The 236,577-nt window shown below is 52.1% G+C and overlaps 19 protein-coding genes, 3 long non-coding RNA genes and 1 pseudogene across 46 annotated transcripts; 9 read left to right on the top strand and 14 right to left on the bottom strand.

Moving 5' to 3' along the window:
* Positions 1-4,867: 4,867 nt before the first annotated feature.
* On the top strand, positions 4,868-7,650 carry Clic3 (chloride intracellular channel 3). 2 transcript variants are annotated; one of them, XM_076569248.1, is made up of 6 exons: positions 4,868-4,942; positions 6,532-6,641; positions 6,727-6,852; positions 6,994-7,100; positions 7,182-7,357; positions 7,438-7,650. In XM_076569248.1, exons 1-6 carry the CDS (start codon positions 4,883-4,885, stop codon positions 7,594-7,596), a joined length of 738 nt encoding a protein of 245 aa, XP_076425363.1. In that variant the 5' UTR covers positions 4,868-4,882; the 3' UTR covers positions 7,597-7,650. The 2 variants fall into 2 exon arrangements, with proteins under 2 accessions (XP_076425363.1, XP_006981089.1); XM_006981027.4 differs by lacking the exon at positions 4,868-4,942 and adding an exon at positions 5,647-5,768.
* A 763-nt stretch (positions 7,651-8,413) lies between these two features.
* Positions 8,414-9,955, bottom strand: Paxx (PAXX non-homologous end joining factor). Of its 3 annotated transcripts, none has more exons than XM_006981025.4 (7): positions 9,717-9,955; positions 9,585-9,645; positions 9,373-9,425; positions 9,108-9,298; positions 8,946-9,014; positions 8,699-8,783; positions 8,414-8,622 (listed from the first exon to the last, which is right to left on the bottom strand). In XM_006981025.4, exons 1-7 carry the CDS (start codon positions 9,842-9,844, stop codon positions 8,604-8,606), a joined length of 606 nt encoding a protein of 201 aa, XP_006981087.1. In that variant the 5' UTR covers positions 9,845-9,955; the 3' UTR covers positions 8,414-8,603. The 3 variants fall into 3 exon arrangements, with proteins under 3 accessions (XP_006981087.1, XP_006981085.1, XP_006981086.1); XM_006981023.4 differs by having other exon boundaries at positions 8,414-8,626; positions 9,717-9,951; XM_006981024.4 differs by having other exon boundaries at positions 8,414-8,626; positions 9,373-9,422; positions 9,717-9,948.
* Positions 9,956-17,345: 7,390 nt separating this feature from the next.
* Positions 17,346-21,000, bottom strand: Ptgds (prostaglandin D2 synthase). Of its 2 annotated transcripts, none has more exons than XM_042275151.2 (7): positions 20,793-21,000; positions 19,920-20,062; positions 19,737-19,813; positions 18,739-18,855; positions 18,446-18,547; positions 17,902-17,958; positions 17,346-17,462 (listed from the first exon to the last, which is right to left on the bottom strand). In XM_042275151.2, exons 1-6 carry the CDS (start codon positions 20,910-20,912, stop codon positions 17,945-17,947), a joined length of 573 nt encoding a protein of 190 aa, XP_042131085.1. In that variant the 5' UTR covers positions 20,913-21,000; the 3' UTR covers positions 17,346-17,462; positions 17,902-17,944. The 2 variants fall into 2 exon arrangements, with proteins under 2 accessions (XP_042131085.1, XP_015854993.1); XM_015999507.3 differs by having other exon boundaries at positions 17,933-17,958.
* Positions 21,001-26,386: 5,386 nt separating this feature from the next.
* On the bottom strand, positions 26,387-27,584 carry LOC102925899 (uncharacterized). Its single transcript, XR_442846.3, has 2 exons — positions 27,066-27,584; positions 26,387-26,523 (listed from the first exon to the last, which is right to left on the bottom strand). It is a non-coding gene; the product is annotated as an uncharacterized LOC102925899 (long non-coding RNA).
* Positions 27,585-29,301: 1,717 nt separating this feature from the next.
* LOC143272849 (uncharacterized) lies at positions 29,302-32,226 on the top strand. Its single transcript, XR_013050439.1, has 2 exons — positions 29,302-31,401; positions 31,706-32,226. It is a non-coding gene; the product is annotated as an uncharacterized LOC143272849 (long non-coding RNA).
* Positions 32,227-39,184: 6,958 nt separating this feature from the next.
* Lcn12 (lipocalin 12) lies at positions 39,185-43,135 on the bottom strand. 2 transcript variants are annotated; one of them, XM_042275150.2, is made up of 6 exons: positions 42,443-43,135; positions 41,887-42,023; positions 40,992-41,068; positions 40,813-40,923; positions 40,582-40,683; positions 39,185-39,294 (listed from the first exon to the last, which is right to left on the bottom strand). In XM_042275150.2, the coding sequence occupies exons 1-6, from the start codon at positions 42,638-42,640 to the stop codon at positions 39,266-39,268; spliced, it is 654 nt and encodes a 217-aa protein (XP_042131084.1). In that variant the 5' UTR covers positions 42,641-43,135; the 3' UTR covers positions 39,185-39,265. The 2 variants fall into 2 exon arrangements, with proteins under 2 accessions (XP_042131084.1, XP_076425359.1); XM_076569244.1 differs by lacking the exon at positions 40,582-40,683.
* On the top strand, positions 43,059-44,779 carry LOC143272848 (uncharacterized). The gene is made up of 2 exons (XR_013050438.1): positions 43,059-43,302; positions 43,617-44,779. It is a non-coding gene; the product is annotated as an uncharacterized LOC143272848 (long non-coding RNA).
* A 1,961-nt stretch (positions 44,780-46,740) lies between these two features.
* C8g (complement C8 gamma chain) lies at positions 46,741-48,298 on the bottom strand. The gene is made up of 7 exons (XM_006981020.4): positions 48,161-48,298; positions 47,918-48,054; positions 47,664-47,734; positions 47,470-47,571; positions 47,105-47,206; positions 46,994-47,032; positions 46,741-46,910 (listed from the first exon to the last, which is right to left on the bottom strand). The coding sequence occupies exons 1-7, from the start codon at positions 48,296-48,298 to the stop codon at positions 46,897-46,899; spliced, it is 603 nt and encodes a 200-aa protein (XP_006981082.1). The 3' UTR covers positions 46,741-46,896.
* Positions 48,299-48,640: 342 nt separating this feature from the next.
* Fbxw5 (F-box and WD repeat domain containing 5) lies at positions 48,641-53,404 on the top strand. Of its 2 annotated transcripts, XM_006981019.4 has the most exons (9): positions 48,641-48,892; positions 49,935-50,150; positions 50,356-50,513; positions 50,818-50,992; positions 51,068-51,216; positions 51,400-51,832; positions 52,139-52,286; positions 52,370-52,582; positions 52,662-53,404. In XM_006981019.4, exons 2-9 carry the CDS (start codon positions 49,958-49,960, stop codon positions 52,903-52,905), a joined length of 1,713 nt encoding a protein of 570 aa, XP_006981081.1. In that variant the 5' UTR covers positions 48,641-48,892; positions 49,935-49,957; the 3' UTR covers positions 52,906-53,404. The 2 variants fall into 2 exon arrangements, with proteins under 2 accessions (XP_006981081.1, XP_076425357.1); XM_076569242.1 differs by lacking the exon at positions 48,641-48,892 and having other exon boundaries at positions 50,011-50,150; positions 50,313-50,513.
* Positions 53,405-67,047: 13,643 nt separating this feature from the next.
* Traf2 (TNF receptor associated factor 2) lies at positions 67,048-112,483 on the bottom strand. Of its 5 annotated transcripts, none has more exons than XM_076569239.1 (14): positions 112,113-112,477; positions 107,711-107,797; positions 101,660-101,723; positions 99,223-99,298; positions 89,985-90,202; positions 88,153-88,231; positions 87,754-87,852; positions 80,803-80,964; positions 78,977-79,051; positions 77,292-77,366; positions 73,735-74,016; positions 73,182-73,359; positions 69,438-69,586; positions 67,048-68,711 (listed from the first exon to the last, which is right to left on the bottom strand). In XM_076569239.1, the coding sequence occupies exons 3-14, from the start codon at positions 101,671-101,673 to the stop codon at positions 68,493-68,495; spliced, it is 1,626 nt and encodes a 541-aa protein (XP_076425354.1). In that variant the 5' UTR covers positions 101,674-101,723; positions 107,711-107,797; positions 112,113-112,477; the 3' UTR covers positions 67,048-68,492. The 5 variants fall into 5 exon arrangements, with proteins under 5 accessions (XP_076425354.1, XP_042131080.1, XP_076425355.1 ...); XM_042275146.2 differs by lacking the exon at positions 112,113-112,477 and adding an exon at positions 96,505-96,702 and having other exon boundaries at positions 107,711-107,792; XM_076569240.1 differs by lacking the exon at positions 107,711-107,797 and having other exon boundaries at positions 112,113-112,483.
* Edf1 (endothelial differentiation related factor 1) lies at positions 111,514-115,923 on the top strand. The gene is made up of 5 exons (XM_006981016.4): positions 111,514-111,690; positions 113,990-114,041; positions 114,397-114,557; positions 114,840-114,933; positions 115,692-115,923. Exons 1-5 carry the CDS (start codon positions 111,613-111,615, stop codon positions 115,751-115,753), a joined length of 447 nt encoding a protein of 148 aa, XP_006981078.1. The 5' UTR covers positions 111,514-111,612; the 3' UTR covers positions 115,754-115,923.
* An 834-nt stretch (positions 115,924-116,757) lies between these two features.
* Mamdc4 (MAM domain containing 4) lies at positions 116,758-125,150 on the bottom strand. Of its 7 annotated transcripts, XM_042275135.2 has the most exons (29): positions 124,978-125,150; positions 124,033-124,143; positions 123,781-123,960; positions 123,557-123,682; positions 123,256-123,386; positions 123,087-123,171; positions 122,825-122,950; positions 122,460-122,597; positions 122,285-122,373; positions 122,008-122,181; positions 121,715-121,799; positions 121,445-121,630; positions 121,219-121,344; positions 121,003-121,134; positions 120,775-120,902; positions 120,584-120,695; positions 120,342-120,458; positions 120,113-120,247; positions 119,860-119,996; positions 119,569-119,788; positions 119,354-119,491; positions 119,149-119,267; positions 118,963-119,053; positions 118,687-118,833; positions 118,423-118,557; positions 118,199-118,326; positions 118,011-118,119; positions 117,353-117,525; positions 116,980-117,186 (listed from the first exon to the last, which is right to left on the bottom strand). In XM_042275135.2, the coding sequence occupies exons 1-29, from the start codon at positions 125,021-125,023 to the stop codon at positions 117,145-117,147; spliced, it is 3,666 nt and encodes a 1,221-aa protein (XP_042131069.1). In that variant the 5' UTR covers positions 125,024-125,150; the 3' UTR covers positions 116,980-117,144. The 7 variants fall into 7 exon arrangements, 6 of the variants coding, with proteins under 6 accessions (XP_042131066.1, XP_042131065.1, XP_042131069.1 ...); XM_042275132.2 differs by having other exon boundaries at positions 116,758-117,525; XM_042275134.2 differs by having other exon boundaries at positions 123,087-123,386.
* Positions 125,151-126,828: 1,678 nt separating this feature from the next.
* On the bottom strand, positions 126,829-128,288 carry Phpt1 (phosphohistidine phosphatase 1). The gene is made up of 3 exons (XM_006981014.4): positions 128,051-128,288; positions 127,553-127,677; positions 126,829-127,085 (listed from the first exon to the last, which is right to left on the bottom strand). Exons 1-3 carry the CDS (start codon positions 128,205-128,207, stop codon positions 126,993-126,995), a joined length of 375 nt encoding a protein of 124 aa, XP_006981076.1. The 5' UTR covers positions 128,208-128,288; the 3' UTR covers positions 126,829-126,992.
* A 487-nt stretch (positions 128,289-128,775) lies between these two features.
* Ajm1 (apical junction component 1 homolog) lies at positions 128,776-135,180 on the bottom strand. The gene is made up of 3 exons (XM_015999489.3): positions 135,046-135,180; positions 133,448-133,561; positions 128,776-133,362 (listed from the first exon to the last, which is right to left on the bottom strand). Exon 3 carries the CDS (start codon positions 133,302-133,304, stop codon positions 130,374-130,376), a length of 2,931 nt encoding a protein of 976 aa, XP_015854975.1. The 5' UTR covers positions 133,305-133,362; positions 133,448-133,561; positions 135,046-135,180; the 3' UTR covers positions 128,776-130,373.
* A 1,314-nt stretch (positions 135,181-136,494) lies between these two features.
* Positions 136,495-163,500, bottom strand: Rabl6 (RAB, member RAS oncogene family like 6). 4 transcript variants are annotated; one of them, XM_076569233.1, is made up of 15 exons: positions 162,998-163,500; positions 157,084-157,218; positions 156,094-156,141; positions 152,422-152,474; positions 150,300-150,391; positions 146,707-146,847; positions 146,213-146,318; positions 141,977-142,080; positions 140,501-140,829; positions 140,075-140,228; positions 139,077-139,286; positions 138,719-138,986; positions 138,178-138,349; positions 137,577-137,635; positions 136,495-137,466 (listed from the first exon to the last, which is right to left on the bottom strand). In XM_076569233.1, exons 1-15 carry the CDS (start codon positions 163,125-163,127, stop codon positions 137,269-137,271), a joined length of 2,199 nt encoding a protein of 732 aa, XP_076425348.1. In that variant the 5' UTR covers positions 163,128-163,500; the 3' UTR covers positions 136,495-137,268. The 4 variants fall into 4 exon arrangements, with proteins under 4 accessions (XP_076425348.1, XP_076425350.1, XP_076425349.1 ...); XM_076569235.1 differs by having other exon boundaries at positions 157,084-157,213; positions 162,998-163,404; XM_076569234.1 differs by lacking the exon at positions 156,094-156,141 and having other exon boundaries at positions 162,998-163,275.
* A 56-nt stretch (positions 163,501-163,556) lies between these two features.
* Ccdc183 (coiled-coil domain containing 183) lies at positions 163,557-173,835 on the bottom strand. 4 transcript variants are annotated; one of them, XM_042275140.2, is made up of 15 exons: positions 173,435-173,835; positions 172,946-173,101; positions 171,556-171,677; positions 171,079-171,156; positions 170,702-170,869; positions 169,917-170,021; positions 168,026-168,148; positions 166,566-166,691; positions 166,407-166,461; positions 165,861-165,961; positions 165,079-165,239; positions 164,621-164,789; positions 164,399-164,509; positions 164,229-164,325; positions 163,557-163,720 (listed from the first exon to the last, which is right to left on the bottom strand). In XM_042275140.2, the coding sequence occupies exons 2-15, from the start codon at positions 173,082-173,084 to the stop codon at positions 163,602-163,604; spliced, it is 1,674 nt and encodes a 557-aa protein (XP_042131074.1). In that variant the 5' UTR covers positions 173,085-173,101; positions 173,435-173,835; the 3' UTR covers positions 163,557-163,601. The 4 variants fall into 4 exon arrangements, with proteins under 4 accessions (XP_042131074.1, XP_042131076.1, XP_006981073.1 ...); XM_042275142.2 differs by having other exon boundaries at positions 173,440-173,565; XM_006981011.4 differs by lacking the exons at positions 172,946-173,101; positions 173,435-173,835 and adding an exon at positions 172,135-172,526.
* Positions 173,836-175,111: 1,276 nt separating this feature from the next.
* Positions 175,112-177,127, bottom strand: Tmem141 (transmembrane protein 141). Of its 2 annotated transcripts, XM_006981009.4 has the most exons (5): positions 176,927-177,087; positions 176,609-176,675; positions 176,336-176,419; positions 176,059-176,166; positions 175,112-175,553 (listed from the first exon to the last, which is right to left on the bottom strand). In XM_006981009.4, the coding sequence occupies exons 1-5, from the start codon at positions 176,978-176,980 to the stop codon at positions 175,540-175,542; spliced, it is 327 nt and encodes a 108-aa protein (XP_006981071.1). In that variant the 5' UTR covers positions 176,981-177,087; the 3' UTR covers positions 175,112-175,539. The 2 variants fall into 2 exon arrangements, with proteins under 2 accessions (XP_006981071.1, XP_042131081.1); XM_042275147.2 differs by lacking the exon at positions 175,112-175,553 and having other exon boundaries at positions 176,101-176,166; positions 176,336-176,481; positions 176,927-177,127.
* A 3,011-nt stretch (positions 177,128-180,138) lies between these two features.
* Positions 180,139-183,536, bottom strand: LOC102921753 (ficolin-1). 2 transcript variants are annotated; one of them, XM_015999491.3, is made up of 10 exons: positions 183,334-183,536; positions 183,043-183,156; positions 182,885-182,938; positions 182,543-182,578; positions 182,218-182,253; positions 181,726-181,761; positions 181,425-181,585; positions 180,908-181,037; positions 180,687-180,821; positions 180,139-180,562 (listed from the first exon to the last, which is right to left on the bottom strand). In XM_015999491.3, exons 1-10 carry the CDS (start codon positions 183,419-183,421, stop codon positions 180,312-180,314), a joined length of 1,041 nt encoding a protein of 346 aa, XP_015854977.1. In that variant the 5' UTR covers positions 183,422-183,536; the 3' UTR covers positions 180,139-180,311. The 2 variants fall into 2 exon arrangements, with proteins under 2 accessions (XP_015854977.1, XP_006981070.1); XM_006981008.4 differs by having other exon boundaries at positions 181,458-181,585; positions 183,334-183,535.
* Positions 183,537-204,016: 20,480 nt separating this feature from the next.
* On the top strand, positions 204,017-206,493 carry LOC102926011 (epididymal-specific lipocalin-8). The gene is made up of 6 exons (XM_015999414.3): positions 204,017-204,111; positions 205,035-205,165; positions 205,612-205,682; positions 205,974-206,078; positions 206,161-206,250; positions 206,345-206,493. Exons 1-6 carry the CDS (start codon positions 204,019-204,021, stop codon positions 206,491-206,493), a joined length of 639 nt encoding a protein of 212 aa, XP_015854900.2. The 5' UTR covers positions 204,017-204,018.
* A 2,993-nt stretch (positions 206,494-209,486) lies between these two features.
* On the top strand, positions 209,487-214,062 carry LOC121829022 (epididymal-specific lipocalin-5-like). Its single transcript, XM_076568629.1, has 8 exons — positions 209,487-209,639; positions 209,853-209,989; positions 211,919-211,998; positions 212,467-212,571; positions 212,740-212,841; positions 212,945-212,970; positions 213,285-213,310; positions 213,962-214,062. Exons 1-7 carry the CDS (start codon positions 209,532-209,534, stop codon positions 213,303-213,305), a joined length of 579 nt encoding a protein of 192 aa, XP_076424744.1. The 5' UTR covers positions 209,487-209,531; the 3' UTR covers positions 213,306-213,310; positions 213,962-214,062.
* A 3,809-nt stretch (positions 214,063-217,871) lies between these two features.
* LOC102921152 (bolA-like protein 2 pseudogene) lies at positions 217,872-218,118 on the bottom strand (annotated as a pseudogene).
* A 2,684-nt stretch (positions 218,119-220,802) lies between these two features.
* Positions 220,803-226,794, top strand: Lcn6 (lipocalin 6). The gene is made up of 7 exons (XM_006981006.4): positions 220,803-221,238; positions 221,428-221,564; positions 225,138-225,208; positions 225,822-225,932; positions 226,121-226,222; positions 226,457-226,482; positions 226,650-226,794. Exons 1-7 carry the CDS (start codon positions 221,146-221,148, stop codon positions 226,650-226,652), a joined length of 543 nt encoding a protein of 180 aa, XP_006981068.1. The 5' UTR covers positions 220,803-221,145; the 3' UTR covers positions 226,653-226,794.
* A 1,227-nt stretch (positions 226,795-228,021) lies between these two features.
* Positions 228,022-231,507, top strand: Lcn10 (lipocalin 10). The gene is made up of 6 exons (XM_006981005.2): positions 228,022-228,123; positions 228,806-228,945; positions 229,331-229,401; positions 229,619-229,726; positions 230,458-230,556; positions 230,961-231,507. The coding sequence occupies exons 1-6, from the start codon at positions 228,022-228,024 to the stop codon at positions 230,987-230,989; spliced, it is 549 nt and encodes a 182-aa protein (XP_006981067.1). The 3' UTR covers positions 230,990-231,507.
* Positions 231,508-236,577: the final 5,070 nt, after the last annotated feature.

Below are 236,577 nucleotides of genomic sequence, written 5' to 3'. Positions count from 1 at the left end.
TTTCCTATGTAGCTATTAAAAAAGCTCCAGGACACAGGATCTTTGGGGCTCCCACCATCCCCACCTCATGCCCTGTAGGCTGAGGAGCTGAGCAGGGCTAGAAGGAACAGAAGCGTCTGGGTGGCCAGCGACCAGAAGCTTCTGCTGTAAGAGCAGCACAGGTGGAGGCCACTCAGGGCAACCGTGTGTGCAGCCTGCAGGGCTCCAGGGCCATCACTATTGCCCTTACCATTTACTTTGGCACAAATTACCCATCAACCAGCCAGGGCCTACAATCAGCCCAACAGTTACCCAGCGCCACCAACTCCGTGGTCATTGGAGGTGGTCTGGCTGCAGTTGGGACTCCGAAGGACTCACATTCTGAAGTTTTCAATCTGGGAATAGTGAAGTGTATGGTGAATAAATGAGATTCATGGCAGGCAGTGTTGGTGGTGGTGGGTTTTTTTGTTTTTTGTTTTTGTTTTTTTTGGTTTTTCAAGACAGGGTTTCTCTGTGTAGCTTTGGAGCCTGTCCTGGATCTCACTCTGTAAACCAGGCTGGCCTCGAATTCTGAGATCCACTTGCTTCTGCCCCCCAAGTGCTGGGATTAAAGACATGCGCTACCACTGCCCGGCATATTACATGCAGTGTTAATCAGGAAAGAGCAGCTGAGTCTTCTAGTTAGCTTTCTATTGCTAAACACCACGACCAAAAAGAACTTAGGGATGAAAAGATTTATTCCATCTTACAGTTTGTCACTTTGGGAAGCCGAGACAGAAACCTGCAGGCAGGAACTGAAGGGGAGGCCATGGAGGAACACTGCTTCCTGGCTTGCTTTCATGCTTTGCTCAGCCTGCTTTTTTTTTTTTTTTTTTTTTTTTTAAATACAATCTAGGACCTCCTGCCCAGAGATGGCACCACCCACAGCAGGCTGGGCATGCCCTCTTATATCAACCATCAATCAAGAAAATGCCCCACAAACTTGCTTCCAGGCCAATCTAATGGATGTGTTTTCTGAGTTGAGATTCCCTCTTCCCAGACGACCCTGGCTTTTGTCAAGTTAACCTCAAACTAACCAGCACATTAGGTTTGCTGGTAATACCTGTGACTCCAGCACTTGGAGGGGGTTCAGGGGTTCGAGGCCAGCGTGGGCTGCAGAAGGTCTTGTCTAGAAACAAAAACAGGAAAGAAAGAGGAAAGAAGACTCTCTTGCCTCTAGGACCAGTTCGAGTTGTATTTCCTTACGCTACAGCCGTCTCTGACACGCTCTCCCTCTTTTTCTTCCCGCCCCTCAGCCAGGACAGGTTTGGCAAGTGCTGAGTTCTGGGTGGATCTGATCATTTCCTGGGTCAGATGCAGTTGGACATTTTTGGAAAGAATACTGTGGGCTATGGTATGCCCAAGGCCAGCAGTCCTGGTGAAGGCCTATTCCGGAGCATGGTTTCAGCTTCCACTGGGGGATGTTTCTCTTCTAGCAGATAATGAGGCGATAGCTTGTTGCCCGGGGCTGATGACCATTCAATTTTCTGCTTGTTAGTTGACATTCTCACAGAGTCCCCTCTGCTTTCAAAATTGTGTCACTGTGACCTATGCACTTAAATTTTTCCTTAGTGTGTGTGTGTGTGTGTGTGTGTGTGTGTGTGTGTGTGTGTGTGTGTGAGAGAGAGAGAGAGAGAGAGAGAGAGAGAGAGAGAGAGGACATGAATGTGTGTGTGTGTGTGTGTGTGTGTGTGTGTGTGTGTGTGTGTGTGTGTGTAGGCCCGCATGTGCCATGGAGTTGATTCTTCTCCAACCATCAGCTCCAGGGATCAAAGATAGGTTGTTAGGTTTGTGCTTTAACAGCAAGTGCTTTTGACCATCTCTGGCTGGCCATTGCTTTTCGTTACTTTTGAGACAGAATCTTTGTGTGTAGCCGAGGCTGCCTAAATGCTGGGATTAGAGGCAGAAGCCACCACGTCTGGCCTGGCTTGGCCTATGCCTCTTTGCCCTGCTCTGACAGTTTCTGAGCTGCCTCTGCTTTCTAGACCACACACAGATCAACCTTTCCTTCCTTCCCCTCTGGGGCTGGGGGCCCACAAACAATACATTAATTCTTCATAGTTGTGGAGACTAGGAATCTAAGAGCAGAATTCTCTATGTGGAATCCTGATGGGTCTCCTTTGTAAGATGACAGATCCTGCTCATGAGGGCTCCACCCTTATGCTCAAATAAGGTCTGATAAGCCCCGCCTCCTAATTCTTCACCATGGCTACGAGGTTTCAATACATTTCATGTCTGGGGAGACATGACACAGTAGAGCCCTTTGGGGAAATCGAGGATCTTGGTACTAGGTCTACTATGGGCACGTCACCACACCCAGGTACTTTCTACAGGCAGAGCTCAGAACTATTGGAGTAAATTCCCACCAAGACTCCAATTTCAGAACAGAAGGGAGATACAACCCTCCCAGCTGTTAGGGGCCAGGTATGATGACATACACCTGTAACCTCAGCACTTGAGAAGTGGAAGTATGAGGATCAGGAGATCAAGGCCAGCCTGGGCTACATGAGACCATATCTAAACAAAACAAAACAAAACAAAACAACAAAAACAACAAAAAACCCACAGTTGAAATGTGTACAGGAGCAGGACTTTTATAAGAGACAATCTCAATTTTATCAGGGAGTCAGAGGTACAAGGAGGGAGACATGAGGCAGTCTTGGGTCTAGCAGCTCCAGAAGATGCTCTGTATGTAGTAGAGACTTCCGGGCAAGGTCCTATGGTCTGGGGAAGTCATGGGTTCAGTTAAGGTGGGTGGTATTTAATTTTTTGGAGGGTGGGGTACTGGTGGAGTCAGATGTTAGATTGAAGGGCCACACACGTTAGGGAATTGCTCTACCTCTGAGCCAGCTGCACACAACCTTTTTACTTTGTTTGTTTGTTTGAGACAAAGCCTCCCTAAATCCCCCTGGATTTATCATCCTCCTGCCTCATCCTCCTAAGTAGATGGGATGGCAGGCCTGCATCACCAGGCTTTTCTCATTCCTTTAAAATATCTACAACTACTGGCCATGGTGGCACATGCCTTTAGTCCCAGTACTCAGGAAGCCAAGGCAGGCAGATCTACCTGGGTTCCAGGCCTGTCTAGTCTACAAAGAGAGTTCCAGAACAGCCAGGAGCACACAGAGAACCACTATCTCAAAAAAACCAAATAAATAAACAGGTATCTCAAAACAAACAAACAAACAAACAAAAAACAAACCCTAACTAACTAAATAAACTATTTACAACTCACACAAATTCACAGGTTGGAAACACACACGGCATGTCTGGACAGAGCAAAAGTTGGTGTGTGTACCTCTGTCAGAAGTTACCTTCAGGTAGTGGTGCATGCCTTTACTCCCAGCACTTGGGAGGCAGAGGCAGGTGGATCTCTGTGAGTTTGAGGCCAAGCCTGATCTACAAAGTGAGTTCTAGGACAGCCAGAGCTGTTAGAGAAACCATGTCTTGAAAAACAAAAACAAAACAAAAAACAACAATAACAAAAAGAAGTTACCTACAGATGTCTCTGGCTCAGAATAGACCAGCAGAAGCTCATAATCCTGCATGCTAATCCTGCTTTTTTTTTTCTTCAGTTCTCTGTGTTATCCTGTGTTTGTATTGGTTTGCTGTAGCGGCCATACAAAGAGGAGCCTGGCGTTAGGGCAGGCTGGCTTCACTAAAAGCCCGAGGGAAGGTGTGTTTCAGGCCCTTCCCCAGCTCCTGGACTTTGCCTTCCACAATCCCTGGAGCATAGGTGTGTCATCCTGCCCTCCTCTGCATCATGTTCACAGGATGTTCTGCGACCATGTCTGTGTTCAAATCTCCTCTATCCCCTTTGCGGTGCTGAAAATCGAACGCAGGGCCTCGCATGCCAGGCAAGCTCTCTACCACTGGAATGTACCCTAGCCACAGATCTCCCCTTTGGAAGGACATGGTCACGTTGAATGAGAGCCTACTGGCCGGTCTCATTTTCAATCCCATTGCCTCTTTAAGGACACCATCTCCGAGTAAAGTTTCAGGTCCTGGGGTTTAAGATTCCAATGCATGAAGCTTTTGGGGGCACACAACAAACCCACAATACCCACTCTGTTGGCATGCACTTGTGGGCCCATCTCTCATCCCACTCCCTGTGAGGGACCCTGGAGTTTGGGAGGCAAACTGGAGCTGACCCCAGGAGACGATGGGCAGGAGAGCCGAGCACGGCTCCTACCACCCACAGACCGACACAGGGCACGTCCACAGCCCTGCCGCCTGCAACAGTAAAGAGGCTGCAGCACTTTGGCTTGGTTCTTGAGATGTGTTTCTCCCCCTCCCCCGACGCCACTGCTCATGTTGTCTGTCCACCTCACCCTTTCTTGTGCATTTCTCAGGGCAGCTTTGCAAAAATATGTAAACACAGGGCCTGTCTGGTGACCACTGGCAGTTTGGAAAGGCTTCACGGGCTGCAGTGGTGATCTGCCTGCAAAGGACAGAAAACCACAAAGCGGAAAGCTGACCATGTCAGGGAGATGCCAAAATAAAACTGGCTCTAGGAGTTAAGAGTCAGAGGAGAAACTGAGACTCTGGCACAAACCCAAGCTCCAAGGATGTCAGAGCTGCATTCTACCTGCCTGGGAGCTCAGCTGAGATCAGGGAAGTGATCAGAAGGGGCTCAGGGAGCAGGAAGCCTGGGAGAGCTGCGGCACTGGCCGGAGTCAAGCATGTGCGCAGGTGAGTGGGCAGGGACGGAGTCACCTCGGCTGCACTACCCAGCCTGGACGGCACCAACCTACCGGAGAGAGGGAAGCAATCAACAGGTCCTGGTCTTAGCCGTGGGCAGTGCCAGTCCTCCGGGAGCACCAGTTCTGAAGGCCAAGTCTCCTGCAGGGCGGCCTGCTATCAAATGCCAAAGGAACTCGCACTGTGGACCCCAGCGGGCTCAGGAAGCCTGAGTGAGTGGCAGGTTTGTGCCCGGTAGGGTCAGACTATCCTGCCCTTTTCCTTCCTGCTGGGGACCACATTCCCAGCTCCTCAGCCAACAGGTAGCAGCTCCTAACCCTTCTTGGTGCCATCTGAACGTTAAGGTTAAGAGTTAGAAACCTGCTCGGAGCCTGTGTGGACAGGATGGGGCATGGAATCCCCTGCCCAGCTGGGTTAAACATCAAAACCCAGGCTTATCAGCCTGCCAGCCACGAACATGTCAGGAATGTGGGCCCACCCTGAGGGCAGAGGGCCCTACCTGGCTGGGCTTTGTTGGAGGGAGGGGGCGTCTCTTCCAGAAGGGCAAACTGAGGCATTTTTAGATAAGGATTTGACAATGAAGAGGATTTGCTGTGGAGGGCTGAGGCTGGCCCTGGGCTGAGATCAGTGTAGCATGGCTCCCATCCAGAACTTTACCTTGTGGGCCTGTAGTATTCTATGCCCCTGGTCTCTCGTGGCCTCCTCACCCGCCAGTTTGCACCCACCACACTGGCCTCATCACCGTCACACCAAGGCTTCAGTCTTTTGCTGTGAGACAGTCTCCCATACTCACAGCCAGCCCCGAGACTCAGGCCTCCTGTGGTCACTGTTAGGCATGGACACTCTGGTCTCGTACAGACAGCTGGCTCTGCCTTGGCAGCCTATCTGCTGCCTAGGTGGTTCCGTGGGGGCGGGCCCACAGACTGGGGAGGGTGGGGCATCCAGGGAGATTTAAAGAGCTCCCAAGGCACACCCTGTGCCCTGTGCTGCCGCCGGATGCCTCAGCTCCTACCATGGCCGAAACCACCAAGCTCCAGCTGTTTGTGAAGGTTCTGGGCAGGCTGGGCTGGAAGGGGTGTTCTGTTTTCTTGTGCAAGGCTGAGGGGTGGGTCTTCCTAAGGGTGCCCTTCCCCTGTGGTGGGCTGAAGCTGCCCCACACAGGACTGAATAGTCAGGCAGCCTGGGGGAGGAGCTCTTATGGTGGGGGCATCAGATAGCCTGGGTCCTGCTCTTCACTCTGGCTCCTGGACCTGGTCCAGCCCTGGGAGAAAGCCCCTTGGTGGGGAGGTGTCAGTCTGGTAGCTTGTACCAGAGATTCAGTTAGAGACTCAGGTTCACGTGCCAGAAGGGGGCTTGCCAGATAGCCCCATGAGCTCTCAGGCCAGTGCTGGGATCTGAGTGGGGGGCAGGACCTGGCCTCCTCTTTGGCCACTTCCCTGAGCTGAGCTGTCAGCTTCAATACCCAGTTGTGTGGGTTGATCACTTAGAAGATGACTCTCTGGCCTACCCCACCCTGTAGCCAGTTTCTGTGACTGGAACTCTCTGGCTCTGGAAGGAAAGGATTGTGGCAGGACCCCAAGCCCAGGCAGGCACTGCCCCTACCCGCCTCCAAGTTCCCAGCATCTCTTGCTTTCCCCATTCCAGGGATCAGGTCAAGGGCCCTCACTAGACACTTGTAGGTGCCATGGCCAACCTGGCCAGAGTCCTAGTGTGCCTCAGAGCCAATGGCAGTGGGAGGCAGGTTCCCACCCAGCCAGGTATCGGGATTCCTGAGTCTGCTCCCAGCCCAACACCCCCGCTCCACCCACCCAGGCCAGTGAAGACGGCGAGAGTGTAGGCCACTGCCCTTCCTGTCAACGGCTCTTCATGGTCCTACTCCTCAAGGGTGTGCCCTTCACACTCACCACAGTGGACACACGAAGGTGAGACGTGAGACGCAGCCCTGGACCCCTCCCCGGCTTCTGCCCCCCTCAGGCCAGCCACCTCCCTTCTGCCTGGTGTCCACAGGGCATTGGACGTGCTGAAGGACTTCGCGCCAGGATCGCAGCTGCCCATCTTGCTCTATGATGGGGATGCCAAGACAGACACGCTGCAGATTGAGGAGTTTCTAGAGGCGACGCTGAGGCCACCTGAGTGAGCACCGGAGGGGGCAGGGGGGCAAAGATGGGACTCTCTAGTGGTGGGGGGAAACTCAGGAGAGTGCCTAGGAAGGGTGCTGTGAGAGAGTATATGTTGAGGATCTGACTGGAGTTCTCACACCATTCACCCCTACAGCTTCCCTAGCCTGGCACCTAGGTACAGAGAGTCCAACACAGCCGGAAATGACATCTTCCACAAGTTTTCTGCCTTCATCAAGAACCCAGTACCTACACAGGACAATGGTGAGACACAGCCCAGAAGGTACGGGCAGGAGGGCCCATCCAAGACCAAGGCTAAGTCCTTACTGTGCCATTGCCCCCAAGTCCTCTACCAGCAGCTGCTCCGGGCCCTGACCAGGCTGGACAGTTACCTGCGTGCCCCGCTAGACCATGAACTAGAAAGGGAGCCACAACTTCGTGAGTCCCGACGCCGCTTCCTAGACGGTGACCAGTTCACACTGGCTGACTGCAGCCTGCTGCCCAAGCTGCACATTGTGGATGTAAGCTAGGGACCAACTGGTAGGTGTGGGGAGAAAGGCCATCGAGCAAGGCCCGAAATCACACTCTACTGTACCTACAGACGGTGTGTGCCCACTTCCGCCAGATGCCCATCCCGGAGGAACTGTGTGGTGTCCGCCGCTACCTGGACAGCGCACTGCAGGAGAAGGAGTTCAAGTACACGTGTCCACACAGTGCCGAGATCCTGGCAGCTTATCAGCCTGCTGTGCACCCCCGTTAGCACCCCCGACTCCATACACTCATCTGCAGCCCCATAAAGGCATCTCTGCCCCAAGTTAAGCGTGTCCTGAACATCCAAGTGGCCAGAGGCCCACAATTACGCCAGCCCAACCCCATGGTGAGAAGCATAGTTCAGGATGAAAGCCTAAAATGATGAGAGCGAGAGTCCAGAAGGCAGGGTACAGCTCATCCTCCTCCACGGTGCTAGCAAAGGCCTGGGGCCCCCTACAGCTGCCCTGGCACAGTGGCATCAGGGATCTAGGGGACTGGATTAGTCTCCCAAACCAGTCAGGCCAGAGCTGGGCGCGGTGCCCTGGATGGCCAAGAAGGGTGGGGAGCAGAGCCCCATGGTGCTCAACCTCCGGGATCCTGGCCAGGTGGGTGGTGGCAGGCCTACATTCCTTAGTCCTGCCACAGGCTGCGGGCCAACCCCACCTCCTCCTAGAAGGGGCTTCCACCGTCTGACACTCTGTAGTGGCCTTCCAAATATGCCATCTTCCTCAAGACAACTCCCCTGTGCGTCTCTGTATGGGACAGGTATGACCTGTCCTGCCTGGGTGGGGCTTAGAAGTGTGGGACAGCATTCCAAGCCTTATGGAGTGCCGGCCCTACCGGGCTGGGACCTTCTCAGCTCCTGGGCTGCCCATGCAGAAACAACACAGTCAGTCTAAGAAAGCTCTACCCCAGATCTAGCCAGGAGAGCCTCCCGGATACCCAGAGCCTGATGCATCTGTTTGCATCCTGGGGCTCCACACCAAAAGGGTCTTCTCTGGCCTCCTCCCCAAGGCCGATCCTCACCAGTCAAGTCTGGTCTAGCATTTCTACCCAAGAGAGCAGTTTATTTCACCAGGAAGGGATGAGAGGCATTCCTGCCCAACAGTAGGACCAGTCAGCAAGTTAAGCAAGGGGTTTCGCTGATTGGTGGGGGTTTCAGATCTACCCCTTTCCTTGTAGACAGGCTCCTGGCAAGGTCCCAGGCTTTGCTGTATTTTCAGGTCTCATCGAAGTCTACACCTCCAGCTGGTTTCTTGCTAGAAGACAAGAGTATGTAATGCACAGAGGAAAGGGAAGGGACCAGGGTAGGAAAGACATGTGGCAAGTACCTTCTGAAGCCAGGGTTGATGAGAGACTCCCCTGGACACCGTCTCCTGACCCCAAGTCCAGAGCTGCCTCTCTGATGATCAAGTTCTGCCGGAAAATCAGATCAGAGAAATCTTGAACCCCAAAGAACTCTGACCAGAACTCTGTCCACACTGAAAGATTCTCTCTAGAACATGAGGCACCCGGCACCCGGGGAGGCAGTTCCAGAGAAAGACTAGCCCCAACCTACATGCCAGGTCTACCTCTTACCTGGTAAGAAAAGCTGAGGGCCCACTGGATGGGTGTTCTTCCTGGGACTAGTGGCGGTCTCTTCTGCAGCTGGGAGAAAGCCATGGGCACCCCACTCAATGCCAAGAGGGTACGCAAACGCAGGTCCTCGAGTGAGGGTACAGGTGCTCACATATAGCCTACCTGCTAGCCGCCTCTCCAGGTTGCACACACGCTCTGCCAGGCTGAGAGTCAAAGCCTGTAGCTTGGGGGCTGCCTCTGGGCTGGGCACCTTGGAGAGGTCAAAGGTTAGTGCAGAGGTGTCTCCGGAGAGGGTCATCAAGGCTCTATCTTCTTGCAGGCTTACAGTCACTGCTTGCTGCTGGCAGGCTGCCCTGCGGAGAGAGAGGATGTGTTTTAACCCTATTCCAAGTTCCTCACCCACGAGGCCTCCCTAATCGGGACTCACCTGAACCGGGAAGGGATGTCCTCAGTCCCACTTAGACCAAATCGGGCTTTCTGCTGGGAACATAGAATTGTCACTGACAGCCCAAGACCCTGGACCCATTGGACACTCCAAACTGCCCAACCTTGGAATACTATGAGGACCATAGCCAAAGCGGGGAGGGTAAGGGGGTGCTAGGCTCCCAGATGTCTCCCATCCCCAGTGCTGGTACTCACGAGCGTTGCCAGGCTGTCAGGCGAGAAGCAGGTGCTCCAGAGCTCCGCGGCGTCCGTCACACTGGGCGGGAGGGGCTGTCAGGCACCGCGGCCGCTGCACTCCCGCACCCCACATCCCTAGACCCCACTCACTAGAGGTTGAAGCCGCCGCCGTCCCGGTCTCCACCATCCTCCGGCTCACAGTAGCACACGAAGCGGGGAGGGCCTGAGCCTGGTGGCAGAATGCAAAGCGGCGGCGGCGACAGCGGCGGAGGGGCCATGGCAGCAAAGCGGTTTCAGCCCAGGAGCCAAACCTATTGTGGGTTGAGGGCGCCTGCGCAGAAGTACGAACTTGGTGACTCGCAAGCTACGGAGTCCGCTCGGGGGCGGAACTTCTGGTGTCTGCAAGGACGGAAGGACAAGACAGCGGGGCGGAGCCGCACCCAGGCCTGGCAGTGTTTCCGGAGATCAGGCCTGGCTCCCAGGACGAACTAGAGGGTGGAGCTTAGTGCTCGGGGCGGGGCTGGAGGCACCTCGAGGGCGGGGTTTAGAGCGAGGCGGGACTAGAGGGCGGGACTTAGAGCTCTACCCCCTTCGGAAGCAGGCTCCTCAGTGCTATACCGGGCTCCTTCCTTTGGCCCTTGCACCCTAGCAGAAATCTATAAGGGCCTCGCTTCCTGTGCCCCTCGGCTATTCGGGGTCCCTCCTAGCGACCGCGCGCGCACCTGCTGCTTTTCAATGCTGGTCCTCTTTCCTAAACATGGGCTGATCCTGGAGGCCTCCAGACCTACTTGTCACTTTAGATACAAACACAGCTCTTTCCACACTGAATTGTAACAAACCAAAATGCAAGACTGAGTACAGTATGTTTGGTAAAGAGTGCAAACAGGGAAGCCTCCCTACTCCATACAATACCCTCCCGTTGTCCGATCCCCCCCCCCCCCCGACTCTCCGTGATGTTTTATCCCTGAGGACACCTTGACCAACACAAGGTCTCTGGAACTTGAGATCTAATGCAAGAAATGAATAATCAACAGGACAGCACTGAGGTTTTGGCAAAGTGCTGATCGGAATCCGCATCAGGGGCTACAGAATATGAGCTGGTGTTTAAGCTGCTATCTACAAAGGGTGTGCTCAGGAGGAGGCCTGGATGGGAACAGAAGTCTTCCCAAGGCTGTGCAAGAGGGCTGTCGTGACCCTATGGCAGCCATGGGGAGAGTGGTCACTGACTCTGTGAATTGTTGTAACTAACATATTTGAAGGGTGCCGTCGGCCAAACATACCTCAGTTCCCACTTTTTTCAGGCCTGATGAGGCTCCTGCCTCAGAGCCCTTGTGTGGTTTGTTCCCTGTCCCCAGCCCTGTATACTACCTTTAGCTCTTTGCTGAAACAGCGTCTTTTGAAAGAGTTTTCTTGAGGCTCTGCGTAGAACATTTCAACTCTGCCTATCTCTCTCCTTCTCTCCCATGTCATTAGTTATTTTCCCTGCTTGTCACTGTGGTTTTAGGATTCTCTAGGACAGTCTTGACGTCTGCTTGCATTTCCACCCTCAGATGACCCCTCCCAGAAATTGCTCCTAAAGTCTTGCTTCTAGCCACTGGAATACGGCAGAAGTGATGGCTGTCACTTCTCCCAATCCCTCTTGTATTCCTCACCACAACACAAGGCAGCCCAGGACACCTTTGACCAACAGAGTAAGGAGGCCTGCAGGTGCTAGTGAGGAAACTAAGAGGCAGAGCCTGCCCAGACCTGGGAAACAGCACACTGCATCCTCTTCCACTAGAGGGTTGGTACCAGACCTTACGGACCCAGAGATAACACAGAACACAGCTTATCGTCTAAACTGCTAAATTCTACAGTGATTTGATTCTCAGTCTAGGAAGCTGCTGTGTTTTTGTGGTGGTGGTTGTGGTTTTTTTGTTTGTTTTTTTGTTTGTTTGTTTGTTTTTCCAATTTTGTGTCTTCAGTGCTTAGGCAATGCGCTAGGCACAGCAGTGGCCCCAACCACTCCGGGGGCTGAGGCAGGACCATTGTTTGAACCAAGGAATATTTTCTTTAATTTTTAAATTATATGTATGTGTATGTCCATGTGCACGTGAGTCAGGTACTCATAGAATCCAAAAGATTCCCTGAAGCTGGAATTACAGGCAGTCGTGAGTTACCATGTGGGTGCTGGGAAATGAACTTGGGTCCTTTGGAAGAGCAGCAACTACTCTTAACCATTGAGCCATCTCTCCAGCCCATTGAACCAAGGAATTTCAGGTCACGACCACTCTAGGTAAGGTGGGACCCATTGGGGTCTAGGGATTTTGAGCATGAAGGGCAAGATTTGACGTAGCTTGTAATACTGTTATGAGTGAGTTGACATACTTTGTTTCTGGTTGAAGAACTGGCTCAGAGCTGCCCCTTGTGGCCATACTGGGGTAGTGCAGCGTATGACAGGTGGACTAACCTCTGACAACAGGGATCGACCACTCCTGGACTCCCAGGAACCAGGACTCCTAGCCCCAGAATGAAGGGTATGGTGTCCTTGAGGCTACAGAGGACAACCTGCCTCTCCCCATTCCAGACCCTTTGGGAGTCCATGGAGGTGAAGCTGAACTGGTGTGCAGGAAGATTTGCCTTGTCTCTGTCGCTGCGTGGCCTATGAGTTCTCTGTCTCTCCTCTTGGTCTATGACAAGGCATACAACATGAATCGAGTGACAGCGTGTGCTCAGGCAGCGTTCTCACTGCACACCTCTGGGTTGGGAACTCGGGTTTTGCTGGGCTGACTGAACATTGCCCAAGCCTTGCCGGCACCGCCGTGGCCACGGGAGCAGACGGGAGCAGGACTTCCAGCTTGGTAGGATCTTCGCCACTGTCCAGACCCCAAGCCTTCAAATTAGTGACAGGGCTCACCATTGGCCAAGTCCTGGAGACCAGAAGGTACTGGGGCATTAAAGGGGCTGGCTGACCACTGGGGTACATGCACAAAGGTGTGTGTGTGTGTGTGTGTGTGTGTGTGTGTGTGTGTGTGTGTGTGTATGTGTGTACTTCTTTTCTCTGTGGACCTCACAGCCCAATCAGCCCCAATCAAGAAAAGTAGTCTGGAAAGACAGGAATTTCTTTTTTTTTTTACTGAAAAATTTCAAAGCAACTAGAAAGCAGCAACAATAGCATAATGAGCCCCAGATGGGAAAATGATCAACATTTTGACAAATTCACAATCAGTATTTTTTAAAATTTAATTTAATTTTATTAAATTTTCCAGAACAGTTACATTACAGACAGCATTGACCTTTGCCCTCAACAATTTCAGGACCATTTTGTCTTTTCAAGACAATGGTGCTGCTGGGCAGAGTGGAACACACTTGTAAAGCCCGTTAGGAAGGCCGAAGCCAGAGGATCTCAGGGACCTGGTTGGCTTGGATAGACAACAGGGCCCCAGCACACACACACACACACACACACACACACACACACACACACACACACAGATTAAATGAGTAAGACCACACTGTCCTGTACAAACACGGCAGTAGCACTCTTACCTTTGTGTGTGTGTGTGTTGTACAAATTCAAGTGTGCACATGCATGTGCAAGTACACATGTGCGCACATGCAAGCAGAGGTCAGAGGTCAATATATATTTGCTGCCTTCCTCAATCATTGCCCTTATTATTATTGTTTTACATTATGGATTTTAGTGTGTGCCACGGAGCAAATGTGGAGGTCAGAGGGCAACTTGTACGACTTAGTTTTCTTCCTCCACCCTTGGGTCCCAGGACTCAAACTCAGGTCATAAGACTTAGCAGCAAGTACCTTTACCTTCTGAGACATCTCAGCAGCCTTATATTTTGAGATACTTGCAGGCTGAGCCTGTCTACAGCGGCCCCCAGGGCCCAGGGCACACATGGGCAGCGTGGGGTACGCCTTGCCGCGTGTAATTGCTGTCCCCAGCCAGGAGCTTCTGGGCAGCTAAGTCAGCAGCACTTTGCTCTCAAATGGGGTCCTGGGGTCTACAGGATCCAAGAAGGATCCTCAGGCACGTTTGGGTCTTCCTCCTGCAGAACCAGGGTCCCGCTCTCTCCCAGCACCCAGGGTGCATTAACTGCACCCAACCCTGCAGGAACTGTCCTGAGGGACTCAGCTCACGTGGTCGGAGTCCCTGCCACCCACCCCCCACTCTCTGCCTTCCCCTGTGCTTCTGTCAGCTTGGGGAGCTGTACAGAGAAACCAGCAGCTCTTCGGGGGAAGAGCCAGCACATAGGCAGCTCAATCCCAACCTCTGGATGTCTGGATCCATCACTGCAAAACAAGGGGAGGGTGGAGCCAGTCCCCAAGCATTGCTAAAAGTGGGGTGAGGGTGTAGTGGGCTAGGGGGACTGCTTGGAGCTGTGGTGACCAGGCTTCCCTGCCTTCTCCATACCAGAGGCCACCCCCATTGCAGTTGGGGTTGGGGTGGGGCTTTGGGAGGGATCTCCAAGGGTATTCACCTATCTATGCCAGTGCGCCAATAGAGCGATCTGTTGAGAAAGCAGGTCTCATGCACACCTTTGCCTCTTCTTCCCTTAGTCCTGCACCTCAGCTAATGATAGTCTCCTGCATGGACTGACCTGGACATTCTCTCCTCTCACCTGGCCTAGACAGTCAAAGCGTGTCTGTCCTCTGGGACTTCCGTCCTGGTTTGCAGACTGTAGGGTGACTCTGGGTTTATGTGACCAGTCTGGTGTGGGAGGCCAGCTCCCACCTTTCAAAGGGTTCCTATAAGGAGGAGAGAGAGATAAGAAACTTATAGATAGATAGCGGAGGAGACAGACAGAAACACAGGATAGCTTCGGGAGGATCAAAACCCAATGGTCCCTTCTCAATCTTCAAAAGGACTTTTTCTAACACCAAGGGGCGGGGCAAAGACTTCCCCCTTGCTAGATCAAAGCACATCGCCTAGCCTCATAGCCAAGTGTAGACCCTTTCAAACATCTGGTAACCACAACCGTGTTACCAAACCCTGGTAATCATCCCCTGCTGGGTAAAGCAAGCTCAGATTCTTGGACCCTGAGTAAGTTCTCACTAAGAAACCTCTGTGGGTCTCTGCAGTCTGGATCTTCAGTGTCCTGGCTCCTGCCATCCTGAGCTGGGTTGGAGGCAGCACTCACCTGATGTAGGCAGCAGGGCACCCTAGCTGGGGTGCAGGCCCACTTGGCTTGCCAGCCTATGCACCTTCAGGAAACATCTATGGGGTGCGGACTGAGGGCAGGCAAGGAAGGTCTTGAGCACAGATGGGCAGGGACAAAGATGAGGTAGGGTTTGTGCAGTCTGGGCCCCCTGCTCCAGACTCTGGAGGTCCCAAGAAGACACATTGAGAAACAAAGTTTCTCTCTCTGTGAGTGGGCGAGTGATGAGATGTGAACCTGGGCGGTACTCCAGACTGGGGCCACTGCTCTGGGGAGGGGCCTGTGTCTGGTCCCACGGGTCATCAGGACCAGCCCCTCTGCCAACCCACGATAGTGCTGCTGCCAGGCATTCTGAATGCCTCACTTCTCCGTCCTGAAGTATAACACAGCCAAGTGCTGTAGTACATGAAGGGCACATGAATGTTGCTCTAGGCCATGGCTAAGAGTGAGAGGTGGCTTGGGACCAGGACTCAAGGAGGCCCACCTAGGAAGATCCACAATATGGAAGCCACCCCTGGGACACTCCACTCAGGAAGGCTTGCCCCCTTTGCCAATCCTGCAGCTCACATAATGAGGTACCCCGCCCCCACTTCTTTCCCTGCTGCAGAACGGCACTGCTGGCCGTCCACCTCCTCACCCAGGTCGATGAACTACCTGGCCATAGCACCCTTGGTGAAGGTTGTTTCTAACTCCTGGCATTCGACATCTGGCCCGGGGAGGAAAAAGTCCACACCTGACACCTGGGTGGTGGACCTTGATGGTGCTCCACCCCGAGATCTGCCCTGCTTTTTCAGGCAGCCCTAACCCCAAGGATCTGAGGACACTGCCCATACAAAGCTGTCACAGGGTCTCCTATTGGCCTTCACAAAGTCCAAGGACATCTTACGGGACAGGAAAGGCCTGTTGGGGTGGGGAGTTAAGGAGGGGTTGCCAAGGCACACCACACATCCACAGAGTGCCAAATCCCTAGCCTCCTCTGCAGGCACACACACACAGACATTCAGACCCTGTTTCCTCACTCAGGCCTCAGGCAGGATTTGGTGTGGCCTGAGGTCCTTTGGAGAGCAGGTTTCTGTGGCCTTTATTTGTGCCCAGGCTGTCAGGAGCCTCTGGGCTGCACTTCCGGTATGTCAGGGACAGAGCTGCTTCTCCCTGACCTTCATTTCCTGCACACTTGGATGAGGCCACACTGAAGGTGAGGTTCATAGGATCACTTATGTGGGATACCCAAGCTTGACAGCCAGGTCACCATCGGGCAAGGTCCATGTGCATCTCCCCGTCTTCCTTGGGGTCCTGGAAGCCCTGGTCATCTGACACAGCCCCAACTATGTACCAGGTGCCCTGAACTGCAGGGTAGGGCAGGCGAGCTGCATGGAAACCTCTACATCCTGTAAGATACAGAGAGATAAGATCCTTATCTCATCTCACCAGGATGCTTCCCTGCCGAGGCTCAGTGTCCAGCACCAGCAACTTCTGTACCTAGATCAACCCCAGCCCAGTGCTGGGAAACTGAGGCAACGTATTCCAACTGCTGGTTCTGGACGGTGTACTCATACTTGAAAGCCCACTCCTGGTCCAATGCAGCAAGTGGATGGAGGTCTTTCTTGAAGTCCAAGGCCCTGATAAGCTGGAATGAAAGAATGTGTAGACAGAAGCCTGGGATGGAGAAACAAGCAGGTGAGATGGGTGTGAGAGACAACGTTGTCCTGGATGGATCTGAGCCCAGCCTAGAGACTAACCCACAGAGCCTACAGCATTGTGGAGGATCCTCCGGTCAGAAGAGCCGGGGTGGCTTCCTCTGAGTGGACTCCATGTTCCCAAGATGCCCTGAGATGCCTGTCCTGTCCTAGGACACAACCCACTGGGATAGGCCACTGATGGAATTGTGGAATTGCACCTGACTCGGTTGCTTCTACACTCCCTCCTGAGGGGCCGGAGTAGGCAGACGTACAGGTTGGTAGGCTCTCTTCGGCCCGCTCTGTCCATGGCAGCACAGATGCTCTTCTAGCAGCCATTATACATACAGCTCCTTTTTTTCTTTTTCTTTTTCTTTTTTTCTTTTTTGGCTTTTTGAGACCATGTTTCTCTGTGTAACAGCCCTGGCTGCCCTGGAACTCTCTTTACAGACCAGGCTGGCCTTGAACTCACTGAGATCTGCCTGCCTCTGTCTCCTGAGTGCTGGGTACAGGGTTTAAAGGTGTGCACCACCACCACCCGACCAAATAGCTCCTTTTTGTCCCTCAGCTTACTGCCCAATCCAAAGGTTCTAATCCCACGCCTTGAAAGGTTATGGGATGTGAGGCTCCCTGGAGTCTCTTCCTCCTTGTGTGGCTACTGTCAGGGCAGGGGTGGACACATGTCTAAGGGATTAGCTATTAAATGACTAACTTTCACCAGCCCAGCCCAGGCCTGGTTGTGGTCAGCAGCTTGAAGGGGCTGTGGCTAGAGGGGTTGGGGCATGTGGTGAGGTTAGAACCCCATGCAGGGTGGGTGCCAAATCCAGCATAGCCCTTAGGCTGTTCCTAGTTAGGACTTCAGCAAGAACAGACACCCCTCTTGTTATCATATTGAGATATTTACGGGAGGGGCAAGGGGCGGCCCAGGGGACAGACAGACAAGAGTCAAGATCTGATTTGCTTTGGACTTTATTTCTTAATCAAGACAAAGCTGCAGGGTGTAGAAGCACTTTGGGGAGCCAGGGCTGTGGTCTCGAAAGTGACAGAAGGAGTCCTGAGGGCCAGATCACCTGGACAGAAGAACGGGATCCGTCAGTGACACAGGCAACACCCTTGGCCCCATGGAGCCCAAACTGTGCTCTGGCAAGGGCCTCTTTCTGAAGGATTCCCCCAGAGTCTTTGGTCCCAAAGTCTCAGTCAATGGCACTAGGGAAGAGCCCTCCAACTTCCCATTTCCATCCCTTGCCATTCCCCTCCCTGATTTTGCGCATTCTGGTTCCTTGGGGACCCGGGGAAGTCCCTCCTCATTCGGTCTGGGACTAGTCGCCCACACCATTATCCCTCTCCCCAGGAGCCCGTGGCCATCAGCCCCGTTCCAGCCCTTGGAATTGGAACTGTGACTTTCCTCCTTGGCTGTCTCGCCTGGGCCTGGTTCTGTCTGGGGAGCAGAGTCCCCCCCACACTCAGTGGTGATGTGTTGTGTGAGTAAATGAACAGGGCAGCACTTACCAAGTGAACGCAGCCCACTGGCCTCTCTCACCTGTTCTCACTTTTAAATGCACTTATCTGCCGAGAAGGAAGCCCAGGGACGTAGTCAGGAGCAGGCTTAGAGCCATATTCGTCAGAGCTTTGTCCGGCTCTCTCGCCTCCGAGAAACCTCCCCCAAGGCTATGGGGTATTAGCTTGTGTCGAGCCCCTAAACTTCAGACTCCATCCCAACCCTCCTCCAGTCTCTTCTTCAAAACAGAAGGGGTGGTCTTTCTCCGTCTGTTTTTTCCAGTAGCACCCCTAAACCTCTAGCTGGGGGCTCACAGACAGGGGTGCTAGGAGTCCACCAGGAAGGGGTTTCCCAATAAAGGGGGCTGAAATAAAGGGACAGACTGACACCTCTGTTTATTTCCTTGGAGTCCCCTGGGCTAGTAGGTAGGGCAAGGGCCACGCTCTCCCCAGTCTCCCCGCGCACCCCCCCCCGCCCCCGCTGCAATGGGAGGGCTGTCCAGCTCTAATCCAACTATAATTCCCTTTCCCTCCCCCGCAGCTTAGCCTCCCTCACCCGGTTGGGGCAGGAAAACAATGTCTTCCTCTGTGAGGCCGTAGTCATGGCTAAAGGTGGTGAATTTCTTCTTTAGTTCGTCCTTTATGGTCTGGGTTCGGCCTGGTAGATAAAGAAGGAACCAGCCTCAGGGGACAAAAAAAAGCCTCCATTCTGCCCCGCACTGTGTCTTGGGGACCGCCCCTTTGGTACACCCTTCCCCTCCCACCCAGGATCAGGTCTCCGGCTTCTTCCAACCTCAAGCTTCTAAGGGGTCTCCCCTGGGTGGAGGCCTGGTGGGGTGTGATACCCACTGTAGAGGCTGGTCATGCGGAAGGGCTGGCCCATGCCCTTGGTGCCCGTGCTGAGCAGCAGTGCATACTCGTTGTAGTTGGTTTCCACCACGGAGATGGCTTGGGTATTGCCGGAGTCTGGGAACCCAAGAGATGACACTGATGGGGGATACACAGCTCCCACAATTCTGTCCTCCTCTATGGGGAAGGGGTGACCTCTGAGGGCGTCACTGTAGGGAGGGCCTCAGGCCTTTGGCTCCCAGCATCACTTTGGCTGCCATCCTCGGCCCTCCCTCAGGGACCACCTGCCAGTTTCTGGCTTCCTGCCTGCCCAGCCCAGGAACACTGTCCCCAAACCCCAAGTCTTGGGGAGAAGGCAGAAAACACTTAGGTTCAGAAAATCGCAGGCTGGGTTACAATGCAGGCAGAAGGAGAAGGAAATAGGATTTGTTGTTATTGTTTTTTGGGTGTTTTTTTTTTTCCCTTTGGTTTTTCAAGATAGGGTTTCTCTGTATAGTTTTGGTGCCTGTCTTGGATCTCGCTCTGTAGACCAGGCTGGCCTCAAACTCACAGAGATCTTCCTGGCTCTGCCTTCCAAGTGCTGGGATTAAAGGCGTGCACCACTACTGCCTGGTTGGAAATAGGGTTCTTGTGGGGAGCCATATCTCAGGTGAGGGATGGAGGAGAGAGGTCCTTGGGTAGGGACTACTGAAGTGTGGTAGGATTCGGGGGATGCCGGTGAGTAACCCCCTTGGGCAGCAGAGAACTGGAAAAGTCCATTTGGGCAGGAAAGGGGCCTGGCAGAACATGGGTGGGCTTCAGAGAGGACACAGCCCCCAGAGAGAGGTCTGTCTCCAACACCTACGTCCTACGTGCCTGAGGCAGATTCACAACCAGGTTTGTCCTTGGATGACTGACCCTGGTGCTGTGACCATTATCTCCACAGTTTTGGGACGGGGTGGTCCAGTCTGCCGGCAGGGACCTCGGAACTGACCCAGATCAGGAAGTGGTTTACTCACGGGGACTGCGGTAGTTGAACTGTCCGGGAACCTTCCCAGGCTGCAGTATCATGATCTTGGTTTCACACTGGTTTCTCCTGTGGGCAGAACACCCTTGAAGTAAGGAAACAAGCCCCAAGATGTCCCCTGACAATGATACGGGGACTTCTGGGCCCCAGAACTGGCCGCACCCCATTGTCTCACCTGAGGAAGATAGAGGTGAGGTTGAGGCTGCCGCCGTCTGTGGAGGGAGCTAGCACTGACTTGCACATAAACATTCCTGTTCTCTTATCCCGGAACCAGGTTGAATTGGAGGCGAGGGCTACGACGTACCAGGGCCCCAGGAACTGCGACCAGTGGATGCCTAGGTTGGCAATGCTCCATGCTCCCCTCATGGGCAGACTCGGGGGGCTTCTGGTTCTTTCCCCTCCGACTCCCCTGCTACACTGGTCCCAGTGCCACCCTTTCCTTGGGCTATGCCCATCCACGTCTCCCCCCTCTCTAGCAGGCTCCATGGAGGAAGGGGGGGGTAGCAAAGACCCTCCCCTCTTCCCCAGGACGTTGAGGTCCTCATCTTTGTCCCCTAGTGGGTGGAGTGGGTATCAGAGCATGCCACATTCCTGGAGGAGTCAGGTGGACCAACCAGGGGGTGTGCCAGTGGGGTCCCAGCCAGCTCCAGTGCAGGAGCATACAGGACGAGCAGTGCCCAGCACATCCAGGACCTCATTGGATAAGTGCTGGCCAGTGCCCAGTCATCCTGGGACCCAGATATATGACCCGTGCTTGTCCATGTCCCGGGTGTCTTGGGCTTACAGGGGACTGTGTTTGGAAGACATGAACACTATGTGGCCCACATGTGTGCAAGTGCCCTCTGAGGAGAGATTGGACGGAATACTGTGGCTTAGGAGGGCTTCTTTTCAGGCCTAGGCAACCGGGCAGCCCTCCTTTCCTCTCAGCTGGCTCAGGCCTCAGGCTAGCAGAGGCTCTGAGGAACAAGCAAGCTCTTCTGTGGGAGAAAGCCAGGCTCATTGACCTGAGGGCTGTGCTGTCTTGGGGGTGGGGTAGGGGGAACCTCACCTTTCCTTGTTGAAAGTTGGGCTGTACCGAGACATGGCCCTCACCCTGGGCTAGAGTCTGTGGGAATCCCAAGAGCCCCAGCAGGACCAGCCCCATCCACAGCATTCGAAGGGCAGTCATTTCCCTGGACCGGAGCAGGTGTCTGGGCCTGAGGCCAGCAATGTGGGCAGAGCAAGGAAGATCGTGGGCAGAAGGAGCAGAGGGCACTGTGGAGACCCCTATTTATGAGCCAGGCTTGGCCTCCACCCAAGGCCCAAGGACTGCCCACTGGAGACTCGTGATGCTCATGCGAGGGAGGGTGGCTGTCCCAGCCGCAGCCTCATCAGCAACAGGGCTGGTTATGTAAGAGCTTCCAGCTGAGCCCCACACCTCAGTGAGGAAAGGACGGGTCAGGGCAGGCAGAGAGCTCTGCATACCCCCGCTCTCCACCCTAGCTCCAGAGACAGAACTGGCCCAGACCTTGCCCCCCTCCGTCAAAGCCCACATACCTCAGCAGCAGGGATGGCCCTGGAGGTTACTTCAGTGCTGCTGGGAAAGCCAGTCACTCCCCACCTGGGGCTAAGACCTTCCCCTCACAAGCCCTATCTATCGTCCTCTCCAAGTCCCATGACCCCAGCAGGGTTTAACACAAAGCACCGTTTGTGCCTTGAACTTTTGGTCCCGAAAGGCCAGCAGTCCAGGTGGCCACGAGGAACCAAGTAAAGAAACTCAATCTATCCTGCAGTGAATTCCAAACTCAGCCGCGCTGAGTACAGCCTCCACCCTGGTCAGCCCACTGGGGTTCACCTGGTGGTCCTTTGGGCTCCCTTAGGGCAAGCAAGCAGTGGTGGGCAGAGCGGTGGACTTCAAGCTGCTGTAGGTGACTGCGGTCTGTGGCTTTTTCCTGGCTCCCATGGCCTTGACCCTGGATGGGAAGCCAATGGCCATGGAAGAGAGGGCTGGCACGTCCCTTCTCTCCTTCCCTGTGGCTTTGGGTTCTGAGGCAGAGGATTTTCTAACATTAACATCTGAGCGGGCTATGCGAGGAGGTAATTACTCTCTCACTAATGTTAGGGCTACAGGAATTGGCCCAACAGAGCTCCAGGTGAGGAAGCAGGATAGATCCCAGAACTGCCCAGAGGAGCCCAAGAGTCCAGTTCTTCACTCAGCCTCCCATCAGCTCCGGCCCAGGACAGCCCATACTTTGCCCCTCCAGGTCCATCCATGCCCTGGGCCTAAGGAGGGAGGATCTGTCAGAATAAGTAGGGGGAGGCTGACTCCTGGACCATCCAGTCCCCAGGCCCCAGCCTGGCCCAGCAGCAGATCTGAGAGTTTTCTCTAGAGGGACTGAGGATGGAGACAGGAAGAACTTGAGAAGAAGGCCTGGGTGCATCAACCTGTTTAGGGGCTTCCTGTAGATGGGATGAAGACACACACCCCCACCCCCCGCCAAGCAGAGTAATCTTGAAGTACTTCCAAGGGTGGGACCTTCCTATGGCTTGAATCCGAAAGGTCCCCAGCAGGCTTATGTTTTAAAGGCTTGCTCCTCTGCTGGTGGCAGGTGCTATTTGGGGATCTGTGGAACCTTAGGAGGTGTGGTCTAGCTGGTGGAAGTGGGTCACTGAGAAGGGCCTTTGAAGGTCCCTGATCCTGCTGCTTTCTCTCTCTGTCATGCCTGGTTCCATGCCTCAAAATAAACCCTTCTCCCCTAGTTGTTTCTGCCCAGATACTGTGGTCTTAGTGATAACAAAGCAACTAACTCTCGGAAGGACACCATGGCCCTCCGGCTGGCACTTGGTGGCCGTGGCCGTTCTACCTATGAAGTCAGCCCTGCCTGGGGAGGTAGGGGCTGCCTCATTTCCAAACTGGTATGGACCTCTCTCTGACCAAGCACTCCTGCGTGCCCCTTCTGGGAAGACCTCTTCCCAGGCCAGTCCAGGACCCCACCTTGCTCCGCACCCATCCGCAATGCTGCTGAGGCTGGACTGGCCAGCTGGAAACTGGGACACAGTGCTGATCCCAGGGGAACAGGGGGTGTGAGTGAGAAGGGACAGCACTCAGGCTCTGGAGCCCAGGATGCACCAGGTACGGTCCTGGGCCGTCCCTGGAGGGCCAAGCTTGTGATGCCCATAGCCTTCCCAACCCCCACCACAGTAGGAAGCTTCTCCCCTACCTAGCTTCTTGTCCCCGAAGTGCCTTGTCCCAGTCTGCCCGGAGTCACAAGGAACAGGATACCAATGGCCTTTTCTCTTTTCTTTTTTTTTTTTTTTTTTTTTTTTTTTTTTGTTGTTGTTTTGTTTTTTTGTTTTTCGAGACAGGGTTTCTCTGTGTAGCTTTGCGCCTTTTCCTGGAACTCACTTGGTAGCCCAGGCTGGCCTCGAACTCACAGAGATCCGCCTGGCTCTGCCTCCCGAGTGCTGGGATTAAAGGCGTGCGCCACCACCGCCCGGCTAAGCAATGGCCTTTTCAAGTCCTCCTCTGGCCCTGCCTCCTGTCTGTGAGTTCCTGGTCTCATCTCCCAGGGCATGTCTGCATCACCGCCTGCCCCCTGTACCCTCTCAGGAAAAGCCTGATCACACCTCCAGGAAGCCTTCCAGGAAGCTTAGAGGGGTTTTGAATGTTCTGGGGTCCCTCCTCCCTGCTCTAACCGTCCTATATTGAGGACCACATTGTCCGTTTTCGTTAGTGTCCTGTGAGGGCCTAGGAAACAGGTTCACACAAACTATCGTAAGAATACACAGCATGCCAGAATTCAGCCAACACTGTGGAGCAAGACCCTGAGTGGCCCAGCTTCAGCTTCCACATGCTCCCAGGCGCCAGCCCTGTCGCTGAGGTCTTTTCCTCTAAGTTCTTACCGGTTTGAGGGCATCTACTTCCCATGAACTGTAGGATGATTGAGTGTTAGAACCTGGGATCACCCAGAATCCCCTCCTGCCTGAACATGCTGCCTCCTCTGAGGCAGGAGTAGACCATGCAAACAGGACACAGAGGCCTTCCTGGGTCTGGCAAGGTCTCCCAGGCCAATGTCCAGCCTTTATGTGCCTCAGTTTCCCCATCTGTGCAAAAGGAGGGGAGGTATTCCTGCCTTGCAGGAGTTCTTGGGAGGCTTGTTAAATGTGGGCCTACTAGACTATGGGGACTTTTTGCAGTAAGTAAGGGACTCTGTCGGCTGAAGTGGGGCCTTGGACCTGCTGCCTCCCCACAGCCTGACTCTGGCTTCCCTTTCATCCTTACAAAATGTCACAGAAATTGGGCTGCATGAGGACACTGAGTTAGATATCAAGGGATCGGGGTGGACTGGCCTGGAGGCCCCTGCCCCACCTGGTCTTGGGCCTACCTCTCCCTTCTCCAGGCCTCATTGCAGCACTCAGGCCAACCTGAGTGCTGAGACCCTGAATCAGTGCATGAACTGCAGATGGAGCTGCTTGGCCGGGGGTGAGGCCTGGCTCTGAGCACGGGGTGGGGGGGGGGACACCTCTTGGACCTAGCCTTGAAAGGCCCGAGGAACAGTCCCAGCCTTGTCCTATGGGAAGCAGATTCCTCTCCGGGGGTAGTCAGTCCCCTGGGTGGGAGGCTAGTTCTCTGACATCTCCAGACATAGCTTATCCTCAAGGCCTGGTCAGACCTGAGCTAGCCGAGTGACTGTTGGCCGCGTGACAGCATGGGTGGAGTAAGTCCCTGAGTCCCCAGCTTTGGCCTGGAATTCACCGGGGTCACCTGACTCCAACCTGATGCCTGAGCATAGCTTCTCTGTGTGGGAAGCGTGCGGAGAGTGGCTTTGGGAGACCTAGACCCCCCACCTTCTCAGGCCTGTCAGGTCTCACAGCCCTTCTCAGAAATGTCCCTCAAAGGGCCGTAATGAAGAATGTCATTGCCCTAGGCCACTGAGAAGCAGCTGAGTGGAATATTTTGGACTCTGAAAGTTGACCTTTGTGTAGTACCCTAGTCTGTGACATGAGAAAAGCAGGGCCTGTGTGGAGGTTACATTCTAGTTCAGGCACTCTATGTAAAGGGCTGTGCCCATTAACCAAGCTGTGCAGGCAGTTCACTGTGCTGTCTCTGAGTTCCATCCAAGCCCACCGTCTGCTCTTCCCCCAGCTGGTTTCTGCAGCTGTTGGGTTCACCTCTGCTGATTTTGGACATGGCTGCATCTCTCTGCCCACATTTCTAGGGTTCCTTTCCCAGCTCAGTAGGGTGGGGGGACCAGGATCAAAGAGGAAGCAGGCAGGAGGTTGGGATAAGATCAGTCCCTGGATTTGAGTCTCTTGTGCATATGTCAACCAGACCCCAGAAGGGTCCCAGGATGGACAGGCCAACTGCTGCTTGGGAAATTGAGTCTGGGCAGGCAGCTGCTGGAAGACAGAGAATCTGGTGGGACCACCTCTACCCGCTCTACTCTTACGATGGGGTGCCCAGAGGGCAGCTGAGCTGCGGGAGGGCCTGGCCCGCTCTCAGCCGCTACATCCTCACACTCTCCAACAGTGGGACCATCAGTGCTGGGATAGTGGAGTGGATGGTGCTACAGATCTCCAAGGCCTGATCTGGCTTCCAGAAGCAGCCTGCAGTCATGGATTGAGAGTGGGTGGGCTGAACAAGGCAAGGCTAGGGGGGCTACAGTTTCCTCAGCACTGTCCTTGGAGGGGCCTCGTGTCCCTGTAGAGCCAGGCAGAACAGAGAATGCCTTGCTCCTCCAGAGCCAGGCTCGGTCTCCCGGGCCAGGCTGGATGGCAGGGCCTTCAGCATCTCCTGGCTCCCATCTGTGTTTTTATAACAGCCACAGGACCTGGTTCTCCCTTTCTTTCTTTGTTTCTTTGTTTCCTTCTTTCTTTCCTTCCTTCTTCCTTCCTTCCTTCCTTCCTTCCTTCCTTCCTTCTTTCTTTCTTTCTTTCTCTCCTTCCTTCCTTTCTTTCTCTTTTTCTTCCTTCCTTTCTTCCTTCCTTTCTTCCTTCCTTCCTTCCTTTCTTTCTTTCTTTCTTTCTTTCTTTCTTTCTTTCTTTCTTTCTTTCTTTCTTTCTTTCTTTTTTTTTTTCCACTTTGAGACAGGGTCTCACTGTATAACCGTAGATGGCCTGAAACTCTATGTAGATCAGGCTGGCCTTGAACTCACAGATATCTGCCTCCTGAGTTCTAGAACTAAAGGTGTACCTGGATCTTAATCTAAGTGCAGCTCCAAGACAGGGCCCTGCCTTTCACTCTGGGGTCTAAGATGACCCAGGAAACTGGTCCACAGCCTCTGAGCAAGGCTGTAGAGGGTACCTAGAAAGGAGTTCTGGTTACCATGCTCTGAGGCATTGTGCTTGGGTGCCTCCTTCACAGTCCCATCTGGGATCTGGGCTTCAGCACCCAGGAGGCCCCTGGGGTCATGCTCCCTGCTCCCCAGACAGGGGCCGTGTGCTGTGTAAGTACAAGGCTGTCTCTGTTTCTCTGAGACTAAGGAGGGGAGGTAGGCCCATGGCAGAGAGGAAATGGGGACAAGTGTCCCCGCGGACATCACAGCCCCCAAATCAGACACTCTAGCTTCTGCACAGGTCTGGCACTCTGAGGTGGTAGAGCTGGCTCTACCCCACCAGCCTGGCTCACATTCCTCATGACAACAATCATGGACAGCCAGCCCATTCCTCTGTGACAAGCGTTTATTTGTGCTGGGGGTGGATGAGGCTGAACGCCTGGGAGGAGGGCCACAAGTCTCGCTGGGATGTGGTGAGGGCCGGGTCTGCCATGGTCAGCCAAGTCTGATGGTTGGTCTTCTGGCCTAAGGAAGAGAAGGAAGGAAGAGAAGCAGAGAAATGAGAGGACATTGGAGCCAGTGGGACCTGGGCACGGATAGACCCCAGCAAGAGGGGGTCTAAGAGGAAATAGTGGGGTTCAGGGCGAGCACTAGAAGCTAGATCCACAGGAAGGGCAAGGGTAGGTTTTCAGCCGCCGCCTCCCGCTCCTCCATGGACCTTTCAAATCTGCTAGCCCTACTCACAGTTTACCCTCACGTGGCAGGGGCTCTGGGAACTTAGTCTCACCTGAGTGGGACAGACATAGTGACAAACTGGTTGCCCCTGAGCTCGAAGGTTGTCACCCATAACTGGAACAGGACCCCATCTTCCCTCCTGACGGTGTGACCCACCAAGCTGAGGATGGACCACTTTCCCTCAAACTGTGGGACTAGTGACAGACAGAGCCAGCCCCCTTTATCCCATATGTGGCACCAAGCCATATCTGCACCGATGATCCTGGATCTAAGAAAGACCCAACGACTCTCAAAGCCTCAGTTTCTCCACACGCACAGAGAGTTGTCCCCACCTGGAGGGTCCCGAGGGCCACAGGAGAATATGAAGTCTGTGTAGGGTTGGCATTGGGCTGAGCTCTCCGATCCAGGCTCCTACCCATGGGAACAGGGCCTGCTCGACCTGAATTCACGGTCACTGTCTCCTTCCCCTGGCTGGGCAGGAGACAGATCTTGTGAAAAGGCAAATTGGGGTGTGGGACTTGAGGGAGCCCCCCGTGCCTTCTTGGGCCTTGGGCCTGGGTTTGCATCATCTCCAGCAAGGTGAGACCTATCCACAGGAGCTCCATCTGGGTGGAGGAGGCCGATCCTAGGCAGTGGAGTCCTGGGTATCAGCGGCCTGGAGGAGGAAGTGAGGTGTTGGGTTCGGGGCTGTCACTGAGCTTACAGTAGCCCTGTCCCAAAGTGGGTAGCTCGTCTCCACATCCAAGAGGGGAAAGATTATGCCCTTATGGCTTCCTCACAATTGAGCCAGCTCACACTCTAAGGCAGCGCTCTATCCCACGAACACCTCCCCCAGCACTTCCTGCCCCATTGCCCACCTCCTACGCTCTCGGTGCCCTGCACTGTGCATGAAAACCAACAGAGATTACAGCTCAAATCCGGGCAGATGACAGCAGATACCTCTCAGGATCCACTGTGTGCCCAGCATAAGTGGCCACCCCAGAATCCACCCACACTTGTCCTGGTCCGTTGGCCACAACTCTGCACCCACTCCCACCCCCTGCCTGGGAGCAGATTGAATTGTTCTTTGGGCTAGGCAAAGAGGGACAGAGTGTGCTGTGCCAGAGCTGGCCCAGGGCCACCTACTCAGGCCCCAGGGCCAATCTGGGCCATGGACATTCACGGGGCTACGGCCTCCTCTGCAGCGCTTTGCCCATTCCTGACCTCATCCATCCTCAGCTGGGCCTGATGCCACCAGCCTCCGGCTGTGGTGGCTCTCTGAGGACCGTAGTAGTCTCCTCTTGACTACTTCCCCCCTGGGAGAGGTGGTTGCTAGGATTCCATCACCCTGGTTCTGAAATGTGCCCCCGGGGATGGGCAGTATCTCAGAAGATCTTGATGACCAGCTTAGATGCTGCCTAGAGCCCTTGGTGGTCCAAGTCCCAGTACTCTGGGATCATGTGAATTCGGGGGCACAGACCCTGGGGGGCCCAAACCCTTCCCAGTACTGCCCTCCTCCTGCAGGCCCCTAGGCTATGTCTGTTCCTCGCCTTGCCTCTGAATGCCCTCGTCCCTCACTTTCTGGAGCCTTTTCATGAGGGACTTGGGATCATTTCAGGAGGCCTGGGTCACAGGCTCAAACTGGAGAGTTCTGCTCTGGCCCCGGGTAAGGGTCTGGTATCCAGCCCGTGATGTGGCGGGGTGAGGTCAGGGAGAGCGGCTCGCCTACTCCCAGTGTGTTCCATGAATCTCTTTCTCATGTGGCTAAGGTTCTGCAAGGTTCCCATATGTAATCCAGGAAGCTGCAGTGGTACCCAGGGAAAGAGGTGGTCATCCACGGGGTAACCTGGAAAGAGGGTCCGCCAGGTGTCCCTCCTTTCTAGGCCAGAATGGGCCCTGGAAATGGGCTTCAGGGAGGTGGCTGCCTCCCTGTTGTCACTGACCCTGTGAAAAGCATGGAGAGCAAGACCAAGAGGAACCCTGGCAGCTCAGCCTCGGGCACATGCAAGGGCAGAACAGTAAAACCCATCACAGATCAACAACAACATGAATTGTAAAGCTCTCTGTAGACAGGCAAAGGCAAAGGAAGATACACACACATGAAATGAGAAGGAGCTGCTGTGGGATGCTCAGAGACCAGGGAGCCATGAGGGAAAGCTCAGAGACCAGGGAGCCATGAGGGGATGCTCAGAGACCAGGGAGCCATGAGGGGAAGCTCAGAGACCAGGGAACCATGAGGGGATGCTCAGAGACCAGGGAGCCATGAGGGGAAGCTCAGAGACCAGGGAGCCATGAGGGGATGCTCAGAGGAGACCAGGGAGCCATGAGGCTCAGGGAAGTGAAAATGAAACTCAGCACTCAGAAGGCTGAGGCAGGAGGATGTTAAGCTCAAGGGCAGCCTAGGCTACACAGTGTCTTTTAATATATATATTATATATAATATTATGCATACACACACACACACACACACACACACACACACACACACCTAAAAATACATATATCAGGGCTGCGAAGGTAGCCGAGGCAGTGAAAGTTCTTGTTTGGGAGTTGTGTGTGTTTCCAATCTCAGTGCTGGGGAGGTGGAGACAGGCGCCCGGCTGGCCAGCCCACCTTCTCATCAAGTTCCAGGCCAGTGGGGGACCTTGTCTCAAACAGCAATAACAATAACCCCATAGAAACAACAACAGGGGGCTGGATAGCACCTGAGGTTGTCTTTTGGCATGTGTCCGCATACACAACACCAACACGTGACACCAATACGAACACACATTCTGATTTTCAAACAGTTACATTTTGTAGGGAAGATGTGGGGGCTGGTGCTCCTATGGGGCAGGAAGTGCATGGTTCTCCTGTTGTAACCCCCAGCATAGTTACGGAGGCTGCGCTAAGCGACATTGAACACTGAGATGCTAAACCTTGTAAAGTTTATGTCTTAATCAAAATTCATAGTTTAATCAAAACGGAGTGCTTGGCTGGCATGAGGCCCTGGAGTCCATCCAACACAAAAACAAAAAAGCGAAATTTCCTAGCCCATGTAAAGGGTTTGCCCAGCTCAGTGTCTGATCCAGGCCCCACAGGAGGTTTTACTTGGTGGTCCTTGGGCTGGGAGAGTTCTTTCCACGTTTCCTTCTTTCTCAGCCTTGGTGGTATTGGGCAGTGCTGGTTAGGTGTTTTGTGAAAGGCCCACCATTGGGATTGGTTGGTGTTTTCCTAGTGACTAGGCGGTGGTTTGGTAGGAAGGCCTTGGAGGCTGCTGTACAGGGCGGTCCTCGGGGCCCACCTGCACATCTCCCACTTACAAAAGAGCATCACAGCCGGCCTTGTTGATGGTTGACTTTCCATCATAGAAGAGGGGAGGGGAAGGGTCTTCAGACCCTTACCTGAGTGTCTAGCCGCGCCTTCTAACCAACTGTGTACAATTCTTTCCTATCTGGACGTGGCTCCCAGGTCTCTGGGCAGTGCAAGACTGTGGGGGAGGGGGAATACATCCGCACAACCAGGAGAAGCTATGACCCACGCTGGCGCAGACTTTCCAGTCTGGCTGCTTTGGGTTCCCACTTCTGTTAGTAACCCTCACTCAGGCTCGGTGGGTAAGCCCAATAAACTCACTGGTTCCCCGGGGTGGGGTGGGGGAGCCAGGAATCACGGTTTGTCATTGGGACCTTAGGGGGCAGATGTTACTTGGTCTCCCCCTACTCCAATTCCTGGTAAAAATTCTTTCAGCAGAGGCGAAGTGTCCTTCCCAGAACGGCCACGGCAGTGCCACATCTAGTCAAGGCATGTGTGCTGGGTCTGTAAGGTCACTCTCGTGTCTCACTGTCCTCTGGGAGGACCTGGATGTGTGCAGGCTGCGTTTCCAATGAGACTGGCACTCTGGCTTGCTGGCTGCCAGCATCGTCATATGGTGGCCTCTTCAGTATCACAGTGTTTTTCTGCTCCCTAGCTTATCTACATCAGGGTAGACTCAAGGACCGTATTTGTTCTTTGGCGTGTAACTTTGTACTTTCTTATTCACTGGGTTGCTTAAAGTGTTTCAATATTGGCCAGAGGGAAGGCATTAGTGCCTGTCACTGGAGAAGGAAGCAGGAAGAAGTAGCCAGTGGCCTAAAGCATAGTGGAGAATTCAGACTGCCTCTGGGCTGCCTTGGTGGCAGTCCCTGGGACATGACTCCATCTTGGTGGGTTTGGGTTTTATAGGACTTTTTAAATATTTGGTAAGTTATAATACATGTGTGTGTCCAGGAAACCATCACTGTGATAGTGAGATGATGACTGTGGTGGTTTGAATGAACCCCATGGCCCCCACAGATTTGTGGGGAATGACATTATTGTAGGTGTGGCCCTGTTGGAGTAGATGTGGCCTTGTTGGAGGAAGTGTGTCACAGGAGGTGGCCTTTGAGGTGTCAGAAGCTCAAGCCAGGCCCAGTGTCTCTCTCTTCCTGCTGTCTGCAGATCTGAATGAAGAACTCTCAGCTACCTCTCCAGCACCATGTCTGCCTGCACGCCGCCATGCTTCCCGTCATGATGATAATGGACCAAACCTCTGAACTGTAAGCGAGCCCCAGCTAAATGTTTTCCTTTGTAAGTGTTTCTGTGGTCATGGTGTCTCTTCACAGCAATAAAACCCCAACAAAGACAGTGAGTGTGCCTGCCATTCCATGAAGATTCCTTGATCAGGAGGCAGAGGCAGGTGGGTCTCTGTGAGTTGAAGGCAAGTCTGGTGTAGGTAGTGAGTTTCAGGCCAGCCAGGGCTATAGAGTAAGACCCTATCTTTAAAAAAACAAGCTCTTAGCGACCGGTCGACGGCGAAGATCTGCCCGGTGGAGGACAGCAGACAGCGTGGACCTCTCCACCCTTCCCACAAGCCTCTGAATAAAGTGTGTTTGACTCTAAAAAAAAAAAAAAAAAAAACAACCAACAAAAACAAAAGCCCCTTGAGCTGGGGCTGTTGAGATGACTCGGTGGTTAAGAGAATCTGTTGCTCTTTCAGGGGACCTGAAATTGATGCCCAGCACCATGTCAGGCGGCACATGACCACCTGTGACTGCAGATACAGAAGATCCAACGGGGTCTCTCAGCCATTCCTCTACCCCCATACACTCAGATAAAAGATAAAGACAAATAGTATTTAAAAAGATTCCTTGGGGCTGGAGAGATGGCTCAGCAATTAAGAGCACTGGCTGCTCTTCCAGAGGACCCCTGTTTGATTCCCAATATCCACATGGCCGCTCACAATTCCCTGTGACTCCAATCCTGGGGAATCCGATACCCTTTCTGACTTCTGAAGACCCCAGGAATGCAAGCAGTGCACAGATACACATGCAGGCAAAACACCTATACACATAACATAAGAAGTTTTGCTTGTTTGTTTTTGTTTTTCAAGACAGGGTAGACTGTGTAGCTTTGGTGCCTGTCCTGGAACTCACTCTGTAGACCAGGCTGGCCTCAAACTCACAGAGATCTGCCTGCCTCTGCCTCCTGAGTGCTGGGATTAAAGGTGTGCGCCACCAATGCCCGGCCTAAAAGTTTTTTTATAAAGATTCCTTAAGCTTTCTTGGGGATTCCTTCCTTTCACCTGCTTCCATAGCCCTCCAAAACTACAGACGTTTTTAGTCCCTGCAGACCAGTTTGCACTGTCTGTAAGGGGAGCCATACTGTACATGTCCCGACTGCCTGGACGCTCTCACTCAGCTCAGTGAATTGACGTCCCAGCAGTTGGTGGCGTCTATAGCCACAGGGTGTTAATTACAATTGTGCCGCCTTCCACAGTTGATCGATCACCTTTCATCAGCTGAGGGCTGTGGGTATTATTTGCAGTTTGGGGGCATCACATATAAAGCTGCCAGGAACACTGAAGCACACGTCTTTGTAGGGCCATGTGCTTACTTCAATCATTGGGAAACCCAGTGGAGAAGGGGAGAGGCACAGTTGGATCCCTGCTCCATCCAAAACCATAGGAAGGGAACAGGAGCCCACAATACACTCAGATCATTTCTCTCCACTGGAAAAACTTAGGCAAAGTTGTCACAGCCTGTGGATCTCCCATCTGATGCTGACCCAGGCCCATGCTGAGGGTCCATATCATAGTAAGGGACCCCTTCTTTGAGTCACCTTGAGAGGTATGAACCTCATGCCTACCTCACTGTCCAGGTGGCCACGGCTAGTTGCAAAGAAAATAAAGCTCCATGAGATGACACCCAGTGGCTGTCATCAAGCCAGGGCAGAGGCGGCCTGACTTGGGGGCACCCCAGTGCCTCTCTCCCCAAGGGCAGCCATTCTTATGTCATCCTCTATCTCCCTGTACAGCACAGTGCGCTCGTTCCCCCGTCTTAGGACAGGGCTAGGAGAGACCAAAAACTTGAAGCAAAGTGTCTTTTCTTCAGAGTGACACAGATTGGCATGAACACTGGTCACACAGAAGACCCACGAAAAGTCCCTCCCAGCCAAGGGGCAGTCCATGTGAGTCACTCTGGCGCCCTGCAATTCTAAACTACATCCAGGAGGCCAGGAAGAGTCCAGTTGGCCCTTCTGGCAGTTCCTGGGCATAGATCCTGGGGACTCCCTGTCCAACCTAAGGTCAACCCCCTGTACTGTCCAGGTTCTGCCCAGGGTATCTCATGGCCACAAGGGTGCTGTGCCATGATGGCCATGATGCCCACCGCTCTAGAGATGGAGCAGAAAAGAACTCACTTTAACCCTAGACCACCTCCAAGGCCACCATGAGCACCTCAACTTGTCTCTCCCCGGTCCCAGGTCTAACTGACATCTTCTTGTCTGTCACAGGAGGTAGGAGGATCTAGATCTCTATGACAGGCTCAGGCTTCTCTGGAAGGACTCCCAGACCTAGCATGGGATTCTGCAATTGAAATGGCAGACTCCATGGTGGCCCGCACAACTCTGGCGCCCCCACCTGGCCATCACCTTATTCACCTAGAGGTTCCTGCAGACTTCCAAAGAAGCACACACCTAGGCCCTGACTGCGGCTGTGTCCTCTCTCTGAGCCCAGAAGCCAATCTCCTTCTCACGTCCTTGCCCAGCCTCTTAGCCCAGTTGTCTCTCCCAAGTGGCAAGCAACAGGCGGCAGGCAGTGGGCAGTGCCTCTGAAGAGCTGTTTGCGCCAGTTTCAGTCACGGTGCTGACAAACCACGGTAGGCAGCCCTGGGGCTACACAGCCCGGGGGATCTCCAGGTCAGTGCCCTCCGTGAGGCCATCCTCCCTGACCACCAGGCTTGGCTCCAGCTGAGCCCCTACACTCAGGCCAGGCTTTGACTCTGAAGCCCTTACCTGGTAGTCTAGGCAGTTTTAGCCCCGAATCATCCGATGTGGAGTTCATCCCGACCACAGCAGCGGATGGGGGGGTGGGGGGGAAATGCAGCATGGGGATCCTTCCCTGACCAGCACTCTGACCACAGGCAAGCCCTTAGCCAAGCTGATCAAACACATTGTCTAATCCCGAGAGTCCTCAGTGACTGGGCATGCCAGGGGACCAGGACCTACCATTCTGCCCCTACCCATTGGGATAATGGCAGGGTAGGCTCCAGCCTCAACCCAAGAGTTGAGGACAGGCCCAAGGGACCAAGGGGAAATCCTCAGCTAGGGACTTGATTTTCTTCCAAGGAGGTGCTGCTGGCGCTGCTGCCCCATTTCCCATCGAGAGGGTGGACCCATCCCATGAGCAGGTCCTGTCCCTCACCCTTCCAGCCCCCCTCCCTGGCCTGCCCCCATGTCCTTCCAAGCCTCAGCCTGAGCTCCCTCCTGTTCCTCTGTCCAAACTTTCAGCTCCCCAGCTGGTTCTCTGACTCCTGCTGAGGGATGAAGGGCCCCCCGCCCAGCCCAGTGGGGAAGGAGGGCTGTCCCTGTCATGGTTGATGTTAGGGACATCAACCCTACTTCCTCCACTGGCTTCCACCCCAAAAGTAAACAGACCTCCAAGTCCCCATTTTAAGCATGGTAGAGATGCCTCATATCCACAGAGGCCTGGGAAGTGAGACGGTTACAACTCTTTATCCTTCCCCACAGACCAAGAAGACCCTTAGATCATGCCAGAAGCACACATGTCCTCATCCTGTGGGTGTCCCCAGGGGGCTTCAGGGTGTGAGACACATGGGATAACTCTAAGACGAATTCAGAGGGGACAGGACAAGGGTAGTACCAGGAAAAGTAGTTCCCCTGGGGAAGGGGTAGGTGTAAGACCTGGAGGGCCTGGAGGTCTTAGGAGCCAGAGGGAGGGATAGAGTAGAAGTGTCTGGAGGGAGGGTCTTGAGGGACTGGTCACATGTCCAGTCCCCTGTCTCGCTGCTCCCTTCCACCTCCAGGAAACTGCGGACTCAGCTCTGAAGCCCAGCAGGCTGGTCCAGGCCCAGCAGGCCCAGGTGGCGGCGGGAGGGGCAGCTCACAGGCCTGGTCCTGGTCCAGCTGATCCCATTTCACTTCCAGCGAGCTGCAGGCTCAGCTCTGAAGCCCAGCAGGCGGGTCCAGGCCCAGCAGGCCCAGGTGGTGATGGGCGGGGCTGCTCACAGGCCAAAGTAAAGAGACTTATGTGACCACTTGGCAGGGCTTAAAGGCTGGGTGTGTTGTCCAGGCAGAGTTAGGCAGCTTCTAACGCAGGGTCTAGAACTGGAACCTAGAAGGAGCCCACCCTCATTTGGTGGCAACACCCAAGCCCCATTCTCACCCACATCCAGCCGAGGATCCAGACGAGACTCCAACGTTCCCAGCCCCCACACTGACCCATGTGCCTTACCCTCCAACCCCCGTGCCGATATTGCACTACGCCCTGCACTCTGACCACTGCTGGCCATCTGGTACACACCGGCTCTTGCACCGACCCCTGCGTGATTCTGGCTGCAGCCTAGCCCCTGCACACTCGCCTCTGCGTGCTGACCCCTTGGAAGCCCGAGAGGAGCAGAAGCGGAGAGGACTTCCCTCTTGCATCTCACACACATGGCCCCCTCCATAGTGGGATGGGAGGGAGCCTCTGCTTTTCCTGTGTCCCCCATATCCATGACTAGCAAGGGCGTGGAGGGCTCTGTGGGGAGGAGCAAGCAGGCTGAGGCATCGAGGCAACACTCGTGCTCCAGGAGGCCTCTGGGAAACTGTCCCCGCACTCAGCAAGGCATTGCTCCTGTCTTCCAAGACTGCACAGACAAGAGGGGGGTGGGGTGCGAGGGGGCACGGCTATGGCATCTCCATCTCACCAGAGGCTGTCCTGGGAGATGCAGAGGGCAGTTCCCTGAAGCTGCGATAGCCTGGCTGCTCTGTTTTAAGAGCAGGGGGAATGGTCAAAGGCTATCTCCCCACTGCAGGATTCCAGGAGCTGGGGAGCCAACTGGTGTGGGAAGGCCCTCCCACTTCATCACCTACTCACGAGAGTTTGTTTCCTGTCCGGTCAGCTAGTTTCAGCTCCGTTTCCCTGAGTACACAGGGATGTGAAGACCCATATGACTGTTTGGGGTCTTCCTACCACTGAGCTGACCAGCAGAAAGGGGGATCATCATCTTGGCTAGAGGGACTCATCTCTCATCACCAAGAGGAAGTTGGGTTTCTGCTTCAGAACAGGAGAGGATGCTCACTGTGGAGGTCCCTGGGCCACCTTTTGTACCTCCATACCTACTAGTGAAGGTTACAGGACACCAACAACCCAAATTTAAGGTCAGTGAAGGTAAGGTCTTCTGGAAATTACGACCTTATGAGGGGTTACGGGTAGCTCAGTATCGAGCACATGACTAGCACACGTGAGGCCTTAGCATCACTAAAGGTCAAACAAACAGTGTCACGGGGGCTCCGGCTGGGGCAGAGGCCATGTGGAACTAATTTGGAGGCTGGCCTGCAGCTTCCCACTTCTCCAAAATGTTGCGTGGAACTGAGTTTGAGAGGAAAAGAATGTGAAATGAAGGTTACGGAGACTGGAGGCCGAGCAGCTCCTGTGACCTCTGCATGCCGTCTGCCATACCCCGCCCTAGACACTGTCTCCTGCACATTGATGCGGAATCAGCCGGGGATACAGGTCAAACCACGAACCCCCAAACTGTGTGAGGGATCACTGCCTCTCTCTGGAGTTAAAGCTCTGTGGCTGTTCAAATGTGTGCTTCAGGCTGAGAGAGACATGCAACACACACACACACACACACACACACGCACGCACGCACGCACGCACGCACGCACGCACGCACGCACGCACGCACGCACGCACGCACGCACGCATGTGCGCACTTCAGTGCTCTGTGGTGATGGTGCCAGTCTGTGGCCCTCAGGGGCAGGCTGTTATGACAACCCTTCTTCTCTGCTCCATCTATCTCCCCAGTACATTTTTCCCCCCAGAAACTGACAGGTGAGACTCCACCTCTGCAGATTCTCATCCTCGTTAGGTCTGAGCTCTGCCATTTCCTCCTTTGGCTTTTCTGGGGCTTCTTCTCCTGGTCTTTGTCCAATTCATGGCCAATGGCTAGGCTGGTCCACCTGTTATGGGAGACCCTCATTCTTGAGAGACAGTTTACAGAGGATTTTTTTTTTTAAAGCAAACATTCCAAAGACGACGGGAATGGGCTGCTGTTGCTGCCAGAAGACGAGAAACTTGCCTGGGGGTCCTGTGGTGTGGATTTTAAAGTTCTTAAAAAATATTTCTGAGGTGGGTAGCATATTGTTGTAAGTGACCCCTTTCCTATCAAATCATGGTGAGATCCATCTCTTTTTAGGGCATTTCCCCCATGGTTCCTACGAAAGCGAGTGTGAAAATCACGATTAGAAATGGTATTATAATGGGTCTTTGGAGGATCAGACCTCCTGTTAGCGGGAGAATGTCCTGGTGCCTCAGTTCCTAATATGGAAAGAGCAACCTCACTGCAGCTTCAGGGATGTGTAGCCACAAAGGGGGACTCTCTGTCAGGAGCTCCGTAGCCCTGTGGATGCCGCCGTTGTAGGGTGAGAACAGAGCCCACGCTGCTCTTACGTCGGGATTCAGCACCCTCTGCCACTGCAGCCTAGCTAGGTCAGGCTCTGGTGATTGTGGCTGCATCGGAACCCTCCGGCATGGGCACATGGGTGCCTCTTCTGACACCTGTCCCATGGTGGTCAAACTCCCTTCCCTACAAGGAGGGCTTGGTTGACAGAAATGGCGGCTGAGCCTGCTCTGGCATTCCGTGGGCCTGTGTCATTGCTTTTCTCATCTGTGAGACAAAGCAGCCAGCGAGCAGCAGCCTCTCAGAGGACAGGGTCACCTCAGTTCCAGCTCTAGGGAGTACATCCATCATGGCGAGGAAGAACGGTAGCAGGAACCCGAGGCAGCTGATTGCATTGCACCCACCGTACGGAGGGACTAGAGGGATGAACGATAGCGTTCAGCTCACTTTCTGCTTTCTATCTCGTCCGAGATCCCAGTTCATCCATTCATCCATCTGTCCATCTACACACCTATCCATTTACCCATCTACCGCCCTCCAGTCAGCCACCCATCTGTCCATGCATGATCCAGCCAGCCGATACAGTAAGATAGGTGTCTGTCACTTTCTCCAAGAGGTGCCATCTTGGATACATCTGGGATACAATTGAGGATAAAAGAGACCATGCCTCCCTTGTAGAGTTTGATTTGGGGGTCCGATATACAATTATATACCAGAATGGGGGTTGGTCTTATTGGTGTCAGCAGGCTCCAGGTCTGTACCTACGGTGGCCCAGCCCTGTTCCAGAATGTGCTTGGTTTCTGTACAATGGAAGGAAGTGGGCATGAGGCCATGGGATGGGGAGGTCTGCCATCCGAGGGGTTCTAAACACCCCTCCCAAGTCTTGCACCACCCTCCCGAGCAGTAGAGCATTTCCAGGAGGGTAAAGGTTAAATCCAGTGGGCTATCTCTATATGTTATTTGCTCTCTATCAAGGCCAAAGATTATGGAGTCATCTCCATGGATGGTTTTGGGTCATGACCTGCTTTGCCTGTCTGTTGGGGCCGAGATAGGCTTAGGTATGGGTAGGGTCAAACAGTGGCTGCTGTTGTGGACTGGGTAAGGTGGACATCGTACTGACAACCTCTTTAGAGGGGTGCATTTGGAGCTGGGTTGCTTAGTTCTGGGTCCATTGCTTTGGGCCCCCTGTGCCTCTCTATTTCTGAATGGCTTTTCTAGAATGGCCATCAGGCCTAGAAATGTTGTCTCCACATCCCATAGGAAGAAGACATACCCTGTCCTTTCTCCAGCCGGGGACATCAGCATCAAGGCTTCCTTCTGCTCTGGGGTCTGACTGTTCCTGCCTGCCACCTGCGAACCAGTGGTCCAAGGGCATGCCCTGGGCCTACCCCACCCCATCATGTGGGCCCCAGAGCTCTGCTAGGTGCAGGTGTGGCCCCGATTTCACACAGCTGGGAGTCAGGGGAGGTGTGGAATCTAGTTGTGGGGGTTGAGAAGCCAGTCTGGGGGTGCTCAGAGGATCAGAGGCCCGTGTTCTTGCCTCTCACCCACCCCTTGTCACAGTGGTCACATTCTGGAGTCATAGGCAGTGTGTTTATTTGTGTGGAGAGTAGAGGCAGGCTGAGGCTGTACTGGCCGGAACCATTCGCTCTTCAGCAGATGTCTGGATCAGGTAGCCAGTCTAATGGGGTGGAGACAGACAGTGTCGGGATGGCGGATAAGGAAGAGCAGCAGGGGAGAGACTTAGGAGGGATGGAAAGCAGGTAGACTGGGAGTTGGGCAGGGGATGAGACCAGAAATGGCTCCAGGGAAAGGCCTTAGGAGGCATGCCCCTCCGAGTGCACCTCCGTCACCAGTCTGGGCTCCTCCAGAAGCCCCTCCATAGCCCTGCCTGTCCCCGCCGGATCCTAGATTTGTGGTAGATCTGGTGGTATGGCACCGTGAGTGTTATGGTTAGTGCAAACATGTTTGTGATCCCAAATGCATGTTGTATGGGATATGACCCAGGTGTGGTGACACAGGCCTAAAATACCAGCATCTGGGAGACTAAAGCAAGAGACTCGTGATTGCCAGACCAGCCTGGGCTTCACCTCAAGACCCTATCTCAAAAAGACAAGGGAGCAAGGTGAATGTGTGTTTGTGTGTGTGTGTGTGTGTGTGTGTGTGTGTGTGTGTGTGTGTGTGCGTGCGCGTGCAGGTGTGTGTGAGCATGTGCCTGAGTGCATGTTTGTGGGCACATGCTCAGGTGTGCGAATGTGGCTGGGCAGGTATGCACTGGAGGGGGTATGATGGGGAAGGTCCTTGGACAGGGTGGGGGTTGGGGGTCCTGATCCATTCATGAGAGGAGTGAGGCTGATGATGGGGCTCGGCTCTGAAGCCCCTTGACCTTGGGCTCTTAGAGACTTTCCTGGGGCCAGACGGTGGTGGCGCACGCCTTTAATCCCAGCACTCGGGAGGCAGAGGCAGGTGGATCTCTGTGAGTTCGAGGCCAGCCTGGGCTACCAAGTGAATGCCAGGAAAGGCGCAAAGCTACACAGAGAAACCCTGTCTCGAAAAAACAAACAAACAAACAAACAAACAAAAAAGAGACTTTCCTGCTAGAAATAGGCTGTCCACATTCAAGGACTTCCCTGAATAAACTCCAGTCTCCTGTGAACAGGGAACTATCCTCCCATGACAGGAGAACCAGTGTGGGGAGGGGGCAGCCTCGGATAAGGACCAGGGTTTGGAAGAAGTGGCCTGGGACTCAGATAAGAGCCACGAACACCTCTCTTCTGATTCAGACTAAACTCTGTGAACAAGACTTGGGTTCAGACTCGGGGACCACAATACCCCATACATGCCCCCTGAGGCTCTGCAGTGCCTGCCTGGAGAGGGGCCATTGGACTTGTGAAGGCCGGGAAGGTACCACCATTGTCTCCAGATCCCATCTCCCTTTCCTATCATGCACTGCGTGCAAACTCATTACCGGTCACATCAGGGAAGATGAAGTTATTCTTGGTGAGGTTCTGGGCTCTGGTCAGGCAGATGAACCTGTCTATCGTCTTATGAGGAAGCCTCCAGGTTCTACCTGTGGCCAGATGAGCACAGAGTGGCTCTCAGCACTTGGTCATGGTATTTGCCCTCAAGCCATCCCAAAGTCAGGAAGCACCACCCTGACCAGTGTTCTGCACAGGGGCCCAGGGAAGCAGGGGCTCACCCAGAAGGCTGACCCTGGTGATGGTCTGGCTGCTTGTTGTCCTGAGGGACAGCACCAGGGCGAACTTGGTATAGTCTGTCTCGATCACCTGCACATCTTCTCTGTCTGCTCCTGACCCAGAGGGGCACACATGTAAGGTTCCCCAGGGGGCTGGGTCCTCCCACTCACGCCGCACTTACCTTGGTTTTCCATGGTGAACTGCCCAGGCTTGGATGCTGGGGTCAGGGTATAGGACCAAGTGTCACAGCGCTTGCCCCTGTGGGAGGGATAGGCGGGGTTGGGGGGTGGGGGGGCAGGAGTGGGGGTGGGGCAGAGGGCTAAGGAAGCCAGCCAGGCTCACCCTGGTGGACCATTAAAAAAAAAAAAAATCAGCCGGGCGGTGGTGGCACACGCCTTTAATCCCAGCACTCGGGAGGCAGAGCCAGGCGGATCTCTGTGAGTTCGAGGCCAGCCTGGACTACCAAGTGAGTCCCAGGAAAGGTGCAAAGCTACACAGAGAAACCCTGTCTTGAAAAAAAAATCAGCTATTTATTTGGAGGGGCCTATACCCCAGAAGGCTGCAGAGGCCCGGAGCCCTCCCCACCTCCCCAGGCATCAGCTCTGGGGTCCTTTTAGTTACTCTGTACCCTTCCTGGCTCAGTGACTCCTGCTCACCCAAGCACCGGTCCTCAAATCCACAGGGACTTGCCATGTCAAAAAGAAAGTTTCTGGGTATCAGTAGCTCACTTCCACTGGCCCCCAAGCCAACAAACTCCAGAAAGGGCCAAGAACAGACTTCAGGTAGGGGCTGCCTGTCACTGGTAAGACTGTAAAATAAGAGCCTGCCCAGGAGATTGAGGCAGGACAGTCGGAACCAGGACAGGTCCCTGACCACACACGAGTGCCGAAGACCCATCAGCCGTCTCTCTCCAGAGTGACTCACCACATGCCTCCCCTCTTGTACTCAGCCCGTCACTGGGTTGGGCTTTAGCAATGGTCATGAAGTAGGCTGTGCCTGACATGGTCTCTAGATGTGTTTCCTCAACCCACAGTTGGCTCCTGGAACTGCTTGGAGAGCAGAGACGCCCCACTCACCGAGTCATGGTGTTGGTCACCTGAAAATTACTGTTGTCTTTTGGCTCAAACAGTGTGATGTAGGGATTCAGCAAGTCCCGGTGCTCTCTCTTGTAGGCGTTGCCCGCCAATCCAAGGACAAACCATTCTCCCTGAAACTGCATGGCTGGTGATGGGCACAGCTAGCCCCTTCCCACACTACCCTGGGCAGCCCCCAGCCAGCCAGGACCCCTCCTCAGGAGGCAACTTCAGGCCAGGTCTGCATCAATGACATGGGCAGAACTCTGAACCTGCTTTTAATCTCTCAGGTAGATGGTGGCCTTGGACAGTAGCCGGGTGGTCTTCCCAAGCCTCTATTTGTCTCCCTTCATAGAGGGAGCGATTCGTGCAAACACAGGCAGTACACATGGTCCTGTGTCCTTTTCTCAGGGAGGTCACGGGCTCGTTCAGGAGCTCTGGGTTCAGGTTTTGCCCTGGCCTCCCTGGGTAGTGCCCACGGGCCTGCATACACCTTCCCTCCACAAGCCAGGACCCCGGCCAACTGCGACCTGTGTCTTCTGCTTTGAAAGCCCTGTACCTTGTCATTCTCGAAGCTCGTCAGCTCGGAAAAGCCTTGAGGCTTGACTGGAGCCTGGCCCTCCGGGATTTGGGGAAGGGTAAGGATCAGCCACAGAGCCCACCAAGGGCCCATCCCAGCAGCGACCAGGCTCCAGAAGGACATGCCTGACTGAGGAGTGGCTATTAGTGAAGCTTGCTCAGAAACCTGTTCCTTCATGGCCCACCTGGCCAATGCTCCTCCCTGGGAAGTATGGCAGGTGGGTGTGGGAGGGGGCAGGGCTGACCCTCCTTACATCCTAAACACCTGCCAGGGTCTCTTGGGTCCTAGCCAAGAAAAAGAAAGCCTGCTGGGTCCGTCTTGTGACTCCAAACACCTGCTCTAAATGTCCCCACAAGTGGGTCAGAAACTTGCCCATGTCCACCCCGTCTGTCCTTCACGCCAAAGAACTACGTGTTCTAGGCAGGGAGCGTGACTGTCCCTGGTGTCCACAGCTTCTTACCCATGGAAATGGACTTCTAGCCCCCAAGCAGTTCCCTAGCCCCTCATGTGCTAAAACCAGCGCAGCCTAAGGACACCAGGGCCAGGGAAGGAGGCCTGGGGCTACTTCAAAGGGACCTTCCCTGCAGAGGGGAGGGAGGAGCTGGGGGAAGGACAACGTGGGAGCGAGCGGGGCTCTTATGAGAGCAGGCACCGTGGAGCAGGGCTTTTCCGAGTCCCATTCTCTAAGAGCAGGACCCTATAGGGGTAGACCCCCATGGGAGCAAGGCCCTACAAGACTGGAGCTCTATGGAAGCGGGTCCCCAAGGAGGTGGGGTCCTATAGTTGCAAGGTGCAATAGAGCGGGATCCTGGGGAGGATCCTGCTAGAGGCCGTGAGAGGTAGGCGCTGTGCTCTCCCTGGTCACAGGCCGTACTCGAGAGACAGTTGTGCAAACGCAGTGGAGGTCGTTCCAGCCCAAGCTTCCTGAAGGAGGTTCAGTGCCACCTTGGCCTGTTCTCTCCTGTGTGGTCTTCTCTGCAGGGCAGGACACTTAGAAGACTTGGGGAGCAGAGCAAGGCCAGACCAGGCCTCCAGACCCAGCCCAAGCAGGGCCCTTGGTGGACCAGGCCTTCCCAGGCCTGCTTGTCCTTAGGAGATAAGCCCCACGGTGAGGCAGGGCCCTAAGAAGTGTTCTGGCTTTGCTCTTTCCTAGGTCTTGGGGGCTGTTTCACCCCATCTCATCAAGACGGTCCTGAAAGGAAGGCTGGGCAGCTCTTCCTACCTTTGATGTGATTGGTGGATCCTCCAGCCAATGCCCAGGGTGCCACACTAGATTTACAGCAACTAAACAACCCTGTTATCTTGGGACTGAAGAGGGCCTGTGGGGTGTCCTGAAACTGACCAGGGCCTTCTACAAGACCAGGGTTGGGGGGAGGCGGCAGGTGATGGCAGAGATCACGCAAAGCTTGGAGAAGCAGACAGCTCAGGGTGGAGACCATGCCACCGGCAGCCCCTGCCACCCTGGGAGCAGGGCCCTCCTGCTCCTTCTCCCGTGCCTCCTCCCCATCCGGGACCTCTCGCTCACTCGCTTGCTCTCTTTCTTCCTTCTACCTGCCCACCGTCCTCCTCGTCCTCCTCAGCTGCCTCCATCCTTCCTCCCAATAGGGACAGTCAGAGCAAAACGCCCCTCTGCCCTGTCTCCCCTCTCCGGGAAGACTCCTGAGCGCTGCCCTCTGCTCACATCCCTCACCCCAGAATTCTTTCCCAGGACACTGTCTTGAGTGGCAGGAGGCCCCTGAGAGGGCTGTAAACCATCTTCATATTCACGGGGCTACCTGTCCATAGAGCATCTGGGTGGACAGGAAGGGCAGGTGACCTGCTGCTGCTTCCTGCCTGCGGAGAAGGGGCACAGCCCCTCACGTCCAGGCAAGGCAGGACAGGTCACCTGCTCTGTAGGTCCTCCAGGCCCTCTATTCCTGTGGTCCCAGGCAAGATGGTCAATTACATAGTGGCTTCTACAGGTTTTTAAAGTTGTTTCTTCTTAGATATTATACATTACCTACTAGAATTCAAAGGTTATATACAAATTATAACACCTGTGTATGAATATGTGTATGTATTATATATATGCACATGTGTGTATGTGGCTGTGCAAGCACACAGAGCTTATTTCATTGAGACAGGGTTCTCTCTGAACCAGAACTATGCTGGACTGCAGCAAGCTTCATAACCCTCTTGTCTGTGTCCCCTCCCTTCGGTGCTGGGGGTGGGGAGGAAGGACTGGCCATGCCAGAGATCCAAACTCATGTCTGCATATTGAGTCGCAAGCATCCTTGCTCACTAAGCCACCTCTCCAGCCCCTACAAGAAATTTTTTTTTTTTTTTGTTTGTTTGTTTTTCGAGACAGGGTTTCTCTGTGTAGCTTTGTGCCTTTCCTGGAACTCACTTGGTAGCCCAGGCTGGCCTCGAACTCACAGAGATCCGCCTGGCTCTGCCTCCCGGGTGCTGGGATTAAAGGCGTGTGCCACCACCGCCCGGCCTGAAATATTTTAAAATAAAAAAGATATGCACGGGCCAGTGAGATGGCTCATCAGGAAAAGATACTTGTCTCTAAGGCTGACATTCTGAGTTTGATCCCCAGAATCTATTACAGGTGGAAGGAGAGAACCAACTCCTGTAAGCTGCCCCCCTGACCACCACAAGCATCCCCCAACCCATGTCAGGCACACACACACACACACACACACACACACACACACACACACACCACTCTGTGTGTGTGTGATATAGCTATTATTATTATTCTACCTAAAATTTTCAAATTTACCTGGAGCTAATTTGAAACACTTTTATGAAACTAAAATATGTCAGTTCTAGAGCTCTGTGTCCTCAGGTTGGCACAAAAACTAATGGCTTCATGGTCCAGGCTCAGCCCATCCAGACCCACAGAAAACAAGGCAGAGATTCAGAGGCCTGGACCCTGGCCATGTGAGCTCAACTCCTACCAGAGAGGGACCATCACTTTCTGTTAGGGAACACAAGACCAGAAGGAAAAGGTGTTCCTGGGGCCAGGCAGTGAGGCCAAGGCCAGGCCCCGAAAACCAGGGTGCTCCCATGAGCTCTATTTTTTTGTGGGTAGGATAGTCTCCTGAAATTCTTCCTTCCAAGGCTCTTGGTGGTCCTCTTTCCCTCCAGTCTGTTGTCCTGCCCTCCCAAAGTCCAGCTGCCCAGAGACCCCAGAGCCTCTTCTGGGGCAGTTCTGGCCCCAAGAGCAGCCACGCACCCCACTGCTACAGCTCTCCCTCCTCCAAATTAGGCCAGCAGACAAGACTGCCCCTGACTTGGCTCTAGGAATCAGACAGCAGTCTTGCTGGTACGACAGCTCACTTGGGGTGTCCTGGGGCTGCAAGAGGGGAGGACATGGCGGGCTGGGAGCCTAGGGGAGTGCCCACCTCTGCCTTCCTATCATCAATAGATGGCTGAGCCTGGACTTTAAGCTCCCAGGAGCAAGGACTTGACTACTTTGTGTCTCCAGGGCCTGGGGCACTTGAGAAATGTTCATCGAATGAACACTGGGAAGCATCAGGCCACCAGCAAGGCAGGAGCAGAGGCAAGCCCAGCCATGTCTGGGTTGATGCCCAGTTCCCTGAACTCCAGCCCTGGCCTTTGGAGCCAAGCAAACCATCCCAGGTCTGGAAAGAACGGTGCTCCTGTCTAGAAAGACCCAACTCCTCCCTTATGGGGATGTGCACAACTTGCTTCTGTGACTGGTAACCTTGACTACAGTCTGGGTAGCAGTTGCTGGGGAACAGCTGTATCAGGGGTTCGCCCCACATGTTGAGAGCCCCATGCTCACCCCTAACTGGTCCATGAAGCAGGCTGCCTGCTCCCTGTTCCTGGAGTACAGCTTTCCACTGTATGTGCTCCAACTGCTCCCTTAAACCCACGCTGGTATCTTCCTGGCAAGTGCCCCTGGAACTATAGTTCTTTAGCCTCCAGGGTCAAGGGTCAGGAGGGGCCTAGAGGACTTGTTAGAAGGCCTGTGTCCCTTTCCAGAGAAGGTACCCTAGGCAGGGCTCTGAGTCCCACCGGCCATGGGCGCGAAGCCAGCACAGTGGGCTGGAATGGAGGAGGCAGGGAAGGAAAGCATCTCAGCCTTCACTGCTGAGAGGAAGCAGACTCAGGGAGGGCAGGGACTCTTGCTCCTAGGCAGAAGAAGCTGTTTCCAACCCCACCTCCCTATGGCAGAATCCTCAAATAGCCAGGGGACAAGTTGCCTTCCCTTCCCACATTGGCCAGGTGGAGCTCCCATTCAGGCTGACAGAAAAGACCCAGGGCCACGTCTGATGTTTACTGAGAAGCCCGAGAACAGCAGAGCTGTGTGAAGGGTTGCTCCTGGGGACAGACAGGAGAGACTCCAAGAGCGAGTTCAGGGTGCTCAGAACTCTCTGAGGGCGGCAGGCCACTGTCCACAGCTTCTCCGCCAGGCGGCCTCATCTCCGAACCTCTGCAGCAGACACAAGCCTTAGCAGGGGCAGAAAGGACCCTGACCCCAAGCCTGCTGCTCCCCCCTGCTCACCCACCGCTCACCATTCAGGATGTGGAACTGGTCCGCAGTCTCGCAGAAACCTAGGGGCCCAGGCAGTAGTAAGGGGGGGCAGGGCGTCAGCCAGGGAGGGGCACTGGGCTGGGGACACTCACCATACTTGGGAAAGAAAAAGATCTGGTGTTCCGTCAGGTTGGCTTCTCTGACTCGCCGCTCAAACACACTCAGGACAGAGTCACTCACGGGTAGTGAGCGGGCTGTGGGATAGACAGAGTTCCTGTGGTTTCAACAGGGCGATGGACCCAGGACACAGCCAGGTCAGCTGTCTGTCCCTGCCCCATCTGATCCCCACACTAGCACACCTGTAGCTGCTCCTTCCAGGGTGCCTGCTACTGAGAGTATCTGGATAGAAAGGGAATGGGGAGGGTGCGTGTGCCCATCTGGGGTCACCCAGCCCATCAGGACAGCAATCCAGGGTGCAAAGCACAGGGTCATGTGTGGAAGCCGAATTAGCACGCACCATAGAGTTTCACAGTCAGCTTCCTCGCCTTCTCCAGATACAGGATGGCAAAGCTCTGGTAGTCAGTCTCGGCGACAACCACATGCACTGGCCCACGGGTCCCTGGGGATGAGGCAGAGCCACAGCGGCCGCACGTCAGCTCCTCACCCCCTGCCTCCAGCCCTGCACCCTCTTGTGTGATGCCCTTGCCTCACCTCGGAGCAAGAAGCGGCCGGGGACCCCTGTGTCTCCAAAGAGTTGGCGTATCTGCCAACAGATCCCATCTCTGGGGAGGGAAGAAGGTATGGTATAAAGCGCCACTCAGGCTCTAGGAATTCCAACCCAGGTGGGGCCATATGGGATTCCTACCCAGGCCACAGAGGAGCTAGGGGTGAGGCTTGGGGTCAAGAGGACAGGGTAAGGTGGGCTCAGGGGCTGGGGTGCAGGTGGAGGCCGCACTGGGACTCACAGTTTTCGGAAGGTGCTGACGACCATAGCTGTACCCTGGGGAGCTGTGTGCAATGTGGTGGCCTCGGCCCGGTGGCCCTGCTCCTGAAGAAAGCGGCATGCAGAGCCCACAGCCACAAGGAGCCACGTCCCTGCAAACTGGCAGTGGATCGGGAGGGCTCAGGACTGGCTGAGGGAACGGGCACCCCAAGCCAATCCTGCCAAGCTGCTCCTTTACCTACCCCCACTCACTCCCAGCTTTTACCTGCTGAGCATTGAAATTGGCCTGGGCCTGGATGGTGCTGATGGGGGATGTAGACCCAGAGGGCTTTCGAGCCCTTTGGCCCAGTGAACTGGTTGTCAAGAGCAGGATGAAGAATAACACTGCCCCAGGGGACAGCATGGCGGTCCTGTCACGCACAGCCGGTAACAGGACAGGGAGGTGGAGGGCTGCACTGTCCCAGGTCAGAGTCCACTGTCCAGTGCCACAGGAAGCACAGCCCAGGAAGTCCACATCTGTCTTCCGCTTACTGAACCCCTACCCCAAGCTAGGGACCGTCCTAGAACCTGGCCTTGACAGGAGCATGGCATTGTGTCCCCAGTGCAAAGTCTGAGTTGACTTCTGCACCCCGATTTCCACTTGAGGTCAGTGCTCAACCCTTGGCACGCCAGTAACCGGTCTTATCCCCACAGCCAACGACAACGTGCTCATAAAGCTACTTGTACTCGAACCCGTCCAGCTGGGCCAGGCTCGTGGCTGCCGCTCTTTCCAGGAGCCAGGACCAAGCACTGCTCTAGGAGCGCCAGAGCACTAGCGCGCGCAGGCGCATAGAGAAACGCCGGCCCCGACTCGGAGCCCGAGGCGCAGGCGCAAGAGAAGTGGCCATCGATGCCTCGGGGCTCAGGGCGTCGAGCCTGGCTCCTCGGTGGAGACGCGGAGGCGGGGACTAGAGCGGCGGCGGAAGCGGGGCGCAGCGCAGCGGGCGGAGGCGCCGCGGTGAGTCCCGGCTTCGGCCCCGCCGTGCTTACCTGTGTCATCTGCCCTGTCCCTCGTCACCGGCCCTGTACCCCTGACGCCCAGTCCTGCCGTCACCAGCCTGGTGCCCCCCTCGGTCTCCCCCCCCCCCCGCCCCCGGCACTGCCTTCGTTTATTCTCTCGGGCCTTGTCCAGGTCATGAGCCTCGCCCTGCCTTCGTGGCCTTTGCCACCTTCACGGGCCTTGTCCACTGTCACCAGCTTTTTTTTCCTGCAATGCCTACACATGTACAGCCTTTGGTGGCCTTATCTGGCCAGCGGTGGCCTTGGCAGGCTGTCACCATCCTGCTCCCCCGGGCAGTGTTCAGGAGGTGAATGAGGGAGCTGCTGCCCAGCCTGGCTAAGCAGCAAGGCGTGATCCCCACTGTCTGCTCGGACATTCAGAAACCCCATACACTCTGACCCCCACCCTCCCCCCGGCCAGGCTCTTTCCTGAGTCCACAAGTCACTCTGGCCAGGAGGAGCCCCTTCTCAGAAGAAAGTCAGCCCTGGCCTAAAGTCTTGGGGCAGCACCATCAAAGACAGTGGAGTGTCTGTCACTTGGTCCTGACTGCTAGAACTTAGCTGCCAGCTTGGGCAGCACAGACCTGTTTGCCTGGCCTTGGCGCTCAGATGTCTCCCTGGGCTCAGGAGAATGGGGAAGGTGTCAGAGCCCCCCCTCCCTGCCCCGGAGGTGTGAAGATGGGGACCACCTCCTACTCTTCAGGTTGCACTAGGCTGACTGGTACTGAGATGCTTACCATCTGGTCCAGCAAGTCCTTTGGTGCCCCTGGAGAATGTGAGGTGGCCAAACATTACTGTCTGGGTGCTTCGAGACGTGTTGGGTGGGACAGTGCTACTGGTACCCCCTGCACATGCTCAGTGCAGTGGAATTCTCAGCTGGGCAGTTGGTAGGGCTGGAGGAACAGCCAGGACTGCCATGTCTGGAGTACCAGGTCATCAGTCTCTCCCTGGGGTTGGGCGTGCGGAGGCCTGGGCTCAGAGCAGCCACTGGTGGGTTTCAGGACTGTCTGGGCAGAATGTCACGATGGACGAGGGGGGCATGCCCCTGCTCCCCGACAGCCTGGTCTACCAGATCTTCCTGAGCCTGGACCCTGCAGATGTGCTGACTGCTGGGCTGGTGTGCCGCCAGTGGCAGGCTGTGTCCCGGGATGAGTTCTTATGGAGGGAGCAGTTCTACCGTTACTACCACGTGGCTCGAGATGTACCCCGCCATCCAGGTCAGTGCCCACACAACCTGCTGGCCTCAGGGCAGGGGCTCGTGGCTCGAGGGCCTGACACATGGGCCGGGTTGGGAGGAGGGAGTCTCTGTGACAGGTGAGGCCTAATTGGTGAGCAGTGGGTTCCAGAGGCCCTACAGCACAGCTCTTAGTCTTTATTAGTAAGGGAGGCTTGCATGCAGGAGTGACACCATATTGCCCACAGCGGCCACGTCCTGGTATGAGGAGTTCCGACGGCTCTATGACATGGTACCCTGTGTGGAGGTGCAGACACTGAAGGAGCACACCGACCAGGTCCTGCACCTCAGCTTTTCCCACTCGGGGTACCAGTTTGCTTCCTGCTCCAAGGACTGCACGGTGAAGGTGAGGGTACCTCTCTCATGCAGCAGAACTCAGTGGGAAGAGAAGTCACTGGGGAGAAAAGCAGAGAGGGTCCGTTAGGCCCTGGAGGCCTGATCTGGACCACACAAGACCCCGGGCTAAGAACAGCTCGAACCTCTAGCTCCAGGGGCCAGCCCTCTACATTGGTAGGGTGTGATAAGAGTGGGTGGTAAGGGCCTAGGATGAGATTCTTACCCCGTGAGGACTCAACCCCCTCAGTGGAGAAGAGCCAGGACTTGCCGGAGTGAACTGGCCAGGTAATTACCATGCAGCCCCTCTGGTGCAGATCTGGAACAACGACCTGACCATCTCCCTGCTGCACAGTGCAGATATGAGACCATACAACTGGAGCTACACCCAGTTCTCCCAGTTCAACCAAGACGACTCACTGCTGCTGGCCTCCGGGGTGTTCCTGGGGCCACACAACTCCTCCTCAGGCGAGATAGCTGTCATCAGCCTCGGTGAGTGTGGGCATTGGGTCGGGCTGCCCTCGTCATGCCCGTCAGCAGCATGCCCAGCTGTGGCCTTCCCCACAGACTCCTTCGTCCTGCTGTCCCGAGTGCGAAACAAGCCCTACGATGTGTTTGGCTGCTGGCTCACAGAAACCAGCCTCATTTCGGGGAACCTGCACCGCATTGGAGATATCACCTCCTGTTCAGTGCTGTGGCTCAACAATGCCTTCCAGGTTCAGACTGGGGCCGGGACAGGCTGGGCAGACAGGTGGGGTAGGGCAGGGGAACTCGAGAGGATGGTGTGGGAAGGGCTGGACATGGAAGAGCAGATGCAAGACCTGGGGTAGGCTGCTCTCCAGGCCTGGCCCTCTGGCCAGCACCCACCTGTTGCGGGCCTTGGCTTGTGTCCCACGTAGGACGTGGAGTCAGAGAATGTGAACGTGGTAAAGCGGCTCTTTAAGATCCAGAACCTCAACGCTAGCACCATCCGTACAGTAATGGTGGCTGACTGCAGCCGCTTCGATAGCCCGGACCTCCTGCTGGATGCTGGCGACCAGCCCGGGCTCCCCTGCCGAGTCTTTGACCTAGGTGGGGACAGTGAAGAGGAGGAGGACCCTGACCCGGGGCTGCACACCTCTGGCTCTGGCCGTGTCAAGGAAGGTTTGCGGCGCATGTTGGATAGCATGTTGGATGGACACGCACAGCTATCAGATTGTGCACTGGAGACCCAGGTGGCTGAGCTGCTGGCCCAGAGCCACACCAAGCCCCCCGAGTCTAGTGATGCTGACACCAGGAACAAGTACCTCATCTTCACCACTGGCTGCCTCACCTACTCACCACACCAGATCGGTAATGACGGGCAGGGCAGAGCTGGGCCTGGGAGGGTCAACAGCCACTGTGGTGCCCCCCAGACAGCAAGTCCACGGGCACAGCTTGGATCGTGCCTTGGGATACAGCTCTGGCCTCGACACACTTGTGTAAGAGTGGTGAAACCCAGGCAGGGGATTGGTTGGCCAGTGACCAGGTGGGCAGCTGTGCTCCAGTCTAAGTGTAGGCAGTGTTTGTGGACCACGAGGGCTGTTCTTGGAGTGGGAGTGCCCTGGTGGTGACGTCCCTCCAGGCTCGGGATGACCCCTCACCCTGGTCTCCATGCAGGCATCAAACAGATCCTGCCACACCAGATGACTACAGCAGGGCCTGTGCTGGGTGAGGGCCGGGGCTCCGATGCCTTCTTTGATGCACTGGACCATGTCATTGACGTGCATGGGCACATCATTGGCATGGGCCTGTCTCCTGATAACAGGTGGGCCTGGCGTGCTGGGGGGGACACCACAGATGGCCCCGATCTAATAGCATGCTTGTACCTAACATGTATCCCATGCTCAGGTACCTGTACGTGAATAGCCGTGCCTGGCCTCCTGGCTCAGTGGTAGCTGATCCCATGCAGCCGCCACCCATTGCAGAGGAGATCGACCTGCTGGTGTTTGACCTCAAGACCATGCGGGAGGTGAAGCGGGCTCTGCGAGCGCACCGTGCCTACACCCCCAACGACGAGTGCTTCTTCATCTTCCTGGATGTCAGCAGGGATTTTGTGGCCAGGTGTGGGCTCAGGTGGGCCCCAGGGCTTGGGTACGGGCTCAGCAGGTGGGTGTGGGCTCATCCAGATGCTCTCCCACAGTGGGGCTGAAGATCGGCATGGTTATATCTGGGACCGCCACTACAACATCTGCCTAGCCAAGCTGCGGCACGAGGATGTGGTCAACTCGGTGGCCTTCAGCCCGCAGGAGCAGGAGCTCCTGTTGACGGCCAGCGACGATGCCACTATCAAAGCCTGGCGTTCACCACGCACTGTCCGTGTCCTCCAGGCCCCGCGCCCACGCCCACGCCCCTTCTTCTCTTGGTTTGCCAGCCACAGGCGCTGAAGGCATCAGTGACTCGGAGCCATTGGGACCCACTGGGGAGAACCATACCCCGCGGTTCTTGACTGCACCGGGGCAAAGTAGCTCACAGCAGTAACGCCTTAGGAGGGGACAGCCTGACCCCAACACACTCACATGCAACCTGCTCACTTAGCCGTCAGGCGCAGCACTAGGGTAGCCCTTGTTGGCAGCACCAGAGACCCCATGGCAGGCAGCCCCTTGGCCAACTTGGGGTACGCGGGACAGTGGAAGTCCTGTTCTTCACTTACCCTCTTCCCCTGGGCTGGCAGCTCACACAGCTCCAGACTGACCACTGCCTGGGTACCTTTTACACAGCAAAACCCACACCCTTGGATGTCCTGAGTGTACCTTGGGTGAGAGGCCATAGGCTCTGGCCTCTGATACTTTGCGCTACTGATTGAGCAGCCTGCAGTGGACCATGGGTGCTGCATGTTGCACTCATGAACTGTTTGGGTTAATGAATAAACAGTTGGCAACAGCACATGCCATCTAGTCTGTTTTCAGGGAGGGGCCCAGGCTCTGCCCGCCATTGTCATCCTGGTGACCGACCTCTGCCCCAGGGATCCTCCAGGAAGAGGAAGTGCTGGTTCAGGTGTGTATCCCTGGACTTCAGGGACGCCTGTCCACGACTGGCTGAGTGCTGGTGGATGCAGGAAGGTGGACACCGCCAAGCCTGGTCCAGTGCTTGGGAGAGGGTGAGCTTTAACACAGTCAGTGCCATCCGGAGAGAGCTCCCAGAGCAGGGTACAGTGTGGTACAGGCCTGTGAGCCTTGCTCCTCAGAGGTAAAAACCTGCCTGCACTACAGAACAAGTTCAGGGCTGATCTAGGCAACTGCGTTAGTCTCTGGCTTGAAAAAGTAAGAGAAAGTTGGGGGTTGTGGATTAGTGGTAGTACTGCTTGCCTATCATGCCCGGGGTTCAATTTCCAGTGCCACCTAAACCAAAACTCCTGGAATGTGTGAGGAGCCAAGGTGCAGAAGGGTAGCTTTAGGCCAGCCTGAGAGCTCCCATCATCTTCCTTATCCAGTTAAGGGTTCTTCGTGTGATGGTGGCAGTCGGGAAGATTTGGGGCTTTGGTAGGGCTAGCATCCAGAGTGACCCAAGTAAGAACTGGGATCTCATTTAAAAGTTTTCCTGCTACAAAGAGCAGAGAAAGCTTACTCAGGACTGAGTGGACAGGGCAAGTGTCCTCCCCGGTCCAAGCCAGCCAGTGAGCAGGGGCTGCTTCCCATCCTTCTGGTGGGAACCACACTGGCTGCATATCAAGGCGATGGGGCAGGCCTTGTCTGTGACCTGTTGCTGATGCTGGCGGGCAGGATCCAGGAGCATCCACCAGATGAGCAGCAGTGCCCAGGGGCAGGAGGCAGCCTCCACTGGAAAGCACCAGGGCCGCAGGGCAGTCCACAAAGCCTTTAAGGAAAGCGAGGAGGAGACAGTTGTGTAGAGGCTGGGCTGGGTCTCACTGGGGAGCACTTGCCTTGCATGTCTTAGGCCCAGGTTCCCTCCCCGGCACGACAAAGGAACAATGCTGACCATTCTACACAAGATGAGCCTCAAACTAGGAGTTCAGAGCCCCTAAGAACCGAGTCCAACAAGTCCAAATATACTTCTGAGAAGTTATAGCAAGTGCCTGGGAAGGACTTTGGATTTGTCTGATTTAAAGTACAAAGGAAACAGCACCTGTAAAACAGAAATAGTGCCCCACGGGGCAAAGCCAGGGAGCAGTCGGAGCACGCAGAAATATAAAACTGGACTGGGGTAACAGGAACACACCACAAGTTCAACTTTTACATGTTGGGCTTCACTTGCCAAGAAGACCCAGCCTCGTGGAAGGGCAGAAGAGGTGTCACGGGGCAGGCAGGATGGCTCAGTAAGGCAGCCTGCTACCAAGCCTGTCTGATGTCGTTCTTCAGAACCCACACGGTAGAAGCAGCAACTCCTACAAGTTATCCTCTGACCTCCATACGCCACCATGGTGTGTGCGCCCCCATATGTACAAAGTAAAATAGAATGTAAGAGGGGAGACACCCATCCCTACCTCCAGCAGCGGTGGTGAGAGATTCAGTGTTTAACTCAGCACATTGTACACATCTCTGTGAAACTGCAGCCGGCAAGGACACAGAAGCCTGACTCTCGGGGAGACGGTCAGAGAAGCCTGACTCTCGGGGAGATGGTCTGGCTCCAGAATAGACAGGTCTTGGGGCTCCAATTCCACAGACGTGGCTGCAATTGACCAGTGTGAGAACTGAGAACCCGGAGATGCATGGGGCAGGACGCAGCCCTTTGCTGGCGGTGTTCACTCTGGGCCTGACTCCATGCAGCTGGAGCCTGGAAGGAGCACCAGGGCCCAAAGGGCAGCCCCACGCACTGCCGAGTGAGCTGAGTGCACTTGCTGTCTCTCTGGCGCCCCCTAGTGGTGGTAGGAGACAGCTATACTGTCTCATAACGACAGTCCCAAGAAGGTGGGGCTGTGTGACTTTCCTCCCTCTGTCCTTTTGCCATAGGGACCCTACTGTGCTCCCATCGAGGGAGGAGGAAGGCAGGGCAGCTAGGTGACTAGAACCCCAATTATCTGGCTAAACGACCAAATGAGGGGGAGCTCAGGAAAGCGAAAAGAAGAAATTCTACGTCTGTTGGTGGAGTTAAGTACAGCTACAATAGGAAACACTGTGGGAATTCTACATTTGAATTCAAGTTCACAATAACTCCAAGCAGAGCACTGAAAACTTAAGTGCATATTTAAATTTTCTTAACATTTTTTGGGGGGCACCTGACAGCACTTCTGGGGCCAGAGGACAACTTGCAGGAGTTGGCTTTCTTCCAATGTGAGTTCTGGGGCTCAGACTCGGGTCCCCAGGCATGGCAGCAAGCACCTTACCAGATGAGCCCTCCTCACTGGCCCTACAGTGTATTTTATCTTTGGAATACTAAAACTACTATACAAAGAGTTAAAATTATAATAAACTAACAGAACATTAGAATGTTCAAATCACCACTCCATTATAGGTAGGCAAACCAGAGAACCAGTGAACACAAAATCTAAGCATAAATCAAAAAATGATATATTAAAAAAAAAAGAACCTTTTTTTTTTAAAAAATGGGTATCACTACGTAGCTCAGGCTGGCCTCAAATTTGAGATGCTCCTGCTGAGGCCTCCTGAGGGATACAATGGCGTGTGTGCACCACATACTGAATAAAAACTTGGATCCAGCCGGGCGGTGGTGGCTCACGCCTTTAATCCCAGCACTCGGGAGGCAGAGGCAGGCAGAACCAGCCTGTCACCAGGCTGCCCCACAGCCCTGGGCGGCTTTATTTTTGGCTGCGTCTGAGGCTCTGCTGAAGTTCCCTTCTCCACAGGGCACTGTTCCGACAGCGCTGCTTCTCCTGTGTGCCGACCGGTGGCACTAGGGTGGCAGCTCTCGACCCTGGGTTCTGGGCTGACATTGTCTCTTCTCTAACCCAGCTGTGCTGGGGCACTTGAGGAAGTCTCACAGGCCAGCAGAGCTGGACCCAAGTTTTTTTTTTTTTTTTTGGTTTTTCGAGACAGGGTTTCTCTGTGCAGTTTTGTGCCTTTCCTGGAACTCACTTGGTAGACCAGGCTGGCCTTGAACTCACAGAGATCCGCCTGCCTCTGCCTCCCAAGTGCTGGGACTAAAGGCGTGCACCACCACCGCCCAGCAAAAGCTCCCTTTTTAAAGGACACTGGCCATGGCTGGATTAGGAACCACTTTGACGACTGTCTTGATTCCCTTTCTAAGGATCATACTTCCTATTCTGGTGGCCTAGGAGTTCTCTGGGGTGGTGTAGGGTGTAGAATTCAGCCTCTGACAAGGAACTAACTGCATGGAACAGGTCTGTGAAGAACATCCTACCCACTAGCCGGACATACCCCTTCTACAGTGCCCAGAGAAAACCCACCAAGTCAGATCACAGCCTGGGCCACCAAGCAAACCCTAGCACCTCCAAGCTTTGTTAAAGAACTAATAGTCCTATGTCTTAGTCCATTCACTGCTTTAAGGAAACACTAATGGCCTGAGAGGCTCCTGGGCAACAGTTTATTTCTCATGGTGCTGGAGGGCACAGGCCAGGGCACTGCAGATTGGGTGCCCTGTGAGGGCCATTTCCTGGGTAAGAAAGACTATCTTCTGACAGATCTCACATGGTGGAGCGTGAATGCACTTTCCCAGGCCCACAAAGGTTCTATTTTCATGATCCAATCACCTCCAAATACTGTCTCATTGGACACAAGTTTCAACATATGAATTTGGATGAGACAAAAATATTTAGTCTTGTCTTAGTCTATTTTTGCTGCTATAAAAAGGACAACTGAGACTCAATGTAACTGGCTCACAGTAGTGGAGGCCAGGAAGTCCAAGATGAAGGGGCCAGCATGTGGTAAGAGCCTCAGCACATCACGGTTTGGTAGAAGAGAGAACTAAGAGATGGTAGAACTCACCTCTGTATAATGGTACCAATCCCACCCATGAAGGTGGGGCCTTTACCCCCAATTTTCTCTAAATACTGTTACAATGATCATTAAATTTCAACATGAGAGGCTGGAGAGATGGCTCAGCAGTTAAGAGCATTGGTTGCTCTTCCAGAGGTCCCGAGTTCAATTCCCAGAAACCACATAGTGGCTCACAACCATCTATAGTGGAATCTGATGCCCTCTTCTGGCATAAAGGTGTGCATGCAAATAGAGCACTCATACATAAAATAAACAAATCAATCTTAGCTGGGCTCAGTGGCACAGGACTTTAGTTCCAGCACTTGGGAGGCAGAGGCAGGTAGATCTCTGTGAGTTCGAGGCCAGCCTTTATTCTACAAAGCAAGTTCCAGGACACCCAGGGCTGTTACACAGAGAAACCCTGCCTTGAAAAACAAAAACAAAACAAAAAAGTCAACATGAGTTTTAGAGGGGATAAACATCTAAACCATAGTATTGTATGCCCCCTTTAGCTCATGCCTGCCTTAGTGCAGCCAAAGGCTGCATGTGGGAGAAATATAAGACACATTAAAAGTCTCAACTGCTGGGTGACGGCGGCGGCGGCGGCGGCGGCGGCGGCGGCGGCGGCGGCGGCACACGCCTTTAAACCCAGCAGCATTCAGCAGTTGGATCTCTGTGAGTTTAAGGCCAGCCTGGTCTATAGAGTAAGTTCCAGGACAGTCAGAGCCACACAGAAAAGCCCTGTCTCAAAAACAAACAAACAAATTCATTCTATCCACAAAATTTGCAAATCTTTTATTTTTTAAAAAATTACTTTGTGGGAGAGGTGACAACACACCTTTAATCCCAGCACTCAGGAGGCAGAGCCAAGTGGATCTCCGAGTTCGAGACCAGCCTGGGCTAAGAGCAAGTTCCAGGACAGCCAGGGCTATACAGAGAAGCCCTGTCTCAAAAAACCAAAACAAATTTATTTATATGTATGGGTGTTTTGCCTTCATGCATGCCTGTGTATCACATGTATGCAGTGCCCGAGAAGGCCAGAGAGGGCATCAGACCCCCAGTACTGGAGTTAGAGTTGTGAACTACCATGTGGGTTCTGAGACTCCAACCCAGGTCCTCTGGAAGAGCAGCCACTTAACGGAACCATCTGTCCACACCCCTAACAGTCTCCAAATCTTAACTCCTAATACCAGCTCACAAGCTATGGATCTAGTCAGAGTCTTGTCTGAAACAGATTTGGGTAAGGCACATTCACAGGATGCAAACTCCCTGCCACCTAGAACATTTGAGACAAATAAATGAAACATCTCCAAGGTACCCTTGTGGGGCAGACATCATATAGGCCTTTTCATTCCAGAAGGGAGAAACATTTGAGATACAACAAGAATCAGATCCCATAATATCCAAAACCCAACAGGGCAAACCCTATGAAATGCTAACACCAGAGAATTAACCATCATTTTATATTTGCCTTCTAGATACATGGGGCAGGGCTGGTCCTAGGCCTTGGCAGACACCTCCATGGCTTTACAGGGCTCAGCCACAGCAGCTTACAGCAGGTCTGCTGACGGCAATTCTCCTAGGTGGGAGTTGTACCTGGCAGCCCTACAGTCTGGGCAGCCCCGTTTCCAAGGTTCCACTAGGTGCTGTCCCAGTGGTCAATCTGCAGTGGTTCTGCACCTGCAATGTCCAGGGCCCTCTACCGTCTGCAACACCGCAGCCAGCTGCTGCATGAGATGCACCTGCAGCACCTGGGCCAGGAGTCATCCCTGACACATTTCAGATGTTTCCAGGACTCCCTTCTGCACCCTCCCCGGAGCTTCCCTGGGCTTTTCTAGTCCTTCCCGCTCCATCCATTACCCAGTTCCAAAGCCACTTCCATGCACACACACCAAACACACGTTAAAAGCAATTTTTAAAAGGCATTTGTGGGGGGCTGGAGAGATGGCTCAGTGGTTAGGAGCACTGGCTGCTCTTCTAAAGGTCCTGAGTTCAATTCCCAGCAACCACATGGCTCACAACCATCTGTAATGAGGTCTGGTGCCCTCTTCTGGCCTGCAGGCAGAACACTGTATACATAATAAATAAATAAATCTTTAAAAAAATGCATTTGTGGTCAGCCAGGACTACATAGAGTGTTTTTTAAAAAAACAAAGCTACAACAAACAGCTCCATGTGGTGGTTCACACCTTTAATCCCAGCACTCAAAAGGCAGAGGCAGGCAGATCTCTGAGTTTGAGGCCAGCCTGGTTTACATACTCGGTGAGTTCCAAGAGAGCCTGGGCCACATAGAGAAAGCCTGTTTCAAAAACAAAACAGGTTATCTGTGTCAGGCATAGTGGTGCACACCTTTCCACTCAGGAAATTCCAGCACTCAGGAGGCAGATGCAAGTAGATTTCTATGAGTTCAAGGCCAGCCTGGTCTACATAGCAAGTTCCAGGCCAGTCAATGTTATATAGTAACTGTCTCAAAAACCCAATCCATCAAGCAACGGGACCTGTGGGCAGGTCTGTCACCACGTGGCCTGCTGCAGCCTCCCCTGCCAATGGGCTCCTCAGCTTAGGTCCCTGGCCTGGAAGCATGGTAGCCCTTCCTTTCCAGTAACTCACTTATGGCCACCCATGACTTCTACACATGCCACCTGGGCCTGGGGACCAGGGCCCCAGCAAAGGCTCTTGTGACAAGTGCCCACTACTCAGGGGACATAGTGCCCCACCTCTCAGGTTTTCCTAAGGCTGACCCTGGCCACTAGGCATCTTCTTTATAAACTCCACTCTCCCGTTCATGGCCACATGTCTGAGTCCTCTAATCAGTTGGGATCCCACCCCCACCCAGCTGACCTCTAGCAGTATGGTCACTAGCGGCCTGGCTCCTGAAACTATGAAGAAATAGCCAATCCCAACAGGCCAATGTCAGCCCCCGCCCCCCCAGCTGGACCTGCAGAACCACCAGTCCAGGGTTCTGTGGTACTAGGCCGGCATCCTGCCCACCTGTCCTCTCTCATCCCACTGAGCTTTCCTGATCCCATAACTGTTGACTTAAACCAAACAGAAAATGAATTCCCAGCAGCTCTCTTTCCTACTCCAGAAATTAAAGGCAGAGAGTGAGAGAAGACACCTAGGTCAGATTCCAGCTTCCACATGCATGTAAACTACATGTATCCACAAACAGGTTAAAGCTCTTGCACTAACAATACACACAATACACAATAAACAGACAAGTAAGTACACAGGACACAGCACATTTCCCCTTCTCTCCGGCAGGCGTGAGTTGCCATGTCTGTGCTGATACTCACCAGGGAAAACAAGGGCTGCCGAGATAGAAACCCTGCGATGCCACGCATCCATCTGGGTGGACGTGCTAGAAGGGGTGATTGACACCTCAGATGCCATAGGCAGGAAGCTGATACCAGGACGGAGTGAGATTTCATGCCATGTAATAGTGCATAATTTAAAACTTAGGAATTGCTTATTTCTGGGATTTCTTTCCATTTAACTATCTTTGGATCTCAGTTAAACCAGAGTAACTGAAACTGTGGAGTAACAAACGTAAATCTGCAGACCAATATACTTTATGAATAGACAAACGTCCTCAATCAAATGCTATCAGATCTAACCCAGCGAGATATAAGAATAGGAGCATACCACAGCCAAATGGTGCTCATTCCAGGGATGCAAGGCTGCTTCAATATGTGTAGATCAATCAACATCAGCTGCCACCATATGAGAGGACCAAGAAAATCCATAGGAATGTGTCACTTAAAGCAAAAAGCATGCGACAAAACCTTCAGTCATGATTTAAACAAAACAAACAAAAACTTAGTCAACTACTAGGGAGCAGCTCATCAGGAAGAGGGCACCAACATCCTCCAGTGACATCACAGCACCCCTCCAGTGACATCACAGCACCCCTCCAGGACATCACAGCACCCCCAGTGACATCACAGCACCCCTCCAGGACATCACAGCACCCCCAGTGACATCACAGCACCCCTCCAGTGACATCACAGCACCCCTCCAGTGACATCACAGCACCCCTCCAATGATATCACAGCACCCCTCCAGTGACATCACAGCACCCCTCCAGTGACATCACAGCACCCTCCTCACAGCACCCCCCAGTGACATCACAGCACCCCTCCAGGACATCACAGCACCCCTCCAGGACATCAGAGCACCAGTGAAGGCTGGGGCACACACAGCGAGGTCACCCACTCTCACCAGGCCTGCTCAGTCTCATTCTGCAGCCTGAGCAGGGGGCACAGGGTGAGCGAAGGAAATAGAAGTGACACAATGGAAAGAAGGGACAAAGTTGTTTCTTCCCACAGGTGACACATTCATTACACAAAAGTCCCCATCTGTAAATAGACACGTGCCTACGCAGGAGAACCACCAAGTGAGCACCTCGGGGGGCACAAGCCGGGGGAGCAGGGACCTGTGCACCGCACAGCAGTGCCGACTCCACACAGCACTGGACTCCACACAGCACTGGACTCCACACAGCCAGTCAAACCCCAGCAGGATTTTTAACTACAGGGAAGCTAATTCTAAGATTTGAATGTATTGTCCAAAGAATAAAAATAGTTCAGTGTTGAACACTGGGAATAAAGTTGGAGAGAACAAACTGCACCATGCGAGTTAGTGCTGCTATAACCAAGATGAGCAGAGCAGTGGTGCTGAGAAGGCACACAGATCCCAGGGACGTCACAGGTAAACGCACAACAGCAACACGAGTTCCCTGGGAAAGGCTAATCTTTCTCCAGAAGGGCCAAAGCCAAGCCAGGGCCAGAGAAGCTGCGGTTTACACACAGCTGAGGCCCAGGCGCCGTCTCAACACAGCACTGAGCAGGCCGCCACCACATACAAGGGCTAACACAAACCCTGTGTCTTGTGCAAAAAAGATGATTAAGAAACAACACACCTGACTGTTATGTGGGAAACACCAGAATGTCTAGAAATCACAGAAGGCTGTCATGATTTGGTGCTAGCAAGGAATTCTGAGAGGGTCAGGGACATGGTTGACTGGTAACGTGCTTACAATGAAAGCCTAAGGACTCAAACCCACAAGTCACACACAGAAGCTGGAGTGAGCCAGCGGTGGGTGGTGCGTGCCTTTAACCCCAGGCCATACGGCCAGGACAATATGGCACCATCGCTGAAGTGGCTTTGCAATCTAGAAAAGGTACAGTGCCCCTTTCTTCGAAGGCAGCTGAACAGGCAGTGGACCGATGGCTTCTGGTGTGCAGTGGAACAACAGCTGAAACAGTTAATTCTTGAAGAGTAACTAGGCTGATGGAGTCTGGTCTCTCAATGGTAGACTGGCATTTAATAAAGGAGATGAAGCCACCCACAAGCCGAGAAGAATGGGAAGCCGAATCCCAAAAAACGCCAGCAATTTCCGGAATTTAAAATTCTGAATCATGACAGGGCACTGGCGGAATTCAAGTTTATCTGGTACATGGAATACTCGCACCGAATGTGAGGTCGAACTGTAGGCCTTGTGCACATCCTACTTCACAAATGAGTCTGTCAGATACGCTAAGCCTGTGGGCCGAAGATGATACCCCAGTGTGCAGAGAAACTTTAGGCGACTGTCCAGGCAGCTGGCTGTTTCTGTCATAACTCATTTTTTAGAAGTCACTTGTTTGCACTTCATGTTTTACTAGGTAGTATTATTTCCTTCTTGGGTCTCTGAAGGAGTTAGTTATAGTTTTCCTTGTCGAGAAATTCAGAAAAGAAACTAAGAGGCATTAAGTGTATAAGTTTGAAAGATATAAGATAGTTTTCTGCTGGTAATAAGTTAGGATAGAAAGTGAATTAGGTACATTTTGGACTCGCCAAAATAGGATAATGGAACTTGTCCAATGCAAATGGACCAGACATTGTTGATGTATTTATTGCTTGTATATATTGTATATAGTTAGACTTATATGCCTTTAATCCCAGTACTAACCATAGAGACCTAGAAGTCTGTACAGAAAGACAGTGACAGAGCTGTGTAGAAAGAGGAAGTGAGGTAGCTGGGCTAAGAGCCAATGAGAGGGCAGAAAAGCAAGGACTATAAGCCTGGGTAGACAGGAAGTTGTTCTTGGAAGCTGCAGAGTTGGTGAGGTGAGGTTGGCTGGTGGCTTTCCGTATTTCCCTGACCTAAGGCTTTAACCCCAATTTCTGGCTCCGTGTTTTTTATATAATAAGAACATTTTTTAGAAATTCGTCTACACTAGGTTGCTTTGGTCATGGTGTATCATCAAGCCAATAGTAACCCTAAGACACAGAGGGAAACAGACTGAGGTACCGGCAGCGGTGGGTGAGCAGGAGTGGATCTGCATTGATGGAGACAACCATCCATATCATGTTTACCATGGAGCTGACACAGAACTGCCCATGGTTTAAAAGTCTCATAACTTCACCAAGAAGAAAATCTGATTTTATTATGTGATGTTTAAAGAATCTACTGAATATTTTAGCTGTAAAATAGAGTGACAGGCCAAACAGTGATGTTTCATCCAGGTGACAAGACTTGTGGCTTGAAGTGCTGAAAGACTGATGAACCAAAGGAAGGAAAGAAAAAAAGAAGTCAGGCGGTGGTGGTGCATGATTTTAATCCCAGCACTTGGAAGGCAGAGGCAAGCTGATCTCTGAGTTCGAGGTCAGCCTGGTCTGCATACAGAGCGAGTTCCAGGACAGCCAGGGATACAGAAGAAACCCTGTCTCAAACAAACAAAAAGAAAAATCATCAAAAAGAGAAGGCCAAGGCAGGATCACCTCTGCAGTCTGAAGTCAGCCTGGTCTCATCTACAGTTTCAGGCTAGCCAGGGCTACATAATGAGACTATCTCATAAAGGGGAGGGGCAGGCGAGCAAGGGAAGAAAAAGACGGCAGGGGCCGTCTTGTTGTTAGAGTGCCTGCTTTGAATATTAAAATCCATTGTTACAAAAATATATGTTGGAACTAAAATTACAGGTAACATGGAAGGAGGGTCAAAAGGATCATTTTTTTTTTTTTCCTGAGGCTGGAGAAATGGCTCAGCAGTTCAGGGCACGTGCTGCACTTGTAGCACACAGAAGTTGGTTCCCAGCATCCATGCCAGATGGTTCATAACCGCCTGTAACTCCAACCATCAGGGAATCTGCCACCCTCTGCTGGCCTGCCCAGCCACCTGTGTGCAAATGTGCACACACATATACAAAAGAATAAAACCTTTGGGGCTAGAGAGATGGCAGGGCAGTTAAGAGCATGTGTTGTTCTTTCGAGGACACAGGTTCAGTTCCCAGCAACCACTTGCTGGTTCACAATCACTTGTAATTCCAATTACAGGTGATCCGAAACCCTCTTCTGGCTTCCTTGGGTACCAGGATGCACACAGTACTACATATACATACATGCAGGCACTCAAACATACACCAGAAATAAAAGTTAATATATATGTATTTTTAAAACATTTTTAATGCTTAAAAAAAAAAAAGAAAGAAAGCTGGGTGTGGTGGTGATCAGGAGGCAGAGATAAGCAGAGCTTGAAGCTAACCTGGTCAACAGTTCTAGGACAGCCAGGGCTACAAGGAGTGATCCTGTTTAAAAAAAAAAAAAAAAAAAAAAATTCCTGGTAGACTGCGACAGGGTTTCTCTGTGTAACATTCCTGGCTGTCTTGTCTTGGAACTCACTCTGTAGACCAGGCTGGCCTACGCCTTCTGAGTGCTGGGATTAAAGATGTGTGCCACCACTGCTCAGCTCAGTTATCCAGTTTTCTAGCAGAGGCTGGGGATTCGCATGGAGAGCAGAGTTTGATCTCCAGCACCCATGCACACGCCAGACAAATATGGTGCTCGGCCTCTATTCCCGGCACTCAGGAAGCAGGGATGGGATTCTTAGAGCCCTGTCTCAGTATGTGGAGTAGAAAGTGATTGAAGACTCCTCACACCAACTTCAGAACTTCACATGGGTGTCCACACATTACATGTACACATGCACACCACACACATAAGAAAATTCTAAAATTCTAACACATACTATAACATGGGTGGACTGTGAAACCATCCTGCTAAAAGGCATTATGCATCTCTTTTTTTTTTTTTTTGGTTTTTTTTTTGAGACAGGGTTTCTCTGTGTAGCTTTGCGCCTTTCCTGGAACTCACTTGGTAGCCCAGGCTGGCCTTGAACTCACAGAGATCCACCTGGCTCTGCCTCCCGAGTGCTGGGATTAAAGGCGTGCGCCACCAACGCCCGGCATAGCTCTTAATATTACTATCGCGAATAACGAGCGCATGTGCTGACAGGACGAAGTGCTGTAGTCACAGGGCGGGACAGGGGTTCTGTAAACTCTGGGGACTCGTGGTGAGGTGTGCTGCAGTAGTCACCCCCGGGAGGCAATGCGCAGCAAAGCCATACCTGCTCGTGATCTGCCTCCAGACAGCTGGAGTGGCAGACCCTCTTCTTCCCTGTAGCCTAATTCCCTCACGGCGTTAAGGAGGGGACAAGTCAACATCTGTCTCATTAGGCAGCAAGCAAGGACAGAGGTGAGCTGCAAGCTTCTCGCCACACCCTGGGACTCACCAGGTAGAGAGCTGACCACCCTCACCCCGATTCTGTCAGCATTCCCCCACTTCAGACAGGCTCAGACTCTGCCTGTCCTGACTCCTCTGACTTTGTCCCCACACATACTGCACTTTTTGTTTTGGTTTGGTTTCTTGAGTCAGGAACTCACTGTGTAGACCAAGCTGGCCTTGAACTCGGAGATCCAACCTGCCTCTGCCTCTTGAGTGCTGGGCTGAGGGTGCATGCCACCATGCCCAGCCCTCTGGGGATACCTTTTTATTCTTCCCATTCCATAGTTCCATCTCCTGTGTGTGTTAGATGCACACACAGTAGGGATGGAACCCAGGGCCTGTGCATGACAACTGTGTTCTACCACTGTACTACACCCTCAGCCCCTCCATTTGCCTTTAAGGTTACTCCAACGTAACCATCTACCAGTTTGGAGTGGGGATTGGTAGAGAGCTTGCACGAGGCCTGGAGTTCATTCCCAGCACCATATAAGCCAAGGACAGTGGCATACACTTGTACCTGGGAAGCAGAGGCAGGAAGATCACAAGTTCAAAGTTATCTTTGGCTAATTAGAGAATTAGAGGCTGGCTGAGCCTAGAAACTCTACCTGAAAAAAAAATTACCAGTTGGGCATGGTGGTAGAAACCTTTAATCCCACTTAAAAGGCAGAAGCAGGTAGATCTCTGTGAGTTCAAGGCTAGTCTGGTCTACATGGTGAGTTCCAGAATAGTGGGGACCACTCAGAAAGACCCAGTCTCAAAAAAAAAAAAAAAAAAAACACCAAAAGACAAAAAACAAAAACAAAAACAAAAACAGCTTCAACCTGAATTACCTAATTCTAGTTTTAAAACAGACACATTTCTAGAGAAAAGAAAAAAAAAAAAAGTATACATTATATATAAATGAGCTGCCAAACATAGAAACTGTTAGAACTTTAAAACATTATTTAACTGATCATATCTCAGCTTTGAATTTTTCTACATCAAAAAGGTTCAAATATCAGGAGGCAGGGGCAGGTGGATCTCTGTGAGTTCAAGGCCTGTCTGGTTTATCAATTGAGTTCCAGAACAGCCAGAGCAGTTATACTGAGAAATCCTGCCTTGAAAGAAAAAAAGTTCAAGCACAATCAAGGATCAATGTTAGAAAGACCAGAAACTTTTACCAAGCAGGAAGAAAGTAAGTAGAAAAATGGACAGAAATGGGCAGTTCCTATGGAGAAATTCCAGAGCAATAAAGCTGGTAAAGTCAGTCCTCAGAGAAGTATAAGTAAGTTACTACAAGGCACACAGGTCACACACAGCCCCACGAAGGCCCCTGATGTAGTTCTCTAGAGCAAGTACAAATACCTAAGGGACAGCCACGTAACCCCAGCTCTCCTGGGGCCACAGGTGACAGGCGGGCCTAGACCCTGGTCCAGCTTACGAACTCAAGGCACAGACGCAGGAGAAAAAAACAAGATGTCTGTCCTCCACCAGAAAGCCACAGGGCAGTCAGGGGAAGCTAGTCCTCCGCCATGATGCCATCCCATGCTGTTTCCGTATACTTTCAAAGCCAGCACATACAGAGTGAAAATTCAGACAGAGCAGGAACCTGAACAGGTCTAGACAGCAATGTTTCCTCAATCACAGCAGGCTCACCGAGATGGGCATGGATGGGTCCACCCTGGTGCTCTCCCCATTTCCTATTGTGGTGACTTGAAAGCGGACCCATGGAGATTGGATATGCCTTCTGACTAACAGACATGTCCCGTACCTAGACCATGGTGCCTCTATTCCAACCTCAGTCCAAAGAGTGAACCAGGCCAGAACCCTGAGGAAACAACCTTGAACATGAGCCAGGCAAGGGTCAGTCCTTCACTTCTACACAGGCAGACCCATGATGGAGTGCTCACATGGAGCCCTGGGCTTGAAGGGTATAAGGAACAGACAGTCAATGTGAAGAGGAAAGCAGAAGCCCCAGAGGGCCATTTCTACCTAGGCTGGACACAGCAGGCATCCTGGAGCCAGATGAACACCACTTGTCATAGACTTCTGAATAGTTTAATCACTTCTCCTCAATACAGGCCACCTGGCAGGGCTGTGCAGCCCAGGCAGGCCTTTTCCAGTGCGTGCCTGTGTCTCAGAGTGCTTCTCCCCTGGGCTGGGCTCTGCAGGTGGATGCCCTTCTCCTGTGAGCCCCTACCTCCTTGCCACAAGCCAGAGTGGGTAAGTTCGACCACCACACTCTTGCTGCTGGTGGAGCTCTGAAGCCCCCTCTCTCTCTCTCTCCAGGCTCTTTCTGAGTACCCCACCCAAGGGCCTCTCCCTTCCCCAGACAGAAAAGACAGCGAGAACTTTTCTACTGGAAAGCTGAGAAGACCCCAGCTGGTCCCACAAGGACCCTGAGCTGAATGGACCCCCCCACTCAGTCCACCAGTTGAGGACCAACTGGAGGCTCCGTCCTGCCTTTCCGTGTGATGGTGACTGGCTCAGGCGGAGGCCCTTCCCAGCGCTTGCACCAAGCCTGCCCACCCTTGTGTGGCAGGGCCCTGGCCCAGTGTGGCAGCTCCTCACTGAGCTGCTGTTCCTAGTACAGGTGGCTAGAGTCCCGTTAGGTCCACAATAGCTTTGATGAAGATAGCATCATCCCGCACATAGGAATTCTTGGCCTCCATCTTGGACACAGGGCAGAAGAGGGGGCAGCCGCTGGCGATATTCATGTCACTGACAGGCCTCTGGAAGGAGGATGAGGTCACATCAGGCCTGAATGCGTCGATTACATGCTCCCGGTTGTTCTGGTCCAGCAACATCAATGTTACCTGAGAGAAGTCAATCCAGGAAAGGAACAGGTGAGTCACCTGAAAACCCCACATTAGTCCTATCCTATCTCTCCCACAGCAGTGTGCCTAGATACACTGGCCACAGTGTATTCAGCTCCTCATCTGGGAACAACACATGTCCAAGGTTGTATTGCATGCTCATAGTGTCTGGAAATTGAGGCTAAAACTCAGTACTACACATTGTACTCCTGAGTGCTATTTCTTTCTAGTGTTCAGCAACAGATGTTTTCTTGCCGTGATCTGGAAGCACTTTACAAGAAGAACGAGGTCCAACTGTTGGCCCTGGACTGGTCAGAGTCCCTGGCCTCCTAGTCCTCATCTCCTGCTCTGCCTCCTCCACTGGCTTCTGGGGAGAGAGCTGGGCCCTGAGTGATGAAGGGACCATCCTCAGTCCGACCTGGTCTCTGGAGGGTCAGTTCCTTCATTAAGGAAGACCCTGGTTTTAAGCAGTCACATCCTAACTCTGACAGTCACAGGGGGGCTCTGGGGCTGTGGCCTTCCCTTGAAGCACACTTACTTCCCCAGGAGACTTTCAAATGAGTGAGTCAAGCAGCAGTCATATGTTCCACAACCAGCAGTGAGAAATCACTGGGGCACCACAGCCAATGTGCTGGTTATGTACACTGTCTTGGACAACCTGGCTACTCGAAAGCGGAACCCAACCTCACTCAGATTCCCCCTAGGATCCTGGGCTGCCCCTCATACCTTCTGATTAAAAGGCCACCGCAAGAGGGCATCATTGGGGCCTTTCATCACCACGAAGAAAAGAGACAGATGAGTTCCCCGCCCAGTGCCATCGCCATTCAAGTAGACTCGCAGACACATCTTGTAGCCGTATCTGCTTGTGTAGAAGGCTGGAAGTATGGAAAAGGGCCAGTGAGAACGGGCAGGACACAGCTCTTCCACCCGCAGCCCACCCTCAGAGAGGTGAAAACATAAACAACCATTCAGCTTTTGGGAAATATCAGGGAAGGTTTTCCTCTCAAAAGAACCCCCCAGACCTCCAGACAATCTTGCCATGCAGCTCAGGATAGCCCCCAACTCCAAATCCTCCTGCCTTACTCTCTTCAAAAAAGTTATTAATGTGTGTGCTCATATGCAATATTCCAGGGAGGGACATGCATGCTATGGCATGTATGTGGAAACCAAAGGACAACTCTGTAGAGTCATTTTTCTTACAGTTTTTTGAGACAGGGTCTTTCTAGGTAGTCCTGGGACTCACTATATAGACCAGACTGGCCTCAAACTCAGAGAGATCCACCTGCTTCTGCCTCTCAAGAGTTGGGATGAGCTGGGAGGTGGTGGCGCACGCCTTTAATCCCAGCACACGGGAGGCAGAGGCAGGAGGATCTCTGTGAGTTTGAGGCCAGCCTGGAACTCTCCAGGAAAGGCACAAAACTTCACAGAGAAACCCTGTCTCGAAACCTCCCCCAAACCCCCAAAAAAAGAACTGGGATAAAAGGTGCGTGTCATCACACCTGGCTTTCTCCTACCACTTTTTTAATTTGTTGTTGGTTTGTTTGTTGTTTTTTGGGGACCATTTCTCTGTGTAGCCCTGGCTGTCATGGAACTATCTCTGCCAAGCTGGCCTTGAACTCACAGAAATCTGCCTGCCTCTACATAAAAAAATTAAAGGCACGTGCCACCAACACCCGGCTTCTCCTACTACTTTTAATGTGGATTCCAGACAGCGGTCTCACAAATCCAATGAGCTATCTTGCTGTATCCCCCCTTTAAAGTTAGAATTAACAATGATAATTTTAATAACCTCAAACCGTAAGTATTTTAAAATATTAAAAACTATGGTGGAAAAACAAAAAACCAGCAGCGGAGGTCCTCAGCAGAGCTATAGAGGGAGACCAGGCCATAAGAACCCCAAGCCTGCCTCAGCAGAAGCATCTGAGGAGCAGAAACTCAAATTAGTAGGCAATGTCCCTCAGCCCTACAGTGTGGTTCTCAATCTGCGGGGTGCGACCCCTTTGGGGTAGCAGATCAGATATCTTGCACGTCAGATATTCCCATCACTATTCACAGCAGTAGCAAAATGACAGTTATGAAGTGGCAGTGAACAATTTTATACTTGGGGTCACCACAACATGAGGAACTGTATTAAAGGGTCACAGCATTGGGAAGGTTGAGAATCACTGCCCTACAGGTAATAAGCAGCCAGAACATGGTTAAGCCGTGTAAGACAAGAACTGGACCTGGTAACAAGCTTCTCAATGAGTTCAAGTTCAGCCTGGGCTACACAATAAATCTGAGGTCGCCTTGGCCATGACTATCATATGATACCCTGCCTCAAAAAATAACAGAAGACACACAATATACTCTTAAGTGCAAACAAAACATGTTAATGGTTGTGAAGACTAATTTTAGTGTCAAGTTGACTGGGTCAAGGACTACCCAGAGGGCTGGGGAAGCACTATCTCTGAGTATCTGTGAGGGCTGTTTCTAAGAGACTGGTAGATGAGCAGTGGACCACACGGGAAAGATGCTCTTGGTATAGGTGGACCCAATCAACTGAGACTCCGAACAAAAATAACAGAGGAAAACCAAACTGGTCTCCCCGCCCTGGGGGTAGGGCCTGTCTATGGAGTTAGACATCAAGCTTTTCAGTATCTGGACTTCAGGGTTATACCAGCCACTAGGGTTTCCACATAAAGTTGGCCTACTGTGGAACTTAGCCTCAGTAGTCATGTACACCAATGCTTAACCACCTTTAGGAATCTATAATTGCACATGCTGTAGTATGGGTCTGCAATGTCCCACACCATTGCCATTTGTTAAACATCTGATACTGTCTTGAGAGGGTGGAACCTTCCTAAGGTGGGGCCGACAAGGAGGTGCTTCAGTCACTGAGGGGATGCCCTTGAAGAGGACAGTGGGATCTCCGCTCATCCCTCTTCTTCTGATTCCCAGTGGGAGATGAAAAGCTCTGTACCAGTCTGCTTGCCATGACGTGCTGCTGTGAGTCAAAAGAAGTGTGTCCTCTCTAGGGAGAGCTGAACAACAGCACTCAGCTGGTTGCCCCCAAAGGCTGCCTGCTATAGTGACCCTCACAGCAACAGGACTGTCCATGCCCCACAGATCTAAGTCTCTGCGGCAGGGCTCCAAGTACAGCGCTAAAAAACTACCTTCCCTGTTCCTTGTAGCCTTTGCCTGCTACATAAACCTGGACGAGCAGCCATTTCCAAAGCAGACCTTTTACAGAGACCAGTGTTCCCCGTCTACAGCCCCAGGAGACGGCTGCAAAGGATACAGGCTCCTCATGCTGGACCCTTACCACACTAACTGTAGACGCCTGGAGCCCAAGCCTGCACACTCCAGCGGTTACCACCTACTAAATAAATCACCTGCAGGGGAGGCACTGCCCACATAGACGACCCAAGTCTAGAAATAGTATCAGGCACCCCAGGCTGCCCACGGGTCCCTTGACGTCTCACTAAAACACTTGTTTTCCTAGTCTCAATCCAAGAAGAAGGGCTCTAGGTTGGTCTACTTCTGGCCTCTGCTGATGCCCGTGAGGATGCTACAGAGCTGAGGGGAGTGCCCCGTCTTCTATAGCGAGGCAGGCAGGGACCACCGGCCCCAAGGCAATCCAGGAAGGAGAGGGTCTCCCAGAGTCTCAGCTTGACCCGAGAACCTCTGCTGTAGTGGCAGTTCTGTGAAGGGAGCCCAAAATAAAGTGAGTGCAGGACAAGTTCGGACAGCTGATGACTACATTATCAAGTAAGCTGCCGAGCAGGAAGAAGACACTAACAAGGGCACAAAGGCCTGGGCCATCATGGTCTGGGGCACCCAGAGGGACACGACAGGGACCGAAGTGTATGGACAGTAGGAAGAGCAGGCAGTGCAAGGGACCTGGCGGGACCCTTCAGAGGAGCTCAAGAGCGCCCCTCTACAGACCCTGTAGATGGAGAGGAGGAGACAGGAGACTGAGGAACATCCTCACAGGCTCCCTGCTTGCAGCAAATACCAAAGCTCAACCTAGTTGGAAGTTGGACAAGCTTGAAGCCATGGCCCTGCTTAGAAAGGTCTGCCTTTCATTACTCACCCCAAAGCCACCATGCTCATCTGCAGGCGACAAGGGACAGGCATACTTATCCACATCTAACTCCTCATGCCTATAGACTCCCAACTGAGTAGGGCACACTGTCCAATTTGCTTCTCTCTCTCTCTTTTTTTTCTTCGAGACAGGGTTACTCTATGTAGGTTTGGAGTCTGTCCTGGAACTCACTCTGTAGCCCAGGCTGGCCTCGAACTCACAGAGATCCACCTGTCTCTCTGCCTCCTGAGTGCTGGGATTAAAGGTGTGCGCCATCACTGCCCGGCCAATTTGCTTCTCAAGGAGATACAGACACTCCTGGTGCTGGCTGAATATGTGCCCTACCCCAGCCAGAGAACATTCCAGAAGGCCTCTGAAGCAGGTGGGAAGACCACAAATGGCACCTGGGGAGAAGATAGCAGGTGTACGGCCAGCTACAGCTTCCTGACGCTTCCTGGCAAAGTCTGAGATCTTCCAGATGAAGACTCCATCATAGGTGGATGCTTCCAACTCTGAGACCTTCTGCTCCAGGTCGGCCATGGCAAGGTCCTTGAGGCCAATGCTCCTCTCTAGTTGCTGCACCTGCAGAGCAGAGACCACTTCACTTTGACAGGAAGGCAGGGACCTGACTGCCGTACCCTGTGCATCCTGAGCTCCCGTTTCCCACACTGCTAGCCTTTAGAAGTCGCTCAAGTCTTGTCTGTCCCCAGGAGCTACCTCCTAAATGTGAGGTACATGTTCCAGTCCACTTGGAAGGCTCTGGGCCTACATGTCCCCAGCATATTGCATGACTCCTAGGCCAAAAAGTTTCAGTTGCTAGCCCATCAAACCCTACAGTTGAGTCTCTCAGAGCATGAGAATCAGAAAGCAAGAGGCCAAAGTCCAAATCATGGAGTTCTATTCTATGCTGTCCAGGCTCCAAAGATGCAGGACTCACTCTCCCCGCTAGGCACAAACCTTGTTACTCAGGGCCTCAATCTTGTCCTGGTCTAGCCGATGCTGCCGGCTACAAGCCTCTGCAGTCACTGCCACCCGCTCTACTTCCCGGTTCAGGACGCAGACAATGTTCTCGAAGGTGGCTGTCTTCTGCTCCAAAGTGTGGCAGCGCTGCAGCAGCTCCGGCCCCGCCTGGTTCTGGCTTGCCTGTGAGGCTGGGGACTCCAGGAACGAGCTCAGCAACAGGGCCAGGTGTTCCCGCAGCCTCTGCACCTCATGCTCCTGAAGCTCCTCAGTCTCCACCTGCGGTACAGGACGGGGTGTGTACAGAATCGGCCGGGGTAGTGCACACCATGGGCCGGCCACACTGTACTGGGAGATGTGTGGTTGTTATCTCAAGATGGAAGCTCTCAGCTACCGCTTCAGCACCATGCATGCCTGCCTGCCTGCCGCCATTATGCCCACCATGATGGTCATGGACCCCTCTGAAACTGCTGAGTCATAAATAAATTCTTTCTTCTATAAGTTGCCCTGGTCATGGTGTCTTTACACAGCAATTATAGAAAAGTAATTAAGACACAACTAAATATTTTCGAACTTGTGTAAAAAAAAAAAATTTTTTTTTTTTTGGTTTTTTGAGACAGGGTTTCTCTGTGTAGCTTTGCGCCTTTCCTGGAACTCACTGTAGATCAAGCTGGCCTCGAACTCACAGAGATCCGCCTGCCTCTGCCTTCTGAGTGCTGGGATTAAAGGCGTGCACGGGCCACCACCTGGCTTGTGTAAAAAATTTTAAGAAGTTAAATATACTTCAAAATTATATCATTCATTACACTGCATGCTAATTAAGAAAAATAAAAAGGCACAGTGGCAAATGCTTGTGGTGCTATATTGTGTACCCTAATAAAATTTGCCTGGAGATCAGAGAACAGAAGAAGCTACTAGATTAAACATAGAGGCCAAACAGTGGTGGCACACACCTCTAATCCCTAGTACTCAGGAGGCAGAGATCTGTCTGGATGTCAGTGAGTTCAAAGCCACCCTGGACTACATGAGATTGTTCAGTCTAGGAGAGAAACAGAGCCAGGCAGTGGTGGCAAACACCTTTAATTCCAATACTTGGGAATCACACGCCTTTAATCGAAGCACTTGAGATCTCACACTTTTAATCTCACTCACACACACACACACACACACACACACACACACACACACACACACACACACACACACCATTAATCCCAGCACTAGGAAGGAAGTGATGGCTGGGTGGAGAAAGGTATATAAGGTGTGAGGAGACGGGAAGTAAAGGCTTTTTGGCTGGAGAGCTTTCGACTGAGGACTCAGAGGCGTTCAGTCAGAGGATCTGAGGAGTTGGTGAGGTGCGACGTGGCTGTGGCTTGTTCCTTTGTCTCTCTGATCTTTCAGCATTTACTCCAATATCTGGCTCTGGGGTTTTTTTGTTTGTTTGTTTGTTTGTTTTGTTTGAGACAGAGTTTCTCTGTGTAGCTTTGGAGCCTTTCCTGGAACTCTAGCTAGGCTGACCTCAAACTCACAGAGATCCACCTGCTTCTGCCTCCCAAGTGCTGGGGTTAAAGGTGTGCACCACCACCTCCCGGCTTATTTTTTTTGTTGGCTCTGTTTTTGTTTTTTTTTGTTGTTGTTGTTGTTGTTGTTTTTTATTAAGAAACCATTTGGCATTTTTTTTTTTATTAAAAAACCATTTGGAAATTTATGTTATAAATGCTTTTAATGCCAGTATTCAAAAAGCAGAGACAGATGGATTTCTATGAGTGCAAGGCAAGCCTGGTCTACATACTAAATTTAAAACTAGCCTGGAGCCGGGCGGTGGTGGCGCACGCCTTTAATCCCAGCACTCGGGAGGCAGAGCCGGGCAGATCTCTGTGAGTTCGAGGCCAGCCTGGGCTACCAAGTGAGTTCCAGGAAAGGCGCAAAGCTACACAGAGAAACCCTGTCTCGAAAAACCAAAAAAAAAAAAAAAAAAAAAAAACTAGCCTGGGTTACACGGTAAGAATCTGTTTCAAAAACAAAAACAAAACACCAAAAATCAAAAACCAAACCCAACCTAAAACAGAATTAGGCCTGGCAAGATGGCTTAGCATGTCAACATGCTGTCACCAAGCCTGATAACCTGAACTGAATCCCTGGGGCCCATATGCTGGAAGGACAGAACCAACTCTGAAAGCTGTCCACTGGTTTCACATAGATGTCATGGCTCACACACACAAAATAAGTGTAATAAAAACATTTACAAATAATAAAAAAAAAATAAACTAATTTTATCAAGATACACTCAAAACATAAAAAGAAACCAAGACATCTGTGTCCCCAGTTGGAGGCACAGGCACCTGGATGACGGAGGCACAGCAGAAGTATCTGCACCTCACAAGGCAGGTGTAGGTGGAACTAAGATGAACACAAAAAGGATGTGCTATCTGCTTAGTGGCTTCCTCAGCAGGGGCCAGCAAGGTCACCACAATGCCAGAGCTTAGCTGGAGCACCCTGTGATCTGAAAAGGCCCAAGGCGACAGCGGCTCAGCTTCCTGGTAGCTCTGAACTTCCTTCTGCAGGGACTCAGCTGCTTTGAAAGGGAGCAACCCTCCCCCCCCAACAGAAGAGGACAGAGCTGCTCTGTTACCAGACACCACACCCTCAGCTTGCCTCTTCTTACCCCTAATGCACATAGCCTATAGGCCCTCTGTGGAGCAGCCCGTGGTCAGGAGTCACGAAGGGAAATGATGCCAAGGAGATCCCATTGTAAGGGGGGGGGGGGGGACGACACACAACAATAAACAGATAAATAGCTTGTACAGGATGAAAATGAGGGGTCTGCACAAACAGAGAAGGGGGACATGTGAACAGGGACCTGTGGAGGTCTGAGGGAGTCCCCAGAAATATAGCAAGGCAAAGGGTTGGGGTCAGAGGGCAGAGGTCTTGGGAGAGGGACCATAACAACTGTGAATCAGAACTTGGAGAGGCCACAGGAGAGCCAGGTCAAGCCCTATCTTGTTTTCTTCTTTAACAAAGCAGAGCAGCAGAGTGGACAGGAGGTACCCAGCCAACACAGGAAGGCTGGGGACAGGCAGGAGATGACCAAGTCACAAGCCAGCAGTGGGGGGACAGGATCCATCTGCCAACAGTCAAGGATTCATTAGCTGCATGTGCAGTATGAACCAAGAAGAGGATCCAGCAGACCACTGGGCACTGAGGCTTTAGCAAGACAATGTAACAATCAATGAGCTTCTTTCCTGGGAGATATGGGAAGAGGGTGGAGAACAAGGAGAGAAGGCCAAGGTGTGGTCTATGGTGTCCACTAGGTATCCTGGGAGGCTCGAGGTGTCAGAAGCATATTATATATGGGTAGTAATCAAAGTCACCTAGAGATTTCCAGAGGGTAAGCCTGGGTACCTGAGGGCAGGAAGAAGGGCTGCTGAGAGAGATAGCCAGGGAAGATACCAGAAAGGCTGAAGAACCTAGGAGGAGCCATAGCTGGAGACCATTTTGGATAAGGGAAAGACCCACTCAGGCCCCTAGTCCCTAACAGCAGACCCTTGACTTACCATCTCAGGACAGCCGATGGTGTGGAATCTGCAGGGAACCCGACACTTGGTGCATGATCTAACATGGTCCTGAAACTGGAGGGTCAAGAGAATAAAGTTACCAGGGTCATTGTCATTACTGAGGGTCTCCTATCCCAACCCGCTCCATTCTTAATGTACCGATGATGTCAGATTTAACAAAAGAAACCACTGGATGCATCCTATTGACCTTCTCACTGTCATGCAAAATCAAGATTAGACAAGCCACTGTCAATCACTGTGGAAAGGAGACATTTCAGGATTGCTGTGGAAAAGTCTAGTTTATGATTTGGGGAGGTCCATGCCACACAGAAAGCAACCCAGCTGTTATTTCTGTCAGTCTTGAGAGTATATAACCTTGAAACCCCTGGACCTCAGGCAGAATATTCAGATTCACAAGCAGAGAGCATAAGAACAGGGCAGGCCCTTGTGTTATGCAGGGACCGGATAGAATAAGAGAACTATTGATGAACACAGGAAACCTGAGCACACACTAGACAGAACACAAGCGTGTCTGGTAAGGGCAGGAGAAAGACCACCTCTTTGGGACCCAGTGTGAGGGTAAGGAGCCATCCTTCTTCTACCTACCATTCCAGGCAGCAAGTGTGGTCAGACTTGCCCTGTGAAAAATGCAACTTAAAAAAAGAGACCAGGGGAGGCTGAAGAGATGGCTCAGCAGTTGAGAGCACTGGCTTATTGTCTAGAGGAGCTGGGTTCGATTCCCAGCACCCACATGGTGACTCACAACTCCAGTTTCAGGGGACCTGAAGCCCTCACACAGACATACATGCAGGTAAAACACTAACATACATGAAATCATTTAAAAATAACAATAAGCCAGGAATGGTGGTACAGTCTCTAATCCCAGCACTTGGGAGGCAAAGGCAGGAGGATCTCTGTGAGGCCTGTTCTACAGAGTGGTTCCAAAACAGTCAGGGCTACATGCCAAAAACCTTATTATATTATTTGGGGTAACTAAGTCTATATCCTTGGGCCATGGTCATTTGTATTTAGCTAAAAAACAAACCACTTCTTATTTCCTGGTGGTGAGAGGTGTATTTTTGTCAACAAGAAGGAAGCCCAGCTCAGTGGCAGAAAGCATGCTTGGTAAGCGTGAAGCCCTGAATTCCAGCCCCAACACTACATGCCCCCCACTCCCAAAAAGGAACTTGCCCAACTCTAACAATACAACCCATGATTGTGTGTGCACACCTACAATCCTAGTACTTGGGAGTTGGAGGCAGGGGGATCAGGAATTCAAGGTTATTCTCGACTACACATTAAGTTCCAGGCCAGCCTGGGCTACATGAATCCCTGGTAGGAGTCAGGGTAGGGATAGGGGAATGCCAGACAAAGTGAAAGGTGCCTTTAAGGCAAATCCATGACTTTAAGGCCAGCCTTGTCTACACAGCAAATTCTAGGCACCCAGAGCTATATAATGAGATCCTGCCTCAAAACAAATAAACAACAAAAAAATCCAAATGAATATTGGAGAATAAGCCACCATGCCCAAGAACATGCCCGTCCTGGTAACAGCAAGTAAACCTCACTTTGCTGCTATTCTCCCTCTGAGCACTAGGTCATAAAATTTCCCAAATGACAGCCCTTCACCACTGCCCATCAGGTCTAGCACCCACGGTCTTCAGAAGATGGAGAAATTGCTCTACCTTTTCCCGAGAGATCTTCTTCTTGCCGCAGCCTTCACAGGTTAAGGGGAACTTAGGGCAGACCTCGTAGTGTACCTTAGAGAAAACAGGAACATTAGATGGGGATGCCAACAGCAGGGCAGGGCAGGGAAGGAGGAGGGGACACGTGAAGTGTCAAGACAGCAGCAGCACTTAGGAGGACACTGATGTAGTACTCCTGGCTCCTCAGACCCTCTCTGAAAGCTGTGTTTAACACTGAGTGAGATCCGGTAGGTGCCCTTACAAAGTCAGACTTTAGGACTTTCTTCTTCCTCGACAGCCTCCAGAGAACACGAGAAAGATGAGGAAAAGGGAGCATCACCACTTTGCAACTCCTGACTAGAACAAAGGGTCTTTGTAGAGATTGAAATGGCAGTGCAGGACTTTCTCAGAACTAGACTACACTGTCCTCACGTGGGCCCAGAGCACAGCCAGATTCCCTTGAAGAGAGACTGTGATATGCTACTACAGCATGCCCAACATCCAGATGTGATCATCCAGCAGAGGATGTGGGGAGCAAACAGAGTAGGCAGCTGAGAAAGGGCCTGGAAAAAGATGCTGATGACCCTGACTCCAGCAAATGTGAGTGAAGGATACCTTCTCACTCCACAGCAGGAATGTGGGCAAGTCAGAGAGGGACAGAGTAAATATCATTAAATCTTAGATATGCTCCGGCTTGGAAGTGCCCCCAAGATCTACACACTGAAGGCTTAGTCACTAGCACAGGTGTGCATGTGATGTGATCCAAATGAAAACTCTCTAGGCCACTGGGAACATGCCCTCAAAGGGGACACTAAGTCCTCAGTCCCTTCCTCTTCCATTCCCCTATCACGTACTTCAAAGCCAAGACAAACCTTCGCTTTGGAAAGCGATTATCTCAGGCCCTGTTAAAGCTATGGCAAGCTGTTGCTGATAATACATCGTGAACTACTGTAGACAAAATAACATGCAGTCAGATTAGCTCATGAACAGTCTGGAGGACAGGCACACAGCTGGTGAATCACAATGTTGTTTTCTCTACCTGCTGTTTCAACTTTTCCAAAATAAGACATGTTTTTCTTGTTGTTTGGGGCGAGGTGGGGTCCTGAGCGCTGAGATTATGAGTCATCACACTTGGGTATAAGCACTTGAAAAAGAAAAAAGCCAGGCAGTGGTGGCTCATGCCTTTAATCCCAGCCCTTGGAAGGTAGAGGCAGACAGATCTCTGAGTTCAAGGCCAGCCTGGTCTACAGAGTGAGTTCCAGGACAGCCAGAGATACACAGAGAAACCCTGTCTTGAAAAGCAAATAAACACTTGAAATTTTTTTAGTCCTGCATTGTGGAACAAACCATTAATCCCAGCACCTGAAAGGCAGAACCAGGAGGATCTCTGTAAGTTTGAGACCAGCCTGGTCTACATAGCAAGTTCCAGTCCAGCTAAGGCTACAGATGAGAATCTGTCTCAAAATATACATGTAAATACTTCTAGATTTATTTATTTTTATATGTATAAGTGTTTTGCCTGGTAAACCATGTGCTTTCCTGGTACCCACATAAGTCAGCAAAGGGCATTGGATCCCTGGAACTGGTGTTATGGTGTACCATCATGTGGGTGCTGTGAACTGAACCCAGGTTCTCTGAAAGAGCAACAAGTACTCTTAACTGTAATTACATACCAAAGCCCAGTCCCACCAAGAACCTTCTAACCTCCATGGCACCATGGAGACACGTATGAAGCAGAAGCTAAGCAAACTCCAACCACGGCAGCAGACTCTAGCTGACTGCCAGTGTGCAGACAATGCCACCCAGGCTGTCCCCGCCCAGCGCACCTCCAGGTCTGAATGGCTACAGGATGCCCTGCAGTGCTGGCAGCTCAGGCTCCTTTTGGGGCATTCCTGCTCAGTGTGGTGCTCCTTCTCGCTGAGGCGGACCAGGACTTTACATGCAGGACACTCGGTGAGCAGGAATGGGCATAGCCCTTCGTGGCAGCTCTGGCAACAAAAGAAGGTATATGAAGATAGTATGCAGACCCTGCAGGTGACCCAGCGCATGCAAGTGGCTTGGTGTTCCATGTTACCCTGCCTACTCATCGTGGAGATTGCCCTCCTCGAGACCACTCACCGTGAAGACACAGGTCAGTGCACCCTCTTTCCACTTTTGGAAAGCAGGGTGCTGACTCCTAGCTCCACTGCAGCTGGTCTCTGGGTGAGTGGTACCCGAGGACACTCACCTCTTCAACTGTACACCCATGCCCCCCTCCTCCCTGTGTCAGCCCCCAACTAAGTAGTGGACTGTTCTCCAGTATGAAGACAAACACACCGTGGGGCCATGCTGCAGACCTTACCAGTCCTGACCTCATCGCTGTTACAGTGGAGGCGGGAGGCAAAAGATGTACAAGGGAGACATGGAGATCATGTGAAAGTAGCTCCGTGGCTCCCACCACCTGCAGCTCTGGGCATGGCTGCCTATCGAAGGCCTAACATACCACATAGACAGCCGGGCTAAGGTGCTGGGAGGTAAGCCTAGAGCCAGCCGTTCTCAATGTACAGGATGCACACCTGAGGTCCATGCTGTGAAGGGCCAGAGTGATACACAAGACTACCCCAGACCCCACCCCAGCAGACTGAACAACAGGAGCAAACCACGCCACAGATGCACTGTGCCTCTCAGCTGACCAATAAGCACCAATACAGGGACATCCTACCCAGTAAACCAGGAGAGACAGGGCAATGAGCAAGCCCCCAGTTAAATGCTTTCCTTTGTAAGAGTTGCCACGGCCATGATGTCTCTTAGGTTACCAGAGAAACATAGCATTAGAGGTTTGTTGGCTAAGCTATCTTCTTGTTTTCCCTCCTTACACTTTTGTGGGGGGTAATGGGGTGGGGGGGGGTGAGGATTGAGACAGGGTTTCTCTGTAGCCCTGGCTGTCCTAGAACTTGCTCTATAGATGATCCACCTGCCTCTGTCTCTCAAGTGTTGGGATAAAAGGTATGCACTAATCACACCTTGAGACCCTAATGTGGTGATATATTGTTTGTAATCTAAGAAATAAAACTTGCCTGAAGATCAGAAGACAGAGCCAGCCACAGTTAGCTATAGAGGTCAGGCAGTGGTGGCACACACCTTTAATCCTAGCACTCAGGAGGCAGAGCTCCATCTGGATTTCTGTGAGTTCAAGGCCACACTGGGCTACATGAAATCAATCCAGTCTAAAAGAGAAATAGAGCCAGGCAGTGATGGCACATACCTTTAATTCCAGCACTAGGAAGGTTGAGACAGGAAGTGATATGGCTGGGCAGAGAAAGGAATATAAGGCGGGAGGAGACAGGAACTCAGGCTCTTTCAGGCTGAGGAGTTGGTGAGGTAAGGGGTGGTGGCTGTGGCTTGCTCTGCTTCTCTGATCTTTCAGTGTTCACCCTGATATCTGACTCCAAGTTTTTATTAAGACCAATTAGGATGCGTGCACCACCCTACGTTAAGCATACAGGTCAGCAGAGGAAGCACACTCGGTACTGGGCAGCCTCCACTCCCCATCCATACAACTCTCACCTTCTTAAATGCAAACTCAGTCTCCATTAAGAGACTTCTCTGCCCTGGAAACCTTTACCTTACTGCCCCTGCTATGGACACATGTGTGCATGCAATAGCATAGAACTGGTCCCCCGTGCCTGGCTCATCTCACTGAACTCAGAGAGGCTCTGAAGCAGAAGACACAAGAGGAGAACCACCAGGAGAACAGGCAAGAAGTAAGCTCCTGAGACTGAGAGAAAATCCAGAGCAGGGCAGGAAGGACCATCAGCAGGGCCATGAAAATAGAGGCTACAGCTCAGAGTTGTCCAAACAGTTCTGGAGGAAGGTTGTTCGGAGGGGACAAGAGGGTGAGGGACCCTCATTCAGATCCCAGGAATCAAGTGGGATTCTAGATAAGGCGTGTACATTCAGTCTGAATGCTGGGCAACCCCCAAGACAGAACAACAGGAACACAGATAACCACACTAACAGTCAAGTCTAAGGGGCTCTCTGGCCCAGCACAGATGTACTGTATGCCACACCCCCATAACTCTCTGAGTAGACGACAATTAGTTATTAAAACAAACACAAAGAGGGGCCTTGAGGAGTTACTATGCTGTAACAGTTTCTAGAGCGTAAACCTAAAGACAAATAGTTAAGTTACTATAATTTAGCTAAAAGGCTATTTATTTTTATTTGGGGCTGGGGAAATGGCTCAGTTGATAAAGTACTTGCCACACAAACACAATGACCTGAATTTTTCCATGTAAAAAGCAAAACAAACAAACAAAAGCCACATACAGCAGTGTACTCCTATAATCCAATGTTGGGAAAACTGAGATAGGAGGGATCTCTGAGGTAAGATGGTCAGCCAGCCTAGACTAACTGGTGAGCTCTAGGCCAATAAGAAACTCTTTCTCAACAAAGTAAATGGCTTCTGAGGAACAACACCCAAGGCTGACCTCTGGCCTCCACATGCATACAAACACACACACACACACACACACACACACACACACACACACACACACACACACACACACACTCTCCTCTCTTTCTCTCTCTCTCTCTCTCTCTCTCTCTCTCTCTCTCTCTCTCTCTCTCTCTCTCTCTCTCTCTCTCTCTCTCTCTCTCAGCTGTACATACGGTAGTAGAAAGCCTAGAATGCACAACCCTGGATTCAATCCTCTCTACTGAAGAAGAAAATGAGTGACAAGGCAGCTTAGACTTGCTTTGACGTAATCCATAAAGGAAACATGGGCAGACAGCTGACAGCAGTCTGGTAGGCACCCAGGAGCCCTAGCAGCAACTTGGCTCTCAGCTCACTGCTCCAAGTTGCTGAATGTTTCTCTTACTTTTTTTTGAGATAGGATCTTATGCAACCCATTCTGACCATGAACTTTCTATGTAGCTGAGGATGGCCTTGAACCCCTGATCCTGACAAATTTCAATAATAAAATTTTTCTCCTGGCCTGGGTATGGCTCAGTGGTAGATAGAGTATGTGCTTTTCATGTTCGTGGCCCTAGGTTCAATGCCCTGCATTGGTGCTTCAAATTCCCAGCTGAGCTTAGGCCCTGAGAATTGGAGCTCACTGATTAGTTGAGGCTGGCCAGTCACCAAACCCCAGGGACCTCCTGTCTCTGCTTCTCTAACACTGAGATTACAGGAGTATGCTGCCATCCCTGGCTTTTTTAGATGGGTTCTGGGGAAACCAGAGTCACAGGCAGAAGATACACTTGTCCCAGTACACTCAGGCAACAAGGACAAAGCTTTGTCTCCCCAACAGCCCCAGCAGACACAATCCAAATACTTCAGCATTTACTCAACCAGAATTCAAACTGAACATCTTTAGCAAATACAGCTGCCATAATTGATTTTTAAAAAAAGATTTGTTTGTTTTGTTGTTTTTTGAGACAGGGTTTCTCTGTGTAGCCCTGACTGCCCTGGAACTCGATCTGTACACCAGGCTGGCCTTGAACTCAGAGATCACCCTGCTTCTGCATCCTGAGTGCTGGAATTAAAAGCATAAGCCACTTGGCCAAGGGCAGGCAGTTCAGACAGGGTATTGTATGTAACCTTGGCTGGTCTGGAACTCACTATGTAGACCAGACTGACTTCAAACTCCTCATAGAGATGAATGAACCTGCTTCTGCCTCCCAAGTGCTGGGATTACACCATACCTAGCTTAGATTTTTTTTTTTTAATTATATATATAGGTGTTTTGCTCACATCTGACTATGTACCATGTGTGCATAGTGCCCAAGGAGGCTGGAAAAGAGCACTGGATCCTTTGGAACTTGAACTGAGGCAGTTATAAGCTGTCATGGGGCTGCTGGGACTTGAACTCAGATCCTCCACAAGAGCAGCCAGTGCTCTTAACCACAGAGCCAACACTCTAGCACCATAACTGAATTTCTTAAGAACACATAATTGTGGGGCTGGAGAGATGACTCCAAGTTAGGAGCACTTGCTGCTCTTGCAGAGGACCCAGGTTCTATCCCCAGGACCCACATGACGGCTCACAACCAACCTTAACTCTAGTTCTAGGGATCCGGTGCCTTCTTCTAGTTCCTCTTTGGGAACAAGGCACACATGTGATGCATATACACACATGAAGATAAAACACACAAAATAAAAAGACTTAAAAGAAGAATATACAACTAGGCCATGCACACTGACACACCTGTCTCCCAATGTGCTTGCTTCCTAGTATTTGTAGTCCTAGCTGGTCTGGAACTTACTATGTAGAGACCAGGCTTGCCTTGAACTCACAGAGATCTGCCAGTCTTTGTTTTCCCTAATGCAGAAATACTGGTATGCAGCACCACGCCTTGCCCTTTGAGAGAGCAGATTTGAACAGGGCTTTCAATCCATCTTCAAAACAACAGGCATCACCATAAAGGAAAAACAAAGCCAAAGGCTAAGCAGGATTTTTCTCCAACTTTCCAAACATTTTAAATAATTCAAACTATTAAAAAGAAAAAGTTTTAGTCACAGTCTTAGTTTTCAGTGAAAACCAAGAAATAAACAAGCCAGGTGGTGGCGGCACATGCCTTTAATCCCAGCACTCAGGAGGCAGAGCCAGGTGGATCTCTGTGAGTTCGAGGCCAGCCTGGTCTACAGAGTGAGATCCAGGACAGGCATCAAAACAACAGAGAAACCCTGTCTCGGAATTAAAAAAAAAAAAAAAGAAAGAAACAGATGTGTGACAGGCAGGAGAGACAGGATCATCTGCAAAGGTGGTAACGACTACACACAGAGTATGTAATTTCTGGTCTGGTCTGTGACATTTGCTACCAGTGAGAAGTTTTTATCAATAAAATCAGCTAAGGCAGAGCTGTGCCTGCCCTCCCACGTGACCAAACCTAACTCATCTCAGGGACTTTCCAGAGCTCTCAAAGGGTGCAGCCAGGGACTTTCCAGCCTGCATGCCTGTAAAGCCACATGGCACCAAGCCCAAAGCCTGGCTGCAGTCCCTGGCCGTCAGTCAGAGGCCCACACAGCCACTGACCTCTAGTACCACAGGCCTGGAGGCAACAGAAATCCCAGAGGAATCTTGAGCCTAACAGTGCTGGGAACTATTTTTCCATCTGCCCCAGGGATCTCTCAAGCACCTTCAAGGGCAATAGGTTATACGGGGCCCCCATGCTCTACACCCACATTTTCCTGCATCCACCCTATTTCCCTAGGGGCCATCTCTTTCTGAGACAGCACTAGGCATTTCACTTTAAGAAGATACTGTGGACTAGGGCTCCTGATCAGGCCCTGACACCATGCTAGAAAAGAAGACCATAGTTTCTTGTTCACCCAAGTGAAGCCCAAACTGCTCAGCTTGCAAAATGAAACCCAAAGCCCGAGATCACAAAGTGTAATCAATCAACAGGACATGGGACACGTAGCCAGACCCATGGCAGACCACAGGAGAGAGGAGGTCTCACTAAGCAGCCCAGGCTACCCTTGAACTCATGATCCTCCCGTCTCAGCCTCACAAGAACTAGGATTAGATGTACATCACCATGACTAGCTGAGACAAAGCCTTTTTGAAGGTTGGTGACTGAGCCATCAAAGAGGAATGAGTAACCTGGTGGACTGGAGTGGCCTACCTAACCACCTGACCTCTGTGATGCAGAAGATGTCCAAAGGTGACCTGAGGCTCGCATTAGTGCTCCCACTACATTCGTATACACCATCAGTGTACCACCATTCGTACACTGCCTCTGCTACTGGCCTTTTAGATGTCTTTCCATGACCATGTAACAAACACACCCCCTTTTTTTTGGGGGGGGGGGTTGAGACAGGGTTTCTCTATGTAGCTTTGCACCTTTCCTGGAACTCACTCTGTAGCCCAGGCTGGCCTCAAACTCACGGAGTTCGCCTGCTCTGCCTCCTGAGTTCTGGGAGTAAAGGCATGTGCCACCACCACCCGGCTACAAATATACCCTTTACTTGAACAACTTCCCTCTGAGGCAGCCATGGTAGTGCTTGCCTTGAATCCCAGTACTCAGGAGGCAGGCAGACCTCTGTGAATCTCTGGACAACCAGGGCTATAGAGACCAATCCTGTCTAAAAAAACAAACAAACAAACAAACAAAACAAATAAGAAAAAGGAAAACCCCTGTGGGTATAACATACAACACAGAATCTCATGACTTTAGAAGCTGCAGTTTCCAACAGCCAATGTGATGCTACCCTGACGCTAGCTCCTTACTTAAGGTACCTCCAATTCCACATACCTCTGGGGTGAGAAGGAAACAGACATGGAAAGAAGTGACAAGCTCTGTGGTACAGGCCTGTGCTACACTATTTGGGTTTCAGAAAGAGTACTCTTTAAAAAAATAAAATAAAGAGACAAAAACAAAGGATTCTCTAGGTATGGCCTAGATTACAGGCATGTGGTGCCATACTCACATAAGGGAACACTTTCTAAGGAGCAATTCTTTTTTCACATACTTAGGCCAGTCCCAGCAGGAGTAGAGAACAGCTTCCCTGAGAACTGTTTTGTAGGGCCTGGAGAGATGGCTCAAAGGTTAAGATCACTGATTGCTCTTCCAGAGGACCTAGGTTCAATTCACAGCTCACAACTATCTGTAACTCCAGTTCCAAGGGTCTAACACATTCACAGACATACATGCATGAAAAACACAAATGCATATAAAATAAAAATAAACGAATTGTTTAAAAAAAAAGCGTCATGAAGCATGAAGTAGAACTCCCCAAAGCCCACTGCTGAAGATTCAGCCACCAGGCCAGAACAGAAATGTCTCTCTACCTCATATTCCTTCAAGGTTCCTTTCCAGGTGCATCCATCATTGGGACAGACAGCTGGTAGGCTCTCCACCTCCCTACGGGCAGCATTATCTGGAAAGGCCTGGAACAGGAACGTCCTTGGGTTACACCTTCTCCCAGCACCCTACTGCCTATGAAGCAACATCTAGATCAGAGACCCTACCCAAAACAACCTGTGCCACCCTCCTGGGCCAGCACATGAAGCAGAAGATAACTAAGGACCAGCTAAGCCATGTTTCCCAACCTTCCCCTCCTCCTGCCCAAACAGTCACGAGGCCACTTCTAGCTCCCAACTTCTCATTCTGTTACCAATGTTACTAAACAAGATTTCTAAATATTTTCTGTTCATTTTAGCTTGTTTAGCTCAATACAGTGTACTTACCGAACTACTCTCTAAAATAGAAATGCCTTCTTCATATAGGCCTTCATGGACACAGGCTGCACAATTCTGAGGCCCAGAGCTGGTGGGAACAGAGGAAACAGAAAACCCCACTGCAAAACTTGTAGCATGGATTAACTGAGCACTGCCTGCTCAGCCCACAACCCCGCTCCAGGCCACTCATTCTTAATTTTTCTCATCTTGATCAACAAGTATATCAACTGCCCAATATTTTAAAAATTCACAAATGAGAGGATTCAAACGTGGAAAAGGGTATCAGGACTCGAACTTGCAAGGCCGACTCATGTCTTCCTTTTTTCTTTTTGAATGTGTGACGTCAGGGGTTGAGGTATGGCTTCACAAATGCCACGTAAGTGCTTTATCAGGGAGCCTCAACTCCAGCCTCATTCCTTCCACTTGGGAACAAGGCACTGGCTCTCTGAAAACCTGACACTGAAACACACGTGTGGGTGTGTTTATCTTCTCCACAGGCACTGCTGCTGCCCTTCCATACCACTGCACGGTGACACACGTCAGCCAGCCACCCACACGACATTCAACCTATCTACCCAGAGCAGCCTAAGAGAGCTATAATCCTCACACTAAACTTTCCAACGTCTGTGAAACCAACAATGATGTATTATACTTAATCTCCCACGTCCAAAAATAATATTCTAATATATAGCCTATGTTCCCATCTGTGTGCGTGCATGTATGTGTTCATGTGTGAACACAGGTGCATACATGTGTATGTGGAAGCCAGGGGTCAAACATCAGGTATTCCTCCTCAGTACCATCCACCTTTTTTCAGACAGAACTCCCACAGTGCCCAGCACACACAGGTTTCTTAGGCTAGGCTAAGCAATGAGCCCCAAGACTCCTCCCGTCTGCAGACATATGATGTGATTACAAATGCACATTACCATGCCCTAGCTTTCACACAGGTGGAGGAGATCACTCACTGTACAGCAAGTACTTTCCCATCTGTCTATCCAGCTCCACTGTTAGGTTAAAATTGATTGTGTGTGTAAACATGTACCAAGGTGTGCAGGTCGAGGTCAGAGGACAACTGTGGGAGTTTAGCCCCTCCTTTCACTCTGTGTGGCCTTTGGGCTCAAACTCAGGTCCTTAGGCTTGGCAGCAAGTGCCTGAACCCACTGAGCCATCGCTCAGACTTTCGATGTTATTTTTGTTTTGTTTTGTTTTTTTCAGAGCTGAGGACCGAACCCAGGGCCTTGCGCTTGCTAGGCAAGCACTCTACCACTGAGCTAAAACCCCAACCCCTCGTTATTTTTTGAGACATAGATCTGAGGTTGGTTTTGAACTTACTATGTAGCCAATGATGACTTTGACTCTACCTCCCAAGAGTTGGGAACAAGAATATACTACTATACCTTGCTATGATCAATTCTGAATTCTTTTGTGTGTGTGTGTGTGTGTGTGTGTGTGTGTGTGTGTGTGTGTGTGTAGCTAAGGATTGAACCCAGGGCCTTGTGCTTGCTAGGCAAGCACTACCACTGAGCTAAGTCCCCCAGCCCCCCCCCCCCTTTTTTGAGACAAAGTCTACGTAGCCCTTGAACTCACCTGTAGACTAGGCTGGCCTTGAATTCACAAAGATCCTTCTGCTTGTGCCTCCTGAGTGCTGGGGCTACAGGACTGTTCACCACACCCAGCTATAATCAATGTTCTTAAATGGTGGATTTTATATTCTTGGTTTGGGCTAAGCCTCCAGAATCCAAGGAGGATTTGTACTGGTAACCACTATTCTAGACAGTGCAATCTAACATCAGAGCCACCCACTTGCCCCTGCCCACCGGGCAGCATGCCATGCACACCTGAGGATGCTGGTCAGGCAGAAGGAACAGTAGCGGTGACCACACTGGGCCTGGAAGGGCCTCCGCAAGATGTTTCTGCAGGCTGAGCACAGGTACTTGGCTTCTAACTTGGTCCCCAGGAGGGTCTTGGAGAAGCCGGGCTGCAGCAGGTCTAGGGAGCCAGGGGGAGTCACACTGGCTGCAGCCATGTGAGTTATAACCCCACACGCCACAAAGCCCTAAAGAAAAACACAGACCATATCACACCTCAGTTCAGAATAATCCTCTAAAGCAGTGGTTCCAAACCTTCTTAATGCTTCAGTCCTTTAATACAGTTCCTCACGTGTGGTGACCCCAACCATAAAATTATCTTCGTTGCTACTTCATAGTTGTACTTTTGTTACTGTTATGAATCGTAATATAAATATCTGTTTTCTGATGGTCTTAGGCAACCCTTGTGAGTAGTTCCACCTCCAAATGGGTCACAACCCACAGGTTGAGAAGGACTGCTCTAGAGGGAAAAGGAAGATGGAGTCTACCAGGAGGCATATGATGAGGTGCCTGGGTCACTACACTGACCTTGAAAGAGGATCTAAGAAACAAGATTTAGGAGTTCTGGGAAGGCTTAAAGATAAGCCAAATACATCTCCTGCTACAAATGTGGGAAGATGTCAGCAGGGGTGACAGGGACCTGGTGGCACCCACAGTTACTACCCAACCCAAGAAGTTCCTACCTTCTGGCATCAAACCAACCCTGGCTGGAGCACTTCCTGCTGAAACTAATAGTGTCTTCCATCTATACCCATGGTCCCTACACTAAGCATGGTTTAAGCTGGTGGACAGCTTCCTTAGGTCCTAAACAGCACCCGGCGGTGGACATACTGGGCTTAGGTGTTCATCACTGTGCTCCCTAACTGCTATCAGTTCTCCACACACTGCAGTGAGCCCACAGCCCGCAGAGCCCCTCGTCTAGATCTGACACCTGCCATCCTCACCAAGATGTTTCCCTCAAAATCAACTACAGCCCGTTTCCCTGCCCTCCTCCCAGCATCACCCTCCATACCAGAAGAGCCCCTCTGCCCACTCCATCCTGCTTTCCTGTTCTATCAACTCTGGCTCTTCTTGCACCCCAGGCTCTTCCTTCATCCTCCAGCACAGCAGCCTCTACTGGGTTCCCTCAAAAGAGCAGGCTAGTCCCAATGAGGGCAAAGAGGTCTGGGGTGAGGGGTGGGAGGACGTGGGCATGGACTCCCAGGATCTTCGCTGCCAAGAAGGGGTTCAGTTTCAGAAGGGGAGTTTTAGGAAAAAGTTATGTGCCCTGGGATACAGATTAAGAAGTGTGTGGTAACTGAGATGTACTGGAGGCAGGAAGGCCATAAGCAGCAGGAGCAGCGACATTCCCAGAGTCCTCTCTTCCCAGCAAACCCGTCATGTTTCATTTAATTAACAAATCACCTCTTAGAACCATTCCCACATTTAAATCCCAGAGGCAGTTCTCCGGCTCCAGGACAAGGGCAGCATTGGTTGCCTCCCTCAAACGCTGCTGGCCCGCTGACTTGCCTGCCCTGCTGTCTTGTCCCCCAAAGCCTTGGGGCACTCACATCCCGCACGGACAAGGCCCCATCAAGCAGTCAAGCACTGGTGGAAGGCTACAGTTTTGAGAAAACCAGAGTGTGGGTCTAGTGCCACATCGTAAGTCACCTGGTTCTAGGTCTACTGGCCTGCAAAAATGAGGCCTGGCCAGTCTGCCAAGGCCCTCCCTCCTCTTTCCTGCCAAATGCCCTCAGGATTACTTGCAGTTCTCCAGGGACTCATCAAGCCCATGGGTTCTGAGCCCACTCCTTGGCCACCTCTTGGTCAATCCTGCTAATTCTGCCTCCTCTGATGGACACCTATACCAAACACCATGCCCCGCAGTGGCGAGCCACACTCAGAAGAGGGACACCTGCGCAACCCCTCCACTGACTATGCCGATTCCACTGCTTCTTCCTACTGCTCCCAAACACTCCTGCCCTAGACCCTCCTTCAAACTCAATGTCACTTGCCTCTGCCGGTAATCGGGTGCTCAGAGTCCCAAGAGACCACAGAGACCCAGGCACCAACAGGACATGCCTGGTTATACACCAGCATGGCCTTTCAAAGCAAAATTCATTATCAAGATGACTGTTCCTGACAAGCAGCTTACTAACCTTTCAAGCACACCTTGATTCTGATTGCACATATTAAAACAACCCCACGCCATTCACGACGCACCAGGGACAGCTGTCACCTGCCACCTTCTTCTCATTCAACCAGTGGTTTTCAGATGACAGGCACCAGTATGACTGGTTTCTGGGAACCGACCCTCGGCTGAGGGTGTTGAGTTCAGAAGCAGGAGTCCTATTAGGACAAAGCCTAGCAGCCTGCAGAGCTTTCACGGAACTCCTCCGTGCTGTCTGCAGGTCTCCGCACATGTCCCCTGTGTACCTAGATGGGTAACTTAAGAGAGAGCCCAAGCAGAAGGCACTTTAACCCAGCACACTTGAAATCTAGGACAAGTTAAGTTCACACAGCTACTGTATCACAAACAGCATGTCATCTCCCCCTGATCACCTCTGGGAAACACTAGCACCACAATGACCCCACACTCTCATGGGTATGCTTTACCAAAGAGGCACATGGATGTCTAAGGCAGTGACTCCCGAAGTGGACCTGGCAAGACAGAGATGAGAGCTTCTATATGGAGCACCAGGACAAAGCTGTTGGGTGTCCCTAACCTGCTCACAGCTCACTCAGGCCCACATTCTCTCAATTCTTCTGCATATACAATCTAATGACTCCTCCATCCAAGTTCACAGAGCACATGTATAACCTCCATCTACTCTAACACCCAACAGGGCGGATAGCCCTGGGCAGGAGGGCAAACCTGACCTGTCCCTTTCTCTAAGGTGGATGCTTCTCCTTGTATCACACGTGCGTCTGCTCAGTCGAGGAAACTCAGTGAGACATCACATCAACAACGAACGAACTAACACAAAAACCCCAGCTGGCACAAAACAACCAGAGACATGAATGTAGGACAGGTTTCATAGGGAGTACTTCTGAGCTGTGTGTGGAGCACCAGTAATCAGAAGGCTTTTAAAATAGACACAAACTGTCAAAGAACCAAGTAATTCAATTAACAAAGTGTAGGGCTGAAGAGATGGTTCAGCAGTTAGGAGTACTTGCTGCTCCTCCAGAGGACCAGAGTTTGGTTCCCAGCACCCACAAGGTAATCAACAACCCACCTGTAACTCCAGTTCCAGGGGACCCAATGCCCTCATCTGGCCTCTGCAGACACTGTACACAAGTGCTGCACAGACGTCATGCAGATAAACACCAATTCACATAAAATAAAGACAAAAATTTTAATAACTTTAATTAAAAATTTGGGAGTGGTTGTGGTTTTGAGACAGAGTTTCTCCGTGTAGGCTTGGCTGTCCCAGAACTCCCTATGTAGATCCGCCTCCCTCTGCCCCCAAGTGCTGGGATTAAAGGGGTACACTACCACTGCATGACTAAGTAAAACATGCTTGAATTAAAAAAAAGGCCACAACACACAGCAGGGCTTTAACTTCCACATCTATCCTTCTCTCAGATATGCACCTCAGAATCTCTTCTCCTGTTTCAGTCTCACATATCTGGCAACACAGATTTAGATTTAAATGACTGACACTGACACACACACACACACACACACACACACACACAAGCACACACACACCTCAACACTCAAACATAACAAATGGATAGCTCCAGCCCTGACTGCATAGCTTCCCTCCTGCCACTGTGGCCTCCTGGGAGCCAGAGGGACCTTTACCACAGCATGAAGTCTGGGCCTCTACTCAGCTCAGAACGTCAGTGCTTTCCCAGCTCTGGTCATGAAACCTAAAGCTGCCCAACTGCACCTGTCTTCCCTACCCCTGGCTCCCAACAGTTCCTACGGGTCTGCACCATGCCCATCCTGCATGCCTTACTCCCAGGACTGGCTGTCAGAAGGCAAAGATACAGAGCTAGAAAGAGGGAGGAGGGGCCGGCTTCTACAGCTCTCCCTCCTGGTGGCCGCTGGGGCAGCAGCCCTTCACTAATGGCTGCAGCCACATCAATAACTAGACAGCCAGCTCAGCTAGCTCTGGCACACAGCACACAATCCCACTTCTGTGACAACTGGTCCAGCCTGTCAAACTCACCTCCTCACCCAACCCATGCCCTCTGCTCTAAACAGAGCACCCCAACTCTGAGACATGTGCCCAATTCCAAATCCTTGATTTTCTTGTGGTCAAGTTTCCAGTTCCCATCCACCTCAATTACAACCTGCCCCAAGTACCAACTACACTGCCCACCTGGGTCCCAGATCCTAGGTACAGACAGCACCCATTGGGTCTCCTCCCTATGGACAGGAGCAGGGCGAGCACAGTACTCAGTGAAATGATGGATGCCCAGTGTGGCATCCAGGTGGAGCCTCCACCAACTGTAAAAGGGCAGGCCAGTAAACAGGGAGGAAGACGTCCAACCTAAGCCTTGAAGCTGCACACCTCATCTTTGGGATAATCTGTAGAACCTATGGGCAATTTTTTTCTTCTTCTCCAGGTTATCTTGTCCACGCCTGTACAAGCTCACAACTTCCCATAGAACCCACCTGCCAAGCCATTCTCACAATTTATGTAACGACCACACAGGAAGTGGGGGCCTGGCATTCCACTGTCAAGAAGGAACCCCAAGGAGTGAGGTGAGAGGGAGGAAGCACTTCCTTCTTGGAAGGCCTTCTCTAAGTGGACGGCCGCGGTTCCCGTGCGCAGCCCAGCCTGCTACTCCTTTATGGGTGCAGGAGGAATCACAGCCCAGGGATTCCTAGGGGGCTCTGACGGAAAGCGCCCAATGTGCTGCAGCCCAGGAGCCAGAAGACTGGATGAGCATGCGCAGCCTTCACTCTAGACCTTTCCAAGCTCCCATCGGCCATCAGGTGTGTGGAGGAACTGAGGCCCAAGCCCTGCCCCACGATGACCAGCAAACAGGAAAGAGTAACAGGGTTCCTGGCAGCCTGCACTGTCAGAGAACAGTCTGTCCAGTTCTGGGGTGGGGGTGGGGGGTGCTAGGGGGTCCCAGGAAAAGAAACAGCAGCTACACAAGCACCTCCCAGACCTGCCCTGCAGTTCAGACCAGGGAGACACTACCGCTGGAAGCACTCAGCCTTCCAGCTACGCACACAAGGCTTGATAAAGAACTACCCTTGAGCCAGGCGGTGGTGGTGCAAACCTTTAATTTCAGCACTTGGGAGGCAGAGGCAGGAAGAAGATCTCTTCTGAGTTCGAGGCCAACCTGGTCTACAGAGCTAGTTCTAGGACAGCCAGGGCCACACAGAGAAACCCTGTCTCGGGGGGGGGGGGGGGGGGGGGGAAAAAACAAAAGCAAGCAAACAAACAAAACAGCCCTTGAGCTTGCGCTTTTGTTAAAACTCCAAAGTGCTTATAAATGCTGTGATATGCAAAGTGTGCAGCAATAAAGCTGAGTTTTTAAAGACTTCAACACCAATTCAGGATTGGTTGGGGCCTCCACCCAGTAACAGTAACTTTGGGTCACTAAATATCACAGGCATGGGGCACTCTGGCAAGGCCCAAGAGTGACCTCTCTGGGCGACTGGTAGCCAGGAACAGAGGACTTCTAGCTAGTGAGCTGCACGCAAGACGACCTTGCACTGTGCCCAAGGGGCCGAAAGTTTCCTGAGTCCCCCAACTCTGTGCTTCTTCGACTTTAGGGCCAGCAGGGAGTATGCCTTTGGGTTCTAATCAACCTCATGTCCTCACTACTACTCGGGGCTTCGTGTCCATCGTGAAGTACCCACCAGGTCCAACCTCCACTAAGCCACCCACAGGGAAGGGGGCTAGGGGGAAGGGGGAGTCCGTGGGTTGTGGAGTCGAGTGTCAAAAGAGTCCGAAAAGGCGACGCCTGAGTCCTGGGAGTGTCAGACCTAATCTGACCCCACAGGTCCAAAAGCCGAAGCCTTTGGTGGGGAGGTGGGCGGTAAAGTGGCCTGGGAGACCAGGTGTTCGCACAAGAGCAGCCACCCTCGAGCCAGCAGGGCACAAGCGGGGCTCGTGGGTCCCACAGCCGGGACCCCGGACCGAGATCCGGAGAACGGACCGTGGTGCCGAGACCCAGAGCCATCGCGCCTAGGGCCGCGTAGCCACGCACCGCTGCCGACGTCGCGAACTTTTCCGGCCCCCCTCCCGCCGACTTTCAGTTTCCGGCTCCGCAAAACCCCCCCACTCCCGACGGCAGCCCCGCATCTGACCCCCGACCGCCACTCCCACCCCGCGCCTGACCCCGGCCCGACCCGCCGTGAGAGTCGACCCCCCGCTCAGATCCGCGCCGCCTCACCCAACGGTCTCCGCGCGCCCGGAACTCAGCGCCCGCCGGGAACCACCCCGCTGCCGCGGCCCGCCCCGCCTGACGGACAGGCGCACGAGCCTACCAGGAGCTCGCAGGGAGCGGCGGCAGGCGGCGATTTGTCAAATGGGCCTACCCTCTGACGGACGGAAGCAGGAACCTATCAGGAGCGAGCAGGGAGCCGCAGCGAGCGACGATTGGCCGGCGTCGCGCGGCGTGGTCCTAAGCATGTTTCCCGGCTTCTTAGCAAAGTCGAGGAGGGGCTGACGTGAGCTCTCGTGGGTTGGCATAGGCTCTCCTGGAACATTCGTGCTCCTAAGACATACCTGGTGCTCTGGAGATCAGAGGGTAAAGTCACTTGCCACCAAGCTTGATGACCCGAGTTCGGTCTCTGGGGTCCACATCATGGACGGAGAGCAAGGAATCGTACGTTATTTAATCACACATGCACACGCGGAATCTTTCTTTCTTTTTTTTTAAATGTGTATGAATGTTTGCCTGCATGTTTGTATGCATGTGGGTGAATGGTGTCCTAAAGCCCAGAAGACAACAACGGATCCCTTGGAACTGGAGTTACAGACATTTACGAACTGCTGGGTGCTGAGAACTGAACCCAGCCAGTACTCTGCAAGAGCAACAGGTGGTCTTCACCATTAAGCCGTCTCTCTAGCCCCTCCTGTTTAATAGATCTCACCTGGAGGCTGGGGAAACGGATGGGCAAGAGTACTTGCTGCCCAAGCGTGATAGACTGAGTTCAGATCCACACCCATGTCTCTTTAAAAAGCTGGGTGTGTATTATTCTTTCAGAAGAGACGGGATAGTTTAGTGTGGCTTACTGGATGTCAACCTAGCTCCAGGTTCAGGGAGAAACCTCAAAGGAATAAGAAAGCTGTGGTGGCACATACCTTTAATCCTAGCACTTGGGAGGCAGGGGCAGGTGGATCTCTGAATTAGAGGCCTTGCTTGGTCTACAAAGTGAGTTCAAGAACAGCCAAAACTACACAGAGAAACCCTGTCTCGAACCCTCCACCCCACCCCCAAGGAGAGTGATAAAGCAGGATATCTAATGTTGTCTGGCCTTTGAATATGTGATACACACACACACACACACACACACACTACACACATACCATGTATACATAACACCACACACATATGTATACACACAAAATAATTAGATTTCACCAGTCTTCTACACCAGATATATACAACCTGCTGCTTGTATCCCAGGATGGCCATGAATGCATCCCAATGCTTGTAGATGTTATATCACAATGTCAAAAGGATGGACACTTCTGCACTGTACTCTCCGAGTCCCATCTGTGTTCATTCTGTAACTGACTTTGAGAGATAATTGTGCCCTTCTCTTTGGCTATTAGACTCTTAATGTACCCCAAGAAACTGAAATATTTTCCAGGAATCTCATGCAGGAGAAAGGAAAAAGTTGAAGCCTAGGCCAACCAAAGCAGAAACTTGTCTCCTGGAAAGAGATTTGCAGCTTCAGGCCATCTTGCAGGGTAGACGGGAGCTGAGACAATGAGATGGGTCAGTGATGGGCAAGACCACACTTTGACCCAGCCTACTTAGTGATTCACAACTCTGGACTCTACTTGAAGTTAAACTTCATGCAGGACCCTGAAGGTGGATGTGGGGGAGGCTGTGTCACTGGATCGCTTTTTTTTTTTTTTTTTAGACAGGGTTTCTCTGTGTAACAGCCATGGTTGTCCTGAAATTTTTGATCTTTAGACCAGACTGGCCTCAAACTCACAGAAATCCACCTGCCTCTGCCTCCTGAGTGCTGGGATTAAGGGTGTGCAACACCACCACCTGGCTTTTGTCTTTCTAATGTGGCCACATTGAATAAATCTTTTTTGCTTTTCACTGGTGATTTTTCTCTTTGATTGGCTTATTGAGGACAAGTAACTGAGCATGGCTTGCTAGGGATGCTGGTACAGGCTTTGACCCTAATAACTACAGCAGCAATATCATGAAGACTGCAAGGACTGGGGAGCTGAGGGGAGTCCAGGTGACATCCTGGTAACAAGGAGATCCCCTACAGCTGTGAAACTGTTTCAAGTAGGGGCTGCTGATCCGGCCACACTGACTGCACTCTTTGCTTGGTTAGGAGTTGGAATTCCCCTAACTGAATCAGGAATTCCACCAATAGGACAGCAAGGTGGTCCCTTTCTGATCAGACTCAGGCAGCCATTGGTCAGTTAGCTTCCTAGAGCCTGTTTGCCCCAAGCAGCCATGGGACTCACTCACACTAGCGAGTCCCCACTGCAGGGACTTCCTCAAGACCCCTAACTCAGCTCTACCAGTGTAAGGAGGTATTTCCTTCAGGCTGCACCTGAGAGGCCTGAGGGTGTCCTGAGAAGCTAGCAGTCTAGCCTGAAAGTAGGCTCATTCACAGCAGAGCATCTTTTCCCTGAGGGCAAAATGCGTGTCTGTTCCATCCTCCAGGCCTCCCCTCACCCATATCCACCAACAATTTCACCAGCAAGACACTGCCCACTGCCCTTAATGGCAGCCGAATCAGAGATGGACATTACCATAGCAACCTTAACCGTAGTCTGCTGCCCAATGCTGCCACCACAAGTGTGTCCCTTTAGACTTCTCTACTTTTGAGATTTTGTCCTTAACTGTAGTCTACTGCCCAATGCTGCCACCACAAGTGTGTCCCTTTAGACTTCTCTGCTTTTGAGATTTTGTGTGCATTTTTTGTGTTTTGGACTGGTGTGCAGAGTGTACAGAGTTAAACCAGGTCAAGAGATGGGAGGTGTCCTGAATGGGAAGTGGCCTCACTACTGCCCCACCCACAAGCACCGAACTGGGTGACATCTTGGGGACTCACCTCACTCACTGGCTGGGAAATGGGTGAGTCATTGTAACTGTTGGACAACTCAGGGGATTCCCATGTGGGTTCCTCCCTGCTAAAAAGAAAGCAAAAGTTACCCAGCAAGACAACCACTGAGGGCCAGGCAGAGATTGGGGGTGATCCTTGGGCAGTCTCAGGAGGACCCACACAGCACCTGCTCACTCCCTGAGTCCTGAGATCAGCCAAGAACCCCCTCTTCAGTAGAGCCTTTGGCTCTGCATGGGGCGCGGTGGCATTTGTGCTGAAGATGGCTGAGGTGACACATTGAAGCAGGTTGGGACCTCACGTGCTGACAGAGCTTGTTGGGGTGGACTGTGGTGATTGGACGGGAGAGTGTGTACCACAACATGTGTGTGGAAGTCAGAGCACAACCTTGGGTGTCTTCCCTCACCTTCCACCTTGCGACAGGGTCTCTCTTTTGCCACTGCTAACTTAGACTGGGCAAGCTGGCTTGTAAGCTCCCAGCAATTTTCTTCTCTCTGCCTCCTGTCTTGCCACAGGCATGCTGGGACTACAGAGGTGAGCTACTGCACCTGGCTTTACATGTGTCCTGGTGATCCGGCCCTACTGAAGAGGCCAGCCTGGCCACAACCCTTTGCACTAGGCTGTACCACACTCCCTGGGCTCGGCTTGGGCCTTTTTCAGGCCTTGGAGACTCAGGTTAAAGCTGCTGACTTTCCTGGTGACCCTGGGTTCTCACGACCACAGACCCATCATCTGTACAAGATGTAATGGTACCATTTCTGAACTGGGACCCATGTGGTTCAGGGCCCAGCTCCATCATTCACACTGCCTGGCTGTCAGATGATGGGCAGAGCACACAGGTCTTCCTAGCTTCTCAGAGAACAGCAAGTATGCCACCTGCCGGCCAGAGAGGATACTGGAGTGGGAGCATTGTTGAAAGGACCGTGGACAGGAGGACCTTCTTGGCATCTGACAGGTGACTGGGACCCCACAGGGCAGGCTTACTGTTGTTACCCACACACCTGTACCAGCTCTGCTCCCACTCAGACTTAGCAACTAGAGTCACCTGCCCAGGGCCATGCAGCCACCTGTCTGTGGATGTACGGCTGTAATCTCAACACTCGAGATCCCAGGGGTTCCCTTCACCTGTGGCAGCTGGGTGTCCCTGTCCCTCCATATCACATTCTCCATAGGTGCTCCTATTGATGTAGGATGCTGTCCTCCAAGCATAGAAACCTTATTACGGGCTGGAGAGATGGCTCAGCGGTTAAGAGCACTGGCTGCTCTTCTAGAGGTCCTGAGTTCAATTCCCAGCAACCACATGGTGGCTCACACCCCTCCATAAGGAGGTCTGGTGCCCTCTTCTGGCCTACAGGTATACATGCAGGAAGAACACTATATACGTATAAATAAATAAATTAAAAAAAAAGAAAGAAAGAAACCTTATCACCTGCATCAGAAGCAGCTGTGACTATTCACAGGTGATCTTCAAGATCAGGACTATTGATATCCCTTCCTAGAAGAATTGGGAGGGGATGGTCACAGGCCCTTCCTTCACCCTCTGCCAGATATATGCAATTCTGCCCCAGATATAAGTAGTCTTTTGTTCTCAGGAGGTGCTAGGATATATAATGTGAAAGGTTAACTGAAAAGGAGATTCCATCTATGCAGCCATAAGGAAGTCATTATCCGTGCTGGGTGAGACTTCGATAGCTGTTTTGGGATTTGCTCCCCTAAGTAACCACTCAGTTCTGCTTTGTAAGTACCCAATAAACTCAATGGTTTGCCAAGTTGGACTTCAGTGGAATTGTACCTTCATCCCTTGTTGGTGCCTTATTTGGTATGAGTAGGCGCCTGTATGTGTCTCCCAGGAAAAGTTCGCACAACACCAACATTCTCTCAGCCCTTATGCACAGGCCAAATGGAGACTCTCTCCCTGGCCCTGGAATCTGGACACAGTCTGCTGCTTCCTTGGATGTTAGGCTATCTGACCTACTCTTCCACCGTAGCACAACCCCTCACTGCGGCCATTCATTCACGCAGACCCGTCCCTGTCTTTCCATCCCACGTTCTGCAGCTGGCAGGGGCCTCCCCGTTGCTGGTGGAGAAGCTTGGCCTGGCAGCACTTGGCCAGCTCCATCACCATCCTTGAGCTTCCTCTGCACCATCATGCTGGTGAAAAGAGCACAGGGTAGACTTGATGGTGGATTAAACACTCACTCAGCCAGGCACGGCAATGCATGCCTGTAACCCCAGAACTCAGGAGGCAGGCAAGCTTGAGGGCAGTTTGAGGTACACGGGAGGAGGTCTCAAAAGCAGCACTTAAACCAAATGTACCGACTTTTGAAATGACAGTGTAGTCCAGTTTCTCTTTTGAGTTTTAATGTTTGCGAATTTGACTTTAACTTGATCAAAACTGGTCTTTTGAACCAAGCACGGCAATGCACACCTGTAGTCCAGCATTCCAGAGGCTGAGACAGAAGAACTCTAGGCCAGTTGGGAGTCCACAGACGCTGTGTAACAAAGAGAGAAAACTTGGTTGTCGCATGGTTGTCAGGTGCCATAGACAGTTCAGCCACATTTGCCAGTCTCTATTTCCTTCTAGTGGATCAGAACACCTTTTGCCAAAGTAAATTTTAAAAGTTTTCTTCTGAACCCACAAATACATGGGAAGAACTTCAGTGATGTACCTCAGATATGGTATTCAGTAAGGATTCATGAACCTTCCACATCACAGTACGTGCTACAAACCACAGCTGTCTGTGACCGCAGCTCCAGGGCATTAATTGCCCACTCTGGACTCAGTGGGCGCCTGTTCCTACATGTGCACCCCCCTACATATACACATAATTAAAAAATAATTGGGGGGGGGTGCTGGAGAGATGGCTCAGAGGTTAAGAGCACTGGCTGTTCTTCCAGAGGTCCTGAATTCAATTCCCAGCAACTATATGGTGTCTCACAACCATCCGTAATGAGATCCGGTGCCCTCTTCTGGCCTGCAGGCATAAATTCAGGCAGAACATTGTATACACAACAAATAAATAAATAAACCTTAAAATAATAATAATAATTTTTTGTAGCCAGGCGGTGGTGGTGCACACCTTTAATCCCAGCACTCGGGAGGCAGAGCCAGGCAGATCTCTGTGAGTTCGAGGCGCCAACCTGGTCTACAGAGTGAGATTCAGGACAGGCACCAAAACTACACAGAGAAACCCTGTCTCAAAAAAACTGAAAAAAAAAATTTTTTGTATTGTTTTTTCAAGACAGTGTTTCTCTGTGTAGCCTTTGCTGTCTTGGAATCACTGTCTTGATCATGCTGGCCTCAAACTCAGAGATTCTCCTGCTTCTGCCTTCCAAGTGGTAGGATTAAGGGCGTATGCCACCACTGCACAGCTTTTTAAAAAAATGTTTTTTAAGAACTGTTTTCCTAAAGCTAGAGACCAAGGGACAGTTGAATAAGAAAGTTCTAGAAATGCTACTTTTATTCATGACAAGGTGGTAGGTGACTTTTTCTGGGGATACTATTTTCGTTCACCCAAGAGGTAGAGAGCAATGGCAGATCACAGAAAAATTCTGTCCAAGTCCATTTTGGTGCACAGTGAGTTTATTAGGGTCACTTACAGGAGTATAGGCAACTCAAAGGCAGCTCCATTACCAGAAAGACCCTGTGCAACTCACAGGCAGTTATCCCACCGTAATCTCCTCCCCAGCAACCGCTTGCTGCTTACACGTCAAGAAGGGGCCTATGAGCATCGTCTCTACATGAGGGAATGGCAATAGTTCTGAACTCCTGAGGGTCTCCTATGGGTGATCACTGCTTCACTGCTTCATGGGGAACCCAGAGGAAACAGCTACACAACACTGTGTTGGGTCCTTGACTGACCACCATAAAAAACCATAGAGAACTGATAGGATATAGAAGCCACTGTAAGCATTGGGCAACAGGCAATACAGAACTGAGAATCTCGAGAGAGGAGAGAACAGGTGGTGTTGCCTATGTTCTCTCTGGCTTTCTGTTTAGAATGCTTCTCCAATATACTTACAGGGAGGAGGAGACCAAACACAGTGTAGTGATTTTGCTGTGCTGAGGAGGTCAAAAGCAGAGCCCAGAGCAACAGGAGCAGCTGCATTGGTAGACTATGATGCTGCCTGTAACTCCAGGTCCAGGGACTCTGACACCCTCTACTGGCCTCTATAGGCACTGCACTCACATGCACAGCACCCCCCACCACCACCTCATATACCCAAAACTAAAAATAAAATATCTTGTGGGGGGGAGGCGTGCAGAGGGATGTTATGGAATATTTAACTATGTAAAGATGTGTTACATTTGTTTATGCTGTGGAATATTACTTCAACTGTGTAAAGGTGTGTTGCATTTGTTTATGCTGCATTTGTTTAATGATATAAGGATGTGTGTTTAATTATGAAAAGATAATGTTGCATTTGTTTCAGCTTGCCTGCCTAAGGCACCTGATTGGTCTAACAAAAAGCTGAATGGCCAATAGCTAGGCAGAAGAAGGATAGGCGGGGCTAATGGGCAGAGAGAATAAATAGGAGGAGAAATCTAGACTCAAGAGGAACAACAAAATAGGAAGAGAGGAGAGAATGGGGGATACACCCGGGGCCAGCCAGGCAGTCGCCAGCCAGCCAGCCAGACACAAGAGGAGAGAATGCGGGATACACCTGGGGCCAGCCAGGCAGTCGCCAGCCAGCTAGTGAAAGTAAGATAAACGGAAGGAAAGAAAAGTATCTACCTTTTGCCTCGGGGCTTTTTAAAGAGAAACAGGTTAGTTTAAGTTAAAAAGAGCTAGCCAGAAATGAGCCTAAGCTAGGCTGAGCATTCAAAACTAATTATAAGTCTCCGTGTCATGATTTGGGAGCTGGTTGGTGGCCCAAAAGAAAAAGCCTGCTATAGAGGCAGGTGAATCACTGTGAGTTCCACAGTGATAATTGATATTCTGTCTCAAAATAAATATCTTTATATTTTTCTTTAAAGAAATGGGCTTATTTCCAGCGTACTGAGCTGTATCTCAATCCTATAATTATTGATTCATACAATTATCTTTCTACATTTTGTAATGCTGTGGTGTCCTTTTTTTTTAAAGTATACTGACTTTTCCCACACAAGATTATTTTAAGATATTATGTAATCAACATAACACAAAACCTTACATATTAATAAAAAATATACATGCTGTCCTAGGGTGTGACTTAATGGTAGGGAGGGGGAAGAAAGGAGGGAAAGAGGGAAGGTAGACTGGAGAGATGGTCGTTCAGTAGAGGGGTTGCGTGAAAGTCTGAGGACCTGAGATCCCTAGCAGCCCTGTAGGCACTGGACACTTACAATTCCAGTCCTGGGGAGGTGGAGACAGGAAGATCGCTGGGGCTTTCTGGACAGCCAGTCTAGTGGAGCTCCAGGTTCAGTGACAGACTCTGTTTTAAAAATTAAGGTAGCCAGGCAGTGGTGGCGCACACCTTTAATCCCAGCACTGGGGAGGCAGAGGCAGGTGGATCTCTGTGAGTTTGAGGCCAGCCTGGGCTACTAAGTGAGTTCAAAGAAAGACGCAAAGCTACACAGAGAAACCCTGTCTCAAAAAACCAAAAAAATAAAAAAATAAAAAAAATAAAATTAAAATTAAAATTAAGGTATAAAGCAACTGAGGAAGACATCCAATGTTTATGTCTCTGACTTAAAAAAAAAAAAAAAAGGAATGAAGAGAGGATGGATATCCAGACTGAAGACTGGAGAGCACTCAGATCCTGAAAGGAATAAATAAATCACCCTTTTTAATTTGTGTTCCAGCAGGCTACAGAAATGTGTGATGATTAAGTGATTGATGTTGGCAGCCTGCTTATATTAAATACTGTGAACAGAGAACTCACTGTCTCTGGAGGTAGATAGAGTTTCCCATGCTAGCTGCTGAGACTTCGCTCCAAAGCAGCAACCTCTGAGCCCGGAACACACTGGAAGACCCTGAGCTGGGACTGAAAGTGCCTAGTGACCCCATAGAAAAGGAGGGTAGCCTCATGGCATCTATCTGAGCCCAGAGGATAGGGAGGGTCAAGACTGGGCAGGAAACATCAGGGCTGGATTCTCTTTCTTTTTGTTTTGTTTTTTTGAGACAGGGTTTCTCTGTGTAGCTTTGCGCCTTTCCTGGAACTCACTCTGTAGACCAGGATGGCTTCGAACTCACAGAGAACCGCCTGCCTCTGCCTCCCGAGTGCTGGGATTAAAGGCATGCACCACCACCGCCCGGCTTCAGGGCTGGATTCTTGATGAGAGCTATGTGGGACAATGGGTCTCTTGAACAATGGCAGGGGATGGAGGGGGTCCTCTCCAAGCCCAAGCTAGCCAGAGCAGATACACCATGGAGCTGGCTCAGCTGTTCTTCCAGAGCTCACCCATGGCCTGGGAGATGCCTCCTAATGTGTTCATGCATATCAACCACCACATAGGGCATTTGACCACAATTTCTTAGATTTCGGCCTGTATCAGGTATCTAGGTGGACTCCTCCCTCATTTTATTCTCTTGGAGTCAAACAGTTTGCAGTGACCATGTGCACTTGTGGCTCACAACTCAGAGGAGTGGGTTAAGATGGCTTATAGACAGGTATGTCTCCCAAGGATGCCTCCCAGCGCTTGGACACTTAAGTCATCCAGAGGTGAAGGAGAAAGGGGCTTTGCACATGCCGGGCCAGTGGTGAGTCTTTTCCAATCAATCATCCAAGTTACCAAATGTAAACAGAATTGATACCGCCCCCACCTGAATAGAATTAAAACTCTTAGGCTGGTGAGATGGTGCAGAAGATTGAAATACCCGCTGCCAAGCTGGAGGACCTGAGTTCCGTCTCCAGGATCCACATGGATCTGACTCTTAAAAGCTGCCCTTGGAAGTGCATCGCATTACTCACCCACAGCCCTCCACCCACACATGAGTGCACACACAAATTTTAAAAATGTAAAAGAAAAACACTCTCATCAGCCAGGCACTTGCGTTCCCATCACTTAGGAGGCTGAGAGAGGAGGAGGCCAGACTGAGCTATATAGTGAGACCCTGTCCGCAAAACACAAACGAAAATCTGTCTCCTTGAAAGATGCTAGTTCAATTTACTACACTATGGATGTTTTTCAACTCATGGATGGAATTGTATTTATCAGAATTCTAGTTTCAGGGACTATAGTGGCTAGTTTTGTGTGTCAACTTGACACAAGGTAGAGTCATCAGAGGAGCCTCATGTGAGGAAATGCCTCCAGCTGTAAGGCGTTTTCTCAATTAGTGATCAACAGGGGAGGGTCCAGCCCATAGCAGGTGGTACCATCCCTGGGCTGGTGGTCCTGGGTTCTATAAGAAAGTAGGCTGAGCCGGGCAGTGGTAGCACATGCCTTTAATCCCGGTATTTGGGAGGCAGAGGCAGGTGGTTCTCAGTGAGTTCAAGGCCATCCTGATCTATAAAGAAAGGTCCAGGACAGCCATGAGAAGCAAGTCAGTAAGCAGCATCCCTCCATGGCCTCTGCATCAGCTCCTGCCTCCAGGTTGCCTGAGTTCTTGTTCTGACCTTTTCCAGTGATGGGCTACGATCTGGAAGTGTAAGCCAAATAAACCCTTTCCTCTCCTGCTGCGGGCCGCAGGAATATATCATAAGAACTCAGCTGGTTATGACAAAGCCACTACCTGAAGGGATCAAGGAATTCCTTCAGAAGAAGCCAAATTCCAGGGAGTTTTTGGTGTTATTTGGCTTGTTATATATCAGCTGTCTTCTGTTACGAAAATCATGTGTGCCTTCATAGTTTTCCCAATTGATTTTTCTCTAAGAATTGCTAACAGTGTGGACTGATCACTCTCTGGACATAAACATTCAAGGTATTTGGAGAACAGCCTCAGGAAAGGCTTCCTTACCCCAGCCCATCTGTTTCTCCCCTTTCAACACTGGAATCAGATATCTCCCTTAGCCACTTTCAAGGACTAACAGGAATAACAGTCCAGACCACCACATGCTAGTCTCCTGATTTAAGGTAAATTCCACAAGGAGACACCATCCAGGTCAGGTGGACCTTAAGTAATAGCTTTACACAGTTTAGCTCAGACCCTCCTTTCTTACAGCCTTACTAACTTTATAGACCTCTAACTCCTTATCTAACCACTTCTAGGATTATTTAGATAACCTTCTGCGCTGACAGCTATGCTCAGCCAGAACCCCAGTTAAAGCCTCCCTGTAATTATCATCATTGGCAGCATCTGGCCAGGTCCATCCCCAGATGGAGGAAAGTACCTTATCAGAGATACTTCTGTACTCTCTAAGAACAGACTTAACCAGCCTGGGCTACCAAGTGAGTTCCAGGAAAGGCTCAAAGCTACACAGAGAAACCCTGTCTCAAAAAACCAAAAACCAAAACCAAACAAACAAAAAGAACAGACTTAAGGATCCAGGCTACCTGTTTGAGGAGGCCTGGTGGATGTGCCAGTTAAGCTTAACTTCCTCCTTTCCCAAATCTTACCTCTAGTTCCAGATCTCCCTTTAACTATCACCAGAAGCATCTAGTTGTACACAGGTTGCCTAGCAACTGAGCACGCTTTCCCCCACCCTGCAGAAAAAAAAAAAGGCAGATAGCTTAGACAGATAGGAGCCACAGGAAAAAAGGAAGTTTTATTTTCTCTCATTGACCTAGCAATTTATAGATTCTTAACATTTTCCACCAATCACGTTTAAGATTATAGTTGAGCACATAAGATCCCTCTTCTTAGATATTACCTGAATTTAGCCTTTAGTTAATTCATTTCACCCATCAGTCACTTCCCCTTGGGGTTGCAAATGATAATTAATGGTTATTGCCTCCCTGTGTGATTCTTATCACCCCTCTGTTTGACCCTGGAAGCCTGGCTTTGCACTGCCAAGGAATTACTGCTTGTATGTAAGTGTATATATATACCGGGACTCCCAGGGCATGGGACAGAGAAGATTTGGAAGAATAAATGACTGGGGGCAGTGGTGGCACATGCCTTTAATCCCAGCACTCGGGAGGCAGAGGCAGGCTGATCTTTGTGAGTTTGAGGCCAGCCTGGCCTACAGAGCAAGATCCAGGAAAGGTGCAAAGCTATACAGAGAAACCCTGTCTCGGAAAACCAAATAAATAAATAAATAAATAAATAAATAAATAAATGACTGGACTAAGAGCTCTGTGTGCTGAGATTCTATTTCCCGAAAATAGTCCTCGCCGTTCATAGTTCTCTCTCCTGAGCCCCTGGGATGTATAATATTAAGGCTGGTCCCTCTAACATTATACAAGACTCTCCAATGTGCTTTTAGTCATGGTGTTTCAGTGCAGCAACAGAAACCCCAAGTCAGGGCCCCAAACCTGTTAGTGTCTGCTACCAGTGAGTGCATCAGTGAGAAGTTTTGAGTTTTCTCAAGCTAATGCTGATAGTGGTGGAGAAAACTGGTCAAAAACTAGGAAGATGACTGAGTCATCTTTCTAATTCTTTTCAGAAAATAATTCTGCAAAAACCATAACAGCCGGGCGGTGGTGGCGCACGCCTTTAATCCCAGCACTCGGGAGGCAGAGGCAGGCGGATCTCTGTGAGTTCGAGGCCAGCCTGGGCTACCAAGTGAGTTCCAGGAAAGGCGCAAAGCTACACAAGAGAAACCCTGTCTCGAAAAACCAAAAAAAAAAAAAAAAAAAAAAAACCATAACAAGGCAATCAGAGAGAACACAGCTGAAACAGCAAGCCAAAGCATAAAGAGATGTGTACAATTTATATTACTATTATTATCGTAATTTTTTATTTATTTTCTGAGTCAGGCCCTCAACTGTGTATCCCTGGCTGGCCTGGAACTCCCAGAGACCTATCTGTCTCCCAGTGCTGGGATTAAAGGTGTGAGGAACCACACTCAGCCTCTTACAATCCTCTTGAACTCCACTTCCAGGGCATCTGATGCCCTCTTCCGACCTGCACAGACATGTATGTGGTGCACATACATGCAGCCCAAACACTCAAACACATAAAAATAAAATCTAAACGTTGTCCTCTGGCTTCCACACACACACCATCTCTCCCCAAATTGAAAATAAATGCACATCAGGCAAAAAAAAAAATATTTTTCTGTAACTTATTGTTAAGATTTAAAATTTTTTAGTCAGGAGTGGTGGTGCAAGCCTATAATCCTAGTAATTGGGAGGCAGAGACATGTGCTCCTCTGTGACTTTTGAGGCTAGCCTGGTCTACATATCAAGTTCCAAGCTAGCCAAATTTACATAGTGAGACCCTGTCTCAAAAAAAAAAAAACCCACAATTTTTGAGCCTTTATATATTTATGGACATTTTGTCTACATGAATGTCTATGCACCACATGCGTGCAGTGTCTGTGGTGGCCAGAAGGCATCAGATCCCATGGGATGACTGTGAGTCACCTTGTGGGTGCTGAGAATTGAGCCCAAGTCCTCTGGAAGAGCAGTCAGTGCTCTTAACTGCCAAGCCACGCCCCATTTTTAAAATTTTAAAAAGTATTATTTTTTGGTACCCAGACTGATGATGGCACATGCCTTTAATCCCAGCAGCTGAAAGTCAGAAACAGGCAGCTCTGTGTGTGTGTGTGTGTGTGTGTCATTTTGTTTTATGCATATGGGCATTTTGCCTTTCTATTTGTCTGTATACCACATATGTGCTTGGTGCCCTCAGGCCAGAAAAGGGTATCAATCCCTCTGGAGTTGGACCTACAACCTGATGTAGGTGTTCTTGGGTCCTCTGCAAAAGCAGCAAACGCTCTTAATCACTTAAGCCTCTCTATAACCATTTTTTTTTTCTCTCTCAAGCAGAGTTTCATGTAGCCCTGGGTGGCCTCAAACTTGCTATGTAGTTAAAGAGAAACTTAACTTCTGATCCTCCCATCTCCACATCCCAAGTATTGGTGTCACAAAGGTGAGTTTTTTTTTGTTTTGTTTTGTTTTTTGTTTTTTTGTTTTTTTGAGACAAGGTTTCTCTCTGTAGCTTTGCACCTTTCCTGAAACTCACTTGGTAGCCCAGGCTGGCCTCGAACTCACAGAGATCTGCCTGGCTCTGCCTCCCGAGTGCTGGGATTAAAGGTGTGCACCACCACCGCCCGGCCTGAGTTGTTTAATCTTTATTTCAAAATAGGGTTTCTCTGTGCAGCCTTGGCTGTCCTGGAACTCACTCTGTAGACCAGACTGGCCTTGAACTCATAAAGGTCCACCTGCCTCTGCTCCCGAGTGCTGGATTAAAGGTGTGCACCACCATCGCCCTGACGAGTTTATATATATATATATATTTTTGGATTTTCGAGACAGGGTTTCTCTGCGTAGCTTTGCGCCTTTCCTGGAGCTCACTTGGTAGCCCAGGCTGGCCTCGAACTCACAGAGATCCGCCTGGCTCTGCCTCCCGAGTGCTGGGATTAAAGGCGTGCGCCACCAACGCCCGGCCTGAGTTTATATTTTTAAACCAATTTTGTTTTCTTGTATTCCAAAGAAAGCCATCTAAGGTTCACATGTTTCAGAGCTCACAAAATTTGCCAAATGTTGTTTCCCCCCCCCGCCCCGCCCCTAGCACACCTCCAAAGGGCCAGAACTTCAAAATGCTGGCACAGTGCAAAGCTGTAGTTCAACAGAACCTGAATTCTATCTCAGGACCCCCAAAGGCGTGGCCTGGAAGACACGTGTACCAGTGTACCGACTAGTGTTGGGGACGCTGGCACAGGTTGCTCAGAAGGAACCCGCTGGGATCAGTAGGATCTGTACTCCCTTCTCGCCACTAGGACAGCACCGGTGCTAGCATGAGGGGCGGGTGTCGCCTGCGCCCCTCTCCGCCCAGTTCCCCACTCTCCTCTCAGATTCCCATGCTCCTTCCCTCTGATCCCCAGCTCCCCGACAGGTCCCCACTCTTCCCTCAGGTTCTCTTCCTCCTCTCTCCTCTCCTTTCCGCTCCAGTCTGAGTTCCCCACTCTCCTCTCCTGTCTGGGTCCCCCACTCTCCTGTCTGCCTGGGTCCTCCACTTTCTCAGGTCCTCCCATCTTCTCTCCAGGTTCCCTCTGCTCTTCTCTCTTCTGAGGTCCCTCTCCGCTCCCTTATGGCCCCCACGTTCTTCCCGGCCCAGGCGCTCTGCCCCTCGTATGCCCATAAACCGAAGACTAGATCAGTGGCGAAGATCAGACGTCGCCCTCCATGCGCCGCCCGTGGGCAGCCCCGGCGGGTCCCTAGACTGGCCGGGCTCGGATTGGCCGCGAAGCTCGGGAAGTGCCGGCTCCTGGGACCACCGACCAATGGGAGCCAGGGGCGGGACCGCGGCGCAGGCGCCGGAAGCGGGGAGGCGACGAAGGGACGTCGCGTTGCCGCGCCGGGTCTCGAGCAGCTGCCAGAGCCGCCGGACGGACCGCCGCCCCCGCCGCGCCATGGCCGAGAGCGACTGGGACACCGTGACGGTGCTGCGCAAGAAGGGCCCCACGGCCGCACAGGCCAAGTCTAAGCAGGTGCCCAGCCAGCGGGGGGCGGCGGGAAGCGGCGGGGCCGCGCGGTGCGCTGTGGGTCGCTGGGCCAAGTCTGGGGAATCCGCCAGTGGGTGGGGACCCGAAGGGAACAGACGAGGGTGGGGACCTTGCGGGACAACAGGTGGGGACGAAGTAGGGGAGAGACTGGAGCAGAGGGCAGCTGACCTGGGCGAGGCTGGGGCAAGGGTCAGGGGTTGGGGGATGGGATGTGACCTGAGCTCTGGACTGGGACGGGCCTGGGTTGGGAACTGGAAGGAGATGGAAACAGGGATGAGGACAAGCGCAAGAGTAGGTCAGAGAACCTGGCTGGCCACTAAATGTGGGGTGGGGAGCAGGGTCGTTAGGCACAGGAGACTGGGGAGCCAGGGCAGGGGCAGACTTCTTGCTGAAGGTTTTGTCCCTACCTGGTGTCAGCTTGTCCCGGCATCACTGTTGGCTTGGTGTCCATGAAGCCCACCCATGCGATCTCGGCCTATAAAGAGTGCTGTCTGAGGCAGTGGTGGTCTCCTGTGGCCGAGTGTCCTCTCCATAGGTGCACTCTGCTTTCTTGAGCCCTGAGTTCTAGGGTACCTTGAGTAGTACTGACCAGCTTTGGCTTTATTTGCTGCATAGTCGAAGCCAAATTCACAGTCCTTTTCAAGGGAACTTGGAGTCATCACAAGTGTGTAGAAAGTCTGAACATACTACACAGATAATGGCTCACAGGCCACTTTTCTGAAACATTACATTACTCAGTGACTGTGACCCAGGCATCACTGTTAGTGGTCCTGTTTCCAGGGAGACTACAGGGTTCTGTGGGGTGTGTCATCTCTCATTAGGAGTCATACTTGCTGAGGAAGCCAGGCCAGCATTCCACTCCTTCCTGCTTTATAGCAGGGTTTGGAAGAGAAATAGCTCTATTTTCAATAAAGAACCTGCTAGCATATATATATATATATATATATATATATATATATATATATATATATATATATATATACACACACACACACATACATACATACATACATATATATATACACATATGTCCGTAAATATATAATTTATTATAGTGCTGATATAGAATCCAGGACCTTGTTTTTTAATACTAAGCAAGTCTTGCCCCGTAACTGACACTGGCTGGATTCCCTTCTGAGCCTTCCGAGTACTAGGATCACATCTGTGGGCCACCACACCCAGCTCAAGCCCGTTTTAGTGTAGAAGTGAGTTGGTTCTTTTAGCAGTAGTTTAATGCACATTATCTGGGTATCTGGGTATTGAGGGTTTGTGTACAGTGTACCCCTATTTCTTTGGGGACACATTCAGTGGATGCCTGAAACTGTGAGTTGTGCCGGATCCTGTATGTACTGTGTTTTTTCTACTCATATATAACATGACAGAGTTGATAAATTAGGCACAGTAAGAAATAGTAATAAGGGCTGGAGAGATGGCTAAGAGTGGGTAAGAGTGCTTGCTGCTCTTGCAGGGGACTCAGGTTTGTGTACCAACACCAACATGGCAACTTACACCTGTCAGAAATCCAGTTCTCGGGATCCAACACCTGTTCTGGCCTCTGTGGGCACTGTATGAATGGGGCACACAGACATACATGCAGGCAAATACTCATACGTGTAAAATAAAAAGAAATACATCCAGAAAAGGGCCAGTCGTAACTAATGTTTGGGGAAAAAACCTGTTATAAGAGTGCACTGTAATAAGAGTTGTGCAAATGGTTTCTCTCTCAGGCTCCTACGTTCCTCCTCTTTCAGGGATGGTGTGAAACGATACCTTACCTAATTTGATGCCCTAAAGTGATGTGAATCACACAACCATTTTAAGGAGCATTAGGCTCCTACATCATGATTTCTTGAACCTGAAGTCTGTTTTGGTGCCTTGGCGGTTATCTGGTAACCAAAGAGGTTGCCAGGTAGATGAGTAAGAAGCAGGTAGCATGCATATGGCATGGGCACAGCTGGACAGAGGCATGGTTTATGTCTCAGTGGGGATGGTACGAGACCACATCACACTTTTCAGAACATACAAAATTTCAAAATTATGAATTGTTTATTATCTGGAATTTAATGTTTCTGAACGAAAGTTGACCATGGATTAACAAAAAACATGGAAAGTGAAACTAGAGTGGGGTGGAGGACACTCTTGTGATGAGTTTGGGTTGTTTCACCCAGCACTGTGTGTCAGTCTTTTAGAACAGTTAGCATGTGGTTGGCAAACAGCTGCCCAAATTGTGCCCCACACTCCCCAAAAGCACCTTTTGATTGAAAACCACTTTCTGGTTTTCTAGGCCATCTTAGCAGCTCAGAGACGAGGAGAAGATGTGGAGACATCCAAGAAATGTAGGTACTCAAGTTTCCACTTGCAAAGCAAGGATGTGCTGTGGGATTGCTTGCCTGATGGTATGGTTGGGTAGTGCCCTGGGGACCTGTCAGGAGCAGAGACCGGCTACTGGGCAGCCAGGAAATATTCTTGACCTGTCCGTGCAGCTCTGGGTGGTGTGAGGTCAGCAGGAACTGTTAACTTTCCACCTTCCCCTCACCACTGCGGGAAGATTCAGGTTCAGGGCTCTGAGGTCTGAAGTCCAGGTCAGCTGGGCCTGGGATCCTGTCAGTCTGGTTTCCATGTGAAATCCTTTCCCCCTCCCCGTGTTGACTGCAAACCATCTCTGCTCTGTTCCGCTCACATTGCCTCCAGGGGCTGCTGGCCAGAACAAGCAGCATTCCATCACTAAGAACACAGCCAAGCTAGACCGGGAGACGGAGGAGCTGCATCATGACAGGGTGACCCTGGAGGTGGGCAAAGTGATTCAGCGGGGCCGGCAGAGCAAGGGCCTGACGCAGAAGGACCTGGCCACGGTGAGGCTTTTCGCGGCTGTGGAGTGGGGCCAGGGGCCAGGCGCTTGGACAGCATAGGGAAGGTGGGCTCACTGCACGGTAGCTTTGGGACCTTGCCCTAGCACACCCCAAATCCTCTGGGAAAGCTGGGTCAGAGAAGCTGCGGCCCTCTCTTGCACAAGACTTGTCTGTGTGGGGGTACCAGGGACCCCAAACAAAAATGGCCGCCTGTGGGCACCTCTCCTGGCTTCTACAGCACATCTTATTGAGCTATAGTATGGCTAAGGTGCATCTTTTCTTCAGAAAATCAATGAAAAGCCGCAAGTCATCGCAGACTATGAAAGTGGACGGGCCATTCCGAATAACCAGGTTTTGGGCAAAATTGAGAGAGCCATCGGTGAGTGTCTTCCCTGGCAGTCTTGGACGAGGCATTGCCCTTCTGTGAGGGTGGCGAGGGCTGAGGTGGCAGGCCCCTGTCCTCTTGAGGCCATACTCCTAGACTCCTGCCTAAAGGCTGGAGGACTGGTGGATTGGTGAGACTCCAGAACCCTAAGGAAATGGTGTCTGGGTCCTTCTATAGCTAGCATCCAGCCAGAACACACTGCCCTCAGGGTGCCTACATGGCACACGCTTACTTCTACAGTGCACCTCCATGGAGGCCCAATGCAGTGTTCCAGTTCTGCTGGGACAAGATATCAAGATGTTTGTCTTCTCATCTTTTTAGATTTTATTTATTATTATTATTATTATTTTGGTTTTTTTCTGTCTGTTCTGGAACTCATTATGTAGACAAGGCTGGCCTTGAACTCAGAGATCTGCCTACCTCTGCCTCCTATGTGCATTAAAGGCGTGCACCCCCACGTCTGGCTTAGATTTTATTTTTTATATAGTCTCTCTGTAGCTCAGGCTGGCCTCACACTCCCATAAGTCCTCCTACCTCAGTCTCCTGAGCTCTGGGATTGCTGGTGTGAGTCACCAGCCTGGTCCTCAACCCTTTATGAGATGCTTGGCCCACACTCTAATGTCAGATGTGAAAGCCGCCCTCCCTTCCTCCCTGTGGAGGCCTGGTGATGCCAGTAGGCAATGAGGAGAGCAGGGAGGTTGGGCAGGTGCAGGAAGCTGCAGAGTGGTCAGCATCTTGCTGGCTCGTTTCAGGCCTCAAGCTCCGGGGGAAGGACATCGGGAAGCCTATCGAGAAGGGGCCGAAGGCGAAATGAACACAAAGCCTCGAAGCCAGTGGTTCCGGCTGAGCTCTTCTGGCTGGTCCCCCAGGACCACCAGCACTGCCGTGGGTCTCCTCACATGGTCAAACGGAACACGGGGGTCAGGCCTGTGTGCCCCCTCAACCCATACCTGCTGTCAAACAAAGCAAAACCTTGCAAAGTGATAGCCTCCTGGCTTTTTCCTCCCTGCTTTCTGACCTCAGCAGGGGTGCGGACCTGCACCTTCTGTCCCACGGACAGCTGGCTGCAGTGGGGAGTTCAGAGCTGGAGGTAGAAGAACTCCCCGGGAAGTAGTGCCTGGGAGGAGGCGCTGTCTTCTGAGAGCCTGTGTTCTGCTGGAGAGAAGCAGGGCCTAGCACTCTCAGCCTCCAGTTCTCTCCACCGTAGATCACAGTTTGAGGGACGAAAGCACTTCCTTCGTTATCGTCTTATTATCTATGGAATTTGACAGTCCTGTCTGTCTGCTCAGAGAAGTGGGCATCGGTCAGCCTTGTAGTAGCTGAAGATGCAGGGTGGTACCTGGCCGTGTCCCACCACCTCTTTCCCAGGGAGCTAGCTGAATTTTGGACAGGCAGGAGCCTGGCTCGGAACATATGGTATCTATGGTGAGGACAGGTTTCCTTGGCTAGGAAGGGAGCACCTGATTGCTGAGGAGTGGATGGCCACTCCCTTGCCCTGAGGACAGCCCTCAGGGCCCTCAGTGAAGCCACAGCATTACGTGGAAGATGGGGACTTCAGAAACCACTGATGTGTCACCATCACATCGTCCTGATTCAGGGTGGCAGCCTGAGCTGTTCTCACATCTCTAGTCCTGTAGTCCAAAGGCTAAAGAGCAGCTTCCCTGGGGTGTCCTGCTGCGAAGCGTGATGGGCACCCAGTGACCTCAGCCTCACCACTTACAGCCTTTCTCCTCACCAAACCAGTTTTCAGGTGCCCGTACACCCCCAGTTTTCCTGTATCTGTGGGGTGATCCCATCCTCATTGGGTCTAAAACCACCTAGTAAGTTAGAAGCTGAGCCCGTTCCTTGCTGGGTAGGGTGGTGGGTCCTTAGGTGGATCCTGTAATTTCTGAGCTGCACTAAAGTCAATGAGGGGGTTCCACACCCACTCTCTGAATTCTGTCTCAGGTTAGGTCTTGAACCCCGGGAGGGACACCCACCTTCCAGCTATGATATGTTCTGCCAAGTACAGCAAATACGAAGTGCAGCCTGAAGCCTGGGTTGCCCTCACTGGTGTAGAATGTTTATTCACAGTGCAAGGACCCCTCCACCCTTGATTACACCAGAGGGCAAAGCCACCAGATGGAGAAAGAGCTGTAGAAGCGTGGGTATCTGGGAGGGCTGAATGCTGTGCGAGTTGGCCGGAGGGGCCAGGCCTTGTCTGGTCTATGAGCTGCTGGTGATGGATTCCGGGAGGGTAACTTGATCCTAGGAAGGAGGGAGGAATATTGGACAATGGCTGTTGAAAGGCAGTCTGGACGTGGATGGATGGGGCAAGGCGTCTCTTCCTGAGTCCTGGCCCACCACTTCTTGCTTTCCCATCATTAAGCATGGAGGCAGAATCTCCCACTTGCCCACATCTGGGGGTTCCTACCGCATTGAAGAGGATATTGTCAAAACCAGAGGTTGCTGCATCTGTACTCCTCTGGAAGGGGCAGGGCTGTTTCTGTAGCCAATGCCGACCCCCAAGGCCCAGGAGCACCAGGAACATGAAGAAGAGGAGGGCCCCCCCAACAGCTATAGGCACAGACATGGGTGCCCTTTCACCTGAGGGCAGAGAGGGCGCCTGAGTTCTCCACACAGCTCCCGGTCCTTGCTTGTGTCAGGGTTCTGATTCAGGACTACTGGGAGGCATGAGCCTGGGCTGCCCAACCCCTCCAGTCCCTGTTGACTCCAGGGTTCGCCCTTGTTGATCTCTCAGCACAATGCTGAGAGCTGCTCCACCCCTTCCTCCCAGCAGGATGGCAGCCAGTGGCTCCCTAACACAGCTCCCATTGTGGTCTCCGGCTTAACCTGGCAGCTCCTTCAAGATAGTTCTTGCCCAGGAGACAGTGAAAGCTGATGCAGCCCTTATGTACAGCCCACCCCACGTGGGGATGGGTCTGTGGGGTAAACCACAGTGGGGAGAGCCCAGCCTAGCCTCGCTTCAGCTGCTTTCCTGAGTGGCCACAGAGTACTTGTAGCCATCGGAGCCACCAACCGAAGCTTGGCAGGTTCAGGACAGGTCTGCCGTCCCGGAGCCCAGTGCTTACCCTGGCTAGGTAGAGGCTGCTGGCAGTGCCGTCCTGCCAAATACTCCACGTCATCGAGGGCAATGGGCCCCAGAGCTGGCTGGCCACCCAGAGTGGCTTCAAAAACAATCTGACCGGGAAGGGAAAGGCTGTGAGTACGTGGAGGGACAGAAGAGAGGGAAGGGAGGACAGCTCCCCTGGGACCTCACCTGGAACTCCTCAGGGTTGGACACTTCGATCTGGACTTGGATCCACTGGTGCCGCAAGTGCCCGCCCTGGGCCCACACAGCTAGTTGGCCTTGAGCACTGCTCAGGAGCACTCTCAACTCACCCTTATCTGAGCAGGAACAGGGCAGGTCAGTTTAGGTTCCCGGGGACACTCTGGTGCCTAACCTGAGCCCCGTTCCCCTACACCCAGGGCCCAGCCACTCACAGAAATGCTCAGGAAAGCCCATGAAGTACCAGAAGTGGAGGCATGAGGCTGTAGTTGCTGGCAGTGGCTCACTGCGAAGCCAGGCTTTTTGGCCCCCAGGACCTAGCACGCTGGTTTCAAAGAAAGCAAAGTGGCCTGGAAATGAGAGGGTGGAATGTGCGTGCTCTTTTGACTTGGTGGTCTCTAACTAGAGGGAAGCTGGGTGAGCACAGCCCAGTTTTGTGAGGTGGTATCAGCCCGCCCCCCACGTAAGCCAGTGCGCACCTGCCTCTGTGCCCAGGGTGTGGTCCACTGTGGGTTTGGGGTAGCGGGATGGGGTGGCTCCGCGGCTCCAGTCCCAGCTGTACGCACCTAGGCTGGGCCCAGCAAGGTGGCTCCACCCACACAGCCCGGATTCAAAGTCACAGGACCCTGCAAGGGATTAGCAGGTGAGCAGGGCTGCCCCACTAAGATCAGCACGCCTGGGCAGGGCCAGGCGGGGCGAAAATCAGAGTTGTTCTTGGCATACATATGGTACTCCGGCCACAGCAGGCTGCTCACCTGGCTGAGCACAGGGCCCGTCTTGGAGGAGAAGGTCGTCCAGAGCCATGTAGGAATGCTCCACACCTGCAGCCACAGCCTCAAACACTACCTACAGGGTGTAGGGCCACAGGTCATGCAGGCTGGTCCCGGCAACCCTTGAGGATGAGAGAAGGCTCTCCTCTTCCCACCCACCCAGGCACTCACCCTCCAGGCCTGCCCAGCCTGCACATTCACACTGCCCAGACGCCAGGCGAATCCACCGTGGGCACTGATGCTGAGCTCCTGGCGCCTTGTGCTCGCTTCCAGGTGTACCCTCAGGGTGCCTACCCACCAAGAACCAGCCCGGTTAGCTGCCTTGGGGGCTCCCCAGTCACGGACAGGGGCCTTTCCCTTTCCTATAGCCCGTCACCTGGGTTACGGAGGCTCAGATGGTACCAGAAGGTCAGGCAGGCAGGCTGGGTCAGGGGCTGGTGCTCCTCTGAAGTCAGAGAGGCCACATGACCCTTGGGCAGTAAATCTGGGCTGGTGTCCACCACCATGTAGTGCCCTGGAGGAAGGGAGCCTGGCATCACTTTTCCTTCCCCTGGCCAGCCCTCTGTACCCCCACCCCAGCCATACCAGTACCTTGGGCTGTTTCTGTGGTGTGGTCTGTCCAAGGACCCCAAGGAGCTTGGCCTGAGGCATTACTCTGGCGCTTCCACAGCCCCAAGCCCCCCGGAGAGAAGCCGCAGTCAGAGTCTTCAAAGGAACAGCTCTTGGGGGCCCAGCAGGGGCCTGGCCGTACAGCCATGTCATCCAGGGCCATTGTGCCGCGGTACCCATCCCGGAGGCCTTCAAACAGCAGCTGAGGGTGGAGAGTGGTAATTGGCGGGGGCCAACCCTACACCATCTACCAAGTGCCAAGCTCACCCTCACCTGGTACTTGGTGCTGGCCTCTAGCTGGTGGTGAAGAGTGACCCAAGCCTGGTGCCAGCGGTTGCCATGGGTGCCTGACCTGGACCACAGTAGTGTGTCTTCCTCCCCATCCTTCCTCATGGCCAGGCGCAGTGTCCCTGAAGAGGAGTGGAGTTTGGAGGGGGAACAGGTCCCCCCCACCCCAAACTCCTGGTGCCTCAAGCTGCAATGGGCACCAACCACATCCAGAGGCTCTAACAGCTGAGACTCTCACCAATCTGGGGCCCATACAGGTGGTACCAGAAGCTGAGACATTCCTTGGGGACAAGCGGCACCTGGGGTCTTGTGAGTAAGAGGGCACCCTGTCCTCGAGCAGGCGGGTCCGTGGGATCCAGGAACATGAGAAAGCCTACAGGGGACGGAAAGCTGAGCTGCAGAAATGCTCTCCCAGTTTGTACTTCCTTCCCAGGCCTCAGAGAGCATGGGTCTGGGAACTCCCCTACCTTGGCCAGTGGTGTGGTCATACTTGGAACTATGGCTTTTTACACGGTGCCAGTGGGCATCTGTGAGGTGGCCTGTGTGCCAGCTGCATGAGTCCCGTTCAAAGTTACAGGAGACCTCTAGGGGTGGGGTAGAGTTGGGTGGGGGTCAGCACTACCCTCTCCCCCCTTCCCAGCTGTGACAAGGATTAGAGGTAGACTGGGTATCGGTCCCTGGGTGGGGATGGGAGGTGGGCAGGAGAGACCTCGGTCGCTCTCAGTGGTCACTGTGGGGTTGCAGTCTCTCATGGTCACATTGTCCACCTCAGCCCACTGCTGGCCAGGGCCATCCAAGTCCACCAGACCCACAAACTCCAGCTTTAAGCAGATGGAGGGAAAAGACTGTCAGTTAAGGGCAGGCTCATACCGAGTCCCCATCCTGGACTGCCATCCTCACCTGGAATGGCCGGTGCCGTGCCCCAAGAAGAACCTTCTCCACGGTCCAGCCCTTGCTGCTGCTGCTGCTTGGGGCCTGCCACACCAGCTCCCGGAAGCCATTCTCCACCACAACCAGTGCCAAGAAGCCTGGCCAAGGGAGTTTATATGGGTGGGTCATCCTCAGACCCTGTCCACCACACAGGGGGGGTCCTGGGGGCTGGGCCTGGGGCCAGGAGGCATGTAGTACCTTGGGGATGACTGTGAAAACGGTAAGTCATGTGGAGTTCACAGCGAGGGCCTGAGGGGCCCAGGGCAGGTGTGCGAGCCCGGGCCTCAGATCTTAGCTGCCCCCAGGCCTTCTGTAGAGACAGGAAGTGCCCTATGGGAAGAGCAAGGTACCCCCTCACTGCTCTGGGAGCCCTAATTTAGACTCTGAGGAGCTCCTGTGGGGAAGTGGCCTCACCAGGAACATCCCGGTCAGCGTCCCTGGCAAGCTTCCTGTTCTGGGCTGCAACCCGTTGCCACTGCAGCCTTCCTATACTCGTGTCCTCCCAGCCCCCAGCAGAGGCGGACTCAAAGTCTGTGGTGCCTGCGACAACAACAGCCTGCTCCAGAAGGCTGCAAAGCCCAGTTCTCTGGCCTGCCCGGGCCCCCTGCACATGTGGAAGCCAGGCTCTGACAGGCCTCACCACACTTGTGCTCATCCTCGCCCTCTGCACACTGCTGCTGGAAGTCGCAGAACTGCTCTGGGGGGACACACAGTTCTCCACAGGAGAGATGTCCGGGCTCACAGGCTTCCAGAGGCAGCTCCATGGACGTCTGGGGACAGAGGGCTAATGCCTCAGATCCAGAACACGATTGCACTGTGGACACATCTGGAGCAGAATTGAAGCCAGGTCAGAGTGGGTGAAGACCTTGCTTTTCCTGGGCAGGCCAGGGGAGGGCCTTAGGCAGATCACCTGGAACAAGTTTGCAGTAATTGGACATGATGAGGTCGTCCAGGCCCACGATGCCTCCTGGACCAGTCTCCCCAGCGAGAAGGATCTGAGGACAGGGAGGGCCAAGCATTATTCTGTCCTGTCTTCTTTCTGATACCCCCGGTTTATTCACTGTTGTACTTCATAAATTGCCAGATACTCTCCACCTCTCCCACTGAGCAGCCCTCAAGAGTGACTGCAAGACGCCCCATGTTCTCCTGCGCATGCTCTAGGCAGGGTTCCCTGGATCCCAGTCACAGCCTGGCTGGCCTCACCCTGAATGGCTGGGCACTTTGAATGTCAACACGGTCTCTGACCCAGGCTGTCCCCAGCTCCCCATGGTGGCTCCGCAGCAGGACAGGATCCGGGGGGGTGTTGAGCCCCTGTACCTGCAGGAACAGCTGGAAGCAGCTGGCCTCAGACCCATGCAGGTAGTAATAGAAGGTGAGCTGAAACAGAAGAAATCACAGGTTGTCAGGGGCCTCTGGCATCAGAGAAGCAGGATGGGCAACCCTGTGTGTGTGTCTTTATTTTCTCACACATCCATCTCACCGAACAGTTGTAGGGGACTGAGGCTTGGAACTCAGGGCTGAAGAGGACAGCAGTGGTGCCAGGCTTGGCCATCGAGACCAGGAAAAAGCCTTTGAGAGAGGGCAAATATGGGCCAGGGTTATTGGGAGACAGATGGGTGGAAAAGGCCATGGCCATGGTCCCTTGGAGACCTCACCATATGCACTATTCCGGCTGTGATCTCGGTGGGGCCAGGCAGGGCTCACCATGCTGCCAGCACTGTGGTTCCGGGTCCAGCCCTCCAACTGGTTCCACAGTCCCAGGCCTGTCTCAAAGTCAGTGGCCATGTGGTGGCCTAAGGAGCGGGGTGAGGGGTTATTGGGGACACTGAGCAGGGCTTTCTGTAGTCAGATGGCCCTGGTTCCAGGGAAACAATGGCTGTCCCACCCAGAGTGGCTGTGCCAGTGTCCACTTTCCTGGACTAGCCCCAGTGTTCTTTGGAGGGCCCAGCGGTCACGGCCTAGCCTCCCAGTCTTATTCTCAGTCCCTCGCCCTGCCCGGCCTAGATGGCCCCAGCCTCACTGCAGATGAGCGGGTCTTCATCAGATCGGTCTCCACAGTTGTCCTCCCCGTCACACAGCTGGTGGGGCTCCACACAAGCCTTGTTCTGACAGTGGTGCTGCCCCAGGGGGCAGCTGGCCTGAGGTCCTGGGGTGGAAAAGAGTTAACATCCACTATGGCCCCAGGATTTGGGATGGAGGTGTCCTGGGGAGGCTGAAGACTCATGGGGGTGGGCAGTGAGGGTCTCCCAGCTTTGGACAGGGTGATGTGTATGCAGCCTTACTGGGTAGCCCACAGTCCCGGAACTCCACATCATCCAAGGCCACAGCACCCCTGTGTGTGGCATTTCGGGTGGCAGAAAATGTCACCTGGAGAGAGGACGGATCCTTAGGATCTAGGTCGGTACCCAGACCTTCCCCATTGTGCCCAGCCTGGAAGACCACACGGCTCACTTTGAAGTCACCCTGGACACGGCCAGTGTTCACTGCCAGCTCCTGCCAGCCAGGACCCCAGGGTCCTGAGCTCTGCCACAGGGTCAGTGTCTCTACACCATGGGTCAGCTCCAGCCGCAGCTCAGCAACATCTGTAGTGTTTTGAGTGGTCTTGAGTGGCCAGCCCCTTGATGCTTCCCTCTAGCCTACCAGCTGTACCCTGGCCCACAGTTCGGAGTATCCGCCTGTTTCTATAGCCATACCTTTCCTCGCCCAGCCTCTTCCCACTTGGCCTTGAACCTCAGGGGTCCACAGCGCATACCTCTAGAGGCTGTGTGGTACCAGAGCCTCAGTTCACAGGTAGGAGCTGCCTCACGCATGACAGGGGAACGCAGAGTCGCAGTGGATGCCTCCTTCCCATTGTGGGTTCCCACAGCCATGTACCAGCCTGGCCAAGGGTGAGAGGTTAGGAGGCCAGCCAGGAAACCAAGGCAGAAGGGTGGTGGAGTAGTAATGGTGCATGTACACGGATTCCTTAGGCCTTACCCAAGTCGGTGCCATGTGTATGGTCAGAACGAGGCCCAGGACCGTCCAGCACTGCCCCTGCCCGGTCTCGAAGCCAGCTATAGCCTGAGGTGCTGATGTCCTGCCAGCCACAGGGGTCCTGCTCAAAGCTGCAGGTGAAAGGGATGCTCATGCTCGGGGTAGTTGAAGCACCGTGGAAACCTACGAGAGTGAGTGGTCAGGGGTCTGTCTCTACACCGCCACTCCCCCCCCCCCCCCCCCCGACCAGCTCACCACACTGGGCTTCATCTGAACAGTCTCCACAGTCACACACAAAGTTGCACACAGCTTCAATGGGGCTTCTGCAGTGGCTGGGCACCCAGGTCTTGCCTAGGGATTGTGCAGCTGGCAGAGTAACAGCCAAGTGAGCGGAGGGCAAGGCGTGACTGGCTGTTTTTATTTTTAAAACATAGAGCTGTATGGGTCTGGGTCCATATATGTGCTGTGCAAGAGGTGGAGGTCATAGGACAACTGAGGTGGGAGCCATTTATTTCCTTCCACCGTGTGGGACCCAGGGACCGAACAAGTGCCACCAGGCTTGACAGCCAATGCCTGGACCTCCTGAGCCATCCTGCCAGCTCTGACTGGCTGTTTTGAACAGTATAAATTCTATGTCCAGAGAAACCCCAGACCTAAGCAGGCCAAGGTACTAGCCGACTTGACTTCAGGGCTCAGCCCTATGAGATCATATAGAGAGGAACATGACATCTACCAAGAACTGCCACTGTGGCTCTACATCAAGAGTAAACAAAATGCCTTCCCACCACCTTCCTAGCCCCACAGAGCCCCTGCACGCCAAGGAGGGGAAAGGGCTTTTGATAAAAAACACCCCATAGGGAAGGCACAGGAGCCCACATGACTAGGAATTGGAAGTTTCCAGTAGTGTCCGCTCTCCCCCACCCCCCTCCACCCGCCCCGAATAAGAAGACACATTGAGGACAGCCAAGGAACTTCCACATGTTCCAACAGGGAAGGTGGCAGGCAAAGGTTCAGGGAGCTGGGTAGATGGTCACCTATGATGTCCCGTGGCCTCTCCTCTAGGACAGGGAGATAAGATGTAGGTGGGCAATCCCTGGCCCTGTTGGCTTGTCCTGGATGTCCCCATTGTAGACAACCTGCTCTGACAAGTTCCTGTATCTGCCGTGACACCAACTGGCATCCAGGCAGGAGTTTACTCACCTATAAACAGGACCAAGGCTGAAAGGAGGTTGCTATGCAGGTACATGGCCAGATTGGGATGTCCCAGGGCTAGGAAGGCTGTGTAGCCTAGAGGAGACTACGCAGTTATCAGTCCACAGTGGCCTCACCGGCTGACTTAGCTCTCACTGGAAAGGGCTCAGCTCCTTTATACCTGCAGCCCCTTGGCTGGGTCCCACGCAATGATGACAGGCCAAGCATCCAGCTGTAAAAGTATCTCTGGAAGGGGGCCCCTGCTTGGCTCTTTCTGACCAAAGGTCAGGTCTTGGCCATCCTGTGCATCCATCCAGCCCTGCCCTGCCCTGCCCACCCCACTGGAAGTTTCTATTGGAATGTGGAAGGCTTGGGACCCCAATTGCAAGGCTCTCAGATTCTCTAAGGGGGCCTAGAGCCCCACCCTGGTGCAGGCCAAGGATGTCAGGACAGTCTACTCAGTGGCTGTACATGGCCATCCAGTACATGTTCACAAGCTTCCTCCTCTCTGCTTAGGGGATCAGATCAGGACAAGTCCAGGATCAACAGCTTGCCTCTGTGGACCAGGACAAGTCCTATGTCAGGATGTGGTGTCCTCTCTTCCACAGCACCTGTAACTCAAGCTGTGCCACCCTGCCAACTATTCTGGGGTGTGTGTGTGTGGGGGGGGGGTGTCTCACGTGGCCCAGGCTGGCCTGAACTTGCTATGTAGCTGAGGATAACTTCTGATCCTCTTGCCTCCGCCTCTCAAGTGCTGGGATTATAGGTGTCCTTACCACATAGTTTATGCGGACTCCAAACTGAACATGGGAATTTCATGTATACTAGGCAAGCGCTCCAGCCAGCTGAGCTCCGTCTTTAGCCTCTTATACATCTTTAAAAACTGTCCTGAGAAGCCATGTGCTGGGTGGTCAGTGATAGGAAAATCTTTTTTTGTGTGTGTGTGTGGTTTTGAGACAAGGTTTCTCTGTAGCTTTGGAGCCTGTCCTGGATCTCGCTCTGTAGCCCAGGCTGGCCTTGAACTCACAGAGATCCACCTGCCTCTGCCTCCCGAGTGCTTTGAAGAGCTTGTCATAAGGAGCTAGGCTCTGTCTAGGACTTATCTTCGTGTGACCCTGGGGCTTGTCTCACCTGGGCCTGTCTGCTGGCCTATTATACAAGGGTATCTCAGTAGTGTCAACTTGCAGTCTACAGGAACGCCATGAGCTGACAAAGGCTGGCCCATGGATGGTAAGGGATGCCCCAGCCCTGGCTTTCCCTGGTACCGACTATAATTGCACACTGTGCATGGGACTTCTTAGAGCAGGGGTTAACAGCTTGTCCTTAACCCTGTCCTGTGGAGGTGGAGCTGGTACAGGGACTCAGGCTCAGGAGCTGTGAATGGTCCAGGGACTAAGACACATACGAAGTCAGAAATCCTCAGTGAATGCAACACAGACAGTTAGCCTCAGCTGCAGGGTCCTGGGGGTTGTGGGTAACATCCTGAACCTTCCCTGCTGGCTGGATGGAGAACAGATGAACAATGCAGCCTGTCAGCTAGCCAGGACAGTGACTGCCAGGACCCTTTCCTGCTGGGATTCTTAGATGAACTACAGGAAGGGGGCACTTGTGGGCACCCCAGGCTTTGGTTGGCAGGAACTGACTTCTTGTGCAAGGCCTCATGGGGCCTCCTCCCAGATGTCCTTGGAGATAGCAGTTCCATGGAGGAGCAATCAGGCCATAAATGGCAGCAACTCAGGGGCCCCTTATCTGAACCCAAAGGGCTGAGTATGCACCAGTAGTCCCCAGGGCCTCCTGGAACTGAGTAGGTCTATCCTGTGGCAACCCAAAGGGAGAGAAGCCAAGACACAAGTCAGGGACTAGCAGGCAAATCAATGCTTTTAATTCCTATGGACAGATTGGTCTGGCTTCTAAGGCTTGGCAGGTGGCATGTTGCCCAAGGTCCGAAAGGAAAGCACTGGGACAGCCCCTCGGAGACAACACAGGAAGAACAGAGTCCTGATTTAGTTGCTGGGGGAAGAGCCTCAGTAGCCATCATCAGCCCAGGTGACCTCATAATCAGGATACTTGGCTTTGATCTTCTCAGTTGAAACAGAGTGCTGGGCACGACCATAACCCTAGAGAGAAGATGACTACTAGTCTGCCTGGCCTTTTGCTTTGCGAGTCCACCCAGCAGCCACAGCAATAGCAGGCATGGGAAAAGTAACCAAACCCTACCATCCTAACCATGCTGGGGACAGAAAGGGGACTGAAGGGGTGGATAGGTGATGCCTGAAGCTCCAGCGTGGTCTTCATAAAAAGAGATGGAGATGGTCAGGGCTGTGATTTGACCCCAGCAATGACAGCCCCAAGGGCCCTCCAAAGAGCCAGGACACAGACCCATAAGGATCTAGGACAAGGAGGGAGCGCAGCCCAAGGCAGGTGGCTTCCAACCACCCTGGTGTCACAGGGGAAATGGAAAGCCACAGCCCTTAAGGGTTCTGTACTTCGACTTTGAGAGTCTCAGAGGTGGCCTGAGGGGCAGGACAGGGGGTCAGGCTCACAAGGATGAGTTTTGCAGTCTGGGCTGGGGACTGGAGCTCACCATAGAGTAGCCATACACGTGTATCTTCCTGTCTTGGCTCTGATGGGAGATGCGTCCGCCGCCTAGGCACTCACAGTCATAGCCATTCTTCTGCAGTTCGCCTGACACTTTGTCATAGATATCCGCTGAGGTGGGGAGAGTGGCCTCAGAATGTGCTCTAGTCGCCCTTGTTGGCCCCATAATGGACTCTAGTGCTAGATATGGGGGGTCTGAAGCTCCAGGTCTCGGTGGTCTTTTCCCCAATGGAGATGAGCCCCTCCCCCCGCAAGCACAAGGATGAACGGAAGAAGATACTTTCGAAGTGGGAGAGGGAATTACCAAGGGTTCTGTCTCGCACTCCTTCTGCCCAGAACCCCGACTTTTCTAGGTCAGCCTGGCTACGTGTTAGGACAAGGCACAGGACATTAGCATTCACTGCCCTGCCACTAGCAACTGCTAGGTTCACGCCCCGCCCCCAACCTTCGTCCCACCCCTCAGACGCAGAGGCCCCGCCCTCACCGTGGTACTCTGCCCATTTGTAGCCGCGCACGATTTCCTTGCACTCCTTCGTCGGATCCCCGGAGGGCGGTCCTAAGTGGACTCGAATCAGCACGTACTTGAAGACGCCGTCCGAGTCAATGTCCACATCAGGAATCTGAGCGAGGTCGGCCGCCATATTCCCCAAAGCGCTCGGCCTCAGGACCCCAGAACCCCTTTCCCAACCCGACCGAGGCCTAGCGTGGGGGAGGCGGGCCCTTCGGCAGCCCTGGCCAATCGCGTGAGGGGATGTTTCCCGAGGCCCAGAGCCTCAACCAGTTGTACTTCCGACCCGAGGCACTGACTAGCCAATTGCAATCCAGTTCTTTGCAGCTTTGAGATCCTGAGTACCAGTTAAAGGAGCTGCAATGTAGGGAAACCCGTGAGGCTGCAAATCAAGCTGCTGGAGGTGGGGCAGCGAAAGAGGATGCAGTGACGCACCCCGGCTCCACTCCTGGGTCCTAGGGCTTCAATCCCCTAGCATAAACCATTAAATCCGAAGTCTTCCCCAACACCCATAAGCCCGAAGATCTCTCCCCCCCCCCCCCCCGCTCCAAGTTCAAAGACTCCCCTACCTGACCCCTTTCCACCCTCGGGCCTCCCCTTCCACAATACCCTCTCGTCCAAGGTCTCCTGCTGCTAAGCTCCTACACCCAAAGCCTCTACCCAACGCTCCCCACCACCATCACCACAGAGTTCGCAGCAGCTACATTCAAGTTCTATTTTACTTGGTTCGAAAGCACTCGCCCTTTAGAAATGGGCGAGTTCTGGCCGGGGGCATTGTGGCCAGCCTGCCGCAGGAAGGAAAGTGGAGCCCCTGGGGAGGGCGGCAGGCTGAGCGGCAGCAAGTGTTGCAAGAGCGGCAATCGGGGCACACAGCAGGGAGGGGAGTGACGCATGCGCGCCGCGCGCGCTGCAGGGAGTTGTCCCAGGCTCTCGCACTTGACCTCCCCTGCCTCCGAAGGGGCTGCGGGCTCCTAGAGAGCACTTGTCCAGCCTCTGGTCTCAAGCCTCTCTGGGTCACACCCTCCACGGAGCCCTGGGCGCGGACCCGAGTGCAGTTAGGCCTGCACGGGTCCAGCAAGGGGCCCAGGGCTGCCTAGGCCTCAGGCTTTGGCTTCCACTCTCAGCTTGGAGCTCAGCCAGGGCGTGTATGCGGCACGTTTGTGCATAGGGTTGGACTCAGGGTAGGCCTCAGTACCGGCTCCCTAACGGCGCCCACACCTGGTGCTCACTACTCTGCACCCCAACCAGTTCCTAATTAGGGCCAGCCCCTGTTCCTTATTCATCCCGAGTCAGTCAGCAGGTAGCTGTTGCTCTCTGTAGGGTCCCCTGCTAATGCATTAGCACACGCTTCCCACCTCCCTGGGAGATGAAGGCCTGAGCTTCCATCTTCTTTGGAAGGTGGATTTTTAGGGCCATCTTGTTGAGTAGGTGTGAGCGAATTCAAACCCTTGCCCGGTCAGAGTTTTGACTCTGGCCTGCCCACTACCCACACTCTGCTTCCCCTGCTCAGGTTCCCCTCTGGCTGGGTGGCTTGTGCCTAGGCCTTGGCCTGAAGACACCCCCCCCCCCCCAGTATTCCAACTGGTTCTGCAAGGGCCCAGACCAAGGTGACCAGAGGTGAGAGAAGATCAGGATAGGCAGCACTGTTAGTGTGTGGTGCCCGCCCTGCCCATTGCCTCAACAGCGTACGGATGCACAAGGACTAGGCCTCTGAGCCTGACCCCCCCCCCCCCCCCCGACACAGGAGAAGGGTTAGGGGAGTGCTTACAGTAAGGACATTAGGCTTTGGTCAACATGAACTTCTGGACTAGGAGGAAAGGGGATGAATCTAGGGCTCGGGAGCTGTAGCAAGCACCCACAATGTGTATCAAGTTTGTCCCCATGGGATGTATGTAGTAGGAACCTTCCACTAGAAGGCAGAGCCCAGCGGTCCTCAGGCCCACCCCACCTCCCAGCGGGGAGCACCGAGGGCGAGGACCGGGCTCTTGGGGAGCCCCCTCTCCCTGGCTGACTCGGGGAGAGCCCAGGATGTGGGATCTGGGTGGTCTGGCTGAGAATAGGAAGGAGAAGAAGCCGTTGATGGGAAACAGGACGGCGGGGGTGGGGCGGGGGTGGGCTCCTAGGCGAAGCTAGAGGTTTGGAGTGGGTGGAGCTCTCAGGGCAGAGACTTTGTAGAAGACTGAGGGAGGCTCCGGGGGACAGATTCTGGGGGCGGTCTTGATGGATCAGGCAGGGCCTGAGTAGAGCAGGCAGGGCTCTGGTCAGGACCTGGGCCTAACATCCCATGATGTCGTCTAGCTCACATGATGTCGTCTAGCAGATTGGCACTGGCTACCCAGTCGAGTGCTCGTGGCTCGGAAGCAGCCATGATCATGCACATGAAGGGGCGGCCGGTGCGCCGATCCGTGGGATAGATGGTGGTGGGCGTGAAGCGCCGGTTAGCCTCTACGAACTCGCAGAGCTGCTCGTAGACCCGTGGGAACTCATGGCGGAGGAAGACGCCGCGCAGTCGCAGTTCACGCTGGATGTGGATGAAGGCCACTTCACGCGCGCGCCGGCCGGCCTCACCCTCCTGGTCCAGGCCCGCAGTGCCTGGAGGTGGCGTTAGGATCAGCGTTTCCATGTCTGGCTCTCCACCACGCGCAGGAGGAGGCCGCGTCGGGCTGCCGGCGGCCAGGGCCACCTTGGCGAACTTGCGCACGGTGGGCCCAGGGCTGCGGGGTGCTGGCCGGGCAGCGGTTCCGGAAGGTGCAGCGCCGGGGCCTACGGCCACCGACACACTAAGCAGGAAGCACTCCGCGGGCTCATAGAGTCTCCCGGCCGCCGCCAGCTCTCGTGCATAGCTCCCCAGGGGCGCCGCATGGGTAGCCAGCTCACGCAGTGATAGGTAGGTGGGCGACAGCAGTAGCCCTTCCAGGCCGAAGCGTAGGAAGTTGTCGGCAGAGCCCGGGCTTGGGAAGCCCAAGAACAGCACGCCACGGCCGCGGGACAGGAATCCGACACGCGCTATGCGCGAGAAGGCGCGATGCACTGGGCTGCTGTCACGGCAGAACTGCAGCACGTGGCGGCACACGCTGCCCACGCGGCCATACACGCAACGCGCTTTGTGCGCATCCCAGTCCTCCCGGCGGCACAGACGCGAGCAGTAGTAGGTATAGCAGCTGTGGCATGACTTGAAGTAGAGGCAGGCATTGAACATGGTCTCCGTCCGCCGACAGCGCGCGTTGGAGCAGGTCATCAAGTCGTCCTCGTCTGCGCTGGGCTCCGGGGAAGCGTCGGCTGCCTCCCCCGAGCCGGTGGGCTCCTCGTTGCTGCCAGCCGAGGCTGGGGGCGAGCGCGACGGCGCCAGCGCCTTTGCTCCTCCAGGGCCCACAGGCCGTGAGTCCAGCAGGCGGCGCAGTTGGCGGCCTAAACCTTCGGCGGCGGCAGGCTCCGGGGCCTGGCCCGGTGGCCGTGAGTCGATGACCAGGTCGGTGATGAGCTCGTCCAGCTGCTCGAGGCTGCGCTGGCGGCTGGAGGCAGGTCCCTCGGGGACCGTGGGTGCCGGCTGCCGCGGTCGGCCTCCAGGCAGTTCCCAGCCCCTAGCAGTCGGGCGCTCGACTGAGCGCAGGTCGTTGTCGGTGATGGTGATCTCCGGCGTGATGTACCAGTTGCGGCCCAGGCTTTCTCCACCACGGCCCTTCTCTGTGAGTGACGTCTCGGACAGCGACAGTGCTGCATAGCGTCTGGGTGAGGTGGACAGGTTCACGACGACTGGTGGGCGCCGGCCTTCTGGGGATGAACCCCGTGTATCCCGAACCTCGCGTCCCAGCAGGTTCTCATAGCTGCGGCCGCGTCCTAAAGGGTCTTCACGGCGAGGACCGGGAGCCAGGATGTTGTCCCAGGATCGAGAGTAGTGGCGGCTATCTGTCACCAGGCGAGGCGGGCTTGTGCCGGTGCCACCATGCCACGAGGCCAACAGTGGTCCAGGGGCGGGAGGAGGTACCACCTGAAGGGTGCGGTAAGGCCTCGGACCCCAATCAGCCCAGGCTGAGCTGCTGCGCGGATGCGGGTAAGTCCGAGCCATTGCGTCGCGTTCCCGGAACCTCCCATAGTCCTCTGTGTAGAAGGTGCGGGCACTGGGGTGTGCCCGGGGCTCTTCTGGGACATACCGGGGGACGAAAGGCAGGCCGTAGGCTCGAGGTGTCTCCCCGTAGTAGGAGCGGGAGGGGGGCTCCTGGATCGGGAACGTGCGTACTTCCCCAGCATAGTAGCCGCCCACACGCCTTGGACTGGGTCTGGGGGGTTCTTCGGTCACGTAGGGCCTGGAGCAGTAGCCATCAAAGGGAAGGCCCGGGCTTGCGGTAAAACTGCCTGCGTAGCCCTCAGGTTCCTCGGTGTAGAAAAATTGGGTGGGACCTGGGGGCGTTGTGAAGGCTTGACTGCGGTGCTCCAGGTAGTCACGGGGCCCAGGCAGCGGCCCATCGCAGTACACTGCTCTGGGGTCGGTACAGTATAAGTCACTAGGGGTGGGAGTGCGTGACAGGGCCACATGGCGGGGCCCTGGAACTGTGAGACCATGGAATTGTGGAGCAGTGCGAGCCCAGGGCGTCCCCTCGCTGGGCGCGTAAGGTCGCGAGCTTCGGGCGGCGTGCTGCAGCACTGCCTCGTCCGGCTTGATGTCCAAACGGCAGCGGACGTGGGGGACAGGTCCTGTGGGTGGTTCGGACGGCGGCGCACAGCGGCCTGGGGTGGCGCACAGAGGTGCGATGCGTCCGGGGCCGCCCCGTTGTGGCTGGAGCTTAATGGGGTGCAGCTCATTGGCGAGAGCCCGCAGCGCAGGGTACGAGGGCTCCCGGTGCGGGGACCCCTCCAACCTCACCGAGCGCTGGGCTTCCCGGCCCCTGCGCTGCAGTACCGGCGGTGAAGCTGGAGCGGGCGCCAGGCCATGGGGCGCACGGGGTGCGCTCTTGGAACGGGTGCGGCGCCGAGACTCGCTGTCTCGGGGCCGGGCACGCGGTGGGGCGGGTTCGGGAGGTGGCGGTTCTGGGTGCGTCTCCATGGTGGGCTCGTCCAGTGCCTCTAAGAAGTCGAAACTACGGCAGTGGCGCTTGTTGAAAGGCGCGGGCGCAGCTGGCCGGGTCACGGATCGCTCACATGGCTGGCGTTTGGACGTGAGCCCTGGGGCCACTACCTTGATGTCCTGGTACACGGTCGACACCAGCAAGTCCGGCGGGTCCGTGCGGGTCATCTTAAAAGACGTCCCCAGGCTGGCAGCTCCAGTCACTCGGCCTTTCGGGGATTTTGCCCTGGGAGGAGATACCGGTCAGGGCAGCCTCCTCTGCACCCCAAGCCCTTTACCTCCACCCCACCCCACGTACTGGTCCGGCTTACCTGGGGCATAGGGGATGGAGCAGCCCTGGCTGCAGGTCTTGGTCAGGGCTTCTGGTGCTGGATCCATATCTATGTTAGAAGTACCTGCAGGAGAAACCTCACGGTCCATGCAGCCTGTTGGGGCAGATATGCCGGGAGAATTTAGTTTACAGTGAACCCACCTTTGTCCCCGATGCGGGAACTCCTGAGTCTCTCCCTATGCTAGGGGTCTGCTGGCCAGACGTGGGTAGATCAACCGGGGAATGTGTGGCAGGACTACTGCCCTCTGGTGCCTACAGTTGGAATGATGGGCTTTAAGATTTCCTTACAGGTGAGACTATAGCCCCCTCCCACCAGCACTGCCCAGCTACCCCTCTGATAGTGCTAAGTCCCCGATGAGACAGTGGTCTCTGCCTGCTGACTAGGCTGGGCTGAGAACTCCCCTCCTAGCATTCCAAGTGCCTTTGCACTGGGGACAGTCCTTTTTACCCAAGCCGATGTCCCCTCAGTTTGATGGGGTCCTAGGCAGAAAAATGACCCCAAAGAATTTTCTTGGGTCTCAGATCCCTTTTCGTTTTGAATAAATCTCTGACCCCAGTTCCTTGGATGAAACCCACCGAGCTTGTTAGGGCAGAGAAGGCTGCAGGGCAAGCCCCTCCTGTTTTGCGTAATTGCAGTGACCCCCCACCCCCACCCCCAGTGTGTGCTTGGCGTTCCTGAAGCCAGGCTGCAGAACCACGTGGGGGCCATGTGAGCCACGAGCTCACAGTGTCATTTCCCTGAGCTGCAAACTAGCACTAGTGTACCAAGGCAGGAGGCTGCCAGCTAGGAGGAGGCAGAGGAGAGGGTGGGAAAGCAGAGGAAAGAGTGGAAAAGCCCCCCACCCCCCAGGACAGAGTCTTCCCCACTCTGGCTTTGGAAAGCTCCATGGAAACGTGTGGTTGTTCATCCCCGGCGCTATGGACTGGAAAGGATCTAGGCTAATGTTCAGATGTGGGCCACCAGTGTCTGTGGTCCCCAGGGCCTTGAGCTGGCTGGAGAAAGAGGGTTTCGGAAGGTGATGACACTCCCTTCCCCCATAAGGCACCTACTCCCAAGACATTTGCTCCAGAGTAAGCTGAGTGTGTTGGGGCCTGGCAGGACTTGTAGGTGGATGGGCCTTTCGGGGTCAATCTCTAGTCCCGGGTGTATGAGGGGCTGTTAGAGGGGCTGCATTTTGGAAGCAGGGCTGCTAAGTGCCAAGGCTTGTTCCAAACCCAGGCTCATGCCGACCCTGTTCAGACCCCTTTCATTCTAAACTCAATGCCAGGTCAGAGTTTGGGCTAGATGACAGGGTCTGAGGCTCCGCCCCAGGAAGGTGACAGCACGCTTTGCTGGCTGCAGCTGTCAGGAGCTGGGCGCTGTGACACCCGCTCCCTGTGGGCTGGGGGTAGGGCTTGCTTTTGTATCCTAGGTATTTTGAAGCCCCTTCCCACATAGCAACCCTTCTCTGGCCTGTCCCGGAGCAGCCATCACTAGGACCTAGTCTGCGTTGCTTGGGGGCGGGGACTCATCCTCCCGTGCAGCCCCCTCCCGTGCCAACAGCTCCACATGTTGGACAGTTTGGCTTGGCCTCTTACCTGGTTATTTCTCCACGAGCTGAGCCCAGGTAGAATGCATAACCCAAGTCGGTTCCGATGTGTACCTGGCCCCGCTATATAGCCGGTACCGGCAGAAGGTTGGAGGCAGCAGCTCTGATCCTGGCCTGGCTGCTCAGTGCTGCCCCCAGCGGCGATTAGTAGGGTGGCACTTAAAGGGGCCGCGCTGGAAGGGAGGTGTATAGAGGGGGTCCAGATACTATTGGTCGCCCTAGCTCTCATTTGGGCCGTGTAGAGTGAAGGGTCACGAATAGCAGACCCAAAGTACAAGTCTTTGGGTCTGAACAGGGGTTCCTTGCACCAAGAAAAGCCTGCCAGCAGGATTCCAGGCAGGGCCTTGCAAGGAACCCAAACTCTTGGCTTGGTGGCAGAGAATCTGGGTTTGGGGAGTTTCCAGAATGCACGCCTGTGGTTGGACCCAGGTGGAAGCAGATGAGCATTCCCTGCCCCATTGGCCTTTCCCCAGGAACTGTCCTCTTTGGCTCTGAAGCCGCCAAAATCTCAGCAGGTACCTGGGAGCCAGATGGCTTGCTCAGCCTGGAGTGCAGCTGCAACTGCCAGTGTCCAGAATAGCCTGGGCTGCCACCGCCTGCTTCCTTTGGGAAAGGTTTTCATGTGGTCCACTCCCCATTCTAGCCCTGCCTGCCCCTTGCCAGAGGCACTGGGCCTTCCAGCATTCTAACTTGGTAGATGATGGGCTACAGATGTCAGACCTGAGAGTAAGACCTGCCTCGTTAGGCGCTAGGCCTGGCAAGATCCTGTTGCTGCGGCTCATTGTGTAGTCCTGGGCTAATTTATTATAGACCCTTTCTCCATATCGGGGGTCCAAAAGGCCAAGCTGCATGCCCCAGAGCACCTGCTCAGCTACCAATCTGTATTGTGTGTACAGCCTCATAGCAGAAAAGTAAGGGAAACCCTGCCTCCCAGGCCTAGGAAAGCGCACTCAGCCTTGGCCCCCAAGGAGGCACAGCAATACGCCCCGCCCCCAACGTCACTAACAGTGCTACACGTCTGCCTGCCTCTGGAGGGTTCTCATGGTAACATGTCCGCAGTGGGCGAGGATGGAGAGCTGCCAGCGGGGGCGAAATACTCCGTTGCAGGCGCCCCCGGACTCCTAGCAGGCGGGGAGGTAGAGCAGAGTGGGGCACGACTGCCTTCCCAGGACTGGAGGTCCCAAGGCACTCTCCCTGCAGTGACCCTGCGTCAGCTTATGGGGTGGACCCCGAGCCCTGGCCAGGCAGGTCCTCTGGCTGACATGCTATGGTCAGGTACTGAGTCCAGACCACTTTGGGCCAGCATTGTGGAGCGATTCTCTTGGAACAGCTACCTCTCCAGAATGGCTCTTCGGCTTCATGCCAGGAACCCGGCCCCCAGATTGGGTGGTCTCATCTTAAGCAGCTTAGGGAACCAGAAAACAGTCACACACCGCAGTAAAATCGGAGAGCTTTATAGTCTGGGCGGAGTGTCTAAGAAGGCGCCCTCTGGGCTCACCTGCGCAGGTGCTCGACGGACGGGCAGAGGCACAGCTGGCACACAGTGGCAAGCTGTTAGTGCCTCTCCCCCAGGAGAGGTGGTACATTGTGTTCTCTTGCCAGCCTTACCCAGTGCGGGGCCTGGCCACTTTGCAGTAGCAGATGCTGCCACACCCTCCCGAGTACACATCTGTGCTCAGGGCATGACCCTGCTCTACTCTGGATCCATGGGGAAGAAGGTCCACAACCCAAGCCATGCTATGGCCCTGGGAGAGCTGAGGAAGGCAAGCAGGAGTGGGCTGGGTGGTGGACATTGGAGAAGCCAAGCAGTCCCACACCCTGCCTCTGTAAACAGACCCTGGTGGGTCCCTTCTCGGCCCCAGGCACATCCCTGAGAAACACCGGGGACTGGCTGCAGCTCTATCTGGGGAGGGCCAGGTGGTCCACCAAACCAGCTGCAACTCTGTTCTGTCCCCTCCCTCCCTGCAGAGCAGGCTTCTGCTGGGTTAATGCCCAGTACCTGCAGCGCCTGACCCCAGGGCCTGACCACCACCAAGGTCTCCGGCACAAAAATCAATGTAGAGTGGGCCAGACCACATGAGGGCAGACACAATGGCTGGGGAACATAGGTGGCAGGGTGGTCCTGGGAACGTGGGTGCATAGGCAGCAGCCTCCCCAAGTCAGCCGCTGGCAGTTCCCCTCTTCCCAGGACAATCAACTGCCTCTGGCAAGCCTAGAGTTCCTCATAGTCCCCACCACCAGGGTGGCGGCTGCTAGGGGCCCCACCCCCCAGGAAGGCTTCCAGCTCATCTGCAGCCTTCTGCTCTTTGCTCCGAGGGGGCTTCCTCTTCTTCCTCCGATCCTCCTTGCCTTCCTCCTTGTCCTTGCTCTTCTTGTGTTTGCTTTTCTTTTTTGTAGCCTTTTCTTCCTCCTGAAGGTCATGAAGAGCAGATCTAGAGTCAATGGGCAACCCACAAGGCTACATCCCACCTTCCGGGACCCTGGGCTATCCAGGCTAGCAGTGGTGGGCAGGGCGTGTACCTCTTTGCCTTTCTTCTTCTTTTTCTTCTTCTCTTTAGAGGGAAGTTTGCTGTCTTTATCTGCACAAGGAAGACAACTGAGCTCCTACCTGCAACCACTTTGGTCAGGCAGAAGCTGCTGCAGATACCCCATTCCCATCAAGGCCTGGTCCCACCGGCAATCTAGGGTGTTCCCATGTATTTTTGTGCTGGTGAGCTTTGAACCAGCCCAGGATGAAAATTTTTTCCCTCCTTTTAGGGCTGAGTTGGCCCAAGTCTGCCCCTGGGCTGCAATTCCAAGCACATCTACTGGGCGGCTATCATTTTTTCCAAAATAGTTCTGTCCCAAAGGCCTGGGACACCTGAAAGCCTGGAATATTGTCAGAGCAGATGGCACAGAGGAGGACCCATACGGAACCATGAACAGGGTGATGGGTGACAGTCTTGGATGGCAATTTTGGGCAGTTCCTCCCATTCTAGTATTCTCATAGCTATGATGAAGAAAAACATAGGCAGGCAGGCTAGGATTTCTAAACACAGGTCCCTGGACTAGCACAGGATGGGGACCTCCAAGTTATCCCAGGCTCTAAGGAGAGGGACAAGCCCCAGGCCCTGCCTCCTACCTTCATCACTGCTTTCCTTAGGTCCTGTCTCCTCCAGGCCCAGCCCGAAGAGATCTGAGTCATTCTTCAGTCTGAAAGCAGGGACTGGGGGCTTGGAGGGGAGGGGTGGCTGGGCAGAGCCAGTGTCCTCATCAGTCACATCAGAGAGGTCTTCTCTTACTGGGAACGCCTCCTGAAGAGAAAGATTAGCTGTAGGCCTATGATCCCTGACCACTGCCACTGGACCTTTGGAACAAGGTGGCAAGTCTCTCTGGGAATCCAGGGGCTGGGACAGGGTAGAACGGGAGGGGTTAACCTGACCCAGATTTAGAAAGACCAGCAGGGCCTTCACTATAGCTACACAGACCCCCTCCCATGGACTTCTGTCCACTTTCTCCAGCAGGCTCCAGAAACACGTTAGGAAGGGATTATGTCTGGGGGCACTGGAGCCAGGAACACTCTCCTGCCTCTCTTCAGATCTTGCTCTGGGAAACAGACCTTGATTGTCCTCTATCTCTGGAAGGATGGAGGCTGAGCTTCCCAGCCAGCAGCCTGTCCTTACCGCTCTCCTCTGTGTGTCCGATTCCTCACTTTCAAAGTCAGGGTCATCCATGACGAAGGACAGCATCTGAGCAGCAATGGGCCCCTCAGGATCACTTTCTGATGACACTTGCTTGTCCTTCCCTTCCTGGGGTCTATGAGAGCCATCAGTGGGGGGCTTGGTACTGCCGAGGTCAGGCCCTGAGCCAGCGGTGAGACCATCTGACCATGAAGGTATGGCTCGTGTGGGAGCTCCCTTCTTTTGTGGATGTGAGGCCTTGGTGGAGGACCTTCACGTAAGAAGAAATGTCAGGAGTTCTGAGGCCACCCTAGGTTGCCACTACCTCAGCTGGCCATACCCTGGGGACTTCAGCCCATACCATTTTGTCTCAGGCTCTGAGCACTGCTGAGGAGCCTCTCTGGGGTGGCCTTCCGGTCCTTCAGCTTCCTCCTCACTGGAAAGACTGATGTTCTTACTGGGGATGGGCTCTGAGGACAGCAGGGAATTGCCATGTGGCTGGTCTTCTATGTCCACGTCGTCCTGGAAACCTGCCACCATCGGGTTCCCTCCTATGGCCTCCCCATCATCACTGCAAAGAGGGGTAGGCAGTCACAAGTTCTGCGGGGGGGCCTCATGCTGCTGATTCCCCGCCCCAGTGCCTCGTCTGTGGTACCGTATTCGAGAGGGAAGACTTCCTGGGCTGTCACAGGGGCTGCTGAGTACAGCTGGGAGTAAGAGGGAGGGAAACACTGCCTTGCTGCTGGCCAGTGGGGAAATCAGTGGAGAGGAGCCCTTGACCCCACTGAACATGGTGATGCTGGAGATGCTAACAGTCATTCAACATTTGACCTGCTAGAGGGAGTGATCTCAGAGCTTAGCTGTAGACAGATTTTAGGGTGTTGTTAAAAGACAGACAGGGGGTTGTGGGAAGGGCTAGCTGCAGGAAGCCAGACCTGGCCAAGGCCTCTTGTCTGGGTCCATATGGGAAGACCCAGGTAGCCTTCACTATACCTACAGACTGTGCCAGGATGTATTCAGAGTGCCCTGCCCTGCTAGGTCATCTGCCAAGGTTCCTGCTGTCCTAGGAAGATTCTAGCTCCGTGTTCTCCAGTCTGCTGTGGGCATGAACTGCCCCACTCCATGGTGAGCTGTCTGTCTGTCTGTCTACTCCAGGGTGGTGATTAGTCTAAGCAGGCCTTTGACACATGGCCTGAGCCCTTTCCTCAGAGCTAACTGCCAATCAAGCAAGCACAAGAAAGGCTGTGTCCACAATCCCCAGCAGTGTCTTGGGAGATGCAGGTATGAATGGGATGGGGAAGCTGTGTTGACTAGTCCTTGAGGTGGACCGTGTGCTGGGCTCCACCAATCCACCATTACCTGTCACTATCCTGCTGTGGGCCTTTGGCTCCAATTTTCTTCTTGTCTTTAGGCAGGGTTGTGTCTTCCAGGAAGCTTCGGTCAAGGCCATCTTCAGGGACAAAATCCTCAACGTTCTGGACTCTTGCTGGGGCCTCTAGAGCTGGAGCTGGCTCTGTAGAGAAATGCTGTTTCTTCCTTCTATGGTTCCTGACCCCGCGCTAGGCAAGCCCCAAACTGGGCCTGTAGGACTGGGACTTGACAATTCATGCACCCTGGCTCAAAGTCATAGGCTACTTTAGAACTGGACCAGGCAGTGACTGGCCCAAGAGGGAGGAGCTTGTCAGGGGCACAGGGACCACATTCCCATCTCCGAGGGACATGAGGCTCAAGATGCCAGAAGCTAGCCCCCAAACCACATGTTGAGAGGGCTGCTCCCAGGCCTACCTGGAGGTGAAGGGGTCACTTCTGCAGCTGGTGAGGTCCCAAACAGCCGAGAGATGATACTGCGACGCTGGGCTGGAGCTGGGACTGAAGGTTGCACAGAGGAGGGCGTGGCCTCCAAAGGGGGTACAGGAGATGGTGCTTTGGGACAGGTGGAAGAGACACTGAGGGACAGCTGGGGGGCAGGCTGGGGAGTGCTGGGGCTGGAGCTCCCTGTGGACACAGCACTTGGAGGCACAACTGGCGACTGGGAGCCTGAGGATGGGCTCTGCCCATTGGCTGCCAGAGGGGATGCATGGCCTCGACTTCGAGCCTCCATCATTTCAAGGAAGCTAGGAGTGGCAAAAGGACAGGAAGTGAGGAGCTGGCTTTCCCTTGGACCTTTCTCCAAGGCTTTCAGCCATCAGTGTCCTTTTTGCATTTATACTATTAAGTAGAGAATAGGGCCGGCCTGCCAATCAGCTGCCCCAGTCTTTGGTACCCAGACTACTGCCTCGCTTATCCTGTACCTTTATACTGGTACCAGCCTGGGGAACTGAGTCTCATAGCAGATGCATGACCAGAGCCTACCAGGACCAACTATTCTTTTTTAAAAAATTTATTTTTTATGTGCACTGGTGTTTTGCCATGGGTGTCGGGTCCCCTGGAACTGGAGTTACAGACAGTTGTGAGCTGCCATGTGGGTACTGGGAAATGAACCCAGGTTCTCTGGAAGAGCAGCCAGTGTGTGCTCTTAACCACTGAGCCATCTCTGCAGCCCTCAGGACCAACTATTCTTACAGGATTTGGGTAGGCCAGTGGCTGTCAACAGTATCCAACTAGTGACCAAGAGGGAGGTGTGGCTGGTTATGGCCAGTGGGGTAGAGTTGCTAATCACACATGTGTAGTTTGCTCTAATCACAGGTTTGTGCTGATCCACATGTAGGAACCATACCAGATGTCTGAGTACTTTGTAAGTTCTGTTGGCTCCAAAGTATTTGGGGGTATAGAGTGCCAGAGTCAACACAGCCCACCCTCAGGAATATCTGCCCTCACTTTCTACAAGAACTCAGGGGGCTGCAGGGAAATTGAAACTGTTCTCAGATCAGCATGGCTCAATTCACAGTATTAATCCACTTGTTCTAGACAAGTGCTGATCCGACTAAATACTTTATTAGATGAACAGGAAGGGCTTTGGCTGATAGCATGGAGTACCTGTCCTAAGAGGTTGAGATGAGCTGCCGAGCCATGTTACTCAGCTGCTCCCCATATTGCTCCACACTGAGTACTAAGGTCTTGGCTGAAGAATACTCAGGTTGACTCATCTACCATGCATGCATATATATGGTGCTGTCTCCACTGCCTCACAGGTGCAGACCAAAGCTTGGCACCTGGCTCTTATCTGTGGACACTAGGGCCCACTGGCAATACAGGGCAGTACCCACCCTTCCCACTCAGGGTAGTCAGGGCCTGCACATCTGTAGTGGCTGGCTCACGTACATGCTGTAGTTCTGGTCCTCGGTTTCCTGCTGCACTGATAGCTCCTCCAGTGTGGCATCAATGTCTAGTTGGTTTGTCTCCAGCTGCCTCAGCAGTGTCTCCCTCTGTAGAGGAAGTGGACACAGCTGAGTATGCCTCTTCCTATGAGGCATGAGGTCTGGCTGGCTGCAAGGTCAGCTTGTGTGGCTTGGAGGATACAGGTCAGTCATACGGAGCCACACCAGAAAGCGCCACCTGTTTCCACATCATGCTTTCAGTTGTCACTAGCACTTCCTGTTGGCTACAGCAGCCTCTCAGGCCACAAAACCATAGCAGCAGGTGTTTAAGACATCTGGGGAGCCCCAGGGGCAACTGGGTGAAACTCTGCCAGGTACAAACTGAGCAAACGGCACACTTCTAACCTGATGACCAAAGCTGATCAGATCAAGCCTCTGGGTCCAGTTGCCATGTCTTCTTGCATTTAGATTTAATCTTAAAATACAGCAGCTTTCAGGCTGTGTGAGGGGACAGCAGATGAACTAGGACTGAGTTTTTAGCTGGAAAAGGTCCCGCTGGATAGACACTGCTATCACAAGAAACATGACCCTGGCACTGGGCATGCCTCAAGCTTACACCGAGAGTGTTTTTCAGCAAAGAGCAAACAAACCAAATGGAGAAAGTGGAGTAATTACAGACCTCGAGACCTGGAGTCTGTTTATATTCTGACGAATGAAAAGAAATACATGAGAATGATGCAGATCAACACTCAGAACAAGCAGGCATATATAATAGACAGATGAGGCTCCTAATTTAAAACTAAAGATGTGGTATACCAAGAGAAACCTAGACAGCTACATCAAATACATTACATAAGTCTATTGAGACTTTACTCTGCATATTGACCAATAACTGGTGATTTAAATAATTCTGGAATTATAGTTTATTTTCTCAGACAGGGTTTCTCTGTGTAGCCCTTGCTGTCCTAGAACTCGCTTTGCAGACCAGCTGACCTCAAACTCAGAGATCTGCCTACTTCTGCCTCCTGAGGGCTGGGACTAAAGATGTGTGTCAGCATACTCAACTTAGTTTTTGTTTTCCCCTTCCCCCAGACAGTGTTTCTCTGTAACAGCCCTGGATGTCCTGGAACTCAGAGAGATCCTCCTGCCTCTGCTTCTAGAGTGTTGGGATTAAAGGTGTGCACTACCACTGCCCAGCCTTACAGTTGTTTTTTAAAGACTTGTTTTTGTAATTTTTATGTGAGTATGTGTGAAAGCCACATGTTTGAATGCCCAGTCTAGAAGAGTATATTGGATCTCTTGAAGCTAGAGTTACAACAGCTGTGAGCTACCCAGTGAGGTTGTTGGGAACTGAACTCAGGCACTCTGGAAGAGCAGCAGGCTTTACTAACCACTGAATCATCTCTCCAGCCTCATGGCTGTCTCCTGTATCTAGGTCTGGCCTTGAACTTGCCACATGACTAAGGATGGTGTTGAATTTATTTTCTTCCTTGCCTCCACCTCCCCACTGCTGCGATTATAGGCGAAAGCCCCCCCTGGCTTATATAGGACTAAGGACTGAACCCGGAGTGCTGTGCACAGCAGCTAAGTAATCTAACGACTGAGCTACATCCTGAATCCAAAAAGTCATTCTAAAAAAGTTGTTATTTATTTAATGTATATAAATGTTTGGTCTGCATACCATGTACATGCCTGGTGCCCATAGAACCAAAAAGGCATTTTGGATCCCTTGAGAATGGAGTTGCAGAGAGTTGGGAGCCACCACGTGGGAGCTGGGAATTGAAAGCCATCTTCTAGAAGAGCAGCCAGCCCCTCCAAGATGGAATGGTTCAATCCATGGCTACTTCCAGGTAGCCACCACCCTGCCAGCAAACAGTGGCCATCACATTCCTTGCAAATAACCATGGAGGAAAGCTATGTTGGTCTAGATCTCAGCTCAGGCTTCTAGCACCAGTGACTATCTTGGCATCTCTCTGTCTCCTTGGCAGGAGGCAATAGTAAAGTTTTCATAGAGTGGAGCAGTGTGAGGAGTTGTTTTCTAACAGTTTCCTCCAAGATGGAATCATTCCACATTGCAGGGCTCTTTAAGCATGAAGGTAAAACAGCTTCAGGATGTCCCTGAAACTGGCCAGATTCACTAGGTCCTTCCTGTCTGAGTAAGCAATAACAGCTGAGAGTCCCCCTGAAGAGGGAAGGAAGCTGAGATGAAAAGAAGACTCAGACCAAACCAGCTACAAGGAAGCTTTGACCAGTTACTTGGAAAGGACACTCTCTGACCTGTTGAACTGCCTGCAGGCCATGCAATGACCAGGTTCCCAGCTTGTATAAGCTGTGGACCTGTACTGGGGTGGGCTTTGGTGATGTAGCTGTCTTTAGGTCATTTGCTCCTATAAGTAACCCCAATAAAACTCATTGGTTCACCAGGCTGGACTTTGGTGGTATCTGGAACTAGGGATCTATTGGGATCCCTGTCTGGGGTGAGCAGATTCGTGTTGTGTCTCCCTAGGTAAAGTTTTGTCTCACAACAGGACTCTTCTGTGGGAAGGCATTTAGTAGAGGATCCTTTCAATCCTGTAGGCTCCTCAGCATAACCCCACCTGCAGGAATCTCATGAAAAGGAAGGCTTTACTTTCCTGAGTTTGGTGTCCTGGATAAAGTATGAAGGGCCCATACACTCAGGGGAAGCTACAGGTCACCAGGTCCAGAAAGGTGGCCAGGCCTGTTCGGCCTTCTTGTTCAACAGAGACCCCACACCAAGCTGTTTGTGTTTCCAAAAAGGATTGGTCTTCTGTTCTTATGCTTAGAATCCAGAGCCTTGTTCCACTTCCTGCCTACTCTGCTGCTCTCCTAATTCTCAGAAGCTACAGCATACCTCAGGACTAGAGAAAATGACCACAGCTTAAACAGGGTAGGGTCCTGGGGGAATCTGGGACTAGACGGAGCTTTGGGTTTATAGACTTACACTGGTTCCTTGGCCTTGACAAATATAGAAACACGAACAGGAGGCACTGGGTGACGATATGGTCATCTTGTACTATCTCTGAAACATTTTGCTTTTTGTTTTGTTTTTCTTTTTTCTTTTTCTTTTTTTTAAGATTTATTTATTTATTATGTATACAGCATATATGACTGCGGGCCAGAAGAGGGCGCCAGATCTTGTTACAGATGATTGTAAGCCATGTGGTTGCTGGGAATTGAACTCAGGACCTCTGGAAGAGCAGTCAGTGCTCTTAACCTCTAAGCCATCTCTCCAGCCCTTGTTTTGTTTTTCAAGACAGGGTTTCCCTGTGTAACAGCCCTGCTTGTCCTACAACCTGATCTGTAGACCAGGCTGGCCTCGAACTCAAGAGATCTGCCTGCCTCTGCCTCCTGAGTGCTGGATTAAAGGTGTGTGCCACCACTGTCTGGCTTGTTTTGTGTGTTTGAGAAAGGGTCTCATGTAGCCCAAGCTGGTCTTGAACTTGTTACATTCTAGGAATAACTTTGAACCTCTGACCCTCCTGCTTCTACTACCCAAGTACTGGGATTACAGGTATGTACCACCATGCCCAGCACTTACTGATCCTCAGTACATAGCCTTAAACCTGAAGTGATCTTCTTGACTCAGTCTTCTGAATGCTGGGATTACAGGTGTGTGCCACCATGCTCAGCCTATGCCACTTCTATTCATCTAATCTAAAAGACTCCAAGAGGAACACTCAATGAAAAGCAGGGTAGGTGCAGCTATTCACCCTGGTAGGCCACCCTACTTGCCTCAACTGCATCAAGGAAGCTAGACGCTTCAGACAAGGGTGCAAGTTTTCTGTTCTTCATGAGATGGCCAGAGGGCTATGGTTAGCGTACAGTCAGCCCAGCATCAGCACTGGAGAGTCACAGAAGTCTCATGTCTTGGAACCTGCCTCTTGACAGATAAAAAGTCCGTGTGACTGGGACCTCCACAGCTACATGTACATCTGGTAAAGGGGTCTGCACTTTAGTCAGTGTCCCACAGAGGCATAAGGGCTCTATATGGTAGACTGAAACTTCCAGATGCTCTTAAAGAGCAAGACATGTTACTCACTTCTGGCCCGCTGCTCTGAGTGCTGTGTGTGCCATCTCCAGCCCACTAGATACATGTTGGTAGCCAGCTTCCAAGAAGGTGCCCAAGAATGCTGTCAGGCTTAGGGAGAAGGCCAATCCTTATGCAGAGCAACAAAAATGATGGCTACCCACTTGTCTGTCCTACCTGGTAAGCACTTACCTGTAACTGCAAAAATGGGATGTTGAAGAACTTATGCAGGTACTTTAGGCCAAAGCTGTTCTTCATGGAAGACTCAGCATATCGAAAATAGGAAGAACCTGGAGGTCTGTTTTCAAAGAAAGATAAAGGAACTTAGTGGGCAGCGTGGCTTGATTCCTATGTCAAGGGTTACACCTAAGCCTAAGGTGTCCTGCCTACCTAGCTTCCTTCTGAATGTCTTTAGAAGGTTCCTAAAGACATTCTGTAGCTGATCGGAAGAACTAGACAGGGGCCAGGAAGGCCCCACAGTCCTGGCATATGGTCCTCACATCTTCTATAGCATTACCAGAGACCTGGAACTTCTCACCCTCTGGCCATAATCCCTTTCCTGGGCCAGGATGCTGACATTTTATCTCCAACACAGGATGAGATCGTGCCTTGTCTACAAGCTTCCCCCAAGACTATGAGAGCACAACATAGGACCTTCTTACAGGAGCAAAAGCGGCGGCACCCACCTGTCCAGGTGGTCAATGAAGTCACGCACATCATCTGGCAGAATGACTCGATGCTCACCCATGTCACGGTAGTTGCCCAACACGCACACCGGCACATGGGTTGGCACTTTGGGAAGCTCCCGGAGAACATAGTTGAAGGTCCTTCAAAAAGGGAGGGAGTGTTTCGCCTTAGCTGTGTGGCCGTTGGAATGCTGTGTACACTACCTCTTTGTCTAAGTTCCCAGAGCGCGTGTCACCGAATGAACAGCAAGTGCTATAACCTCAGCCTGCATCCCTGACCACCGACTCTCCTAGGCATCCCCTGCACCCCAGATCAAGGTGCTCCATTCTCCTGCCTTGATCGGGGTGCCACCTGTCTGTGTCCCTATGAAAGTGCTTCCAGGGCTGGTGGGGTGGCTTGGCAGATGGAAGTGCTTGCCACTGGCTCGATGACCTGAGTTTGGTCTATGGGGCCACACTGTAAAGAGCTGACTCCTGCCCTCTGGTCTCCATCACATAACTTCCTACCCCAAAATTAATTAAATAAAATCAATCAATAAATAAGACCTGCTTGGAGCCTCACCTGTTTGTAGCGTCATTCTGAACTGTACGTATCCTGGGGTAACACGTCCCTCAGTTCTGCTGCACACTGAGGCTGGGTTGCAGCTCATCTTCTTCTCCCTGCTGGTTGGCTCTTGCCTCAGGGATACCATCACTGAAGTGTCCTCAGTGAAGGCTACCTTCCTATCCAAGGCTTCACTTATTCTACAGTGAACCATAACCCTACAAAGTCTGCTGGCCTCTCCAAGACTGACTTAATGTGGGAGTGCCTGCAGCTCCACTTTACACGTCACCCCAATGTCTCCAAATGACTTGTAAAGACACAACCAGGACTAGGGACTTGGTGCAGTGCTGAGTACTTGCTTAGCATGTGGAAAACTCCAAGTTCAATCTCTGGTATCTGCCCTCTGCCCCTCACTCCCCACCAAAAGCAACAACAACAAAAACCCAGAAATGGCAGCACATACTAATAACCCCGGTTCTCAGACAGCTGAGATAAGAGGATTATGAGTTTGTGGCCAGTCTGGGCTACATAGTTCCAAGTTAGCCTAAGCTACACGGAGACCTTGTTTCTATAAAATCCGCTAATACCACATGGGTGGCGGTGGTGGTGCACACCTTTAATCCCAGTGCTTGGGAAGCAGAGCCAGGTGGATCTCTGTGAGTTTGAGGCCAGTCTGGTCTACAGAGCGAGATCCAGGACAGGCTCCAAAACTATGCAGAGAAACCTTGTCTCGAAAAACAAAAAACAAACAAAATCCACTAACACCACCCACAACCAGTGAAATGTGTATGACCCAGCTTCCCTGCCAAAAGAAAGCAATGAAAATGCAACATGCCTGTGACGATGGCAGCCTCTCCTGACTCTGATGTATCCTCTTGAAGTGTGCTCACTGGTCTGTAATTGCAGCTGTGCTCTGAAGTGACTATTGCCTCCCAGGTACTAGCTGAACCAAACATGCTGGTGTCCAGGGATCTCAAACCGAGAAATGACTGTGATCCTTGTGGCCTGACAACGGGTATTTTGTGAGCACAAGGGCCTACAAAGCCTCATGGCTGCCAAATAAGCATCTGCATATCCTTCCTGATCTGGCCTAGCCTATCCACTCTAGCCCCAAACTCAGGTCCTGATGTTCAGCCAAGCTGTCGGGCCCTCATTGCTCTTAAGTGCACTACCTGCTCCTCTGCATTACCCCGATAGCTGCAGGGTCTTGTGACATTAGATTGCAAAGGTCATAGAACACTTTAGTGGAGTACAGGAGCCTTCAGTGTCCAGAGGCAAAGCCATGTCCCCACTACTAGATCACCTACAGAGGCAAAATGCACATCTCTGCTCTGTACCTGAGATGGGAGTATTGCTTTGAATATGGATGTCTATGACACATGTTTACTGCTGAACTGGAGATTGTGGCTCAGTCTGCCTCCTATAGCTCTGAGAGGATTCTAGCATGTGCCAGTTGCCAGCCTGTCAGGCAAACATATAGGTCCCTGAAGGTTGGGAGGGCTGATCTGGGCCTGTGAATACTATGCTAAAGCTGTAGGAAGTATGTTAGTGTAGACTGTGGCTACCAAGGATCTATAGGTTTAGGACCCTCAAACCAGAATCAGTGTCATGCACAGTGCTAACTTCACTCCAAAGCACATGATGGAGGCTGGTGTATGAGTTTGTGACTATTTTTTTGTTTGTTTTGTTTTTTCATGACAGGGTTTCTTCGTGTAGTTTTGGTGCCTGTCCTGGATCTCGCTCTGCAGATCAGGTTGGCCTCGAACTCAGAGATCCACCTTGCTCTGCCTCCTGAGTGCTGGAATTGAAGGTATGTGCCACCACCGCCTGGTGAGTACAAAACTAGACAGATAAGGTCCCGTTGTACATGTATGGGGCCAGGAAATCCAGCTGGTTTGCTCTGGCTGTCAGCAATAACAGTCTTAGAAGATGGAACAGAATGCTTTTCTCTGCCTTTTTCAATCCAAACACAGATTATACATGTAATCCAAATAATAGAACTGTAAAAGCAGAGTAAAAGGCAAGGTGAATCTTCAAGACTACTTCTAAAAGAGCTGCTGTCAGGGCTTCTTGTAATGTATGGCTTTTTTTTTTTTTTTTGAGACAGGGTTTCTCTGTGTAGCTTTGGAGCCTTTCCTGGAACTCACTCTGTAGACCAGGCTGGCCTTGAACTCACAGAGATCCGCCTGTCTCTGCCTTCCAAGCGCTGGGATTAAAAGCGCCCAGCTGGTGGTTGTTTTTAAAGCAAGGTCACATTATGTATCTCTGGCTGCCCTTGAACTCTCTAGACTGACTGGCTTTGAACTCACAAAGATCCGCCTGGCTCTATCTCCCAGTGCTGGGATTAAAGGCGTGCGCCGCCGCCGCCGCCGCCGCCGCCGCCGCCGCCGCCGCCACCACCACCACCCGGCCCTATTACAGTATTTTAAGAGATTGGTTTTCAGTGTACACAGAGTACGACTTGGAGCTATCTGGAGCCTCTTCCGTTTTTCCCTGTTGTCTCTGACAGGAAGGCTCCCAGTCTCACGATGATGTGTAATGTAGTCTCCTGAGCACATTTCATGGTGTCCCCCCTCAATGGGAGTTTGGTGGTCTCAGGAGGCTTGCACCTGACCTCTGACCCACTGCTCACTTTTCTCTTTGTCCTTTGTTGTCATGAATCTTAGCTGTGTCTTCTTGGTGACTGAAAGAGTGTGTGTGTGTGTGTGTGTGTGTGTGTGTGTGTGTGTGTGTGTGTGTGTGTAGAAGCCTATTTCTGGTACCCTCTCCACCCCTGCAACAGGCCACCTGACTCTGATTAATTTTATATGGTATTTTCAGGACAGCGGGGTTGTGGAAGGTAGCACCTAATCTCTACCACTGTTGGCCAGCAGCCTGCCCCTGCCCCACCCTCTATAGAGGTATGAATCTATGCCCATCTTGTGGCTTAATGCCTCAGCATCTAGGGGTTCTGCCCACAGCTGGCAGAGCAGGAAGCTCACACCATCAGAGAAATCACATGGTACTACGTGAAGGCATGCAGCCACTGCCAGCTGCCTGCCCCTCTTACCACTGCTTAGTGATGTCAAACATCATGACCACCCCATTACAGTTCTTGTACACGTCCAGGAACTCAGCATCCAGAGCCATTTCAGACTCTGCCTAGAAACAGGAGGAAGAAAGGGTAAGATTGTGTCCCTGGCCAAGCCCCACACCCGTGGACCCTGAAACACCCCAAAAATGCAGAACGGGCCTTTTCTAATCTAACACGTCATTTTGTTTTGGAAAAAACACAAGGAAACACTTGTGGGTGTGTGCACGTTAGCTGTGGGAACTGGAGGAGTGAGTTTCATCTCTTCGGGGAGGCCTGGCCCAGGATTCCTAGAAGCAAGTACTGGAGCTGTCAGCTGCCCTTGAGACGGCTTCCAGAGGAAAACCAAAAACAACACAATGGTGCTGGCCAACCCGGTCAAACCCCATAGCTGGGAAGTCATAGGTCCTGGGTGGGGGTGGGTGGGTTCACAGCTGTTCTTTAGCTAAACTGGCATGGAGCCAAACTACATTCTAAACGTTATGTTTATATCCATAGATAAACACTACTTTCATCCTTAATCAGAAAAATCTCTTTTTGGCTGCTCAAGGTGGTAGGAATAAATGGCAGTTGAATGCATAGTCCAAACCAGATTCAGGAAACATCATGAAATAATGAGAAAAGAAAGAATCTAAGAGCTGAAGACTGAGAGGACTGTGGAATGTTATCAGCAGTCATGGTGGCCTGCACAAGCCCGAAACTCTCAACAGCAATCATGGGTTAGGGAGGTCAGCTCTCAGGGCCTACCCCTGTTAAACTACTGACTACTGATGGATTCCGGGGAGGGTAGGTATTATCTTCAGTTGTGTGCTGAATAGTAAGAGCACCAAATGCCAATGGTAATTCCAAACATGTGGTCAGGCAGAAGGCCTTAGTTTAAAAGCATTGGTCACACACGCCTTTAATCCCAGCACTGGGGAGGCAGAGGCAGGCGGATCTCTGTGAGTTCGAGGACAGCTAGAGCTACACAAAGAAACCCTATCTCGACAACCAAAACAACAACAACAACAACAACAACAAAAATCATCAGTGGGTCACAAAACCAAAGAGGGAAATGATGGGCAGGACTTGTAGAAAGGAGGGAGTGTATGACAGGGGTAGAAGGGAGTTAAGACTTGAGTAGGTAGAGACAGGGTTGGGGATTTAGCTCAGTGGTAGAGTGCTTGCCTAGCAAGCGCAAGGCCCTGGGTTTGGTCCTCACCTCCGGGGAAAAAAGAGGGTAAATAGAATGTATTATCTGCGTGTACGAAAAGGTCAACAAATGTACAAAAACCAAAAGAAATAAAAAAATATGCAAAAAAAAAAAAAAATTAATCAAGATGTGTTCCAGAACACACACTCCATGGAAGAGGACCAGGGAGGGTGTATGTATCACTTAAGCTTCCAGCCTTGAAGCAGAAGGAGGCTCTCTATTCACCGAGGGAGAAAACAGGGCAGAGTTCTCTAGGACAACTGGCAGGCAGGTGTGTCGAGGGACCACACAAACATGTGTACTGTGTCACAGCTTGTGGGGAGCAAACACAGGTCACCTAGCCCCACTGGAGTGCCAGGGCCACATCTCCAAGATATGCCAGTGCTTTTAAGGACAAAGCCACTGTGATGGAGATGTAAGATGTGGCCCCTTACAGGCCATTCACACCATTCAGTTTCCTGCCATGTCTGCGGAGTGAAGCAGAGCAGCCATCACTCACTTAGGGCAGGTAGCCTAAGTCATCGGTCCCCCTAAACCAGAACATCGGCAGCACGGGTAGCCTAAGTCATCGGTACCCCTAAACCAGAACACCGGCAGCACGGGTAGCCTAAGTCATCGGTACCCCTAAACCAGAACACCAGCAGCACAGGTAGCCTAAGTCATCGGTACCCCTAAACCAGAACACCGGCAGCACAGGTAGCCTAAGTCATCGGTACCCCTAAACCAGAACACCGGCAGCACGGGGTCTCGAGAGCAGTGAAGGGCAGTCAGCGACTACTACCGCTGTAGCCTAACTAGAACATTCGGGATCTGAGAATGTTCTAGATGTACAGGGCTGGAGACCACCCCGAGGGACACGGGCACCTTGCTCTGGACACTGACACAGACCCACCTGACAGTGTGGCTCACCTCCTGGGGGTCATTCTCCGTCTTCAAGCCGTCACCTCGTTTTTTACATTTCCCTTTTTAAAAGACAAACACAAATTAGGACTTGCCTAAGCGGGGGAGTGTCCTTCCTTGGACCCCTCCTACCTGCCACAATGCTCCACTCAGCCTTAAGAGATAGGGAACTGTGTCAAACAGCGAGGCCAGCAGTGGACAGGAAGGGCAGGCCTCAGCAGCCGACAGACAGGCCAGGAAGTAAGATGCCCAGTCCCGACCTGCCTTGAGGAAAGGGGTCCCTCTTGACAGCCCAGTGTCCATGGAGACATAGGAGCCAATGTGAGGTAAAGGGCTTCCACCGGGTCAAAGCTAAGAGAGACCAAATCTGGAATTCCCTCAACAGCTCTGCTGTATCACTATGGCATTAGCACATAGGGAACAGAGAGTCAGGCCAGCCCACCTGACACTGCCTGCCCTGGTTATCAAAGCATTTTATGTGACAGACAGCCACAGGTCCTGCTGGGGTCTGAGGGTCTGGGGTCTTGCTATCTAGAGATAACAAGATGGCATACATCACTGTCCTTCCCTCTTTTCATGTCTAAATTTCCAACTGGGCAAAGGAGCTGCTCACAACCTTGGGATTCCATAGCAAACAAATATTCCCCAAGAACAAACTCAGGTTTATTTGCTTAAAACACCAACCCCATACCCCTCTCCAAGTCCTATCTGAACACCTGTTACACTCTGGTCAGTCTGGGGAGTCAGCCTCTCTCCCCCTCTGGTGCAGCGGATGATTCAGCCTGACCCTCATGGGCTGAATGGCAGGTGGGCCACACTTAGGTCAGGAGCCTCTAGCACAACCAGGACCTTCCTACAAGTTGCTGTAGTGTCTGTGGGAACTACTCTTGGGGCAGAAGGAGAGTGCTGGACAGGAGCTGGTAGGTCTGGGAGGCCAGAGTAAGCAAAAACTTGCCAAGCTGCTTCCCATCAAACTTCCCTTTGAAAGCTTCTGAACATGCACTGCTGAGCCTGCCCAATCTTCTGGAGAACCTACCCGCTGCCCTTTAACTTCTGTCACATCTGAAGGTCCTCTGCTGCTGTGGGAACTAGGCAGACTGTGGACCACGGGGATGGGGGGTGTGTGGGGGAGGGGGCAAAAGAGCCTTTCTATGGGCCCCTCTGGTAAATAGGTGACCGCAGCCATGAGCATTCAGGCACTCCCTGAGTTAGGACCGCTCTTTGCTGGGATCCAGCCTGATTTCATCAGAGCAGGGATATGAGTGGATCCCTGAGAGTGGGAGGGTAGAGGATGTCTGAGTCTAACAGTGGGGAAAAGGTGCTCCTTGACTCCTGGGCAGTGGAGGTGGCAACCTCTGCTTCATGGCTCTTGGGCCTACTGAAGGCGTAGCATGCCACTTTGAAGGGTCCTGAGTGAGAGGTTGAGGTCACTGCATTATGGTCCCATCTGATAGCTAGACCCATCTTCTGACCCCGCTCTTCAAAACTGTCTCTAGGACAGTGCGCCCCACTGCAGCAGGGGCAGACATAGAGGCAAGAGCAGAGGCAAGAGACAAGGAAGGCACTTTGGTTCCAAAGTGGTGGCCCCTCTGTGGACCAGCAGCAAGTATCTCCCGACTGGATGGGCTCATGGCTTATGGAAGATAGCTGACCTAAGCCACTGATGGCTTCCCGTGGATATGACTCTTGTCATCACAGTATATCCAGTGATGGGCCTCAGATAGCAGGTCACCTATCAATGCTCCAAAGATCACACACAAGCATGCAGAAGTGCACAGACATAGGGAGATCAACAGAGGTTCAATGGATGGGGTCCAACTAGGCTGTGTAACTGCTGGAACCACAGAAAAAAGTGGCTTCAACTGTTCTCAACACTTGACCCAAACTCACACTCAAAAGGAACTTGTATGAGGAGGGAGGAGAAAGCACACCCTGTGCCAGAAACCAGAGCCCTGGAGACACATCTTCCTACAAAGTCCTGGAACTGAAGGACATGTAGTTCAGCCATGCTAATGAAGCCAGGGGTCAGGTCAAAGGTGGTGCGTACCAAGTCAGGGGTTGTGAGATGTCAGAGGCTAAGGTGTGTGATTTCACAGTGCTTAGAACCACCTGCATGCGTGTACACACACATACAACCTCAGCACCAGGGAAGACTATGAGCTCTCACCCCTAGGATCACAGAGGAACTTAACCGACCCATAGTCCAGGTGGTGGCCCGCACGCCTTTAATCCCAGCACTCGGGAGGCAGAGGCAGGTAAATCTCTGTGAGTTCAAGGCCAGCCTGGTCTATAAAGTGAGTTCCAGAACAGGCTCTAAAATCTCCACAGAGAAACCCTGTCTCGAAAAACAAAACAAAACAAAAAAAGAATGAGATCTGATGCTCTCATGAGTGTACTCTGAGTTCTGTTGATGCCCTCTACAGGTTTAGATGAGACTAAGTCTCTGTGTGGCTGATGTAGCTAGGTACTTGGACTTGGTGACCCGTTCTGTAAGAAATGCTATATATAGGTCTCTAACCTCCATCACATGGATGACACAGATAGGCTGAAGTAACAACATGCAACTCCAGCTTGCCTTCTCTTTAAACGGAATTAAAATTCAATGTGGAGAAAAAAACAAACAAAAAAACTCCTTGTGGGAAATCTGTTTGAATGGTGTCCTGGACCAAACCAGGGTGCTGGCCCAAGATGTGCTTTTTTTTTTTTTTCAAGACAGGGTTTCTCTGAATAGTTTTGCACTTTTCCTGGAACTCTGTATGTAGCCCAGGCTGGCCTTGAACTCACAGAGATCCGCCTGGCTCTGCCTCCCAGTGCTGGGATTAAAGGCGTGAGCCCCCACCGCCCGGGCCAAGATGTGCTCTTACTCCACTTGACTCTGCCCCCACCCCTCACAGCCTTCCTGATTCATGCAGTCTTGCATGTTTCTACTGTGCTGGTGCACTGCACCATCTCAATCATTAGGGCTGCCCCAGGCCAGAGGGTAGAATAGGTAGCTATAAACTGGACCAGAGTCAGACAAGAGCCTTGTGGGTGTCTGCCTGTTCTCATTAGAGGGATTATTAATCATGGTCAAACAACATGGCTGGCATTAAGCCATCACCTAGTAAAAGAACATCTGACAGATGATATCCTGTGAGTGTCCAGGTTACCTTCTGGCTCTCTCAGAGCAGGGCTGCCAAACCACTAAGGCTCGAGGGACCAGTGTGACTATGGGTTACCAAGGGAAACATGCAGGAGGGCTTTGAGAACAGCTTCATATGGGTCAGAGTTTTAAGCACACCCAGACCTCCCAATAGTCAGCTGTTCAGTAACTAAACAAATACTCAAAATAGCCAAGTATATGTGACAGGTCCACGGTTGCAATCTACCGTGCCTACCAGACATGGGAGGGAATGGACTAGGATCCAGAACCTAGATGAGGCAGGGATCAGCCAGGGACTCTGACGTAACCTAGACATCAACAGTTGGTAGCAAACCCAAAACTCCCATATTCTTGAGTCGATACAGCTGGTGCCTGTGACGTGTCTCTGAACCACAAGTGGTTCTGTGTGACATGGGGCCCGAGAGAGAATAACCAGACCAGAAGTAATGGGCGTGAGGACACGCAAACGAGGTGCATGTATGGACAAGGAGGGGCCCTATTTAGAATCTATTAAGCATTAAGGAGAAAATGTACCTTACCTTTGTCAACTACATCCCAGACTTCAACTTTCACTACATCATCAGTGGCTGAAACAAGGAAATCTCTGATTAGTGCCTAGCATCACAGCCCCTTCTGGGCTCCCAAATGGGGTCAGGGGTATTCTGGTATCACTAGCTTCCCGGGGCCTCTGTAATACATGCTGCAGGGTTTTAGGCTGTTCCTCCAGGCTCTGGCATGAGCAATATATCTACTGGCCCACAGACAAAGCCAGTCCAGGTACCTAAATGGATGCTCACACCCTAGACAGATTAAAAACGCAATGCAGCTGTCCGAGTCACTTCTCCCCCAACTTCACTGCTTCATCTGACTGGTCTATCCGGTGAGGGTTGAGCAGAATGTAAGAATGCAAGTCAGTGCTAGGGGCTGGAACGCTGGTGTTGGGCCATCTGAGCAGGCCCTCGCTGGCTGCAGCCCTCAACCTACCCAGCCATTTGTTCTACAGTCTCCTAAGGCTTTCTCTGATACTGCTAGTCCTGAGCCCAAGTTCCTGCTCTCTCTTCAACCCCTCCTCAGCATCAATTCTCCACTCTGGAATGTCCTAGGGGCTGAGGGAGCTGGAAGGATGGAGGAGACCCCAGGACCCAGAAGGGCAAGACAAGGGGAAAAACAGTCACACTGTTCTCCAGGGATGAGCACTTGCCAGGGTTCATAGCAAGACAGGTATGTGTGCGGCTGATGAGTATGGGTGGGTGTGCTCCTAGAGGTGTCCAGGGAATCCCAGTCTTTGAAGGTGTATCCTTGCTTTTCACTTGCAACTATGAGTGTCCTGGGCCGGAGGCACGAGTGCGGAGGAACTTCACAGATTCAAAACGCTGATGGGGTGACTGGCATGCAGTGGTGGGGCCTCCCACATGGGTACTATTTTCCCAGTTTCAGAAAAGTACCTTCCAAGAACCAGGATGGAAGGCAGGACACTCTATGGTATAGGGAGAAAAGGGGTCCTGAACTATTATAAGCCTTGAACTCACTTTTGTAGTTCCAGTGGATGCTGGTGACTTGGATTTCCTGGGTGGGGATGTATTCTTCCACAAATTTCTTGCCCTGCAGTCGATGCCACAGAGCCGTCTTGCCAGTGTTCCTGTCACCCCGGATCACAATCTTCACTGGGGCAAGGATAGGCAAAGGGGAAAGAGAAAGGAAGATTAATCCGTCACACTTTAAAAACTTCTGAAGTGTCACATCTGTTCCATCTCACCTTGAATTCGTATTTTTCTCGGGTGACTGGCATGCAGGGGAAGAATTGGTGAGAATGCCAGCAGCTTCCCAACAGGTCAACTGTAGCTGGGCAGGACAGATTCTCCCTACGTACAATGGTGCCCGGCAGTGGGCAGAATGTAGCACCAAGAACAGAAGCCAGGGCTGATGGGAGGAGGTAGCAGTAGAGGACTTCCTCTGGGCCTGGTTTTCTCCTAGAGTCATATACTCTGAGGGACTGCCAGGGACCCTTAGGATCAGAGTTGGGCTGCACAGAGACTTGATCTGACCAACTGAAGAACAGGACCCATGACAGTACCCCAGTACTTGGTTTTCCATTTACTTGTTTTTCTCATAGTTCTGATGTTTTGGGTGCAGTTTTGTCTAAGTCTGTATTCTACTTCATTCATTCCAATGTATACCAGGCCTGAATTCAGAAAGGTCTGCTGGCTTTGGGCAGGGACAGGTGAATAGGATAGGGTGTTGTCCTTATGCCCCTATACCTTTTAGACAGGCTCACCACTGGGCTTTTTGAAAAGGTAATAAAGAGCAGTCTGGAACTGATGCTGTCAACAAAGCCAGGAAGAACAGGAGCAAAAGAGAGTGGGGACAGGCTTGGCATTTGGCTGGGAAGACTGACACCTTAGCTGGGTGGGACAAGAGTCATGAATGACTGAGGATGCTGAGATGGGCAGGGAAGGCATAGGTGTTAGGCTGGTGCTTCCTGGGCAGTCCCATGGGACATGGAGAGGGTTAATAATGCTACCAAAACACCTTTAAGGGCAGGAGGTTCAGGCTGTCGGTAAGACTTCCAAGGGCAGGGCAGGAAAGGGTCTAGAAAGATGTAATTCTTGGCTGTATATATTGTATATACTTATTGGATAGTTTTTCTTGTATTAGTTATAAGCTTTCTTTAATTTTAGACAAAAAGAGAGGAAATGTGGTGGTATTGTGTTCCCCAAAATATTGTGTACCTTAATAAACTTAAGCAAGGGGGAGCTGTGGGTTCCTCTGCCAGCCTGCTTCTTTATCCTAGGCTGTCTAGTCTGCCTACAGTCCAGTGCCTCCCCATCTCCAAAGCATTCTATAGTACCAGAAGCCAATGGCCATCCTGGCCTCATTGCTCAGCTGGAGTCTTAGGATGTACCTGACCCCACCTAGCACCCCCAACGCCTGCAAAAACAAAACAAAACAAAACACCTGCCATTTGTGGTGATCTGAATGAGAATGGCCCCCATAGCCTCACATATATGAATGGTTGAACAGTTGCTGTGTCCCTGGGATGGGGCTTTGAGGTTTCAAAAGCCTGTGTCAGGTCCAGTCTCTCTGCCTGCTGCTTGTGGATAAAATATAAGTTCTCAGGGTCATGCCCACCTGCCTGCTGCCACTGTAAGCTCCAATAAAGTCTCTCTCAGGTCCTACTGAAAAGCATCAAGCACTCTTAACCACCAAGCATCTTTCCAGCCCTAGATATAAATTCTTTGTGTTTTGCTTTTAAAAAAAAAAAAAAGAAGAAGAAGAAAGAAAATCTTGCCAGGCAGTGATGGCACACGCCTTTAATCCCAGCACTTGGGAGGCAGATGGATCTCTGTGAGTTCAAGGCCAGCCTGGTCTACAGAGCGAGTTCTAGGACAGGCTCCAAAGCTACACAGAGAAACCTTGTCTCGGAAAACAAACCAAACCAAAAACAAAACAAACCAAAACCAAAACCAAAAGACCTTTTACTTTTATGTTTATGTATGTGTGGCTGTGTGAGTTTATGTGCCTCAAGTGTATGCAGGCTCCTAAGGAGAAAAAGGTGTCAGATCCCCTAGAACTGGAGATATAAACTGTTGAGAGCTGGCATGTGGGTACAGGGAATTGAACCTGAGTCCTCTGGAAAAACAGGCAGTATCTTAACCCCTAAGCTATGTCTCCAGACCCCCATCCCTTTCTTTTGAGACAGTCTCTCTATGTAGCCTTGGTTGGCCTGGAATTAGTTATGTAGACCAGATTTGCCTCTACCTCTCAAGTGCTGGGATTAAAGGCCTGCACTACCACGCTCACAGAAAGTACTAATTTCCAAGTAATTTCTTCACAGACTCATAAACTATTTGGAAACTGTTGCCATCTGGATCTTAAATCCCCCCATCTAGCCAATGTGTTAAAAGTTTGGCCCTAACATGATGCTGTTAGGAGGTCACCTTTATATTGTGGGACCTAGGGCTGGAGAGATGATGGCTAAGTAGTTAAAAGCTTCTTCCAGAAGACCTAGCTTTAATTCTCAGCACCCACATGGCAGCTTACAACTGCCTGTAATTCTGGTTCCAGGGCATCAGATGCCCTTTTCGGGCTACCACAGGCATTAAATAAGCACACGGTGCACAGATGTACATGCAAGTAAACCACACATTGTACAGGTTTGAAAAAAAAAAAAAGTGGAATCCGAGGCAATAGTGGGACTTGGGTTCTCTCCCTACAGCACATAATCGGTGCCACACGTTGAGTGGTCTTGCTTCACCATGCATTCCCACAATGACGTGCTGCCACAGGTTCAAAGCAACAGGCCAAGAGGCCATGAACGGAATCTACATGCCCCTCTACTCTTTGCAGAGCTAAAGTAGACCGGGCAGATCTCCAACTCACAGAGTTCTACCTGCCTCTGCTGCCAGAGTGCCAAACTTTTACTTTTCATAAGTTGACCATCCCATATGTAGCCATTGGAGAATAAAGAACAGCTTTTAAGCTTCAAAAAGAAACCTGAGAGTTGGGTGTAGAAGTAGATGCCTGTAGTCTCAGCTACTCAGGGTACTGATACAGGCAGACCAGATGAGCATACAAGTTCAACAGTTGGAGCAGAATAGTAAGACTCTATTTCAAAACAAAACAAAAACACAGAATACAGACCTTCACCTCCCTTACTACAACCCATTCTCATCACCTCAAAGTGTGTGTTGCTTGACAACGTTGAACCTACAGCTGACCAGACCATAGTTGGGCAGTCTTCTTATAGTCAGACATACCCAGGATCCCTTTCTAACTTTTATTAGAAAAAGTTATATTCTAAATGTATCTTTTTTGTTCTTTTGAGACAGGGTTTCTCTGTGTAACAGCCTTGGCTGTCCTATTGTTTTGTAGACCAGGCTGGCCTTGAACTTACTGAGATCTGCCTGCCTCTGCCTCCCAAATGCTGGGATTAAAGGCGTGTACCACCACCGCCTGGCCTAAATGTATCTTTCAAAGATCATATCGCCCAATTAGAGGGAATTCCCCCACCCTCAATTTCTTGATTGCATTGTGACTACTAAAAGAAATGGTGTTATTCAGTAATTTTTTTAGGAGCTGGGGATGTAGCTCAACAGTAGTGTACTAGTTCAGTGGGAACCTAGGTTCAATCTCCAATAACAAAAAAAAGAGAAAAAAAAGTGACATTGGCGAATGTAAGTTAAGGGTGCTTGCCACCAAGCCTAACAACCCTAGTTTGATCCCCAGGAGTCATATGGCAGGAGAAAAATAACTTCTACAAGCTATTCTCTGACTGTCACATGTACACCAAGACATGCACATCACCTCAATAAATACATTTTTAAAAATAGTACTTTTAAAGTTACTATTAAAGTTTCCTCCCGGCCATCTCTGTCTTTTATGAAGTTGGCAAAACTTTTCCTCATTTTGCATATAGTTGGAAGACTTGCATCTACATTTTAACATTCACACTTACTATCTAGGGTTAACATATTTCTGAATGCCATGCCAGCTGCAGTGGTGTACCATTTTAATCTCAGCACTTGGGATGCAAAGGCAGGTGGGTATCTACAAGTTCGAGACCAACCTGGGCTACATAGTGAGATCCAGAACAGTCAAAGCTACATGGTAATATCCTGCCTCGGACCCCTCCTTCCCAAATCTGAATGCCTTAACTCTGATCAATTCCATTCTGTACTAGGGGCTGACTCCAACTGTTTCAATATTGTGAAAAAGAAAAAAACAATTGCCCAAAAAAAACCATTCTTACCCACGACTAGTATAATCACTGCTTAACGGCTTACTTATCACATATGGACCCATTCCTTTGCTTTTTTTTTTAATCCCATGCCTATCTTTTCAGCTTAAGTTCCATTTATCTAAAGAATACCCTCCAGTATTTACTTTTGCAGGAATCTTTGTTCAGCAAGTTGTCAATCACACACTGAACAGCAGCATTCTGGCATCAGTTCTCTGAACATGGTCTCTCTACTCTGGTTGCACGGTTTCCTCTTTTTGCTTTTGACAACTCACAATGATGTGGTGATCTGCGGGTGTGTCAAAACGCTGGAATTCTTGAGGAGTTTGCTCTTTTTCTATTGCTTTTTTGAGACAGGGTCTTACTGTGTAGCCCACGCTGTCCTGGAACTCAATAGGTATACCAGGAAGGACATTTTTAAACTCACAGAAATCCACCTGTCCCTGCTTCCCAGGTAATGGGATTAAAGGCATGTGTCACCACACTCAGTTATTAGTTTGACACATTAAAAAAAAAAAAAAAAATTGTTGTGACCCTGGAGGGACAGCATTCTATAATAGACAATTAAAAGTTTGGAAAGCATCAAGTTAACTGTGCCTCTTACTCACGAGAGTTGTGAATCTGTATTTATTACACGACTGGTTTGTTTCTCTAAGGTAGTTCAGAAAATTTGGAAGAGCAGCTCTTTTAGGTCCCTCCTATCAGTACCACCAGGGGGCGGGGTCATTAGGGAGCAGGTTTAGAAAGTGAGAAACTCCAGTTCAGACCTAATTTCTAGGATTAGGTTTCAAGTAATACTATATAAACTAAACAAGGAATCCAAATGTAGATTCCAAAGAACACAAACCTCTGAATATTTCGACTCAATATTCTCTTCTGCAGATTCAAGAGAAATACAAACTTTCAAGTTAACAGGTATGAAGTGCTTGCTCCTAATAATGTTACCCAACTATCACTGACCATGAAAGACACCGATTAAAGTGAGCAGTACGTAGTGTGTTGGGGAGTGTGCGTCAAAAACCTAGCAGTATACAAATAGTTGAGAAGTAAACAATGTCAGACCAGGGGACTGCCTAGAAAAGAGCCCGCAAATGGAAAAAGTCTAAAGAGGTCAAGAGGACGGTCTGCTTCTAGTTGCATACATACATAATTTATAACCAAGGATAGAGCGGGCCTTTCTTCCTGTGGGGCCAGGGATGCAGCTAGTGCCTTTTGGAACTTTTTGAAAATATATCCCTTACAAAACTCTTAAAAAAAAAAAAAAAAAAAAAGAGGAGGGGGGTGAGAACGTGTGGCGTGGTGGCTATTGTTTGCAAACCGGCCTCCAAGTGAACAACAACAAAAAACCCCACGGCTCAATGCCAGAGCCGACCGAATTTCAGGAGACTCAAGTGCGAGCACGCGCCGGGGTCCGGAGGGGAGGCAGGCGGCACGCAGCCGCTAGCCCCAGACCCGCGCGTGCACCCTCGCGTTATGTAATGGTCTCTGTCGGCAGGGTACCCGCGCCAATCAGGGTCCTCCACCGCTGCTCCGCCAGCGTCGCTGCACAGCTCTCCTCTGGAGGTCTCCTGTCAGGTGACGGCCCTCAAGGGGCGACCATTATTCAGAGCCCAGGGACCCCGTCCACCCCGGTCCTCTAGGGCTGGGTGGACACCCCCGGTACCGCCAGCCGCCCCGGCCTGCCCGACGGCGCGGCCCGCACTCACTGTTGTATTGAACCCCCTTAGCGAAGCGCCTCTGCAGCGCCTGGTTCATGGACTGCAGCCCGGCGGGGATGTTCTTGTCCCGGCCCGGGGCCTGCTCCGACCCCACCAGCTTCTTCAACGCCGAGAACATCTTCCTGCTGGACGTGCGAGCCGGGTGCGGCCCGCGAGCTCAGGAGCAGCGGCAGCGGCAGCGGCAGCAGCAGCAGCAGCAGTGCAGCGCGCTTCGCACCATGTCCGGCCGGCCCAGGCTTCCTCCGAGGTCGGGGCCGGCGTGGCCACAAGCCGAGGCCCGACGGTGGAAGCGGCCTCCAGCGAGGCTCTGAGGCCTTAGCCTCTGTAGCTCCGCTCCGGCTCCCGTGGCCCTCGGCGCGGCGGCCAAGCATCCGTCAGCGCCGCCATCTTGGCGCCGGCGCGGCTACGGAGCGCCGAGAGGGACACGTAGACGCCGCCTGCGCAGCGGGCGCACTAGATCCCGCCCCTTTCGAGCAGCCCCTCCCCTCCCTGTCCAAGCCCCGCCTTCCCGCCCTCAAAGTCCAGTGGGTTTCTCGCTTCTCTAGAGTAGTTCTGGAAAAATGTTTATTTGTGTACTAAAGCCCGGCCCGGGCTACTTCTTCTTCTTTTTGGACACCTTGAGCTTCCCCTCGATCAGCCGTTGGCCCTGTTTCTTTATCTCGGCCCGCGAAGGGACGTAGCTATGGTCCACGTCTGCAAACTGGAAGGTTTCTGCACAGGCAAGAAAGGAATGACTTTCCAGAGACCGACCCCCCTCCCCACCCTTACCCGTTTGCTTTTCTGCTCCGATGGGCCTTCTCTTGCGTCTGGAGCTCATCTCACAGATGGACCGATGACTGAAAACTCTCTGTGATCTGACCCCTGCCCTAAGTCACCCAAGGCCAGGTGCCAAGGAACCAGGATGTGCCAGGATCACTCATACTAGCCATCCTTCTCTGTTCATCCTGCCCTGCTTTTGCGGGGCACTAAATTCCACTAAAGGTCTGGTCTGAGCTCCCTTATGGCCCATATCATGGTATGCCCCTTTGTCTCAGAAAAAAATAATAAATTCTCATAAAGGTTAACCTCTGTCACCTCTGTTAAAACCTTTCCTTTTAGCACGTAGTCTGCCAGTATGCTCTAGTCAGTGTATGTCATCTCTTGCCTTGCGTTAGTTCCAGCTGTAGTCCCTGTCCCCCATTTTCCATCTCCTCCCTGTGGCCGACATCTAGGGCCTCACCTATCATGTCCTCCTCTTGGTCCTCAAAGGTAATTCTGGTATTATGTTTCTCCTTTAGAGTTGATGATTCCAGGGCGTCCTTCACCTTTGCGTCGACCTGCAGGGCAGCACCCTTATCAGCTTGGAGAGGACATGGGTTTTGCGGGTACCCCTCCATGGCCCAGGGCTACCTCCTCATTTCTGGACTGCGTTTGCATGCGGTCAGCCAGATATGTGAGCTTCCCCTCGCAATAGTCCAGCTTGCTATACACATCAAGGGTGTCAGATATTGATAATTGTTTCTGTAGGCCAGAGGAGCAGCTTGTTTTTCTGGTGGCCCCACACGAGGACCCCGTACACAGCAGCTCCCTCCCCCCCCCCCCCCCCCCCCCGCCAGCCCCCAGGGCTGGTACCTGGGTAGTTGGCAAGGTGATGCCGATGAGCCGGATGTAGAGGTTGTCAATGCCTGTCTGAATGGCCAGTAGTAGCTGCTGGCTCTTGGTCATGTTGTTGTGGGCCAGCTGGAGCCTTGCTTCTTCCTCTTCTAGCATGCTCTTCATCTTTTTCTCAATAGAACTAAAGCTGTGGAGGAGGTAAGCACAGCAGTAAGAGCGGGACAGTACTCAGGGCCCACGGGGTCCTGCAGCAGGGGTTGTGTCAGCTTCAGGGGCTCATAAAGTCAGCTTCAAGCCGGCTGAGTCCTTAGCTCTTCTTCAGATGCACGGGTTTATTGGTAATCGATAAGTACAGCTAGCTTGTACCCGCGGGGCCGTCCAGCAGCCCGGGAATCGAGCTTGTACCCGCGGGGCCGTCCAGCAGCCCTGGAATCGAGCTTGTACCCGCGGGGCCGTCCAGCAGCCCGGGAACATACCCAGCAGAGCTGGGTATCTGGTGGAACTTGAGCAGTGCCTCTTCCAGTTCCAGCTTCTTCATCAGGGCCTCCAGCTGGGTCCGCCGCTCCTCACAATCCTCCATCTGTAGCTCCAGGTTCTCCTCTGTATTCTTCTGAGCCAGGAAGCGGCCAGCTATGTCCTAACCAGTCCAGGGCAGAGAATAACGGGTGTGGGCCTGAAAAGCCTTAGGGCCTCATAGCCCTGCTTTCTCCTGGGCTCCTCCCAATGGGTAGTGCAGCTTCTTGGTACTTGGGGCCCAGTCTTGACACAATACTTTTTGGGCGCTAAGGCTTATGAGGGGCTGGGCAGAAGGGGAACCTGTATATGTCCTGATACATAGCTTTCATGACAGGCAGAGGGTAAGCAACCCCATCTACCATGAAGAGACCATGTATCACCTTCAGTCAAGATGCTGTGGCTGGGAGCTCACGGCCCGACAGTGGACACTCAGGTAGGTCTATGATAGTTGTTCACTGTGGCTGTCAACCTGGGAAGGGGCTAGAGCTGTGGTAAGAGGCCAGGTCCTTAGCCTTTGGACTTTCAAATTCGGGCAGACTCTGTCCTGTACGTAGGATATGGTGGGGACATGCCATCCATATGCTGGGGGTATCTTCATACCTCAAAAAACCCAGACTTTTTTCAGGCTCAGGAGCATCATGTTTGGGAACGTCCAAGGGGAGGTTAAGCTTTGTGAACTTTTTGCAGAACGCCCCAGGCCCTGGCCTAGCTTAGCCACCCTCCCAGTGCCAGGGAGACTTACCCACAGGTGGGAGCACTGCACAGCAGATTTGACCCTCTCGACCAAAGCCGTCACTTCTGTCTGGTATTCCATATCTGCTATGGAAGTTTCTCTTTTCCTCACTGGGCAGAACAGAGAAGGAGGGCCTAGTCGGTGTGTAGGAATGGCTACCTGGTGGCTTCACAGACACTCAGGCTTCAGGGAAGACCCCTAGGATGCTGGGTGCCCTCATGTGACCTGTACCTGTTCTCCCCAGCCTGACCCTTTAGAGTACCTTGGGAAACTCAAGGACAAACAAGGACCAGGAGCAGAATTGCAGCATGTGGCTCTGGGGAGCAGTTCTGAGATGTCACTGGGTGGCTGAGCTCTAGCTGCTAGAGATAGCGTCTCTGCAGCCACCTTGTGCCATAGGCTCTCCGATTCTTCAGGGACAGTCAGGGAAGAGGCAGAGGCTGTCTGTCTTCCTCACCCTAGTGACCACTGGCCTCATGGTACCTGGCCGGGCAGTCCCAGTCATTGCCGGCTACTGGAGACCTTGGCTGTCCAAGGCAAGGAGCTGAGACTCACCCTTCGTGGTGTCCATACTCATCAGATTGGAGGGGAAATCCAAGTCCCTCCGGCCCTGATGGGAGAAAGAAGCAGGTGAGAATGAGAACTGAAAGGTCCTCCCAGCTCTTCCCCACCCCCATGGGTAAGGAGAGCCATGGGGTACGGCTTAAGATGTACACGGCGGTACTTCTCGCTGGTCTCCTTGGTGTGGATCTTGTCAATAAGCTTCTTTTGCTGATTCAGCCGGTTCTCTCGTGCCCTTCGCTCCTCAATGAAGGACGCCTCCCCTTGCCTCATGTTCCTCTGGGGACATAGAGATTCAATGGGGATACTGCCCCACCAAGGGTCCTCCTGTGGTTCTAAAGCCAGTGGCCAGTTTTCGGTCTTCATCTTATTGGATTGTGGAAGGAAGCTGGCCATTCTTTTCTTCTTCCTGGCTCCCACTGTCCTCTTGGGTGCCCCGTTGCCTCTGTGGTGCAGAGACTCCTGGCTAACACATGCCTACTGACTTTTCCTCTAGCCCAGGCTCTCTTCTTTCCTCTGGGCCCTTGCCTTTAGTTGCTTCCTGGCCTATTCCACTTAGAACCCATTAAATTGGATTTAACATATCTAAAAGTAATTCACCCCTTTAATTCTCAAAGCTGGTCTCTCCTCCAGTCTGCTTTTGTGGCTGAAAACTCTCATCCTTCACTCCTTCCTTCTGCTCTCTTTCTCTCACCCACTCCTATCACTAAAGCTCACTGTGGTCACCCCTTAAAGACTTCCTTTAATCCCAGCACTCGGGAGGCAGAGCCAGGAGGATTTCTGTGAGTTCGAGGCCAGGCTGGTCTACAAAACGAGATCTAGGACAGTCACCAAAACTACACAGAGAAACCCTGTCTCTAAAGACAAACAAACAAACAGACACCCCACAATCTGTGGTGGTTTTTTTTTCCCTTTTCTTTTCAAGACAGGGTTTCTCTGTGTAGCCCTGGCTGTCCCAGAACTCACTCTATAGACTAGGCTGGCCTCGAAATCAGAGATCTGTCTGACGCTGCCTCCTGAGTGCTGGGATCAAAGGCGTGCACCACCACACCTGGCATAAAGCACAGTGTGGTCATGTGTCCCTCTGTGTTCTCCGAGGCTGTAAGCCTGAGGATGCTGTAGCCTCCACTGACTCATGCAGGGAAGCTATGTCAATTTCTGTGCACTCACATGTGGCAACAGCTTTGGCTTTTCTGCCCTTTCTCCTCCTGAGCTCTAATTACCTCTGGACTTTGCTGGTCCTTCAGAGCCCATTCCAGCATATTTCCTTGGAAAGCCACCCTAGAGACTTCTGAAACCCTTTGCCTCTGTCTGCCATACTGACCTAGATATGATGAGGTGGACTACTAGAAGAATTGCCCATTTCGGGAGGATGGGGCTTGCTGGCCTCCCTAGTCCTATCTCCCTAGAGACAGGGATCTTGGTAGTGACAAGGTGAATAGATGCCCATTGTCCTGGCCACATCTATTATGGCCTCTCTGTCCCTGGGTGAGCAGATCAGCTGGTAGGGCTGACAGTGAGGGGTAGTGTAGGCACAGGATGTCCGGATAGGTCCTGAACAAGACAGGATCAGGTGAGCCAGCTATTGACGGCTCCCCAGTCCTGGGACTCACCTTGACCTCATCAGTAATCATCATGGCATCTTGGGACATGACTGTCATATCTGACAGCTCCGAGCAGTAGTTGGTCACCAGGTTCTGAAGTTTGTCTAGCTCTGTGGGGTAGCCTGCCAGCACCTATCAGTATGGGCAAAGGCAACAAGGTCATGAAGCCATGGGTTCCTTTGGTGCCATCATACCGTATTGCTGCCTTTCCTGAGCCCTCTGGTTCTCTTCACTCCCAGACTGTGTGAGCTCTGGGGATAGGATGGAGGTTCTGATGTGGCCCAGCCTCTAGGCAAGTCACAGAGAAGGAGAAAGAACTGTTCTAGTATGGAAAGTCATTGGTGACCTATGGACTCTCACTACCCAGGACAAGAGGGTGTGAGGAGGTCTCAGCAAAGGCCAACTCTAAAACCAAAAAACCCAGGAGGGAGCTAGGCGTTAGTGATGCACAGCTTTAATCCCATTACTTAGGAGGCAGAGGCAGGCAGATCTCAGTGAGTTTGAGGCCAGCCTGGTCTACAAAGAGAGTTCAGGACAGCCAGTACTGTTAGACAGAGAAACCTTGTCTTGAAAAACAAAAATCAAAAACAAAAAACCTCCAGGAGGGTTTGCTTGGGGGGCATCTTTGGTCTGAAGTGGAACAGAAAGGCTTGAAGGATGGACTTGGACCAGATAGGGCTCAAAGCGAAGTCCACGTCTACGCAGCTAGCTGTGTGATCGTGGGATAACACCTAGCCTTTCTAAGGTGATCCTGACTCTTTTGGAAGGTTTCTGTTAGGATGCAGGGAGAAATAAGATAGCGTATTTAGCACAAGGCTAGGTGCATCGTGGGCAAGGACGCTTAGCTATTGATATTTTGTTGTTAAAACCTGCCCATGCTGAGTCTTTGCAGATTTTACAAAATGTGGATATGGGAATTTGATCCAAGTATGTTTGTCCTGGAGAGAAAGTGCTACAAAGAACACGCAGGTGAAGGAGTGTGGGGAGGGGTGGACAAAGGAAGGAAGGGCGGGCAGGGCCTCCAGTTGAGCCTCCAGCACTAGGGTCAGGTAAGCAGGACAGACCGGAGCATGATGCTGAGATCCTGGCTGAGGGATATGACCCCAGCGGGGGGAAAAGCTGCTGCGTCTGCCCACATACCAACCCTTTCTCTCCAGTGATGCCATGCCACTCATTTACCTCCCTTTCTCAGGGCAAAGGCATTAGGGCTTTCTCCTGGCCACCTCTCCAGGCCTGTCCACCACGCTGCTTTCAGTAGCCTGCTGCCCTGAAGCCCTTCTTCCCTCACTTCCACTGCAGATACTCTGCTCTCTGGGAGCCATACTGGGAATGTGCTCAATGAGATACACGGTCATGGGTCCCTGGGACTTCCCTGGGCCAGAATTTGCCTCCTCCTGGCTTTCCAATACAGAAAGCAGGGTAGCCAGATCCAAAGTGGGCAGGAAGCTGTGTGCTCAGCATATTTCGGGAGGTGGGAGATGAGTCTGTCCCAAACCAGGTTAGGGGACTTCCTGGGAGCGGAGTATAGCCCACCTCTGACCCTCAAAGACCCAAACTAAACTATTAGAAAGAGTTCTGTGGTTTTGTGGTGTGTGTGTGTGTGTGTGTGTGTGTGTGTGTGTGTGTGTGTGTGTGTGTGTGTGATGATTTGCATCTGTTTTTGAGATGCCCAGGCTGGCCTGGAGTATGTAATCTTCCCATCTTAGCCTATTGAGTGCTGAGCTCACAGACCATGCTACCAAGCCCAGGCTTAAGCCCCTCAAATGGGTGTACCCCATAATATGCTTGTGTGGAGCAACAAAAATGACGTTCTCTAAGCAGTTTCCACATACTTTTAGGGCCGCTTTGCTGGCTGCTTGCAATAGAGTTACAGGTGGGGCTCCCTGGGTGAGGGGCTCACCTTCTTCAGGTAATCCAGCAGGTCTGTGTACAGCATGTGGATGTTCTGGCTGGTGGTGATCTTGATCGTGGTCTTTTCAATGTTGTTCTCCAGCTGGCGGATAACCTGATGGTAGTGGTGGAGTTGGATCATTGAAAAGGCTTGGTGACAAGACCCACCTCCCCACAACCTCCAATCAGGTGGGAAGGGGCGAACCCTGTCCAAGGAGGGCACAGGGTGGGGGGCTGGCCTTTCACACAAGGGTGTTGGGCTCCCCTAGTCCTGCCCCTGCCACCATGCCCTGCAGACGAAGTCATTATTGTACATCTTATCCACCACCCCAGTCACCATGTGTAAAATGGCTTTGATTCCCAACTTCATGTTTACAGCTGTGTGATAAAACATTACCTCAGATCATCGGTTTTCTGCTCTTTGTTAGAAAGTTTTCCTGTTTGTACACAGCCATGTAAGGGCACGGACTAACCAAAGGGTCTTGTCCGTCCGGAGATCCCACCTTTTCTGATGTAGTCCCACCCCTCCGTTGGAGGCCTGTCTCACCTGCTAAAGTGTTTTTCTCTTACAAAGACCCTCACCAAACGAGACGCCCTTCCCGCAGAACCCTGCCTAATCAGCGGTCCAGCCCTGATACAGAATCCTTGTCTGAAGGTGGTACTCCGTCCCTTTTACAGAATCTCCACATGCTCCGGCGCAGACCCACCCTTTCGGAGTCATGCTTGCTGAGTCCCGCCCCTCCCGGAAGCTCGGGCACACCGCCGGAGCCCCGCCCCCGCCCGGTCCCCGGGCACCTGCAGCAGCTTTAGCTCGTCTTTAGTGGCATCTGGCTGGTTCCGCAGGCTGGCCAGCTCCCCTTGCAAGCTCTCTAGCTTCTGTCCCCGTCGACGAGCCAGATGAATCAGCACGTTGTGTGCATTCACACGGTCGAAGACGTACTTGCGCAGCTTCTCCCGAGCCACCTGGGTCCAGGAGGGTGCCCGCGCGTGGGTGCGAGAGGGAGCGCTGCGGGGACCCCAGGAAGGCTGCAGGTCGGGGACCCGCAGCTGCCCCACGGGAACACGCGCTTCGCCTTCCGCCGGCCTTGTAACATTTACTTTGGGCGGGCCTCAGGGACTGGGGCTGAGAGGGACCAGGGAACCTTTAGGTACCCTCCCCTCTGCCTCGTTACCTCCATAGAACTGCGGCAGTGTGCCAGCCTCATGGACGCATCCTTCGCGCAGGCCTTGGAGATGGTCCACTGGTCATACTGTGGAGCGGCAGCGGCTGAGCTGGGAGCCTGGCCCTTTTGCGTCCCCCTGGGCACTGATATACTCAGACATAACCCCCAGGACCTTTTACTCGCCACTAGCCCAGCAAGGAGACCATTGGTCCTGGGACCCCTGAGCAGAACACGCAGGACCCCTCCAGGGCCATCCCTGCTCGGGTGTGATGGGGCCCCCAAAGGAAGTCAGAGAGTCCAAGGTAGTCGCTACTGTAGGTGCTGAGCACTCCGAGTGGATGTTGGGGAACCTGCCCTGGGCACCAGTCACAAAAGTACCCACCCCTGCAAGCCTTCTGGTCCAGAGAAAGGGTTAGGATGTGTGCACGTGTTAAGTGGGCCACCACCTCCTTTCCCCAGACTGCGAAGGGGGTGGGGCTTTTGCACCTTCTTTGCCAAAGCCCACTCGTGGGCCCCTCGACGGAGGTTGCTGCGCAGAAGGCTCATTGTGGCCTTGTTCTGTGCTGTTTTCTCCTTCACGCCCTGCATCTGGAGCGCCCGGCATTGTTCTGTAGGCGATGGAGGGAACAAGATTACCAGATGGTAGGCCAAAGCACTGGCTGAGAATTTCAGCAAAACATCCAGAGATGTTTTGTACCGGAATATGGCATTGCCTCGGCGACCTCTTCCCCCTCCCCGTTCTGGAAGACCCAGGCTTCCCTGCTCTGAGTGGTCATCTACAAGGCTCTCCAGGGATGGATGCAGGGCAGTAAAGAGGGTGAGGCCAAGACCAGGGATGGGAAACCCTTGTCTCTTTCAGAGCTCCCGTGTCTAGAAACAGGCAGATCCCTTTCCAATCCCTCCAACTTTGAGACAATATTGTGGTAAATGTGTAAATCTCCCTGGAGCTCCCTCACATGGCGGGGCCTTCTGTGACCTTTGCCCACTGTGGGGGCCTGGCTGGGTCAGTGCATGGCAAGTTGTCTATTGGCAAGCCTGAGTGGCAGTCCCCGGTGGGAGGCTCACCCTGGAGCCGGGTGATGGTCCTTAGTTCCTGTATTTGTGCCTCCACAGCTGCTTCATTGTGAACCTTCATGGTGGCCTAAAAGTCCTCCAGGGGTCCTGTGCGCCTCTCACCCTCCCTGTGCAGTTGCCAGCTCAACTGAGCCGGAGCTGAGATTGTCTTTGGAATTTCAGGTCATTGTGATGGGACCAAGATTCTCAATGCCCAGGGAACCCTGAAATCCCATCCTTCTAGAATTTCCTTCTCAAGGTCACTCCTGGGTGCCTGTCCTAAGGGAAATGAGTCTCGAGGCTGCTGCTTAGGCGCTCTGTTGGACCCCAGAGACCTCTTGGTGGTGGTGGGCAATTTCTGATGGCTCAGTATAACACCTCCCCCACTACCCCCCCCCCCCCCCCCCCCGCTTGTCCCCTCCCCTGCTCCCAGGACCACAGAGCAGCTTGACTGTGCTTCCCCCATCTAACCTCAGTGTTAGTGCTTGGTGAGACCTCTCTCCCCAAGCTCCTAGTTCAAAGCCCAGGCACTGGGTGACCTGGTACCCCACCCCAGCTTCTGCCCATCACTGTTTCATCTCTTCCAACTTTCCCAGCCTGTCTGGTGCCACCCTGCTTGACTCCTGCCTCCCTCAGCCCCCTGGACCTTGGATCACAAATTATTGGCAGAAGCAAGTCCACACACCTATACCCTACCCCTTCCCTTAGAGCAGTGTTCCAGGAGCAATCAGCAGCCCACAACACCGTGGGGTGCGTGAGACAGACACTTTCCGCAACCTCGCCTGCGTGGGTCTGTATAACTAAATACCGGCGGGTAGCTTACTCTTCAGGCATTTAGTCTTCGGGCTGGGACTAGAAGGCTGGATCGGGGTGTTACATGGCTGGTTCTTCTGCTGTGTCTCCCCTTGGCTGTAGATGCTTTCTGCTCCTGTGATCCCATGTGGGTGGCCCTCTGTGCCCATCTGTGTCCTGATCTCCTCTTATAAGGATGCCAGAAAGACTGGATTAGTCCCCATAGCATGAGTTAGCCCTAATCACTTCATTAAAGGGCTCATCTCCAGTAGTTGCCTTCTGAGGTCCTGTGGGTTAGGACTTCAGTGTATGAATTTGTGTGGGGGGTGGTTAGGTAGAACATGTGTATAACACAGGACACATTTGTCTTTATTTTCCTATGTCCTGTCACATGAATTCTTTACCTTCTAGCCACTTTCCTGTCCAGTCTGAACTCTGTGTTCACCCCCCTGCCTCCCTTCTGGTCTATGCCTCATCCTCAAGAGGGCTGGAAGGACCTGCTATGGCCATGGCTGCTCACCTTACCTCCCTAGTTTTTGGTGGTCCAGCTTGGTATCCAGCTGAGGCAGAATCTACTTACATCCCCTGGTATTGGCTCTTTTCCCTCAGATACAGAACTCCTGAATTTTAGTGGGACAAATGGCTGTCCAGAGCAAGGCTGCCTTCCCTGGTTTCCTTCCAGTAGATGTACCATGTGACTTAGTCCTGGCCAGGAGTGTGTATACAGACATGGTGGAAGAACTGCCCGCCTCCCTCTTTCTTCTTCTGGTTAAATGGGCTGAAGATGCAGCGGCTGGCGCTGGTGGAGCCACCTGGCACGATGAGCTGGATTGAGAAGTGGGCGCCATTCCACAACAGGGAAGAGACTGGAGGAAGCCGGGCTCCCCGACCTCAGCACAGCTCTTAAAACACGGCTGGGTTTTGAAGATGGCTTGTCCTCCCAAGCTCATGCTGGAGTCTTAAACCCCCACCCCATTGTGAGGTTTAAGAGGGTAGAAAACAGGGCTGTGCCCTTCAAGGTAGGGCTTTTGAGAGGTGATGAGGATTTAAGTTACCAGGGTGTAGCCACCATGGTCAAACCTTGATGGCTTTATAGGAAGAGGAAGCAACATGTATGTGCTGTTTCTGGCCATGTGATGACCTGGGAGATTCTGCCAGAATGACAACCTTGGGCCTCCAGAACCATGGGATAAAGCAAAAATTTTTTAATTATAATCTGCCCAAGTCTGTGGTGTGTTGTTGGCAACAGCACACACACTGATAGGCCACCTACCTAGATTTCTATAAGAAAACTAACTTGGCTCAAGCTTCTACGATGTGAGGCCCGCTGCCACTCTGCCCACTGCTTTGTTCTCCCAGACCATCCAATTGACAAACTCGGTAGAGGTGTAGGAGCAGGCTAAGGCCACGTCTTTGTGCTCCTGCTTTGATGCCAAGGTTAGGACCATCTCCGTTCTTTTGAATGGGACTGGTCTACCCCTCTCCCTTTGTAGCTCTGCTGCTTGTTCCTTGGAGAAGGGGCCTCACTGAGCCCAAGCCCTGCCTGGGCTCTGGCTGCTCCTGACTGTGTTCTGCTCCTCTGCCTGTGTTGTGTAGCTGCAGACTTCCAGGAGGAGAGGTATTGGTGTAACTACATGGCCCAGACGGCTGGAAGGCACATCCATCCAGTTCTGGGATTCTGCATTAGGGACTTCTTGCATGTCCTCCAGTGTCAGCTATGTGGCCACAGAGGTGCATGATCACATCTTCTCATCCCTACATTCTTTTTGTTTGTTTGTTTGTTTTTGTTTTCCCGAGACAGGGTTTCTCTGTGTAGGCCTGGCTATCCTAGAACTCACTCTGTAGATCAGGCCAGCCTCAAACTTAGAGATCTGCCTGCCTCTGCCTCCCGAGTCCGGGGACTAAAGGTGTGTGCCACCACCACCACCACCACCACCACCACCACCACCACCACCACCACCACCACCACCGACCCGGCTTTCTTTTTATTATTACACCTGTATTTATCTATTTCATGTGTTCCTGGGCATGTGTAACGGGAACCCATATAGCACAGTAGAGATTAGAGGACAATGTGTGGGCGATGTTACTCTTTCCATCATGTGGTTCTTGGGGATTAAACTCAGTCATCAGGCTTAGCAGCAGGTGCTTTACCCACCGAACAACCTCACCGACCCTGGTTTAATGGCTTTAGAGCTCAGGTGGGAAAAGGTCAAGCCGTTTATTAGCCACAACCCTTCACAATTCTCCATGGACTTGAGGCACAGAGGTCCCCAAAGGACCCCAAAGCACCAGAGAAAATACACAAGTCTTTCACCACTTGCAGGCTGCTACCCCCCACAGTTGTATGTAACAGGATACAACCCTTTCTGATATCCTGGCTTTTTGCTGCTCTGGAGGAGAACCCCCCCCCCCCATCTCTCAAGCCCTTTTCTGAACTGGACTCCTGGGCGGGTCCTGGATTTGGGGCAGCAGGTGGTCATCACAGTTGTCAGGTAGGCCTGCCCATACACACTCAATGTTTGTGTATGTGGTGAGGTAGAAGGACCAGCCTGGAGTTAGATGGTGTCAAAACCCAGGATTTCCCCTGCTTCAGCTCCTCCACACCCAGCAGCCAGAGCTCTTCTAGTTGGGATGATCTGTAAGAGGCAAAGGGAGTCAGCTGATTCATGTCTGTGGTTTTTGAGGGCCCCTGACCCTGATCTATCATGACAAGAATGGAGCCTCTGTCAGGTGTGGTTACACAGGCTTATAATCTCAAGCCTAGGAGGTAGAAGCAGGAATTCAAGGCCAGCCTGGGCTATGCACCCTTCCTCAGAAGAACAAAATAAACAAAAAATCTGAGTTCTGTACCAAGGACAAGCAGGCCTGAGGGCCACCCACTTGATTTCAGGGTCTCAGTCCCAACTATTTTGGGTTGCCGGTGTAACTGCTGTGCCTTGTCCCACACCCACAAGGCCCTTCCCTCTGTCTCAGGGTCACCCCAGTTTCCTGGATCTTCCTCCAGGTGTGCACTGCTCAGCCTTCTAGCCTCAGCCCCTCTGGGGGGAAGCAAGACTGGCGGGCGGGAAGGGGACCAGTCTATTTGAGTCTCGTGGGCTTGTCTTCCTGAAACTTCTTGCTGCCCCTCTGGGGCCCTCTCACCTGTGCTCATGTCTTTGGGGAGCTTCCCTGTCTCCAGGAAGAGCCAGAGATCTCTGCACTTCTGAGACTCCGTTCTGGTCACTCTGTAGCTGGCCACAGATCCTACAACTGGAGATCAGGAAGCAGGAGGGTGGTGGGTTGGGGACCTCAGTGCGTGAGCTCCAGCCAACACTGGGGCTGGATCACAGTCGGGTCTTTATTGGAAACACACCAATATTGTAGAGTCCCCGGCAAGGGATATATTTCAGGGCCTAGGCACCCACCAGGGAGAACTCACCGGCAGCCACCAGGAAGCTCCACTGCACAGGGTATGGAAACTTCCGCTTAATGAACAGCTGCAGGCCAAAAGTCGCACCGGTGCCTGCCAAGAGCCAAGGAACCACTGGTCAGCCTGCAAGGTGATGGTCTTGGTGACTACAGCACCTGCAGTGCAGGAAAGATGACTTGGCGCCACCTTCTGGGCAGACAGGGTGGGGCAGTAGGTTACATTTTTTTTTTTTCCTTTTGTGTGTGATCTTTTTGCGCCCCAAGACCCCTGGAACCAGCCTACCTGTGACAAGGGTGAAAACGCCCTTCATGAAGGCGTTCGACTGGCACACGGCATATTCCTCGAGACCCTGGGATGAGGGTGGTGATGTTCATGGCTCAGTCCCCTTTCCTTCTTCCCTCCTGCTCCTCCTTTGGGCACGACCTGGCCTTGGAGAGGGACACTGGGGACTGGATATATCCCACCCTCCCCTAAACTCATCCAGCGTCTCTATTCCTATGGCAGGAGGGTCCCCCCCTCCGCCGCCCCCTGACGGGGCTCCCCCTGCCTTCAGGTCAGCTTCGGAGGCCTAGATCCAGCACCCGAGGCCAGCCTTCTCACCGGGTGTTTGGCGGCCACCGCATCATCCACTCGGGACAGGCCCAAATTCACCATGGTTGGTCAGGTTCCGCCAGGGAAGATAGTCAGACTGGAGGCGGGGTGGGGCCTAAGACTTGGGCCTGCGCAGAACGTAGCAGAGAGGGTCAGGTCCCCGAATGCCCCGCCTAAGGGGAGGAACCTAGAGGAGCTCAGGAGCCCATGTGGGCGGGGCGGGGAGGGACTGGATTTCGCCAGGACCGGTACAAGTCTTAGAGTTGAATTTGGGGGTTTTGTGACTCTGAAAGCAGCCCTGGTTTTCGTCACTCCTTCAAGAGCGCAGTGGTCGTTTTTTCTTACGTGAGATGGGGCTTTGCTTTAAGACTACAGTTAGGGCTCTCCAAAAGTCACAACGAAGTAGAGACTTTTGGAATTCCAGAAGTTCAACTGAGCCCATTTTTGGTGCCTGTTCTGTCAGGGGCTGGGGTCCTATGGAGGAGTCCATAGAGCTAGGCTGGTTGCCCACAGGAGGTCAGAACAGGCTGGACAGGGAGAGGCCAGGACACCCACGAGGCTCCCAGAGGGGAGCAGGTGGGCTGAGCGTTCTGGAAAGTGTGAGCAGGGGGTTGTGTGTGGGGGATTATTAGACGGTATGTGAGCTGGAGGGGGGCAGGGACACAGGTGGGTGGAGTACCTGATATCGACTTTGCCAACCGAGCATGAGAGGAGCTGGAGTCAGAGGGCCCGTAAGTGCATTTCAGGGAATGCAGTGGGTTGTGTGGCTTCCCGTGTCCCTGCAGATCCCTCACTCCAGATTAGAAGCCCTGGTGGCGGCATAGCCTGATTGTGGCAGGACTCTGCATGGGTTGGGCTCAGAGACTGTGGACAGCAGGTTTGGGTGGGGTTAGGGTTTGCCAGATGTTTATGCCTGGGTGAAAAGTGTGTCGAGGATCCGGCTGTGGTGTGCACCCGAGTCATCCTAGCACTCGGTGAAGGGAGGTGAAGGCAGGTGAAGGCAGGTGAGGGCAAGTGAAGGCAGGATGATTTTGAGTTCAAGGTCAGTCTGGGCTAAACTTGAGGGCCTGTTTCAGAGAGAGAAGGGAGGGGAGGGAGGGGGTTGGACTCAGGTCTTTGTGGTTGTATGGTAAGCACTTAAAGACTGAGCTAACTCCTCAGTTCCATCTTGTGTTTCTTAGTTATGTATGTCTGTGTGTGGGTATGTGCACATGTGTGCAGGTGCCTGCGTGGGTCAGGAGAGCATTGAATTCCTCTGGATCCAAGTTACAGGCATCTATGAGAGGCTTGATATGGGTGCTGGGAACTGAACTCCAGTCCTCTGTAAGAGGAGTAAATGCTCTTATCTACTGAGCCATCTCTCCAGCTCTCCCCCTCCCCACTGTTTCTTTCTCCTCCTCCTCCTCCTCCTCCTCCTCCTCCTCCTCCTCCTCCTCCTCCTCCTCCTCCTCTTCTTTTTGTTTTTGCTTTTGTTTTTCAAGACAAGGGTCTCTGTGTAGCCCTGGCTGTCCTGGAACTTGCTCTGTAGACCAGGCTGGCCTCAAACTCAGAGATCTACCTGCTTCTGCCTCCTGAGTGCTGGGATTAAAGGTGTGCACCCCCCCCAGCAAAAAGATAGACAATTGGGGGCTAGAGAGATGGCTCAGCAGTTAAGAGCTCTGGCTGTTCTTGCAGAGGACCTGGGTTCCATTCCCAGCATGTGCATGCAGCTCACAACCATCTGTAACTCCATCCCAGGGAATCCAATGTCCTCATTTGGCTTCCATAGGTACTAGGCACACACATTCTTCACAGACATATATGCAGGCAAAACACATATATAACATGGAATTAAAAAAGACTGATTATTGCTTATTAATTAAAGTAATTAATACTTTGTATGAAACCTAGAGAAATGCAGATGCTCCTAAAAATAAAAATGCACCCCCACGTCCCATCAACTGCCTTTACTGGTACCTAACAGTGGAGGAGACATGAAGAAGACTGTACAGCCGGTGTTAGCAGTGCCTGTTCCCTTCAGGACTCTTGGGTGCCTGAGTGGGGTTCCCTGTCGTCAGATCCCCACCCCAGACTCTCACCCAGGCCTCTGCTGCCTCCCTTCATCAGGTTCTGCACCTGCCCCTGGCTCCTCCTGCTGCTCTATGGAGGACAACAATTGGGTTTGTGTTCCCTGCTGAAGCTCTAAGATGCAGCCTCCCTATCATGGGAGCACTGGCTGTCCCTGGTGTCCCCAGATTTGCCCCAAGGAGTCACTTTAGTTTGTTGCCATGGCCTTATGTGTCAGTATGGATGAAAGTACCATTTGCATCCCCCTAGTACTGGACCCATCCTGCTGGTCCACTGTCAGCTTGGACATTTTGGTGCTCTTCTTTCTTAGGGCCCAGGCCAGTAGGTCTCACTCAAGTTTCTCCCTCTGCCTCCTGTACTCGCCACCCACTTTTCTCTGCCGAATGACCTTCAAGATCCTGAAGCCGTGGCAAGGCGGGGTGTGCGGCCACCAGTGGTCAGGGAGCTCCTGGCCTGATCGGCTATGTGCAGCATTTTTTCCATGGTGGATCCTGCATGTGCACTCCTGGGCCTGGGCCTGGTCATAGCCACAGCACTGTAACCACTTGCTCCATGGCTGTGGGGCTGCAGTGTAAGCCTTACCCTCTGAGCCTTCGGGAGAGAGACACTTGTCCCTTGAGAGTGAGCCAGGGATGGCTCTCAGCAATACTCAGTTCTTTGGGCCCCAGTTTGCTCTTAGGTATAGCACGCACATCTTCACTGGCCTTTGAGCTCCTTCCGGCTGAGTCTCAGACACCTAAAGCTTCCCTGTGCCCACCATCTGGGCCCCCCCTATTCAGTCTACCACCTTCCCAGAGTTCCTGAGGTCACCACCCCTCATTTAGCTGCCTTTTGTTTTCGGCATTGGCCACTTTGACCTATGTCCTCTGTGTCTAGAGTGGCCATGGGGTGGCTGTAGTAGAGGGCTATGGGAAGTGACTCCAAGCCCCGTGAGACCCTCGTCCAGGGCTGTAGCAGGCCCTGAGTTGGCTTCCCTTTGGTCTCCCCACTCATTAATGGGTTTGTTCCCCGAAGCCGGTCTTGGGAGGCTGTGCTGACTCCTCCCCAGGGCTGTAGTCTCGGTGACTCTCTGGGTCTCAGCCTCGAGGCTGCCGTGGATGTTGGGGGGCCTCTCATGCCTGCTGCCCTTTACCGCTACAGAGTTCAGGCCGCCATTTTTGCTTCTTTGACTTTTATTAGTGCACACTGCTCATGTGCTGGCCCGTGTCCAGAGGGAAGTGTAGGGAGCACACAACAGACAGCGTGCAGACACCATCTTCTCATGATCCCTCCCTTCAACTCCTCCCCCTGGCCTGGACATGGCTGCAGGGGGGAGGGGAGGGGCACCTTAGGATGCCCGGATCTTCATCTCAACAACCTTGTAGGAGTAGTAGTAGCCTCCGCCTGTCAACCAGTTGATGCCATCCGCATAGCTCTTATGGGAGCCAAACAAGTATCGCCCGTTGAGGTTGGAATTGTGACAGCTTTGATACCACCAGGCCCCATGGTATAAAGTCGCACAATTCCCCTCACTCTTTGCGTCATTGTCCTGGTCATGGGTTGAGAATGACATGTTGCTGTGAACTGTCAGGGAGTCTCCTGGAAAAATTCACACTTCTCAGCCTTCAGGGCGAAGGCAGAGCTCATCCCAGATGGGCAGAGGCAGCTTGCAGGTCCCTTGCTATGTCCCCAATAACAGCCTCCCGCGTTCTGTGTGATTTACCTGCAGTGCCCTCCAGAAACTGCCCCAGGGTCAGCTTGTATTTCTCCTGTTCTCCAGACACCCGGAATGAGCTGTACTTGGCATAGGAGGTTGCACCTTGGAAATCTCGAAAGTCGACCCGGAGCTCTTGGTTCCCTAGCCACATGGGTGGAAGGAAGGAAAAGACTGAGGCCAGGCCGAGCCGTGGAAGGCAGGCGCTGGCCTAGGTGCTGCTTCCTCACCATTGGCCGTGAGCAGGTGCAGGTGGTCGTTGCCCAACCAGAACTCTGTGCCCAGGTTGCCAAAGCCTCTTTTATAAGAGTCCCAGTCTCGGAAGAAATCGATGGACCCATCCACTCGTCGTTGAAAAACCTGTGGGGTGGGCAGGGCAGCCTGTGGGTGTGGGGCTCCGAGGAGTAGAGACTTGAGGGATACGTCCAGGCCACCCCTGTTTTTGTGCCCCTGTAAGGAAGTGGGCGAGGACAAGGCTTCAGGAGGCAGGTGGCTCAGGTGAATACAAAGGTGACTGATGGACTCTAGTGTCCCAGTGCAAAATGCAGGGCTGCCAGATGCTTTGACGCATCTGTCATGACTGGGGTCCTATCGCCCACTTTGCTCACTCCACAGAATTCTAGATTCTGGGCCATCAGTGCTTAGGGTGTCCTTTGTGGGGGTACTCCATTTTTTTTTTTCTGGTTACTTTGCCATCTCTCTGGCATCTGCCTTTGGTTCTCCTGAGGCTGGCTGTCGTGTACAAACCTCACATGCTCTGCATTGAGCCTTCTTACTCACAGTCCAGCCCCCACCATCCACATCCATGTCACAGAGCACAGTCAGTGGCCGGCAGTCAGGAAGATAGACGGTGTACCAGCCGGTCAGGGAGGTCCCCCGTGTCAGCATGTCTTTGCAGCTCCGGGGCCCTGTGCCATGGGGAAGCAGGCAGGATTGGGCTGTCCCCGGGGTGTGCTCCAGGATCAAGAAAAAGGACCCAGTAATGTGGGTTCCTGCGCTGTATTCTTGCTGGCAGGAGGTGGGAGGGGCCAGCCGGGAGGTCACTTACCTCTCTGGCACAGGGCGTCTCCTAGCTCCTTCTCATCTGGGCAGGAGACATGAGTGTCAGTCTCTTCCTTGGTCCCTTCCCAGCACAGATATGTCCCCTAGCACTCCATATTCTGCTTGGCATAGCTGGTGCTGACCCTCTTGCTGAAGAGCCCAGCACACCCATGCCGGCTGCCCCTGCTGCCCTCAGGCTCCTTTATGTGCCTGTCTGTGACTATGTCTGTGGTTGGGATAGGTCAGGGTTCTGGCTGGGAGGCTGGCTGGGCACAGTGATGCTTCAGGCCACGTCAACCCCTGCGGCTGGGCTGGGGGCTGGTGGGTGGGTGGGTGGGGGAGTCCTTCCTCCTTGTGTCTTTGGGCTTCAGTGCTTTTCTGCTGCTCTTTTGCTGTCGTTCAGGGCCCCCCCAAGCCCCAGTCAGGGCTCGTTTTCCTTTACTCGCTATCACAGGGTGATGCCGCTGGGAACTGTAAGGAGACTTCGGGACGGACTTACCCAGCGAGGATGCGGCTCCAGTGTCGCCTTTCTCCCCTGGAGGAACACAGCACACCAGCCCAGAGCTGGAATCCTGCCAAATCCTCTGCCCTGCACTGCCCGCACCCAGCACCCAGCCTCTCCTCGGGTCCGTGAGCCTCCAACATTCCCATATGCATAGTGAGCCAGGAAAACTTTGGGGGATCCTGGAGTGGTGCTGCTGGGCCATCCTCCCCTCTTTGTGCTCAAGGCCTCCCTCAACCCACCAAGACCCTAGCCCCGTATTGCTCCATGCGGAGCTGTCCTCCTTGCTCCCTTCCTGAGACGCCTTGGTGACCAGGCTTACCTTTGGCTCCTGGGGGTCCCGTGGTTCCCGGCTCTCCTGTAGATAGAAGGGACGTTCTTACAGTGCTGGCCTCCACAAGGGAGGAGGCTCCTCTTCACTGCAGTGTGTGTGTGTGTGTGTGTGTGTGTGTGTGTGTGTGTGTGTGTGTACACCTAGGTGTCCATGTGAGCAGAGCTTGTGGGAGGGAGACCTGAATACCCAGCCTGCTAAGAAGTGGGTAGGCGTCATGCAGCTGGGTAGCGCCCAGGGGAGGTGCGTGTGTGGGCCAAGGTGCGATGGGTACCGCTCCCAAATCCTGCCTGGGTCTTGGGCAGATAGACCCATAGGAGAGTTTCCTCTTACCTTTGCTGCCAGCAGGCCCCATCTTCCCTGGGCTGCCTTGGAAGCCCCGCTCTCCTGCAAGCACAGGAACTAAACTGGACCCCATCCCCTAGGTGGGACTGGAGGAGGACTGACCAGAGGGGAGGTCACAGGGCAATCCCCCCTATCCAGATCTCTACCTTTCTGAGCAGGGCTGCCACGATCCCCTTTGGGCCCTGGTGGGCCAGGGAAGGCAGGGCAACTTTGGATGACAGCAACCTTGTCCTGGGCCCCCAGACCTACAATCTTAACATCTGCACAGAATAAAAAAAGATAAAAAAAAGGGGTGGCTTTGGAGTGACATTGCATCCACTCATACCCCAGGCAGGCTGAGTGACAGCCTGCTCTTGTAATGTCCCATTTCCTGATGCCACACCTGCAGGCATATACAGGTATGCATGTGCCCACATTCCTGAGCAGACCCCTCTCACCTGGACAGGCACCGCCCTCCTGGCCCAGGGCCTGGGAGGGGCCGAGACAGAGTATTGCTGAGAGGACCCACAGGGTAGGCCACCCCATTCCTCTGGGTACAGGAGCCACTGAGTCCCTGGCTCCAGAGTTGAGACACTAGCGAACGATGTATGAGGTGAAGGCTTTTTCTGCCTGGATTCCTCAGAACTCAGCTTTTCCTGAGAAGGAGCCCAGATTAAAGGCAAACACACTTCCTGTGTGTCAGCAGATGACCAGCTCCACACCCAGGGGTGCCCCGTAGCACGTGAGTACAATACTCACAAACTCAGCCTTTCAGGAACCACATGCAATTAGCCCACTCGTGTGGCCAGCACTGGGGATTTGTGGGCATGAGGACACCGCCACCTCCTCATCCTTCACCTTCCTCTTTCTCCCCTACCTTTCTCTTCTGTCTTCATCCTTAGTGAAGACAGTTGCCCTCAAGAAACTTGGAGACTACTGATGGAAAACAAGGTTGGACAAGGGGCTCCTTGGAAGCGCAGGAAACAGCTTGATGGTGTCGCTAACTACTGAGCCCCCTAAGAGCCCAGCACTGTGCTGAGAGATTCTCAGCCTCCCATTCATGTGCACGACAGACAGAAGTCGCCTTGCTGAGAGAGGGTAGGAGGCACTAGCTGGCCATTGGGCCTGGAGGGAGCTGGGCCTGGGCCCTCCAGGCCGTTCTGACTGCTCTGCATGCCTTAATGCCTACCTACTGCAAAGTCTGGCATTGGCCTGGCTAGGGTTGGGTATAGCAAGTCCAGAGTCACCGCAGCCAGTGAGCAGGGTGCCCATGAGGACCTGGGTGGTCAAAGAGCTGGTGACAGGCGGTGGATACAGCTCGGGTGCAGAGTACGTGCTGAGGCTGCTCTGCCTGGGTACTGACCTCCAGCTGACCTTCCTTCTGCTGGCCCCGGGCAGCTGCTGTGTCGGAAGCTCTCGAGGAGGCCCTGTATTTACAACTGGTGACTCACAGAGGGTTCCTCTCCTTCTGTCTCTGGATTTGGGTCCCAGCCACCAGAGGAGCCTGTTTGCCATTACTACCCAGGAAGGAGCCAGGAGAAGGTTGGTTAGAGCACCAGTCTCCTCAGCCATTTGTTTGTCACCGAATTAGAACCAATCAGGCCAGGTCTTGGCCTCTGGTAGTCCCTCCCTGGCTGTGTGATGTCCAATGTCCAGAAAGTGCCTTTGTCGCTCCGTATCTTGCTTCTGCATCTATTAAGAAAGCAACAGAGCCAGGTGGTGGTGGTGGTGGCGGCGGCGGCAGCGGCGGCGGTGGCGCACGCCTCTTTAATCCCAGCACTCGGGAGGCAGAGGCAGGCGGATCTCCGAGTTCCAGGCCAGCCTGGTCTACAGAGTGAGATCCAGGAAAGGCCCAAAGCTACACAGAGAAACCCTGTCTCAAAAAAACAAAAGAAAAAAGAAAGAAAGAGAAAGAAAGAAAGAAAGAAAGAAAGAAAGAGAAAGAAGAAGGAAAGAAAGAAAGAAAGAAAGAAAGGAAGGAAGGAAGGAAGAAAGAAAGAAAGAAAGAAAGAAAGAAAGAAAGAAAGAAAGAAAGCAACAGAAGTTACTGGCCTGTGCTCACCACTTGTCTGTGCATTTCCCCTGTGCCCATCAGCTGTGGACTGACTGGAGTCCTGGGCAGAGTTCCTATGGCCAACACCGAAGGGCTGTAGTAGGCCTCAGCATGGCAAACATGGCTCTGACAGGCCTTGCCTTTCCCCTATTCCCTCTGCCTTGCTAAACTGCTAGATTACATTCTTAAAGTTAGCCACCAAGGTCTGTTCCCTGATTAGGCCACTTCTTCCTCCTGGGGCTGACTAGCAAGGTCCAGCTATTAAAGTATTGAAGTCCAGCAATCAAAAGTCCCCTTTGGCTCACCTAATTAACATGTCCAATTAAAATATACCACCCCATCCTAACAAGGGGTTTCCCTGCTGCAAGCTGCAGGAAAACATAATGGAATTCAGCTACTATCACAAAAGTTACTACTTGGAAAAGTCAAGGACTTCTCCAAAGGTCAAGCCATGCCTTAAGGAGTCTTGGTGATATTTTAGCTTTTGTATATATGTTAGCTGGTTCCTAAAATGATTTTCTTGTGCACTTCCAAGAATACTTAGTGTATTTATCTAAAATACCTATCAAGCATCCAAGGCCATACGAAACAACACCTGTCTCCTAGGTCAGGCAGAAAGCTTTATTTCTTTTGCAATTTAGGGTGAGACCCTCCTTTCTTATACAACCTTAAAGACCCCTAACTCCTTACCTAACCACTTCTAGGAATGTAGACTGAGCACGTGGATCCCCCTTTTTCATACACTAACCGGGCATTAGCACTCAGTTGATCTCCTCTTTTACCACTCCCATTTTGGATTGTAAAAAAAAGCCTGGTGGTCAGTGCCTGAGGAAAATTCTTGCCTGCCTTTATGACCCTGTAGAATTCAAGCCTGGTGACCTTGCTCTGCAAGAGGATTGCTGTTGCTTGGGTTTATAACTGGATTCCTGGGAGACTTAGGAGAAATGTGGAGAACGGAGAGGGAGAAGGAGGATTTTGACCAGAGAGTACGTGTGGACGAGATGGAAGATGAGGAAGAATCAGATGGGGAAGTACTAGCTGGGTAAGAACAAAGTGAAAAGGACCTAGATGAAGCAGAATTAAGATGAGAGAATTAAGATAGAACTTAGAGGGAGCAGTAGATAAATATAAAGGGAAATCAGGCAAGAAAGGAGCTAGGCACGAGAACAGAACTGAAGCTGTGTATAAAGGATGTTATGCCAGAGGAATTAAAGCAAGTGGACTATAGAGCTCGGTGTGCTGAGATTCTATTTCCCAAAAATAGTCCTCACCGTTAGTAGTTTTCTCTCCTGAGCCCCTGGGATGTATAATGTTAAGGCTGGTCCTTCTTATATTATACAAGATTTCCCCCTTCCCTTTATAAATTGCCATTTGCCTATGGACCAATTCTGTCTGCTCGCTATCCAGAGGCAGTCGTCTGTCTCTCTGGGGCAAACATCCCTCCCTTCTCCCTTGCCCCCTTTCTCTTCTCCTTCATCCTCTGTCTCCTGTCTTTGTCTCTTATTCCCTGCCCTTTGTCCCTCTGAGGTAAATAAATCTCCTCTGTGCTGAGAACTTGGTCTTGAGGCATCTTGTGCCAACTTTGAGGTCCTTTCAAACACTGTTACTTTATAAAAGAAGTTATTTTTTCAAGAGCAAGACATACCCATGTGGATGAGTTAGAAAATGCATCAAAGCACAAAGGCTGTTCTTTTACTACAGAGAAAGGTGGGGGGCTCTGAGGCCCCCTTATGCCTATGGGGCCCTTTCTTCTTTTTTCCTTGAAAGTGATCCACTTGCAGCTTCCTGGGTCTCCCCACCTGCAGGCCAGATTTGGCAAACCATGTTCCTTTCCTTCTCCACCCTGCCTTCGGGCCCCTGACTTCCCTCTTCTCTGCCTTACTGGCATCAGTTCTTGCTGAATGGGCTCTTTCCTGTTCCTGGTGTGACCCCTGAGGTTCATCAGAAAAGCAAACTTCCTTGCATAGCAGTAGCTTCCCCCTGGATCCCCACCTCCAGCAAGCTGAGGTGTTGTGCCCATATCATGAACCCCCCAGAGACCACCAAGGAGCCAGTTCCCAATGCAAGCACACAACAGTCTTTGTTTTCAGGTTGGAACCTCTACTGCCACCCTGTGCTCCGACACAGCAGATAGTAGAAGAATAAGGAGGCCTCCAGACTGCTGAGGAGTTTGGGATGAAGTTTCAGCAATGTTTTTGGCACACAGGGGCACCTGCTGAAGGCTGCAGGTCTGGAACCCCACTCCAAATTAGACAATCATTTTCTCCTGATGGAAAATGGACTGTTGTGGAGTTGCCAGCTGAGTAATTCAGAAACAGAATGTTCCTTACGAGGTTTTTCTCCTCATCCTCTTTTTTTTTTTTTTCCTTTTTGAGCTTGCTGTAAACTGAGATAGCTCTTAATACAGTCTTTATAAAAGATCTGGAATATATAAAGTGCTGTTTAGCAACAGCACTCACTAAATCCCAGGGTTGAGGGACCCGTTGGTGAATTAGGCTCCGGTTTCCAACCATCAGGAGAACTTTAAGGATATCAAAACTGACTGTGAACTTAGAAATAAAGCAGTGTTAAGTTCACTTATGATTTGTGTACTCTCTATCTTGTTGAAAGAAAATGGGTTAGTTCTGTCAAGAGATTCTTTCTAGATGTTTGCTAATAGTTTCCTCTTAAATATAAATTTGGTAAATAGTTCTTCTAAGAAATCTCTTCTAAATGTTAGTTGAGAAATCTCTTCTAGATGTTAGTTAAGAAATCTCTTCTATAAGCTTGGTAAATAGTTTAGTTAAGAAATCTTGATTCTGCCTGAGGCCAACCCAGGTCCCAGCTGCCGATCTTATGAAACCCAACAACTTGGAGGTGTTGGTGAGATTGCCCTTCTGAACAACCTGCTCAGCTGAGATCCATTTGGGAGAGGTTTCAGAAGCCTACAGTCTACAGTCTGAGGAAACAAGATCAGCTGAGGAGTTGATGAATGAGCAGAATACGACCTGAGAACACAAAAGAAGGTGCTGCCCAGCCACCGAACCAGATCACCAGAATCATAAGCCTACCCTACACGGAATAGGAACAGGTAAGCCCCCATCTTCACACCGGCAGATCAGGTCTCTAGCCCCTAGGCCCCAGCCATTGGAGTCCCAGGGACCAGACAGCTACATTTCCCTGCTCCCACCCCAAAAAACCAAACCAAAACAAACAAAAAACCAAACAACAACAAAAAAACAAACAAGCAAAAAACAAACAAATCCTATGAACCCAACAACCACTGGAACCATAAGCCCACCCTGCACCAATTGGGAACAACTGCTCCCTGAGACAGAACCCACTAACTCTGATTGGACTAAGCTGCTCCCAGAGAAAAAGAGCCCAACAGCACCGATTTGATCAAGAACTCCTAGTGGACCAAGACTATCAATTAGAACAAGAGAGGCACTTTCAGACACAGACACCGCCTACACCGAGAGGTGGAAGAGATGAGTAGACGCCAGTGCAAAAAATACAGGCAACAACATAAAGACCTATATGACACCATCAGAACCTACCGATTCTGCACCTGCAAGACCTGAACATTCCAAGGCAGAAGAAGCAGAAGAAATCAATCCTAAAAATGACTTTAAAAAGATGATAGAGGACCTTAAAGAGGAAATGAAAAACTCCCTTAAAGAGGAAATAAAAAATTCCCTTAAAGAAATGGAAGGGAAAAAAAAACCAAAAAAAATTGGAAGAAATCAAAGAAAGCCAAGAAAAAGTAATTAAACAGATAAAAGAACACAGTTCAAGATTTGAAAATTGAAATTAAGACAATAAAGAAGATACAAACTGAGGGAATGCTGGAAATAGAAAATCTGACTAAATGAACAGGAATTACAGAAGGAAGCATAACCAACCGAATGCAAGAAATGGAACAGAGAATCTCTGACATTGCAGACACGATAGAGAAAATAGATTCGTCAGTCAAAGAAAACACTAAAGCCAAAAATGTTGTAACACAAAACGTCCAGGAAATTTGGGACACCATGAAAAGACCAAACCTAAGAATAATAGGGATAGAAGAAGGAGAATACCAACTCAAAGGCACAGAAAATATATTCAATAAAATCATAGAAGAAAACTTTCCTAACCTAAAGAAAGAAATACCTATGAAGATACAAGAAGCTTACAGAACACCAAATAGACTGGGTCTAAAAAAAAAAGTCCCCTTGCCACATAATAATCAAAACACTAAACATACAGAACAAAGAAAAAATATTAAGAGCTGCAAAGGAAAAAGGCAGTGAACATATAAAGGCAGACCTATCAGAATAACACCAGACTTCTCAATAGAGACTATGAAAGCAAAGAAGGTCCTGGACAAATGTTATGCAGACACTAAGAGACCACTGATGCCAACCCAGACTATTGTACCCAGCAAAACTCTCAATAGATGGAGTAAACAAAAGATTGCATGATAAAACCAAATTTAAACAATACCTATTTACAAATCCAGCCCTACAGAAAGCACTAGAAGGAAAAATCCAACCTAAGGAAGTTAAACACACCCGTGAAAACTCAGGCAATTGATAATCCCACACCAACAAATACCAAAGAAGGGAAACACAACACTACCACAGAAAAGGGCTTGGCACAGCTGAGGCTGTCGTAGACATCTTCAGACCCATTCCCAAAAGATATTCCATCTTTATCATCCTCTACTCCTGTACTGGGAGGTGTGGCAGCTATGCAGATCACTGGTAGTAAGCTCAATAGGAACCTGGGCCAGAGCTGAGTTAAGGTCAGTAGCCCCTCCTGCCAGAGGCTGAGAGTCAGGGATAGGCAACTTTCTTCTTGGTAGCTTCCAGCTTAAGACAGAGTATGCTTGATGGAAAGCATATCTCTCTCCATGACAGGTAATGGAAGAAATAATCAAGGAGAATGACTTAAGACAGACCTCAGTCTAAGGGGCTGAGGGGCTCTTTAAAAATTAAGAAGAGGGAATTGTTGGGGTCCCCAGAGGTTTCCTAATGAGATCTGAGCTTGCTTTAGACAGCAGGGCTGCATTAGGGAATGGCTTGACCACATGCATGGTTACCAGGAGTTTGGAAGAGTCTGCACTTGGCTGTGCAAGGGGGAGGTCCTTTTTTCCACCCTTTGGCATTTCTATAAATAGCTCTTTAGTAGAGACAGAAGGGGCTGGTGGGTTTTGACCCAGGCCCTCCCAAGGCTATCCTGTGCTTCCATCTGTCTCTCTCTCCTCTATATTTCTATCTAAATATTTCTCACTTATCCCTGCTCAAGAGTACCCTGGGGGGGGGGAAAGTGGGGGCATGTCCCCCGCACAGTAGTGCATGTGTCTGCAGTGCCAGTGTCTCTATGGGCAGCTGGAAGGTGGAGAATTAGCCAGAAGTGCCACAACAAGCCAGCCTGCCGTATATATACAACACTAGAGAAACAAATGACCCTCTGTGTAAAGCAAGCTCAGATCTCATTAGGAAGCCTCTGTGGACCCCAACACTGCTGCTTCTGGTTTTTTATGTATATGAGGTTCTGGGGGTTGAACTCAGATAATCTGGTCTGCTGAATTGACCTCCCCCTCCTTGAGAGGTGGGGGTGTGTGGCATGGAGGGCCTCTCAGTGGTCTGGAGCTGCCAATTAGGCTAGACTGGTTGGCCGTCGAGTCCAGGGATCTACCTGTCTCTGCTTCTCCAATGCTGGGATTACAAGCATGCATTACTTTTCTAGTTTTCTAGTTTTCTAGTTTCTAGTGTGTGGGCCTGAGGCTGACATCCATGTCTTTTTCATTTGTCTTATTTATTTTCATATATATATATACATATATATATGTATATATATATATCATTATATATATTTATATATAACATTACACACACACACACACACACACACACACACACACACATACACACACACATATACAGGAATATTTACCTTATATTTTGAGACAGGGTCTCTCAGTAAACCTGAAGTTTTACTACAGTGGCTGGCCGGGTAAGGTCCTGGGATCCTCCCACAGCACTGGCTTTTTATGTGGGTGCTGGGGATCTGAACTCAGGTCCTCATACTTGTTCAGCAAGCACTTTGCCCACAGCACCACCTCCCTGGTCCTCTGCTTGGATTTTTTCATGTGGGCTCTGGGGATCAAACTCAAGTTCTCATGCTTGCAAGCAAGCACTTTACTGACAGAACATCATCCCAGCCCTTAGCAGATAATCTTATCAAGTTAAATTTTCTGTCATTTACATTTTTATTATATTTTAAAATTCATTCTTTCTATCTATCTATCTATCTATCTATCTATCTATCTATCTATCTATCTATCTATCTATCTATCTATCTATCTATCTTTGTGACAGGGTCTTTCTGTATATCCCTGGCTGTCCTGGAACTTGCTCTGTAGACCAGGCTGGTCTCAAACTCAGAGATCCACCTGTCTCTGCCTCCTAAGTGCTGGGATTAAAGGTGTGTGCCATGATGGCCCAACTTTCTTTCACTTTTTAAAAATTTGTTTTTGTAGTAGTGTGGGATTGAATCCAGGGCCTTGTGCAAGCGACACAAGCTTTGTACCACTGAGCTTCGTCCTGAACCCTTTTTATCTTTACTTGAGACATGGTCTCACTAAGTTGCTCAGGCTGGCCTTGAACTTCCTGTGTAGCCCAGGCTGGCTTTGGATGCTCCTTAGGAGACCACAGTGGAATCTGTTAGTTACCTCCAGCTGATCTTTGTTCCTTGTGTTCCTCTGAGACAAGCTCAGAGATCGACTGGGTTGGCGTCTAGAATTAACCACCTCTCCAGCATGTCTTCACATAGCCCTTCCTTGGTGGCACCTACCCTGTGTCTGTCTGTTGTTATGGACTCCAGGTCTGCTGGTCTACCCTCAGGCTCATCTCATGATGCTCACGTCTCTGCAGACCATCCCCACAGGCAGACAGGGTGAGTGCTAAGGCCTCAACCAAGGTATTAGGAGAACACAATTTGCAACACTATCCTCCAGCCAGCCTGGCTCTGGCCTTAGGCATAGAGGCTTTGGTGGTAGATGGTACAGCGCAGTGAAGTGGAGAGAGCTGACCGTGAATCGAGTTGCCCAAGGCCCTATAGTACTTTCCTGTTTTCATGATTCCTGCCACCAATAAGTGGTGGCCAACCCTTTTATGACCTGGCCTTGGGGGTCTACCCCTCTGTCATGGGACAATCACAGAACAGTGATTTATCTTTTTTTTTTTTTTTTTAGATTTATTTATTTATTATGCGTACAGTGTTCTGTCTGCACACACCCCTGCAGGCCAGAAGAGGGCACCAGATCTCACTACAGATGGTTGTGAGCCACCATGTGGTTGCTGGGAATTGAACTCAGGACCTTTGGAAGAACAAGCAGTGCTCTTAACCTCTGAGCCATCTCTCCAGCCCCCGTGATTTATCTTTTAAGGATATGGACCTACCACTAGAGAGGAGTGACAGAATTCCCACTGTGGCTCAAACAACCACAATTATGGCATGTCCCAGAGATCCAAGGCACAGTTTATTTTGAGTCTTCCCATCTGTGATCAGTGATGTGAGGCAGCGAGAGTTAGTGGGTGGGAGGAATGGAGATTCAGAAGAGGAGGGCCCGCCACCAGAGGAGGCCTGTAGCGGGCGCTGCCTTTCTCCTCCGGGCCAGTAGAGGGTGCTGGTGGCTGGTGGAGGGAAACTTCTTCAGGCTAAGTATTTTCCCCTTGCTCCTGTGCAGACCAGGGGGTTGTGGTCTGGCTCTGGCTGGTGACAAGTAGTACCCCGCAGCTTGTTGTACTTCATAAAGCACCATACTGCGTGGCTCACAGAGCCCTATGCTGTGTGGTACTCCATCCAGCCTGTTTTCCCTGTATTCAGCTTCCCTGCTGCTGGGACTCTACAGGCATGCCCATGCCGATAAAATCTGGGGAGGTCGTTCTGGGTCCTCCCCCCCCCCACACACACATAAAAGGGAGGTTGGGTCGTTTCAGCACAGAGGCACGTGGCCACTCCCACCGAGGATCCCCACCCTCCAAAATCACATTGTCACTGTTGCTTCAGTTCACACTTCTTCCTTGGTGAGAAGGAAGTTCTCACAGGTCAGTGCCCATTCCTGGGTGGACCCCTTCCCAGTGCACCCCCACAGGTGGTGATCACCCCCAATCTGTTGTCTACACCTATGTACAGTCCTTGGCTGCCAACCCAGGGGCCATTTTAGGGAAAAAACTGTTGGAGGTTCTTTTAGGTCCAAGTGTCCCCACCCTCTGGTCCTGAGTCCTGCCTGCTGGCCTCCTGAGGAGAGAGCTGGGGGTGCACTCACTGGCTTGCACCACTCTTCTCTGAGGATATGTGGCCATAGGGTATATCGGAGGTCTCGCCCATACCGTATGACCTGTGCTGGACACTAAGGGGAGGGTGTAGAGGGTCTGACTGGCAGGGCTAATGGTTAGGGTCTGGAACATCATCTGCACCCATGGACCAGGAAGATGCTGCCACCATGTAAGTCCTGCCAGCTTCAAATGCTACTGTTCTGTAGAGACCCTAGACTTCTGCAACGGCAGGTCACAGCAACTCCATCCATTCACCCGTCATTCATTTACGTTCTTCATATGTCAGATCCTGAGTTAGGGGTTGGGGATATGGAAATTCATTTTCAGTTCACTGCGTGTGTGTGTGTGTGTGTGTGTGTGTGTGTGTGTGTGTGTGTGTGTGTGTGTGTAGGTAGAGAGATTTTTAATTTTGAAATTCATTTTTATTTTATGTGTGTGAGTGTTTTTACCTGCATGTGCATCTGTGCACCACATTCATGTGCTTGGTGCCCGAGGAGGTTGTGAGCCTCCATCTGGGTGCTGGGAATCAAACCCATGTCTTTCACAACAAGTGCCCTTAACCACTGAGCAAACTCTCCAGATGAGAGAGAGAGAGAAACAGAGATTGATTATACAGAATGCATAGGGAGGCATGTAACAAGAACCCTTCCTCATGGTTGCTTGAAGCTGGACACTGTATAAAGTATGGTTTCTCCTTTACTTATATATCTATGATAAATTTAACTTACAAACTAGGTACAGTAAAAAATGAACAACTAATGATAATATAAATCAATTAGAATAGTATACTACAATAAATCTGTGCCGGTGGCCATGTCAGAGAAGCAGCAGATGGCAGTTGACTTCAGGGTGAATCCCTGATGGGTGAATCTTGGATAGACAAGGCCTCGTGACCACAGACCCCAGAATGTCTTTTGCTTCTGCTGCGCCTTCATGTGTTTGCTGCTGCCATCTTTCTTTGGTATCTGGCATGGTGTGAATGGGTGTGGGGAGATCCCCACTGCCTGTAATGTAGTGTGTTTATCTCATGGAAACATCTCGCTTTACTGAGCATTTTTACCTGTGGATTATTATGAAGATGATTTCTTCTTAAGCTGTACTGTCTAGTTGATAATAATAATGTTAGTTTAAATAGTTTTGATGATAAAAAAATAAAACAAGGAAGTGTCACACAGCTAGAACATATGGTTTTCTATTGAGGAGCCATATAGACTGTGGCTTAGAATAATTATTCAGAAAAACAGTTGAGTCCCAGTAGCCCAGCTAGTTTAAATTTTTCTATTGTTAATGTTGAGAGATGTGTTCACAGGTTTCAGAGTGCCTCATAGGTGAAACAAAGCTTTGAAAATAACTTAAAGTTAGACTAAGATGTTTGTTAAATAGCTTCGAGGTGAAAAACCCAAGACAACCTAAGTTTTAGAAAGGCACGTAGTTGAATGAGGAACTTGTTAAGGTCAGGGAACAAGAACAAAGCAGCCCAGTTATTAGCTGATGTACTTTCCTTGCTAGGGTTGGTTGATGATCAAAGATGATGATTAATAATTCCTTAGACCTATTTCTGCCCTCAATCTCCTGATATAAAAAGCTATTGATGAGTGGGTATGCACACTAAAGATTTAAAGTAGAACTGACTAATTGTTTTTCATATATAAAGTTTAGGTTTGTGATTCCTTTAAGATTCCTTATAAGATTCCCTTTCAAGATAAATAATAAAGTGATTGGTCCTTTCTTTGTAACTGCAAAATGCGACCTCTCAGTAAAAGACTTGGCTGAGAAAAATAACTTGCTTGCTTACACTCTGTTAATCTATAACAAGTTGCCTTGGGTATGAACATACGTGGGTTCTTGGGGATAATTTGTTTTTCACCTGCGATATGTAAAATGTTTAATCATGTAAGGAATATGAAAAACATGTTGCTTTTTACTTGTAGTCACTGTAGTCATTCATTTGAAAAATAGAATGTAGTTGGGCAGTGGTGGTGTATGCATTTAATCCCAGCACTTGGGAGGCAGAGGCAGGCGGATCTCTGTGAATTCAAGGACAGCCTGGTCTACAGAGTGAGTTCCAGGACACCCAGGACTAGGTTTCACAGAGAAAGCCTGTCTCAAAAAACACAAACAAAATGAAAAATAGAATGTAACTGAAAGGGAAAATTCAGTAGCCCTCTTGAGAATCGCTCCCTCTCCCCCCCACAAAGGTATTTGCTGACTAGCAGTTTTAGAACTGACCAGAAGTTGAACTCATGGGAAGATAAGGCTGGAACAATAAATCTATGTGTCCTGGACTTGGCAAAACAGGATATGGGGAGTGATGGACTCAACTGACCAGAAATTGAACTTATGGGAAGATAAGGCTGGAACAATAAATCTGAATGTATATATCCTGGGTTCAGCAAAAGCATGACATAGGTAGTAAAAAAATTTATGTCTCTGTAGATACCCTGCATCCTGTTAGCCATTAGTAATTTCATGCTTATAGTTCAGCCACTAACTTCAAAGAACTACCTCACCCCAGCCCCCTGGTCCAATCCCGAGATATGTAACCCTCTGCATATAAACCTTTCCTATATAAACCCCTTGAAGTGAGTGATGGGGCCGTCTTCCTCCACCCGCTGTGTCGAATGTTTGGACATGGACCAAGCCTGGGTTTGTTTTGCTATTAATAACCCCCTGTGTGCTTGCATTGGATATCAGCTCAGAGGTGGTCTTGCTTGGGGGTCTTGCGACACGGGCACAACATAACCACATTGTATTTGAAAAACTTTGAAAACATTGCTTGAAAAACTTTGCTGGGGTATATCAGCTGCAGAGAAAAAGTATACAGAAGAATACAAAAGAATAAAGAAGGAAACCATCAAGAGAGTGTGTGAGTGTCTTTTCCCCTTACCCTCTCGGATAAAAAGTCTTAGTATGTGCTGACTCTGGATTTCCCTTTCAGGCCTGTGCTGCTGGGGGCTGGGCCCCCAGGCAGCAGTAAATTTGCTGGCAACACTACCGTCGAAATTGGGGACATTATCAAGCAAATGTGAGCTAAGGGGAGATAAGCCCTGTAGTATTGCGGCAATAGTGATGATCTGGTGGGCAGCGTATATGACATGGATGGTCTGAGAAAGGCCAACTCTCAGGCTGGGTCAGACAGAGTGGGACCTTATGGGATTTTATCAGGCTACTCAGAACTGTTCTCAATTTAAAACTCATACATTGTTTAGTTCTGTAATGTCTTTTACTATTTTTAGATGAGGTTATGGTTAACCTTAGCTGACTTTGTGTTGTAGTTAATCTTGATGGGATTTAAAATTGCCATGTAAACAAAGCCCTGGACACGCCTGTGATGGCGTTGCTAGACTGGTTTAATTGAGGAGGTAAGACGGAACTGTTTGTGGGGTGGAGTGCTGGGGTGAATAAAAAAAAGTTCATCATAATGTCTGACTGACTTCAGTCCCTTGTTACCCTTTCCTGGAAGGCTTACTCTGCTCTTTCCTGTCACATTGGTGAGCTGGTACCTCTGAAATGTCTCAAAAGTTTCAAGCCTTTGGATCTCCCTGCTCCTCACTCTCTGAGGAACACTGAAGGTCTTTCTCTGATCCAATACCTTGTCTGCTCTGAATGGCATGGCTCTGACCTCTCTAGTGGGCCCTACATCCTAATTAGAGGGTTCTAAGTGGTGTGCTTGGAGGCCAGGGTCCATAGGTACTCTGTGGAGACAAAGGTCACTTGGATAGACCTTCCCTGGTCCCAGCTTGCACCAGCCCTGGTGCCTCCCTGACATCCATTTCCACATGACTGCTTCTGAAACTAGTGATAAAGTAGCCATTGATACCATAACCCACTTTAAGGGCTGCACAACTCCTCCTGTCCCAGGCTTGCTTGTAGGAGGCCCAACTTGGGGTACCTGGAGGGAGGGTGTCCAGGGCTGTCTCACTGCTCTGCTGGCACAAACTGTGCCCCAGAATGAGCTCCAGAAACCAGCTCAGAAGTGACCCAGCCATGAGTTGGATATGAGAGAGAGAGGGAGGACCAGATGGTACTCAATCAACATCCTAGGGGTGTGTGTGGGAGTATTCCCAGGGTAAACCCAAGCCTGCCTGTTTCCCAGCAGCACCCTGTCCCTAGGCAGGCTAGAAGGTGGACAGAGGTGTGTGGGAGGTAAGTCCTGACAACAAGACAGAGCCTTTGCCATACTCTGTGTCCAGTTATACGGGGTTGTGACTGGTGATGTGCCCAGCAGGTGTGAGGACAGATCCTCTGCTGGTGTGACAGATGGCAGCCTGCCTGCCTGGAGCCCTCTAGGAAGCTATCCCTGGGGCCAGAGGAGACATGCAAGTGATTATGCCCAGGGACAAAAGGACCTGGGTTTCCAAGGTGTCTTCCACTCATTCCCCCAACCCCAAACCCAGGGCCGTGCTAGTCTATAAAGCCAGTGCCCCTGGGGCTGGAGGACTTGGTTGTCAGGGCTGAGAGCAGGTGTAGGGATGGGCCGGTCCTTATGAGCTGTGTAGTAGAAGTTTCTCGTTGGGGCTGCCAGCCCACAAATAATGACATGGAGACTTGCTATGAAAGCTTGGCCTTAGCTTAGGCTTCTTCCTGACTAGTTCTTGTAACTTAACCCATATCTTTTAATCTACATTCTTTTAGGTGGCTCGGTTCTTTACTCTGTACTGCCCATCCTGCTTCCTCCACCAATCACAGCGATACATCTTCACAGTGTACAAATATCCCACAACAGAGCTCAATACTGGTGCTGTTCTGGGTGTCTATGGCTCCTACTGAGGTCTTACTGCAGCCTGAATTTGATGGCCAATAGGTACTAGGTCTCCTGCTGTGCCCAGGGAGTGACCAAGCTTCAGCCGCAACTAGTCAGGGAATGCTTTAAACCTGGGCACAGGCCATCCCTGGCCCCTCCACAGTGAGAAACAGAGGCTCAAAGTGATCAGTGGTACAACCCTGACAGAGACTCTCGCTGTGTGACCCCATTCAGGCCCCTGCTTTTCTGGTCTTTGGCTTGTGCCTGGGGTTTCTGGGTAAGGAGGCCCACATGCTGGCTATGGGCCGGAGGTCACAGAGCCACCCTGCAGTTCTCAGGCCTCTGGTATGTCATTGCATGGTGACTGACGGCATAGTCTTCCTAGACAACGAGGACGGCACGCTGATGTCCACCAGAGCTGTCAATGACCCTGTGGAGGGTGACCTCAAGGTCCACATGGAGTTCCCAAGGTGAGTAGCCTGTGAGCTGGCTGGCTGGACAGGGCCAAGTGCTCTAACAGGAAGTGATGGCTGTGTCCACCAGGGTAGATGCTGTAACCAGGTTGATGCTGAGTTCCTGAGGATAGGGCCCCAGGGGCACTTCTGAGTTCCAGCTCGATCCTGTTGGGGACCAGGGGATGTCTCCTGGGCGTGTCTGCTGGGCTTGCATAAGGGACTCCTGGGGGAACCCTACTTCCACACCCACCCTCTCCAGGGTCTCACTTGTGTGGTACAACGGGGGCGCACCCAGCTCCTGTCCAGGTCTTGTCATGGCCACCTGTACCACTTCCTCTGCGGCCCTGGACTACCCGGGTGTGCATCTCCCACGCTGGCTATTGCTCCTTTGCAGAGGTCTACAGCTACAAAGAGCTGGAAGGCATGCTTAGCACTGTGGTGCAGCCCCACAGTGAGAGGCCTGGGCTTCCCCTACCCCTGGCCCACCTCATTTCTCTGTGCACCCCTCCCCCCATCCAGCCCACTGCTTTCTCCAGAATCTCCCTCCTCTCTGGCCCTCTCCAGCTTTTCCTCACTCCTTCCTTACCCCTTTTAGGTCGTGCTCGGGACTGACCCACATCGCACCCCTCGGAACTTGCTCCGCCCTTTCCATGTCCCCATCTCATCAATCTGGAACAGCCTGGCTAGGACAGGGATGGTGGGCGGTAGGTGGAGGTGGGCGTTAGAGTCCAGCAGGGGTATCTCCTCTCAGCTGTTGACCAGGAAGGGTTTGCTGGGAGGGGTCCCTGAGGACCAGACAACCCAAACACAGCAGTGCTCCTCTTTAGGGCCGGAACCCTTTCCTCTTTTCTTGGTAAGCCTCCCCACCTGGGCCCCCAGACTGAAGCTGATTCTACTTTAATTTCCCCCACTTCCCCAAATGGAAAGATGAGAGCCGGGGGCTGGTGGGAAAGCTTCAGGGAAAGATATTCAAGGAGCTAGGGCTTAGGACCTTAGGACCTTGCACGAAATGAGGAGAGGCTGTGTAACATGCATCCCGAGTGACCAGTCAACACTTTCCCGGCCGAGTGCAGGGTGAGTTCTCTGCTGAGCTTTGGGATAGCGAGACCTCTGGTGCCTTCATCTCATCTCTGAAATCTGCCGTCCCTTCTGCCGGTCGAGCCTCATGCTTATGGCTTTAGCTTAGACGTGTCTTGTGGAAGAAGCCGCCCTCGTTTCCTGGGGCCACCTCCATAAGCCAGGGCAAAGAGACAGAAAGAATTCTCTCCTAGTCCAGGAAGCTGAAGTCGGGAATCCAGGTATATGGAGCCTGGGAGAGGTCTCTTGCCTGGGCCCCTCCCAGCTTCCGGTGTGCCCCCTGTCCTGGGCGGCTTCAGTCTTGGCTGCATCCCTCTAGGAGCTGCCTCTTTCCCCTGCCTGTCTGCGTCTGAACAATTTCTTCTGTAAGGATGCCCACCTGATTAGGGCCACCCTAACCTTAGGATGATCCCATCTGAGATCCCTAACCAATATGTCTGCAGAAACCTCGTCTTCCAGTAAGACATCATTCAGAGGTTCCGTTTTTGTTTGTTTGTTTTGTATTGCTGCTTTTTTGAGACAGGGTTTCTCTGTGTGACAGCTCTGGTTGTCCTAGAACTCACTCTGTAGACCAGGCTGGCTTCAGACTCACAGAGATCCGCCTGTCTCTGCCTCCTGAGTGCTGGGATTAAAGGCGTGCGCCACCACTGCCTGGCTGTCATTCAGAGGTTCTGGATGGGGCATACTGTTCAATCCAGTGTACCCCATGTCTTCTTAGCCTTTGGGCTTCACTTAGTCAAGGCTTGCACCTTATTCTGCAATTGTATCATTCTGTTCCCCAAACCCCCATGATGGCATAACTGCCAGCTCCCCATTTGCTGCCCCACTACAGAGTTGGACTAGAAGCCCTTGGGACCTTGATGCAGGCAGGTTCTTGGGGAGACATACCCAACCAAACCACAGCAGAAAGCTGCCAAGTTCCTATCCAAGCTCATTGCTAACACTTTTGGCACTCACAAAACCAGAAATAGTAGATGACTTGTAAATGTGTGAAAATTACCCGCATCTAGGGGGCGGGAGGTGACACCCTTATGGATTGTCCTGGTATGGTGGGGAGAGACGTTTGTGGTGTTTCTTCAAATGTGTAGCCCTCTCTTGTTATTTTCCTACCCTCCTAGTTCTCTATATCTTGGTACTTTTCCAGTCCTCGTAGGCCTCTGATTATTCTCTTCTCCCAGGCTGCTTAACCCAGGGGCTGTTTTGACTTCCCATGGAGCTAAACAGCCCTGCTGAGCCTACTTCAGCCCCCATCACCAGGTGGTTTTGAAAATATAAGGAGAGAGAATCAATGCCAGATCACTCTGTCATTTTCCTGTCTCTTTGGGCCCCCTGCCCAGGGCCTGGCAGAGCCAGGGGTTACTAGTCCTGTAAGAGTGAGGGACTCAGAAGTGTGGTGGGTCTTTGAGGTCTCTGGGCAGGTGCCATGGAGAGGCATCTTTAGTCTGGGAGAAGAAACAGAAGCAACAGTGTGTGCATGAGGTGTTCGCAGGTTTGTGGAAGCTTTGGTGACAGTTATCGTTCCTTGTTTTTGTGGGTTGACAGCCTTGGGGGCAGGGCTTAGCTTGTGGGGAGTAGCAAGGACATTTGTCAGGGAGTGATGATGGAGTGTTTGTGCCCTTTTTGTGTAGGAACAGCCAGTCCCTGTAGGTAGAATTTTCCTGTGCTGGTGGCCACTCCCAAATAACTGCTCAGAAACTTAGTATTATTTATAAATGCTTGGCCAATAGCTCAGGCTTGTTACTAGCTAACTCTTACATTTAAATTAACCCGTATTTCTTATTTATGCTTTGCCATGTGGCTTGGTACCTTTTCTCAGTGTGGCATGCCCATCTTGCGTCTCTCTATGTCTGCTTGTGACACCCGACTCTGCCTTTCTTCCTCCCAGTATTCTCTGTTTGGCTCTCCCCCTAACATTATTCTGTCCAGCTATTGGCCAGTTAGATTTTTTTTATTAAACAAATCACAGTGACATATATTCACACAATGTAAGGAAATATTCCACAAACTTCAGGAGCAGTCAGTCTCACCAAGACCTTAGGAACCCCATGGCTCCTTGACTCTTTGGAAACGCCCTTGGGCAGGGCACAGTGAGCCCTGTCTTGATCCCTCCCTGGGGAGACTGAAGTGGACTCTGGCCACTTAGGGTTCTCCTGGGAGAGGGAGCAGGAGGTTTTATTTAAATTTGGTGCAGGGAGGTTGCTGCATCCACAGGGAAAATTGAGCATAGCATATGTGGCATCCATGAGTTCACAGTGTCTTTGGTGAAACTGAGGTGCCTTGTAAACATGGGTCCTGGCTACCAGGCTCCTTTGGGTCTCACTGGTAGGATGTAGGACCTGGAGCTGGAACAGCAGGAGGGCCATGGAGTTGGCTTGTCTGGGTTTTGCTTCCCACCACTGCTGTGATCTTGGGCAAATGGTTTGGACCTCTGGGAGCCTGAGAAATGGGTTGGGACAGTGGCCAGTGTGCTCCTAGACCTTGCTTGACTAGCTGTCATGTGTATTCCATGACAGACCTCCTGGACACATGTAGATTAAGACACTGACGCACAGAGGCTGGGCAAATTATTCAAGGTCACATGACAGACAAATCCGGGCTCAGGCCCCATGGTGTAGGCTCTGTATTGCTCTTGAATGAGAGGTGGGGTACAGGGGTCCCTTCCCAGGGACCATCACTGCTGTTTTCTTCACGTCACAGAACCCCCATTCTTTTAATGGTCTACTTCTCATACTTGAAGGGCCAGGTGTGAGTATCCGGAAGGTGCTGGAGTTCTGGTCCATTGCTCATTGGTGTCTGTGGTCCTCAAACAGAAGAACCAGAAGTAATCAGCCCGCACAGGTGCTGCCCTCATCCTGTCCTGGTCATCCAGAGAACCAGATGCCACCCACTCCACTTCCCTTTTTCCCACTCCTGCCAGCCAAACCCATCTCTGTGTCCCCAGGGGTCCGGGCTTGTCAGCCTGTTGCTGGGACCAGTAGGTCCTCAGCTTCCCTCCTGATGTCCCAAGGTCTTTGGATGGTTCCTTGTGTTACCCAGCGTGCTTCCTCTCCTAACTCATCCCTTACACTTCCCCAGCAGCCCACCCTAGTGTCTTCTCTAGCCTGGTTCCCTCTGGAGTGTGGGCTTCAGTAGCTGTGACCTCCCTGTGAGCTGCCCAGGTCCTAAAGATTGGAGACCACTCCTGCAGGATGAGGGATACCCACCTGGGTAGAGTTGTTTGTTTGTTTGTTTGGTTAGTTAGTTCATCGGTTATTTGGTTGGTTAGTTAGTTCATCAGCTGGTTAATTAGTTAGTTAGTTAGTTAGTTAGGGGGGCCTGGGGCCCCTCTGCTGTACAGTCTGTGAGCTAGAGAGTTGGGTCTTGAACGAGACCAAGCCTTTTTGGGAGTACCAGTTTTATATTTTTTTTCCCAGAGCGTGAGAGGCTTTAATATCAATCACTAATAAAGTTGTTATTGAAAACAAAAATTGCCTTAAAAAATTCTCAGTGGCCCTAGAAACTATGTCATTGGGTCTGGGATGATGGCTCAGTTGATAAAATGCTTTCCTCAGAACCCAGGTAAGAAGCCAGGCATGGTGGTGTGTATTTGAAATCACGTGGTGCAATGCTTGGAGAACGGAGATAGGTGGATCTCTGGGGGTCAATGGCTCGGCAGCCTGGACTACTCAGCAAGCTCCAGGTTAGTGAGAGACTATCTCAAAGACTAAGACCGACCGACCAACCAACCAACCAACCAACCAATGATCTAACTAACTAACCAACCAACCAACCAATGATCTAACTAACTAACCAACCAACCAACTAACCAACTGATGAACGAACTAACTAACTACCCAACCAAATAACCAATGAACTAACTAATCAACCAACCAAAACAAAACAAAACACAAAGTAAATGGTACCCAAGGAACACCACCTGAGGTTGACCTTTGGCTTCCACACTCATGTGAATATGTACACACCTTTCCCCCAACAAGAACACACACACACACACACACACACACACACACACACACTCAAGTTGTGTTACTCTCTAGGGCTTCCTGGAAGCTTGCAGCCAAGAGAGGTCATAGGCAGAGTGGAGTGTGGTCCAGGAGCACAAGATGGTGCAGGAAGTGAGGTTGGGGGGGGGGGACCCAGAGCTCCATGCCCAGTTCTATATTTTGCAATTGTTTTAAAATATACTGTTACAAATGGGGAAACTGAGATAAAGTAGCTTGCCCAGGTCGCCACACAGAGGGTGGTGCTGGGGTTGGTTTGTGCAGTCTCAGGGCATGGTCCATCGCTGTCCAAATACCAGGATGGAGGCAGCTTGACTGCCGTCTTAGCTCGGTCCAACCCTCTCTGGATGTGGGTTGATGCAGAGTGAGTCTGAGTCTGAGTCTCTGAGCAGCTGGCAGCCCGCTTTGCCCAATGACATTCTCTGGGTGGTTGCACATGCTTGCACACCCTCCAAATATAAGCCTGTGCCCTCCATAAGCAGAAGCCACAAGGCAGGCCCTGAGATGGAAGCCAGGCTGCTGAGCACCGTCTGGGGACTCTTCCTGGTGTGCGGGCTGCAGGCGGAGTCTACGAGTGTGGACCTAGTACCAGAGAAGGTGCCTCTTTCTTCTTACCTTGCAGGCACTACTGGGGCTTGATGGGAAGGTGGGCAGGGAGGGAACAGAGTGGATAGCCATTGCAAGTCTCGCTCCGCTTCCATCCAACTCCTCCTTGGCTACAGGATAGCTGGCAGGGCAGGACCATCCCCAAGAGGGCAGGCAGTGGAGGGCCCTGGTGAGGCTCTGAGCTCCATGGCCTTCTCCCCTCCCTGAGTTCTCTCATGTGCCACCTGTGCCGAGGCAGGAGCTGCTGTCCTCAGGCTGGTCACCTGGGTCCTTGGTGATTTACAGCTTTGGGGTCCCTTCCTGCTCCCTGGTTCATAGGGTTCCTATGACCCTATCACTCTGCACTGTGGAGCCAGAAGACTTCTCCAGAGTGGACAGCTTGTTTGCTTAGATTCCTCTTTCTATGCCCTGGATCCTTCCTGAGACCAGCAAACTCACATTGTAAACTCAGAGGGGTCAGCTTTGGGGGGGACACAGATTCTTTCTCTTGTAACAGTAACCAGTTTCTAAAAGTTTCAGGTGATACCCTGTGCTCTGGGAACATTGCTGTCATGGGAAACCATGATCCCAGGGAAGTTGAGGTTGGTAGAGCCATGCTCCTGTATTCAGTGTGCTAGTTGTAGGCCTGGATGCTTGCTCCCCACACACCTGCTGGAAAGGTCTCCTGGCAGACCAGCCTTGTGTCAGGATCTTCTGGAAGGGACATTTCTGTCTGGTGTCCTGAAAGGTCCCTTGGGAAGGAAAACTCAGCTAAGGACAAGTGGCCTCCCAGGCTCATGACTATCTATTGGCCTCCCAGAGCCCACCCACTCCCTGCCTGAGGATCCCTGAAATACCCTCTGTAGCCCAGGAGCTGCAAACCCAGTTTAGCTCGGCTGCTCAGAGCTAAGGATAGCTCTAGTTCTGTTCTCTAGATTGCAGGATTCTGGAAGGAAGTGGCTGTGACTTCGGACCAGAACCTGGTGCTGAAGGCTCAAAAGAGGGTAGAGGGTTTGTTCCTCACCTTCAGTGGGAGGAACATCACCGTGAAGGCTGTGTATAACAGGTAAGAGGCCTGGCTCATTTGGGGATGTGACCCACGGGGAAGGAAGAGACATATGTAGTTGAACACAGTCCGGGCTGTACCACTTGTAGTGATGAGATCATCAGCATGTGGACTAGCCTTCCCTGTATCCACCGGCTTGGGCCCTCCAACCCCAGAGAAAGCTAGATCTCAGGCTCCTAGAGCTGCATTTCTGCCAAAATATAGGCAAGGGCTTAAGATAAAGCCTTATTCATTGATAAGAATGTGCAGGTAGTAGCTGGCTGACTCCTTGAAGGTGAGAGGTTGGGGCAGCCCTGCCCCATGCATGGCCCCTTCCCCATGGGTCCTAGGCTCCAGGATGTTCCTTGTTTGCCAGCACCCTTTCTGAAGGTAGGCCCCACTCAAAGATGTGCCCATCGGGTGGAACGCAGGCTGGCAAGTTCTTAACAAACACGGTTGCTTTCCAGCTCAGGGAGCTGTGTGACAGAAACATCCATGGGTTCAGAAAGAAACATTGTGGGGGAATTTGCTTTTCCTGGTAAGTACTGTTGCCTCCTTGCTAAAGTTGCAGCTGCCTGACCCTGGATGCTATCTCCCCCTGGCCTGGAGGCTCTCTGTGCCCTTCCTGGGGTTCTCACGCCCCGGACTCCAGGCCCCTCATCTCTACTAGTGAACTGGATTGACCTTGAGAAGTTATCTTCCCAGGATGTCACAGGCAGGTCCCAGCACTAGGCAGAAACAGAAAGGAGTTAGAGTCTGCAGACCCAGCCTTCAAGGTCAGCCCCCAGGTTTGAGCAAGGCTCCCTAACCCTGCCACTGACTCCTGAAGGCCAGAGGAAGATCTACGTGCTGGACACAGACTATGAGCACTACGCCATCCTGAAGTTGTCCCTGCTCTGGCAAGGCAGAAACTTCCATGTGCTCAAGTATTTCAGTAAGCTCAGGCTGGGTTGAGGGGCAGAGCCCTGTGGCTGCCTTCCTTCAGGCTGCCAGCCCAGCCCTGCTGTGCCCCACAGCCCGGAGTCTTGAGACTGAGGATGAGCCAGGCTTCTGGAGGTTTTGGGAAATGACAGCAGACCGAGGCCTTTACATGCTGGCCCGACATGGTGAGCACATCACCTTGGGGAGGAGGCTGGACCGGGCCCCTGTTATGGGGTCTGATGCCCTCCTGACTGTACCACGTGCTGTCCCATCCCACAGGGAGATGTGCTGAGCTCTTGAAAGAGGTGAGCCTACTACCCTTGGTCTACATTGCAGCCTGGCCCTCATGGAGCCCCTGCTGGCACTACTGGTCCTGGAAAGGAGGGGTCATCCATCCCTCCACTGATCAGGACAACCAACAGCCCTGATGGGCAGCTTCAGATGCATCTGTAGTTTGGAAAGAACAGTCTGCCATGTGACCCCAAGCTGTCATGCTGGGCCCTTGGGTGTGGGACAGAACTAAGTTGGACAAGAGAGGTCCCTTGTCTGTATTGTTCTGTCCAGCAGGGCTGTGCAGGCCTTTGGGCCAGCTCTGCCCCTTCATGTTCCGCCAGTTGGTGGGATGGGGGAGTTCAGCTCTGCTGGATATCTTGGGGTTTCCTGTGTCTAACACCATGCTAACCTGCTACCTATACAACCTCACTGTCACAGCTCAGGCCCCAGAGGTTGACTCTATAACTCCATTTTGCAGATAGAGACTCCAAGGCTCAGGGAACCAGTGCTTTGCCAAAGCCAGGCAGCTGGGGTACCAGCGTCTCAGGGTCCCTGAAGGCCACACATGGCCCTAAGCTCTGCTGTTCTGCCTGCAGGGACTGGTCTGAATAGCTGCTGCCCAGGCCTGCGGCTGCAGCCCCACCTACCTGGCCTCTCCTGCTCCTGCCTGAAGGGCCTCCTGCATCTCCTTCAAATAAACCCTGCTGCCAAAAGCTGCCCAGCATCTTTCCTGGGGGCAGGGAAAGGGGTGGCAGGAACGGTTCTCTGGCCCAGGTGGAGGAGACAAGTCTGCATTCTTGGTGAATGCTTGGTGAAGGATGCACCTTACACATAGGGCAGCCAGTCCTAGACTCCCAAGTGAAAAGGTCCTGCTCCACTTGCCCTGCCCTACTCCATTCATGCTACCCTAGGCAGTGGGTCCCACAGCCCCCTCCTCATTCTGGAACAGTGTCCATTCTGGTCGTGAATACTGGTGACACCCCAGGATGCTATCAGCGAAAGTGAGAGCAGGTCTGGAGCTTTGCGGGCATCTGGGCAGAGGGGTAGCAGAGCAACGCTTTGCAAAAAGGCTGCCAGATGGCCAAGGCCATGCTGGAGGCAGAGCCTCCAGTGACGACACATGGAAATGTGTGGCTCTGGCTGTGATGGAACCTCTAACCTTCCCACCGCCCACTTTGTTGGCTGCCTAATTCTACACCTCTCCTTGACACATCCCTCTGAGGTGCCTTGTCCCCACTGGGCAGATGGGCAGCTGACACTCAGAGGACAGAATTGAGTCCATACCAGAGCCCCTTTCCTGAGGCCAGTACCCGGCACCTGGTGCTACATTCTGGAGATGGCCAAAGGTGTTGCAGTGGCCACTGTGTGTGTCTTGTGAAAGGATAGGCGGGGCGATGTGCAGTTAGCAGGATCCTGGAGGGGTTCTTTTTTGTTTTGTTTTGTTTTTGTTTTTTTTGAGACAGGGTTTCTCTGTGTAGCTTTGCGCCTTTCCTGGAACTCACTCGGTAGTCCAGGCTGGCCTCAAACTCACAGAGATCCACCTGGCTCTGCCTCCCGAGTGCTGGAATTAAAGGCGTGCGCCACCACCGCCCGGCTTTTTTTTTTTTGTTTGTTTTTCAAGACAAGGTTTCTCTGTATAGCTTTGGTGCCTGTCCTGGATCTCACTCTGTAGCCCAGGCTGGCCTCGAACTCACAGAGATCTACCTGCCTCTGCCTCCCAAGTGCTGGGATTCAAGGTGGGTGCCACCACTGCCCGACCCTGGAGAGGTTCTTTATTTGTTCAAAAAGCAGGGAAAATGCTTTCCATCTCCCCTGAGCATTGTTTTGAACACAGAGATTCTCTAAGAATACAGACCCTTGCAGTTACCCGTGGGCATCACCCCACCCAAAACTCCTGGTGCTGGAGGCTCCTTGAGTTCCCTTTGTTGGCCTTCAGTGATTGCTTGCAAACCGCAGTTTCTAGGATGAGATCGTTAGCATCGGGATAGCTCAGTTCTGAAGACCTGACGTTCTTCTGAGGTTGGAGGGGTCAGGGAGATTTGAGGTGGTCACTGGCTGCTAATGTGGGGCTTGCTGAGATGGGAAGGGCTCTGGGCCACAGCGCTAATGGCTGCCTGACTTTACCAGAAGAGCTGGTGACTGATGTTCAAGAGGTATGCCGGGGACACCGGCTTGTGGCTTCTGTCAGGAAGAAAGAGGGTGCATCAGTCCACTAGCTGGGCTACCAGGAGATCCAAATGGCCATTGCCTCTGTGTGCATTAGCCATTCCTTCCTGCAGGGCTCTGAGCCCTGGGTCATTTTTATAATCCTTAACTGTTCCCCCTGTCTCCTGGTTCCCACTCCTTATAATTTGAACGCCGGCTGTAGCTGCCAATAGTCCTCTGTCTTGTCTGTGCCTTGCAGGGTCAGGGCCTGGGCTTTCCCTAGGGGGTGATATCACAAGGGACTATCTCTTGGCTGTGGAGGCTTCCGAGGTGGCTTGGCCCTATGTGTCTTGCTCTTCACCTGAAATCTGGAGATTGTGGTCTCGCCCACAAAAACAAGTTTGCGGGTAAAGATAATGCCAGGGCAGCAGGGCTGGCTTTAGCCCAAGCGTGTTGGCTGCTCGTCTGGTGGCCCTTGGCTGATTGCTGTGGCTTCTTTAAAGTACTCAGTAAGATAGGATGGGGCTGGAGGGGGTCACGATATTCTGGTCCACTCCTTAAGATTCTCAGCCTGCTGAGCACGAAGCTGCACAGATTCAACCATGCATGTATCCTCCAGTATCCTCCGTCCTGCCTCCGCCATTCCCAGGACTCTGTTGCCTGGATCATTGCCTGGATTTCCAGTTGACAGGGTTCTGACCCTAGCAAGTCTTCATCTTCTCTGCGCCTATGACCAAAGCCTGCCGAGGGGCCTTGGGGGAACACTTGCTCTGTCACCTACACACAGCTGGGAAGGAGCAGTTCAGTTGCTGAGTGGATTGATGCATGCGTGAGTGGACACCCAGAGACAAGATCTGTGTCCCCTGGAGGCGGTCCCCTGAGGCCCTGCTATCCACCTGGCTGGTTTCACAGTCTACTTCCAGCCCACCTAATGAGAACCTTCTATGCCTATTCCAAGCACCCACAGGAAAGGATATAAAGTTCAGAGGCTCTGAGCCAAAGGCTGTGGCTTCCTGTGGTTGAGAGCAGGTACCCAACTGCTAGGCACATGGAGAGCAACATGCTCTTCACCCTGCTGGGGCTGTGTGTGGTGCTGTGCGTGGGGCTGGCATCTGACTTACAGGGTACAGAACTGAAGGACTTCGACATAAACAAGGTAGTCACAGTTATAGTGAGCCAAGTTCCGTGGGGGTTGGGCCCTGCCCAGAGTCAGCCTTCAATATTCTACCATCTTGGGTGCCCTTCACCCCTAGAACTTTCCAGACTGCTGCATCCCTTGGAAGGGAGGGATGTAGAATGGCTCTCAGGGTCCCAAATCCTGAATGCTGGTACACCCGGGCAGTTCCTTCCTCTAACTACTGTCTCCCAGTTTTTAGGCCTCTGGTATGAGATTGCCTTTGCCTCCATGGTGGATACACATGACTTAGCGCACAAGGAACAGAAGTTGGGAGCCATGACAGTCAACCTGGAAGAGAACCTTCTGGCTCTGACCACCGCCTATTACAAGTGAGTTGAGGCCTTGATTATGGCCCTAGAGGAAAGCTGGGGTAGCCTGGACAGTGCTCTCTGCTTTCCCCAAAGATACATCGACCCATGTCTGTGCCTCAGCCTCAGCTGTAGAGAGGGATGAGGGGGCAACTGTTTCAGATGGGACCAGACATCTTTGGCCTCCTGGGTGTCCCGGTGTCTACTAAGACAGTTTATGGAGTGGCCTACAGCTCTACAATCATGATAGGAGTTTGGCCTCTGGATTGCCACCCTGGACTCTGAGCAAAGCAAGTAACGGACCAGACAGCTTTAAGGTCCAATTCTTTAGTTTATGAAATGTGCCAACTTCTGACTGACAGACGGCAAGGCCTGGGGAGAAGCGAGGCAAGGCTGACCCAAGTCGTCTCTCCATCCTGGCACACAGCCCAGCAGTGCCCAGGTTCCCACGTAGCTATTGGCCAGTAGACACCTTCAGGCCAGGTCACTTCCACAGGGACGTGTGCATGTCCCTGTTCTAGAGTGTCCCTCAAAGTGTGTCATTTCATCAGAGTGGCCGGCCCTCAGCTATGTATGTGCTTCTGCTCCTCGGAGACTGTCTCCCTCAGTCATGCGTGGGTTTGATCCCAGGGAGCATGTCCTCAGATGTATGTAACCATGCCTCTCGGAGTATACCTTCAAATGTGCGCCCTTCCACTTTTGTGGGTGTCCCGGGTGTGTTTGTGTCAGAATGTGTCCTTCAGCTCTGAGTGTGTCCCCGATGCTCAGAGCGTATGTCCTCCAGACGCAAGCATGTCTCTTCACCTCAAGATTGCGTTCTTCAGCTGGGCGGTGGTGGCGCACACCTTTAATCCCAGCACTCAGAAGACAAAGCCAGGCAGATCTCTGTGAGTTCGAGGCCAGCCTGGTCTACAGAGTGAGTTCCAGGAAAGGCACCAAAGCTACACATAGAAACCCTGTCTCGGGAAAAAAAAAAAAAAAAAAAAAGAAAAAAGAAAAAAAAAAGGTTGTGTTCTTCAGGTGTGAGTGACCATGTTCCTCAGAGACTGCGTACCTCACACACGTGTGTCCGCTCCTGAGTGTGTCCCTCAATATTTGTGTCCCTGTACCACCGAGTGTGTTTCTCAGTCGTGAATATCCTCCTGTTTTTCAAGAGGTTCTCCCCTAAATGTGTGTCCCTTTACTTCAGAAAGCCTTTCGCTCACACATGTGTTTCCCCCGCTCCTGAATGTGTTCCTCATGCCAGTGTGTCCATCTTTCTCAGGCTGTGTCCCTCAGTGGGCAGAGAGTGGGTCTCTGAGGTATGTTTGTTCCTGTTCCTCAAACTGTGTCCTTCAGACACAAGTGTGACCCTGTTCCCCAGAGACTATGTCCCTCAGATTTATGTACAGCCCTGACCCTCAGGGTGTGTCTCTTGATCCTTTGTGTGTCTGTGGGCACAGGTAAGCGGTTCCTCGGGAGTCACCGGGGGCATATTTCCACAGCAGTTCCTCTTGCTACTCCATCTCCTTCTCCCTGGGTGGCCGCTGGCTAAGGGTCCCGCTCTCTGGGGTCATAGGCTCAGCAGATATTAAGACACGTGACACGTCTGGCTGGTCTCTGGACTCCTGGGTTCCCACCATGCCCACCACCTCAGAGCATACAGTGTAAGGCCTGGTAGGCAGGAAGCTGGGAGTCTCCTTCCTTTCTTTATTCTCCTTCATTTGCCTCTTTGTCTGTATAGCCCAGGCTGCCTTGGACTATATGCTCAGGGATGTCCACAGGGATCAGTCCCATGTGCAAACAGGCCTAAGAGACCCATCTCGGCCACTGAGGACACACTGTTTTCCCCCTTTTGTCAGTCTCCATAGCCCAGGATGACTTGGGCATCAAACTGCAATCCTCTTGACTCAGCTCCCCTCCCCTCCCAGTGTTGGGATTACAGGCTGACCTACCTTCTTGTCTTCATAGTGGGGACCACTGTGTGGTGGAGAAGGCTGGGGCCGTTCAAGCAGACCATCCAGGGAAATTCAAGGTCACCAAAATATCAGGCAAGGACGCTGTCCCAGCTTTGGTGGGTGTGGTGGCCTCTCTGAGGCACTTTGCCTTATTCTTAGTGTGCACTTACCACTGTTCTGGATGTGGGGGACCCTGCCTCACTGGGGGTGTTGTTTGGTGTATCCTGACTGAAGCTCTCGGTGCAGGGCTGCTTGGTACATGCAGGGTGTCATGCCCAGATGTCAGGAGCCCCTGCTGCTGCTGTCCTCAGCCCCCATCTTTGCCAGGGTTTTGGTGGCTTCCTCTCTGAAATCCTAGATGTGATTCAGCGTTCATTTATCTGAGTCAGTAGGGAATCCCTGCCCTCCTCTTCAGACTCTCCAGGCCCATTCCAGGCTGCCCATGTGTGTTTCGAGTACATGCTTGTGTGTGTGCAAATGTGCTAGGCAGAAGCAGAGCTGGGAACTGAGAGCCCTGGACAAGCAAGTGGGAGGGCGTCTAGAATTTTGCTCTGTTCCCAGGAAGCAAAGAAGTTTCTATTGTGGCCACTGACTACCAGACCTATGCCATCGTAGATATCTCTTCTCCAGTAGCTGAGACAGCCTACCGGGCCATGAAACTGTACAGTAAGTCCAGCCTGGACTCGTCTGGGCGTGGGGTGGGTGTCACCCCTCCGATACCTCATCTCATTGTCTTCCCACCCTGGGGTGGGGATAGGAGAGTATCCGAGGGCTACATCAGGATGGGAGGAGAAAGTCTGTAACTATAGAAGTTCAGTCCATACTCACCTGCAGGACGGAGTCTGGACAACGATGAGAAAGTCCTGAGCAAGTTCCAGAAGTTAGCCTTGGAGAATGGGTTCACCACATCAAACATAATCGTTAACAAGCATGACTGTGAGTAGGCCTCGCCCGAGTCAGGGCCTCCCAGGAATGGGCAAAGACCTGGGCCTGCCCTGTCCCTCCCTTCCTTGTCTCATCATTTGGTTTTTGTCTACAGTAACCTGTGTGAACACATTGCAATCGGTGAGTCTCCGAACTAAGCTGGGACTGTGCTGGGCACCCAGACTGGGTGGGGACTCTTTCCCATGTCCTTTCTATCACATTGATGAGGGTAGGAGCTTTCCACCGGCCTGGTATCTGTGGGCAGCTGGGTAGTGTATTTGATCACTTTACTGGAGCAGACAGATCCAAGGTCCAGAACACAGGCTGCCCAAGGATCAGGAGGACTCAGTTATCCTCCCTGGGCTGTTTTTCCTCTGGCCTCAGCAGCTGGGGGAGGCCTCTGTGGTGGGGTCTGACACCCCCCTGCCTCCACTTCATGCTGCTCTGTCCTGCAGGGAGGTGGACCAAAGTCCTGAATAAGGTAAGCCCACATCCTCCATTCTATACTGCAGGCCCTGTGTTCTGATAGTCGATCCTGATCCTGGTGGTGTGTGTGTGTGTGTGTGTGTGTGTGTGTGTGTGTGTATACACCTCTCCTCTGATGAGGACATCCAATAATAGCATTGCTTGACAGTTCCAGAGAGGCATCTGTTTTGTTGTTTGGAAAAGAATGTAGTTGGGAATATGAGCCCAAGCTGTCAGCCTGTCCTAGGAGGGAGGGAGTGTGTGGGTAGGTGTGGGTGTGCATATTGGGACAGAGCTGCATGGCAGGCCCCTTGTCCTCAATGTTCTGCCCAGCAGGGATGCTCAGAACTGCTGATTGACCCTGTCTGTCCCTTCAGGTGCTATCAGGGGGTGGGTCAAGGGGAGATATAGACCCTGTTAGATGTCTTAGGTTTCTGTATATCCAGCACTGTGCTGGTCCATCACCAGCATGACCTCATTTCCACAACCTATCCCTTAGATATTGGCAATAAGACTCATTTTACAGATAGAGAAATCAAGGCTCAGGGAACTAGTACTTTGCTAAAGCCAGGTAGCTAGGATGCCAAGCCCTTAGCCTGTGACCTTGACCAGTGCCTCAGGGTCTGGAGGCCACACATGGCCCTGAGCTCTGTTGTTTTGCCTGCAGGGAATGATCTGAGGAGGAAGCAATAGCTCTGCCCATCTGGCCTCCCCTGCCCCTACCCAAGGTGTTCTTTGCACCTGTGACAAATAAACCTTGCTGCCACATGCTGCCTAGCATCTTTTTTGAGGGTGGGTGGTGACAGATGGGAGGTAGGGGCACACCTGTGATTGATCACCTTGGTTTCTGTCCACAGTGACGCACGTGAATGCAAATGCATTACATTTTTTTTTTTTTTTTTTTTTTTTTGGTTTTTCGAGACAGGGTTTCTCTGTGTAGCTTTGCGCCTTTCCTGGGACTCACTTGGTAGTCCAGGCTGGCCTCGAACTCACAGAGATCCACCTGGCTCTGCCTCCCGAGTGCTGGGATTAAAGGCGTGCGCCACCACCGCCCGGCACATTTTTTTTTAAAATGAATACTCGGCAATGGACATACCCCATAACAGATCAGGTGCCACCGACTGATTCAGGCCCACAGCCCCATCCTCACTCTGGGGCAGTCTTCTGTCCTCTTAGGATCTGGAAGCGGCCCTAGCAGGCCACAAGCAGAGACAAGAGCAAACCTTCTCTTGTGGTCTCAGTAGGTCTCTCAAATGGCAGAGGAAGAGGAACAGACCCCTTTGCTGCCTGTATTTTCCTAAGGCTCCCTGCTGTGTGGAGTTCAAATCCCCGGCTACTGTTTCCAAGGTCCTCCTGGATGTGGCTGCTCTCTAGTCCCCTGCTGGCCCCTCCCAGTCAGCTCCGAGTCTTCCTCCCAGCTGTACTCAGTGCCCATCACGGTGTCTCTCCCTCCACGGTCTAAAGCCACTGTCTGCTTACCTTGCCTCTTTTCCTTGCTGCAGCAGCTAGAGGGCAGAAAGGACAGGAATGTGGGGTGATGTGAGCACCAGCCCCTTGGGGCAAATGGGTTCTGCTTCCTGGGAGCAGCAGCCCCAAGATGGAAGCAGGAACGTGGTTCCTGGGGTGAAACAGTATGGGATGGGGGAGAACCAGCCCAGCTGGAGTGGAGAGATGTTGCTGACCCCCAGGCATCTGAGTGAGACATCACAGAGTCTCCCAAAGAGAAAACTCTACACCCCTTGCCCACCTCAAATCCTGAACCAAGTGCCAGAGAAACCTCAGAAGAGGCATTCTGAGATGAGGTTCTGATGTGCTAAGGGCACAGGGAGTGTTGTGGTTTCCTTCAGATCTTCTGGTCTACATCTGCACCAAGTCCCAGGAGCTTAGCGTGAGGTTGAACTTCCGGCTCCTGACAGATGCTCCAGACTGTGGACTCCAGCCACTGTTCATCATTGCACAGTTCTGGAGCTTGACCCCTAGTCCACAATCATGGGCCAGAAGTTCGTTTTCAGGGCTGGGACACGGCTCAGCCAGTAAAGCACGGACATGCAAGCATGCAGACATGGATTTAGTGCCTCGTAGCCCATGTCAAAAAGTACCAGACACTGCTGCATACCTGTAGTCCCAGAGCTGGGGGGATGGGGACAGCAGGATCTCTGAGGCTTGTTGGCTAGCCTATTTGGCCAACTTGTTGGGCTCCAGGTTCAATTAGCAACCCTGTATCAAAAACGGTGGGGAGTGAATGATGAAGACACCTGATATTGACCTTTGGCCTCCACATGAATGTACACATATGTACACACGCATAGACACAAGAAAGTCCACCTTCAGGCAGGGACTCTCTTCCTGGCTGGTGGTCATGGAAGTGGGGGACAGAGTGCTTTACATGGTCAGTCTCCCTGCCCTCATAAGGACTTTAGCCCCCTTGCATAGAGTCATAGTGAGTAGCTTTACTGGAGCCTCACTTACCACCCGAGAACCCCAACACAGTAACACGAGGGTCAGAACTGAGGAGCATGCAACCCAGTCTCGGACAAAGTATACTTTGCAAAGGCTATAGAATGCAGGGCTTTTATATTATTTATTTATTTATTTATAATAGGGCTTTTATATATTTCTTTAAAAGTATTTTTATGTGCATGGGTGTTTTGCCTGTGTGTATGTCTGTGTACCACATGCATGCAGTGCCCAAGGAGGTAGGAAGAGGGAGTTGGATCCCTTGGAACTGGAGTTATAGATAGTTATGAGCTGCTGTGTAGGTTCTTGGAATTGAACCTGGGTCCTCTGGAAGAACAGCCAATGCTCTTAACCATTGAGTCATCTCTCCAGTGTTGAATGTAGGTAGGGATTTTATAGTGTGTTATTGCTGATGCTTCACAGAAAGGTTACTAGATAGACAAACAGAAAAGCAGGATCTATGGGAGAAAAAAGGAACAGTTAGTCCAACCTGACCCTGAGAAGAAACAAAGTTGGATTCAGAAGGGAGATGTCTAATGAGGCATCATAAGCATGTTAAAGGAAAAAGGGAATTCATGGCATGGTAAAAAGAAAGAATTCACAAATAAATAGATAACCAATGACCAATCAGAGAGAAATTCAGCAAGAAGTGGGATTGTCACAAAGAGCAAGAAGGAAATCTCAGAGCTGAAAGGACATTACAAGGACTCAGCATCAGATTGGACTGAATGTCAGTGTCCCAGTCTGAGGAAGAGGACAGAGGGACTGAGGTTATCTCACAGGTTTCCTGGAGAAGAGCTGGCCAACTCGTTTAGACCACTGCTTGCTGGCTTACCTCGATGGCTTGTTCAGCTTGCTTTCCTACACAACCCAGGACCACCTGCCCAGGGGTGGCAGTGTCCACAGTAGGCTAGGCCCTCCTGCATCAACCATTAATCAAGAAAATGCTCTGCAGGCAATCTGGATGGAGACATCTTCTCAATTAATATCCCCTCTTCCTAGATATGTCTAGGTTTGTATCAAGTTGACAAAAACCAATCAAGACAACACCCACATGAAGGGCTCTAACAGCTTCATGAGCTGGTCCACAGAGTGAGTCCACATGAGCATGGCAACCATGGCTCTGGCAGGCTTTGCCCATCCCCATCCCCTTTGCCTTGCTAAACCATTAGATTACATTCCTAAAGCCAGCCATCAAGGTCTCTTCCCCAATTTGGCCACTTCCTCCTCCTGAGGCTGACCACCAAGTTCCAGCTATCAAAAGCCCTTTTTGGTTCACCTAATTAACCTGTCCAATCAGAATTAAACACCTTATCCTAACAAGGGGTTTCCCTTTTACCTTTATAAACCACCATTTACCTATGGGCCATGTCTGTCTCCTCTCTGTCCAGAGGCTGTCCTTTGTTCCTCGGGGACAAATTTCTCTTCCCTTTCTCCCTTGTCCCTTTCCCCTCTTCTGTCTCCTGTCTTTGTCTCTTATTTCCTGCCCTTTGTCCCTCTGGGGCAAATAAATTTCCTTTATACTGAGAACTTGGTCTTGGAGTGTCTTGTGCTAATATTGGTTATTTCGCTGTATATACGTTAGCAGGTTCAATTCAGCTTAGAGTGGTGTTATAATTTTCTTTCTCCCTTCCTTCCTTCCTTCCTTCCTTCCTTCCTTCCTTCCTTCCTTCCTTCCTTCCTTCCTTCCTTCCTTCCTTCCTTCCTCTCTCTCTCTCTCTCTCTCTCTCTCTCTCTCTCTCTCTCTCTCCCTCCCTCCCTCCTTCCTTCCTTCCTTCTTTCTTTTTTTTTTTCCCCTGAGACAGGGTTTCTCTGTGTTGCTCTGGCTATGCTGGAACTCACTCTGTAGACCAGACTGGCCTGGAACTCACAGAGATCCGCCTGCCTCTGCCTCCCAAAGTGCTGGGACTAAAGGCGTGCGCCACCACTGCCTGGCATAATTTCCTTCCTTCCTTCTATCCTCCCTCCCTCCCTCTCTCCCTCCTTCCTTCCTTCCTTCCTCTCTCTCTGTGTGTCGCTCTCTCTCTTTCTTTCTTTTTCTCTTTTTTTATTTCTTTATTTTTTGACCTGATTTACAATTCAATGGCTGTTCAGGTCAGGGTCCCTCACTTCCGCCACTCTCAGGTCCACTGCTCTGGGGTCAGTTTTCTGCTCAAAGGCATGGATGTGTGGGAGCTTTTCAGCTAAGCATTCATTCACCAGCCGGTGTCTCTGGAGCAGTGGCTTTCCCTCGAACTTAGCCGACACCACCAGGACTCGGAAGCTGGTCGCGCAACGGTTGAGAATAATGTCCTCCACCTCCACATGCTCTGCCTCCAGGTCCCACCGCTGCAGCTTCTTACAGAGGTAGTCGGCGCTGAGTACCATGGCCACAGCCCAGTGAGGGCACAGGCAGGCATGACAGAACCTTGCTTCGGGTCCCACCATTCCACCTTCCGCCCTCACTGGTGGGACCATTTTCATTAGCTGAAATATTTTAACTCTCACTTAACTTCTACTTATAGTAGCTAAGTAGAGACAAGGATACCTTTATTTTTATAGGCCAGCTTGTATTCATTTCGCAGGCCTGGTTGGTTCATAAGAGTCCTAACTGATCCGTGCCGTTTCTGTGAATGTGTGTGTTCTGCTTCCTTACTGGTAGTTGTCTGTTAGTCAGCTCTGGATGCCACAGCAGAGTGCTGGAGGCTGAGCAGTTTAAACAACAGAAACATATTTCTCACAATTTGGGATCAAGCCATCTCTCCAGCCCTCCGGGAGAGAGTTCTCTAGGTTAAATTTTTAAAATTTATTGATAATGCAATTGTAGTAATGTAGCATGAATCTTAAAAGGTCTTATTAATAAAAAAAACAAACAGGGGCTGGAGAGATGGCTCAGCGGTTAAGAGCACTGTCTGCTCTCCCAAAGGTCCTGAGTTCAATTCCCAGCAACCACATGGTGGCTCACAGCCATCTATAATGAGATCTGGTGCCCTCTTCTGGCCCTGCAGGGATACATGTGGGCAGAACACTGTATACATAATAAATAAATAAATCTTAAAACAAACAAACAAACAAACCTGGAACCAGGTACTGGAGTCAATGCTGGAAGATCAGAGAAGCAGAACAAGCCACAGCCACCTCACCTTGCCAATTCCTCAGCTGATCCTGTTTTGAGTCTTCATCCAGAATGAATCTCAGCTGAACTGCTGCTAAAAGCCTAAAAACTTAACCAGCTCTAGTTCCTGGTTTTCACGCCTTTATATACCTTTCTGCTTTCTGCCATCACTTCCTGAGATTAAAGGTGTGAGTCACCATGTCTGGCTGTTTTCAGTGTGGCTTTGAACTCACAGAGATCCGGATGGATCTCTGCCTCCCAAGTGATAGGATTAAAGGTGTGTGTGCCACCATTTTCTGGCCTCTATGTCTATCTAGTGGCTGTTCTGTCCACTGACCCCAGGTAAGTTTATTAGGATGCACACTATATTGGGGGACACAATATATCATAGTAATACATTTTTTTTTCCTTTTTGAGACAGGGTTTCTCTGTGTAGCCCTGGTTGTCCTGAACTCACTCTGCAGACCAGGCTGGCCTCGAACTAAGAGATCCACCAGGCTCTGTCTCCTGAGTGCTGGCATTAAAGGTGTGCGCCACCACTGCCTGGCAGTATGTTTCATGACTAGCGTGGCTGCAGTTTTCTTCTTTAGGGCATAACTTTCACAAGTGGTGAAGAAACTCAGGCACAGTAACCCACTCTGACCCGACTCTCATGGACATTCCTTTCCTACACCACTTTTTATGATGTCTGGTGGCCTCCAAGAACTTCCAAAGGTGGCTTTGCCTGTGAGCACTGTCTTCAGAACTCTTTTCAGTCTGCCTTGGAGGACCCAGGCATAGTCACAGGCCTGCTCTTCCTGTGTTGTCCCCGTCCCCGTCACCTCCCCCCCCCTTATCTGTTGTCCTGGGCCCATGTGTTTTGATTGGAAAATGTGTTTTAAAATGATTGACAGCATTAATCTGTAGATTAGGATGGGAACTTTGGAGCATTGTCTTCCTAAAAGAAATTTTATTTTCTTCTATCAGGTATCTGGGAGGTCAGCAGCCAGGAACCATCCTAATCCAGGTTCAAGGTCTGACTCTGGGTTACTGAGCTGGACAGAAGGACACTTAGCTGGTGTTTATACAGGGTCTGGTTTGTGCACCTTTACCTCCCCACAGCAGGGGCTGGGAGGAGCCCTATTAGATCTCCTTTCTGCAGAGACTCAAGCTGTGGACACATTGCACCCATAGGTTCTCAAGTCTGGCTTGGAGGGAGGATAGGGATGATGAGGGGCAGGGGTGTATGGGGGCAAAGTGTGAGCTTCAGTTTGCTCTGTGGTGGGTCCTGAGCGCCTGCAGCCTTGTTCTGCAGAAGTGCTCAGTACATCTTTGATGGTGAGTGAGGGAGTAGATGAGCCGGTCTCAGGGAGTGTGTGGCTAAGGTCTTTTCTGGAGGCAGCAGGATTCACCTGCCACCTCTGCCACCCCTCAAGTATGGTGGGCCAGATAAACCCCACCCAGAACTGCTCCTGATAGCAGCTCCAATGACTTGGTGGTGGATAGCTCAGGCTACAGACAGCAATCAGGGGAGCCTTGGGGATCGGCTGCAGACCCCAATCAGGGGAGCCTTGGGGATTGGCTGCAGACCCCAATCAGGGGAGCCTTAGGGTCTGGCTGAAGTCTGTCAGGATTTGGTCTTAGGGAGCAGAGAGCTAGATGTGGCCCAGCTGGAGATGGATGGAGAATGGCTAGATCCAGATAGGGGGACAGATGGAACAGGACAGTTAGGCTGCAGAACTGGCTGTTGGGGTCAGTGGGAGGCCACAGGTCAGCAAAGCAGAAGGTTATGTGGGCCAGTGTGTGTGGGAGAATGGAAGCGTAAAAGGAAGTCTTTGGGGTGGCTTTTTGTATTTTTAATGATTGAGACAAAAGATGTCTGAAACTGCAGATTCTGGACAGACTACTTGTGCTTGACCAGCCGAGACTGGAACTTGACCTCAGCTTGGTCCTGCTTGGCCGGCCCCTGAAGAGCAGACTCAGCAGGGGAGATTGCTGATCCTGGGAAGGGGAGAAAGCAGGGTGGCCAGCTTTAGGAGGCTTACTCTGGAACCTTCTGAGGAGTTGGCACTGTTCTGTTGATTTGAACAGGTTCCTGGGCCTCTCTCATTTCTGTCACAAGTCTGAGCTAGACACCAAGGCCGCCACAGTTTAGCAGTGTCCTCCCCCACCCTGAGTTACTTTGCTTTGTGAGAGGCCAGGATGATATCCTGGCAGTTAGTGGCCACCCACACTGAGGCACTCAGAGTCATATAAGCCGTTTCCTGGTGGGAGATGGCACATCCAGGCCTACCGCGTGGTGTGCCTGGGCCTCTGGGAGAATGAAGGTGGTACTTCTGACTGCTGCTCTTCCTGCTTTGGTCTCTCTGCCCTGGGTCCAGGCAGTGTGGCTGGGAAGGCTGGATCCTAAGCAGGTAACAGCCTTCTTGGGTAGCAGGTCCTAGGGCCAGGCCCCACCTTTGAGGCTTCATAGCCTTTGGGTCCCCAAGAATCAATTTGGACAAGCCTGGATGGAGGGAGTTAGACTGCATGAAGGGGGTTGGAGTTCTTTGACTGTGCTTTGAGGGAGGAGAGCTGGGTATCTCAGCTGATGCTTCCTCTAGCTCACTGGGCCCTGGTACATCCTGGCTGTGGCCTCCCGTGCGAAGGACTTCATGGAGAAGGACATGAAGAATGTGGAAGGCGTTCTGGTGACTCTTACTCCAGACAACAAGTTGAGAATCCAGTCCTCTAGGCATGGGTGAGTAGGCAACCCTCGAGCTGTGTGACTCTGTTTTAGCTTCCTCAGCAGGAGCAGCTTCACCAGAGGGGCTGCAGGCTTTGTCCATCTGGTTCGGGTAGGAGGACTGGACTCTGCAGACCCGCTCCTGGATACATGGTTGGCTCTCTGTGCTCCCCACTCCTCTGTGCTCCCCAGGTTAGTCTCCCCTTTTCCCTGAGCTCTCCAGAGAGGCATGCTCCTGCATCTGTTGCGCTTTCTTCTTTCCCGTAGCGGACTCTGCTCTGACTCAGCCACTTTCTACCAGCCTATTGCATCTGTGTTCCTGGCCTCTGACTGCATGACTTGGTCCTCCTTTGTTCTCCGTGCCTTGCCTGGCCCTGGTCAATATGCAGCCCTTTTTCTCTGTGAGTCTTTTGGAGCCTGTGAAAGTTGGTTCATGCATTTGGTCCTCAGGGCCACCAGCTTGGCCTCTGGAAGGAGGTCACCAAGGTCTCTTGCCAGTCTGGCCTGTGGGATCAAGCTGGCCTTGTCTAGTGAAGTACCGCATAGCCGTCTCTGAGGCAACTGGGGGGAGCGGGGGAGGGAGCGGAATGAATGTCTCTTAAATGCGACTCATTTGGTTTGGCAGGCTGGTTGCTTAGCGAGGACCCGAGCCACCGAGACAGACTGGGGCCCAGAGAAAGCCTCTCTCTCTTCCTGAGATTTCTCTTAAGTCTGCTCGAAGGACATGGCAGGGCCTCTGTCACCCGAGGGCCTGGGAGGACACGGAGGAGTGGGGACAGAGTGGTCTCAGTTAAGGTGAATCTTCCACATAGCTGGCCAAATGGCTCAACAGCATGGGGATGGTGGACTCCTGTGGGTCCAGCAGGCTGTCACTCCAGCAGAACAGCACACTCATGAGCAGCTGAGGAGTCTTGGGCCTACACAGGGTTGGGTGGGTCTCAGGAGAATCGAGGAGTAGTCTGTATTTCATTAGTACTTTGTTGCCGGTCTTTGAAATATAGTGGGTGATTAAAAACCAGAGTTTCTAAAGGCAGGCAGCTGAATTGCTTCCCTTCACCCTGTCTCTGCCAGCCAGGGCTTTGGCATTGTGACTGTCGCTTTGCAGGGTACTTTATCACCCCGTGTCATAGCAATCATTCCCACCTGTACACAACTCCATCTTCCCAAACTGAAACTTCGCCCGCATGGGACAGCATTCCATCACTGTGGCGAATTTGCCAGGATGGAAGGTTTGCCTAGGCCCATGAGTCCAAAGGTTTCAACCCTTGGTTACCCGCTGATCCTGCTGCCTTGAGACTATGGCGAGCGCGGTACAGCGTGGAAGAGAACACACGGTGGGGGAGGCAGCTGACTTCATGGTGCTGGAAGGAGAGAGAGAAGAGAAAGAAGGAGGAGGAGGAAGAGGGAGAGGAGAAAGAGGAGGAGGAGGGAGAGGAGGAGGAGGAGGAGGAGGAGGAGGAGGAGGAGGAGGAGCATCTCAACATCCCTTTGAAGGACAGACACATCTCCAGTGGCCAAACTTCCTTCCACCGGGCTCTACCTCTTCCCTCAGATATGGGTGGAAGCATCAAGCTTTCAACACATGGCCTGTGGGGGCACTCTGATCGAGTAGCACTGGATCCCCCATCCCCACCCCAGCCAATGACACCCCCTCTGTGCTTCCCGTCTCCCCATCCAGGGATGGGAGACCCCAGAGAAATGTCCCTGTAGAGCCAGTCCTGTTGTGATTGGGTTTTCCTTAGTCCACATCCTCCAAGTCCACCCTTTCCATCTTGGTTGGGTGACACCCCACTCTGTGGAATGGGCTGTGTGCTGCTTCTCCGTTATCCACTGGTGGGAGAGTTCAGCTATTAGGAGCCAGCCTCTGCTTTCAGTTCTTTTGGGACACATCCAGGAGTGGGATCCCAGGCCACATGGCAACCTCACAGTTAACCCAGAAGTGCTCTTCTCTCCCTTACAGAGTGTGGTACCTTTTTTCTCTTAGCCAGTGTTACACATGGACACTTAGGTGGCCTCCACCTTCTGCACTAGAAATGTGGAGGCCGTGAGCCTTGGTAAGTTGGAACAGAGGGTTTAATCTTAGAACTGGCAGTTCTTTGTCATCTGCTGTCTCCAAATAGGTCTGAACTCGGCTCCTCTCATAAAGCCCACGCTGTAGACAAGGATAACGTTGGACTCCTGACCCTGCCACTACCTCGCAGTGCTGGGATTGGAGGTGTATAGGTGTTTCCCCACATCTGACTAATGTTTCTGACACTGAGAGTCACAAATGTGTGGATCACTGTGTTTCCCTCCCAGGGAGCTCTCTTTAAATATTGTGCATGTTTTCCTCTAGAATGTTTCTTACTGGTTTGTGAGAAGGGGAAATTTTAGCAACTAGTCTGTGATAAAAACTAGTTATACCAGGTGATGGCGGCATACACTTTTAATCCCAGCACTCGGGAGACAGAGGCAGGCAGATTTCTGAGTTTGAGGTTAGCCTGGTCTACAGAGCGAGTTCCAGGGCAGCCAGGGCTACACAGAGAAATTCTGTCTCAAAAAAACAAACCAAAACACCAAAAACCCAAAACAAAGCACCCCCCCCCAAAAAAAAACAACGCAAAAGACCAAACTAGTTACAGACATACTTCCCAGTTTGTTTTTCTGATGTTGGGTTGTTTTTTTTTTAAAAAAATGTACGTGTGTGAATATTTTGCCTGCACGCATGTTTGTGTACCATGTACATGCCTGATGTCCACAAGGGTCAGAAAAGAGCATCAGATCCCTTGGCAGTGGTTGTGAGCTACCATGTGAGTACTGGGAACAGAAACTGGGTCCTCTGCAAGACCAGCACGTGCTCTTAACTGCCAGGCCACTTCTCCAGGTCCGAGGGGCACTTTTTTCTATGAAGCGCTTTTTAGTTCTGCACTGTGTGTACACCAGCCTTGCTTCTGAGGGTTCTGGGTGCTATGACATTGAGGGGCGGAGAGGTGCTCCTTTCTCTTTCTGTCTCTGGAAGTCTTCAATCTTTGGCACTTCTAGAATTTTGCCTGGGGTAAAAATGTGAGGTGCACTCAGGTAGCTGGCAGCCCCACATGGCTTATGACCTTTGTCATAGGTGGGTGTCTGGGTAAGTTTTCTTTGTTTTTTAACTTCTTATTCTGTTCCTTTGATCTACTACGTATTTACCCAGCCCTTGTTGTGGGTTTAGGGCGCATCTTCGTCCGCTGGATCAGCTTCTGCTGCTTTCTTTCGGGAGCCCCAGCATCTGCCCCTGCGGGTGTCTTGTCCCCAGGCGTCTTTGCGGACGCTTGCCACGTCTAACAGACCCTGCTGCGCTTCTCTTGCATTTGCTCACCTCAGAGGCTGCCTCCGCGGGGGATTCTGGGCAGTGTCTTCTCACCTGAACCACAGGCTGATGTCTTTTGAGCCCTCAGCACCTGACTGTGGATCCCTGGGGAAATGAAGGGGATGATGAGTGCTTCTCAGGCCCCAGGGTGGGTTTTCTTGGTAACCCAGGCATCATGAAAGAGGTGAGCTCCCTTTGAGGCCTTCCCCCAGGTGGGGCCACAAGTGAGTCTCAGAGGCTTTCCTCCCATTGCTTCCTAGGCCAGATGGGTGTCATCAGAGCACTGTGGAGCTGCTGAAGCGAGATTCCCGATGGGCGTTTGAGAACCCCTGTGAGTGTGACGTCACTGGGACCTCCTCACAAATCACCATGAAGCCAGCCCCTGTGTGTTCCCAGGCTGCAGTTGGTAGGGCCAGGCCTGGCAGAAGGAGACCGCTCTGCTCCAGAGCCCTTGGCACAGCACTGTGTGCCATTAAAAGATCTGACAGTCGGGACCTTGGGGTCAATCCTCAGGGGAGAGAGGCCCCTGAATGGAGGTCTTAGACCTCATATTCTCACCCTCATGTGCCCAGATGTTTGTGAGGGTCCTAACCTCAATCCCTGGGCTCCTTCACGAGTTCAGGGGGCAGGGTGCTGGTTAGTATCATTCTACCCCCATAGGGTGGGGCTGGGAAAGGGTGACCCCTTGCTCTTCAGTCACCCCAGGCTGAGATGAGGCAAACACTCCTCTGTCCATCTGTCTACCGGCATCATCTAAGAACTCCTTCTTGCTGGCGCAGTGTAGAGGTCAGGGACCTGGGGACAGCTTGAGACCTCTGCTGACGTTGGATAGGATCTGGTCCTGAGTCTGCTCTCCATCTTAACGGCCAGTCCCGGTTCCATGCCTGGCTGGCGTGATGGCCCTGACGCCCTTGCTGCCCCGGGATCTTGTGTTTGCTCTCTAGCTCTTGGTGTACTGGATTATCGGGTACTGGGCACGAACTTCAAGGACTACGCTGTCATCTTCACACAGCTGGAATTTGGGGACGAGGCCTTCAACACAGTGGAGTTGTACAGTAAGTGGGGACAGGCAGGGTGGCTCAGCGTCCCTGGTGTCCCCAGACACAGGCGCTCTGTGTCCTAGCAGGGAGCACACAGGGACAAGCCCCAGCCACCCTGAGGTTGGGGTAAAGAAAGGGGCGGGGGACACAGCCACGCTCTCCGTACTCCGACCGTCTCTCAGAAACTGCTCCTTTGTGTCCAGGTCGGACAGAGATGGCCAGCCGCGAGGCCATGCAGCTGTTCACCAAGTGGAGCCAGGGTCTGGGCTTCCTGTCCCATCAGCAGGCCCAGCTGCAGAAGGACTGTGAGTATTACTAGTACTGGCCTCCGGGAGCACAGGCAGTTCTGACACACAGGGAGTTGCTGGATTGGGGGAGGTGATGCGCCTCCCGCTTTTACTGGTCTATGGGTGCTTCAAGGGATCACCCATACCTGTCATAGTCAGGCTTGGAGGGACAGCCTCCTCGGGGAGAGGCTTGTGGGTAGGGTCCTGGGAGCTGCTACAGCCCTGTTCTCACAACTGGCTTGGTTCTTACAGTCACGTGTGCACACAAGATCCTCCAGGTAGGCCACCTTTTCGTGCATCGCTCTTGGCTCCCTGAGGAGCCTGGGACTCCGGGTGGACCCTCTTCAAAGCCTGTGTAGCCCATGGCTCTGCAGGTGGGAAGGTCACTGAAGGTGAGGATCATGGCTGTCAGGAGCCCCACCCCAACTCTTGCCCTGGTTTTCAGTGAGTGCCACACCCCGGAGAAAGCACCACAGCATCCTGGCATCCTGGTGGAGGTGGGCAGGCACCGTCTCTGCTCAGTGGCTGGTTGGGTCTCTGCTCTCCTAAGCTCAGGCTTGGGTTGAAAATAAAGTGATTTCACAAGTAAACCTGCCACAGTGTGTCTTCTCTGGGGGTGGGATGGTCCCTGTGCTGTGGGAGAGGACATCTCCAGAGAACAGACCATGGAACCACAGAGCCAGCTCGGGAACAAAAGAGTTTGATGCACTAATGTCCCTTGCCAGAGTTCTTGAGCTTGAAGACAGGGGTGGTGGCTTTTCACTGGGGACGGGATGTAGCCACTAGAATGGCAAAAGCTGAGGTGTCTGGGCTAGACAAGAGCTATGTGAGTAGGTCAGGAGACCGTTAAGGCAGCCGCTGGACCATCAGAATCCACGGATAGGGGGCCAACCACCTATGCACTGCCTAATAGAAAGGAACACTGAGTTGCACAGTAGGAGAGCATGGAGAGCATCTGCCAACAGCCTAGTATGATCGGGGGCGGTTAGCATCCACAGGCCGCCTAGCAGGACACAGAATTCACGGACTGTCTAGCCGGGGAGGTCAGTATCTGTGAACTCCCAGCAGGGAGATGCGGCCAGGGCTCTAGCTCTTCTTTCTCTGCCAAGGCTCTGGCTGCTGGCTGGGGGTGGACATGGGGGGTGATGGTGGAATTCCCCAAGGTCTGAGCCTGCAGTCCCTCACTACAAATGGGGTGTCTGGAAAGGAAATGGTGGGATGATATCATCTATTGGAAAGTAACAGGGGAGAAGAGGGGGTCAAATCTTGGGTACGTGTGAGTACTCGGTCTCTCTCTCTCTCTGCTGGCCTGGTCATCAGCAGCTCCCCAGGCACTATAAATTGTCTTAGGCAGGGAGCTCCCAAGTTTATGCCCATGTTTCCCTCTCTCCTGTCTGCACACCTGCCCAAGAGGCTAGTCCCAGACACACCCTAGGCTTCTGCCTCTCACCTTGGGCTAGGGTTGTGAGAGTCCCAGCATCCAGTGCTAGGTGAGTCAGCCCAGGCTGCAATAGCATGAAGGTGTGTGTGGTTCTAGTCCCTCAGTGGTGAGGAATGTGAGGACCAGCCTCCATGTGGCCTCTGAGAATGTGGCGGTGTCCATCTTCAGGGGTCTCCCAGGCAGGCAATGGCTGCTGTAACCAACAAAGGCCAGGCTGAAGCCCTCAGAAGGAGGGGCAGAGCTTGAAGCCACACCTGCCCACTTTTTTTTACCCCACCCATACCAGCAGCCTGAGGCTCCAGGGTGGGTCTGACATCACAACAGGGCAGACACGGCGAGATACAGGTTTAATTAAACCTAGCTGCCCCTGCTAAGGATGAAGCTGGAGACAGGCCCGGCCATAGTCCTAGTTCTGGCTGTGGCATCCTGGACACAGGAGTTTTTCCCTAAGGAGGCCCAGACTCTCAACTGGGGCAAGGTAAGCCACATGCCCCCTTGGTACCTTCATCAGGTACTAGGGTTACAGGGTACATAGACCAGTTAGGACTAGAACTCCAGCTGTGGGACCATCTGGGATAATGTCCCCAGCAGGAGGGCAGGACACGGTATCCATTGGGTCCAGCTGTGTCGGTTACCCGTCCTCTCCCACCACCGCCCCAGCCCTGGGACCCCTTAGATACCTCTGCAAAGGAGTCGAGAGCTGCAAGAAGAGCAGGGTGGAGGACCAAGCACTAGATGAGTCCTGAAGCAGAGGATTCCAGGTGGGGTGGCTGTGGGCACAGTGGCTAGGTGGACAATGCCAGCAGCATGCACAAGCAGAGGGTTATTAGGAGCAAGGAATGTGCAGCAGGGAAGAGCCGGTGGCCATCGGCTCAGGCACAAGCGGAGAAGGGCTGGGCATCGATGTCACAGGGAGGCCAAGAGGGAAGGAGCCTCTGAGGCGGGTAGGGCGGGAACAGCCCAGGCTGAGCCTCCTGGCACCTGACCAGTTAAGCACCAGCTTCTCTTTGGCCCAGGACAGGGTAGTGCCCACTTGCGGATACAGATGTGGTCTGGGTCTAGGGAAAGGGTCACTTGCTGGGTCTGTTCTCCGGCTGGGAGCTTGGACAGGCAGCGTGGTGTGGCAGCTCCAACACTGTCCTCCCCCGATGCCCCTGCAGTTTTCAGGCTTCTGGTACATTATTGCCATCGCCACAGACACCCAGGGGTTCTTGCCGGCTAGAGACAAGAGGAAGCTGGGGGCGGCTGTGGTGAAGATGCACAAAGCAGGCCAGCTCAAGGTGGTCATCGCCTTCAGCCGGTGAGGGGGTAGGCTGTGCCAGCGGTCCTGGCACACCTTTCCAGACTGGCCAGGGACACCGTTCTCTCTGGAAAGAAAGAGCCCACAGGAAGCAAAGTGGAGTCCTGGAGGAAGCAGACCCGTCAGATGGTTTTGTGACCTCTTCCTCCCCTAAATCCCAAAGGGTGATTTTGGGTGAAATACCTGGCATCAGGGAGGGAGTGTTGGGAGTGGACCTCTCAGCTCTGGGCGGGCCTTTGCCCAGATTAGGAGATTCCCGCCCCAAGTGGTCACCTTGGCCCCTGACCACCCGTCCCTAGGCTCTAGGGGCAGAGGGTGAGTAGAACTGGAGAAGTTGGTGGTGGAAAGTGGTGCTCTGGCTGCAGCTCACAGCACCTGTCCCCAGGCCTCAGGGATGCCGGTCCATGGAGGTGACCCTGAAGAAGGACAGAAAGAAACCTGTGTTCAGGAATACCTGTGAGTAGATGCCTGGGCCATGGAAAACTGAGCATGTGGCAGGCAGGCTGGACACCGAGGATGGGTGAGCAGGGTGGCCGTGGTCCCAGAGCAGGCCTGGGCGGTGAGGTCAGTGAGAAAGGACCATGCTGGACTGGCTGATGTGTTGGGCACTGGGTTGTGTACTGTGGGTGGGCATGGATCCAGGCACCCGTGGCTACTGGTGCTTGTCTTGCAGTGAAGGGGATAAAGGGTTTCCATGTGCTGTCCACTGACTACACATATGGCCTGGTCTACCTCCGCTTGGGGCGTGGAGTCAACAACTACAAGAGTCTACTGCTCTTCAGTGAGTCCTGTGCACAGCGTCCCCTTCGGGTGTCAGAGCCGTGGGGGTGGAGGGCTTGCTTAGGGATCAGAGACATGAGACATAGAGGTGAGGGAGGGTTGGGGAAGACAAGGCTGGAAGGTGAGGCTGGCTAACTGGGGAGGAGGATGGCTGGTGAAGGGTGGTCTGAGAAGGGCTGTGGCGGCAGAGCCTGCTGCATGTAGGGTTGGAGGAGGCGGCAGCAGCAGAGCCGAGGGGAGACCCTCACCAGGAGGGGTCTAGATCTAGGGGCTGCCGTAGAGGACAGCGTGAGTGCTGGGGTGCTGCCCCAGAGGAGGCTGAGATGTGGGCTCTGAGCTCTGAGCTCTGGGAAATGGAGGGTTAGGACTAGGGGGCTGGATCCAGTGGGAACCAAGGGCAATGTTAGGGAAAGCGCTGGGGAGGGTGGATGGAAGTGATGTGGTGAGGAGGAGGGCGCAAGTCTGGGCTGCAGACAGGGGTCTGTGGAAAGAGCAGAGGAAGGCGTGGTTAGAATGTAGCAGGCCTGGACGTGCCCACGGGGTGGCTGGAGTGGCTTACAGGGACCGAGGAGGCTCCCAGGTGTCCGCTGGCTGCAGAGTGACCCCATCTCCTAGCTTTGGAAATGGGGCACCGGCACAGAATGACAGTGAGTGGGAGCATGGGAGATTAGGGTGCAGCCCTCCAGAGGTCATATGGGCATCCCTGCTGCTGTGATTCTGTCCCCAATTCAGACAGACAGAACATCTCTAGCTTCCTGAGTCTGCGAGAATTCCTGGACAAGTGTCACACTCTGCAGCTCGCCAAGCAGGCCACCATCCTTCCGAAAGACGGTACCTCACGGCCTCAAGCTTTTGTTCTCCTGCCCTCACTCTGTCCCCTTAGACAGCTGGTCTGTGTAGGAGATGTGCATGCACGTGAATGTGTATGTGTGCATGCATGCATGCATGCATGCATGTCTGTGTGGGTAGCCATGTTGTCTGCAAAGTCAACTGTGAAGATGCCCAAATGTTCTCATCCCCCCTGGACCTGCGGGCTTCCTGGGAGCATTGGGTGCGCAGTGTCCCATGCAGACATGGATGGCTCCTACAATGTACAGACTCCAGCCGACACTCTCAGTGGAGACTGCACAGCTCTACCCTCTTTAGAGTCCAGGGCAGCCAGGGCCATGACCCTCGTATGGATTCCCGACAGAGGCGGCAGCCAGGCCTCTCAGCCCCTTCGTTCTTGCCCACAGATTCCTGTGCACACACCATCCTGCCGTGACAGCCAGCCACCCTCTGCTCATCCCTTTGGCTTGAGAGCCTTCCTGACCCTGGGAATGCTGTTCCAGATGGTGGCTGTGACATTCAGAGGTATCCCGTGACTGCAGGCCAGTGACTGACTGACTGCACAGGGCCCAGGCTGTGATGGCTGCTTGCATCCCCCCCAATCCTAGCAAACTTCCACTGGCTGTGCTCACGGCTTTCTCTTTGGTCCACCTGCCCTGGCAGTGTCCTGGGCTCCATTGGAGGACAAGTCTGGCACTTTCCATCTCTTTACCCTGGGGAGGCCAAGCACAGACCACAGGCTCATCACACTCCCATTTTTTCCTTTCTTTTAAAATGGGTTTCTTTATTTTGGGGGCTAGAGAGACGGCTTAGTGGTTAACAGTACATATTGCAGAGAACTCAAGTTTAGCCCCCAGCATCCATATTGAGTGGCTCACAAATGCCTGTAGTTCCAGCTCCAGGGGATCCAACAGCCACTTCTGGCCTTTGTGGGCCCTGCACACACATGCACAACCTGCCCATATATACATATAATTAAAAATAAAAATCTTTAAAATTTTTTATTTTCATATGTCCTTTTCTGTTCTATTGTTTTGTTTTGTTTTTTCAAGACAGGGTTTTTCTGTGTAACAGCAGCTCTGGCTATCCTGAAAGTCCTTTGTAGACCAGGCTGGCCTCGAACTCACAGAGATCTGCCTGCCTCTGCCTCCCGAGTGCTGGGTGCCCAGGAGTGGTCATACAGTAGTTCTAGTTTCTGTTTTTAGGGGTGTCCATGCTGACTTCCACAGTGGCTGCAGCACCCCCTCTTTACCTCTGACCACTCAGCCATGTTTGGCTACAAGGAGCAGGGACAGCAGGACCTCCTCATTAGGAGGCCTCCTGGGCTGGCTCACCTGCTCGCTGGGTCAGCTTTCTGCTTTTCATGTAACCAGCATCACTGGCTTTCTCCTCCTTGTGGGTGTCTCTCCTCCGGTCCCAGGCATGAGCATCTTCTTCCGTGGCCTGCTCACAGCAGCAGGCTTCCAGCCCCAGAGTAACTAACGCCTCCACCGGTGCCACCAGTGCTGAGCAGTCTTGTGTTGTCGATTTTCACTCCAAACCTACCATGTCGCCGTGTGAGCAGCATGTAGGCACACTGACTCGGTTCTCTCCTTTCATGATGTGGGCCCTAGGACTGAGGTCATTGGGCTTAGCAGTCAGCATCTTTATTTACTGAGCCTCCCCTCTGGCCTTCTAATACTGGCATGTAGAACGAGCAAAACTGCAGCAAGAACGAGTTCCACCTCCAGGAAATTCTCAGACGTGCCTCTAGGTCTTGCTGCCGACACCCCAAGACCTCTGCCTCTGCCATTACAAGTGGCTTCGGTTTGTTGGGATGGGACATGCCATGCCTTCTGGGGTATGCTGCTTGGGGAAGTCGGGCCTCTTTCATTTAGCGGTGGTGCTCTGAGACCCCATGCTGATGAGCACATGGCCAGCCTTCCTCTCTAGTGCTGGCTGCTGGGCGTTAACAGGCTGGACTTTGTGATGGCCTTTACACACAGTTAAGCCACACGGAGCCACTGGGGTGTTACGGAGCAGGGCTGCACTTAGGGTTAGTTTGTCTCCGTTGCTTAACATGATGCTTCTCACTGGCTACCCTGTCACCCAGGTGTGGGGACTGGGACAGAATCCGACTGTCTCCAACGGTCCCAAGGCTTGCTCTGTGATGGACTGGGTTTACTTAAATATATATTTTTTTTTTTGGCAAGAATACCAATACCGAGTGACCTGTGACCAACCATGTCGATCGGCACAGGATTCTGTTTGTGCTGTTCACAGTCACAAGGCTTCTCCCTCATAAGACACTTGCTCTCTGTGCTTTTCAGTTCATTACCTGTGTGTGTTCTGGTCACTGGCCTTTTGGCTCCAGGGCAGTTAGACATGATTTCTGGCTTCTGAATGAAAACAGAAGCCCAGGAGCCCAGACTCAGAGGAAGGCAGGTGATGTCAGGCTCCACTGTTTCCTGGGAAGGATCTAAAACTTACATGTGGTGGAAGGGTAGTAGCTGACATTGGGCATGGACCTATAGCCCTCCTGGGAAGGACCCAGAATTTAAGTATGGTGGGGTCCTGAGCACCCCTCTAAGCCTTAAGGTCCAGGAATGTCATAGGGAGCTGAGCTTGGGATCCCATCTCTTCCTCTGATACCTTTGGTCCTTAATGATAGATGGTGGACAGGCAGAGTGAAGGACAGCCATGCCCTGACACCTGGCCTTAACAATCTCCAGATTGTTGTTAAGTCAGGGTGGGTAAGACTATCCTTACTAGGGGCCTCAGAGTCCCAGGACAGATGCTTTCTTGTTCTGGACTTTTCCAGTGGTGGGGGAGGAGGAAGAGAAGGAGGGAGGAGGGGGAAGAAAAGGGGAGAGATAGGTGAGGAGAAGAGGGATGAGGAGGAGAAAGGGGAGAAGTGGGGAGATGTTGGGAAGAGGGAACCATGGAAGGTCCCAGAGGGCAGACACGAGTCAGTCAGTAGGTCTGGGTGCCTACATATGCCCCACAGGGTAGACTCAGAATCTATCCCTCTGCCCATGAAGGTAGCCTCCTTTGAAGCAGCCACCGGTGGATGGGGGCAGATTTGGTCCCCATTCCCATAGAGCCAGCCTTGCACATTATTACACTGTTTGCCACAGCGGGACCTGGATCTCATATGACCCCGGTAAGGTTAGATCTACCTCAGGGTCCTGGGAAGGGCTCACAGCCACTGTGGCCTCAGGAGCACTTTCGATGCCATTTCCCTGACTCAGATGCCAGAGGCAGTGGCAGAGCTGGGTTCTCCCTGCAGTGTGTGTGTGGCTGGAGAGAGAGCCACGCATAGTCAGGCCGCAGGTGAGTCCATGGATGAGCATATATAATCGTAATACCAGACCACATGTTGCCTGCTACTGCAGAGACAGGAATCGAATCCTTAGGCTGTGGTTTATTCGGAGAGACCAAGAGTGATCAAACGAAGTGGGTGTGCTGGAGGAACACTAGACTCCGTGGACTTGATGTGTGTGTGCCCTGCAGACCTCTAGAGGAGACACAGGAAGGGGAAAAGCAACAGTGTCATAAAGCTCAGAGACAAGGCTGACCACCTAGACAGAAGGACAAGATTTTGGAATGAGTATTGCCCCTGTCCTGGTGAGAGATAGCTCAGACAAGGCAGTCTCCCCTGGCTTCCCTGATTGCCAGCTCTCGGGGTAAAGCACAATTTAAAGAACCCATTACTGTACCTGCTCATTGAGCTGTGACACACAGCAGGAGTTATTGCATTCCAATGACACATATGGGTGAACCTATGCCTGATTGTATGTTGTAGCTGAAGTTTTCCTGGTCCTGCCTGGCCCACGGTCAGGACAAATCTCTCTCACCCGCCAGTCCCACAGCTGCTCGGACCCAACCAAGTAAACACAGAGACTTATATTACTTATAAACTGTGTGGCCATGGCAGACTTCTTGTTATCTAGTTCTTGTATCTTAAATTAACCCATTTCCAGTACTTTTACATCTCACTTCCTCTGTGTCTGGCTGGCAACTCCTGACCCAGCCCTCCTGTTCCCAGAATTCTCCTCTCTGCTTGTTCCACCTGGCTACTGGCCAATCAGCATTTTATTTATCAATCAATCAGAGCAACACATTCACAGCATTCACAGCAGTATGTAATGTGACAAATGTTGGCGGGCCAGGGGGGGGGGACAGGTGGCTCTCAGGTGTCCCCTCAGTGTCCATGTGAAGCTCTGACTTGCAGTGGGATAATGAGGAGAAGGACCCTCATTGCCCAACCTCATGGGACGTTTCTGTTGGATGAGGTTGGGCAAGTGGGTTCTTATGATGGGAATGAATCAGTGCCCTGCCTCATAGGGACACAGTGAGACGACACCCAGCCAACTGAAACTTCCATCATATGGAAGCCCCCTTGGACTATCAGAGCTTTGAGACACAAATGCTGTTTAGTCCTCAGTCTGGGACCCTTGGCTATGGCATCCCCAGCTGATGAATCTACACACATGAACCCACCTTAAACCCACAAACTCTCAGCTTTTCCTGGGGGCTTGGTCTTTGACGGGAGAACACTCTTGGACAGCGTCTTAACACTGGCCATTCTGAGTGTGTGTGGGATGATGAAAACCCTTCCTGTGGGAAGGTGGAGGAACTTGGGATGACAGAGGGAGCCTCACTCACAGGCCTGGACACGGTGTTCTGATGGAGGAGGTGTAATGACTCTGCTTGGTGACAGAGACAAGCTTTATTTTGAGCTCAGCCCACAGGTCCAGGGCCTCCAGGATCTCTTCCTGCTTCCTAGATCAATGTGTCCCCCTGATTCCCACCCCCACCACCTCGCATGTCTGCTTTTCTGAGTGAGAAGCTAGGCGGACTAGTCTGTTTCCAGAAAGCCCTGGCTGCTTCTCTTAGGGCTGGGGTTTCTGCATTTCTTTTTGTAGTTAAGCCACAGGGCAGGAGCAGGTCTCATTGACTTCTGCAGAAATAGCTATAAAAGTGAATGGTCACAGACAGCCACTGACAAGTTTGCACACACACACATACACAGCTGTGCATGCACCCATGTTCATGTATGCATTGCACCCTGACAAACAGCTGCATTAGCACATATGCTTTATAGGTAGAGCCTCATGTTAACACATGCTCTAGCATATATAATGCACACATCCCATCTTTTGCACAGAGCACACTCACAGTGGGTCACATACCTGCATGCACACTCCAGATATATGCATATATGCAGAATTTACATTCGTGCACCTGGACACCTACACAGGCACATGTATATACACGGTAACCAAGCATGCGTGATATATGCATATATATATATATATATATATATATATAATACACACATTCATTCACATGCATACATATTCATCTATACACATATATGTATGCATATAAATGCACATACACTCCTGCTCGCCCCATCTCTAGCTCAGAGCAGAGTCTGCCATGTTAACTTGCAATGAAGGAGGGGCTGTCCAGTGCCCCTGCCCTTTTCATAAAGACTGGATGTCTGGAAGGTTCTGTTTTTCAATTACAATCAATAATCTGTTGGGTTGTGGAGGTCTAGGTTGGGGTAGCGGGTAATAAGGAGCATCTTGGTGTCCAGTGGCCCAGAGCCACAGGCTTGGTCAGTCTTCCTGTAGTCCCAGAAGTTCCTCCATGGGCCCAGGTGCCAAGGAGACCCAAGTCTCTGATGATCAAGTGACTTTGATACCATCTTTTAGGAAACATTCCTCCTCTTTGCTAAGGGGGACACCTGACAGTTGCACAGAGCCAGAAACAGGCTGAGGAGCCTCAAGGGAGGGAAGCAGAGCAGGAAGCCTGGTGGTGCCACATGCCGGTGGCCATGTCAGAGGAGCAGCAGATGGCAGCTGACTTCAGGGTGTCAGCCCACCAGGAGGTGAATCCCTGATGGGAGAATCTCGGATAGACAAGGCCCCGTGACCACAGACCCCAGGATGTCTTTTGCTTCTGCTGTGTCTTTACATGTTTGCTGCTGCCATCTTTCTTTGGTATCCGGCATGGTGTGAGTGGATGTGGGAAGAT

Source organism: Peromyscus maniculatus, chromosome 4 (genome assembly GCF_049852395.1).
Source record: "Peromyscus maniculatus bairdii isolate BWxNUB_F1_BW_parent chromosome 4, HU_Pman_BW_mat_3.1, whole genome shotgun sequence".
In the NCBI taxonomy this organism is placed as follows: Eukaryota; Metazoa; Chordata; class Mammalia; order Rodentia; family Cricetidae; genus Peromyscus; species Peromyscus maniculatus.
The sequence above is the reverse complement of the archived record's forward strand: the minus strand, read 5'-3'. Positions and strand labels throughout refer to the sequence as shown.

Coding starts and splice junctions, on each gene's coding strand:
- Fbxw5 (XM_006981019.4), top strand. CDS start 49,958: ATGGACGAGGGGGGCATGCCCCTGCTCCCCGACAGCCTGGTCTACCAG. Junction 50,514..50,817: donor CCAAGGACTGCACGGTGAAG/GTGAGGGTACCT, acceptor CCTCTGGTGCAG/ATCTGGAACAACGACCTGAC. Junction 51,833..52,138: donor CTACTCACCACACCAGATCG/GTAATGACGGGC, acceptor GTCTCCATGCAG/GCATCAAACAGATCCTGCCA.
- Tmem141 (XM_006981009.4), bottom strand. CDS start 176,980: ATGGTGAATTTGGGCCTGTCCCGAGTGGATGATGCGGTGGCCGCCAAA. Junction 176,676..176,926: donor CGGTGGCCGCCAAACACCCG/GTGAGAAGGCTG, acceptor CCCTCATCCCAG/GGTCTCGAGGAATATGCCGT. Junction 176,420..176,608: donor CGTTTTCACCCTTGTCACAG/GTAGGCTGGTTC, acceptor GGCTCTTGGCAG/GCACCGGTGCGACTTTTGGC.
- Traf2 (XM_076569240.1), bottom strand. Junction 80,965..87,753: donor GAACCTTGAAGGAATATGAG/GTAGAGAGACAT, acceptor TTTTGTTGCCAG/AGCTGCCACGAAGGGCTATG. Junction 79,052..80,802: donor GTAGCCATTCAGACCTGGAG/GTGCGCTGGGCG, acceptor GTTTTCTCTAAG/GTACACTACGAGGTCTGCCC.
- Mamdc4 (XM_042275131.2), bottom strand. CDS start 125,023: ATGTACCTGCATAGCAACCTCCTTTCAGCCTTGGTCCTGTTTATAG. Junction 121,631..121,714: donor TTACTGCAAACTTGTTCCAG/GTGATCTGCCTA, acceptor ATTCTGCTCCAG/ATGTGTCCACAGTGCAATCG. Junction 121,345..121,444: donor CGAGGATGAGCACAAGTGTG/GTGAGGCCTGTC, acceptor TTGTTGTCGCAG/GCACCACAGACTTTGAGTCC.
- Lcn6 (XM_006981006.4), top strand. CDS start 221,146: ATGAAGGTGGTACTTCTGACTGCTGCTCTTCCTGCTTTGGTCTCTCTG. Junction 221,239..221,427: donor GAAGGCTGGATCCTAAGCAG/GTAACAGCCTTC, acceptor TGCTTCCTCTAG/CTCACTGGGCCCTGGTACAT. Junction 221,565..225,137: donor ATCCAGTCCTCTAGGCATGG/GTGAGTAGGCAA, acceptor ATTGCTTCCTAG/GCCAGATGGGTGTCATCAGA.
- C8g (XM_006981020.4), bottom strand. CDS start 48,298: ATGCTGTCCCCTGGGGCAGTGTTATTCTTCATCCTGCTCTTGACAACC. Junction 47,572..47,663: donor CGGCCGCTTCTTGCTCCGAG/GTGAGGCAAGGG, acceptor CCTCATCCCCAG/GGACCCGTGGGCCAGTGCAT. Junction 47,207..47,469: donor GCTGACTGTGAAACTCTATG/GTGCGTGCTAAT, acceptor TCTATCCCACAG/CCCGCTCACTACCCGTGAGT.
- Rabl6 (XM_076569233.1), bottom strand. CDS start 163,127: ATGTTCTCGGCGTTGAAGAAGCTGGTGGGGTCGGAGCAGGCCCCGGGC. Junction 140,229..140,500: donor AGTGACCCCTTCACCTCCAG/GTAGGCCTGGGA, acceptor ATTTCTCTACAG/AGCCAGCTCCAGCTCTAGAG. Junction 137,467..137,576: donor AGAAGAAGAAAGGCAAAGAG/GTACACGCCCTG, acceptor CATGACCTTCAG/GAGGAAGAAAAGGCTACAAA.
- Lcn10 (XM_006981005.2), top strand. CDS start 228,022: ATGAAGCTGGAGACAGGCCCGGCCATAGTCCTAGTTCTGGCTGTGGCA. Junction 229,402..229,618: donor ACCTGTGTTCAGGAATACCT/GTGAGTAGATGC, acceptor CTTGTCTTGCAG/TGAAGGGGATAAAGGGTTTC. Junction 230,557..230,960: donor CACCATCCTTCCGAAAGACG/GTACCTCACGGC, acceptor TCTTGCCCACAG/ATTCCTGTGCACACACCATC.
- Lcn12 (XM_042275150.2), bottom strand. CDS start 42,640: ATGAAGGAACAGGTTTCTGAGCAAGCTTCACTAATAGCCACTCCTCAG. Junction 42,024..42,442: donor CGAGCTTCGAGAATGACAAG/GTACAGGGCTTT, acceptor CCAGCCATGCAG/TTTCAGGGAGAATGGTTTGT. Junction 41,069..41,886: donor GTGACCAACACCATGACTCG/GTGAGTGGGGCG, acceptor TCCCTCCCACAG/GGGCAAGCGCTGTGACACTT.
- Phpt1 (XM_006981014.4), bottom strand. CDS start 128,207: ATGGCGGCCGACCTCGCTCAGATTCCTGATGTGGACATTGACTCGGAC. Junction 127,678..128,050: donor CAAATGGGCAGAGTACCACG/GTGAGGGCGGGG, acceptor TCCCCACCTCAG/CGGATATCTATGACAAAGTG. Junction 127,086..127,552: donor ACGTGTATGGCTACTCTATG/GTGAGCTCCAGT, acceptor TCTTCTCTCTAG/GGTTATGGTCGTGCCCAGCA.
- Ptgds (XM_042275151.2), bottom strand. CDS start 20,912: ATGACTGCCCTTCGAATGCTGTGGATGGGGCTGGTCCTGCTGGGGCTC. Junction 19,814..19,919: donor CTCACCTCTATCTTCCTCAG/GTGAGACAATGG, acceptor TTCTGCCCACAG/GAGAAACCAGTGTGAAACCA. Junction 18,856..19,736: donor GTTCAACTACCGCAGTCCCC/GTGAGTAAACCA, acceptor TTGGGTTCCCAG/ACTCCGGCAATACCCAAGCC.
- LOC102926011 (XM_015999414.3), top strand. CDS start 204,019: ATGGAAGCCAGGCTGCTGAGCACCGTCTGGGGACTCTTCCTGGTGTGC. Junction 205,683..205,973: donor GGGGGAATTTGCTTTTCCTG/GTAAGTACTGTT, acceptor TGACTCCTGAAG/GCCAGAGGAAGATCTACGTG. Junction 206,079..206,160: donor CCATGTGCTCAAGTATTTCA/GTAAGCTCAGGC, acceptor TGTGCCCCACAG/CCCGGAGTCTTGAGACTGAG.
- Clic3 (XM_076569248.1), top strand. CDS start 4,883: ATGCCAAAGGAACTCGCACTGTGGACCCCAGCGGGCTCAGGAAGCCTG. Junction 6,642..6,726: donor ACCACAGTGGACACACGAAG/GTGAGACGTGAG, acceptor TGGTGTCCACAG/GGCATTGGACGTGCTGAAGG. Junction 7,101..7,181: donor AGTACCTACACAGGACAATG/GTGAGACACAGC, acceptor ATTGCCCCCAAG/TCCTCTACCAGCAGCTGCTC.
- Paxx (XM_006981023.4), bottom strand. CDS start 9,844: ATGGCCCCTCCGCCGCTGTCGCCGCCGCCGCTTTGCATTCTGCCACCA. Junction 9,646..9,716: donor GGCGGCGGCTTCAACCTCTA/GTGAGTGGGGTC, acceptor CCTCCCGCCCAG/TGTGACGGACGCCGCGGAGC. Junction 9,299..9,372: donor GACATCCCTTCCCGGTTCAG/GTGAGTCCCGAT, acceptor CTCTCTCCGCAG/GGCAGCCTGCCAGCAGCAAG.
- Ajm1 (XM_015999489.3), bottom strand. CDS start 133,304: ATGACCCGCACGGACCCGCCGGACTTGCTGGTGTCGACCGTGTACCAG.
- LOC121829022 (XM_076568629.1), top strand. CDS start 209,532: ATGGAGAGCAACATGCTCTTCACCCTGCTGGGGCTGTGTGTGGTGCTG. Junction 209,640..209,852: donor AGGACTTCGACATAAACAAG/GTAGTCACAGTT, acceptor ACTGTCTCCCAG/TTTTTAGGCCTCTGGTATGA. Junction 211,999..212,466: donor CAAGGTCACCAAAATATCAG/GCAAGGACGCTG, acceptor CTCTGTTCCCAG/GAAGCAAAGAAGTTTCTATT.
- Edf1 (XM_006981016.4), top strand. CDS start 111,613: ATGGCCGAGAGCGACTGGGACACCGTGACGGTGCTGCGCAAGAAGGGC. Junction 111,691..113,989: donor CACAGGCCAAGTCTAAGCAG/GTGCCCAGCCAG, acceptor CTGGTTTTCTAG/GCCATCTTAGCAGCTCAGAG. Junction 114,934..115,691: donor CAAAATTGAGAGAGCCATCG/GTGAGTGTCTTC, acceptor GGCTCGTTTCAG/GCCTCAAGCTCCGGGGGAAG.
- Ccdc183 (XM_042275140.2), bottom strand. CDS start 173,084: ATGGGCACAGAGGGCCACCCACATGGGATCACAGGAGCAGAAAGCATC. Junction 171,157..171,555: donor AGTGGGCTTTGGCAAAGAAG/GTGCAAAAGCCC, acceptor GCCGCTCCACAG/TATGACCAGTGGACCATCTC. Junction 168,149..169,916: donor TGCTGGATTACCTGAAGAAG/GTGAGCCCCTCA, acceptor CCATACTGATAG/GTGCTGGCAGGCTACCCCAC.
- LOC102921753 (XM_015999491.3), bottom strand. CDS start 183,421: ATGGGGTGGCCTACCCTGTGGGTCCTCTCAGCAATACTCTGTCTCGGC. Junction 182,579..182,884: donor GGGGCCTGCTGGCAGCAAAG/GTAAGAGGAAAC, acceptor TTCTATCTACAG/GAGAGCCGGGAACCACGGGA. Junction 181,586..181,725: donor AGACGCCCTGTGCCAGAGAG/GTAAGTGACCTC, acceptor CCCATGGCACAG/GGCCCCGGAGCTGCAAAGAC.